Source organism: Lutra lutra, chromosome X, assembly GCF_902655055.1.
Source record: "Lutra lutra chromosome X, mLutLut1.2, whole genome shotgun sequence".
NCBI classification, from domain to species: Eukaryota; Metazoa; Chordata; class Mammalia; order Carnivora; family Mustelidae; genus Lutra; species Lutra lutra.
The window spans coordinates 20,622,975-20,909,172 of NC_062296.1; the positions used below are offsets into that span (position 1 = coordinate 20,622,975).

The 286,198-nt window shown below is 46.1% G+C and overlaps 5 protein-coding genes across 18 annotated transcripts; 3 read left to right on the plus strand and 2 right to left on the minus strand.

The window, feature by feature from the left end:
• Positions 1-11,545: 11,545 nt before the first annotated feature.
• Positions 11,546-91,928, plus strand: ZNF280C (zinc finger protein 280C). 4 transcript variants are annotated; one of them, XR_007124752.1, is made up of 21 exons: positions 11,546-11,683; positions 20,586-20,629; positions 20,742-20,795; positions 29,269-29,418; positions 31,787-31,852; positions 31,950-32,086; positions 38,307-38,421; positions 41,568-41,738; positions 41,883-41,992; positions 49,099-49,316; positions 53,944-54,101; positions 54,983-55,083; positions 55,843-55,989; positions 62,041-62,172; positions 64,013-64,311; positions 64,792-64,932; positions 71,474-71,536; positions 75,870-75,988; positions 76,353-76,413; positions 79,871-80,016; positions 88,891-91,928. XR_007124752.1 is itself a non-coding variant. In XM_047715728.1 (20 exons), exons 3-20 carry the CDS (start codon positions 20,765-20,767, stop codon positions 79,947-79,949), a joined length of 2,298 nt encoding a protein of 765 aa, XP_047571684.1. In that variant the 5' UTR covers positions 11,546-11,683; positions 20,586-20,629; positions 20,742-20,764; the 3' UTR covers positions 79,950-84,921. The 4 variants fall into 4 exon arrangements, 3 of the variants coding, with proteins under 3 accessions (XP_047571684.1, XP_047571685.1, XP_047571686.1); XM_047715728.1 differs by lacking the exon at positions 88,891-91,928 and having other exon boundaries at positions 79,871-84,921; XM_047715729.1 differs by lacking the exon at positions 88,891-91,928 and having other exon boundaries at positions 20,749-20,795; positions 79,871-84,921.
• On the minus strand, positions 91,926-106,640 carry RAB33A (RAB33A, member RAS oncogene family). Of its 2 annotated transcripts, none has more exons than XM_047715732.1 (3): positions 106,576-106,640; positions 101,365-101,662; positions 91,926-92,469 (listed from the first exon to the last, which is right to left on the minus strand). In XM_047715732.1, the coding sequence occupies exons 2-3, from the start codon at positions 101,620-101,622 to the stop codon at positions 92,014-92,016; spliced, it is 714 nt and encodes a 237-aa protein (XP_047571688.1). In that variant the 5' UTR covers positions 101,623-101,662; positions 106,576-106,640; the 3' UTR covers positions 91,926-92,013. The 2 variants fall into 2 exon arrangements, with proteins under 2 accessions (XP_047571688.1, XP_047571687.1); XM_047715731.1 differs by lacking the exon at positions 106,576-106,640 and adding an exon at positions 106,419-106,557.
• A 165-nt stretch (positions 106,641-106,805) lies between these two features.
• AIFM1 (apoptosis inducing factor mitochondria associated 1) lies at positions 106,806-139,877 on the plus strand. Its single transcript, XM_047715926.1, has 16 exons — positions 106,806-107,042; positions 113,674-113,816; positions 120,923-121,022; positions 122,138-122,262; positions 122,388-122,518; positions 123,963-124,053; positions 128,200-128,284; positions 128,922-128,998; positions 129,895-130,003; positions 131,810-131,917; positions 132,260-132,348; positions 132,799-132,939; positions 135,444-135,586; positions 137,279-137,403; positions 139,086-139,282; positions 139,615-139,877. The coding sequence occupies exons 1-16, from the start codon at positions 106,937-106,939 to the stop codon at positions 139,684-139,686; spliced, it is 1,842 nt and encodes a 613-aa protein (XP_047571882.1). The 5' UTR covers positions 106,806-106,936; the 3' UTR covers positions 139,687-139,877.
• Positions 139,878-154,750: 14,873 nt separating this feature from the next.
• ELF4 (E74 like ETS transcription factor 4) lies at positions 154,751-196,379 on the plus strand. 3 transcript variants are annotated; one of them, XM_047715757.1, is made up of 10 exons: positions 154,751-154,876; positions 180,770-180,858; positions 182,081-182,363; positions 186,598-186,769; positions 187,195-187,287; positions 188,632-188,823; positions 189,695-189,778; positions 189,855-190,047; positions 190,646-191,023; positions 191,896-196,379. In XM_047715757.1, exons 3-10 carry the CDS (start codon positions 182,292-182,294, stop codon positions 192,695-192,697), a joined length of 1,986 nt encoding a protein of 661 aa, XP_047571713.1. In that variant the 5' UTR covers positions 154,751-154,876; positions 180,770-180,858; positions 182,081-182,291; the 3' UTR covers positions 192,698-196,379. The 3 variants fall into 3 exon arrangements, with proteins under 3 accessions (XP_047571713.1, XP_047571711.1, XP_047571712.1); XM_047715755.1 differs by lacking the exon at positions 180,770-180,858 and having other exon boundaries at positions 154,752-154,876; XM_047715756.1 differs by lacking the exons at positions 154,751-154,876; positions 180,770-180,858 and adding an exon at positions 155,051-155,175.
• Positions 196,380-200,057: 3,678 nt separating this feature from the next.
• BCORL1 (BCL6 corepressor like 1) lies at positions 200,058-261,923 on the minus strand. Of its 8 annotated transcripts, none has more exons than XM_047715747.1 (15): positions 261,824-261,923; positions 260,469-260,548; positions 243,003-243,132; positions 238,287-238,377; positions 234,727-238,002; positions 229,559-229,724; positions 228,395-228,475; positions 226,053-226,445; positions 221,706-221,929; positions 216,833-217,054; positions 214,550-214,716; positions 213,464-213,609; positions 206,779-206,856; positions 205,702-205,855; positions 200,058-202,332 (listed from the first exon to the last, which is right to left on the minus strand). In XM_047715747.1, exons 3-15 carry the CDS (start codon positions 243,086-243,088, stop codon positions 202,050-202,052), a joined length of 5,367 nt encoding a protein of 1,788 aa, XP_047571703.1. In that variant the 5' UTR covers positions 243,089-243,132; positions 260,469-260,548; positions 261,824-261,923; the 3' UTR covers positions 200,058-202,049. The 8 variants fall into 8 exon arrangements, with proteins under 8 accessions (XP_047571703.1, XP_047571702.1, XP_047571706.1 ...); XM_047715746.1 differs by lacking the exon at positions 261,824-261,923 and adding an exon at positions 261,105-261,259; XM_047715750.1 differs by lacking the exons at positions 260,469-260,548; positions 261,824-261,923 and adding an exon at positions 261,105-261,259.
• Between the last annotated feature and the right edge of the window lie 24,275 nt (positions 261,924-286,198).

Below are 286,198 nucleotides of genomic sequence, written 5' to 3' on the forward strand. Positions count from 1 at the left end.
CTTTGCTTTTTCTGGCCATTTCAAATAAATAGGACCATTCAATCATAATTATTTGCTACATAGGTTTTTTTCCGGCTATATATGAGTTCCCAAAAGGCCTGTGTCTAAGAGAAGAAATCAACAAAACTGAAAACAGAAAGACAATAATTGATGAAACAAAGAGCTGGAGCTTTGAAAAGATCAGTAAAATTGACAAATTTCTAGCAAGTCTGACAAAGGAAAAAAGGGACAATTACCAATATCAGGAATGAAACAGGCAATACCACTACAGATCCTGCAGACATCAAAAGGATAGAAAAGAAATATTACCCAAAAATCTACAAACCTGTATTTTAGAATTTAGATGAAGTAGACAAGTTGCTTGAAGATCACAAACTACCAAAAGTCACTAAAGACAAAAGAGATACTCTAAATGCTCCTGTAACTAAGTAGTACTAATTCATAATTTAAAACCTCCTCAAAAAGAAATCTCCAGTCTCAGATGGTTTTACTGAATAATTATACCAAACATTTAAATAGAAATAATACCAATTCTACCCAACCTCTTCCAGAAAATAGAATAGGGGGCAACACAATACAAAAAAAGAACTTCAGAATAATATCTGCCATGAGCTTAGACACAAAAATCATCAATAAAATACTAGCAAACAAAATCTAACAGTTTATCAGAAGAAGTTTATGCCACAACCCTGCGGGATTTATTCCATGTACAAAAATCTGTTTTGACATTTAAAAATCATTCAACGCAACCAACCATATCAAGAGCCTAAAGAAGAAAAATCCTCTGACCGTATCAATTGACAATGAAAAGTATTTGTCAAAATCCAAACTCCATTCAGAATAAAATCTCTCAGTAAACTAGGAATAGAGGGAACTTCCTTAGATTATAAAGTACATATACAGAAACCTACAGCTAATATTATACTCAACAATGATAGAGCATCATACTTAACTGTAGAAACTGAGTGCTTTGCCCAGGGAAGCACAGTGCGCCCATGTGGCCCCAAGATAGGATCTTCAATCCAGTCCACTCACCTCCCTCTGGCCCAGCCTCTGGGCAGTGTAGCAGCCCGAGAGAAAAATTTGTCGTTTTGCAGCAGGGGTCCAAGGCTCTGGGGTCCCAGAGCCCTCGTCTGCTTGTCCAGTGGGATGAGTGGCAGGAGAGTAGCCTAGGACTAATGCAGAATCTCTTCACTCCACCCCCACACTTGTTCCCCTTCCCACTCGGCATCCTTTCTTCCACAGTGTTTCTCGTTTGAACCTCCTACAGTTCTGTACCCGGTCGTCTCAACACCTTGATATTTCTCTCTACAGCGAAAATGAATGAACAAAGAGGGTGTTTGTTAGAAGAGTAGTTAGCATTTCTGTCAAGGTTTATACTAAACGTTCCACTGCTGTCCAGGCTTTCTTAACAGATTGCATTTAAAGCGATGCCATGGAGACTTCTCAGTGAGAGGGGAGAAAGAATGCGTCTCTCCTGATTCTTTAGCGACTCTGTGATGAACCCTTTCAACGTTCTTTTTTTTTTTAAGATTTTATTTATTTATTTGACAGAGAGAAATCACAAGTAAGCAGAGAGGCAGGCAGAGAGAGAGGAGGAAGCAGGCTCCCTGCTGAGCAGAAAGCCCGATGCGGGGCTCGAACCCAGGACCTGGGATCATGACCTGAGCCAAAGGCAGCGGCTTAACCCACTGAGCCACCCAGGCGCCCCCCTTTCAACATTCTTGAGTGTGCTCTATTAAGAGAATCTTAAACTGGTGAATTCCTCACTTGGTTTTCAGCTGTGGTCCATTCAGAGCATTTGATACATCCTTTACTTTTTATATCTGGGAGGGGGGAAAGCAGCACCACTCCCTCCTACACACATTTTCAGGCTTATGAGCCACAATTGATGTGTCCATTTGAAAGAGGAAAATGCTATTGTGCCTTGTTTTCTCACTTGCATTATATCCTCCCGAGACTGTGGCTGCCCTGTAGCCCGTGGTGTTCCTGAACTTGATTGCCATGGGTAATCAGCAAGCTAGTGAGAAAGAACAAGGAAAGTGATACCAAACAAGTACATACAGGGACATTAGAACAATGGCTTCAGAGCCTGAGGACTTAGTGGACCACTCTAACTTTGCACAGACACCCTCTGGGACCTTGGCCAAGTTAGGTCAACTGGATGTATCTTCGCTTCTTCTTGATTAATTAAATTAAATTAAATTAAATTAAACTCTTCTTACCATTCTTTATCTCACTAGTATGTTATAAAAATAAACTTACATAATTGAAGCGAAAATATTCAAGGTTTTGTTAGGCAAGGGAAGGGAACGGTGTGTGAAAGGAGCTCTCTGAATGGAGGATTCAGTAGAAGAAAGCCATTTGACTTTCAGTTTACAAGCCATTCATTAATTAAATTCAATACGCATCTATTAGGCAGTAACTCCGTATATGCAGCATTTGGGGTTGTGTGATTTTCATAGGAGTTATAAACCAAAGGTGCCGTACCAACACCTGGATACTCTGACCTTCACTTATGCCTCTGCCAGTTCCCAGCCCTGAGTCTGGCCCATTTTCATTCTCTTTCAAAGGCTGCAGAGCATTCTAGACACAGGCACAAAATGGTGTGGAAGTTGGGGCCCCCCACTTGAGCCTAAGTTGTGGGTTGAGGTTCAGACTTGTCTGATTAATCCAGTGACTGAGGAACCTCCTGGGAGAGCACATGTCCTCAAGTAAGAAGAAGCCAAACACAATAAGCTTGAGCCAAAAACAAAGACTGGGTCATCAGAAGGGAGAGATCCCCTGAGCCCAGTACTATCTCTTGGCCCTTGCCTGAGTCCAGAAGGCAGTGAGGTAGGATACAGTGAAGAGAAAGAAGTGGGAGGGGGGCTATAAGTAAAAGCTGAAGTATCTGTTTCAAGCTTTTAAATCCCAAACTTTATATTTATCACACATGCTCTCATTTCTTACTTTGCTTGAAGGATCGAGACATCAACACAACTGCAAATAATAGAATACCTGACTAGAAGTGACTTTTTTCAAAATAAGAAATGTATTATCTCACAAAATTTTATGGGAAGATGATTCCAAGTTGGTTAGTTCAGTAGTTCAAGTACATAATCAAAGATCCAAGGGGACTTCTTCTTTCTACTCTGCCACCCTCAGCATAATGGTAATACCTCCTGTCAGGGCTACACCATGGCTTTAGCATTCCTGGGCATCAGATGCAAAGGGAGACACCCAGCAAGGAGGGATGATGCCTCCCAGCTCTGTGATTCATTCCCTACGCCCTCTCTCTCAACGAAGAAAGGACAGACCTTTCAGGAGTCCTCTAGCAGAATTCCCATTGGGTCCCATTAGGCAAAATTGTGTCATACACCCATCCTAAACTAATTCCTTGTCAATGGAACGAGACTAATCATAATCAGTTCCTCATACCAAGGAGGAAAATCACCTTGCCAAAACATGCGACAGAGAAGGCTCCAAAAACATCAAACTTTTCCGGGGATAAGGAAAGGTAACTGTGGCTTAAGCCTCAAGTTCTTTCACCTTCCCTCTCCTCCACTTCAAGTGTTTATACATACTCCCTTCTACTGTAAAATGTTTGTGGATCTACCCCTCTTCATCACCTGCATATTGTTCTGTCTTCACCCAGATTCTGTACTGTCTCAATCTGAGAGGTAACACCCCTCTGTTTCAAGACCTGACCCTCTGTGTACCTGTTAGATCCTCAACCTTGCTCTTGTCCTAGCCCCTCACAGTGATTCCTGAACCACACCTACAGGTTGCTCCACCTGGCGCTCCATAACTGAAAATCAGAGAAGATCTGAAGACCTTTCTTTCGTCCCGGAAGAATACAGATTTAAATATTCAAGAACGTAGGGATGCCTGGGTGGCTCAGTCGGTTGAGCCGCTGCCTTCGGCTAGGGTCATGATTCCAGGGTCCTGGGGTTGAGTCCCGCATCCAGCTCCTTGCTCGGCAGGGAGCCTGCTTCTCTCTCCGTCTCTGCCTGCTTGTGCGTGCTCGCTCTCTCTCTGATAAATAAATTTTAAAAAAATCTTTAAAAAATAATAAAAAAATAAATATTCAAGAACACATTCAAACCCTATGAGGTGGGACAGGAATAAGGGTAGAGAGGTGAGGACCAAGAACATGCTTTATTGTTTCCTACTAAGATTCTATACCCAAGGATTCTCTGTCCCACTCTGGTATGTAGGAGTGTCATGTGGTGTCCACAGCCACTTGACTGGGGTCTGTTTTAGGGCTCCCTCCTTTCCCCACAACCACAATCCCTTGGAAATTGAGTTTCACTCTAATTTTCTGTGTCCCATCCTGGAGATCCAAAAATGACTGAGAATGACTTGGCTTGAACTTGAAACTTGTTTCATATTCTTACACTCCATTGATGTGTTTATTCATTCAACAAATGTTAACTCTGTTTCAAAAACTATGTGCTGGGGAGACACTGGTAAATGAATCAGCGTTCCCAGCCTTCATGGAGCTTACATTCTGGTGGAGGAAATTGTTTCTCTCACAGGACGTGGCTTGAAATTCATGGCTCTCTGGCAGGGACCAGAATGGAAACAAAACCTAACACCAATGCTGAGTTATTAACCCAATATAGTATAACTCATATTTTAGTATATGTGCTGCCGAAGCGAGCACAGTATAACTCATATTTTAATCCTTCACAAACAACTGCTATTATTAGTCTAAAGTATTTTGATCTTTGTACAACTCATAACATATCGCATTTTTCACTGAGGGCGTTGTTTCAGTCAATTACAGTTTCTAACAAGATAAACACAGTAGGGCAATGTACTTGTGGTACAATATGCTTTATTAACAACATGCTTTGTCATCTGAGTAGGTTAGGCCAAGGAAAGATGATTACAGCAAAAAAAAGGACCTTATTATCTGATCCAAGTTTATGTGCCATCAAAGTTGTTACCTTCTCTCTGTTCCTGGTCAGGAATTGATCTGATTATTTAACAGAACAGTTTGTAGATGATTTTTTAGGAGATAAAGTATTTACTGTTACCCACCCCCTTTTGGCTACCCTTACCGGAGAACATATGGTAAAATAGAATTTTATTTTCTATTTTAATGTTGCAAAATTCACCCAAGTTTGTCATTCCCATTTTTGCCCAGAAAAAAAAGTGTTTCACAAAAAGTGCTACACTATATGGAGATACAATACTGCTGCTTTATATTTTCTACTTACAGGAGTTTTGCTTCAGATGGTATCATGAACCCCGGTTTTGAATTTATTCTGACAGTGTCCAAAGTGGAACTAAACCAGTTCAGAAATATGAGTCGAGGAAATGGACATGAAATGAGAACATTTAAATGAAATATGAACCCCAGGCAATCTGAATGAATTCTCCAGCACCTTGGTTCAGGAAAGAGACAGTAAGAGTCTTACTTCACTCACAATGAAGTGTATGACCCCAAGCAAGTCACTTAATTTATCTTTTTCTTGATGTCCCTGCTTTTACAATGACCAATAGTGCAACAGCACTTACAGGAAAAAAGAGAATTAATTACACCATTTCTGAAAGGTACTTGATAATTATCAATCAATTATCAAGAGGAATTTACTAAGCCTTGGGTGTACTCACCATTATATACCCAAAGCTTAGTACATACCTTATGTGTAAATACACAAGAAATCTTTGTTGCATGGATGAATGAGAAAACGAATGAATGAGCCATTTACTGAGTGCCAGGTCCTGTTCTATAGAAGATCTAAGATGCATCCCTGCCTTCAAGGAACCAATAATCTAATCAAACAAGACATGTATACATAAGTTATTTAGCAATTTAGGGTAGTGAGGACTAAATGAATGTTATAGTTCATCATCTTCAAACCAGAATTTCCAGATTCTCTGTTTCATTATGAATTCTTCCCTAAAATTTATCTGCTTGAGGATGCACCTATGATTTTATTGCATAGAAGTACTTGAGGATGGTTAATTAAAGACTTCCAAATATAGAAATATATGTCATTAGTATAAAATTCTGTAGACAAGCATAATGAAAATATAAGGTAAACAGGAAAAAAGAAAGATATAAAACATTTCCATCACTCCCAAAGTTTTCTCATGCCTCAGTCTTGTGCATTTCTCCCTCCATCCCCAACTCCAAGCAACCACCGATTTTGTACATCGTCACTATAGGTTAATTTGCATTTCTAGGATCTTAGAAAAATGCTATCACACACTATGTACTCTCTTTTCTGGCTTCTTTAACTCAGAGTGGTGATTTTAAGATGCATCTATATTTTTCCATGTATTTATTATTTATTCCTTTTTATTGATGTAGTCCATTGTATGGATATGACCCAAGTTCCATTGTATACCTCAATTTGTTTATCCATTCATTTGTTTATAGACATTTGGGTTGTTCCTAGCTTGGGCTATTATGAATAAAACTTCCATGAACATTTGTGTACAAATCTTAATAGAGACATATGTTTTCATTTCTCATCGTGAATACCTAGAAGTGGAATGCCTGGGTCATATGGTAGGGATATGGTTTTTTTTTTTTTTTAATTTATGGTAGGTTTATTTTAAACTTTTTTGAGTATAGTTTGCATACAACATTACATTACTTTCAGGTGTACAACATAGTGATTTGACATATTTATACATTATGCTATGCTCACCACAGGTGTAGCTACCATCTGTTACCGCACAATGGCATTACAATATCAGTGACTATATTCCTTTTGCTGTGCCTTTTAGGCCCCTGACTTATTCATTCTTTAACTGGAAGCTTGTGTTTTCTACTCCCTTTCACCCATTTTGCCCATCTTCCACCTCCCTCCCCTCAACTATCCATTTGTTCTCTGAATTTATAGTTCTGATTCTGCTTTTTGTTTATTCATTTGTTTTTTTTTTTAAAGATTTTATTTATTTATTTGACAGAGAGAGATCACAAGTAGATGGAGAGGCAGGCAGAGAGAGAGTGAGGGGGAAGCAGGCTCCCTGCTGAGCAGAGAGCCCGATGCGGGACTCGATCCCAGGACCCCGAGATCATGACCTGAGCCGAAGGCAGCGGCCCAACCCACTGAGCCACCCAGGCGCCCTTCATTTGTTTTTTTGATTCCACAGATGAGTGACATCATGTGGTATTCGTTTTTCTCAGTATGACTTATTTCACTTAGCATTAATACCCTCTAGGTCCATCCATGTTGCAATGAATGGCATTATCTCATCCCTTTTTGTGGCTGCATTATATTTTAGTGTTGTGTGTGTGTGTGTGTGTGTGTGTGCACCACATATATAAATAGCACATTGTACATATATGTTATATATGTATATATTTATATATACCACATCTTCCTTATCCATTTGTTTATCATTGAACACTTCATATCTTGGCTATCACAATAAACATAGGGATGCATATATCTTTTTGAATTAATGTTTTCATTTCTGGGGGGCAAATACCCAGTAGTATAATTGTTGGATCATATGGTATTTCCACTTTTAATTTTTTTTAAAGATTTTATTTATTTATTCGACAGACGGATCGCAAGTAGGCAGAGAGGCAGGCAGAGAGAGAAGAGGAAGCAGGCTCCCCGCTGAGCAGAGAGCCCAATGCGCGGCTCGATCCGAGGACCCTGAGATCATGACCTGAGCTGAAGGCAGAGGTTTAACCCACTGAGCCACCCAGGCGCCCCTCCACTTTTAATTTTTTTGAGGAAACTCCATACTGTTTTCTACAGTGACTATGTCAGTTGACATTTCCTCCAACAGTGTACAAGGGTTCCTCTCCCTCCACATTTTTGCCAACACTTGTTATTTTTGGTCTTTTTGGTTTTAACCATTCTGACAAGTATAAGGCAATATCACATTTTGTTTTAAGTACCATGTTGAATAGAAGTGGTGATAATGGCATCCTTGTTTCTATCTTAAAAAAGAGTAATTCAGTCTTCCACCATTAATTATGATGCTATGTGTTGGTGTTTCATAGATGCGCTTCATTCATTTGAGGAAGTTCCTTACCATTTCTAATTTTCTAAAAATGTTTGTCAGGGATAGCTACTGGATTTTGTCGTGTATCTCTGCATCTATTGGAATCATCATATGGGTTTTCTCTATCCTGTTAATATGAATTACACTGATTGATTTTTAGATGTTAAATTAACATTACATTCTGGGATAAACCCTGCTGAGTCTTGAAGTATAGTTTTTATATGCTGTCTGTTTTATTTGTTAATGTTTTGCTAAGAAAATTTGCCTCTACATTCATGAAGGATATTGATCTGCAATTTTTAAAAAATGTTTTTCTTTTTAAAAAGATTTTATTTATTTATTTGAGAGAGAAAGCAAGTACCAGCAAAGGGGAGGGGTGGAGGGAGAAATGGACTCCCCACTGAGCAGGGAGTCCAATGCAGGGCTTGATCCCAGGACCCTGGGATCATGACCTGAGTCAAAGGCAGATACTTAACCGACTGAGCCACCCAGACACCCCTTAAAATATTTTTCTTATGTTTTGATATGAAGGCTACGACAGCCTCATAAAATGATCTGGACTGTGTTCCCTCTTTTTCTGTTTTCCTGGAAAATGTTTGTAAGATTGGTGTTATTCAGTAGTGAAGCCATCTGGCTTTTTTTCCCTAACAAATTCAATTTGTTAAACAGATAAAGTGATATTCAGAATTTCTGCACCTTAAGTCTATTTTGGTAACTTGTATTTTTTCAAGAAATTTGCCCTTTCCATCTATGTTGTCCAATTCTTGACATAATGTTACTCATAGTGTTTACTTCTTATTCTTCAATGTCTACAGGATCTGCACTGACAACCCTTAGCCATAATCATAATAATTAATATATATATTTATCATGTATGTTAATTATTTATTTATTATTGTTAAAACAAATTAATAAATGATTTTTTAAATTCTCACACACTTTACTTAACAGAATTTGACTTAAGAAACACCAGTCCAAGACAACATGGTTCAAATTTCAGTTATCACAGTATATGGAAGGGAATACTATGCATATTTTATTTATTTATTTATTTATTTACTTACTTACTTATTTGAGTGCAAGAGAGAAAAAGCAGTGCAAGTAGGGAGAGGGACAGAGGAGGAAGGGGAAGGAGAGGGAAAAATAATGTGAAGCAGATTCCATGCTTCCATGCTGAGCATGGAGCCCCACATGGGGTTCAATCTCCTGACCATGAAATCATGACCTAAACCAAACCCAAGAGTCAGATACTTAATGGACTGAGCCACCAAGATGCTCCTATGCATAATTTTATGTGAACAAGTTAGATAACCTGGATGAAATGGGCAAATTCCTAGAAAGACACAAGTTATGAAAATGAATGCAAGAAGAAATAGAAAATCTGAATAGGTCTATAATAAGGAAAGAAGTTTATCTAGTAGGTCAAAATTTCCCACACAAAGAAGTCCAGGACCAAAAGGACTAACTGTAGAAATCTACCAAACATTTAAAGAAGAATTAATACCAGTACTTCACAAATGCTTCTAAGAAATAGAAGAGGATGTGATGCTTCCCAACTCATTCTATGAGGTCAGTGTTACCCTAATACCAAGACCAGAAAGAGACATCATATAAAAAAGAAGAAAAAGAAAAGGAAATTTCAGACCAAAGTCCCTATGGATATAGACTCAAAAAATCCTCAATAAAACTTAAATAAATGGAAAGACATCCTGGATTCATTGGTTAAAACACTTAGTATTGTTAAGATGGCAATGCTATTAAAATGATCTATAGATTAAATACAACTTTATCAAAATTCTAACTGGCTTTTCTCCCCCCAGGAATGGACAAGTTGACTCTAAAATTCATGTAGAAATACAAGGGACCTTAAAATGACAAAAAAAAAAATCTTGAAAAAAAAAAAAAAAAGAACAGTTGGGAGGCCTGGGTGGCTCAATGGGTTAAGCCTCTGCCTTTGGCTCAGGTCATGATCTCAGGGTCCTGGGATCGAGTCCCACATCAGACTCTCTGCTCGGCTGGGAGCCTGCTTCCCCTCTCTCTCTGCCTGTCTCTCTGCCTACTTGTGATCTCTCTGTCAAATAAATAAATAAAAATCTTAAAAAAAAAGAACAGTTGAAGGATTCACACTTCCTAATTTCAAAACGTAGTACAATGCTGCAGTAATCAGGGTGTGTGGATGGCTCAGTCGGTTGAGCATCCAATGCTTGATTTTGCCTCAGGTCATGATCTCAGGATTGAGGGATCAAGCTTTGATGGGGCGCCTGGGTGGCTCAGTGGGTTAAGCCGCTGCCTTCGGCTCAGGTCATGATCTCAGGGTCCTGGGATTGAGTCCCGCATCAGGCTCTCTGCTCAGCAGGGAGCCTGCTTCCCTCTCTCTCTCTCTCTCTCTGCCTGCCTCTCTGTCTACTTGTGATCTCTCTCTGTCAAATAAATAAATAAAATCTTAAAAAAAAAAAAGCTTTGAGTTGGGCTCTGCACTCAGCAGCATGGAGTCTGCTTAAAATTCTCTCTCTCCCTCTCTCTCTGCCCCTTGCCCCACTTGCATGTGCTCTCACTCTCTCTCTCTCTCTAATATAAATAAATAAATAAATAATTTTTTTAAGAAAGCTACAGTAATCAAGACAGTACATTACTGGTATAAAGATAAACATAAATGTCATTGGAATAGAATTGGGATCCCAGAAATAAATCTTTGCATTTATAGTCAACTGATTTTTTGACAAGAATTTTTAACTTTCCATACTTGTTATTTTGATTATTCTGTCTTTTCCTGTAAAGATTATTTTCAGGACCGGTAGCAAAGGGCAGTATAGATGAGGAAGAAGAAACTAACCCAAATAGAAGAATTGGTAGGATTCAGTGACTGACTGAACTTACATGTGTGTTAAGGAACTACTGAAGGAAGATTTGAAGTCTGGGTAACTTGAGAGAGGGACCACTGGTGCCATAGAACTTTTGAAGGTCTATTGGGAGAAGAAAATTTTTTACTCTTCAGAATATACATGTTTAGAAAATGTTTGTGCAAGTGGTATCATGACGGATGTTTTTCTTGTAGATGTATATTTTCTTAACATTTTAATAACGATTCTAGACATTTATATGACAAGAATAACAAAGATGCGAAGCTATATTATTTAAAACAAATTTGGTGAAATTAACCAATAATTTAAATAATCTGACTTTTATTCCCTTTTACTCATCAAGTTTATGTCTTTGCCTCTCAGGTACAGTACTTCTTTTTATTGGTGTTCCTATCTCCTACACACAAGGAAGACCTGGAATTCACATTTTCATGGTCTGCAGCCCAAATTTCAAGATTGCAACTCAGGTTGAACAATGAATTCACTAAGGAGATCGGCATCAGCGTGGGACCCTTATCCTGGCTCTCCACCTACGGCCGGTGGCCCAGAGCGCACAGCCAGAGTGTCTCTGCCTTCGAGAAAGTGTAAGACCATGCACATGTCCGCACCGCCCTCCCTCGTCGGTTAGAAAAGAAACCCGGATGTGCAGGGGCGGGGAGGAGTTGGCGTCTACCCATGAGGCAGTGCGCGTAGTTATATACTTTTGCCTTGGTCTGAGGCGCTCATTCCGCGCTGGGAGTCGCCGCAGCCGCCACTATTTCTGTGGCCGCCGCCTAGCGTCTTCGCGCTCCTCCCTTTCCTCCTCCTCTTTCTCCTCCTCCTTCGAGTCTCAGTCACGGCGACCTGCTCTGCTCACGGTAAGTGATCCCCCCGCCCCCGCCTGATTCTCGCTGAAGCCGGCAGCGGCTCCGCCACAAGGCTGTGGCGGCATTTCTCTGAGGGTGGCGGCGCTGGCTTGGCTCTGAGGGGGGCAGGTTGAGGGTCCGGGCGCCGGCGTGTGTTGCTAGGATCGCCCAGGGAGCGGGGGAGGGGACGAACTTGGCGGCGCGGTGGCGGGTGGGCCACCATCTTGCGCCAGCCCCGGCGGGGGGGGGGGGGGGGGGCGGGGATCTCGGAAGGGTAGCTGCTCGGCGGCAGGGTTTGGCGGCCCTCTCAGGATTTGGGGGCCCTCTCAGGCCGTTGGCCGGGCGGGCCGCCGCCGCCTCCTCACCACTCAGGGCCTGCGCGTCTGTCAGTCCTTAGCCTGGTTTTGGCTTTTCTTTCTGGAGGCAACTCCCTTTGGTCTTTTGTATATTTGATACCAATGTTTGGAGAGACCCGCCCACCCTCAAGTCTCTTCGGTCTTAAGAGACCAGAGAAGGTTCCGAACTTTCTGGCTTCTGGGCCCCTTGGGCCCCTCCTTTCAGTCCTGGTTCCCCCATCCAGATTACTGGTCATTCAGTGCTGATACCCTTGTTCTTGCCAAAGGGACTGTGCTGCTCGTTGTAGAAATCGTGCTCCATTCAGTTATTGTCTAGGAGAAAAGAGCTCTAAGGAGAAACATGGAGTTAGATACACAATTTTTTAACAGTGAGCTTTGCGCGTTTTTCTGAGATGGAAAAATTATTTCATTTGGGGGTTTTATCCTTTTCTAGACACAGGGAGTTCCTCTTGTTATCTCAGTATAAGTGCTTTTTAAAGGAGAAATCAGAGAAGAAAATGTCAAGTGAGGCAGCTTCTGCAAGCACAGGAGATCTTCATCTAAAGGACTGTCTTTGTTTGCAAAGATTTTTTAGTTTTTTTTTTTTTAATCTGTGAACTTAAATTTTGCCTTTATCGTTTTCAAGTGTGGACTGGATTTTAATGTGTTTTTGTGCCGTTAAAAATAAAATTGAAACCAAGAAATAGAGTTTCAAACTACAAAAGTCTCCTCTTAACATTTGTGAGATGTCCTGTTTTGGGGGTTACTGTAAAAACAAGCTGTCTACTTAAGCAGAAACTTCACTGGGCTTATGAGGGAACTGGTTTGCATATAAAATTAAGTTAGGGCTGTGTGCCTTGGTGCTTTAACAATGGTACAAATTCCACTATAATTGCGTTTTTCATTTGTATATTCATTGATAATCGTTCCTTTTGAGGTGAGCTGTGGAGTGTTGGTAGAACTGTTTAGAAGGTGAGAAGACAGCCTCAAGGAGAAGACTTTCCCTGAGGCCACTTGGTTAGGAAGTGATAGAACCAGTTCTTGAACCTAGGTCTTCTGACTTCTCCAATGCTCAGTTCACTGTATCATGCTCACTTCTCATGGGAATGAGGTGGTCAAAGAGAATAACCAAGGACACTTTACCTAAAAAAAAAAAAAAAAAAAAAAAAAAAAATATATATATATATATATATATATATATTTTTCAATTCCCCTTTCCTTTATATTTTCATTTTAAGATCTTCATATCTTTTCAACTTTTTAGTATTTAAATGATATCATTATTATTTCCAGCCAGGTTGAAATGTTGAAGAATAGCCCATTCTTCCAGTAGCCCAGTTTTCCATCAGAAAAATTTGTGATGTTGAAGGGCTCCAAATTTCAGCTTCCCTGTTAACCCATTTTCCTCACTTAAGTTTTCTACTCCAGTCTGATTTCTTCAGCCCAGTATTTTACTACCCAGCACCAGCTTTCTTAGTAAAAAAGAAGAGTTAAGTGGAAAGAGTATATAATTAAGTATTCTTGCTTCTCTCCCATTTGTTTTCTTTATTCAAGAGGACATTTAGAACCATACCAAAAAAAATTGTTGTTGCTGTTGTTATACTGATTGCACAGGAAAAATATTTAGATGAAAAGTGTGTTTTGTGAATGGAAGGTAATCCATAGTTTTCGCTACTGGATATAGGAAACATTGAAAACACAGTTTGTTATTTCAAAAGTAACTTTTCAAAGAACAGAGATACTTATGATATATTCACTAATTAAATATATAACCCTAAATATTTTTTCTGTCCTCCCGTTTCAGAGAGGGACTTGAAAATGTTTGGTTTTCATAAGGTTTTAAATAATGACTCAGGAAGACATGGTTTACTCCATAATTTGTATCAAGAATGTGTTTTTTTTTTAAAGATTTTATTTATTTGTCAGAGAGAGAGAGGAGAGCGAGCGAGCACAGGCAGACAGAATGGCAGGCAGAGGCAGAGGGAGAAGCAGGCTCCCCGCCAAGCAAGGAGCCCGATGTGGGACTCGATCCCAGGACGCTGGGATCATGACCTGAGCCGAAGGCAGCTGCTTAACCAACTGAGCCACCCAGGCATCCCCAAAAATGTGTTTTTGATTCATTCTCTGCAAAGCAGTTTTCTTTTAAGGAGTGGTTTTTATTAACCCACAATATATCAAGGAAAATAGTGATCACTATCATCTGGATAAAGTGGACCACTTTTGTTTTATTTTTTATATTTTAAGTCCTTTTACAAATAATTTACATAAAAACAAAGTGAAATCAACTTTATTAAAAATTTAATAAGGATTGAAACATGGTGTACGTCTTTGTGTATATTTGGAAAAAATACATTTCAGAAGCTGATAAAAAGAATTCAGCTATCTTTTATTAAACAGATATTAAAGACATTTACAAAATGTATATCAGTGCCACTTTTCTCATTAAATTTTTTGTTTTAGAATAGTTATTTTCATTAAAAATATTTATATGAACATGTAATGGGCTTATTATTACTTTAGATAAATTAATACATATTTAATTTTTTCTCATTTTCAATTTCTAATATGGTAAGTATCAATAGATATAATCCATATAAGCAAGCTCATTTGGGTCTTCAAGTTTTAAGAATGCAAAGAGGTCCTGAAACATCCTGAGACCAAAAAACTTGAGAACTACTGATCTAGTGTACGTTATTGGTGACAGTATCTTAACAGTTCGTTGTTTTTTTTTTTTTTTTTTAAAGATTTTATTTATTTATTTGAGAGAGAGAGAGAGAGAGACAGAGTGAGAGCGCATGAGAGGGGAGGTCAGAAGGAGAAGAAGACTTCTCATGGAGCTGGAAGCCTGATGTGGGACTTGATCCCAGGACTCGGGAATCATGATCTGAGCTGAAGGCAGTCGCTCAATCAACTGAGCCACCAGGGACCCTTTAACAGTTCTTTATATGAACTAGAATTTCGTTTTCTTTTAATGTTTATATTCATCAACTTGTAATATGAGTTCCAGTAAAGAAGGAAAAGTTGAATAAAATAATGTAAATATTTTTTCTTGTGCTTTATTTAATCTTCCTAATAGTGCTGCAAGGAAGATACTACTGTTTTTACTTTATAGGTAGTAAAACTAAGCTCAGAAAGGTTGATTAAACATCCTGTGGGTTTGGCAATCAGAAAATGGTAGATTAAAAATTCCCAGTTATTCAGCCTCTATGTCATGTGTTTTCATCATCGTACTCTACTCTTACTTGACATTTTCTGTATTGGATAAGTTTTATTCCTATAAAATGTGAAGTAATTAATAAATACTTCCTGAGGTTACTTTAGTTATTAGTGTTTACGAATATCTTATGAAGCTTATATAAAATATTTATTAATTAAATTGGCTTTGAAAAGCCAATTATTTGTCTTTTCTGCAGATTATGCCTTTTATATATGATGTGCAATAAAAACATATTCTTGTAGGTAAATTCTTTACCTTGACTATGATATAAAAATTACTTTGCAGAAAGTAAATTTTATAGCACCCCACCCAAAAAACTAGCATAAAAGAAAATGTTTTAAAATATAAGCAATCTTTGCAAAGTATTATTCTAATGAACTTTAGTCATAGTGCCAACTAGCTACTTTCCACAAATAGATGAAATCTGAATGTCGACAGAGAAAACAATTGAAAACCTAAATAAAATAAGGGGAAAATAGGAGAGTTATTAAAGAAATATCTTCTCAAAATATTCCAGGACTTCATTTGTTCAGACTTTCAAAAAAATAATTCCCACAATATAAAATTTTCTTAAACAAAGAAACAAAATGGTGAGCCTAGGTTTTCCTTCTAAATTATATGTGACTTGTTCCCAAAACCTGGTTTGAGAGTTTCAATTATTTAGATGTCAATGTAATTGTCTAAGGAATCAAGGTATAATGCAACGTTTCTTGCATTTGAGTACCGTAGCAATTAATTTCTGTTATAAGAAAACATTTTCATAAACATCTTCCTACTTAAAATGTTTAAAGTATTTCTAGAGCTCTTACACAATCATAAAAATATAATCAAATTGATGCTGTTTGAATCAACTTTAATACATTGAGTGAATAATACCTTTTGATGAAACAAAATCACTGCCTACTTTTATTGCATTTTCATACCTATCTAAACAATGGCAAGATTTTTATATTTGAATCTTTTTTCATTTTTATAGCTAGCCATACTGTCATTTGTCAATTTAGTGAAGATGCATCGTTTAGCTATTGTCTTCCTATGTTCTTTAGTTTGTTATTAATCAGCAGCAGTAAAAGTGATAGTACTTGATGAAAATGCAGTAGTAAAGACAGACAAAAACAGCAGTACTGATATGATCCAACAGTTTTCTCTTCTGCCTATTTATCTGAAGGAAATGAAAACACTAACTCAAAATTATGTTTGCATCCTCATGTTCATTGCAGCATTTTTTTTACAATAGCCAAGACATGGAAACAATCAATGTGTCCATCATTGGATGAATGAATAAAGAAAATTTGGTGTATAAATATAAAAGGGATTCTTATTCAGCCATAAAGAGGAAGGAAATCCTGCCATTCATGACATGCATGGACCTTGAGGGCTTTATGCTAAGTGAAATAAATCATACAAAGACAAATACTGTATGATCTCACTTATATGTGGAATCTTAAAAAAAAATTAAAAGGAACTTATAGATACAGAGAACACATTGGTGGTTGCCAGAGCTGGGGATTAGGGATGGGCGAATTTGGTGAAGATGGCCAAAAGTTACAAAGTTCCAGCAATAATAAGCCGTGGAGATGTAATGTATATCTTGGTGATTACAGTTAATAAGATTGTATTGTATATTTGAAAGTTTTTAGATAGCAAAATAATATATTGCTTTAGATAGAGCTCTCTTGCACCATCTACAATATATCTTTTTCCCAGAAGTCTATTAGTTTGAAAAATATGGGGGTAATAAGCCACTGGTAAGTGTGTTATTACTCTTGAATGCAAGTACTAGAAACCTCGCTCAAGGTAGATAAAACAAAAAATGAACAATTATTCCTTCTCTTTTTAAAAAAAATTTTAAAAAGATGTTTATTTATTGATAGAGAGAGACACAGAGAGAAAAGGAACACAAGCAGGGAGAGTGGGAGAGGGAGAAGCAGGCTTCCCGCTGACCAGGGAGCCCAATGTGAGGCTCCATCCCAGGACCCTGGGATCATGACCTGAGCCAAAGGCAGACGCTTAACCTACTGAGCCACCCAGGCACCCAATTATTTCTTCTGTTAACTGAAAAGTCTAATAGTTAATTTACTTCAAGAATGGCTAGCTTCAGGTATTTAAATGGTATTATCAGAATTTTTTTTTAAAGATTTTATTTATTTGACAGACAGAGATCACAAGTAGGCAGAGAGGCAGGCAGAGAGAGGAAGGGAAGCAGGTTCCCTGCTGAGCAGAGAGCCCGACGCGGGGCTTGATCCCAGGACCCTGGAATCATGACCTGAGCCGAAAGCAGAGGCTTTAACCCACTGAGCCACCCAGGCGCCCCAGTATTATCAGAATTTTAATATCTCCCTACCTTGCCCTCTCTTTCTCTACCCCAGAATCTTACGGCTTTTCTATTTTCTTTGTTGGTTTTTCTCTTGGACATTCTTTCTCCACATAGTGATTCCATCACTCCCAGGCTTATATCCTACCAGCATATTATTTTCTTAACTTTATTAAGTTTATTAACTTTATTAAGATAAAATTCACGTAATAGGGGCCCCTGGGGCTCAGTTGGTTAGGCTTCTGACTTGATTTCAGCTCAGGTTATGATCTCAGGGTCCTGGGATCAAGCCCAGCATTGGGCTCCATGCTCAGTGGGGAGTCTGATTGAGATTATCTCTCTCTCCCTCTCTCTGCCCCTCTCCCTGCCGCTCCCACACTCCCTCTCTAAAATAAATAAATAAATCTTTAAAAATTCACATAACCTCTAATTCAGCCATATGAAGTATACAGTTTAATGGTTTTAGTATATTCACAGTGGCATGTAACCATCACTATGGTCAATTCCCAGAAGAAACCCCATATCCACTAGGAGTCACTCCCCACTCCCCCCCCAACAGTCCCAGCCCTAAGCAACCACTACTGTACTTTCTGTCTTTATGAATTTGCCATTTCTTGACATTTCATGTAAATGAAGTCATGCAATACATGGTCTTTTTGACTGGCTTCTTTCACTTAGTATGTTTCAAGGTTCATCTATGTTCTATATGAGTATTTTATTCCTTTTATGACTGAATATTATTCCATTGTATAAGTATATCATATTTTGTTTATCCATTCATCAGTTGAGTGTGTCGGTTGTTTCCACTTTTTGGCTATTATAAATAATGCTGCTACGCACATTCCGGTGTACAAGTTTTTGTATGGGCATATGTTTTCAATTCTCTCTCACTTGGAGTGGAATTGCTGTGTCATATGGTAACTATGTTTAACTTTGTGAGTGACTGCCAAAGTATTTTCCACAGTGTCTGCACCATTTCATATTCCCACCAGCAGTGTATGAGGGTTCCAATTTCTCCATATCCTTGCCAACACTTGTTATTATCTGCCTTTTTGATTACAGCCATCCTAGTAGGCATGAAATGCACATAACATACAATTTTCCACTTAACTATTTTAATTTATTAACGTTTTTTGAAAATTTTGTAGATTTGAACTCTTAAAAGGTAGGTGAATTTTAAGTATATAGAAACTGAAGCCAAAAATATCTAAATAGTAATTATAACCAGTCTCCAAAAACTGGATTGTATTCCAAGAGGTCTTTCGTTAGTTACTTAGAATTTATTTTCCCCCCATAGGAACAGTGTATTAAATATGGACATAGTATTCCTACCTGAGTCAACAGCTGAAGTGGAGAGTTCTTTGCCTATTTTGCAAATATGCCTATCTTGGTGCCAGCTCTGAGTTGCAGAACCTAGAGACCCTCTGAAGCTGCTATTATGGAAGCTCTAAGATCCTCACTGCACCTTTTGCTGTGTATTCCATTTCTTTGAGAGACGACTTAAATCTCCCATATAATTCCTTGCACTGTCACCAAAACTCTGAAATTATGACTTGAGAGATTTTTGTGTGTGCGTGGTGATAGTTTTGGAGGGCTTGAATACTTTATTGGATAGTGCAGCTTTAGGTGAAGTTATGGTTCTAATGGCATCTGGGGATTTCTGACTTCTTGGAGCGTTTGTAAATGTACCAATTGCAGCTCCTTGGTGGCTGTTACAGGCCTCAAATTCCATCTCTGCAGTCATAGACAGTGGATATGAGTGGTTTATGTAAATTGCTTGTATGTTTCATATTGATTTTAGGCTATTTGTGCTAGTAGATATTTTTATGAGCATTTAATAAAAGTGTTATACCTGAGTCTCCATAGGCTATGTAGTTGTGACTCTTAAAAAAAAAATTGTGTTCCTGGTAGCAGTAGGTCTTTAATGCTAAGCAGGAATTGACATGTATTTATCTACTTGACATATGCATTACCTTAATTTGGTTTAGAGTTCTATTCAAATAATTGAGTAAAAAGAGATTTGAATAGTCAAACCTCAGACAGAACTAGGGAAATTTACTGAAGTACAGAATTCACTTGAGATCCTTATGATAGTAATTCAAACATTCATACCAATAACATCTTCTGGAGTTAAAATAGGTTTTTTCCTTTGGTCTAATTCAGCCCAAATAATTATGAATTGAAAAAAGCAAGAAAGTTGCTTTTATCAGTCTGAAAATAAAGACAGACGTGAAGACTCAGCTCTGTTCATCCTAATACTTTAGATTTCTGATGACTAATTTTTTACATTTTTGTTTTATAACTGAAATAGTTTTTTTAAAACACATTTATTTTGTATGTAAGGAATATGCATGTATGAGAATTCAGAACACAAATTCCTGCTTTAAAGAAAGCAATTCAAAAAACAATTTTTGATAATGTTTAATATAACAGCTTTTTTTGAAAGCCCAAAGAACTGTAGATATATTAGACTGTAACCTTCTGAAGGCAAGGACTGTGATTTATTCATCTTAATTTTTCCCTCTAGAACTGAGCACATCACTTTGAGCACAGAAGGCAATGAGTAATTATTTTTTAATGAATTAATCTATGATGAAGTTTATTCAATTAATTTTCTATTCCTTACAGTTAGTGTTAACAAGGAATAAAAATATACAAACCAGAAGTTTTTTGTATGTGTTTTTCTTGTAATAATTACATTTATTTCTGAAATATGGATAATGAGTCATGGTTAAAGAGTAATGTCATTTAGCATGTCAAAATTGAGATTGACTAAAACATGTAGTACAGGGTGATTACTCATATTTACACAGAGGTACTTTTCAAAACTTATTTGTAATTTAATAATCCATCATATTTCTTCAAATAATAAATGCTTAATACATTCAGCATTTTATTTACTAAATTTTCATTTACAATTAGGTAAAGTTATTAGCAAATGTATATCAAACATATCAAACTCAAAAGGTAAGGTTTTTGTAGGAAAAAATGATTAAATGTGAATACTTTTAACAAATCCACCCTAATAGTAGTATCTTTATTTTATAGGGCAGAAAACTAAGACTTAATTTGCTCTTCTCTGGAGTCATATGGTGAGTTTGCTGGAGATCAGAATTAGAACCTGAAGATTTCTGAATCCCAAGTTTCACGTTTCATTATTTGGTGTTAAAGTAACTCATAAAATTGATTGATGTCATTTGTTGGTGCCTAGGTGACTCTGCAACTTGATGGACGACGACAGCCCTTTTCAATCAAAAAGTAAGTATTGCTGCTGCAAATGGTACTAGTATGCATGACTTTTGTACTGATGACCTTGCCTCATGAGAAAAGGTAAAAGAAACAGAATTATGTACATTTAAAAATAACACTTAATAAAAAAACCACTTAAATTAAAGTAATACTTGCTTGTAGTAAAAAAGAAGAATATACAATAAAAATCTCAGTAATGTAGAATGAAGTGTTTCTTCCTGATCTCCAGAGATAACTTACTGTTACTGGTTTGGTATATGTAATCAAAAATTTTTTTCTTTCTTTTCTTTTTTTAAAATTTAAATTCAATTAGGCAAGGTAGAGTACATCATTGGTTTTTGATATAGTGTTCAATGATTCATCGGTTCAGTGTAACACCCAGTGCTCATCACATCATGTGATCCTTAATGCCCATCACCCAGTTATCTATACCCCCACCAACAAACTTTTTTCTATGCATAGTGAAAAAATTTCTAAATAAGACCATACTATATATGCTATTATGTGCCTTTAAAGAATTTTTTACTCAACAATCTTTCTTGAATATATTGACAGTGATAGTACCTTGTTAAAAAGAATGAGGAAGACCTATGGGTCAGATATGGTATCAACAGGGATAAAAATTATTTTTTTATTATCTGTATACATGAGTGTCCCTCATTTTTTTTTCTTAAAGATTTTATTTTTTTTTTTTTTTTTTTTTTAACATTTTATTTATCTATTTGAGAGAGAGCATGAGCGAGGAGAAGGTCAGAGGGAGAAGCAGACTCCCCATGGAGCTGGGAGCCCGATGCGGGACTCGATCCCGGGACTCCAGGATCATGACCTGAGCCGAAGGCAGTCGCCCAACCAACTGAGCCACCCAGGCGCCCAAAGATTTTATTTATTTATTTATTTATTTGACAGACAGAGATCACAAGTAGGCAGAGAGGCAGGCAGAAGGAGAGAGAGGAGAAAGCAGGCTCCCTGCTGAGCAGAGAGCCTGATGCGGGGCTCGATCCCAGGACTCTGGGATCATGACCCAAGCCAAAGGCAGAGGCTTTAACCCACCGAGCCACCCAGGCGCCCCTGTCCCTCATTTTTTATAAAATTTGGCATTGCCTGACTGCCTTGTTCCTTAATGCACTGTTTATCATGTTAAGTGCTGATGCTTATCCAGTAGACTACTCTGTATAGGAGGAGATACAAAAGAAGAAGAAAATAAGTTATTCACTCTGACTTTGGATCTTACTTTGGAGTTAGACATGTACAGTAAAGAAATAAACATTAAGAGGGGTGCCTGGGTAGCTCAGTGGGTAGAGCACCTGACTCAGTCTCAGGGTCATGAGCTCAAACTCCACATTAGGTGTGGAGCTGACTTTAAAAAATACACATTAAGAAATAGCAGTTTGAAATCATGTATAGTAAATCTTGAACTGAGTTGCATAGAATACCAAAGTAGTAAAAGGTGGAAGAAAAATATGGTCTACTGGTTTATTGAGGAAGTTGTAACTGAACCAAGTTGGGAATTAAGATTTTGTTGAGTATTTGCTGGAGGTTAGGTTAGGTACCTTATATGATATTTTTCTCAGTCTACATTGCCACTTCTATAAGGTAAATATTGTACCTAGATTAGAGGTGAGAAAACAAGATCCAAGTAATTTCTCTAGAGTCACGTGATTAGAAACGGCGCAATAAAGATTTGAACTATTCAATTTGATGCCAAGTCCGTGCTCCTACCATACTTCAATAACGTGGACAGTATACGGTAAGGGGGAAGAATATTTTAGATAGAAAAACACTACGAAGAAGGTCTCCAGGGGACACAATGAGGATGGTGTATTCAGGTATTCAGAATATGCAAATGTTAAACTGTGAGTTACTCTCTTAATTATTTGACTTAGACTATTCTGTATATGTGTTTTTGAAGCAAAGTTAGAAAAGAAAGTTCATAAACTGGTTACATTTGGAAGGTGAAAAGTTTTTTGTTCTGTTTTGTTTTATGTTTTGTTTTATGTCTACTTATCAGTAGACCACTAAACACTAAACAGCATTATGGCAAGAAATTATTTTGGCATCCCTATATAGACAAAATTAAATAATTTTAAAGAATAATTGCCTATTTGTTATGGTGTTTCTTTTGTAAGCCATCCCCAAATCATTGTTTTAACACACTAATTTTGAGCCAAAATTAGAAATGACATTTAATCTAGTAAAATTACCTTTAGAAATGATTGCATTTAAAAAATAAAGATGCTGGGCGCCTGGGTGGCTCAGTTGGTCATGATCCTGGAGTCCCGGGATCGAGTCCTACATCGGGCTCCCAGCTCCACGGGGAGTCTGCTTCTCCCTCTGACCTTCTCCTCGCTCATGCTCTCTCTCACTGTCTCTCTCTTCTCTCAAATAAATAAATAAAATGTTTAAAAAAAATAAAAAATAAAGATGCTATTGTCTAAAAAAAACCCAGATGATTATTGTCTAAGCCAGAATCCTGGAATTATTATTTTGTTTTGTTTTGTTTTGTTTTTAGTTGTTCCTCCATCCACATCTCACTCCATGTATCTAGTACCACTTGTATCCATTCGCATTGCTACTGTATTAATTTAGGGGCTACCTTAATACTTTTTTTAAGATTCTATTTATTGGAGAGAGAGAGAATGTGTGAGCACAAGTGGGAAAGGGGCAAAGGGAGAGGGAGAAGCAGACTCCCCAGTGAACAGGGAGCCTGACCTGGGGTTCAATCCCAGGACCCTGGGATCATGACCTGAGCTGAAGGCAGGTGCCTAACCAACTGAGCCACTCAGGCACCCCCCACCTCGCAATGCTTTTTTAAAAGCAGAACAATACATGCATAGTTTAAAAAAATAATCTGAAAGTTATAAAGTTGCATAACCACAGTTATTTGAAGGATAAGAGTGAGAGAGGTATGCATGTGTTCTGGGCCTGTTACTCCCTATTTTTGCAAGGAACTCACTTTCGATAGTTTAGTTTTCTAATAATTATTTTCATATTTCTAAACATTTTAAAAAATTTTTAAAAGATTTTCTTTATTTGAGGGCACCTGGGTGGCTCAGTGGGTTGAGCCTCTGCCTTCGACTCAGGTCATGATCTCAGGGTCCTGGAATCAAGCCCCGAGTCAGGCTCTCTGCTCAGCAGGGAGCCCCTTTCCCTCTCTCTGTCTCTGCCTGCCTCTCTGCCTACTTGTGATCTCTGTCAAATAAATAAATAAAATCTTTCTAAAAAAAGATTTTATTTATTTGACAGAGCGAGAGTGAGCACAAGCCAGGAGAGGGGGAGAGGCAGAGGGAGAAGCAGACTACTCACTGAACAGGGAGGCCTGATGTGGGGCTCAATCCCAGCACCCTGGGATCACGACCTGTGCCGGAGGCAGATGCTCAACCAATTGAGCCGCCCAGGTACCTCTCCATATATCTTTTTTTTAAACATATACACATACTGCTATAAGTCATCATTTTTTGCCATTATCTAATAATTTTTCTATCAACAGAAAATGATGATTTTAGTTTTCTTACACTTAAGCCTCCCTCCACGCATCTCCCACTGCATTTATTTCTCAGTTTTAAATCATATTAAATGTTTTTATTATAATGACCATAATAAATATTGTTCACTGATGAGTATAGTACTATGGTATTAATATGAATACATTCCCTTTTTCTCTTTTTTGTGTATACCCAGATATTTAGACTTTTAATTTTTTTTAAATTTGCTAAATTTTGTTTTATTTTTTATTGACTAAAAAATTTTACTTTATTTTATGTTGACTAAATTTGCTAAATTTTATTAAAGCCTATAGCCAAGTCTTCTTACACCCTTCTGTAGCCTCTTCACTCAATTTTTCTACATGGTAAAACTTGTCAGGTAATCTAACATTTTAATTTTTGAATCTGTGTGTGTGTGTCTGTCTGTCTGTCTGTGGTCTCCTGGAGACATTTCTCCTGGGAGTAATATTCTCTTGCTCTGCTCTGGCTGTTATCTAGACCTATTGAACAGCTATTATCCTGGGACCTTCCTTTGTCTTTTTATTGTATTGAATGTCATGTTTTCTGCATTCTGTATCTTCCTCCTTTTTTTTTTTTAAAGATTTTATTTTTATTTATTTGACAGAGAGAGATCACAAGTAGGCAGAGAGGCAGGCAGAGTGAGGGGGGGAGGCATGATCGCTGCTGAGCAGAGAGCCCGATGTGGGGCTCGATCCCAAGACCTTGGGATCATGACCTGAGCTGAAGGCAGAGGCTTTAATCCACTGAGCCACCCAGGTGCCCCTATCTTCCTCCTTCTTAAGTCCCATATTTTGGTGGATTCTTCCTAAGAAAGAAAGAGTGAATGGGGGTAAATTTTGCATGATGTTGGTGATCTTTATTTTTTTTTTAAAGATTTTATTTATTTATTTATCAAAGGGAGAGAGAGGGAGAGAGAGCAAGCACAGGCAGACAGAATGGCAGGCAGAGGCAGAGGGAGAAGCAGGCTCCCTGATGAGCAAGGAGCCCGATGTGGGACTCGATCCCAGGACGCTGGGATCATGACCCGAGCCGAAGGCAGCTGCTTAACCAATTGAGCCACCCAGGCGTCCCATGTGATCTTTATTTTTGATGAAGAATATGTACTTCATGCTTGATGAAAACCTTGGCTGGGGGCGTCAGGGTGGCTCAGTGGGTTAAAGCCTCTGCCTACAGCTCAGGTCATGATCCCGGGTCCTGCAGTCTAGCCCCGCATCGGGCTCTCTGCTCAGCAGGGAGCCTGCTTCCTCCTCTCTCTCTCTCTCTGCCTACCTCTCCACCTACTTATGATCTCTCTCTCTCTGTCAAATAAATAAATAAAATCTTTAAAAAAAAAGAAAATAAAACCTTGGCTGGGGGGTATAGAATTCTAAAATGAAAATTATTTTCACTAATACTTTTGAAAGCATTATTCTGACTCTATCTCTCTATCTCTGTCTCTCTTGCTGATTTTAGGTTAGTTTTCCTCTCCAACATTCTCAAGTCTCATGAAATATTCCTCTACTGTAGATTTTTTCTTGATTTTTGTGCTGGGTCCTGGTAGAACTTTTCAATCTGGACACTTATGTCCTTTAGAACTAGAAATTTCTTTTGTATTTTTCCTTTGATTACATTCCCTTTCCTTTTTCTTTATTATTATTCTGGAGCTTTTATTAGGTGTATTGTACCTTTTTTTTTTTAAAGATTTTATTTATTCATTTAACAGAGAGGGAGAGTACAAGCAGGGAGAGCAGCAGGCAGAGTGAGAGGGAGAAGCAGGCTCCCTGCTGAGCCAGGAGCCAGATGTGGGACTCCATCCCAGGACTCTGGGATTATGACCTGAGCCGAAGGCAGCCACTTAACGAACTGAGCCACCCTGGCGTCCCTGTACCTTTTTTTCTTCTTAAGATTTTATTTATTTGACAGACAGAGATCACAAGTAGGTAGAGAGGCAGGCAGAGAGAGGGGAGGGAAGCAGGCTCCCTGCTAAGCAGAAAGCCTGACTTGGGGCTCGATTCCAGGACCCTGAGATCATGACCTGAGCCGAAGGCAGAGGCTTAACCAACTGAGCCACCCAGGCGCCCCTGAACTGTACCTTTGAAATTGATTTCTAATCTCATCTATTTAGTGTTTGTATATTTTTTGTCTTTTAGTTCCACTTGTGGGACAGTTACTCAACTTTGGCATTTGGGTTTTTGGGTTTTTCTTTTATTGAATTTTGACTGTCTTATTTTTAAACTTTTTATTTTCTGAATGTTACTTTTTATAACATTTATGCTTTTTATAACTTAACATTTATTTCTCTAAAAGTGCTAGTTACATTCTAATAACTTTTGCATTCTGTGCTATATCTGTTTTATTGTTTTGGTCTTTCACATTGGAGGTTTAGTCATATTTCTGGTATTCAGTGGTTGTCTATCCATATTTATTTAAGAAGCACTGAAATGCTTCCTCGGAACTCTGAGTGCTTGGTCAGCACTAATAGGCTGGTGATATTCACAGTATGTTCTTTGCTTAGTTTCTTCAGGTAAGAAATGTCTAATCTTCCTGGGATGGAAAAAGCCTCACTTAAGTCCCCTATTTTCATTCTTGCACTTCATCCCTGCTTTGCTCTGTGCCTGGTGTTTATGATCTAGTTCAGTTTTTCTAATTATCTCCAACCTGTTGCCTCTTAGCTTATCTCCTTTTTGTTACTGTAAAAGTTTATGGGTTTTTCAGTTACAGTTAGGTACAATCCTTTAATAGATATAATCATATTCTGCTCATAAAATTGAAACTCCTTTTGATTGGATTTTATTCTTTTTTAAGTTTTTATTTGAATTCCAGTTAATATACAATGTAATATTAGTTTCAGGTTTATAATATAGGGATTCAGCACTTTGACAAAATACCTGGTGCTCATCACAAGTGTACTCCTTAATCCCCATCACCTATTTCAACCATCATTTCCTGCCCCCAGCTCTGCGAGCCCTCAATTTGTTCTCTATAGTTAGGAGTCTGTTTCTTGGTTTGCTTCTCTCTCTTTTTTCCCCCCATGCTCATTTGTTTTACTTCTCAAATTCTACATGTAAGTGAAATCATATGGTGTTTATCTTTCTCTGACTTATTTCACTTCGCATAATATTCTCTAGCTCCATCCACATTGTTGCAAATGGCAAGATTCAATTCTTTTTATGGCTGAGTAATATTCCATTGTATACATATACCACCTTTTCTTTATCCATTCATCAGTCGATGGACATCTGGGCTGCCTCCATAATTTGGCTCTTGTAAATAAGCTGCTATAAACATATGGGTGCATGTATTCTTTTGAATTAGTATTTTTATATCCTTTGGGTAAATACCTAGTAGTGCAACTGCTGGATCATGGAGTAGTTCTATTTTTAACTTTTGAGGAAACTCCATACTGTTTTCCAGAGTGACTGCACCAGTTTGCATTCCCACCAACAGTGCAGGAAGGTTACCCGTTCTCAACATCCTCACCAACACCTGTTGTTTCTTGTGTTCTTGATTTTAGCCCTCTGACAGGCGTGAGATGATATCTCATTGTAGTTTTCATTTGTATTTCTTAAATGATCAGTAATGTTGAGCATGTTTTGTGTGTCTGTTGGCCTTCTGTGTATGTCTTCTTTGGAAAAATATCTGTTTATGTCTTTTTTAAAGATTTTATTTATTTGATAGGGAACACAAGTAGGCAAAGCGGCAGGCAGAGGAAGAGGGAGAAGCAGGCTCCCTGCTGAGCAGAGAGCCCAATGTAGAGCTCAGTTCCAGGACCCTGGGAACATGACCTGCGCCGAAGGCAGACACTTAACTGACTGAGCCACCCAGGCACCCATCTATTCATATCTTTTGTCCATTTTTTAAATGGATCGTTTTTTGGGTCTTACTGGTTTTTTATAGATTTTGCATACTAACCCTTTATTAATATTTCATTTGCAAATATCTTCTCCCATTCCATAGTTGCCTTTTAGTTTTGTTGCTTCCTTTACCCTGTAGAAACTTTTAATTTGACGACATCCCAGTATTTTATTTTTGCTTTTGTTTCCCTTGCCTCAGGAGATATATCTAGTAAGAAATTGCTACAGAGGGCGCCTGGGTGGCTCAGTGGGTTAAGCCGCTGCCTTCGGCTCAGGTCATGATCTCAGGGTCCTGGGATCGAGTCCCACGTCGGGCTCTCTGCTCAGCAGGGAGCCTGCCTCCCTCTCTCTCTCTCTCTCTGCCTGCCTCTCTGTCTACTTGTGATCTCTCTCTCTGTCAAATAAATAAATAAAAAAATCTTTAAAAAAAAAAAAAGAAATTGCTACAGCTGATGTCAAAGATATTACTATGCTCTCCTCTAGAATTTTAATGGCCTCCTGTCTCACATCTTTCATCCATTTTGAATTTATTTTTGTGTGTGGTGTAAGAAAGTGGTGCAGGTTCTGGGGTGCCTGGGTGGCTCAGTCAGTTAAGCAGCTGCTTTCAGCTCAGGTTGTTATCCCAGGGACCTGGGATCGAACCCTGTATTGGCTCCATGCTCAGCAGGGAGCCTGCTTCTCCTCTTATTCTCCATGTCTGTGCTCTCTCTCTGTCTCTGTCAAATAAATAAATACGATCTTTTTAAAAAAGAAAGTGGTCCAGTTTCATTCTTTTGCATATTGCTGTCCAGTTTTCCCAACACCATTTGTTGAGGAGACTGTCTTTTTTCCCATTGAGTATTCTTTCCTTGGCTTGATTATTCTTTTTTTATGTTTCAAATTTTTATTGGATTTGGTTATTCTTAAAATTTATTGGCAATTACTGATAACTACTGTTGTCTCTTACTTAGCCAGCTAGCTTAATTGTACTAGTTTAGATCTTAGAGATTGAGTTGAGTTTCTTACTTTTGCTACCATGTGCTGATTGCAAATATCAATTCAGTAATTAAAATTAAGATTATTAAAGTATATCTTAAATATCGTACTATGCATTGCAAAAAAGTTATTAAAAAAAATAAGGTGGGTTTCTCTTCTTTCGGAAATTAGATAACTCAAAAATGGCAGAACTCTTTATGGAATGTGAAGAAGAAGAGCTGGAACCATGGCAGAAAAAAGTAGAAGAAATTCTGGATGAAGATGATGATGATGAGCTGATTTTTGTTGGAGAGATATCAAGTTCAAAACCAGCCATTTCAAGTAAGCATTTATTTCAGCCAAGTAAAGTTTTGTAAGTTGCTGTTTCTAATAGAAAAACCTGTGAGCCATCTTAAATGTCCTTGTTATTCTGCAAGGAGTTGGAGCATATAGGTCAGTAAGAATTTGTGAGAATCGCAGGGAGGATGTGGTTGGGGACTTGAGTAAAGTGAGAGGTTAAAATATCATTTGAGAGAAAAGGGAAATGTTAACTAAGTTAACTAAAGGTTAAGATTACCATATCAGCATTATAGGCCTTCTGAAATTGGAAATCTTAAGTTTTAGGAGAGCTAAGTAGCCTATTCATCTGTTTGTTAATTTTTGTTTTTCTTCCTTAAGCCCAAACACACCTAGAAAAGGAAATGTTTGGAATGCTTTGCTTAAAATATTAGAACAGTAAATTGGCTTGTGTTAGTTTCTGATGGGGGTTCCCACATCCAGGCAACTGCCTCATCACAGTGTCATCTTGAATCATGGCTACAAAATGAACAGGCACTGCATGATTATACAGTCTCTAGTATATGTACCAACATGGGGTATAGTTTCTGGCCACACCCATCTTCCAACGACTCCTGATTATATTCATGAAGCAAGGAGGGTCTGGTCTTTAGCCACTGTACTTGTACAACGCAGGCAGTTAGCACACTAAATCCTCATGGCTTTCAGACAGAACATGTCCAGTAATTTTGTAGATTGTTAGATTTCAGTTAGAGTTAGAATTGCCATTGTGATAATATTGATGATATTGATGACACTTGTTAAAATGTCTAATAAAAAAATGTGCAAAGTGCACATTTTACACTTAATGTAAATGTAGTGTCTTACACTACATGTAGTGTTTTACACTGTACTACCTTTCTAGCAGAACATGTCCAGTAATTGTGTAGATTGTTAGATTCTTCTGCAAAGGAACAACATACTAAATTTCAGCAGAGAAAGAGGAAATAGATTCCTTTTCATTATATTTACTTCTTTTAAGCCAGGAGAATTTAGCAAAGAATGTACCTAGCATACCAGTGTTTTCTTACCTACCATGGCAGTGCATTATATTGGGTTAAGGGATGAGTTTTTAATTTCTTGAAAGCCCTGTTCTTGCATCTCTTAACTCTAAACTTCAGATAGTACTTCTGTTCAGTTTTATCAGAGCTAGAATAATTTAATTCTCAATATCATTTCTTGTGGCAAATTGAGAGGTGCTAAGTGCAATGTCACTTCAGTTATAAAATGAGGTAAATATGTTGGCATGTTTGTTGCTGATAATGGAATAGAATATTATAATTATTGTTTCTTATTTACTGTGATTATTTTTATCCCAAAATATTGTGATATTTCAAAATTATTATTCAGATCATCTTATTGAAAGCATGGCAATTCAAGTTGGGTTTATATCAACTGCAGATAATGGTTAACAGTACTCAACTAGAATAATGTGTATTAGTTTTAAGTGATTCTATAAAAAGGAAGTTGACCGCAGTGAAATTTCTTTTCTAAATGAACTCAAAATCTATGTGATTTTATTGCTGTTTTATGTGTGAGCCATAAAATTCTTTTGTCATATGGAACATGAGCTAAATATTTATATAGAACCATATTAAGTTGGGGGATGGTAAAAAGTTGTGTTTGATAGACTACAGTCACCAAAAAGTACTATAGGTTTAACTCTTTAATGGCTTGAGTAAATACTTTAAATTCTGAATGAAAACAATATCAAGTTGTTTGAGCAGATTTTTCTCCTAGAAAACTTCTGTAGTGCCTCGTCTTAGAGAATTGAATTTCCATTATCATAAAACAACCCTACTTCTGTGTGACCCTTTACTTTATAGAATTATTCTATGAGATCTGTTTCTTTTCTATCAGGAGGGGTTAAAGGAAATTTTTTTGAGGTTTTATGGGATTTTTAAAATGTTTGTACCTTTTCCTGATTAGCAATTTTAGGCGAATCTCTACTCTTCCAAGTTTTTATTTGATTCCTCAATAACCCAGAAGTTATGGGTTGACATGGCTACAGGAGTGAGCACTGATTCATAGGGTCATGTTAGGCTTAGATTGACTTTGGTATAGTAGTAGATTTGAGATACTCTGGTAAACTCTAGATTAAATTTAGTCTGCAGTTTTCAATAGTGTTCCTCTCAGAACTCTAGAGGAGTAGTACAGATAATGTGACCAGCTTATCCATAATGAAACTTCCAGACTTTTAGGGGTATGAATGTAGCATGGGAATTAGGGAAGGGTTTGATCTGGGGTCACCATTAAGAGAAAGAAATATACTTAAATTAATAGTTGTATGTGGATATATTTTTGGAAAGTTTTTTATTATTTTAATTTACACTTAATTAAAATAATGAGTTTTAAAATAAACATACTTTTATAGATATTTTGAACAGAGGTAACCCCAGCTCATCTTCAAAGGGAATAAAGAATGAGACAGTCACTCAAGGTATAGTATTACACCATTTTAATTTTAAAGTGAAATATTTTAACAAAATTGGTTGTATAGAAAAATACTCAATATGTTGTGTAATTTTAAAATGCAGGTGTTACTGATCCATTCAAACCTACCAGTCAACACTATAAAGATCCAACATCAAATCCAGTGGCTGCCTTGCCTAGATTTCATCCTGAATCTAAGTCTTCACAGAACTCTGTTATTGTTCAGAACGTGTCTAAACCTGTAAGTGTTTCTGAAACTACACAATTAGCTCAGGGATGCATTGGATATTACAACACCCAGTTAGAATTGTGGACTAGTCAGCATTCCGTTAGAAGCATGATCACAATCATAGTCTGAAAATGTCACTATCTTTTTGACAGCTCAACCAAAACCCAAAGTAATAACTGTAGGAACTAACCAACTTTTCAGTGTATCAGGTTATATGCTTAAATAGGTATAATATTGAAAACTAGACTGTCTAAAGGTGAGTAAAAACATGATCAGTAATGAATGTTGCATAATGGCAAAATTCTTAAGAGAGTAAACAGAACCAGGTATTCTTATTGGGGAAGATTGTTTTGAGGTCATTGATGCTGTTTATTCTGAAAACATAGTTTCATGGCTTAGCTTTTAAAACTTTTTTTTAAAGATTTTATTTATTTATTTGACAGACAGGGATCACAAGTAGGCAGAGGCAGGCAGAGAGAGAGAGGAAGGGAAGCAGGCTCCCTGCTGAGCAGAGAGCCTGATGCAGGGCTCGATCCCAGGACCCTGGTATCATGACCTGAGCCGAAGGCAAAGAGGCTTTAACCCAGGCATCCCAGCTTTAAAACTTTTTTTTTTTTTTTTTTTTTTTTTTTTTATAGAGAGAGAAGCGAAAGTGAGCACAGGCAGACAGAGTGGCAGGCAGAGGCAGAGGAAGAAGCAGGCTCGCTGCCAAGCAAGGAGCCCGATGTGGGACTCGATCCCAGGATGCTGGGATCATGACCTGAGCCGAAGGCAGCTGCTTAACCAACTGAGCCACCCAGGCGTCCCCCAGCTTTAAAACTTTTAACAGCAGTAATAGTTAATGATAATATTTAACATTTGTTATTCTATTATTGTGGGTAAGTCTTTATTTTAAATGTTGTATGTAAATTAATATCATTTCATTTATATTATTTCTCTATGAGGTAGGCACAGTTATTATCCCCATGTTATAGTTAAGGAAACTGAGACTCGGGCTAAATAATTCACTCAAGGCCATATAACTGGTAAATAAAAGTTGGATCTGGTATTTCAATCCAGGTTAGCCTGGAAGTTTTTTTTTTTTTTAAGTTTTTATTTATTTGAGAGAGAACATAATCAGGGGGAGGGGCAAAGGAGAGAGAAAAGCAGATGATGCAGGGCTCGATCCAAAGACCTGAGATCATGACCTGGGCCAAAGTCAGATGCTTAACCAACTGAGCCACCCAGGTGCCCCAGTCCAGAGGTTTTTAAATATGCATACATGTATCTGTTCATAATTTAATTTAAGCATTGCTATCCATAGAAACACTGCCTTAGAGCAACGTTATAGTTATAGATCATTGGGGTTCCCTGAGACCCTTTAAGGGATTTGTGAAGTTAAAACTTGTGATAAACTGATACGTTTCCTCACTTCACTCTGTCAGCATTTGCACTGATGATGCAAAAGCAATAGAGGGTAAAACTGCTGGTCCCTTAATATGAATGAAGGCAGTGTCACCAAACGGTACTGGTAGTTTTTGTGTTAGTGACCATCAAGCACTCACAGTAGAAAAATTTCACTTTCACTTGAGAATAACCTTGAAAAAGTAATAAATTGTTACTAATTTTATTAACTCTCAATCCTTGGCAAATACACTTTTTTTTAAAATACTCTGTGTGATGAAGTGGATAATATGCATAAAAGATTTCTGTATGTATAGTATGAAGGTTTTCTTGAGGAAAACCACTTGAATTGCAAACTGAACTAGCTGCTTTTTTTTTAATAGAATGCCATTTTTGCTTGAACGAATGGTCGACAGAGCACCATGTGTTAATTATTGCTAAACAATCGGGGCACCTGAGTGGCTCAGTCAGTTTAGCATCTGCCTTCTGCTCAGGTCATGATCCCAGGGTCCCAGGATCAAGTCCCGCATTGGGCTCCTTGCTCAGCTGGGAGCCTGCTTCTCCCTCTCTCCTTCCAGCTCCTGCTGTTCTCTCTCGTGCTTGCTCTCTCTCTCAAGTAAATAAATAAAATCTTTTCAAAAAATTATTGCTACATAACAACAGTATCAGAAACTTAGCAGCTTGAAGCAATATACCCTTATCTCGTGGTTCCTGTTAGGAGTCAGGTCACGGCTTTACTGGGTTCTCTGCTTCAAGATCTTACAAGGCTGCAATCAAGGTGTCAGCCAGAGCTGCCATATCATGGTCGTTGGCAATACCCAGTTCTCTATGGGTTGTCAGACTGAGGGCATGAGTTTCTTGCTGCTGTCAGCCAGAGACTGCCCTTAGTTCTTTGCCACATAAGCCTTCCTAACATGACTGGTGGCAGCTTCAAAGCCAGCAAGGGAAAGTGAATCCTCAGCAAAATGGGCTATATTAACATAATCATGTACATTCTGTCCCATTTGCCATATTCTGTTGGTCAAAAGCAATCACAGGTTCCACCCACACCCGAGGACAGATTACACAAAGGTGTAAATATCGGGAGGGAGTCATGGGGGCCACCTTTAGAATCTACCATGCAGTTTTTCGTGCTTAAAAATGTACAAAGCATGTCTGTCATAGAAAAAAAAAATGGGGGCGCCTGGGTGGCTCAGTGGGTTAAAGCCTCTGCCTTCGGCTCAGATCGTGGTCCCAGGGTCCTGGGATCGAGCCCCGCATCAGGCTCTCTGCTCAGGGGGAGCCTGCTTCCCCCTCTTTCTGCCTGCCTCTCTGCCTACTTGTGATCTCTGTCTGTCAAATAAATAAATAAAATTAAAAAAAAAAAAAATGATTGTATTCTTCCCAATGATAAGATTTGAGCTTTCAAGCAAAAATTAGATTTTTGTGGAGTGCCTGGCTGGCTCAGTTGGAGAAGCATGTGACTTTTCATCTCAGAGTCGTGCATTTGAGCTCCACATTGGGGCTTTAAATACAACCTTTTTATAAATTATAGGGGCACCTGTATGGCTCAGTCGGTTGAGCTTCTGCTTTCAGCTAAGGTCATGATCCCAGCATCCTGGGATCAAGCCCCGCATCAAGCTCCCTGCTCTGCGGGAGCCTGCTTCTCTCTCTCCCTCTGCCTGCTGCTCTGCCTGCTTGTGCTATGTCTCTCTCTCTCTCTCTGTCAAATGGATAAAATCTTTTAAAAAATAAAATAAAAACTCTTTTAAAAATTAGATATTTGGAAAACTTGTATCTACATTCTGAAAGAATTAATAGTAATTTGAGTCCTGGAGTAGTAGTCCAAGAAATCTAGATTGAAGATGAAAGAATTGAGTGTTGATTCCATCTATTCCTAGCTAAAGCATTGTTATAAATCCTCAGTGGGCCTCACTTTCTGCATTTTTAAAATGAGAATCTTTATCCAAACCACTGGCTCTCAAACTCGGATCCTCTAAGCAACCATGGACTGTTTTTAATAAAAACTTAATAGGTATACCTGATAATGGCAGGCTGCCAGAAATACTAAAATTATTTTATTCTAACTGGAATCAGACTGATTCAGTGGTTTCTCATGCTATCATAAGCTGTTTGGCATTTAAGAAAAGCAAAAACAGGGGCGCCTAGGTGGCTCAGTGGGTTAAAGCCTCTGCCTTCGGCTCAGGTCATGATCCCAGGGTCCTGGGATCAAGCCCCGCATTGCATCGGGCTCTCTGCTCTGTGGGGAGCCTGCTTCCTCCTCTCTCTCTCTCTCTGCCTGCCTCTCTGCCTACTTGTGATCTCTGTCTGTCAAATAAATAAATAAAATCTTTAAAAAAAAAAAGGAAAAACATAAAAAAGGGGGAACATGATTATTTACATAGAGATGGATGAAAATTATTCCTACCTTGGAACTAGGGAAGGAGAACAATGGAGGGAGTGGTACCTTTCATATTAAAAAATTTAGGAACTAGAGCTCATTCACACTCAGAATGTTTTGTTTTTCTGGGCATGATTGTTTAATCAAAGCTCCTCAATCAGTTTCCCAAACCTGGGAAGCTTTAAAAAACTGTTTTTGTCATTTGATCTGGGTTGAGGCCTGGGTATGATAGTTTTTTTTTTTTTTAAATCTCTAGGTAATTCTCATGTGAGCCAGGGTGGAGGAAGATGGATCTATATTTTCAAATAAATTGAGAATCCTACATAACACTTACATTTTTCAGAGAAAATTCCCTTTTCTTCTCTTTACCACGACTCTTTGGGGCAGTCTAGAAGATAATTATTATTCCTTTTCATGTCAGTGTGTTATAGCTTAAGGGCACAGGGTTTTTTGTTTTGTTTTGTTATGTTTTTAAGTAGGCTCCATACCCACAGGGCTTAAACTCAGGACCCTGAGATCAAGATCTAAGCTGAGATCAAGAGTCAGGTGGACACCTGAGTTGCCTGAGTGACTCAGTCAGTTAAGCTTCCGGCTCTTGGTTTTGGCTCTGGTCATGATCTCCCTACCCAGTGTGGAGCCTACTTAGGAAAAAAAAAAAAAAGAAGAAGAGTTGGATGCTTAACTGATGGCACCACCCAGGTGCCCCAAGGGCACAGGATTTATAATCACGGCAACCTCGGTTCTAATTCCAGCTTCGTAACAAGCTGGGTTGTATTGGGAACCTTACTTAACTATACTGAACTTTAGTTTACCTATTTATAAGGTGGGAGATAGTATTAGGCCTATTAGTACTGTTGTGATAACTACCTGATATGATACATGGACTAAAAGAGTCAACTACATTTTAAATAGACAATAATTGGCAGTTATTATTTCGGTTGGAAAGGCGAAAACTTGAATCTCAGAAGTGACTGGCCCAAGGTTCCAAAGTTCAATAAATAAATCCCATTCTATTGCCTCTCGTACCTCACTGTTGTATTTGGTATCTTTCTGAACTATTTTATGATATAAAAAATTCCCAATTAGAAAATTATTTTAATAACTTATTTGTTGACTAATATGTCTGCTCTATGAAATGATGGTACTTAATTGGCCAGAGTTATTACCTTGGGAAAGGTTTAAAGTATTAATTTTAGGGGTGCCTGGGTGGTTCAGTTGGTTAAGCAACTGCTTTCGGCTCGGTCATGATCCTGGAGTCTCAGGATGGAGTCCTTCATCGGTCTCCCTGCTCAGCAGGGAGTCTGCTTCTCCTTCTGACCCTCCCCCCTCCCATTCTCTCTCTCTCTCTCTCTCATTCTGTCTCTCTCAAGTAAATAAAATCTTTAGAAAAAAATAAATATTAACTTCATTTGGAGGAACTTCTGTGAAAGAACTATTTGGAGAATTGCTAGTGAATTTTTTCATTTGTAAGTGCAAATATTTGGAGAAAATACTTAGCTTGCAGAAGATTATGCTTGGTTACAGTTAAGTCATAAAGTCATCATTGAGTCATAGCCGTTTTATATAATACATGTTAAGGCTCGAATGCAGAAATCTGCCTGTAGTGCTCAAATTCTAGGAGTGGAATGGTTTGGTTCAGTTAAATATCTGCCTCCATAACTTCTTACTAAGCTCATGTAAACAGAAAACTTAATAACAAAGTAAAATTCTTAAAACCTGATTTTTTTTCAACTTGTAAGCACAAAACATGCAAGCAAGACTCTTATATTCCTATTATAAAGGTACTGTGTATAGGGGTGGTAGTTAGAAAGGAAACAGAAGACAATACATACTGTACTTTGATTTTGTTTTTTTACAGGTGGTTAGTGTGGTATATAGAATATATCAATCAGAATTACATTTTGTACACAGATATGAGCTCCTCTTTTTTCACTGAACTTCATATTGGAAACATTTTTCTTTGTTTCTGGTTACTATTCAAAAGCATGATGTTGCATTATAGCCTATCATTTATTTAACCATTCCTCCATTGTTGGACATACAGGTCGTTATTTTTTGTTATAAATAATGCTCATTAAATATTTTCACTTCCTTAGTATAAATTCATGTAAGTGGAATATTTGGGTCAAAGGATATGAACTTTTTAAAGCCCTTGATAGATATTGTCAAAATTTTCTTGCGGAAAAGTTGTACCAAAACATGTCTACTTTGCCAATAATATTGTCATTATTTTATAATTTTAATTTTTAATTTCAAACTAATTTCAGATTTATAGAAAAATTGCAGAAGTAATCCAGAGAGTTCCCATATAACCCTTACCCCCTAAATGCTAACTTAAACAGAGTAATAATTATCTTAGTGTTTTATAGCTTATTAGTAATTGAATTATTAAGGTGTTTATAGTATTGTCATACATTTAATTTACCTTTCTACAAGCTTATGAAACAAAGTAATTATAACTTTTTACAGGATTTTACAAAGAATTCATCACAAGTTGAATCGGATGATTCTTCAGAGTTACTATTTGACTTGACCCAGGATACAATTCCGCTGTCCCAAGAGGGATCAACAATTTATATCGAAGGTTTGGCTTAGCACTTTTTTTGAATATACTAAAAAGAAACTTGAATATAGATGTGGAATGAATTTCTGTTTTGAAACCCATACCTTCATATTAAGTCTTTCATATACCATAAAATAGAAGCTAACACTCCCTGAATGCATTTCTTGTGTGATTTCTTTTTTATAAATTTGTATTTAATAATAGAATATTGTATTTCTTTCTATTAAGTTAGCTAACATGTATTTTTTTAGCTCATTCTCACTTGGAACCAGCCATGGGCTGAAAAATCTTAATATAATTTCTGTGAGTCCAGGAAGTCTCCTAATGACCTAATACTATCATATAAAAAAAAGTATTAATCATTTAGAAGGCCATTAGTATGATTTTTTTATAATATTTTTTTATAGTTGATTTTTTTTAATAGGCTGGTGTCTTTCCAAATAAAGATGTCGATATGGATAGTTAAATATGATTATAGAGTATTATTATAAAAAGAGGGAATTTAAAAAAAGAGAGGGAGTATTACAAAAATGGTGATTTGTGCCCAGTAAGTACTTAGTAAATACACATTGAAGGAATAATGTGAGTTTTCAATTGAAGAACTACAGTTCTTTGTATACAATAACAAAGTTCTTCATTAACTCGAAATAAATTAGTATACCATGAAAGAATTTTATTTAGTTGAAAAATTCCTCATAATCAAAGCAATTGCTGTTTGTATATGAGTAAATTTGTTATATTTCAATAATTGGACAGAGGTACATAAGGCTTTTTTAATGTTTAAATTGTTTACTAACAAATTTATATACATTTACCAAATCAAAATAGAAAAAAATTATAGTAATATGTTTGCCAAAAATATTTTCCCCATTTTGATAACATGTGGTCTGTTAATCACCTAATTGTCATTTATCTAATTAGTAAAATAGCCAAGAGCCCGAATAAATGAGGTAAAATAGTTGTCTGAAATCTGATTTTATAATATACATGGGTCTTTATTCAGAGAAAAAGTCTGAATTCTTAAAGATTCTAGGGGGTAAAGACAGTGATGCCTCCTCTCTCTGTAAGTTGTATTGCAGGAAGTAGAACTTTGCCTTGATGGGAAATAGCGTTATAGTTTACTAGGAAGGTGTGGGTTTGAGCCTGTATCCTAAAGATTTTTGTGGCCTTTATCGAGTCACTCTTTACACTTCAATTTTCTCATTTTATTGAAATACAGACTTTTATCTTTCTCAGATAATACATTAATTCTCCAGACCTGAAGTCACCATTTGGAGATACCATTTTAATTCTTGCTCTACTTACCTCAGGCCTTTTTTGAGGCTCAAATGAGATAAGCGAGAAATGAAAAATGCCTTAAACCTTTAAAGGACTTGACAATAAACAGTTCTTAGAATGATAATTATGAATGAGATAATATGTATTATGTGTTCAGAAGCATGATTAATAGGCTCCTGTCAAAGATGATGATAGAAGGTTCTTGGAGAAGTTTGGATTGGAACTTGATTTTGAGGAATGAGAATAGGATTTTTATTGGCACTGTTGAAGATAGTGAACAGCACAAGCCAGAGGCAATAGAAATAAACAAGTTAAAGGATTAGAATTTAAAACTATTGAGCTTAGAGTGATTTTATTTAACTTGGAGATTTACTCATACTTAAAAAAAATTATATACAAAACAGTCTATTTTATGATACAGCCTGCTAGAGAACTAGTTACCAAAATACCAGCACTTACTGGTTGTTTAAGTAACCTAAGCATCTGAGAAAAATGTTAGTGATGATACAGATCACAGTCCCAAGTGCCTGTAGTATAGCTGTCAGTAACCATGTGCTAGAAGATGGAAAAAAATCATTTCTGTTAACTCAAAGAATGACCCACAAATTTGGTAGAGGAGTCCACTAATGCAGTGCTCTCCTTTTCTATGTATTTCTCTATTCTACGGCTTCTCCTATTAATGTACAGTTGGGAGCATTGAAATATGTGCAGTTTTGGAATCTTTATCACGAAGTACAATTTTATGTTATTTTCAAAAGGACTTGTGCTGTGTCTGGTTTTAGCCTAAATAGCCCCACTTGTTTTGCAAATACCCTGAATTACATGATACCTTAGCCTTTAAGGTGATGGTTTTCAAACTCAGAACTATCTTTAGTAATGAAATCTCTTCAAACAAAATTTTATGTAAAAATCTAATTTTTTAAAAAAGGTAAAAGGAGGGACGCCTGGGTGGCTCAGTTGGTTAGACGACTGCCTTGGGCTCAGGTCATGATCCCGGAGTCCCGGGATCGAGTCCCGCATCGGGCTCCCAGCTCCATGGGGAGTCTGCTTCTCCTTCTGACCTTCTCCTCGCTCATGCTCTCTATCACTGCCTCTCTCTCAAATAAATAAATAGTCTTTAAAAAAAAAAAAAAGAGGTAAAAGGAGAGTTTTTCTATCTGACATGCTTAGTAAATTCCCTAAGGCAAAACCATTAGCCTCAGGGGAATATAGTTTGAATACCATTATACTAACTTAATTAAGACTTTTCATATGAACGAGCAAGGTATTATTCAAGATCAGTTCTTTGTACTTGGTTCATAGGAAATAAACGGATAATTTAAACCCATCAGATTGTTAGTAAGTGGAAAAAGAACCAACTCAGAGTTTTCCATTAGACATCTTAGTTTTTTAAGTATCTTAAAGGGTTTCTCTGAATTTTTAGAACAAAGGTTTTTTTTGTTTCCAAGCCTAAATGTATTTAAGCATCTAAAGGTAAATTCATTTGTGGGAACTGAGCTTGGAACATTCTCTGTGTTTTCATTTTTTTTCCTTCTTTTGCTTCAGATTCTTTTGGTCTGACTTCTTTTATACCTATTTATATATTATTTCAAAGTATTTTTAGAATTTTCTTGTATAAAAAGTTTATTCCGTGAGTTGTTAAAATGTATGTAGTTCATAATAGCTGTTTGTACAATTTTTCTACCTATTGATCATATAAATTTTTCTTTTGTGATCATACAAATTTTGATCATTCTTTGTCATTTATATGATATAATTCAATTATATTATCTTTAATTTAGCTTCAAGGTGTTTTTACTTAAATTCAAATATAAAGCCATTTTAGTAGCATTTGTAGGCAGTGTTCTATACTAAAGTATTTACAAATATTTTTCCCACTATTATTTTAGGTATAGATGAAACTCTGCCTATATTAAAACGTTCTTCTGCTTCTAAAGTAAACAGTGTTACTTCAAAAAAGCCAAAGACCAGCGAAAGTGTTTCTGATATAAGTCCTTGTGCTTCATTGTCTCTAAGTAACTCTCCTCCAGTGACATCTTCCCATGTTATGATATCAAAAGGTAAATATGAATCTGGCATATAAAATAGAAATTATATTATTTATACATAAATTTTAGAAATTGCGATGAATTTTTAAACTTTTTTACTGGTTGTTTAATGTTTAAAAAAGAATTTGAGTCCTGAAAATTTTTAATGTATTTTAGGTACAAATACCTCATCAGCTCACTATAAAACTGGAACACCTTTTTTAAGATCCTGTCCAAAGTGCAATGTAAAGTTTAATCTTCTGGATCCTTTGAAATATCACATGAAGGTAAAACTTTTTCAAATTTTGTCTTTTAGGGACTCTGAGTGGCTAAGTCAGTTAAGCATCTGCCTTCAGCTCAGGTCATGATCCCAGGGTCCTGGGATCAAGTCCCACATCTGGCTCCTTGTTTCTCCTTCTTCCTGCTGCTCCCACTGTTTGTGCGCTTTCTCTCTCTCTCTCTTCCTCTCTCTCAGACAAAAAATAAAATCTTTTAAAAAAAGTTTAAAAAATTTTTGATTTTTAAAAATATTGACAACTCTCTGAAAACATTAAGGATTGATATGCGGTAAATGCTAGTTTGTCTGGGTATTTAGATAAGAAATCTTCTCATTGGTATTTCTATATAACCTAAGCAAAAATTTATATTCATGATGATTATCTTTATACAAGATTTTAAAATCTTTCCCAATCATGAAATCTTAAAAAAAATAGGCTTATATGTACTATAGTATATGCATATTGTATTTTGGGGGGGGTATTAGAGAACACCAAGTAATGTTTGATAATTTTATTAGATGTGATAGTGGCTTTATCAACCATAAAATTATTGGTAAAAGTATCTGTTTTCTGGAGCTGGATGCTGAAGTAAGGTGAAAGTGACAATGTGTGGGAGTTGCTTTACAGCTAAGGATGCTAGATCAAAGCTTTAGTTGTTGCTTTGTCTAAGAGAAGTGACTATCGTTGAATTGATTTCTGAGGCTTGAGAGAATACATTAAACACAATATGTTGTACTTTAAGAAATGGAATAAATAGACCTACCTCCAAGCTCTTAAAAGTATTATATCTAGAAGACTTTGTAGAAAGTCTGGTGTTTCTCTTAGTGACAGCCCTAAGAGTATTTGTGGGTGTTGGAGTTTTCCCAGATAAATCATTTCTTTCTTGGATCTTAACATTTCTTTCTCTTCATTTCTGACATTTTGCCACTTGTAGAGCAGATGTCAATGGCAAATCTCATTTGTAAAATCCTTTGCCCCAGCCAACAAAAATGGTTCAGGGGTAGGGGAATCCTCTCCCTCTCTGGGGCAGCCGGTAATTACATTGCTCTATTCAATCCCAAACGATTCCCAGATAAGTGAGTCCCGTGCATCACAGCCACCAGGTTGTGCAGGGGCTGCAGCCTTTGTCCTATAGGGTCCCCAGGCCGCTGGCACTCACCCGTGGCACTTGAATCTCTATGCATATTGTACATATACACCTGGGTGGGTCAGTTAAGTATCTAACTTGATCTCCACTCAGGTCTTGATCTGATCTCACCGTGGTGAGTTCAAGCCCTGCATTGGGCTCCACACTGGATGTGGAACCTACTTTAAAAAAAAAGAATCTATGCATATTGTATTTTTTTTAATTAATTTATTTTTTTAAATTTTTTATTTCTTTTCAGCGTAACTGTATTCATTGTTTTTTGCACCACACCCAGTGCTCCATGCAATCTGTGCCCTCTCTAGTACCCCCCACCTGGTTCCCCCAACCTCCCATCCTCACCCCTTCAAAACCCTCAGATTGTTTTTCAGAGTCCATAGTCTCTTTTAACTTTTAATGAAAAAAATATATTTTTCAGTATATTTTATTGACTAGGTAATGCCATTCTTCAAACCTCTTATAAAGCAGGCATTTTGTTTGGTGCTTAATCTTTCCTGTAACTTAAAAATTCCTTTTTTAACATGATTTTTTGTCTGGTGACATATGCATGTCACATTACTCAAAATCTCAGTCTTGCATTTTAATGTTCAACACTTGGACATAAACTCATAATGGTAGAGCATTTCACAAGAAATGATAGTGTTAACTCAATCCAGAATGTAGTTTGTATAGTTGTTATAAATTCTAGCTTTATGTTGGCATAGGAAGCTCTTGAAATTCGGTTTTGGGTAATTTTTGAAGTACTAATGAAGTATGAGGTCTAAGTATTATTCCGCTGAAAATATTTTGGTAGATATTGCAGTGTTCTGTTTGTCTGTGGAAAGATAATCTGTATTCTTCTTGCATGCCCAAATATAAATGGCAAGAAGGGAGAAAGGAGGCAAGAAAAAAGGCAGTGCAGATTATATTCAAGAAAGAGGGGATGAGAAGACTGCAAAGCAAAGAAGCAACTTAGGAAAAGTTAATTGCTTGCTATTTCAAAGATTGGCAGATTTTTCATTGAAATTCAGCATTTTACAAAAAATGTAGAAAGAAAAGAATTGTAAAATTCCAAACACAATTTCTTTATTCTTGGGCAAAACTGTGTTTGATCTATCACTTTTTCTACTTCCCTGAGTGTGATTCCTGTGAACTGGACTTTGGGTTTTGGTTTTATATAAAAATTAACTTTTGCCAGTGTTTTCAATCTTCCTATCTTTGTGATATTATATACAGATACTTGATGTTTTTTATCTTTTTAAATTTTTTATATGTTATATATAATATATAATAATATATATTAATATAATATAATATATTTTATATGTTATAAACATATATGATTTTTCATTAACAGATTTAACTCTTTATTAATGAAGGTCGAGAATCAGACACCACTTTTAAATTGTTGAAGGGTACAGAAAATTGAACAAGTCACCAGTAAAATAATCACTGTTTACAAAGTGAACACTTCCATTACAAGACTACAGCTCCAGAAATAGAACACTCGAGTGTACAAGAAAGAGTAACTTCCCCAAATTGTCCTTGATTGTGACTTCTAGTTTTGCCTAGTCTTTAGCTTTAAATATGTCCACTTTTTCTTGTTTCTTTAACATCATGCCTGTGAAATTTATCCATTCTGTTGCATGTAACAGTGTTCCTTCATTAATATACTTACTACAGTATTTTTTATATTTATAAAAAATAGTGTAGCAATGATCCTTCATTAATATACTCACTACAGTATTCTATTTATAAATATAAAAAATAGAGTTATCTGTTTTATTATTTTTTTAAAATTTTATGTTATTTTTTCAGTGTTCCAAGAGTCATTGTTTATACACCACACCCAATGCTCCATGCAATATGTGTCCTTAATACCCACCACTAGGCTCACCCATCTCCCCAGCCCCCTCCCCTCCAAAACCCTCAGTTTGTTTCTCAGAGTCCACAGTCTCTCAAGCTTTGTCTACCCCTCTGATTTCCCCCAATTCACTTTTCCTTTCCTTCTCCTAATGTCCTCCATGCTATTCCTTATGCTCCACAAGTAAGTGAAACCAATGATAATTGACCTTTTAAAATTAACATATAATGTATTATTTGTTTCAGGGGTACAGGTCTGTGATTCATCAGTTTTACACAATTCACAGCACTCACCATAGCACATACCCTCCCCAGTGTCCATCATGTTTTGCATCATAGATGGAAAGAGAAAAGGCTGAGTAGTTTAGTTACCTTTAGTTTATTTAATTTGAAGGGTAATGAAGTCATGTGATTCAAAAAGTATAAGAAGGTGGGTATTCATCATTCTTTACCATAAATGAAATGCAAATTAAAACTACAATAAAATATCACCTAACACGTGTCAGAATGGCTAAAATCAACAGCACAAGAAACAAAAGGTGTTGGCAAGGATGTGTAGAAAAAGGAACCCTCATGCAAGTGTTGGTGGGAATGTGAACTGATGCAGGAAACAGAATGGAGGTTCCTCAAAAAGTTAAAAATAGAACTACCCTACCACCAGAATTGCACTATTGGGTATTTACCCAAAGAATACAGAAACACTAATTCAGAGAGATACCTTGCACCCCCATAGTCATAGCAGCATTATTTACAATAGCCAAGATATGGAAGCAGCCCAGGTATTCATTGATGAATGAATAAAGATGTGGAATATATACACAATGGAATATGAATCAGCCATAGAAAGTGAAATCTTGCCATTTACAGTGACTTGGATGGAGCTAGAGAGTATGCCAAGAGAAATGTCAGTCAGAGAAAGACAAATACCATGTGATTTCACTTATATGTGGAATTTAAGAAACAAACTTGAGCAAAGGAAAAAAGAAAGAGAGAGACAAACCAAGAAGCAGACTTATAGAGAACAAACTAATGGTTACCAAAGGGGGCAGAAATAGCTGAAATAGGTGATTAAGGACTGCACTTGTGATGAGTACCAGGTGTTGTGTGGAGTGTTGAATCACTATATTGTACACCTGAAACTAATATAACACTGTATGTTAACTAACTTGAATGAAAGTAAAAACTTTAAAAAAAGAAGAAAAAAGAAGGTACACAGTGAAGAATTCCACTTCATCTATTTGCGTAGTTCCCAGTAGGACTTGCAAAGGAAATCATTTTTTACTAATTTGTTTTATATCCTCTTTGACTTAATTTCTGAATGTATAAGCACACATGAGTGTTCTTATTTTCCATTTTATACACAAATCATAGCACATTATATATACTTCTATACCTGAAAAAAGTAGCAAACATACTCTAAAATGTAGCTTTTGTTTCTTGTAGCATTGTTTGTCATTAAAAAAATAAGTGAGACTTGTACATTTTAGCTTATGCTTTGTTTTTAAAGGTTTTGCATTTATTTGTCAGAAAGGAAGAGAGTGTGCACACAAACAGGAGAGCAACACGCAGAGGGAGAAGCAGGCTTCCAGCTGAGGAAGGAGCCCAATGTGGGACTAAGTCCCAGGAACTTGGGATCATGACCTGAGCCAAAGGCAAAGGCCCAACCACCTGAAACATCCAGGCATTCCACTTATGCGTTTTTATATATCAGTTAAATTTACATAATAGTACAGTAAGGATTTCCATTTTGAAAAAAATGTGAATTTTAGTTTATTTGTGAATGATCTTTTGCTGTTATTATAGGTAAGGAGATCGGTATACCACAAAGATAATCTTTTCTTCCAAAGGAAGAATTTTTAGTGTTAGTTAAACATTCTATTGATCTAAGACACTGTACTGAGCTTTAAGGTATTATTTCATTTAATCCTTAGAAAATTCTTTAGGCTGGATCTTTTTCTCATTGTTTTATAGCCAATTAATTGGCATAGCTGAAATTGAAACCTCAGTCTCTTTGATGGCAAAGCCCAGGTCCTTTTCTCTCCATTTTGAAAATTGTATGGGCTGCTTTCTTGAATGTTACATAGAAACTTGAAAATAAGGGATCTGATTTCTTTTTGGAGTATGGAATTGATAGTTATCAATCAGATCTAACATACTACTATGTTAAGAGGTTCCTGTGTCTTCATTTATGTTCATCTGTTTGTTCTGTCATTTTTTGAGTAGGTCTCAAAGTCTCAAATTACCACTACTTTCTTTGATACCTTCCAATTCTGTTTTATGGCCATTACTATTTAGGATATAGATGGATATATCTCTTTTAACTTCATTGTAAATGTATCCTTTAGCATTTTTATTAAGTGTTCCCTTTTTGGCCTGGATTCTGTTTTGTTTGACATAGTTTCACAACCCTTGTTTTCTCATTCTTACCATTTGCTGTTATATTCTTTGTTTAACTTTTTATTTTCAAGCCTTCCAAATCACTTTGTTTTGGGTATATTTCTTAATTTCACAGAGTCATTTTTTCTTTTGTGATCCTGTGTGAAATTTCTTTTTTCAGTAGCTGAGTTAAACCCACCCATCTGTATTCATTGATAGGATAGATTTAATTGATCTGATAGGTTTGATTGGTCTTGATTCTGTCACAATTTTTTGTTCTTTATTTTTCTAGGTTTTTCACTTTGTGGTTGCTTTGTGAGTATGTAGTTTGGGTTTTTAGAAAAGTTTATATTTTTAGGGGCGCCTGGGTGGCTCAGTGGGTTAAAGCCTCTGCCTTCGGCTTAGGTCATGATCCCAGAGTACTGGGATCGAGCCCCGCATAGGGCTCTCCACTCAGCAGGGAGCCTGCTTCCTCTCTCTCTCTCTCTCTGCCTGCTTCTCTGCCTACTTGTGATCTCTGTCAAATAAATAAATAAAATCTTTTAAAAAAAAAGAAAAGTTTATATTTTTGCTCTCTAGCTATTCTTAAAGAACTCTTCTAGTGAAATTCCACAACTGAAAATTGTATATAATAAATGAACTAGTTTTATCTCATTGAGAATTAAAAGTTTATATATGAAAGTATCCGTATTAGGGTCAGTTTATATGAGGTCTTGATTTTATTCATGAGGTTGATTTCCCCTTCACATATTTCAGCATTCTAGATAGAGGTTTTTAAATTATAACTTACACTTCTCTTTTTGTGTCCCATACATTTTCCACTACCTTGAGTCTGGGGAATGGCAGGTTACCTGTGCTCAGAGTCAAGTTCCAGCCAGGCTTTACCAAAATACTACTGTATTATTTGATAATTTAACGTGTACATAATGGCATATAAAACTACCTTTCCGGGACACCTGAGTGACTTAGTCAGTTAAGTGTCGTCTTTTGGCTCAGGTCATGATCCTAGGCTCCAGGGATCGGGCTGTGCCTTGGACTCCTTGCTCAGTGGGAAGCCTGTTTCTCCCTGTCCCTCTGCCTGTAGCTCCCCCTGCTTGTGCTTTCTCTCTCTGTGTCAAAAAAATAAATGAAAATCTTGGGGCGCCTGGGTGGCTCAGTGGGTTAAAGCCTCTGCCTTCGGCTCAGGTCATGATCCCAGGGTTCTGGGATCGAGCCCCGCATCGGACTCTCTGCTCAGCAGGGAGCCTGCTTCCTCCTCTCTCTCTCTCTCTGCCTGCTTCTCTGCCTACTTGTGATCTCTGTCTGTCAAATAAATAAATAAAATCTTAAAAAAAATTAAAATCTTTTAAAAACATAAAATAAATAAAATACCTTTCCTTTTAAGCTGTATCTTGACATATGAAGTGAATGGTTTGGGGCCAAGGATCAAATTATTAAAATATTTACATCTGAAAATTGAAATTACAAGGAAAATGGTGTTAGGTATATAGCCATCCCTGGCCTCAGGTTTTTAATTTGTTTTTGAAGTTATTTCATTATTAAGGTAAGAGATGTTTGAATTTTTGATTGTTTGAATTTTTTAGACTTTATAAAGAAAGAAGCCAACATTTTGGTGACTGTCTTTCCAGATAGATTGCCAAGCATAGTTTTACATAAGCTGGCCCTAGTTATAAACACAGAATCATTTTTTTGGTATCTAATTTTTTGAAGAGACCTAAGTAAACCTTACATATATTTTTTTTTTCTCTTTCAGCGTTGTTGTCCAGACATGGTAAATAAATTTTTGGAAATGATTAAAGCAGAACTTGCTATTACTGAAAATAAAAAAAACGGTGCAGAGAAAGGAAAATTGATCATGTTAGTTAGTGACTTTTACTATGGAAGACATGAAGGAGCTATTGATGATGAACAGAAGACTTACACAACCTTTAAATGCTTCAGTTGCTTGAAAGTTCTTAAAAACAATATTAGGTATGTAAATATTTATTTCTCTGTCTGAAAATTGGAATGCTACTGATATAAATATCATATCTTTATTTTCCTATGCTATCCTAGATAAGCAATTTAACACTTTCTGCTAGGAATAAAAGCAGATTATCGTGTCAAAGCTTTTGTCTTTTATTGTATTTTAGGAGTTTGACACTTGGATCCCCTTCATTGTATTTCTTTAATACAACTTAAGGGCAAAATTTATTTTAACTTAGAGAAAAATCACTTGTCTATATTTATCATCGAACTCATAATTTTCAATGAGGTATTTTTATTATTAAGCTTCTTTTGAATCTGCTTTGCCTATCACAGGAAGAACTACTTTATCCAGTTTGACCTCTTCCATATTAGTCTTATTTAATGTTCTAGTTTTTTAATTCATATTATCATCTTTATCACATTAACCTTGCAGAGAAAGTGACACTTTTGATGATCTTTAGAGAAGTGCCAGTTTATGAAACATGTCTGCTTTGAGTTTATAATTTAACACATTTTAAAAGTAGAGATTTAATTTTCAGTTTTGAAGATTTTGAAGATTTATATGTGTATGCTTTAAATTTTAGGAACTTACACTTTGCAGTCTTTGAGTAATATGGCATATTACGTATGTACAATCCTAAGTAAGATAGCAACCAAAACAAAACAAGATATACTGATTGGTATTTTTCATTGGTTATGTAGTCTGATATTGTCTTTTCAACATTTTATTATAAAAATTTTCAAATATTCCTCAAAGTTGAAAAAATTTTACAGTAAACATCTGTATAATTACCACCTTGATTCTACCATTAACACTTTACCTCAGGTGTACCACACACCTGTTCACCAATAGACTCTATCTGATTTATTTTACATTTCAGAGTAAATTACAGACACCAGTATACTTCCCTGAGACGAGATAGTCATATGTATGTATTTGTACCACACACATGTACACACATGTATGTGTAAACTTTTAAAGATATTTACCATTGATAACTATCCTTTGTAACTAGCATTCTTAGGTAACCTATAGGTCATTTCTTTTTTTTTTTTTTTTAAAGATTTTATTTATTTATTTGACAGAGAGAGATCACAAGCAGACGGAGAGGCAGGCAGAGAGAGAGAGAGAGGGAAGCAGGCTTCCTGCTGAGCAGAGAGCCCGACGTGGGACTCGATCCCAGGACCCTGAGATCATGACCTGAGCCGAAGGCAGCGGCCTAACCCACTGAGCCACCCAGGCGCCCCCCTATAGGTCATTTCTAAGCCTAGCATTTATTTTGTTGTCTGATGAATTCTTGAGTCCAAGATAAAGTACATAGAAAACCCCTGAAATGCATTGTAATATAAACCTAAAACAATTATGAATGTTACATTTGTGGTAGTGCCTTAGAGTTTTCAAAGACCTTTCACATATATTTATATGAGTTTTCATACTTCTTTACCTCCTTTTATCAAGCCCTAATAGCCATTAGTTGCTAATGGCCCAGTAGCTTAAGACAAAAGAATTGTGCTTTGATATGTAACACTGAAAAGTGTTAGGATAGAACTCTGTGACCTGCGTCCATATCTTTACCTTTTTACAGTAAAATACATCAGAAAAGAAAATTAATAAATTCAGTAAAATACATAGAAAAGTGGGTCTCTGTTTAAGTTCCTTATTATACTTAAATGTTATATGATATTTGAAGTTCTTTCAGCAATAGCGTTTTGTTTTTTCCTGTAAGATTAGTCCATTTACGGGGCGCCTGGGTGGCTCAGTGGGTTAAGCCGCTGCCTTCGGCTCAGGTCATGATCTCAGGGTCCTGGGATCGAGCCCCGCATCGGGCTCTCTGCTCAGCAGGGAGCCTGCTTCCTCCTCTCTCTCTACCTGCCTCTCTGCCTGCTTGTGATCTTTCTCTGTCAAATAAATAAATAAAATCTTTAAAAAAAAAAAAAGATTAGTCCATTTACTATTTAACATGAAGTTTCCCTTTTTTTTTTTTTTTTGTTTTCATTCCAAAGGACTGGTTACACATTATCAGAATATCTAGAAATTTTACGCTAACCATATTTTATAACATTTAGAACTTTTGTAGCATTTTTGACATATTTTTAGTAAATAAAACCTGAACAGTAGACTCTGGGTAACCAAAGAGGTTAATGTGTGTTAAATAATATTTTACCTTAATGGTAAAATCTGGGATGACAAATTGATGGTTTTTAGAGGATGATAAAAGCTGATAGTTCAAGATTTCTACTCTCTGCCCTGTCAAGATATTGTAGGATTATTTTTTCCTGCATTAAGTGTCACTAAAACCAGTTAGGGCTATTTTATTCTGAGAATAGTTTTGTGAGGGGGTTGCTTTTTCCCACATCTCCATCTGCTGGTTTGAGAAACATGCACTGCCGATGGGGGCAGTGTAATAATTGAGAGATAGCTAGTTAGTTAACAGATCACTTTATACAGATAGATTTTATTAAAGTTATGAGCTGGGACGCCTGAGTGGCTCAGTTGGTTAAGCGGCTGCCTTCGGCTCGGTTCATGATCCCAGCATCCTGGGATCGAGTTCCACATCGGGCTCCTTGCTCAGCAGAAAGCCTGCTTCTCCCTCTGCCTCTGCTTGCCACTCTGTCTGTCTGTGCTCACTCTCTCTGACAAAAAAAAAAAAAAAAAGTTATGAGCTGAAAGGTTAATGGTTTATGACCTTTATATGTAAATATTTAGCCAAAACTAGGACTTTTTTAAAAAATGGATTTTAATAAAGATGATGTTAAAATTAAAGGGGGTGGTTACCTGGCTGGTTCAGTTGGCAGAGCATGTGATTCTTCATCTGAGGGTCATGAGTTCAAGCCTCACATTGGGCATGGAGCCTACTTAAAAAAATTAAAGGAGAAAAAAATATTTCAGAGTGTACCATGAGCAGGAGATGTAAAAAGGTAAATGTTAAAGCCTGTGTATTACGATTGCTACCTAGGTTGATGACACTATCACTTCAAGATTATATCCTTTTGGGACTCATAATGAATAACTGTTAATATTTGACTCAGTATTAAAATTGTTACTTTGAATAACTTTACTTTGAAATTTAGTAAAAAGTTTTAATAAGCGCTCTGAAATAGATCTGCCTTTTTATATTTTACTCTCTGCCACTGAAGGTCACAATTCCTTCTTATAAGAAACCTATTAGGGGGACGCCTGGGTGGATCAGTGGGTTAAGCCTCTGCCTTCAACTCAGGTCATGATCTCAGGGTCTTGGAATCAAGCCCTGCATCGGACTCTCTGCTTGTCAGGGAGCCTGCTTCCTCCTCTCTGCCTGCCTCTCTGCCTACTTGTGATCTCTGTCTCTCTGTCAAATAAATAAATAAAACCTTAAAAAAAAAAAGAAACCTATTAGGGAATCTGATAGTGGAATGTAGAGCTAAAAAGTGGACTGTGCTTCAGAGGGCATGGTCTGTAAAAAATGAAGTGTTTGCTCACAGTAAACCAGCACTATTAAATAAAACAAAAAGGTTCTTGTAATCAAGAAAAATTCTCATAATTAAAGGTATTAAAATTGCTACTACTTGCATTTAGAAACCAAAACACAAATAAAAATAATAATTTGTCATTAGGCAGCTGACAACCTATTGTTTATCTTTGAAAGATTTCTCTCAGGACTGTGTAGGTGCTTTCGGTGATAGGATTTTCTTTCTGTAGGGATTTTCTTTTCTTTTTTTTTTTTTAAGATTTTTTAAATTTTATTATTTATTTGACAGAGATCACAAGTAGACAGAGAGGCAGGCAGAGAGAGAGAGAGAGAGGGAAGCAGGCTCCCTGCTGAGCAGAGAACCCGATGTGGGACTCGATCCCAGGACCCTGAGTTCATGACCTGAGCCGAAGGCAGCGACTTAACCCACTGAGCCACCCAGGCGCCCCGGGATTTTATTTTCAAATGTAAATAGTACTTCATGTATGGAAAAGAAGCCTGTTTTCCTTTACAAATTTTTTTAAGGTTTTATTTATTTATTTATTTATTTGAGAGAGACAGAGATAGCGAGAGAGACAAACAGAGAGAAGGAGCAAGGAGAAGAGGGGGAAGCAGACTTCCCTCTGAGCAGGGAGCCCGACTCAAGACTTAATCCCAGGACCCTGGGATCATGACCTGAGCTGAAAGGAGATACTTAACTGAATGAGCCACCCAGGAGCCCCTTTTTACAAAATTTTTAAAATCTGAAGTAATGAAGAGTTCTAGCAAATTAGTGGTATTTCATATGAACTGTATAAATGGATTGTTTTAAAACAAAGATGCAAAGAAAGATGTTTACTGAGCCACTTAATGAAAGTGATTATTGGGACACCTGGATGGTTCAGTCGGTTAAGAGTCTGCCTTCAGCTCAGATCATGATCCCTGGGTCCTGGGATCGAGTGCCGCATCGATCTTGCTCTGCCTGCCCCTCCCCCTACTTCTGCTCGCTCGCTCTCTCTGACTGACAAACAAATAAATGTGATTATTTCAAGTGCACACTTTTTAGAGGACTCTAAGGCTTTGGAGATATTATTTTGAGTACTACAACTGCATTTTTACCATTTAGGTTCAAATCTTTATTTGAGAGGTTTTTTCCCTTGATTATAAATCTGAATATTTGTACCTGTTGACATCACTTACAGGTTTATGAACCACATGAAGCACCATTTGGAACTTGAGAAGCAGAACAGTGAGAGCTGGGAAAACCACACTACCTGCCAGCACTGTTACCGTCAGTATCCCACACCATTCCAGCTGCAGTGTCACATTGAGAGTACACACACTCCCCATGAGTTTTCTAGTAAGTCACAATTTTATTGAAGTCTTGAACAGTAATTTTTGGTCATCTAAACTATGAGGAATCCTTAAGAATTCTGATGAGAAACCTAAAAATGAGAAATGGACTTTGGATTTGAGGGCACAGTTTATTTTTTTTTTTTTTTTTTTTTTAAAGATTTTATTTATTTATTTGACAGAGAGAAATCACAAGTAAGCAGAGAGGCAGGCAGAGAGAGAGGAGGAAGCAGGCTCCCTGCTGAGCAGAAAGCCCGATGTGGGGCTCGAACCCAGGACCTGGGATCATGACCTGAGCCGAAGGCAGCGGCTTAACCCACTGAGCCACCCAGGCGCCCCGAGGGCACAGTTTAAAAACAAGTTTTCACTTATATAAACTTTTCAATAGAGTTGCTTTTTAAAACTGAAGTCCCTCTTATACATAAAAACTTCCTTTGCATAACTCATGCATTCATTATATATAAGGGGCTAAGTTAGGGTTCTCTGGTTTGCAAGTATGAAATCGTTAATCTTGATTTATACTCTCATAAGAAAAGTAACCACAATGATAATTAAAAATCACAGAGTCTGGGGTTAGCTAGGATTTAAATTCCAGTTCTGCATCTTAATATAGCTGTGAGATTTCAGGCAAGTTACTTAATCTTTCTGTGCCTCAGGTTCCTTATCTGAAAAATGGGGGTAAAATAGCAGTATTTTGTCAATGATGGCATGAGAGGTAAGCTAATATAAGTAGAGTCCGTGGAACAACGTTACAGAGTTAACAACTATGGAACTGTCGGAGCCATCACCACTGTTACTACTTATTGCTATTGTTGTGGATGTACAAAATGAATCTTTTATTTATTATACATCTGTAAATGGTAATGTGGTTTTTTTTCCTACTTTCAGCTATTTGCAAAATCTGTGAATTATCATTTGAAACAGAGCATGCTCTTTTGCAACATATGAAGGATACTCATAAACCCGGTGAAATGCCATATATTTGCCAGGTACACATACATTTTATCATGTACTCAGGTGCTTGTTTTAGTTTCATGTGCTACAAAATAGTATTATTCTATTGATCTTTTTAATAACTTAATAAATGAATTACTAAAATCTTCAATAGTGGAAACTCCCTTGATATAACTCATATACGTGTTGGTGGTTTTGGACTTGGACTAGAGGCTATGGTTTACTGACCCCATACTAGACAAACAAAATACTCTGCTGGAGAAGACAAATATGTGGATTTTCTTACCATGTACAGAAGAACATAGACATGGCAGAGAAATAGGAAATGCTGTTAGTTATGGGGAACTTAGCTAAATGCTTTGGAACTTGTATTTTTCCAGAATTTGAAGTGGTCCCCAATTAGATAGCAAGATAAGAAAAATTGCCTCTTGCCATAGCCTGGATGCTGTCTAAAATCAAAAGAATATTCTATTTTATGTAGCAGGAAAATCTTTCTCGGACCAGAGATGTCAGAGTTTGAAAATTCAAGCAAGTTAGGGGGGATAATAGACCTGAAAAGAAGGAAATCTGGTTATATTTAGGAATATATCCCTAAACTTCAAAAGATAACTTTTCTGTTTCAAGGATTATACTTATTATTTTCAGTGCTAGAATTCTTGGTTGTATAGGCAACAGAGCTGAATTAGTAGTGCATGATATTCTTCTTAAACGAATGACTTGTCATTGCTACTTTGATGTAATTGTGTTTCAGTTATGAACTTTGAAGTTAAACTAAACCCTCTTTGTATTTCTAGGTGTGCCAGTTTAGATCATCAACATTTTCTGATGTAGAAAGTCATTTTAGAGCATCTCATGAAAACACTAAGAACTTGCTATGTCCATTTTGCCTCAAAGTTAGTAGAATGGCAACTCCCTACATGAATCATTACATGAAGCATCAGGTGAGATTTAGCAGTTATTTGCTCATTTTGTCTTAGTAAAAAGGTAGATATATAAAACTTTGAGCATTGGTTAGATTTGTTCTAAAAGGAAAGTTAAGTGGTTCCAAATGACACAATTAATTTACAATTTATGCTGAATGACTTGTGAAACTTCCACTTCTTTTCTTTGTCTGCCTCCCAGTGGTGATGAGGCTCTTGACTAGTAAAGTTTCAGAAGCTTAGGGAGAAATAGGAACCCTGGAGTGGAAGGGAAGAGGAAAGATGGGTGAAATATTTAAGTTGACTATTTCAGGGGTCTAAGAGTGGTAAAAATGGGAATGATTTTGAAGGTAGTTAATCAAGAGCAAGAAAGAGGAGGTTTGGAACTAGGGATCAAGACTGAGGACTCATTCTTTTTTTCTCCTCTTCAAACTTCATTTCCACATTATAGCTCACTTTTCATTATGAAAAGACATGTGGTTGTTATTAGCAACCCAGAATGGTCTTTTGTAGTAGCGAGTGACAAAGAAAACAGCAATGACACTTATTTCTAAATATGTGAACTATGCCAAAGAGCTATATTTAGGTTATAACTTGTTTCTGGATGATTTTTGCCAGTTCTGCTATGTAATTTCTGGAATACCAGTGTTAGTGCTTGCCCCTTTCTCTTGAATTCTCATTTTATCCTTGCTGGGTCTTTTCCTGACACAATTAGACCATCCTTTAGTTAGGCTGAAAACTTTGATGAAACAGTAAGCCTATTCTTGAGTGTTTGAAAGAGCAGCGGTACCTTTGCCAAAATTAGAAGTCAGTGAGTTTACTAAATGTGATTATGTAATCAAGTTTTGTCTCCTCACTGATCAGCTCATTACATTTTCTTATTATTGATTGCATTGTCATGGGCAATTTACTCAGCATTGGTGCTAACATGGTTTTCAGTTCTAGTCATTAGATGATCATGAAATCAACTTGTTAATTGAAAAAAATTTACAAAATTAGAATATCCAAGTACATTCAGAATCACCTATGTTATGACTGGGATGGTTCCAACATGCTGGCATGACATCTCACCCTTAAGAACCTCAGGTAAAATCTTTCTATTCTGGAGTTTCCCCAACAGTTTTCCATCAGATGTTAATAGATGTCCCATTCTAAAATTGCTCCTGGGAAAAGAAATTCAGTAAATGGCTAGATTTATAAAATTAACAGTTTTTTTTTTTTAAATTTTAAGATTAGAGCTTTTAAAATGCTGGAAAACCTCATAAATCTCCAAGGAAGGGATATTGTATAGACTGTCCCCAGTACTTATTTAACCATTTATTTGCACAATACCTATTAACATTTCTTGAGAAATAGTTTGGAAAATGCTGGTCTTGGTTCTCTATTCCATCTTTTGACCTTTGATTTTGAAAGGAAGAATGAGATATAAAACAGCTCTAACTACTTCATTATGAAGCTTTTAACATAGAGCTTTCTGCCGTGCTTTCCTAAGCTCCAGAGTGAGGTATAGATGTAACAGAGTAATAGTATCCTTAGAAAGGTAAGAAAGAGATGGGTGGACCTGGTATGGGGACTGTGTCTCTTAAAAGTGGTTTACCTGATCTGTAGTCACTCTTCATACCCTGAATTGTATGTCTTCACTTGCCAGGTGTATAAGAAAGAGTTAACCCAGTAGGTGTGAGTTGTTCAAATCCTGTACATTTTCAGAAGGGTCTACTTGCATACTTCCATAATTGGCCCTTGGCTAACTCCTGGAAACTGAGCCTTTGTTATTAATTGATGAGTGTTTTTCATGTCTGGAACCTAGCCAAATTTTACCAGCTTTTCTAGATCATTTGTACAAAAAGTATGATTATGGTGAACACCTTCTTTTCCTCTGGGAGACTGAAGATTTGGTGACTAAACCTTGTAAAAAAAAAAAAAAAAACCTCTGGCCTCTTAGACTCAAGAGCGCTTTCCTCGTAAAAAGCACTTCATACATGTTGCTGCAGTTAGTTGCTGGGGGATTGATTGAGTCATGTCCTGGGCAACTCCATTGGGAGAGGGTGCTTGGAAACTGGTGCTAGTATCCTCCAGACTCCACCTGATGCCCTTTAATCCTGCTCTGTATCCTTTCACTATAATAAATCGTATCTATGAGTTTAACAACTTCTAAGTCCTATAAGTTCTGGGAGTAGTCTTGAGGACTACTGGCACAACATTGGTGCCCAGTTTTTGTGAGTTTGGAGTACCTAAGAGGTAGGCAGTCAGCAGTCAACAGAGGAAAGACTATTTTTTAAAAGATTTATTTATTTGACAGAGAGATCACAAGTAGGCAGAGAGGCAGACAGTGGGAGAGGGGGAAAGCAGGCTCCCTGCTGAGCAGAGAGCCCGATGTGGGGCTCGATCCTAGGACCCTGAGATCATGACCTGAACCAAAGGCAGAGGCTTAACCCACTGAGCCACCCTGGCGCCCTGAGGTAAGACTCTATTAATCAGAAGGATCATCAAGCATTTTTCAAAGCACTTGCAGTTTACATAGTTGTTCACAGAAGACTCAAAAACCGTATAACTGAGCAAGATTATACTTGTAATTGAGGTAATGTAAGTGTGATTTTAGATATTAGGAATTATTGAATATATGGCTCATTTTATTCTTTTTAAAGACTTTAGTTGTAACCTTTTCCTAAAAGGAATATATTATCATGTCTGAAGTGATTTTAGAGCTAAAATATAGTTCGCACAACTTTTAAGAAAGGATGAGGGACCTTAGATATGTCAAGTATTCTTACTAGATCTTTTAAAAAATCAAAAGTAAATATATACAAATCATGTGCGATATGACAGTCACAGTGTTCTTACTTCCATTATTTTGTTTAGTCCTCTCAACCACCCTACAAAACAGGTATGTGATCATTTTCATTTCATCAATGAGGAAACAAAGATTTAGAGAGAATAAGTTACTTGCCCAATGTCATATTCTCTAATAAAGGGCAAAGCCAAAAATCGACTTAAAGCCCAAGGTTTTATTAGAGTCATATCCCTTACTGAAGCTAGGTCTCAAAGCAGATGTTACAGATAGTCAGAATTAGCCTTCAAAATTCTTCAGATCACCCAAACAATACAGTGTGTTTGTCAGGATGTTCAAGTGAAACAAGTTATTCTCTATCCTTGGAACAGATCACCAATTTTTTGGTTGAATGTTGTATTATTTAAAGATGTATTATCCTCCTTACCACATCTCAAGCATACATGCATTAAGATACACAAGACTTGAGTCCAACTAAGGGAATAGTAGCTTAATGTCTCCCATCCCAGGGTGCTGGGTAAATGCTCATTCAATGAAATGGCAGACATTTTCAACTAGTTAAATTGTGCCTGCTTCTCTTGTGCGCGTTCTGTCAATCTCTTGCTGTCTGCCTCACTATTTATTTAACAAATATTTATTGAGTGCTTAATATATGCCAGGGACTGTTTCACAGAAGTGAGCAAAGCAAAGTTTGTGCTCTCTGGAATTTGCATTGTAGTGAAAAAAGTATGTGTATTATGTCTGAATGTTTATGTATGCCAGCTGGTGATAAGTACCATGGGATGAAAACATGTGAGGGCTGTGAGTGCCACGACTTAGGAGGTGAAGGAGCCATTTCTGTTTTTTATATGGGCAAAGAGAGCCTCTCCAGAGAAAATAAGGGGTTAGCTCTGTGGGTATCCGGGAGAGAACATTCCAAGGAGAGGGAACAGTAAGTAGGCAGTGAGGTGAGCATATATCTAGATGTTCAAGGAGCAGCAAGAAGGCCAGTGTGGCTGGAGCATGACAAACAAGTGGGAGGAAGAGTAGTAGGAAAGAAGATCATACCAGTAGAGAGCAGAGCAGATGGTGTAGGATCTTGTGAGCCAGAGTTAGGATTTTGGTGTGGTATGGAAAGCCATTGGTGGCTTTAAGCATGTGAGAGATGACTCTGGAAACTATGGAGAGAATACACTGTTAGGAGGAAAGAGTGGAAACAAGAAGGCAGGAGGCTATTGTTAGAGTCCAGGTGAGTGGCTTGGACTGATACTGTGGCTGAACAGGTGATCGTGAAGGTAGAGCTGACAGATTTTATTAATGGGTTGGTGGATGTGGGGTGTGAAAGACAAGAGTTAAGAGTAACCGAGTTCTTTTGTCCTGAGCCACTACCAAGAATGGTGTTCCCATCCATTATTGAGATATTGGGAAGACTAGGCAAGGAACAGATTTTTTTTTCAGGGTGAATAGGGGAAAATTTAGAGTTCAGTTTTGTCCATGTTGACTTGAAATACCTATTAGATATCAAGTAGTGATATGGAGTAGGCAATTGGATGGATACTATTTAAAATCGTGAAACTAGATGAGGTATAGGTACCAGCAGAGAAAAGACTTCCAGGAACTGTACTCTGGGGAATTTTCTTTCTGTCCTGTTATCTTGCCGTCTGTTTCTTGACTGAGATCTTTTTCCCTTTCTCCTCTCTTTTAAGCATGTATTAGGTGAATAATCTGTTTACATTGCCTGTACCTATGATATGATCTAATGCACCATACTTTAAAATTGTCTTAAAAATGAACCTAAAAGGGCGCCTGGGTGGCTCAGTGGGTTAAGCCGCTGCCTTCGGCTCAGGTCATGATCCCAGGTCCTGGGTTCGAGCCCCACATCGGGCTTTCTGCTCAGCAGGGAGCCTGCTTCCTCCTCTCTCTCTGCCTGCCTCTCTGCTTACTTGTGATTTCTCTCTGTCAAATAAATAAATAAAATCTTTAAAAAAAAAATGAACCTAAAACAGTAATATACAAACATATATCCATATTGCTTTGAAATTTTTAAAAAAGATTTTATTTATTTATTTGACAGAGCACGCACAAGCAGGGGGAGCGGCAGGCAGAGGGAGAAGGGGAAGCAGGCTTCCTGCTGAGCAGGGAGCCCGATTTGGGACTTGATCCCAGGACCCTGGGATCATGAGCTGAGCCGAAGGCAGATGCTTAACTGACTGAGCCACCCAGGCGCCCCTGCTTTGAAATTTTTAAAGAAATTTTATTTATCAAATGCCTGCTGTGCTCCAGTAACTGCTAGCTACTTTCATTTATTTTAACTCATTTGCTTCTCCTAAATGACTGTTTTGTGCTTAACATAGAAATAGTGACAGGCCTTTGGAGATGTAGCTTTGGAGAAAACATTCTTTTGCATTTGTATGTTCTAAATTTACATATAAATATAAAATATATTTTTAATTAGTGAGAGCATATACATAAAGACTGTAATTATTAATATATGCTAGAAGACCCACTAGTTGTAAGCCAATGACTTAGAGCTCTCTTGGGTCCCAATTCCCACTGATAAAATAATAATAGGCCTGAGTTTGAGAAGACTTAGTCAAGGGGTTCTCTGACAGTAGATTGGGATCAGTTGTTCTGATTTGTACTTCTACACCTATGCTGTTCAATATCACAGCCACTAGCCACCTGTGTCTATTTAAATTTAATTAAATTAATTAAATTTTTTGGTTATAAGAATTTCAACTTTTTATGAAGCAAATAGAAGTTTTAAAAATTAAAAATAACTTGGTCTTTTCTAGGATAAAAATATAGTATAACTCATTTTCATGGTGTCATGTGTTTGAATGGTTTATACCTCAAATTTATAATTAAAAAAGCTTTCATGCTACAAAGGTATAGGACTCATCACATTTTAACGTAACTGATACAGTTTTCATTTTGATTGCCTATATGGTAAGAAATCCTTTTTTTTTAAAGATCTTTTTTATTTTATTTTATTTTTTTTTAGTAAATGGCTACACCCAATGTGGGATTCAGACTTAAAACTCTGAGACCAAGAGTTGTATGCTCTACTGACTGAGCCATCCAAGCACCCCACAAATACTTTTGAAACACAAATACTAATGCAAGCAGTGTTTTTAAAAATGAAATTAATACTTTGGCATTATTTATGATGGGATATGGTAAAATACTGGTTTTTAAAAATTATTTAGCTGTTACAATTTAGAGCAACTTCAGGTTCCAGGATTTGTGGTGGTAGAAGTTATTATTTCTGATAGTATTTTTAATTTTTTTTTTTTTGTAAACAGAAAAAAGGAGTTCATCGTTGTACAAAATGCAGACTACAGTTTTTGACCTGCAAAGAGAAACTGGATCACAAGACCCAGCATCGGACCTTTATAAAGCCTAAAGAGCTAGAAGGATTGCCTCCTGGTACAAAAGTGAGTTTTAAATATGCTGTATTTTGGGGCATCTGAGTGGCTCAGTGGGTTAAGCCTCTGCCTCCGGCTCGGGTCATGGTCTCAGGGTCCTGGGATCGAGCTCTCTGCTCAGCGGGGAGCCTGCTTCCCTCCCTCTCTCTGCCTGCCTCTCTGCCTACTTGTGAGCTCTCTCTATCAAATAAATAAAATCTTTAAAAAAATTTTTTTTTAAAATGCTGTATTTTAACATTTTGTGTGATAATACAAGTAAATTCCTGCCTGGCTTTTTCTATAATACTAGAAATTAACTTCTGCTTGTCATTAAGATTTAATTTTAGGTTTTGTCATTTTTTTTTTAATTTTATTTGTCAGAGAAAGAGAACACAAGCAGGGGGAGTGGCAGGCAGAGGGAGAAGCAGGCTCCCTGCTGAGCAAGGAGTTCAATGCGGGACTCGATCCCAGGACCCCGGGATCGTGACTTGAGCCGGAAGGAGACACTTAACCGACTGACCCACCCGGGTATCCCTTAGGTTTTGTCATTCTTACGTTTGGAAAGAAAAACTAATACCCATTGTTTTTTGAGTTAATTGACACATGCTACATTGGAGCACATCCTTTATAGTGAATGCAGCTAGATTAACTGTAAACTAAGTCAGTGAGTTGTCTTTGTGTCCCTAGCATCTATCATAGTGCCTTGAATGCCATCCTTTGTTGAAGCTGGTATTATTGAGTCTACGCTCCATTCCTTATATATTCTGTATACGGGTCCCTTATTAGAAATACGACTTGCCAGATGCCTGGCTGGTTCAGTTGGTAAGTGCCTGCCTTCAGCTCAGGTCATGATCCCAGGGTCCTGGGATTGAGTCTACATCCAGCTCCTTGCTCAGTGGGGAGCCTGCTTCTCCCTCTGCCTGCTGCCCACCATGCTTGTATGCTCTCTCGCTCTTTCTCTCTGACAAATAAAATCTTTTTTAAAAAAAGAAATATGGTGGGGCGCCTGGGTGGCTCAGTGGGTTGAGCCACTGCCTTCGGCTCAGGTCATGATCCCAGGTCCTGGGTTCGAGCCCCGCATCGGGCTTTCTGCTCGGCAGGGAGCCTGCTTCCTCCTCTCTCTCTGCCTGCCTCTCTGCCTACTTGTGATTTCTCTCTGTCAAATAAATAAATAAAATCTTTAAAAAAAAAAGAAAAGAAATATGGTTTGCAAATACTTTCTCTCATTCTGTGGGTTGTCTTGTCAGTTTCTTAACATTGTCCTTTGAAACACAAAAGTGTAGAATTTTTATGAAGTCCATTTAATCTATGTTTTTCTTTGGTTGTTGTGCTTTTGCTATCATATGTAAGGAGTCATTGCCCAACCCCAAATCATGGAGATTTACTCCTGTTTTCCTCTAAGAGTTACAGTTTTAGCTCTTAAAATTGATACCTTTTGAGATAATTTTTGTATCTAGTATGAGGTAGGGGTCCAAATTCATTCTTTTGCATCTAGATATCCAATTGTGCTGGCACCTTTGTTTGATTAGACTAGCGTTTCCTCCGCTGAGTTGTTTTGGTACCCTTGTCAAAAACCAATGGACTAGGGGCACTGGGTGGCTCAGTGGGTTAAGCCTCTGCCTTCGGCTCAGGTCATGATCTCAGGGTCCTGGGATGGAGCCCCGCATCGGGCTCTCTGCTTAGCAAGGAACCTGCTTCCCCTCTCTCTGCCTGCCTCTCTGCCTACTTGTAATCTCTCTCTCTCAAATAAATAAATAAAATCTTTAAAACCAATGGACTATAATGTCGAGGCACACAGTGAATTTTTTAATATTAATGCAAGGATTAATTTTCTAAAATGTGTATATATATTTTGCCTTCTTTTTTATAGGTTACTATTCGAGCCTCAATTGGACCGCTTCATTCAAAACCAGTTACTTCATCTCCCAGTAGTAGCGTTCCAAGCACTTCTTCTTTTCAGCTCTCACCTGCAAAGTCTAAAAGTACAACTGCTAAGAATCCCACAAAATCTAATGCAAGTAAATCTAAGGCAAGTAAGCCTCATGCAACTAAACCTAATGCCAGTAAGCGAGGTAGAGGTGCATCTAAATGCAAGACTAAAACCTCTTACAAGCAAAAGAAACAGCGCAACAGAAAGAATAAAATCAGCATAGCTTTGAAGAACCTAAGGTAATATCTTCTGTTCCTGACGTATAATACTAATTGAATATGAAATATTAAAGGTTTGTTTTAATATAATTTATCATATCACAAAGGTCCTTTACGTGGTTACTTCTGATCACTTGTCTGACATAAAGGCTAAGCAGATAATAAAAAGGTACTCTTTACAACCGCTGAGCGGAACTGGAATTGGTGTTCATTGTACAATTATCATCAATTACACTAATCTATTTTGTGCTTATATCTTGTGATAGTTGAATTGATTAATGTGATCCCTTTTATTCCAGGGAAACATTAACTGGTGTTTAATTTTTGACACTTATTCTAGCTTATTGTTTCAAATCAAATTTGAGCAACTTCAAATTATGTCTCTACTTAAAGATGTTAATTTAAACATCTTAACTTCAGTTAATAAAACGTTAATAAGGGTTTGCTTTATTACTTTTGTTTCATGATATGTTTTCATCTTTTTTTTCCTGTCTCTATAAGGTGTCGTCGGGGAGTTCACAAGTGCATTGAGTGTCATTCCAAAATAAAAGATTTTGCAAGCCACTTTTCAATATATATCCACTGTAATTTTTGCAAATACAACACTAACTGTAACAAAGCCTTTATAAATCATATGGTGAGGTAAGTTAAACACGTGCACCACCAATCAACATTCCATTTAAGATGTTTGTTTTTTTTTAAACTTAAGTTGTCCTATTAGTTGTCACATCAAGGACCTAAAAGGATTGACTAATAGGGAACTTCTAGGATATTACTTAACATTTTTTCCAGTGTAATAAATCATGAAATTAGGGGGACAGAAATTTTTAAGAACAGTTAGACCAATGAAATTAGAATATGTTTGTTTGGTGAATTTGTTTTTTGTTTGTTTTTCTAAGTCCTTTAAAATGTGATTATTCTCAAACATAAAATTTTTAATGTTTTCAAAATATTTATCAAATAAATACATGGAACCACATAAGTGTTATCCTCTTCAAAGCAGTCACTTTGAGAGATTCCAGGTTTATCAAAGATGCTAAGAATATTACTGGTGCTCACATGAGTGTACTCTCCCCCTACCACTCCCTCCCTTCTCCCCCTTCCTTTCAACCATCTTTCTGTCCATTAGTCTTTCAAGCCATTTATCTTTGCATTCATTCAATGAAATGTGAAATGAGAAACTATAGGGATATTCTAGTCATGATGCTACTATTAGAATTCCTTTTCATACATCAATTCAATTTGTATTATTTTAGTGCCTACCATGTACTGTAGTCTTGAGAAGGACTTCTGAGACCACATTACTTTCATTTGGACCTCATTTGTAGCAGCTTGCTTTATTCTTTCAAGAAGGATACTTTTTTAATATATAAAATTGTTCAGATATAAATATGCTAAGTTGATTATTCAAACTGAGGTAGTTCCATTTATTTTCAGTCAGAAATAAGATATAACCAATAAAAGTGGTTTTCTTGCAGATCATAACAAGACCTCTGTTGCATGTTCTACCCCCTTCCTTATCACGGTCCCAACTCCACTCATCATATACAATATTCATTCTTTTTGAATTCTCATTACCTCATGATTTTTAGAGTCTTGACCTTTCTTTTCAGTCCAGCAGCACCAGTCTAACTTCATATCAACCTCACCCTTAAGGTCATCGGTTTTGAATGTTGTTTGCTTTTTATCCTAGAATCCTTTACATCTTCAGACATGTTTAACCTTGCTATCCATGAATCTCTTATCCTTTTCGATCTTTCGCTGTGTTCCTTTCCAAACTACCAACTGCACTTGATTTAATTAGCTCTGAATTTGTGATTTTTAACTTTAATTTAGTTCTTTGTTTTTAAAAATACCTCTTTGTTGTTTTTTTATCTACAACATCTTTTTAAATCGTTTTCAATACCCTTAGATTTTATTCTAGTCTCTTGGTTTTTAGTCTTGTTCCTACTAATTACTCAGAGGTCATCCTTCTCATTTTTACCAAGATTAACTTTTTTCTACCTCAAGTTTTTCTCCCTTTATCCAGACATTAATCTCAGAAAAATACATTTCTCACTTTCTGAAAGCAAATCCTGCCCCTTGTGTCTTCCATTTTCTCTACAGCCTTACTCAGTTATTTTGTATCTTCATTTCATCTCTTTCTTTCTACCTATTCCTTCTGCCTGCACGTATTTTCAGACATTTTTTTAGGACGAACGAGATTTGCCTTCACTTTGCATATTTTCTTGTCTTCCTTTTACTGTCAACATTTTAAAGAGTTTTTTACTGTCTTATTTGCTACTTCTTTACCCTTTGTGATTTGAGTATCACCCCCACCTATTAGTTAAAGCTGCCCCTTTAAAAATTATCAGTCAGTCATATCCTAATCACTAAATGTACTCACTAGTTTTCATTCTTACTTTTCTGTGACTTCTTTAGAATATTTGATACTTTTGATCACTCACTTTTGAAAATCTTCTCCTCAACTTCTCTTACTATGTTACCATCATTGTTTTTCTTCCCTTTTGGCTACTCCTCTATTTCATTACCTTTTCTTTTTTTGCCTCAGACATTTTTTTCCTTTTAAGTTTTTCATTTAAATTCCAGTATAGTTGACATACAGGGTTACATTAGTTTCAGGTGTACAGTATAGTGATTCAGCAATTCCATACATTACTCAATATTCATCATGATAAGTGTGCTCTTACTCCCCATCACCTATTCCACCCATCCCCCACCCAGCTCCCCCTCTGATAACCATCAGTTTGTTCTCTGTCCTTAAGAAAAAAAGCATTTGCTTTTTTCTTAAATTCCACATGAGTGAGATCATACGGTGTTTGTCTTTCTCTGACTTACTTCACCTAGTGTTATATATATCATCTCTAGCCCATCCACATCATTGCAAATGGCAAGATTTCATTCTTTTTATGGCTGATACATACAAACACACATACACACACCCCACATCTTTATCCATTCTGGACACTTGGGTTGCTTCCATAGTTTGACTATTATAAATAATGCTACAATAAACATAGCAGTGTATGTATCCCTTTGATCTAATGTCTTGCATGTTTTGGGTAAAACCCCAGTAGTGCAATTATTGGGCCCTAGGGTAGTTCAGTTTTTAACTTTTGAGGAACCTCCATATTGTTTTCCACAGTGGCTGCACCAGTTTGCATCCCACCAACAGTGCATGAGGGTTCCTTTTTCTACATAATCTTGCCAATACTTGTTGTTTCTTGAGTTTTTGATCTTAGCCATTCCGACAGGTGTGGTGATATCTCATTGCAGTTTTGATTTGCATTTTCCTGATGATGAGTGATGCTGAGCATCTTTTCATGTGCCTGTTAGCCATCTGGATGTATTCTTTGGAGAAATGTCTATACATGTCTTCTGTCCATTTTTTAATTGGATTATTTGGGTTTTGGGTGTTGAGTTTAACAGTTCTTTATGTATTTTGGGTATTAAACCTTTATTTGATTTGTCATTTGTAAATATCTTCTCCCATTTGGTAGGTTGCCTTTATTTCCTTACCTTTTCTTTTTTTCAACTCATTTTGCCTCTCTACATTCCCTTTCTTGGTACCTTAATCACTCAGAATTTTGCTTTACTTGTCAACTGTAAATCCTCCAGTTTCAGTGCTGAGTTTTGCTGAGATCCATCTCTTTATCAGTTTGATAAAAATTTTCGTCTTTGACCCACTGGTATCTGTACAGAACAAAATAAATCAAACATTATTGTCTGCCTGGGATCCAAATTACCATCACCCCAATACTCTTTAAGTTCAGCTTGTCTCAAGGTATCATTTGCAGAAATGTGGCGCATCGGCTGAAAATAATACACTTTAAGTTTCTGAAGACTTTGGTGCTCTCTTGATCTGCCACCATTCATAACGGCTTCCTGAATGTCCACATTCTGCAATTTACCACTCTGCCTCCCAGCTACTGCAGTTCTTTCTATACCTTGGTTGCTCTAAACCAGGCCCCAGCAAATCTTTCTCTCAGTATACTGCTGGGAAGAATGCTCATATTTTGCAAATTGAAGTATAATCAACATACAGTTACATTAGCTTCAGGTGTACAATATAATGATTCAACAATTCTATACATTATTCAGTGTTCATCAAGATAAGTGTACTCTTTTTAAAGATTTTATTTACTTATTTGAGAGACAGCCTAGACAGAGCACAGGTCGGGCAGGGGAGGGGCAGAGGGAGAAGCAGAGAACATTTGCAAATTTCTTCCCCCATTTAGTAGGATGCCTTTTTGTTTTGCTGATGGTTTCCTTGGCTGTGCAAAGGCTTTTTATTTTGAGGGCAGCTGGTAGCTCTGTCAGCTGGGTTTCAGACTCTTGATCTCAGCTCAGGTCTTGACATCAGGGTGGTGAATTCAGGCCCTGTGCTGATTTCCACACTGGGCGTGGAACCTACTTAAAAAAAAAAAAAAAAAAAAAACTTTCTATTTTGGTGTAGTCCCAGTAGTTTAATTTTGCTTTTGTTTCCCTTACCTGAGGAGCCATATCTAGAAAAATGTTTCTACAGCTGTTGTCAAAGAAATTACTGCCTGTTTTCTTCAAGGAGTTTTATGGTTTCAGGTCTCACATTAGGTCTTTAATCCATTTTGAGTTTATTTTTGTGTATGGTGTAGGAAATTGGTCCAGTTTCATTCTTTTGTATGTAGCTGTCCAGTTTTCATAGCACCATTTTTCAAAGACACTGTCTTTTCCCCATTGTATATTCTTGCGTCCTTTGTCATAGATTAATTGACCATGTAAGTATGGGTTTATTTCTGGACTCTCAGTTCTGTTTCGTTGATCTATGTATCTGTTTTGTGCCAATACCATACTGTGTTGATCACTACAGCTTTCTAGTATATCTTGAAATCTATAATTGTGATACTTTGTTCTTTTTCAAGATTGCTTTGGCTGAGGTGCCTCCTTAGCGCAGTAGGTAGTGAGTGCATCAGTCTCATAATCCGAAGATTGCTTTGGCTATTCAATATCTTTTGCAGTTCCATACAAACATTTGGATAATTTTTGTCTAGTTCTGTGAAAAATGTTGGTATTTTGACAACAGTCACAAATGCTGGTCTTTTATTCTGTGCCAAACACATGGCTGCCCCAATGGAGCTTTAATTCTGCCCCTAAATTATAGGACATTAAATTGGAAAATATTTTTGTGTTTCTTAAACCCATGGTCATTCTGTCCTCCTGCCTCACATTTTCCATTGCTTCTTCAACTGTCTTCTAGGCCTTCAATACCATACTATCCCAAAATATTCCCATTGGCCTCAGACTTCCTTTATAACCTTTTCCTAATTTCCAGTGAGGCCCAACCTTCTACTGCATTGTCATCACACACGTGGAGCACTTACTTATTATTAGCCTCATAAAGAACTGGATGTATCCACTTCTACTTTTCTAAGGGCCTTTGCCTTCCCCCTAATTCAGTGGCGTTTTGCTTCCTTTGTTGCCTCAGGTACCTCCCCGTTAATGGTACACTCTGACCCAGTGTGGACTTTTGTTGTAGACTTGAGCTCTGTACCTACAGAGTCTTACTTTCTTAGAGGCTGAGTACCTTTATTCCCAGTCCACACCAACTCTGTAACAAGTCAGGCCCCCCAAATTAATCTTCCCGAACATACAGTTTGTTTCATATTCATATCGTTTGTTTCATATTCAGTCTCTAAAGTGGTTTCCCTTATTCTTTGTTATTCCTTGGACTGCCCCCTCTCCCTCCCTCTCATTTTACCTTCTTCTGTGAAGAATCTGATCACCACAGCCACTCATGGCAATCATTCCTTCCTTTGAGTACTATACCATTCAGCTATTCTGCCTTATATTAAATGTGTCTGTCTTATCTACTTGGGAGAGCAGTTCTTTGTACTCAGCATGGTACCTATTCTGCAGCTATTTTCATGGGATTATAGCTAGCCAGTATCATTTTTTTCCTATGCATACATGGTATGCTGGTGATAGTTACCATTTGTCTAATGATAATCATTGACCTGGTGTGTTGGCTGGTTTGGTCTGTCAGTGCAAGCTAGGGCAGCTAGTGTTTCTCAAACTTTAGCTTGCATAAGAATCACCTCAAAAACTTGCTGAAACTGATTTCTGGGTCTCACTGCCAGCAATTAATTCAGCAGGTCTAGAGTGGGACCTGAGACTTTGTATTTCTGATGAGTTCCCTGGTGATATGGATGCTGTTATGAACCACACTTTGAGTAATACTGTGCTATGCCAGTCCTGGCTAATCCTGCCTGATTTTCTAATACAGGAAAGCTTTCCTTATCAATTTAAAAGGGAGTATAGGGATACCTGGGTGGCTCAGTAAGTTAAGTGGTCGACTCTTGATTTTAGCTCAGGCTATGATCTCAGGATACTGGGATCAAACCTCATGCCAGGCTCCACACTCAGCAGGGAGTCTGCTTAAGGATCCTCTTTCCCTCTCCCTCTGCTCCTCCCCCTGCTCATGCACACTCTCTCTCTCTCTCTCTCTCTAAAATAAATAAATCTTTTAAAAAATAAAAATAGATGTGGGTATAAAAGCTATTGCCATTGGCTGCAAAATTTGGTTAGTGTTTTTTTGTTGTTGATGTTTTGTGCATAGAAGAAGTGTTGTTTTAACTCATAAGTTCTGCTTTGCTTTCCCTAAAGGCTCTCCTAATAATTGCAAAAGATTCTTTAAATGTTTCCTTTTACTGATGGTAGGTAAAGGTAATGTAATTTAGCCCAAGTAGCATTTACTTCAAGGATCATTCAGATCTTCCCACTTGCTAAGTATATTAAGATAAAGTGATAAAAAAAGATAAAGTGATAGTTATTCATAACAATTTTTATTAGAGCAATGTGCATTATTAGCAAATACCTTTTAAATTGTTTTCAACTCTTAATAGTTGTAAAGATTTAAGTTGATGCTCTTTGCTTATTTAACTTTGAGAAGTTTTTTGGTTTTTTTGTATAATGGTGAGGGTACCAGTCACTTAAGAATATTCTCAGGGAAATATGTTGTTAGAAAATACACAGATAAAATGAAATGTAAGATAAAAAACTTGAATTAAAACAGAAGAATAGAATTTAATAATTTAGATCATTACCTTTTCATCAAAACTAAGAAACTAAATATGGACTTGGAAATATGGTCATAAAATTATTATGATATATTGTATAATAAAATCTCATTTGTCTGTTGTCTCTCCAGCTCTCATAGCAACCATCCGAGTAAACGGTTTTATATTTTTAAGAAGCATTCTGGAACTCTCAGGTAACTAGTTGATCTTTTCCATTCTCTCTTTTGAAAAATTACAGTAACTTCTTTTTAACCTGATGCTTAAGTATGTAGTTTGGAAAATGAATGGTTACTACCAGACATAAGACGGTTCTATTCATTATATCATAGATCAAAGAGGAAGTAAACCTATGTTTTCTGGCTAACTTTGTTTCAGTGGTATTAGGCATTAAGATGAAACTTTCATGAATTTGCATTATAAAATAAAAAAATAAGGCTCTCTTAGGGGTGCCTCGGTGGCTCAGTGGGTTAAAGCCTCTGCCTTTGGCTCAGGTCATAATCCCGGGGTCCTGGGATCGAGCCCCACATCGGGCTCTCTGCTCAGCGGGGAGCCTGCTTCCCCCTCTCTCTCTGCCTGCTTCTCTGCCTACTTGGGATCTCTGTCTGTCAAATAAATAAATAAAATCTTCTTTAAAAAAAAAATAAGGCTCTCCAACAATATTTGAAGATTAAAAAGATGTTTAAGATATCTAGTAAGTTGAATAACACTGGTTTTGATCAATATATAGCCTTCATAATTCTTAGGGTTTTTAAAATTTTGAAATAAGAGTGCACAACCTGTTTACAAAAGGAATTGCTGATGAACATTTCTAGGCATTGATAGTTAACTTTTGATTATACTACACACCATTGGCTCATAACCCACTAAGCATCATTTTTTCCCACATTCTTCTGATTTCTTTTGACTTCATATTCCTTTGTTTTAATTATTTTGCTCACGTTGTCATTGCTGTTTGAAATTACAGTGCCAAGATCTTGGTAGCACCAGGCTAAGACAAAGACTTAAGTTTAGCCAGTACTTATTTTGATGCTTTGGCTTAGTGGGAAAGTGGAGGAAGGGATGATAGATCTCAGGATCTTTGTGTCTATTATTCTTTCTGCTTTATTGACTCTTCCCTAGATAGCTGCATGGCTAGCTCTCTCACCTCCTTCAAGTCTCTAGTCCAGTGAATGAGGCTTTCTTTGACCACTCCATTTAAAATAGCATTCTTTCCCCAGGGCCCCATTCCCACCAGTCCCCATCTCCCTTTATTGGTTTATTTTTCTTCACTTTTTACTTTCCAGCATGTTGTATATACTTCACTGTTTTGTTTATCACCTGTGTCTTCTCACTAGAATGTGTATGGTTTGGATATTTGTCTATGCCAGATGTTTTACTGAGCATTGAATAGTGCCTGACACATGGTAGGCTTTCTGTAAATATTTTGAGTAAATTAGTGTATACGTTGAAAATTGCATATGTGGATGATGTTGGACCAACAGCTCATAGGCAAAGGAAAGTTTGATTCTATTGTAAAAATATATTTGTGCTATTTTAAAAATATTACTAAATTCAAGGAAGTAGAATTTTACTGAAAAATTTTATAAGAATGAAAAGGATTTATTAATTATAAAGATTAGAGAATTTAATTTGATTTTTACCTCCCTGTTGTCAAGCTCAGTCGTGTGCTTGGTGCTTGATTCTTGAATTGATTCTATGACTTTAAAGAGCGGAGATGCTTTTTTCTTAACTTGGGTGGGTCTCATATTTAAATAGAAAGTTGAGGGGCACCTGGGTGGCTCAGTGGGTTAAGCCTCTGCCTTCGGCTCAGGTCATGATCTCAGGGTCCTGAGATTGAGCCCCGCATCAGGCTCTCTGCTCAGCGGGGAGCCTGCTTCCCCCCTCTCTCTGCCTGCCTCTCCGCCTACTTGTGATCTCTCTCTGTCAAATAAATAAATAAATAATTTAGAAAGTTGATTAATTTCTGTGTATGGGGCTTAGCATATTTATAATTCTATAAAACAGTAAATTTTGTAATTACTGTTTTGTTAAAATATAATGTTCATTTTTTATTTATCACGCACCTATTACTTATACAACACAATATAGCAGTTCCCCTTAAGTTGACAGTGATGAAGAAGGCTTGGTACCAACCTTCAGGGAATGTACAATTTATGATAAGGTGTGAATATAAGTAACTACAGTAATATAAGAAAGTTCATAATAAGTGCTGTGTTAGTTACTGATTTCACAGGGAGGAGAGACTTCTACTAGAAGAGGCACAAGGGCATTCTAGTTGGAGGAAATAGTGTAAGTAAAAGTACAGAAAGGAAAGAGCAAAAGCCATATGCAATGAATGACCAGTAGTGCAGTTTAGATGGAGCATGAAGTTTATGTAACGTGGTATTAAGATCAAAGTCTGGGGGAATAGTTTTGAGCTCAGATCTGGATTGTGGAATCCTTGAAAACTAAGCTAGGGAGTTTGGACCCTTTGGGGAAATTCTTGGTGTTTTGTGTAGAATCAAGGAAGATCAATGTGGAGGATATATGACGTAAAAATGTAGCTACCTGAGACACATGGACTGTTTAAGACTATTATGGTAGTTAAGACTGATTTAATAAGACTCTGGGTTAAGGTGATGAATTTTATCACACTGTTTAAGAACATGGACTCTGGGGCACCTGGGTGCTCAGTGGGTTAAGCCTCTGCCTTCGGCTCAGGTCATGATCTCAGGGTCCTGGGATCAAGCCCCGCATCAGACTCTCTGCTCATCCGGGAGCCTGCTTCCCCCTCTCTGTCTGCCTCTCTGCCTACTTGTGATCTCTGTCTGTCAAATAAATAAGTAAAATCTTTAAAAAAAAAAAAAAAAAAGAACATGGACTCTGGAATCAAAGGGCTCACTTCAATCTAATTTTGGCCTTGGTAGGTTATTAAACCTGATCCAGTCCTTTATAAAAAAGGAATAATTTTAATATCTACCTCTTTGGTTTGTTGTAAGATTTAGATGATATAATATGTCTAAAACCCTCAACCCAGCACAGAGTTAAGTGCTCAATAAATTGTTGATATGATAAAATATTTGAAATACTGACTCTTTTTTAAAAAGATAAGTTTGAGCCTTTGGTTGGGAGCATGACATCATCAGAGAGATTAGTTAGGAAGAATGGTTTTCAGGGGTGGGGAGGAAAGTACAGTTTCAGCTTATGAAGATCATTTTTGATGTGCCAGCATGACAGCCAGGTATAAATATAAAGCAGGCTGTTAAGACTAGAGCTGCAATAGGAGCACCTGGGTGGCTCAGTCAGTTAAACATCCAACCCTTGGTTTCAGCTTACCTCATGATCTCATGGGTCTTGGGATCAAGTTCTCCTCAGCAGGTGGGTCCTGCGCTCAGCGGGGCAGTCGGCTTGAAAGATTCTCTCCCTCTACCCCTACCCCTAATCTCTCTTAAAATAAATAAATCTTTTTAAAAAAAAGGCTAAAGCCACAGTGGGGAAGTCAATCTAAAGTAGGCTACTGGTTTTTATTCCCATCCAAGTATCCAATGAACTGTAAAAAGCATGGTTATGCTTGTTAACTGACAGATAATAATAATTAAAGTACATGATTAATTTTTAAAACCTTCCCATTTTTTTTCTAATTTTATCACCACTAAAATAAGATACCAGATTATAGGCTCCACAGAGTTTACCCTCTTTTTTGTTCACTGTTGTATTCACAACACCTAGTAGTATGGAGTGTGTAAAGAAGGTCCTCAGAAAATGTATATTGAGGGGCTCCTGGGTGGCTCAGTCAGCTAGGCGAAGCGTCTGTCTTCGGCTCAGGTCATGATCCCAGGGTCCTGAGGTTGAGCCCCACATCAGGCTCCCTGCTCAGCGGAGAGCCTACTTTTCTCTCTCCCTCTGCTGCTCCCTCTGCTTGTTCTCTCCCTCACTCACTCTCTCTGTCAAATAAATAAAATCTTTAAAAAAATGTATATTGAGGGGCGCCTGGGTGGCTCAGTGGGTTAGGCCTCTGCCTTCAGCTCAGGTCATGGTCTCAGGGTCCTGGGATTGAGCCCTGCATCAGGTTCTCTGCTCAGCATGGAGCCTGCTTCCCCCTCTCTCTCTGCCTGCCTCTCTGCCTACTTGTGATCTCTCTCTGTCAAATAAATAAATAAAATCTTTTTAAAAATGTAAATTGAATGAATATTATATCCTTGCTTTTCAGATGGATAAAGGCACAGAAAGAATGTGACTTGCACAAGCTATACAAATTGTTAGTGGAGCCACAACTGGGTTTTAGGTCTCTTAACTCCTGTCTTTTAGCAACCAATATGAGAGGGAACAGTTTACAAAGCACTGAATGTTAGCATAACTTAAACATGACTCTGTCATTTTCTAGAGTACCATTTCAGGTAAATCAGGTTTATATAACAAAATTGGAAATTGATGGTCATGACCCATAAAAACCAAATCAAGAGTTGTTATATGGAAAAATAATAATTGAACTTCTAGATGGACTTTCATAAAAGATTAAAAACCTTTGCTTTCTTTTTATCTTCATAGGGGCATTACTCTAGTGTGCCTTAAATGTGACTTCCTAACTGATTCTTCTGCTTTAGACCGTATGGCTAAACACTTGTGTCAACGCAAAACTCATACTTGCCAAGTTATAATAGAGAATGGTATGTATATATAATTATGTTTCTTTGAATTTCTTTTTTTTTAGTAACATAAATTGTATTATTTGTTTCAGGGGTACAGGTCTGTGATTCATCAATCTTACACAATTCACAGCATTCACTATAGCACATTCTCTCCCCAGTGTCCATCGCCCAGCCACCCCATCTCTCCCACCCCCTTCCCCTCCAGCAACCCTCAGTTTGTTTCCTGAGATTAAGAGTCTCTTATGGTTTGTCTCCCTCTCTGGGAATTTCTGATATTTATTCCAGTATTCTTGATCAGCCACAATATGGGCTCTTCTGTATTAAGTTAATAGTCTTACTCGTTATCTATACCATTTTAAACATAAAACACTTCTAATTTCAGTTCCCGAAAGTACCTCAACTTCTGAACCCAATTCTGAACCCAATTCTGAACCCACTTCTGAGTAAGTTTAATTTTCATTTAGTGCATTTTTCTTTGATGGATTTTAGCACTGTTGCATTTTAAAATGTATCATTAATAGAAATGAAAAATATTAAAGTATTTTGTTTTTGTTTTTGTTTTTAAAGCCGCTTGTTGAAATAGATTCCTGCTCTATGGAGCTCGTGCAACCTGGTGCAAGACAAGTTGGAATTTCCTAAGTTCAAAGTTCTGAAGTGTTTTCTTACACAAAGGCAGTTTCCTAAGTTCAAACTTCTGAAGTGTTTTCTCACACGAAGGCGGTTAAACAGCCAAGTTCATGACACTAGCTCTGATTCAGCTCTTTTCAGCTTTCAGATGGCACTAGATTCTTATTCCACCTTATCTTTGTGTCAGGTTAACATATCTTAACATATGCTTTTTTCTCCAGTTGGCTCTCTCCAAAAATAACTTTTGTTGCTATGGTCTTTTTTTGCTTTGCTTAAAATAATTTGTGTTTTTCTCTGCTGTACTTGCCTTCAGAATATTGCATTTCAAATGACATGGCTATTCATTTTCTTTGTCTGTTTTGTCTGGTTTCTTAATTTCATTTTTAGGTCAGATAGCTGTCTTTTTCCTCTTTCCTTGTCTGTCATTGTTCTATTTTTCGTATTTTTCAGATGCAGAAGCAACACAGAAATTTCAAAAAATGTCCAGGATACTCCTGGTCAGTGTCCCCCTTCGATGGACACAACTGATGCCTGTTCTCTCTTTCCAAGGAATGTGAATTATTTGACTGTGAGACCTCCTTTAGATTGTGGCCTTAAGAAATCAGACCTTGGGGAGAGTCCCTTCCTTCATGACTGGCCTCCCATAAGGCTGATGCTAATTTGGCCAGAGATGACCTCAAGGCCCGCCAAATTGAGCACAACTTCCCACTGGGGGCTTTGGTTCTTGAACTTATATTTATGGGTTCATTCTAACCAAGAAAGACCCATCAAATCTATGCTTCAACATCCAAGTTGAAGTTTAAACATTTTGGCTGCTGCCCTTTAATATTTGTCTAGTATGCATGCAGTCCAAGGAATATAAAAACTGGTTGTGTGGGGAACCAAGGTTACTTTCATGTTCTTGGAAAACAAGTTTCTAAAATTATAGTTCCAAAGTTATAGTTATTTGTACCGTCATTTGAAATTTTATCCAGTATTAACCCTAGGAGTTTTCAGTGATACTAATATTCAGATTTTTTAAAAGTTTAATTTTATCTTGGTTTTATGTTGTCCTTCACCAAATTTATTAATGTGTGTTTTGTTATGTCCACTTTTATCTCTCCTCTTTAAAACTTTTGTTTTGTGTTTGTTTTGTTTTGTTTTGTTTTTAAGAACCTCAAGAAATTCTTTAGAATTCTCTACAAATTTCATGTAGCTACCTATTGATGGCTTCTAGATTTGGGTAATTATTCAGACCATTAGACATTACTACATCCTCTATCCTGGGACTATCATTATCTTAGTGATTATGAGTTTAAAGACATAAAGAATTGGCAAAAAACACTTCCTACAGACCTTAAAATAAATTTTAAAGTTATGTTTCTGTACATCTAATACATATCTTCTTAGCCATTAATGTAATTCCTTTGGATAAAGATAATATATTCAGAAAATATTGGGACCAAAAAATGCACTTGTTTCTTGCCCATATATATATAGATGTATATTTTTTTTATTTTGGTGTTTGTTTATTTTGGTTACATTGAATATAGATTTGCTGAACAGTTTGATGTTATTACTTATTTTTTTAATAAAATTTGTATTGGTAAAGTGCCTCAGGAGTTATTCGTGTAAAAGCTGTAGATTTTATCATGTTAGTAGGAGCATTGCTTTGCTTCTTACATGGAAGCCTGATTACTTGGCCTACAGACTGAGAGCTTTACCAAGTGCATCTTGCAGTCTCCTCCAGCACAGTTATAAGCTCACTATGTATATTTTACTAATTTCTTGAACTTCAGAGACTGGCAAAGTACCTTTGTGATCTTTAATAACCATTAAGGTGGTCAGGCTCTGAAGTTGTTTGACCCAGTCATGAGTAGTTTTTTCATCTTAACATCAGAACTTCTTGTGCTTTGTACTTACAGTTGTACTTTGAAACTGTCTTAGTTCCTTTGGGCTGCTATAATAGAGTATCACAGACTAGGTATCTTATGAACAATATAAATTTATTTCTCACAGTTTTGGATACTGGAAAGTCCATGATCAAGGCACTGGCAGATTCAGTGTCTGATGAGGACCCACTTCCTGGTTCGTAGAAGTATATTGCTGTATCCTCCTGGCAGAAGGGGTGAGAGAGTTCTCTGGGGTCTAATTTAGGAGGATACTAATCCCACACATGAGGGTTCCACTCTCTTGATGCAGTCATCTCCCAAAGGCCACACCTCCTAATGCCTCACAATGGGGATTAGGTTTCAACATATGAATTTAGACATTCAGCCTATAGCAGAAACATATTGAAAACCAGTTTCAGTGACGAGCTCTTACATAGTCTACTTCTTGTAATACTTAGTCAAAAAAGTTGAATCCATTAGTTTTCATTTTCCAGACTGATTTCTGCTGTAAATGATTTTCCGAAATCTCCAACAAAAGTGTCGTTTCTTAGTAGTGTTTCTACTACTACTTGTTTCTTAGTAGTAGACTTGGCAATGTTCGAATCTTTATTTCTGTGTCAGTCCCCAGAATGTTTCTTCATCTACCATCTATCCATTTTTTTTTACTTTTCAAAAATTGTAATGAAAATATATAACATGACTTTTGCCGTCTTAATCATTCTCAAGTGAAAAATTCAGTACTAATTACACCAAGTTTGGTCCAGATATAAATTCTTTGTGGTTTCAATATAGATTCTCTTTTTATATACAGATATTTCCCCTGACTCTGTTATATTTTGAGAATATGATAAACCACATTGTTGCTGTAGCAGTATTTTAGGTGGGGTTACATCTTTTTGTTCTTCCATAGAATTCTATTTCTGACAGTATGTATTAGGTTCGTTTTCTTAAAGTATAATACTCTTAAAGTTCTGTGTCCTGTAGCACCATTTTTTTTACTTTCTTTAAATAAAACATTTCAAACAGTAAATATTAAGCTTGCTTATTATAGCTAGTTAGTTGACTTTTGCTTATTATAGGCAGTTAGTTGACTCATTTGGTGCAAATGAGTTTTAGTTCGACATTTTGATCCCATTATCCCCAGGCTTTTCTAACTAGTTCTTTCACTTGATTCAGAAATAGCCGTCTCTTGCATTTGTGCTTTTTAAAAGGTTACAGCTGAATAAAACGTATGATATGCTCAGTTTCTATCTGTCCCCATTCTTAGAAAACTTACTTCTGAACTACAGAGACAGTTTCTTGCTCCTTTTTGCCTCAATTTGCCAAAACATCTCTTTGGGCCTCACTTACTTGTTCAGCAAATACTTATTAAGCACTTACTATGTGCCTAACACTATTCTAGGTGCTGGAAAAGACAGACTGAAATCTCTTCCCTGGTGGAGCTTACATTTCAGTGGTGGAAGACAAGACGTAAAAATTAAGAAAATTAAGTAGTATGTTAGATGATGATCAATGCTATGGAGAAAAATAAAGTGGGCAAGGAGGATGGTAAGTATGGGCTGGGGTTGGGAGGTTGCCATTTTAAATGTGGTGATCAGGATAGGCCTCTGTGAGAAGAGGACATTGAGTACAGACATGAAGGAAGTGAGGAAGTGGGCCACTGGATTATCTGTTGGAAGAGCATTCAAGAGAGAGAACAGCAAATGCAAAAGTCCTGAAGGGAAAACTGGAACCCTCACACATGGCTGAGGGGAACGTAAAATGGTTCAGCAACTGCGGAAAACAGTTCAGCAGTTCCTCAAGAAGTTAAAACAGAATTACCATACAACCCAGGAATCCTGCTCCCAGGTATATATCCAAAAGAATCTAAAGCAGGGACTCAGATACTCATACATGCATGTTCATGGCAGGACTATTCACAGTGGCTGAAAAGAGCCTAAGTATCACCAACAGATGAAGGAATAAATAAATTGTAGTGTATTCTTACAGTGGAGTGATATTGAGCCATAAAAAGGAATGAAGTACTGATTCATGCTACAAGGTGGATAGACATCAAAAACACGCAAGGTGAAAAAAGCCAGTCGTAAGAGATCACATATTGTATAATTTCCTTTATGCATAATATCCAGAATAGATAAATCCATAGAGATGGAGAGCAGTTTGGTGGTTGCCAGGGGTGGAAGGGGCAGTGGGGAATGGGGAGTGACTATTTAATGGGTATAGCGTTGACCTTGGGGTGTGATGAAAATGTTTAGGAACTAAATAAAGATAGTTATACAACATTGTGAATGTACTAAATGCCACTGAATTGTTCACCTTAAGATGGTTGACTTTTTAATTTTTTATTTTAAGGTATGTGAATCTTACCTTTAACAACAACAACAAAAAAAACCTTAAGCTTAGCAAATTAGGAATATGAAAAAACCTTTTCAACCTAATGTAATAAAAATCAGCTAACCTAACGATGAAAGGTACAAGTCCTGAAGTAGGATCTTGCCTACCTCAAGGAACAGCAACAAGACTGTTGGAGCTACAGTAGAGTGGGGGGCTGGACAGGGGAGGGTGTAGTAGGAGATGGGGCCTGTGAGGTAATGCCTCCTAGGCAATTGTAAGGATTTGGCTTTCATTCAGAGATAGGAAGCCATTAGTGGATTCTGAATGGAGAAGTCTTTTCTACCTTGGTGAAAAAAAAAAAAATCTCTCTCTCTCTTTTTTTTTAAGTAGGCTCCATGCCCAGCGTGGACCCCAGTGCAGGGCTTGAACTCATAACCCTGTGATCAAAACCTGAGCTGAGAGCAAGAGTTGGACGTTTAACTGACTGAGCCACCAGGTGCCCCCACAAAAATTCTTTATTATAGTCTTAACATTATCACCCTAGCTGCTGTCTTAAGAACAAGCTGCAGGGGACCAAGGGCAGAGTCAGGAAGATGAACTAGGAAGCTATTGTAATAATCCATTTGGGAGTTAATAGAGGTTTAATTAGGATGATGAGAGTGTAGGTGATAAGTGGCTCAATTGAGGGTATATCTTGAAGGTTGAGCCAATAGAATTTGCTGATGGCTTGGATATGAAGTATTGGAGAAAATGTGTTGTGGATGGCACTGTCATTATTAGCCTAAGCAGCTGGAAAGGTGATGACATTAACTGAAACGGAGAAGACTAAAGGAGGAGTAGATTTGGGAGGAAAGATGAGGACTTTGATTTGGGACATGTTAGCATTTGGGTTGCCTGATAGATATCCTAGTGGGAATGTCCCAGACATCCTGATGTGTGAGTTTGGAGTTTAGAAAAGTCCAGGCTGTCAGTAACCTTTAAATTTATTAAAGAGTCACAAGACTATGAGATCACCAAGGAATAGAACAGGGATAGAGAAAGGACAAGGTCCACAGACCGAGCTCCAGGGTATGCTAACAATAAGAGGTTAGAGAAATGAGAGGAAATCAGCAAAGGAGACTAAGGAGTGGCTGGTATAAATTATTAGGAGAAAATGAATTCAGAGTGCCACATACGACCATCCCTAAGAGCAGAAACAGGGACTCTTTCAACATTGAGAGAACAAAATATCCCAATTACTCTTAGCCATGGTTAACTCCCCTCCTGGACTCTTATAAAAGTAACACTCTTCTATTTGTCCAAAAGAAAGTATCTAGATCTGGAATGAATGTCCATAATTTATAAATGGTCTGCAGTGTAAAGGTGCCATGGCCAAATAAATGTAGGAAATACTGGATTACAGTTGCATAGATTCTTTATTATGGGATTGTTCAAGCTACATGTGGTCTGTGGTTCTCTAGGAGAATTTAGTGAGCACTTACTGGATCCTGGAATCCCCCCCCCGCCCCCGTCACTTAATAACTTCTAAACATTCATCTCCAGAAGATACAATGTAGAGAATGCTGACCTAGATTAATGTCTGATTTTCTGAATTGAAAAATAAAAAATAGTTGAATGAGGGCATTGACCAAGATGAACTTCTAGACATTTCATTCATGTTCATGAGTCATTTGTAAGGTGGCATATGTAGCTGGAGGCTAGTAATATCCATTTTCATAGTCTTAGAAATCATATCAGGAAAAAAATCATATGCTCATTTTAATGTCTGTAAGATCTCAGAAATACGTAACTGGAACAGACCAGTAATTTTTGTTGGAGGGCATTGTCATCTTACATCATTTCAAACTCCAGAAGCTTCAGACTCTTACCGTAATAATGTCTAGCTTCTCTCTACAACTTATGCTTAGCTTATCTATCCACCTACTTGCCTACTTTTCTTGAAACCATTACTATCTTCAGCCTATTATTAAGGAGTTTCTTACTCTGTAAAGTTTATTTGCTGCTTAAACCGCTTCAAAAGATCTTCCTTGATACTAAGATTATGAGCTTCAATACTGGACTCCAGAGTAAACCCTCCTTATACCTTCAAGGGGCAATGTGGTTGGGGGGGGCGCTATGAGTCCAGGCTCTGCAGCAGACTGCCTAGGTGCGGTGGGGTTCCTACCCTACCAATGACTAAATGCATGTGACTTTGAGCTCTGTGCCTCATTTGTAAAAATGCAAACGACAGCGGCTACTCATAGGGCTGAGGGAATTAAATGACTTCATATCGTGTGTATAGCAGTTGGAACGGTGATTGGCACACAGGAATATAAGTCACCGTGGTTAAACTATTGCTGTTAGCTCATTACCACCCTTCCTGATTTTATTTTTCTTTTCATTTTATTCAGATAGAATGGACCTATTCACCCTATTTTTCTTTTATTCATTCATTCATTCATTTAATTTATAGAAGAGCGTGTGTGCAAGAGCAGGGGGAGGGAGAAGGAGAGGGGATCCCAAGCACACACTCTGCGAATATGGAACTGGAGGCAGGGCTCAATCTTAACGACCCTGAGACCACAATCCCAGCTGAAATCAAGAGTCAGATGTTTAACCAAGTGAGCCACCCAGACACCGCCACCCTGATTTTCATTATGACCTTCCTACAGTCCTTTCTGGTAATCTTCCTTCCTTGACCCACTGTGTCTTTCTGGAGAGTCATTGGTGAAGCACATAGTACTAAAGGTCGGTATACTGTTAGATTTGTCATGTCTCAAGCTCACCTGAATTCCATTTTTATGAAATGTCTATGAATGCTCCTAAGTTCGCTTGAGTCATAACTGCCTTTTTAAATAGTATTAAGGTAATTTCCCTAAATTATCCTGCCTTTTCCTTGACCACATCATGGTTTGCCTCACACTCACACATCTCACTTCTCTGATTTTGAGGTCCTTCTGCAGCCTCCTGTCACTTTGTTTTTTGACTCCCCCCCGCCCCCGCCCGCCCAGAAAAGCTTGCTGTCCTCAACAAACTCAGAGAAGCCAAGGTGTATCTCTTCTATTGTTTGTAATCCTTCACACTTAAAATGCCAGTTTATCCATACTGCTGTGATGTATGCTCATGTACATAGAGCTAAGCCTTGAAATAAGACAGTCTTGGGTTTAAATCCCGATTTTATGTCTAACCAGTCGTGTAGCCTCAAACAACCTCGAGCCTCAGCTTTCTCATCAGCGAAAGGTCTATAATGACGACTTCCTCACAAGTTTGCTATAACAATTAGAGTGTGTGTATGTGTGTGTAGGATTTGGCACTGGCTTGACAAAAAGTAGGCATTTGATAAATGCTGCTGCTCCCACCACTACCACTCATGTTAGTGCTCTTCCTGCAGCTATTCCTGCTTTCGTTGCTGTTACTGCTATTACCACTGCTGAGAGGAGACCCTGGAAGCTACTCGTCAGTGAAATCTTCTCCTTGACAGTTTTCCTGGCAGTCCATCCGCACTGTGGTTATCTGGAACTTTGTGTTCTGTTCCCAGGTCTTGCAATACATTTCCCTGAACTGCTGGGTGGAGGCTGTTCTATCGCAGCGCCTCAGTTACACGTGGTATAATTCCCCAACCTTGGGAATGAGTGTAGTTCGCGTAAAGGCTATGAAGTGACACTTCCTTGTTGAGAACTAGTTTAGCATCCAGTCTGCTTTGGAGAAAAACATGTCTTTTGGGATTAGAGAATCCTTTCCTTATGGGAGGCTTTTTAGTAATTATTACTAGGAATTCATTTCCAGGAATCTCGGCTACTTGTCCAATACTATTAATTTTGCGGGAAAGTGTAATTGTAGATACCAACAGAAAAGTGGCCTTTTTCTTTTGTAGGACTTTGAAATGATTAAGAAGTTCCCTTTTTTCAGAGGTTAAAGATAACTGTTACTCAGTCTTGGAATTGCCCTGTTTGCCCCTTATCTCCTTCCCACTTTCCATCTTCTCCAGTATATCTACCTGACTAAATTAATTATAATGTAGAAGGAACATTTAAGTTGTACAGGTTTCTTTTCTCCATAAAATTTTTGAGAATAGAATGGGATAATTCTATCTAGCAAATCTTCAGAGCCTTTGAGCATAAGAATTCTTTTAAGATTTGTTTATTTATTTGAGAGAGAGAGAGTGCACATACACGCAAGTGGAGGGGAGGGGTAGAGGAAGAAGGAGAGGGAGAATCACAGGCAGACTCCTTGCTGAGCACGAAGCCTGATGCCAGGCTCAGTCCCACAACCCCGAGGTGATGACCTGAGCTGAAATCAAGAGTGGGATGCCCAGCCAACTGAGCACCCGAGCACCCCTGTAGCATAAGAATTTTTGAGTGAATCAGTAAATATCTCAAGCTTAGAAAACTAGGCTATTTAACCAGTTGTTTTATTGATTAAATCAAATGTCCTAAAGACCACAATGTGAAGTGATTTTAAACAGTTGTCATTCTGAAAATAGTATCAGGAAGTACTGACTTGTTCATATTACAGAAACACTATCCTCCCTGCCCCAGTTTAGTCAAATCTGAGCATTTTCATTAATAAAAGATATGCATGATTTCAAAGCTGACTTCTGATCTGCAGACAAATAGGCAATCCTTATTCAGAGGCCTAAAACTGCATTATCTTCATAGGTGGCTTAAAATACATGTGGACATTGAAAAAAAAATTAATGCGTGATCACACTGTTGTTCACAGGAATGGAAAACTGGAAAGCATCTTAGGGGTCGTTTCTTCCCAATTCAAATGGTGCAAGAAGCTCTTCGAAAATACCTCTTTTGAACAAAAACAGTTCCGATTGTTAGAGCCAATCCATTCCTAGTCTTTCCATCTCCCTATCCTGCCCTCCCATCCAGGGGAGTTTGGTCCTTGGTTACCTACTCAGTCCCTGTCCCCAGGTTCTGGGCCTTTACCTGAGCAAATAGTGATTAAACCAGTTCAAGACCTGGCATCTAGCATCAACTCCCAATTCATCTACTACTTAGTCCTAAATGGAGCAGGGCTGGAGCCCTTAGTCCCAGGCGCAGGAACACACCCTCCTCTTGGGCTTGAGAGAAATAGAGAAGAATAAGAGAAGTTAGCATTGTGACTAGCTCTGCAGTTAGACAGATCTTGGTCATACCCTGCTCTAACCATGGGCAGCATTGTGACCCTGGGCAAGCTACTTTGATCATCCAATGCTTCACAGCTTATTGTGAGGATTATACATGATAGTCCATGTTAAGCACATAACTGAGTACTTGGTGTATAGTAAACAATGTTGGGCACCAGGGTGGCTCAGTCGGTTAAGCATCTGCCTTTGGCTCAGGTCATGATCCCAGGGTCCTGGAATCGAGTCCCACATTGGGCTCCCTGCTCAGTGGGGAGTTTCTTTCTCCCTCTGCCCCTCCCCTCTCATGATCTGTCTCTCTCTCAGTCTCAAATAAATTTTTTTTTTAAAGTTAGCTGCCATGGGGCACCTGGGTGGCTCAGTGGGTTAAGCCCCTGCTTTTGGCTCAGGTCATGATCTCAGGGTCCTGGGATCGTGCCCCACGTCGAGCTCTCTGTTCAGCGGGGGGCCTGCTTCCTCCTCTCTCTCTCTGCCTGCTTCCCTGCCTACTTGTGATCTCTCTCTCCATCAAATAAATGGATAAAATCTTTTTTTTTTAAATTAGCTGCCATTTATAATTGTATTATTTCAGTTGGAGGAATAGAGGTTGGAAACTAGGCTAGGTCTGATATTCTTCCCATATAATGACCTCCCTGGAAGGATAGGCAAAATCACAATACCTGGGGTGCATCCTCTTTATCTGAAACATTGGGATTCCATCTGGGATTGGTGGGTAAGGATCAGGTGTGCCACATTTCTTATCCATTCTTTTACCTGACGCTTCCTCCAGTACTTTAAAATTAAATGCAAAGAGTCACAGTACTTAATCACTAGGAAAGGGATTAAGTACCAGCTATAGAGTCAGCTCAGGTCCTGAGGTCCATTTTGCAGTTCATTTCAGCTGGTGTAGAGGAATATTCTTGTGCCCTCAGTGGTATCTTCTACGACTCTTAGGGTTCCTTACCCACCCAGCTTTAAAATCTAGCTCCCTGGGAAGGTGAGGTGCTTTGCAATGTCTCTTCTTCCTCCTTGCTGCCATGCTAGTAGTTCCTACCAGGGTCTGCAGATTTCCCTTGGGAGAGGTGAGCCCTAGTTTCGGTAGAGGTAGCTTACTTTGTAGAGTAACCCTTAACATGAGATCTCCCCTCTTAACAAATTTTAGGCATTCTTACCACACACACACAAAATAAGGGCACAAAGAAACTTGGAGGTGATGGATATGTTTATTACCTTGATTGTGGTAATGATTTTATGGGTATGCCTATGCTCAAACTCATTACATTGTATAAATATGTTCAGTTTTTTATATATCACTTATACCTCAATAAAGCTATTTTTTTTAAATTAGTAACCCTTCTAGTTTCAGGTGTCTATGTGCCCAGACTGGGACCAGGATTAGCTCCTTCTGTATAGGCTTCCAACCGAAGAAATGGTCAGTACCAGTCAGAAAAACTCCTACTGGTATACACTTTACAAGCTTCACGAATTTTAACCAGCAGAGGGCACACAGCAGATGTGCAGTCTCTATTGAATTATCAATCTGTGTCTTGTATGGAGTGGTCTTCAGAGCGGCTGGGTTCTGTGGTAGCCCAGATGACTAGTTTTGAAGCTCTGGCTTGGGAAAGGCAGTTTCTGATTTGAGAGTTCATCAGGAAACCTTGGGGACACCCGGCTACCCACAGAGAGAGAACATGCGCCAGAAAGAAGAGACCTGGGAGGCCCATGAGAAGCAATTATGGACATTCCTGAGCCCTGCCCTGAGATCTAGTAGATCAGAGTGTCTGGAGCTAGTATCCCAGGAATCTGCATTTTAACAATTTGCCAAGTGCGTTCATGCAGTTGGCTATGAGCCTGCATTTGGGAGTTGCTAATCTAAGGGAATTTCTGGGACCCTTATCTCGGTCCTGCTGCCCCAGTGCCAGTTGTTAGGGTCATGGATATTCAAGGGGACTTGGAGTAAGAACAAGATCTGAAACCAGTGCAGCCTAGGCCAGACCTTCCAGAGAAAACAAGGCCTCTCCCAGTGCGGGCATGAGGGATGGTGAGTGGAGGAGAGCCTGTAAGTTAAAGCAGTGACTCTGTCCCCTCAGGTGTTAGAAGAGGATAATCACTGACCTCTTTCTGCATCTGCCACTTGAAGTTGCTAGAGAAGCTGAGCCTTGTGATCCAGGGAGCTCTCAGCACATCTCCATACCCTCCATCCCCACCCCACCGTAGGTTGGGCTTCTCCAGCTATTCTGGGCTGGGTATCCCTCCTGGCCACTGCTCTAGGTGGTGGTGCTCAGAGCAGCTTCTGCTTTTGGGCCCCCTGACTGAAGGATCCCACTGAGACAGTCCTCAACTTCATTGAACTTGGCCAAAGCAAGTCATCAGGCTGAATCTGGGGGCCTGAGCAAATGCACAGATACTGGGAGAGGGATAGTTTTGGGGGTAGGGGACCAGTGACGATACCCGGCAGCCCCAAAGGCTGAGCAGCAGAATCCAGCTATCTGTGTGGTTCCCAGCTCTTGTCCAAGGCAGGGCTATCTTGGGACTTCTTTGGCTCAGAGCTGACAATTCCGCCAGCCACTTGGGCTTCTTGAAGAGACCTGGTCGGGGCATCCCATTCAAGGAGGAATGTTCCCTCCTGGATATTCAATGACCTGCTTGCCAAACCCCCATGGGTCAGTGGGACCAGCTAGAGTGAACCCACAATCCCTGCAAGGATTCTGGAGCTTGGAACTGGCTAGAAAGATAGTATAATATCATAGAAAGAACCTAGACTTAAGTAAGACAGATCTCACTTTGCCACTCTTACTATATTGGACAAGTCACTAAATCTGTCAGCACATCTATATTCATATATGTAAAAAGGAAATCATTATCCCCACCTCATAGGGTCAAGGGAGCATTAAATGAGCTAGTGAAAGAACGTAGTGTTTTAGCACAGGGCCCAGCATACAATAGGCATTCAAATGTTGGTAGTTATTACTCTGGGTCCTGTCTCTGTTACACAGGTGAAGACTCAAGGGCATAGCTCCGAAAAGTAAAGAAGAGCTGTACAGGAGACATCCTGGCCGTCATGGATCATTCCAGAGACATAATGAGGCTGAATGCGAGGCCTGGAAGTACCTCACTTCACTTGATTCTCTCTGCTTCTCATCACCCTCACGACAACAAGGGTGTCATGGTTCTCTGGCCTCCTGAGTCCCCTCCCTCTGGTTGCATTCTGGGAACAGCCCATTCCCAAATCCTTTTGCTCAATCTGATGGAGGCCTGAGCACCATTGTGCACCCTGCTGATGCCAGCAGAAAATTCTAGGGCTAGGAGACTGGGTGAAGCCTGGAGATTCTCAGGATTCTCTGTTCCCAGGTACCTGGGGGAGAGCACAGTCATTACTGCAGGAAAGGGCAGGATCACGTAGGTGAGACTCAGAGGACAGAGCCAGGTAGGATCGGTGAGTGCCTCCTAGTCACAGCAAAATTACCAGAGCCTTGGCAGGACCAAAAGATGATAGTCTCGGGAAAGTTCAGAGTCCGGTTTTTTAAGATGGGGGCCAGCCAGCACGGAAACGACAGCCCTGAGGTGCACAGTCAGGAGTTACAGACGAAGGGTTTCTATTCCTCTCAGAGGAGCCCAGAAAAGTAGAGGCTTTTCCCTCTTTCTTGCTGGTCAGCAAGCCTGCTGAATCTTTGCAAAGGTTACTGGGTCTAGATTATGCTAAAACTTTCCACTGGCTTCCCACTGCACTTAAATAAAATCCCAGCCAATAGATCCGGCCTTACCTACTTCTCAACCTCTCCTCCCATATTTTCCCCCTTGCTCACACTAGACTCTTTGCTGTTCCTCAAACATGCCAACCTCACTTCTGCCTCAGGGCCTTGGCATTTGCTCTTTCCTCCGCTTAGGGTTCTCTTTCTGACCTCATTCCTGGTTGCTTTTCTTCATTTGGGTCTCAGCTCAAACATTATCACTTCAAAGGTATCTTTTGTGTTCACTTTGTCTAATACATTGCCCTCCCACCCCCTTCCTCACTTCCTATCCATTTACCTTATTTTATGGCCCTCAGACTCCTTACTACTCTCAAATTCTCTCATTGTGGATCTCATTTCTTTTTTAGTATCTACCTCCTTTATGAGAGCAGGATTTTATATTGTTCATCTACATATCCCAAGGGCTTAGCACACTGGCTTATAGTAGATGCTCAATACATGTTTGTTGAATGCCTAAAAGGTGTCAGAGGCAATTCAGGTCTAGAAGAGGCAATCCTGGTTAGAGGACTCAGAATGTTATTTGTCCCTGTTACAGCAAAGAAGGTCCTTGACCAACACAGGTCAGGACCCGGACTGAAATGTCAACCCACTAGAATGGACAAGTGTACCTGCGGCCACTGAGAGATGGCCCGGCCCTGCAGCCAAGTCAGGAGCCAAAAGACACCACAAGAGCGGTCCTGGGTAAGGAGCCAGTATCTGAAGTCTGAGACAAGACCCAAGGTTCTGTTGGGGAGAAGCATAGCAACAGGGTTTTCAGCAGGCAGTTCACCAACAGACAACAGGCTCCCAGCCCGTTGGGTGAGATTTCAGGGTAGGGCATTGGGTAGGGACAACTAGTAAGAAAACACAGCCCTAACCAGGGTACAAGACAGGCTCCAAAGATGGATCCAGGCAGAAGCCAAGTGATGAAAACCAGACTGGGGGCTTAGCCTGAGGCCAGGTGGGGACTGGGATGGAGATGGGGTGGGGAGTTAGACACCTCTGGAGGAAGAGCGTTGTAGGGACAACTAGGCAAGACCAGGCAGGCTACTTGTTTGGGTGGGAAGAGCATCTGGTATGTAATAACTTTCACTGGGCTGACGGGGAGGAGGACGGGAGACAGATCTGAATTCACCTACCAGAGGAAAGTGCTTGGGGGCTGTCAGCCTGGGACCCTCTTTCTGTGGGCTTCTGACAAGAGAGGAGCCTTACGGAGCACCCCTGAAACAGCGAAGTCTACCTGGGGCTATGGTAGCTATGCCTTCATAGCCACTCTTAGTTGCTTTAACAATTGGACAAGGGGCTTTCACATCCATAGGACCAGACATTTTGGAAATAACCTACAGGACTCCTGCTGGAAAGCCACCAAAAACTCCCAGTGACTCAAAGAGCAACAAACTGTCTTGCATCTTGTGTAGGCTTCCTCATCCTTAGCTCCCCACTACGGCTGCTCAGCTCTTGTCCTTTCACTCAACCCCCAAAGTCACTTTGTCCCAGTCCCCTCCTCTTTACCAATCCAAATGTAACATTTTACTCAATATACAAAATAAGGTCAGTTATTTTTCAGTGACTCCTTCCTAATGTTGAGTACATAATGCTCTCAATTCCCAGAGCACAGACTCGAATTTGGTGAGGTCATTGTCTAATTTTTGTTCACAAGTAGTTCGTGTCTTTTCCCACAAGATCAGAGGGTTTTTGAACATAGGGGACAAATCCTTTTCTTGCTGTTTCCTCCATAGCACCCAGCACGGATCTGGGGGCATAACAGATTGTTGGCTTGAGCCCTGCCCTCTTCAAGAAATACCACTCCGGGTGTCAGAGACTGTGTGGTAAAATATGGGAAGCAGGATTTAACTACTTTGGAAGCAACTGAGCCCCTTGGGAAATCTATACTTTTTATTTTTAAGCTTTGGGAGATAAGGAGAGAGCCACCTACTCTCGACATCCAGGCAACCTAGGAAATATTTATGAGTCAACATCTCCTTTCAAGACTTCTCTATCCTCCACTTCCATGGGCACCATAGAAAAACATATCTGGCCTGTACCCCACCCGCTCTGGGTGCTTTTGCCCACTGATAACACTGAGTGACAGAGCGAATTAGTCCTGAAGAAGTGACTCAAATGATTCGGGTGGCATAGAAGGCTGGTAGGGAGTGTGCCTTGGCCAAGTGTACTGCTCTAGGAGGGCGGGCTGCTCTTCTACTCAGCACAGTCAGAAATGTCTTCCTGGAGGAAAGCAAGACATGAAGGCATGTGATAATCTATACAAATTTTATTTTAATATCAATTTGTATGGAAACAAGCAGGTGTCAGCGTTAGGCGGGCACGGAAAAAAAGGGAAAGAAAAAACTCCAGTAATAGTGGATCTTGTATTTACACCATTTGGTTTCAACAGGGACAGGAAGTCTTACTGTTAGCTTCCTGTGGGAACTCCAGTTTCTGCACCTTCCCCTGCTGCCTCTCAGCATCACGATAGAGCAGGGATTTCTGAGCCTTTAATCGGCAAGCCAGGCACATGAAAATTGACTCCACATTCTGGCTCTCTTTGGGGTCCTTGGCCGAAGTCTCAAACAAGAGCATGTTGTGGGCATCGGCAAATTTCAGGGCTAAGTTGGAGGGCACCTGGATCTGTTCCCTCAAGTCACACTTGTTGCCCACAAGCACTTTGGGGACTAGTGGGGGCACAGCATGCCCATTGCATTCTTGGATCCACATCTTGAGGTTGGTGAAGGATGTCATCTTGGTGACGTCATAGACGAAGACCACTGCATGCACATTGCGGTAGTAATGCTCGACCATGCTTTTGCGGAAGCGTTCCTGACCTGCTGTGTCCCACACCTGAACCTGGAAGATACAAAACCCATATGTGGAGTCAGTAAAGAAAACAAGAATACAACAGAAGAAAACTCGATTCTGTTATCTTAAACGTGGTAAGAGGGACGCCTGGGTGGCTCAGTCAGTTGTGTCTGCCTTCAGCTCAGGTCTTGATCCCAGAGTCCTGGGATGAATCTGGAGTTGGGCTCCTTGCTCAGCAGGGAGGCTGCTTCTCCCTCTGCCTGCTGCTCCCCCTGCTTGATGCACTTGCTCGTTCTCTCTCTCTCTCTGACAAATAAAAATCTTTAAAAAACAAAAATGTGGTGAGAAGCCCTGACACAGACTGGCAGAGTAGACATATCAAAGTGTAGAGAGAAGTTTCTCTCAGGGTTTATAAAATTTTTCTTAAAAGTTCTAGTTGAGGGGCGCCTGGGTGGCTCAGTGGGTTAAAGCCTCTGCCTTTAGCTCATGTCATGATCCCAGGGTCCTGGGATCGAGCCCCGCATCGGGCTCTCTGCTCAGCAGGAAGCCCGCTCCCCCCCCCCGCCTACTTGTGATCTCTGTCTGTCAAATAAATAAATAGATAGATAGATAGATAGATAGATCGTTCTAGTTGAAAATCTTGAGTCAAAAAATCTTAGGGCGCCTGGGTGGCTCAGTTGGTTAAGCATCTGCTTTTGGCTCAGGTCATGATCCCAGGGCCCTGGAATTGAGCCCCATGTCAGGCTCCTTGCTCAGCGGGACCCTGCTTCTCCCCCAGCTTGTATTCTCTCTGTATGTGTCAAATAAATAAATAAATAAATAAATAAATAAATGTATGTATGTATGTATGTATGTATGTATGTTTTTTTTTTTAAAAATCTTAAGGCTTTTATTTGAAAAATGAGTGTAAATTGGTGAACTTTTCTGGAGGGCAATTTGGCAATATTATCCAGAACCTTAAAAATACTCAAAATTCTTCAAGCCAATAATCTCACTTCCAGATATCTAAATGAAATAGCAGAGATGTGGTCAAAATTCTGTACAAAAGTCTTAGCTGCAGTATTATATATACTTTTTAAAAAACAGGAAATAATCTAAAAGCTCAGTAAGGGAATAGCTAAAGTGTATGTACATATCTATACAATGGACCATTATGCAGACATTAAAAATGATGTTTTCAAGGAATAAATGGTGGAAATTTTCATAAAATATCAGGAATGAAAAAAGCAGGATACAAAGTTTTCATGTACTATGGTTCCAGTTTTTCAGAAAAATATTAAATATAGACATATGCCTAGGAAAGACTGGAAGTATACTTACCAGGAGATTAATGGTTATTTATGGGCCATGGGTGATAAATGGTCTTTTTTTTGTATTTTCCAAATTTTCTACTAAAAACATATATCACTTTGTCTTGCGGTTTTTGCATGACTTTTTAAAGTTAGTGTTAAAAATCTCACCTCTTAGCTTATTTTAGCTTATTGTTTGGTATATAAAAGGTAATTTAGTTCACTGGATTTTTCTTCTGCCTCTCAGCTTTTGGGATGAAGGCCAAATTATGAAGGAAAAATGCTGATATCAGGAACAAAGTTTCCAAAGATGCAACTCCCAAGGGATACCCTCGAATCGACACACATTCAGCCCCATCTATTTCCCTTTATACATCCAAAGTCTTGGACAAGAGAAATTCATACTCAGAATGATGGTCCCAAGGCCCTATATAATTTTCAGTTATTAAAGAGAATTGGGTTATGGTCACTAATTGACTACTACAGCTCTTAAAACCAAGTATAGCCTTTATTTGGAGTTAGCAGTCAGTCAGTCAGTATCTGGTAAATATAATTGAATCTCTTTGCTGAATGAAGATCTTACAGGGCCCCAGAGTCCTCATCATTTTGAACACCAGTTTTCATTGTCCAGACTCCCCTTCTTCTCCTCTAGGGACATGACTGCCACATTCCTTTGGCATGATTGTCAAATTCTCCCATTCTATTTTGATTTTCATGTCCCTAGGCCAGACCCTCCTCTCCTCACTGCTGGACTACTGCAGAGTCTTTTGGATTCTAGAAGTCTCCACTCCAGTGCTTCCTACATACTGCTTCCAAACTAGCCTTCCTAAAACCCTGCTCCTATAAGCATGACATCCCCCTCTTCAGGAAACCATGACAGCCCTCTTCTGCATGTGGCATCAAATGGAAAAGTCTCTGTCATAATTTGGCCCCATCCAGCCTGGTTTCGGACTGTTGGGCTACACCCAGTTCATTCCCTCGTGCTAGTCTGTCCTTCCCCAGCAGAAACTGGGCACCGCCTCATTGCCCTGCGTCTCACTCATCCTTCAAGGCTCAGCTCACATCTGCCTTCTTCCTAAAACTCCACTTTTCTCCAACTTCTCTTTAATTTTCTTTTCTTAAAACTTTCTATTGCACTTTGAGTCTGTACCACACCATTTATTTTTTTAAAGATTTTATTTATTTACTGGGGAGGGGGAGAGAACAAGCAGGAGGGAGAGGTGGGGGAAAGGGAGAAGCAGGCTCTCCGCTGAGCAGGGAGCCTGACACAGGCCTCAATCCCAGGACCCCAAGATCATAACCTGAGCCAAAGGCTGATGCTTAACCGACTGAGCCACCCTGGCACCCCAGTAACACACCACTTAGAATATATTATTTGTTCTCTAGTTATTTCATCAGTGCTCTTGGCATTTCTCCACCCAAACTTGTAAGCAGTTGTTTTTCTGCATCAGATCACTTGTCACCATTGTTGCCGTCACCATCATCATCATCGTCATCCTCATCATAATCATCAAAAAGCAGTACTGGCCTGAGCAACCAAAACTACGTATCTGCCAAGGTGATTTCAGAGAGAACATTCGAGTTTGGTTAAGCAGAAAAACAGGTCCCTGAACACTGATTTGCGTCAGAAAGCAGAGACAGAAAAGATTTCATTTCTTCCACCTTGCCAGTGCTCTGAGCAGGCAGAAAGGGATAGCGGGCCAGGAAAGGAATAGAGGTCAGTGGGAAGAGAGCGGGTATAGCACAAGAATATCATTACCGCTTGGCTCCCGAGCCCCACCCCCACCCTCCAGTAGTCCTAACTCCTGCCTCTGAGTAAGGCTGAATCCCGACCAGCCCTCAGGCATGTGGCAGATGCTTTAACACCATGAGCTCAGAACTCTAAAAATACCTGCCACTAGCAGGAACACGGGTGGGCGTGTGTGAGGTGTTTGGGGCTGAGTAGGTTGGCTGTTTGGCTTTTCTTTGGCTCCAGAATTGTATACCCCATCCAAACTGCCGGAGCTGCGGGGAAGACCCTTTCTGCTATAGACCTCCCTCACCTTTCCAATGCCATGGGGAGCCCTGAAGCTTTCGTTTGGAGGCTCAGAATTTAAACTGTAGCACTGCTCCCACTCCACCTCCTTGTAAACCCCACCCTAAAGTTCTCTGCACCCCTGTCTATGGCCAGCAGTGAGCCAGTTAGCAGGCTGCTCACAGCAGAAAATCGGAATGGATGGTGTGGCCTCAGAACCATCAATCACAAAGGGAGAGCACAGCAGCCGAATGGCTGCACACAAATGACCTCATTTTGTTTGGGGATTTGGTGTCCCCGTTCTTAGCATCCTCCCAAACCTCCCATCCCTGCCAGACAGTGAAAACATCTCCTTACGCTTCCCAGGGGGTACTCCTCTCGTCCATTCTTCCTTTCCTGTGGGCACTGTGTCCGCACAGTAGCCAGGGGTGCTGACTGCCCCTTAGCCACACACTGCTCCCCATCTTCTGTCCTCTCCAAGGCCTAGTGGGGGCGTAGGGGAGGAAAACCAACTTGGGCACAAACCTCAGCACAGTCTCGTGCTATTACTAGTCAAGTGTCCTTAGTCAAGTTACTCTATCTTCAGTGTCCTCCCTTGCAAACTGAGGATAACCTCAGCAGTCTTGTGGAGATGCTGTAAGGATTAGTGTTTCTTTTAAGTACAAGACACAATGCCTAATACACATTCTCCCTTCCTCCCTGGCCCAAAACCAAGTCTGGTCTGGCAACTAATTGAGCAGGTGCTATGGGAAATGCAGCAGCAGTAGCCTTGGAATTGAGAGACCTGGTTTCCACCTCCTTTACTTAGTAGTGGAGTAAATGACTAGGCAAATTAACACACAAGAAAAAGCGTTTGCAAAATACAGGTGTTCTGCAAGTGCCAGTTGTTGCCATTGTCTCAGAAGACCCATTGGCTATCCTAGTGGCACCAGTCCTTGGATCCACTGTTCTCCTCCTGGAAAGCACAGGAAGTTTGGTTTCTTGATGACTGGCTAGAGCCAAAGCAAAGGCAGCCACTTGGGAGGGGGAGAAGAGAGTAATGCTAGCAACATGCCATGGGTGGCTGGGGGCAGGCCCAAAGTGACAGGGGTGTTGGAGGAGGGTTGAGGGGCGCAGTGTGGGGAGCTGCCAAAGATAAATCTAGTCTTTTAAACCATTTTCCTGGGGTTATCGCTGCCTGAGCAAGTTTCAGCAAGTCCCCCACCCCTGCACGTCCTCTTAGCTGACATGGGTATTTCTTTTTCCTAGGGAACATATCTGGTATCTTTCTATAGATGAGGCATGAATGTCCTTTTGTTGGAGGCCGGTGGGGGAGGGTAGAAGTAGAAAAAGGGAGACAAATACATCTGTAACCTTTGGAGGATGCCTGAGTGGATGATGGGAAAAGTCTAAAACAAATCTTTTTTTGAACTAGCTGGACTGTCCCATCTGCATCTAAGATACACACCCATTCACACAAGAGACTGACACAGAGAATGGCAAAGGAGGAGAGAGACAAAGAGAAACTCACGCGCAGAAGGAGAGGCAGCAAGGCAGACAGAAAAACACACACCGATAGATAATTAGCCATTAAGTGAACTGCCAGAATATGGAAGTTCAGAAGCCCTAAGGAAGACATGATGTCATTCTGACTGCAGGCAGCTTCTGAGGGAACACTTAGCTCAGCCTCAGTCCGCTCAGTAATGTAACACGGGAAGGTGTTGGTCCAAGTGCTCAGCAGAAGAAGAGAGTCCGCAGTCCTGGGTAGCACCTGCCCACGGCCATGGCTACATGCAGTTTGCCTGGTCTGGAGGGCTAGGGCAGAGGGGGTGCCCAGCTGTTGGTGGGGGGGGACCAAACTAGCCAGAAGCATGGGTAAATTCCATGAGAATTTACAAAGAATGGCTCAAAAATTAGTTCTGAGCCTCCCCTCTCTTACCTCCCCATTCCATCCCACACACACTCCTATTTGGCATTTTCCAGTGCTTTTAGGCGGAGGCAAGCTCAGCATGATTGAGCTAAACCTGTAGGAGATGGACATATCATGTCAGTAAAGGAAGCTCCACTCTTCCTTAGGGGTCGAGGAATGCCTCCACACTTCCTAGGCTGTCAGGAAGAGCTGTCTGTGATCTTTCCTACATCATGCCCCTCTGTGTTCCTGTCACAGGTAACTGCATGGGTTGGGCACACCATGGGACTAGCCCAAATTGCGAGAGAAGAGCACTGGCCAGGGAATGGGGAGACCTGAGTAGTAGGCCTGTCCCTGTGTGATCTTGGCCAAGTCACTTTCCCTCTCTGAGCCTCAGTTTCCTATCTGTTAATTGAGGACATTGGATTAGAGATTCTTTAAGGTCTCTTCCATCTCTGGACAGTCTCTGATTCTCCACATGCAAAGGGAGACAGTCAAGGTGCAAAAAGTAAAACCCAGGCACTCAATTCGGTATCTGGGGTGGAGCTGAAGGAGACGTCTTGAAGGCTCCTCAGTTCTAGGGCTATAACCCTGGGCCCCTGGCCTACAAGAGCCCACAAGGCTGGCTGCCCCGCCTGCCACCCAATGCTTAGCACACTGCCCTGGGCCAGAGATCACCCCCAGAGCAGAGGGCAGTAGTAAAGAGCACTGGCTCTGAATCCATGTAGAAATCCTGACCCTGTCCCAGGGAAAGCAGGGTAGTGAGACAGAGAAGTGCTTGGGCTCAGCGGTCAAAGACTGGAGCTCCGATCCAGGTGCCTTTTAGACCAACCTACCTTTGGTCTCCGCATCTATAAAATAGGAATGATAATAATAGTCTGATTTGCATAAGGCAGCTGTGAAGATCAAATTAGACAGTTCATGCAAAGCACCTAGCTGGGGCTCTTGGTTTAGTAAATAAATAGCAGTTATTGTTATTATTATTATTACTATTATTATGTACTCATTGGAAGCTTTCCTGGATGTTCATGTTAACCAGGAAACACTGGATTATAAATATTGTGATCAAAAGGGGGCGGGGATCCATGGACTGGAGACACCAAATGGGGCTTTGAAGCCCTAAAAATGGCTCTGGTAATTATGAGAGCAGCCCCCAATCCGATAACTCAGTCATCCATCCCCCTGCACAGGTTGGGACCTGGGGAGACAGCCCAGTAGAGGCCACACCCCACTCCTGGGCCGAAGGAAGAGCCAGCAGAGACCTCTCCACCATTCGCCTGTGGATGCTGGCACTTGCGGCCTCCCAGCCTCTTATCTCTGGCTATGGTCTAGGGCAACTTCAGCCTGTCACACTGCACTTCTCTCCCTCCCCCAAATGGGAAAGGCTTTAACAGTCACCTCCTAGCAGGGGTTTAGCATTTGTTCCCTGAAAAACTCCAAGCCAGCCAGAGTGTGGGGCAAAATCTCCTCCTTTCTAGATCATGTGCTAGCTGCTGCGCTCTGCCATCTTCCCACAGACATGCTGCTCTCACCGGCTGCCTTGGGCCCCGGCTGCAACAGCTTCACAGGGGACAGGGCCACCCAGTCCCCGCCCCCGCCCGTACCCTGAGCTTCTTCAGAATCTGCACTCGGAAGGCTCCTCTGTGAGCAGTGTCACAAGGCTCTGCCCTCTTGAAAATATCATCTTCCCCAAAAAGCCTGTATTAAGCACTTATCAGCACATGGTGTTGTGCTGAGCTCTGTTTCTGGTGAGTCACACCGTCACAGGCTCTGCCCTCTGGGAAAAAGCCTGGAATCTTTGGCCAAGACTGTGAAATCCAGTTTCACTAAATACTGGGGTGTTAGAAGAGAAGGAGTCTTAAAAATTTCTCCAAGGCCACTGGGCAGTGGCCCTCTTCCACTTGTTTTTCCCTCCCATTTCCCACTTTCAGGCTTCCTCCTCTCCTCTCCTCTCCTCTCCTCTCCTCTCCTCTCCTCTCCTCTCCTTTCCTCCCATCTTCTCTCCTCCATCCCTCCCCCAAACTCCCAAACACTTCCTTTTTCTGCCATATGAATTTCAGGTAGACTTATTTCCCCTCTTTTAAATCCAGAAAACTCTTTGCCTCAATGGGACACTTGATTTTAAGCAAGCAATAGCATTAAGTGTTAAGGTCTTTGAGGGTTTAAGAGCACATCCATAAGTATATTCCCACTTTGGATTTTTAAAAAAGGCATGTTTTAGAAATTCCAGAATCTTAGAACCTTGCATGAAAGAAGTTAGACACACCACAGAAAGTCCAAATGAAGTAAACCTCAATAGATGAGCCCTAGGAAAGGATAGAGACAGATAGCTACTTTTGACTTAGAAAGGAAATGTAGCAATTCCCCTCAAAATGCAAGGGACAAAAAGGTCACTATCTCAAAACAGTGCCCTATTTTCCTGACCCTAGGACTCACTTGTTCTCCAGAGCTCTCCCTTACCAGGACTGAGCTGCCCATCTTCCTGACGTCTAGTGCCTTGGCCCAGTCTCTGAAGCCATTTTAAAACACATTCATTCAAGAAATAATAATAATAAAATAAAGCATATTCATTTTAATAATCAAGGAATCCAGAGCTATGTACAGTTCAGAGGGTTTCATCCTTCTCCCTAATACTACTCAGCCCTTCTCTCCACATCACCCAGAAGAGGGGCCTTGGGGTCACTTGGGCTCTTTGACCAGCAGGAGGGATACTGACCTTCACCTGACAGGGTCAGACCATAGCCTTGAGAAAAGCCCAGCTGTGGGCCTAGGGGAGTTGGCCTTTAGTACCCAATGCCTTTTGAGGTACATTCCTGCCCATCATCCTGCCCCCTGTGCTCTCCTGTCACAGGAAGCTGCCCTTGCCATGTCCTCCTTCTGCACACAGAAATATTTCTGCATATTGAACTATTTCTGTCCTATCGGGTTTCTACCTTTCCTGAACTAAAGTGAGCATAAGTGGTCAGATAAGAATATCTGTACTTAGCCTACTTGATAAATAAACTAATGAGGGGGGAGGAGCAAGACACTTTTCCTTGGCCTCCAGATAAGTTGCTCTGCATTTTTACAAAGGCCTGCTGAAGACAATACCAACAGAATGAGTAATGAAGCAGTTCATTCATTAGGTATCACAGACAAATGAAGATATCATTGGAGAGAGACTGCTCCAAGAGAACAAGTTTGTTATGCGGGGCTGGTGGTGTTATGCAGGGCTCTGTTTTGAAATAAAGGGGTTCTCATTCACTATGGATTTCTGTCTTTTCCCCCTCTCTAATGCCTCAGGGCTAAGCCCAAGTAGGTTCTTGTAGCCCATTCCCACCCAAGAGGTAGAAGAGACCTCAGGATGTGTAAAGTGCTTTGGGATCCATCCCACAGACCAGAACCAAGAGATGCCTCATGCCTCCCTCTGCCCACAGGTGCCACTGCTCCTGGCTCAGGGTCAAGGATGGTATCAGACAAGATTTTCCTGTGGCAGATGTCAGGCAGGGGCAAAGGGCAGGAGTGTAACCACTCCCGCCAGCCCTAAAAAAAAAAAACCAAAAAAAAACCACAAATAAACAAAAAAACAAAACGGGTGAGGTGGGAACCAGGCCACTGAGAGAGGCGAAAGGGGATCTGAGGAGCTGCCAGGGTCTTGGGCTCAGCCAGCGGCGACACAACCACGCGCTGGACGTTTACAACCACCAGAGCGATGCCTCAGCGTAGGCCCCCTCCCAGATCCCTCCCTTCCCGGACCTGACCGTCTGGATCACCTTGATCTTCTCGCCCTCGATTTCCACTGTCTTCTCCCTGAAGTCCACGCCAATGGTGGCCTCAGTCTTGTCCGGGAAGGTCCCCCCGCAGAAACGGAAGGTCAGGCAGGTCTTGCCCACGTTGGAGTCCCCAATCACGATGATTTTGAAGATGCGAATTTGCACGTACTGGTCCAGCGACGAGTCGAGCTCCAGGGACGCCAGGCCAGTGGCCGAGGCGGGCTGCAGGCTCCCATGGCCCAGGATGGGCTGCGCCATCTCCCCCGGACCGGACCCGGGCCCCAACCCCCCTCGAGGGCTCCACACAAAGAAAACGGCCACGTTAGTGCGCTCGAGGCGAGCGAGCTTTGTGCGTGTGTGTGTGCGTGTCTGTGAGTGTATGTCCGCGCGTGTGTGCGTGCGCCGGCAACGTGTGCGCGCGCGCGCGTGAAGGGGGTGCCTCTCTCCCCAGGCCCCCCTCCTCCGTCAGCGCACCCTCCTTGCAGCTCACAAAAGCCGGCGAGCGGGAGAGAGATGGAGGAGAGTGGGCCGGCAGCGAGCCGCCTCCTCCTGCCTGCGCCCTCCGACAGGACGCTCAGGCGGGCGGTCCTTCGGCGCTCCCCAAGCGCCTGCCGCCGCGCCTTTGCCTAGACCCTCCCCTGCCTGGACCCCAGGGACACACCGGAGGGAGGAAGCCTAAGGAGGGAAGGGAGGGGGTGAGGAGAGCGGCACACGCCGCCCCGGGAAGGTCTTCCTTTCTCCTTGCCCCCATTTATTTTATAGGTTGCGGGCTCCCCGCCCCCACGTCTCGGAGCGCGCGGGGTCAGTGGGCAGCGAGCACAGCTGGAGAAGACAAAGAGAGCTGCACCCTAAGGCATCTCTGGAGCACTTCGGCCCCGAAGCGGCACGACTCGGCGGGGGGTGGGGAGGGGCAGAGATACCTCTTTCACCTCCCGCGCCTCCTCGGCCCCCTCCCAAGCCCTGGGATAAAGGGATGCTCTGTCTTATTGAGTAAGCAGGTGCACTCGCGCGCCCTAGGGAGCTAGGGAGGGCGCTGCCAAGGCACGCCGTGGGCCGTGGGGGCCCGCCAGCCGACAGGAGGGAGCTGGGGGCACGGGGTGAGCGTATGTAGGGGGAGTTACTGTCTCTGTCACCGACTTGCCAGATGTAGAGGGGCGCGTGCCAGGCACCAACCTCCCCTCATCACACCACGAGCACCCATCCTCTGAATGTTCAGGAGAGCGGCTTCCATTGGCTGTCGCAGTCGGTTGTGTTTGGCTGGCCAATAGGGAAGTCCCGCCGCCGGAGACGGCCAAACGCGGAGTAGGAGAAGGGGGGAAGCTGGTGGTGGCAGCGCCAGCCAAAAGGAACCTTGTTTCCGGGGCTAACCGTTACAGACCCAGGTGGAGAGATCTTGGGACATGGCATAAACCTCACAGTGTCTCCCATAGGATATAATGTCCATATAACCATAAGTCCTTCCAGAATGGTGGAGTTTCTAAAAGAATTGGAAACCCCTAGGAGGGTTCACCCCTCTGCAACTGAGTGTAGAGCAAAGTGGTTGGGTCTAATTTGCCAGAAGCCTAGATTATGCTTGGAAGATGATAAATGAACAGAACTTTCTTACGATATTAGGGGGCAGCTTCCCAAAGCTTACTAAGCATCACACGTCTTGGTGGAGACCTGCATTCCTTCTCTTGAGGGTGATTCAGGTTCAGAATTTACTTGTGAAATCAACTTTACTGAGGTACAATTAACATACAATAAAATGCACCCATTTTTAGCTTTTAAGACTTTATCCCTCCTCTCACACATTTCATAGGCAATATTGACATATGTCAGTAGCACCGACATGTGGGTTATTTACTAATGCCAGCAGAAGTCAGGGATTCCAGCGGTGCACATGAGCTGCCATGTTATTTGTGTGTGAGGCTGAGCGGCCAAAGAGACAAACGTGACCAATTCCCTTCCCACTATGAGAAAAACCATTCAGTGACTCGGTCATATATCTGTAAGCAAATTGGAATGTGACTGCTCAGCCAAGTTGAACTTACTCAGAATGGCTGAGAAAACTTGGGGTCTTCTAGTTAATAAGCTGTTTAGCTGAGTTAGCAGACATATTTACAGATCTTTCCCAAGATATGTGAGTCACCCATTTCTAAAACCCTAGATTATACTATTCAATATTAAAACCATCTTGAGGGGTGCCTGGGTGGCTCAGTGGGTTAAGCCTCTGCCTTCAGCTCAGGTCATGATCCTAGGGTCCTGGAATCGAGCCCCACATCTGGGAGCCTGCCTCTCCCTCTCTCTCTCTGCCTGGCTCTCTGCCTACTTGTGATTTCTCTGTCAAATAAATAAATAAAATCTTAAAATAAAATAAAATAAAACCATCTCAAGAAGGATTTAATCTTAAGTGGGTAATCCAAGGTCATTATTATGAACACCAATTATTATTGTACAGTGTGAATAGCAATCTCATTGTATAGTATTTTGGTTTTTTGATTGGCTGATACCTAAATACAGTTTGCTGCATCATTCTCCTCTGTATTTGTAATGATCCTGGTGATCATTATCTACAGAAGAGTAGTTATAAAAGGGGGGGAGGGTAACTATTAATTAGGCATACCCACTAGGCAGAATGGAAAGAAGCTTTGCCAACTCATAGCCAGAATCAATGCTAACTTTCTGAGAGATACAAAAAATGTTACATCCACATGAGATTATTGAATCTCATCTGATGTGAATCAGATGTGCACTTCCAGCAAAAACTTGTAACTGAGTCTGAGAGTTTATATTATAGCTCTAAAGTAGAAACACTGATTTCTGGAAGTATGGTATCTCAAAATGGCACCATGACCTTATACTTCTTGTTACTTCTGTGGGGTGAGGTTTTGGGGACATTTCACTTGTTACTTCTGTGGGGTGAGGTTTTGGGGACATTTCACTTATATTTCTGGAGTTAGTTTGTTGTGTGTGTATTGTTTTTGCAAAAAAAGAGATGAACTATAGTTTTTAATTAATGAGATTTTTTAAGAGATTTTTTAAGTGCCTCATTGCACCTATTGCAAAAATAAATGTGCTATACAGCACTTTTTGTGTTAATTGTGCATCACTAAATGATTGTCTTTAAAATATACCCAGCCCGGGGCGCCTGCGTGGCTCAGTGGGTTAAGCCGCTGCCTTCGGCTCAGGTCATGATCTCGGGGTCCCCCGAATCGAGCCCCGAATCGGGCTCTCTGCTCAGCAGGGAGCCTGCTTCCCTCTCTCTCTCTGCCTGCCTCTCCATCTACTTGTGATCTCTCTCTGTCAAATAAATAAATAAAATCTTTAAAAAAAAAAAAGTAAAATATACCCAGCCCTTTTCATAGGCACCTGATCATCATGATTTTTTTTTAAATTAAGTATCATTGATTTTTTTTAAAGATTTTATTTATTTATTTGACAGACAGAGATCACAAGTAGGCGGAGAGGCAGGCAGAGAGAGAGGAAGAAGCAGGCTCCCTGCTGAGCAGAGAGCCCGATGCGGGGCTCAATCCCAGGACCCTGGGATCATGACCTGAGCCGAAAGCAGAGGCTTTAACCCACTGAGCCACCCAGGCGCCCCGATCATCATGATTTTGACAGGGTTTTCCAAAGCCTCTTTCACCAACAGATATGATTAATTTTGTATTCCATGTTTATTGTTGTTATTGCTTTTAGAAATAGCAAGAAATATCAATGTCCGTGAGGCCTTTAATGTATTAATATAAATAATTTTACCTTATTGTGAAATTGATATTTTCAATATTTATCCCCCAAAGCAGCCCTAGGTAAAAAGTCACCCATTACCTGCACTTCTGAACGTTAAGAGAACCCTGATCTTTTTCACCCAAATAAGACTGTTTCCTGAGTTAAACTTTCTAAAATGAGGTCTTGTGATTTCATTCTCTATCCCTATTCCACTAGAAAAAAAAATAATAACTTCATCACCTACAAGATTAGAACCAAATTCTCTTGCCAGGTCAGCTCTAGCCCCAGAATATTAACCTGTACTTATCTACTTCCTAGTATGTATTCTCTGCCATTATCCCCCCAAAATGTGCTGGGGCTTCTTTTTTTTATACCTCTAAGCCTTTTAAACAGCATGGTGCTTCCTCTAAAATACTTGACAAATATTAGCTCATTTAATTTTCATAACAACAACCCTAGGAGATTGGTAGATGAGGAATGTGAGGCACAGTTAAGTGACCTGCCCAGGTGATAGCCAGGATTCAACCTGGGCAAGACTGGATCCAATGTCAAGGGGTGCTTAGCCACCAAAAATATTGCCTTTGGTCCCAATGTATCCACCATCTGAAATGTCATTGCTCCTCCTCCACTGTCTATTTGAATTTTACTATACATCCCTCCAGACACAGCTCAAGTAACACTTGCATGAAGTCTTTCCTTAGCTACTCCATCCTATACACTTTCTCTTGCTCTGGCACTTTAGGAAACACTCCGTATTGTTTAAATGTTAATATGTGTCATCTCCCCAACTAGTAACCACTTCCTATACTTTCCACATGCCCCAAAGACCCTTTCATAGTATAGTCCAAGTGGCAAGTACTCATTAAATACCTGCTAAATGAATATGTAACCCCAAAGTTTGAAAAAGGCCTATGTTTATGTTTTGCAAAGAGTAAAAAAAAAATATTTCCAACTTATCTTACATTTGGGAGAGTCAGAACAACTATTTACACTCAGCCCCTCACCCTACTCCTCCCACAACTCAAAAGTCCTGCTTAGAATTTCTCTGCAAAGGACAAATTCTTTTTGCCAGCATCCTTGCTCTCATGCACAGAAGCCAGAATAGTAAGAAATTATCCGCACCCCCTGATACAGCATCGAGGAATAGAATTGCACAATATAAAAAACGGTACGGGGAAAGAGGGCAAGGAATGATTACTTCTAGAAAAAGGGGCTAGGTGGGAAAGTGCCAGCAATTTGCAAAAGACGGAAGTGCCTTCCAAATCTGGGAAGCCAGGTGTTCTGGCTTGGACCCCATGGAAAGACTGGAAGTGGAATATAACCAGAGAATCCGGAAGGCTTAGTACCTAGTAGCCTAAAACAGGAGAACAAAATGTGGTACTATGGCCAAGCTTTGTAAGGTGTTGTTATCAGTTCCCACCCTCGACACAGCGGCAGCACCGGCCACAAACGCCAAGCAAAGAGGCCCCATGGCTCCCTCCTTGGACAGCTTTCTAAACTCACTCAGCGGAAAACACGGCTACTAAGCCCTGGAAACTGGCTAACACCTCCCGCCACGGTCTTTGCAACCGAGCCGGCAGCCAGGCGCAGGCGCAGGCGCAAATGTCTCGCCCTAAGAGCCAATCGCAATGCGGCGCTGAGTATTACGCCTGCGCAGTAGGCCTCCAGCCGCGCTTCCCCTTCCCCTGCTCTAGCAGGCCAGTTTAACTGGCCAATGCCCTCCCGGAGCTGGAAGGAGGAGCCTGCGTAGAGTGCGTGTGAGGGGACCTGGGGGGTGGAACGGGCTGGGGCCCACGGTGTTTGACCCGTCGGTCGGTCCGTGAGAAGAAAGGCAAGGAGGTGGTACAGAGTACCGGTTGCCGAAATGTTCCGGTGTGGAAGCCTGGCAGCAGGTGCTCTCAAGCAGAAGCTGGCACCCTTGGTGCGGACAGTGTGCGTCCGAGGCCCGAGGCAACGGAACCGGCTCCCAGGTGACTGACCCATTCCGGGCAACCCCAACCTCGCAGACCAAGGGCCTGGGTTCCGTAGGCTCCCTGTGCCTCGTAGTCCTTCCCCCTGCCTCCTTCCCGGGAAAAACTTAACCCACTCACAGCCGCGTGAATTCTGAATTGGCGGGATCCAGACCATGAGTTTCGCAAGCAGTGCCGACCTGACCTTCAAGGGATTTGAACCCAGTAGTCCACTTGAGGCCTTTTCCTGGTAGGGTTTGCTCTTCAGGGGTAACAGAACAGTTGGCTTTCTCATATTGTCCAATATCACCTCCCGGCCACCTCCAGTCTGTCTCTTTAGAGCAATGAGGTCAAGTAGACTTTGTCGTTTACCGATTGCGAGACTTGAAACAAGGCATTTAAGCCCGATGTCTTAGTTCCTTCTGTAAATGAGTATATTACCTGTTCTGCTTCCCAAACTCCAGATGAGATCCATAGATTTGAATGCCCTGTAAAAGAGAAACAGTGCAGTTCAAGTAAGGAGTCAGTCGATTGTGCGCCAGACACCAGGAGAGTGGGCCCAGAATTAAACCAGAAACGTCTGGTCCTTGTAATTCTTGGTGGTCTTTAATGCTTCAACGAAACAGTTTGCAGCACGCATTGTATTTGCTCTCCGTGAAGTTGTTGCACCAGATTTTAGAGCTAGAAGGGATTTTGCGGTGAAGCTCAACCCACTCACTTTATAGATAATAAATGGAGACACAGAGAGGTGAAATTATTTGCCCAAGGTCACATACCTAATTAATGGGTAGAGCAAAGGATAGTTTGCCAGTCTCTGGGCCCCTAATCCATTTGCCACAACTTTACATGCTTCCTAAATTTTGACCTCAGAAGGTTAAGAATGTGTCCAATTCCCCTTTAGCCCACTGTGCATGAGATGTCCATGAACTTAATCTTGAGCATGTCTTGGGCTTGCTCATTTTCAAACTGCACAACTTAATGGGGATAATGAATTATCCACCTGTAGGAGGTGCTGGGTTTTTTAAAATCTATTTTTTAATGACCAGCTGGGGACATTCACATTTGCAATGTCAGAAGTTATCCTTGAGGCCTTTCCAATGTGGAACCACCTTCTGGGTGCTTTAAAAAAATAAAATGTGGAAAAAAAAATAAAATGTGGAAAATACTCCCTTAGAGTGTTTGCAAATGTGCATTTGAACAGTTTTTCCAGTTGCTATGCCTCAAGAAAACGTTTCCTAATTTGTGTATCTGAGGACATACCCTAAAACAAATTGTTCTTGGAACTTAAAAACCTCTGCCTTAGCTTTTAAACTAATACCCCATCTATGGTGTCATCTGTATGGATTTTATGCGTTGAAAATGCATTGAAATGATAGTGCTCTATGTAAGCTGTATAGAAATTTACACAGAAGCTTAGGTAACCTGAAGATTTTCATCCATGCTAGCCTTTCAGACTTTGTGTGCTTATTTTGATTAGAACTCACAACTTTTACCAGCGCTCTGAAGCCTAACCAAAAGTTCTTATGTAAATAAGTATGGATTTTTAAAGTTATCTTGATTTATTAGATATTTGAAGGTGGTTGGTGATATTAGAACTACTGAAAAATACAGACTCAAAATGGTTTTTTCCACTGCATGATTTTGTTTGAAGACAGTCTGCTGTAGAATATATTTTGACTTCTTGACATAACCCATCCATCTCTTTGCATACACTTATTCTTTGTCCTTTGGACATCATATGCCTTTAGAAATGGGCGGGATGGGGTTACAATTCAAAAAGAAATGATTCTGTCATTTTTGGGAACTAACCCTGTTTTGTAGCTTGATTACTAATTGCTTATAATCTAATTTCTTTTTCACATTGTAGCAACTGCCATATGTTTTTGCATAGATAGGGGAGAGGCGCTTTTTGTTTATATGCCATTTCCCCTCCTCTTTTTTCTGCTCCCATCTCTAATTCTTTGTCAGGATGTTAGCAAACTTGACACCCACCTTGAAATGATCTCATCCACATCTGTCAAGCATTGTCAGATTCATTTTCATTATACGCTGCCTTTTGCCTTAAAACCTAATTGTTATTATTTGTTTCCTTACTTTATTTGGATGCTCTGCCTCTTTCCAGAAATGATTGAAGGGGATTGATAGTGACTACTTTATGTCTGCATTGGGCACTGAGGAGCAGATAGGTTAAGTAATAGATATTTTCTGTTCTGTAGTATTTTATTTGGTTTCCAAACATTGTGCTGCCCATGTGATCAAACTGATCACTGACCCCTGACCTGAGGGTCAAATGTTTAAACATTTTTCTCTACTCAGAATCCTTCTCACCTCCCTAAAAAGGAAGCTGGACTCCTCGTGGGCAAGGATCCAGACTCCTGGGAACTGCCAAATGACACTTTTTTTCCAAAGCCTAGAAGCCCCACTTTTTCTGCTGAGGCAAAGCTTTCCAAAAGAAAATCTGTGGCAAGTCAGCCTTTTCTGCATCCAGTTAATAAGTTGTATTTTCTAGATATTTCCTAACATTTTAAGGGAGTTGCTGCATATTGTAACTTTTTTCTAGATCATGTTTCCAAAAGTTACCTGGCCCAGTAAATCAAGTAGAGAGCTGACCCCAAACCTACTGAATGAGAATGTCCTGGAAAGAGCCCTGGGAATTTTTATTTTAACAGGCCCTTGTTGTAATTCTTATGATCAGGCAAGTTTAGAAAATACCGTTCTAAGGCTTAAACAGATTGAGCAACCTTGAGTCTCTAGTGATTTGTATTAAGCCCATTTTCTGATACTCAGAATAATGGCAGCCGTTGTCCCCTCCTATACTGCACGTTACCTGAGACCAAGGATTAGGTCCTGTTTTTGTGTCCTTGGATAGTCTCTGGCACATGATAAGTTCTTAGTAGCTGAACCCTAGTACTTTGAAGGACTTAACTTTGTAGAACACAGTGAGATTGCGTTTTTGTCATCTAAATCATTTTTCTTCTGGTGCCTTTATTCAGAGTGGTTCACACTACACTCTAGTTATTACTACTGTGATTCATCTAAAATAACAGCAAGGGGGGCGCCTGGGTGGCTCAGTGGGTTAAAGCCTCTGCCTCTGGCTCGGGTCATGGTCTCAGGGTCCTGGGATTGAGCCCCGCATCAGGCTGTCTGCTCAGCGGGGAGCCTGTTTCCCTCTCTCTCTCTCTGCCTGCCTCTCTGCCTACTTGTGATCCCTATCTGTCAAATAAATAAATAAAATCTTTAAAAAAATAAATAAAATAACAGCAAGGGTGATGCTAAAGAAAAGTTGGGGAGATGATAAAGGGATATAGTTGCTACATTCCTTATAGAGGTACATAGTTACAGTGGGCAGGTCATGTAGGCTTGTCCTGTCTTGTGTTTTATCCATCTCAAAAACAGTTCGACATTCAGAAAACAAGACTCAAGAGCACATGGACCTCTTAACTATTTGAGAATCCTAGGAGCCTCAACTGTGTGGATGTATTTCTGGAAAAGGCTTTCTGGGAGTATGAAAAAACCCAGGAGATTATGAAATCTACGGAAATGAACTTGCTAATTTAGGTACTATTCTAATGCTAGTCACTAGTGTTTGAGGTTACTAATTCATTATTAAGCAACCTGAAATAAATGAGACCTGACTAAACTTCTTTGCAAAGAATTCTTCAAATGTGCAATCCTTATCATAGAATTGGAAGGAATTTCTGTTTCCTTCCTTCCTTAATTAGCCCAACAAATATGTATCAAGCAAACACCTACTATGTGTTAGGCACTCAATACAGTTATAACAAGAATTGAATCCTTGAGCAATATAGTGAATATAGACAGCAATACTGTATTCTAGTCAGACTTCCCTAGAGACTAGATCTTAATTATTCCAGCCACTAAAAAGAAATGATAATTATGTGATAGAGGTGCTAATTATTGCTACAATGGCAATCATAATATAAATGTGTCAAATTAAAAAAAATTAAATCCCAAGTGTGAGGAAGAAAGTGCCACCTCTCTGTGTGGTCTGACTGTGGAAAATCTAAAGGAGAATCTAAAAGAGACTGGTGCTGTAATGAGAAGTCAAGGAGTGAGTTGGCTTCCCACCTAAGCAAGTGAAAAGACATGTTTAGCCATGATACAAAGTTTTCTAGAATCTTGAAGCAATGGGGGAAAGGTGTAGGAGTAATTTTATGGGTAAAAGAAAACTGGGGGCGGGAGGCAGGGAATATAAACATCCATATAACACTTACCACCTCTTACAAAATTAAAGTCACTTGGTAAGTATGTAAAAATTCAGTGTCTTTTTTTTATTAATTTTTTACTAACATATAATGTATTATTTGCCCCAGGGGTACAGGTCTATGAATCGCCAGGCTTACACACTTCACAGCACTCACCATATCACATACCCTCCCCAATGTCCATAACCCAAAAAAATTTGGTTTCTTAACAATAATAGTATATTACATTTCTTTTCAAGCAGTAGTTTAAATGTTAACCAATTTACTTTTTTAAAAATTAATTTACTTTTAAATGTCTTTTTTTTTTGATAAATCAAGGCAGAAACTGCTGAACTTTCCCAAATCTACACTCAGTTTTATCTGTGAAAAGCGAGCAAAACCAGAATAAACATACTAGTATTACATTAAAACAAAGTTGTTGCATCTGGATTTAGGATCTTCTAGAAATTTTTTGAACTACTTATTTTCAGTAAATAAACTTGGGGGTAGAGGTGGGGGGACACAACTAAATTCATGGAACTAAACCACGTGGGATTTTTTTCTACCCAGTTTCATTTACCAAGCTCTGAAAGTTGACAGTCTCTACTTCTGGTGCTTAATCATTTTATGGGTTTCTGAAAATCAAAAGCTTGCCCAGATCAAGATAAGCTTCTCCATCCTTGCACATTTTCATTTTCATGACTTGTTATTTCCAAATATAAACCATTTGTTTTCATGTGGTGATGAAGGATTCTAAAGCAGGTAAGAAATAAAAGTAGTAAAGAAAAATACATTTTCACTTCTAAGGGTGTAAGTTTATAGTCTCTTTTCTGTAGTTCAGAAATGAAAATAGAACTAAAAATCAGGTTTTTATAACTCATTTGCCACTGAAACCTGACCTAAACTGGACAGAAAGGCTCCTTGTAATCTTTTGTTCATCCCACTCTGAAATTTTTCATGGAGACATTAATGTTTGTGACTGTGGATTGCTGCTTCTTACTGTGCTGGGTGTTATTTACTGTATGGTGTATATACTATATACTTAAAACCAAACAATTCTGAGTTCTGGAATATCCATGTTCCCAAGGATTTCAGGTAAGAGACTGCAGACCTGGTTTGGACCTGTTTTTACTCTTCTGTGCCCTGAAATTGTGAAAGCAAGGGGGAAAGCTCCATATTCCTAATATGAAATGCTACTTCTGTTGCCTATTCTGTTTACCTTTTAATGCCTGGTCAGACCAGGAATCTACCTCTAGACCGTTGGTTCTCAAAGCAGGATAAGCATCACCTGGGAACCTGTTAAAAATGCAAATTCTTGGGCCCCCATTCTAGATATCCTGACTCAGAAACTCTGGGGGTGGGTCTGGCCATCTGTGTTCTAACAAACACTCCAGAGGGTTTCTCATACATGTTCAAGTATTAGAACCACTGCCCTAGATCAGGATTGGCAAATTGTAGCCCACAGGCCAAACCCATGTGCTTTTGTATGCAAGCCCCTTGAGCTAAGATTGGTTTTTACATTTTTTTTAAGTGGGTGAAAAAAAATAAAAATAACTTTTGAGACACATGAAAATTATTTAAACTCCACATTTTGGTGCCCATAAAGTTTTACTAGAAGACAGCCATGCCCGTTCATTTATAAATTGTCTGTGGCTGCTTTTGCACATCAGCAGAGACCATATGGCCTGAAAAGCTGAAAATATTTACTATCTGCTCCTCTACAGAAAGAGTTTGCAAACCCCTGCTCTAAGTCATAATCAACATGAGGAGTATCATAAGCAGAGAAGGTAGTACTGAGACCTTCCTTCATTTCCATGTGTGAGAGTTGTTCTAATCATCAGAAATTCTTTAGTTCTTTGGAAAAGATAAATCCACTTAAATTTTTTTTTTAAATGTTGTGCTTTAGCATTTCTATCTTCCAGGATATGTTAGCTTTCATGAAAGACTGAACTGTGTCCTGGTTAGGTTGTGTTGCAGGGTTTTACTATTTTGTGCAAGGTTTGAGCCAGCTCTTTAAATTACCCCTTACATGGTGGTTATAATGCCCCCAGGTGGTCTGTAGTTAACTTTTTGTATCTGTTCAGCCATCTCTCTGTGATTACTTCATTTATGGTGAGGATGTGAAGAGAGAAGTGTTCTGATAAACTGCCCATTTGTTTTTCATTATCTTTTCTGGGAAGCTGTGCATTTCCTCCCATTAAATTATATTATACATTAAATTATACTCCTATTAAAAACTCCCAACAATTAAAGTGTGTGGAATCTGATATCTGCAGTTATTTGTACAGTTTTGATTACTTTTTTTCTTAGTCATTTAAACGTGAACATCATGCAGCCCGGTGGGCAGTAAGTCTTTACGTGTACAATGCAATGCCCTCTAGTCATAAACATGTATTAACTATTTTATTTCTGTATGTGTGTGTGTCTTAATAAATTGTGTTCCTTAGGCAACTTGTTCCAGCGATGGCATGTTCCTCTAGAACTCCAGCTGACAAGACAAATGGCTAGCTCTGGTGCATCAGGGGGCAAAATCGATAATTCTGTGTTAGTCCTTATTGTGGGCTTATCAACAATAGGAGCTGGTGCATATGTAAGTAGAAAAGCGGCTTGTGTAAAGAAGCTGCCAAACAGCTCCCATTAGTAGACTCAGTACTACTCTGCTTTAAAACTTCTGCAACTAATTCCCCTTTCTCCTTTTGGAAAAATTTCCAAAAGCCTTCTTTAAAGTGCCTACTGTCTAATAATCCTGTGAGAGCCAATTTGGGAATGACTGAAATTTAATCTCCTGTTGGTTAGCTTTGCTCTTTTCACTTGTCTTTTTACTCATTACTTGGAAGCCACTGTGTTTTCTTAGATTTGACTAATCCACAAAATTGTTACCTTTTTCTCTTGGATATGACATACTAACCTGTGAATAGGTGAGAATTCATTGCAGCTCCTTAGCACAATATTTGATTTCGCCCCATTCATTAAATATTTTATTTTTTCCTCAGCTTGGGATAGACATTAAACAACAATAACAACAGCTTTCAGTCCAAAATATTAAGTCTTCCTAAAAGAAAAGCCATCCCTGAATCTCACCCAAAGAATCTCCCCCAAAGGCTAAATTATAGAAGTTGGCCTAGTATCTCCAATTTTAGAATGGAATCTGTGTGAGGTGAGAAATACGGTTTTAAATGCTATGTAATATTAACACAGTTATATCTCCTTAAATGAACTCTGAGCAGCTTAGTTGGTCACAGAGGAATTACTCTGTGGTGCTCTTTTTTTTTTTTTAACTTAGCAGGGTTTACCGTGACTAAGCAGATCAGTCTAAAGTTGGAGCATGTAAGGTTGAGTGAACCAACTTAGATAACACCTAATAACACCCTTGATCGAAAGAAGCTGTTTGTTTCACTCCCCAAGAGCAAATGGTTGGATGCCATTATAATTTTAGTTCTTTCCACATTGGTAAGACGGTGAAATTGTCTCGTTCCTTGGTCACTAGGTTGTAAAACAGGGAGGTGAAAACGACTTGAAGTTACGTAGATTGTCATTCCCTCACCTGACTCCAAATGCACAAAGAGACAGTTTTTGCCCGTTGTGAATCAGCCCAGAGTAAGCAGGTGAGCTCTGTCCACTAACAGACTCTGGGGAAGTACACATCCTCCTGCAGTCCTGGAGCAGCACTTTTTTCTTTTGTAGCACAGGGTAACCAAAAATGCTTCCCTGCCTTTGTGTTGAATGTTTCTTCATTAATACTTAGTGCTTTTTCTATTTCCTTTTGTTTCTTTCTTGGCCTTATCTTTACCTACAGTTGTGCAGTGTCATCATCTAGGATCCCCTTCTAGATCACTAGCGTCTACAGGTGCTTCTGTGAAAGATGGCAGCAGCCTAGTATACTTCTTAATTGTAGGAGCAACAGTCACTGGGGCAGGAGTTTATTATGTAAGATGCTTACACTAACATATATTTCGGGGTAGGGTGGGTGAGACCATGGCACTAATGAAAACTTGATCCATTAGAATACAACGAAATATTCACAGCATGTGCTTTCTAAGTATTTATTAAAGGGACATTGTCAGTCACTAGGAAGCCCTCAAACCTCATCTTTGAAACTGTTGGAAGTCCTAACAGATATATGTAAAGCCATACATTTAATGATTATTTTTAAATCCTCATCATTAACCCTTCCTTTGAAACTTTTACCGAGTTCATAATTCTTTTTAAGATGCTAAATTATATTGTGCTCTAGTGCTGCATACCTAACAAGATAGTCTCAATACCATCCATTTTGGATCCTTTTAGGTAAAATGTCATTTTTGTGTTTTGTCAGAAACAATCAACCCTGCTTTTATTGTGAAAAGGCATTTTATTGAATGCTTCTGAGGAGGTCCAAAAAGCCACAGAATGCAGTATTCTCCCCCACCCACCCCCAGCCTCTGTTTCAAAGTAAATTCATTTGGCAGTGTCCCTTTTGTAATCTCTAATTTGGTCAAACTAGTGGCTGAAGTGGTACAAGCTAACACATTCGTGTAGACTGCCTTGGTAAATGCCTCTCATTCATAATTTAGATACTACCCTCCGAGCCTTACTGCTTCCATCTCCTAGCTCTCGACTTTTGCCATCAGTTCCACCTCATTCATTCAAAAATACATATAAAGTGTTTGCATCTGATACATTTGTAACAGCTGAAACCTATTAAACCTCTGGTTTATGTTGCTGTACCAGAGTTGGATGGCCTTCACAGAGCTGGCCAGGCAAATCTCTTGATGCCAGGGCCACAAGACACTGTTGCTTTCTTCCACCTTGGAAAGATCTACAAAGCACAAGTTCCTCTCAAGCCATTCACTTAAATGCCTCATTGCCCTCTGTGTTTATCCAACACTGGTAATAGTAAAGCTACTAGATTATAGTGGTTTCAGGTTAAATGATAAGCTTTTGTCTACCTACAACGGTTACTGAACTATTCTGTAAAGTTTTATATTGGGTTTTAAGTTGTTTCAAATGTGATCTGAGGTAGCTTAGGTTTTTAATCCTCTGAAATTGGTCGTAGTCTCACAAGAACCGTTAAAACTGTGGAGTTCAGATTTGATGACATGTGGCTTTAAGCTATTTAGTATTTGTTAGCCTGCTCTGACTGCCATAACAAAATAGCACAGATTGGGTGGCTTAAACAACAGAAATGTATTTTCTCACACTCTGGACACTTGGAAGTCCAAGATCAGGCTGCCAGCATGGTCAGGTTCTGGTAGGAGCTCTCTCCCTGGCTTGACCACCTTCTCCTATGTCCTCACACAGGAAAGAGAGAAAGAGGGAGAGCATGAGCTCTGGAGTCTCTTATTCTTTTTTTTTTTTTTTAATTTTTAAAATTTATTTGACAGAGAGAGAGAGATCACAAGTAGGCAGAGGCAGGTGGAGAGGGGGGAAGCAGGCTCCCCGCTGAGCAGAGAGCCCGATGCGGGACTCGATCCCAGGACCCCGAGATCATGACCTGAGCCGAAGGCAGAGGCTTAACCCACTGAGCCACCCAGGTGCCCCTGGAGTCTCTTATTCTTATAAGGGCACCAGCCCTATCGGATTAAGCCCTCCACTTATTTAACTTTTATCACCTCCCTAATGCCCCATCTGCAGATACCATCACATTGGGACTTAGGACTTTGACCTGTGAATTGGAGGGGGACACAGACATTCAGTCCACAGTGGTGTTCCTTCATAACCTTTCTCTCTCACATGAGGAAGTGGTCCTTATTTGAGTACAAATACTACTTTAGCGACTCCTGAGTTGGGAGCTCTTTGCCACTACCACCACCCCCAACCCTCCCAAACTACAAGAGCAGAACTAAGGAACAAGGGAAATTTTTCTGAAATGTTTGCTCCGGGTCTGTACTTTTTTTTAAAGACTTTATTTGTTTATTTGAAAGAGAGTGAGTGAGAGAGAGCACAAGCAGGGGAAGAAGCAAAGGGAGAGGGATAAGCAGACTCCCAGCGTGGGACTCCATCCCAGAACCCTGGGATCATGACCTGAGCCAAAGGCAGACATTTAAGTAACTGAGCCACCCAGGTGCCCCTAGATTTTTATTTACTTATTTGAGAGAGAGAGGGAGAGAGAATGCAAGCAGTGGGGAGGGGAGAGGGAGAAGCAGACTCCCCACTGAGCAGGGAGCAGGACACAGGACTCTGGATCATGACCTGAGCCAAAGGCAGACCCTTAACCAACTGAGCCACCCATACGCCCCTGTGGTCTGTACTTTAAACGAGTGGTTTTTATGTTTTTTACCATAGTTCACAGAAAATTATGTTTTATCTGGCAACCCGTTAAATAACTATAAATATATAAAACTCAAAATTCAAAAATAACACTTAGTAGGTATGATATACGTTGATAGTTTTATTCGTGTTTTTTTTTAAAGATTTTATTTATTTATTTGACAGGTAGAGATCACAAGTAGGCAGAGAGGCAGGTGGGGGGGGTGAAGCAGGCTCCCTGCTGAGCAGAGAGCCCGATGTGGGGCTCCATCCCAGGACCCTGAGATCATGACCTGAGCTGAAGGCAGAGGCCCCAACCCACTGAGCCACCCAGGCGCCCCTCATTAGTGTTTTTTTAATGCTGATTATAGCCTTACTTAATTGATTTTACAGTCCCTAATGGGTTGCAACCTCAATTTGAAAAGCACTGATCTGAACAGCACTTCTTTGGCTTAGGCTGCAAATAGGAACTCCTGATTGGCGTGGATGTGGGCATTCCTCCTCATCTTGCTTGTGACTTTCTCTAGGATTATAGACAGATATGATCTCAGTCCTATTATTTGTCAGTGAGCAGAACCTAAGTGGCCTTTAGACTATTTTTTAAAGATATTATTTATTTATTTGACAAAGATCACAAATAGGCATAGAGGCAGGCAGGGGGTGGGGGGAAACAGGCTCCCTGCTGAGCAGAGAGCCCAATGCGGGGCTCCATCCCAGGATGTCGATGCTGGGATCATGACCTGAGCTGAACGCAGAGGCTTTAGACTATTTAATGAGATTTAGTATTGGGGCCCTTTGCCCAACTTGTTCAACTGGTGGTTCAACTGGTAAAATCATATTGCCTCATTAAATGACTTTTTTCCTTTCAGATTTCTTGAAGGGAAATAAACACCACCATATTACTCTGTTAGAAAAGTTGTCTCCAGTGATATTTTTCACAGATTTGTAGTTTTTCTTAATCCAACATGTATTCATATCACTAATTCGAAATCTGTGCAAACTTGGAATACAGTAACACTTGGGGGGAAAAGTAACTTTTTATTTAGTATGTTTATAAACATTTTTGTATCAGAATATTTACTTAAAAACTAGATATATAAACATATATGTATATAAATATATAACAACCCTCATTTTTGTCCTTTCTCCATTAAACCTCAAGATATTTGGTGTGTGTGTGTATACACATACATATACATATACATCTGCTCTACTCACATGTGAAGCTCTTGGGTCTAGCTTTTTTTATCTCTCTCTAGAGATAGAGATCTAGATTATCTCCAGATAAATCTAGGGATCTAGATTTTTTGATATCTCTCTCCCATCTGAACATGACCCCAGTTTATTTCTCAGTTCACTCATGTTGACTAGCTTAAGCCATCTTTTTAGGTAAAATTCCATTTCTTTTTTTTTTAAGATATTTTTTATTTATTTGACAGAGAGAGAGGTCACAAGTAGTCAGAGAGGCAGGCAGAGAGAGAGGAGGAAGCAGGCTCCCTGCTGAGCAGAGAGCCCGATGTGGGGCTCGATCCCAGAACCCCGGGATCATGACCTGAGCCGAAGGCAGAGGCTTTAACCCACTGAGCCACCCAGGCGCCCCTAAAATTCCATTTCTTAAAAGAAATTTTTTTTTAGGTGTGGGTAAATACTGGAATCGTGTATAGTTTCTGATGGCAAGGTAAAAACTTTTTTCCTGAAATTGATGTCAGTTGAATTCAGTTTATTAATGTGATGAATTTAGTGGTGAATTCACGGAATAGCCATTCACTTTCAATATACTGTACTTAATTTTCTAACCCATTCATACCATATGTTAGATATTTCTAGGCTGAAAACTGTTAAGTCCTCATCTTAGGGTCCAGTTTCCTCATTACAGCCCACTGCTTAATGTGCTGCTCTGTAAAGGGCTCATAGAAATATTCTTCAGGGGTGCCTAGGTGGCTCAGTCAGGTAAGTGTCTGCCTCTGGCTCAGGTCATGATCCCAGGGTCCTGGGATTGAGCCCCACATCAGGGTCCCTGCTCCATGGGGAGCCTGCTTCTCCCTCTCCCTCTGCCTCTCCCCCTGTTTGTGTTTGCTCCCTCTCTGTCAAATAAATAATAAGTGAAATCTTTAAAAAAATATTCTTCAGACATGTTTTGTGACACTTCTGATGTCCTTACTTTCTCCTCCAATTAGTTAATGACCTGTGATTTCAGTTAACATCAGTTATTTAAATTTTCATCTTGTTGAGCCTTTGGGGTACAAAAGAGCAGAAGTAATTAAAACAAGTCATTCTTGCCTGCTCTTTTTAAAATCTCCAATAAACTCAAACACTGTAGGTTAAATAAAAATAGTCATAATGCTAATAGACCCTTCTTCAAGTTGAACAGCTAGGGAAGATACAGATTTGAAATAGGTGATTAAGCAAGGTGTTTGACTCTTGGCAAATATCTAAGTGTCAAAAGCAAGATAGACCATTGAGGGAAAGAGGAGTTACTCTGTAAGACTAGGAAAACAGGTGTCATGTTTCAGGGCATTAGCAGAGTAGCCAGCAAAACTTGAGACGTCTACCAAGAACATATAATGTCCCAGAACTGTATAACTTGGTTTCACAGCTAGTATCCACCATAGTCCAAAACCCCTTTTACAAAATTTTAACCCTGGGGCTCCTGGATGGCTCAGTCGGTCAAGTCTTTGACTCCAGTGCAGGTCATGGTCTCAGGGTTCTGGAACTGAGTCCCACATTGGGCTCCCTGCTCAGCAGGGAGTCTGCTTCTCCCTCCCCCTCTGCCACTCCCCCAACCCTGCTCATGCTATCTCTCTCTCTCTTAAAAATAAATAAGTAAAACCATTAAAAATAATAAAGTTTATCCCTTTATCCTTCTAGTATAAAATAATTTTTTTAAAAACAAAGATTAGGGGCGCCTGGGTGGCTCAGTGGGTTAAGCCGCTGCCTTCGGCTCAGGTCATGATCTCAGGGTCCTGGGATCGAGTCCCGCATCGGGCTCTCTGCTCAGCAGGAAGCCTGCTTCCCTCTCTCTCTCTCTCTGCCTGCTTCTCTGCCTACTTGTGATCTCTGTCAAATAAATAAATAAAATCTTTAAAAAAAAAATAAAATAAAAACAAAGATTAAAAAAAGATGGTAAAGACTGTTTAAGAGGGGAGGAAAGTCATTCAGGTATTCATGAATATACATTTGTTGATTTTCTTTTTTTCTTTAGCTGTACCTTCAGACTTAAATATAAGGAAAATTCTTTACATAGCTCCTAAGGAAATTTGAAGCTGGAACCTTTTCTTCTGCATGCCTATGTTCTTTCTAGGCCAAGTGTGTACATACCCACTATTTTTTTTTTCTTGAGAAAATAATTTTAACATAGAACTTAAACTTCATCTAGACAAAAGCTTCTCATTTAATTAAAAAATAATGATACTACTTATGGTATAAGCTAGATTTATGATGACATTTTCTCCATGTTTGGATCTGCAGGCCTACAGGACTATAAAAGATGATCAAAAAAGATATGATGAAAGAATGTCAGGGTTAGGGCTGACACCAGAAGAGAAACAGAAAAGGGCCACATCACCTGGTGAGTACTATTTGAGACTCAATATATGAAGGGCAAGTTAAAAACAGTTTGGGAGCTGTGCTTTACAGATGTCTTACAGACGTGACAACACTCTGAGATTGTACGTTTCCAGAAACTGGAATTACCCCAGACCTGGGAGCAATTTGTTAAGGTATTTGACTGGAATTTGAGTTTGAGAATAGTCCCTAATGATGATTGTGATTGGTTGTTTTTTTTTTATATTAGACTCTTAAAAGGCAAGTTTTAAACTCAGAAGACAAGATTGGTGAGGAAAGTTATTGGAAAAGACATAAAGGCCCTTTTTTTTTTTCAATGAGAAAATTCTTTTGGTCTGTTTTTTTCCCCTTTAGAGTCTTTGGAGTTTTCAAGTTGTTAAAGATAAATTTGTTTTCCTAAAGCATATAGCACTGGCCGTCACTTCTATCCCCATAACTGGCTTGATTTTTCAGAGAGGAATGTTTTAATCCCTTAATAAGCCCCACAACTCTGCACGGGTGATTTATGTTGCTTTCTTCAAAACACGTCCTGTTTCTTAAACATTGTGTAATAATCCCCAATTGACCTGTTGGGTTCCCCCCCCCTTTACTGCTAACAAAAGGTGAAACTGAAGTTGATATTTTCCTATTGGTCATTAGAAAGTTAATGGGAAGAGGGGAAGCTTTCTGATACATGCTTTCTGATGTATTTTAGAAATAGCTAGACATTTAAGCTAGGTTGTAGTTCTGACAGACATAATGGATGAATGATGTTGGCCAAATCATTCACCTCTTTGGGGGGTATTTTTCACTTACGAAATGAAAAAGATACTTGCTTTTCTTGTCCCATCAGGCTGCTGTGAAGTTTGTCAAGATTAATGTAGGTACAGTGTTTGCTACCTCTATGTGTAGGATTGAAACAAGTGCAAGGTGATTTTTTTTTTTTTTCTTAATAGTGGCCAGGAGAGGCGCCTGGCTGACTGGCTCAGTTGGAGGAGCCTGCGACTCTTGATCTTGGGGTCAGGAGTTGAAGCCCCATGTTGGGTGTAGAGATGACTAAATAAATAAATAAACTAAATAGTGGCAAGGAGTCATCTGCGATTTTCAGAAAATTCATCCTGTCTGGTGTGTTGCTTACAGCTCCAGAAGGAGAACCAGTTCCTCAAGTCAGGGTACCAAGTCACGTTCCATTCCTGCTTATCGGGGGAGGCACCGCTGCTTTTGCTGCAGCCAGATCCATCCGGGCCCGGGATCCTGGGGCCAGGGTAAGGCACACACTCTTCTGCTTGACATGGAGGGTAGTCTGCTAGCACTTAGCCAGGGGCAGCGCTTTCACATCCGCCTCTTAAATGATTCCGCTGTGATGAGTATCATTATTTTCTATCCCAAGGTCCTGATTGTGTCTGAAGATCCTGAGCTGCCGTACATGCGACCTCCTCTTTCAAAAGAACTATGGTTTTCAGACGATCCGAATGTCACAAAGACGCTGCGATTCAGACAGTGGAATGGAAAAGAGAGAAGGTGCGTTCGCTTCTGTAAAATGGGCCTGACCGGCACCTTGAACAAAGCACAGGGCATTGGTCAGGAGTCTGCACAGACCATGTGTGGCGCATAGGAGAGCTGCCTTGGCTGCACACCAGAGTCCACTGTGGTGCACACTCGGCACAGCATAGAGGCAGCAGGCTCCCGTGCAGGCGTCCTGGATCCTGTTACCCGATCTGCCGACAAGTGCAGCTGTAAGGTTGGCCTCTGCAGGTCTAATGTGCCTATTTCCAGGACCTTTCTGTTAGACTTCTGCCATGAAGATCGGCTTGGCTGTGTTGTCACTTCCTTACGTTACATTTGCCGAGGCGTCTCCAGTAAAAGCAAAAAACAAGATACTGTTCTCTGGCATTTTCCTTGACACTCTAGCAGGCATGCAGAATTGTGGTAGTAGAGCGATAACACCATTGGGAAGAGCCTCTTTATTAAAATGTTTGCCTGAAAGACTTGGAAAGATGGGTCCAGAAACCTTCTCCCTCTATAGGACTCCATGAATCTCTTGACTCCAGTACCATGTTTTTGGGTTCCAGTTTTTTTCTTACTAGTGATCCCTTTGATACCGGACTAAGTTTTACAGATCTACCCACCTTCCTCACCCCCATTATCATGTTCTATTCTCAAGCAGGATGCGTACTGTCAATTATGTTAGCCATCCCTTAATTAGTATCTCACAACTAATGTGTGCTCTTTGAGGCAAAGTCCTCTCAGGAGCTAGACCTAGCTATCCTTTCACCAGCACCATTCCGAACAACTCATTTAGGTGGATGTGTGAATACCAGCTCCCTGGGTGGTGTTCTTTTCTAATTTGGGGTGGGGGTTTGTTATTTTCTTTCAGATTTATTTAAGAAAAAGAGAGTGTGCAGTGGACAGAGGGGCAGGTGAGAGAGAGAATCTCAAGCAGACTCTGTGCTGAGCACAGAGCCTGACACAAGGCTTGATCTCATGATTCTGAGATCATGACCTGAGCCGAAAACAGTAGTCAGACACTCAACCAGCTGAGCCACCCAGGTGCCCTTTCTTGTTCTAATTTTGAACCTAAATCCAGAGCAGGGTTTCTCAACCTTGGTGCTGTCGGCATTTAGGGCTGGATAATTCTTTGTTGTGGGGGCTGCTCTGTGCATTGTAGGATGTTTCATAGATAGCATCCTTGGTCTCTACCCACTAGATACCAGAAGACTCCCTCCCCTTAAGCTGTTACAGTCAGAAGTGTCTCTAGACATTGCCAGATTGTCCCCAGGTGAGAACCACTAGCCTAAAATACCTCTGTGTAAATAAGTCATGACCAAGATTTAGTGGGCTTGGAAACTTACTCTGCAAAATGTTCCTAAAAGTTTTCATGATTGAAACAACTTTACTAAAGCTATGGGAGAAGTTGATGGCAGTTCCAGGTGTTTATGGTATTTTCTCCCTCTTCTCTGTACAGCATATATTTCCAGCCACCTTCTTTCTATGTCTCTGCTCAGGACCTGCCTCATATTGAGAATGGTGGTGTGGCTGTCCTCACTGGGAAGAAGGTGAGCTAGTAAGCCGTTTCCCTTGTCAAACTCCATGTGGGCCACAAGAATGGAGGCTTGTATTCCCACTACCATTTATGTCTGTCCTGCCATTGTAGTTCATTAAAGAAAAATCGAGTCATTTTAGATTTGCTCTTGCCTGTCTTCACTGCTTATTTTTTTCTTCCTGGGGGAAGCACTAATCTCAAAGCCTAGAGTAGCATGTCAACTAAACTTTCCCAGGGAAGTCAAACCACTGGGGTCATTGACCCTGAACCTGTTCCTTCTCCAGATTTGCTCCTCTGCCCTTCCTTTGTCTTCCTATTTTCCACACTAACATTTCTTTGGGATTATTGATGACAAGAGATTGACAGCGGTATATTATTCAGGGTAGTAAAATAATTTAGGCATTATGTCAGCACGGGAAATATCGTTAGACTTTACAAAAGTGAATGCCTGAGTAATGGGGGCAGTTACTGGAGGGCATTTGTGGGGTCCAAGGTGGGTTTTGTTTTGCTGTGGTATGTTTCATTTTTGTTAATGGGAGGTGCTAGAGTGTATTTGTAAACTAATGGCGGCGTTCCGGTGGAGAGGGAAGGGTTATCAGAAGGAGTAAAGTCCAGAGTAGATGGGATCCAGAGCACAAGTAGAGGAATTGACCTTTGCTAGGCATAAGCCTGCTTCTTCTATAAGGAGACATAGGCAGATGAGGTAGATATAGGTTTATGGATAAGCTGGTAATGAGACGTTAGGTATTAAGTATGCTCTGTGTGTGAATAACACACAGGCCCTGCCCTCTAGGGCCTAACAGTATTTAAGCAAAAACGAACAGATAATCATAACACATAGATATGGAGTAAAAAAGATGGGCACAGTGTATTGTGGGAATTACTGGGAAACAAGCCCGGTATAGAGGTGATTTCAGGGAAGGCTTCCTGGAGGATGAGGTCTTATAGGATGGAAAATTGTATGGAATGACGAAGAATTCACCAGTGGTAAGTGAAGCGAACTCAAGTCGAAAACAGCATAAGCAAAGATATGGGGGTATGAAAAAGCACCTTTGGTGTAGAGAAACAAGCAGCTAGCTACTGACAGAGCAGAAAGTATAAGCTAAAGAATGGCAAAAGATGAAACTGAGAAGTTATGCTGGGGCCTGACTGTGGAGAGCTCTCTTGTATAGAAGAGCTTGACCTTTACTTCATGGGCACTGAGGGTCTCTTGCATTTTAAACATGGTTATAAAACAGACTGAATTTTAAGTAATCCTTCTTTTGCTTCTGAGGAGGATGGACCAGACTAGAGGTAGACCATTTTGAAGACATTGTAATAATCTAGGCGAGAGATGATAGAGCCCAAATTAGGGCAGTAGTAGCGGTGGTGGCGGTGGTGACGGTGATGGCGCTGATGATGTAGCAGTAGCAGTAAACATAATTTTAAAATGCTTTACAGATATTATCTCATTTTCTCATAATAATCTTATCAGGTAGGTACTATAATTATTGTCATTTTATAGAGAAAGAAATTGAGAATAAAAAGAGGTAACTGTGGGCCACCTGGGTGGTTCAGTCAGTTTAGTGTTAGACTCTTGATCTCAGCCCTGGTTGTGATCTCAGGGTTGTGAGTTCAGGCCCCACACTGGGGTCCATGCAGGGCCTGGAGCTTACTTTAAAAAAAAAAATGGTCAACTAACTTGCCTATGATTATATAGCTAATATGTCGGGGAGAAAGATTTTGAGCCCAAATCTGTCTGACTCCAGAATTCTGACTCCAGAGCCCAAGCTCTTAATAACACCATTGTGTAGTTTCCTGATAGGTGACAGAGTGGGAGACAGACCAGAGACATGCTTAGAAGGCAGCCTCGATGAGGCTTGGTGATAGATTGAAGGTGGAACATGAGGGAGAGGGAGGAGGCAATGATGCCTTTCTGATTTCCGGCTTGTATAGTAGGTGGTGGTATAGCCCCAGCTGAGAGAGAAGTTAGAAGACGAAGACCTCATTTAAGGGGGAAAGAAAACTTAGTTTTGGACTGTTAAGTGTGAAATGGAATATATTTGTGGAGATGGCCTGTGAGTTGGATAGTTGACTGTGATGCTTAGAGGAGGGATCTGGGCTCAGAGATCCGGGAATGTGTAGGAGTTAAAACCATGAGAGTGGGTGAGGCCATCTGTGGAGAACTTTGCAGTCAGAGGGGAGTGGGACAAGGATGGAACCCTGGGGAACCCAACTTTTAGGAGGGAGGCTGAAGACGAGACCACAGAGGAACTAGGAAAGAAGTTGAAGAGAAAGCCCAGGACAGGGGCTGAGCGAGGTTGGAGAGAGTTTCAAGAATGATCACATCCTCCTTCTTGTAGCAAACGGGTGTGGCAGGGAAAAAAAAAACTGTACAATGAGCCATATAGACTTGGTGACTCAGATGTCATCGTGAAGTCAGAAAAGAGGATAAAGGACTCCTTCAAAAAGTTTAAATGAGAAAAGGGAGACACCAATTGGTAGGAGCTCGAGGAGGATGTAGAGTCAGAAGTGGGACTCTGAGGACAGGACAGACCAAAAGCGAAGTCCTCAGATGTCAGCAGAGAAGCGGGGGATGAGAGGTAACTACCAGGAGATGGTTCTGGGCAAGAAAGGAAGGGAATGGGGTTCAGGCACAGAAAGGATACCTCATCCCAGAACCTGGAAGGAAGGAAGTAAAGTTTTTCTTCCAGAGGTTGGGAGGTGGGAAGCCGAGGAAGATCACATCTAATAGCTTCACTTGTTCTTGCAATAAACTAGGGTACCAGGTGGTTGGTTATTTGAGAGAACAGTGTGATGGTTGAGTTAGTGGGGTTGGGTTGAAGAGATAGCTTACCCAAGGACAAACCAGAGGCTAAAGAAGCTACTCACCCATCCAGTCAGTTCATGTCATTGCCTCCAGAAAGCTCAGTGGAGGGCCCTGTCACATGTTTGTAGAGTTACCCGTACTGCCCTTATCAGAGCATTTCTCCCTCTTGATTGTATATGTTAAATGGTCTGCCTTGGCTACTAGACTCTGGAGACAGGGAAGGTATCTGTTTTTCTCACCATCATGTCCCCAACACTTAGCACAGTCCCTGATGTGGTAGGTGTTTAATAAGTATGTCTTGAACTAATGGTCTCGCAGCCAGGAGAGAGGAGAGCAGAGACTGGATCTCTAGTCTCTCTAACTCCAGATCTCAAGCTCCTCACCATAAGAAAGAGGAGCGTGTGAGGAAATTAGAGGCGGTAGCAGGAGAACAGTTTGGGTGGTCTAGCATGGGCCCAGGTTGATTGGAATGGAACAGCCCACTGGGTAAGCAGAGAAAATCAAAAGCAAGGATGGGTGACAGCGGGACTGGAAAAAAAGCTGGAAGAATGGAAAATTGTGACCCCCAAAATGGGAAATTCAAGGTAGAAATAGAGCTTTAAGGGATGGGATCCCGGATGTGGCTCGGAGGAAGAGGAGGAGCCAGCTTCCAACGTCTTCAGTGACTGAGGAGTGACCGGGAGGCGGCTGCATAGCGGTGACTGGTAGCATGTAGGTGGGTGCTTCTCAGAGGGGTGTGAGGGCACACGAATCCAGAAGCCGCAGGAGTCAGCACCCCTACCCCTGGGTGTGCTGGGGGAGGAGTGTGGGTGAATGAGCAGTCTCTACATGTGAGCTGTCCTTGACAGGAGAGCTAAGCTCTAGCGAAGGGTAGAAGGTAGACTAAATATCCTGTAAAAATGTTGAAGATGCAGGAGCATTGTTAACAAAAAAGTAAGGTTTCCAGAAAAACCAAGCAGAAAAGTCTGTCTCTGTTCTCCATTTCCACAAATTGGACAGGGACTTTGGGGGACTGCAGGGATTTGTTTTAATGTTGGCTGCCTAAGAAGCTATGACCACTTGGAGAGGCTGGGTACCAGAGACTGTGGTGCCAGTGGTTACTTAGAAATGGTTTCTTAAGGATCTCCCTAGGTCAAGAACGAATTCTTCTCACTGGGCTGATGACTGAAGGTACAGGGTTCCGTTGTGGGGTAATGGAAATTATCTGTAATTATAGTGGGGATGGTTGCACAACCTTTCGAATATACTGAAAACCGCTGATTTGTACACTTTAATGTGGTAAGTGTATAGTGAATTATGTCTCGATGAAAAGACGTTTAAAGCTAACTCATCTGTCTGTGTGTGTCCCAGGTAGTACAGCTTGACGTGAGAGGCAACATGGTGAAACTTAACGATGGCTCTCAGATAACCTATGAAAAGTGCCTGATTGCAACAGGTGAATATTTCTCGAGGTGGATTTCTTCCCTGGTATAGTTCATTTGAATTTTAGTACAGAAGGCATTACTTAACCTTAAGAAAAATAAAACCCAGTCTCTCTGAAGTGGGTGTCTTCTCTTGGTGCAAAGCCTAGCTAATGACAGGCCTCTGATCAGCAGCCCTTCTGGAGTATCCTTGCTGCCCCTTTGGGTAAGGGCACGGATGGGTATTGAAGAATATGGCCTTTTTCTCTCCCCGCTTAGCCCTTGCCCTCTGCTCTCTGCCCTGCACCCTGGAAGGGATACAGCCTCATGGCTTCTTTGCCAGTTCCAATCGGAAATCAAGAGAGGAGACTGAAGCAGTCGCTTAAAGGAACATAGCGTGCTTTCTGGTGATGCCCCTAGAAGGATTTAGGGAAGCAAAAACAGAGCCTTGTAGCCATCTCTGGGGAGGGCGGGCCCTTTGTAGAGAGGCTCACTAATGGCTTCTCCAGGGAAATTGACAGAAGCCTGCTGAGAAGCCAGGTGAAAGGACACAAAGCCTCTGGGCCCTGTGCGTGCTGAGGGGGCCACAGTGCCACCTTCGGAGGGGGGGGGGGTGTTGGGACTAGCTTCCCACTTGTTGGGCTAAAAGGATTTTCCTCCTCCTATTTCCAGGAGGCACTCCAAGAAGTTTGTCTGCCATTGACAGAGCTGGAGCAGAGGTGAAGAGTAGAACCACGCTTTTCAGAAAGGTAATTGTCTGTTTAGTGCTTTCATTGTTTTGGTTTTTGAAGAGGTAGCATAATCAGTGGTCCCCAAGTAAGCACCCAGGAATTGGGAGATGGGAGTTCTATTTATGGGAGACTTGATCTCTGACCTTGAGCAAGTCACTTCCTCTCTCTGCACCTTAAATACCTCACTGGAGGGTTTTCAGCTCCTAGGCAAAAAATACATCTAGTGTTTTTGATTGCTTGCCGTAGTTCCTTCCAATTGTCCTTCTGTATTTTTTTTCCTGATGCTTTTGAGTCATTGGAACTCCTTATAGCCTCTTGGCATTTTGCATTGCAAATGCTACTGCAGAGCCTTTGAGGAGAAAACTCTTGAGTACCTAAGTGAAAAAGGAAGAGGGAGCTTTGTTTCTTAAGGCTGTGTTTTACTCTTGACCCCTGCGGAAATTTTCCGGGCACTCTTACAGGTATTTGAGAATACTGGTATCATCTTTTCAATTCTTAATCGAATAAGGTTTATCAGCCTTTGGCGCCATCAACATTTTGGGCTGGGTGATTGTTCCTTGTGAGGGATTGATTGGCCTGTGCAAATAGGGCATTTAGTAGCATCCCTGCCTCTGCCCATTACCTGCAAGGAGCACGTCCTTGCCCCCAGCTGTGGCAACCCGAAATGTCTCCAGTAATTGCCAGATGTCCCCTGAGGGAGAGGGGGCAAAACTGCCCCTGATCGAGAACCACTGATGCTAGAAGGAATGTTCCAGTGGAGAGAGAAATTTATGTCAGTAACAGAGGCTGTAATTGAGCCACTTCATACAAGGAGATTTTATGTGCAAATTACATGTCAAAGATCTAGCAGAAAATATTTCTTGTTATTATGTCCCTTTGGGAAATCAGTGTACTAAACTGGTGTGATCCTGCAGATTGGAGACTTCAGAACCTTAGAGAAGATTTCCCGGGAAGTCAAGTCAATTACGATAATCGGTGGGGGCTTCCTTGGGAGCGAACTGGCCTGCGCTCTTGGCAGAAAGGGTGAGTGCTGGGCTGTGACGTCGATTTTTCTTTCTCTGGTTTTATATCCTGTTCTTTCTGGGGCTCTAACAAATTCCAAGGTTGCATTTACCAGGATCAGTAGAAAGAGTTTGATTAAGATTTATGTGGTAAGGGGCGCCTGGGTGGCTCAGTGGGTTAAAGCCTCTGCCTTCGGCTCGGGTCGTGATCCCAGGGTCCTGGGATCGAACCCCACATCGGGCTCTCTGCTCAGCAGGGAGCCTGCTTCTCTCTCTCTCTCTCTCTCTCTCTCTCTCTGCCTGCCTCTCTGCCTACTTGTGACCTCTGTCTATCAAAAAAAAAAAAAAGATTTATGTGGTAAGGGGTGCCTGGCAGCCTTAGTCGGTAGAGCATGCAACTCTTGATCTCGGGGATGTGAGTTCAGGCCCCACGATGGGGGTAGAGTTTGCTTTTAAAAAAAGAAAAGATGTATGTGGTGAAAAGCTAAGCACTGAGCTTAGTTCTTGTGAGGAATCCCTTAGTGACCAAAAAGCTATCATCTGAGCAACTGAACAGCAATGCTTTCTTTCCCTTCCTCTAGCCTCTAAGCCAGGACTCCTCAGAAATAAAGTATTAAAGGGATGACTGGCTGGCTCCATTGGTAGAGTGTGTGACTCTTGCTCTGGGGTTTGTGAGTTCGAGGCCCACATTGAGTATAGAGATTACTTAAAAATAAAATTTTTATCTTTAGGGGTGCCTGAGTGGCTCAGTCAGTTAAGCATCTGATAAATCTTTTTCTTAAAGATTTTATTAATTTTGGGGCGCCTGGGTGGCTCAGTGGGTTAAAGCCTCTGCCTTCGGCTCGGGTCATGATCTCAGGGTCCTGGGATCGAGCCCTGCATCGAGCCCCGCATCGGGCTCTCTGCTCAGCGGGGAGCCTGCTTCTCTCTCTCTCTCTGCCTGCCTCTCTGCCTACTTGTGATTTCTGTCAAATAAATAAAATCTTTAAAAAAAAAAAGATTTTATTAATTTATTTGACAGAGAGAGACACAGCAAGAGAGGGAATACAAACAGGAAGAGTGGGAGAGGGAGAAGCAGGCCCCCCACTGAGCAGAGAGCCCTATTGATAAATCTTTTATTTTTTTATTTTTACTTTTTTAAAGATTTCATTTATTTGAGAGAGAGTCCGGGCACACACAGAGGGAGAGGGAGAAGCAGACTCTCTGCTGAGCAGGGAGCCTGATGTGGGGCTCAATCCCAGGACCCCGGGATCATGACCCGAGCCAAAGGCAGATGCTTAACCAACTGAGCCACCCAGGTGCCCTCTGATAAATATTTTCAAAAAATCTTTTTTTAAAAAAAAGAAAATATTAAGGAAAGTAAGTTATTGGGATGGATAAGGGCAATGTAGACTACAGAGTTGTATGTATGTTTGAATTTTTATTCCCTATAAAAGTCACACTTTCTTCAGACATATGATGGTTCCCAGTTCGACCGATCTATATATTGTGGTTTGAATGTTTGATGGCAGCCATTTTCCTCAATGGCGGTTTTCAGCTGTGTGAAATCAGGCCATCTTCTCAGGAGGGTGCTTCCTGTTCACAGGCCAGAGGCGCAGGCATGAGCCTGAGCTGCTGCCTGCATGTAATGCACTTAGTTCTGGCGCCTGTTGTATTTGCCTCGTCAGTGCCCTCGTGCCCCAGTGCCCCACGAATAGGAGCTCTGGCCTAGATCACAGCGTTGCCCTGTGTGTCACAAATGGCTACCTGCTGCTCCATCGCTTCTCTTCCTGTCCTCGCAGGATTGGCTTTTGCCTCCTGCTCTACCTACTCTGTTTCTTCTTCCCAGCTCAAGCTTTGGGTACAGAAGTGATTCAGCTCTTCCCTGAGAAAGGAAATATGGGAAAGATCCTCCCTGAATACCTCAGCAACTGGACCATGGAAAAAGTCAGACGAGGTAGAGAGACTTTCCATATGCTATTGCTCTTTCCTTTGAATGAGCCCTAATCCAAAGTTGGCTTCTTTGGGAACCCCCTTGACATACGCCATATCACCTGGCAGGTGAACTATTTCCATTCTCCACTCAGCCAAGTGCCTGTAGGTGTTCTGAAATTGATGGACAAAATTCCCTGAAGTACTGAAAATGAGCTGTGGGTGTGCATTCTTGTGGTTCCCCAAGGCTGCCTATGTACTGATGATTACTGGTTTTATGATGAGGGGTGCCTTTAGTCATCTTCCCTTCTTGTCATGAAGGTGGGACGCTCTCAGGCTCAGCCTCAGGTCTTGTTTGCCTTCACAGAGGGGGTTAAGGTGCTTCCCAATGCTATTGTGCAATCAGTTGGAGTCAGCGGTGGCAAGTTACTCATCAAGTTGAAAGATGGCCGGAAGGTAAGGAGGGGAAGGCTGCCAGACCTTCCAGCTCTCCCCTCCCCTTTCCTTGTTATTACTCCTTCATTCGATAACAGTAGTTTTCATGGCAGCCACCATTAACACTCTCATAATTTTCTGAATGAACTGTTCCTTCCATTAAAATAAGAGTGATGAGAGCCAGAGTAGACATCTGTGAACCACTTTCCCCTCCCTTTTGTATCACAGGTTTTTTGAGACCTTTCAAGGGTGGCAGATTTCTGTTCTGACAATGTGGGGTATATTTGTGTTTGGAGGAATTTTATAAAGTAGACCTTTAAATCTGTTTACCAGAGTTATATAAGTTAATCGGTGATTTTTTTTTTTTTTGTAAAGCTCCAATTCCTAGTAAAATAATGTGTAGTTGCTATGTCCATAGACATACATGGAAACTGTGGTAATTGGCTGAATTATTTCTTTTTCCCCCCTCAGGTAGAAACTGACCACATAGTGGCAGCTGTGGGCTTGGAACCCAACGTTGAGTTGGCCAAGACAGGCGGACTGGAGATAGACTCAGATTTTGGTGGCTTCCGGGTAAATGCAGAGCTCCAAGCGCGCTCCAACATCTGGGTGGTAAGTGTGCTACAGCACGAGCAGGAATGGTTCCTTGTCTGCAGCCCGTGAGCAAGTCTGCCCGGCCGTGTGCAAAAGCTCAGTAGCACCTTGCCCAGATAGAGGCAGAATGTTTGGAGGCTGAGGGTGAAGAACAAAAACTTCCCTACTTGATTTACAAGATCAGGTATGGCTTCGTGCCACAAGCTAGTGGAAAAGGAAATGAACAGTGTGTGCGCCTACAGAAATAGAGTTCTTCCCGTTCTATGGTTGGCAGCCGCCATCGGCATTGCCCTGATGGGCATGTGCCCAGCTTTCAGATGGATCTGCTGTTCCCTTTGCCCGAAAGTGAGCCCAGGGAATGGAGGATGAGGCAGTTTTATAAAATTCTCTAAGGGGGAAATAACTCAGTTTTTGTTATCCTCGAGCACTATTTTTAGCTGTTTTAAAAAATCTGTTATGACACAAACAAGACTATAGTATGTAGGAACCATGAGGTAATTTCCCCATTGTTAGATCATTACAAATGTATTGTGTTTGATTAGGTACTCTGCAACTAAGGACATAGGAACTTTGAAGGTTTTTTTTTTCCCTTAAAGCTTTTTTTTTTTTAAAAGATAAAGTGTACTGGGTTGTTTTTTTTTTAAGATTTATTTTATTTTAGAGCATGAGCAGGGGAAGGGGCAAAGGGAGGAGAGAGAGTCCTAAGCAGAGTCCTTGCTGCTGAGTGCAGAGCCTGACTTGGGGCTAAATCTTAGGACCCTGAGATCATGAACTGAGCTGAAATCACGCATCAGATGCTTAACAGACTGAGCTACCCATGTGTGCCTAGAGTGTACTGGATTTTTAAAAACTTGTTATAAAAGCAACATGTAGGAGCACCTGGGTTGCTTGGTCATTGTCTGTCTTCGGCTCAGGTCATGATCCCAGGGTCCTAGGATCAAGGCCCACATCGGGCTCCCTGCTCAGTTGGGAAGTCTGCTTCTCCCTCTCCCACTCCCCCTTGCTTATGTTCCCTCTCTTGCTGTATCTCTCTCTCTCAAATAAATAGACAAAATCTTAAAAAAAAAAAAGGCACTATGTAGGTGCACCTGGGTGGCTCAGTCCATTGGGCATCCAACTCTTGATTTTGGCTCAGGTCATGATCTCGGGGTTATGAGATTGAGCCCCGCATGGAGCTCCCTGCTCTATGGGGAGTCTGCTTGAGGCTCTCTCCCTCTCTGCCCCCTCCCCACCTCTCTAAAATAAATCTTTTAAAAAAGCAATATGCACTCAATATGGAAGACACAGACAAGAATGAGAAAGGGGGAAGGAAAAAAAGGGGGGAAATCACTACAGCAGCCACCAATATTTTGGTGTATTTCCCTCCCTTCATTTTCTTCTGAATAGGTTTTTTTTCCCTTTTTTCTAGATGGTCATGGTGAGTGTACTACAGTAAACATTTGTGTTCTTTTCTTTTTTACTTACCATTCTTTTTTTTTTTAACTTACCACTCTAAGGTATTTTCCATGTTGCTTCAGATCCTAAAGACTGTATAATAGACCACCAAGTGGATTTCATAGTTTATTTCAGCATTGCTCACATGCTGCTGGATTTTTGAGGTTGCCTTGGGGGAGTCTGAATAGCCACAAAGGGTTAGAGCACTCACGTGCCACATCCTTAGTGAAGTTGGCCTTGTTCACCTCCAGTCAGAGGCTCTCTCTGCTTGATCTGTACCTGTCACGTGGTACCCTGCATTGCACTCTAGTGAGGAACGATGCTGCATCTTCCTCAACTAGGTTATATGCTCTTTGTGGGCAAAGTGGAGGTCAGGTTTGTCTCAGCCACCCAGACAGTATAATGCTTTGTACAGAAATAAGGTTCCCATAAATATTTGGTGAATGAAGGAATAGATACTGAATGACCAAAAGAAAATCTTACCTTGGAAAAGATTTCTAGGTGAGAGGTGGTCTCACACCTACAAACTGGTTTCTGTGCATAGGAAAGAATGTTTTGCAAATCATGGTTATTAAATATTGGTCTCTGCTAAGGGCAGAATGAGAGAAGAAATAGGTGTGTGCCACAGCATAGAAGATTTAAGTGCACTTTGTGGAAACATAGAATAGTTTTTTGTTTTGGGGGGTTAGCATAGAATAGTTTTTTAAAAATGGAATCTCAACTTTTTTCAGTAAGTGTAGGTGCGATTCTGGCCTGTAAATAGAAAACACTAATTAGTTGGGGTGCCTTGGTGGCTCAGTGGGTTAAGCTGCTGCCTTCGGCTCAGGTCATGATCTCAGGGTCCTGGGATCGAGTCCCGCATCGGGCTCTCTGCTCAGCAGGGAGCATGCTTCCCTCTCTCTCTCTCTCTGCCTGCCTCTCCATCTACTTGTGATCTCTCTCTGTCAAATAAATAAATAAAATCTTTGGGAAAAAAACACTAATTAGTTAACAGCACAGGGGCTCTTTTTAAGCCCTTGAAATGTATGTTCTGTCTTTGTTTTTGTTTTTGTTTATCATGTGCTCATGTAATGTGTCTGTTTTCAAAGGCAGGAGATGCTGCATGCTTCTACGATATAAAGTTGGGTAGGAGGCGGGTAGAGCACCATGATCACGCTGTTGTGAGTGGAAGATTGGCCGGAGAAAATATGACTGGAGCTGCTAAGCCATACTGGCATCAGTCGATGTTCTGGTAATAGTTCTGTGCTTTATGGACTGAACTGGTTAGAACACAGAAGTAATGGAACCAGAGTTACAGTTTGGTTTCCATGTGGGCCAGTTAGCTTCATACAGAGGGGAGAAGACTTCCATCATGTTTCCATGCATTCTACACCTAAGCAGCTTTCTGGTAAAAGGCCCCACCTGTAAGTTAAGCTCGGTGAATGAGTGGAGGCGTCATCAGCACTTCTGGCAAAATCAGCTTAGGGTTTTGAGCTATGGTAGGCGGTACAAATGTGTACTCTTAGCTAGAGCTGGCGCTGTATTTTCATTTGTTCCTTGGTGCTACTGAGCCCAACGTGCTGTCAGAGAAGACAGCCCATGGGCAACCGGCTGGCTCAGTGAGTGGAACATGCAACTCTTGATCTCGGGATCATGAGTTTGAGCCCCATGTTGGGTGTAGAGATTACTTTAGACAGCCCACTCAAGACCAGCAGTTCAAAGTCAGGCATCTATAGACAGTTCTCTGAATTGCAAAAAGTTAACAAGGGACATTCCTGAGTGCTGGCATTGACCTTACTTGGCACACTCTCCTCTCATTGCTTTGAAAGATGGGATACATAAAAAACTTCAGGGTTTCAGAAGCCTCTAAGCAGTTTCTGTTGGGGAAAATTTTCAGCTGGTGAGAATACATTTTAGGAAAATCACACACAGTTTTGTGAGCAGGCAGCAGAATCATAACAGCTGGGTTTCAGGGTCAATACCTATAAGATAATGCGGTTAGGAACAAAAGAGTCCATAGCTAGATAATTATCAGTTAGGTCTCCGGACCAGCATCCAGGAAGTCATTGTAGACCGTTCCCTGAAGATACCAGTCCAGTGAGCTTCTGTGGTCAAGAAAGGACAACATGGGAATAAAAAGCAGAGCATAAGGAATTTAGTCCACGATACTCAAGTAGCATCATAAGGGGACAGACGGTAGCTTATGCCTGTGGTGAGCACTGCACAGTGTGTAGACCATCAAATCACTAAGTTATACACCTGAAATGAGTGTAACACAGTATGTCCACTATCTTTAAATTTTACTTACTTACTTAGTTAATGATGCCAAAAGGTAGAGCACCAGAAACAAAACCATGAGTAGTAGCCTCACGTGATTACAAAACCATTGTGTGTCTGTGCCACAAATACTCTTTGAAGTTCCTGGCATAGTAAAAAACTGTGTGATGATGATAGGAAAAGTTTCCAAGAAGATTAAAATAAAACCTTGAAAATGAAGGCTCAGAAGAAATACTGTCCATTGATGAAAATGTAAAAGATCTCTGAATTCTGTAAATACGGAGTACCCTTTAAAGCGTCAGAAAGGCAGTTTTAGGTTGAGTTGAAAGAAGGTAGTGAATAGTAAATTTGAAGAACCCTTCACCCCCCAGGGGGTAAAGGCATGGATAAATTTCAGAAAGTGTAGATCATTGTATGGGTATGTGATAAGTATAATGGCTTCTTAGGGAAAATTAAAGCTGCTTTGGGATAGGAATGCTTTCTCACCATTGTCCCCAGATGCCCTGGCAAGCAGACCGATCAGTTTGGCATTTCCCTTGCTGCACATACCAAGTTCTTTGGTTGGCATGAACCAAAGTGTGGTGTCTTGGAAAAAATTAAAAAATGTACCACCGTGTCATTCTTTGCATCCTCTTGACAGAACACCCTCTTCTCTCTCCTTCCTTAGGAGTGATTTGGGTCCCGACGTTGGCTACGAAGCTATTGGTCTTGTGGACAGTAGTTTGCCCACAGTCGGTGTGTTTGCAAAAGCAACTGCACAGGACAACCCAAAATCTGCCACAGAGCAGTCAGGTAAGGAAGCCCGACTCATTCTCTGGGAAGAGTGTTGAGAAGCGCTGGTCCAAATTCTCCTGAACAAGGGGTTTCTGTATTGACCAGAGGGAACTGTCAGTGAAAGCCTTTTTTCATGTTGTGCTTTAAACCCAACCTGAAGTCCTCACTCTTTGGCGGTCTGAGAGCTGGCGAAATCAGGTATCCTGGTCCGAGCATAGACTCAGATGTGGTGGGTGTTCCTCCTAGCCTCTGGGCAGTGGCTCTCTCGGCAACACTGGTTTAGTTTGCCTCGAGGGACTGGGAAGCCCTGTGCACTGAAGAAAACTGGAACTTTTACGATTTTTATTTATTTTTTATTATCCTTATTATTATTAGCCTTCTACTAATCCCAAGAACTTTAGTATAGGACCTGTTATTCTCCACAGACCCTGGGCAGTGAAAAACTGGGCTGAGTAATTCTTCAGCTGCCTGTAATTCCATTTGTCATGTCTTACTGCCAGGTTTTCTTCAGATGGGAGGCATCTCTCAAGGAATGAACTTCTCTCCCACACATGACTCTTTCATTAACTCTTAGACCTGTTCTCTCTCCCTTCCATGACCCCAGCTGAAGTTACTTAGCCTCCATGTCCTCTTGTCAGAGGCGTCTCAAGAACAGGTTGCTCTTGAAGGAGAGAACAAGACATTATACGGACATGTAGGTCCTTTTCCTGTGTAATCCAGGTGGATGACATACACCCGCTCCTTCATCTGGCGCTCTCCAGAGAAGCGGATCCAGGAGAGGGACCTGGGGACTTAGAAACTCTGGGGCACTACTCTGTATCCTGGGCAGAATTGTTCAGAGGACAGCATGCCCCCTCCCCAGGAGGAAACCCCTCCGCTGTTGTTTTTCCATATGGAAGTGCGCTGTCCTGCTTTGGCCAGAGAGCCTCTCTAGCGGCACTGTCCAGTGGACCTTTCTGCTCTGTCCACTACTTTAGTCCCTAGCTGCATGTGGCTTTTTAGCACTTAAAATGTGGCTCGTGCAAATGAGTACTGAATTTCACATTTGATTTAATTTTGGTTAAAATTGATTAAATTTTCATTAACTTTTAACGAATTTTAATTGAAATTGCTGTTTGTGGCTAGTGGCTACTGTACTGAATCATGCAGCTCTCAAATGTTCCTCAGAGGATAAGAGCAAGTCTTCTGCAGTTTGAAGAAATCCAGATACCAGGAAATAATCCACGGCATACATTTAAAATGAAATGGTGGGGCGCCTGGGTGGCTCAGTGGATTAAGCCTCTGCCTTCGGCTCAGGTCATGATCTCAGGGTCCTGGGATCGAGCCCCGCATCAGGCTCCCTGCTCAGCAGAGAGCCTGCTTCCCCCTCTCTCTGCCTGCCTCTCTGCCTACTTGTGATCTCTACCTGTCAAATAAATAAATAAAAATCTTTAAAAAAAATAAAATGAAATGGTAAGGTAGACAAGTTCTGTCAGACTGACGCCATGCCCTGGAGCCAGCAAGGAAGAGCTTTTGTCGGCTTTGCCAGTGGAGAGGAGCTGGAGAAGGCTTTACTTTCTAAGTGCTTACTACGGGAGCTTAAAAACAAATCCTCTAGGAGCAGCTTGAAGCAGGTGTCAAAAGATACTTGCCTTCTAGAATTTCCTAAGTTCATAACTGACTCTCATTTTGATTTTGTTTGTTCTGGGGATTGGCCACAGGGACTGGTATCCGCTCCGAGAGTGAGACAGAGTCTGAGGCCTCAGAAATCGCCGTTCCTCCCAGCAGTCCTGCAGTCCCCCAGGCCCCTGCCCAAGGGGAGGACTACGGCAAAGGTGTCATCTTCTACCTCAGGGACAAAGTGGTGGTAGGGATCGTGCTGTGGAACATCTTCAACCGAATGCCAATAGCAAGGAAGGTGGGTACCCGCCAGAGCTCCTTGAGGAAGATGGGACCTGTGGGCCAGAAAACGCGCCCGGGACGTCATCGGGTGCCCTGCTGTGCGTTGTCTACCCGGGTCAGACTATGCCTAAGCAGAACAAAGGTGTAGCCTTGGCTCGGGAGCATTTCATTTTTAGTTAGGACTTGGCTGGGTGGCCAGGGAGTTGGCATACACTCATTTGGGGTTAACACAGGGCTATTCCCACAGCTCCCAGGGCGATGTGGGGGCTGGCCCAGGCCTCCCCATTGTGCAAGCTGGCCTGGCGCACACAAAGCAAGTTGGCGACCCACTGTTCCTCTCTCCCTCAGATCATTAAAGACGGTGAGCAACATGAAGATCTCAATGAAGTAGCCAAACTCTTCAACATTCACGAAGACTGAAGCCCCCCCAGTGCAACAGGCAAGCACTTTGCTGTCCCTGACAGCAGCTCGGATGAGTAAAGGAGCATTTTTTATTCAGCACACTTCCTCTGTATGTATGAGTTTGAATGGTAAAGTCCTTTGTGAATATCTCAACCATGTAGGCAGATTCTTAATGTTCACATCACTAAATAAAACCTGATTCTTCTAAATTAAATTCTGTTCTCTTTGAAAGGGAACGGGTGGGCGAGGGGAGGAAAGTTGTGCATCTCAGCGAGCAAGCACACTGGAGCTCTTACCAAGTGCATGATTTTTCTCAGCCTCATATTCCCTGCTCCACACTCAGCTGCTTTCAGTTCCCTGAATGTGTCTCTGGCCCCATCCACTGTTAAATGAGTGAACACAGAAACACATGGAGCAGACTCTGCTTTCCCTGGACCAATTCCTGTTGTCCTGCTCAGAACTGGCTTGGACCCGCGAGGGGCCAGAAAGGTCACTTACCTCTGAAGAAACAAGGGTTCAGAGACCTGGTGCTTCATGGCTAAACCTGGAGACTGAATCCTTGAGGGATTGTCATCTCTCAACTCCCATCTCTCAATCATGCCCTGTCCCTCAAACTGGATATCTGTTCTTCCCTCACCCTTTTTACCTAAAATAGGCTTATAGACACACCTCATTTTACAGATGATTTCCTGAGAACAGAAGTGAGAGTTTCATAAATCAACTCATTTTTTATATTTCAAATGAACTTTTAAAAATCAAATCTTGGGGCACCCAGCAGGCCCAGTGAGAAGAGCATGTAACTCTTGATCTCAGGGTCATGAGTTTGAGCCCCACATAGGGTGTAGAGATTACTTAAAATCTTTTTAAAAAAAGAATTAGCTGCACTAGGACAGGTTCTCACTATGTATGCAGGTTTAGTGAAATATGATCTGATCCATGGCACATCCACATCCATATGTAGAAAACTCACTGAGCAGCCTAAGAAATAGGACTGATTCCGCGGTGCTCATTGCTACTTACAAAGACGGCTGTGGTTCTAAGATCCCGAAGCAGTTCACAAATCATCTTTTCAAAGATCAAATTGCGATTTGTCTTTCTTTAGTGGTATGTGCAATTTAGTCTAATTTTTTGACAGTTGTTATCCTTGTATAGCATGTCACTGTACTTCAGTTAAGTAAAACGAAATGATTTATTCATCTAGTCAGTGTTCGTTGAATGCCTGCTGTGAGTCAGGTAGATGTCAGAATAGGAAGATGAAGGAAACATGGCCACTTCAGGAACTCCTGGCTTCAGTGAGGAAGGCAGACACGTGAACACAGGAGTATCATACAGTGGGATGTGTCCATAGAAAGACGCAAACTACTGTGGACACGCCAAGAATGGAGATCAGCCAGAGCAACCGTCCTCAGTCAACTACTGATGCTAGATCACTTCCTTTTTTTTTTTTTTAAGATTTTATTTATTTGACAGCAAGAGAGGGAATACAAATAGAGGGAGTGGGAGAAGGAGAAGCAGGCTTCCCCCTGAGCAGGGAGCCCGATGCGGGACTCGATCCCAGGACCCCGGGATCATGACCTGAGCTGAAGGCAGCTGCTTAAGGACTGAGCCACCCAGGCACCCTGCTAGATCACTTCCTAAAGCGTCAGTTAGTCCATGTCCTCCCAGCTGCACCTCCAACCCCCAGGTGAAGAATGTACAGTGACTCCTTGTCACCAACCATACCGGGTCCAAAGTCTTCCACAGAGCTCCCGACCTCAGCCCTCCCTGCGCCCATCCCGCCTCCTTTCCCACAACAGACTCATGCACACATACACATCTGGTTTATTCACACCCTTAAACTGTTCGTGCTCGCCACATCTGGAATGTCATCACTGCTCCCTTTCACCTATCCCCTCCTGCTCCCCTCCCAAGGCCCAAATGAAATTGCACCTTGGTAACGTGGTATCAGTTGGATTAGTGCCTGTGCATGATTTCATGTCTGAACTCCAATTGCACTTACTACCTTTGAACTTGATTGTTCATTAAGTCATTCTCCGCATCATTAAGGTTCACTCCCTGAATCAGTAGTAAGCTATCCCAGAACAGAGACTTTTTTTTTTTCTCAGAATGATGATAATGTGCCCCATCCCCCCAAACCTCAGCAGAGTCCTGAACAAGTCCTTCGTCGCTTGGTTGGATGAAGCTAGGTAACAGAGCTTGCTGCAAAAATGACCCTCTGCCTTGTAACCTCTGTTCTCTGTAATCCAGGTTATCAGACCCCCCATTACTTCCCCCGCTGCTGAGACTTGCCACAGAGACCCAGGACACATTTGATCTGTTCAGGTCCCCAAGGATTGCAGGGACCTTTTTCTAACCAGACAGAAGAGGAGCAGGACCAGTCGAGTTCTGGCCCCTGAGAGCTGTTGGGAGCAGCCGGGCCACCGCACAGTGCAGTTCAGGGCCAGCCACGCCCTGCAGAGAAGGGTTGGGGCTCTGCCAAAACGCTGGGTGTTTGGAGCCCACCCACTTGACTTCAATTTCACTTTTCTTTGCCATTTTACGAATGCTATCTGATGGCACCTTGACACCACATCATAGTGCCTCTAAGGCACCCAGGAGACGTGCTCACACTTCAGCTGGAGAGATGGACCTGAGTGAAGGAAGCATGTTACTCTGACTCCTGGAAAGGAGTCAGAGTAAGGCTCTTAGTGGAGGATGAGGTCAACATACGTGACTTTGTTGTGTTCTAATCAACAAGGCCCATTTGGGAGACAAGAGGCTTAAAGCAGAAAGGGATGGGGGTGGGGATCCACAGTGACGTACTGCAGGCTGCTTCCTTGAAGGAAAACCCACGGCTTCTCTAGAGACCCATTTATACAAAGGAACTCTCCCCTCCCTTCCACCCCTACCCCTTCCCTTTCCCGCTCCTCTAAAGTTTGGCCGCCACAATATCCCCTCTGTCCTTCCCTGACTCCACCTAAAGCAGGGCACCCTTACCGCCCTGGAGATTGCTGGGACCCAACCCCAGTGCCTTGCTCTCTTGAGCAGAGGGCAAGTCCTGCTGTGCCCAGAGGTGAAGTAGACCCCCCCCCCCGGCCTCTTTCCCAACTTATCAGGGAATTTCTGGCGGGCACAGACACATGTACACAAAACCACACACATAGACACACAGCCCAAGCCAGTGATGACGTTCCCTTGCCTGGCTGGTTCTACAGATGGGTGTGACTGGGTCAGAGTACAGGGAGGGTCGAAATATTTAGATACTGGACTGCCAAGCCCTGGTTGGAAAACAGGGATCATCTCCAAATGGATAGTTTGAGAAAGAGAAGTGCAGCCCCTGACATCTGGAGGTTGGCCTGGGACTGTCAGCAGGCAGTGGTGTTGCTCCGAAGGGCCTGGTGCTCACCGTTAGGCCAGGGTATTCTGTTGAATGTAAACAGATTCACAAGCTGTTAGCATTGCACACAGCCACTCTGACCATGGTTGGATGCAGACAAAAACAAGGCCACTTCATAACCATGTGTGAACACAGACAAAAACACGAACGTCGCCCAAACCACAGAGATGACCAACACCCACCCACCCCCATACTGTCTCCTGTGAGCGATTGCTGCTGCCTTACCAATTACCACTTGAGCCTCACTCTCGTCTGCCCTCCTAGGGGGTAAAATGTATCGAATAAGGCACCTACTTGTTGGATGATTCGAGCTTCTTGACAGCATCCAGTCCAAAGTAAAGCCCTGCTTCCTTCAGCCTTCCCCAAGTCACCCAGCCTGGCCCAAATCCTCTAATAAACCGTTCATGGCACCCTGTTCCCGACACACCCTGTGCTTCCCCATGGTGTGCATTCCCTGTACTGCAGTGAGCAGCAGCCCTAACTTGTCCAACCCCAGGAGGGTCCTGGTGCTCTTTGGCTGGTAGGCGTTGGCAATTTGGAGGTAAAAAACCAATGTATCTGCCAGAAGCCCATTGCCAGGCAGAGGCCCTCATGAATTTTGCCTCATCTTGTGCCTTCCCCAAGACGCCCCAGTGAGGCCTCTGAGGTCTGTGCGTCACTTGGGAAAAGCCCAGGAGTCGCATCTGGTGTCTGCAGACAGAGGTGCCTGGCTTCCCGGGCAGGTCCCCCCCCCCCAACTCCGATGCCTTGGCACTTGCCGCGCAGCGCAGAGATGCTTCTGGAGGAGCCCCCACCATGGGCGTTGAATTTACAAATCCACAGACTCGTGAATGCAGTTATTGGTAAGCTAGGAAACACGTGACATACAGTCACTGCATGCCACAGTGCGGTAGGCCCTGGAGATAAGAAAATGAGTAACACATAGTCCCTGCCCTCACAGCCTTATAACCTAGTGAAGGCCACAGGCAGGGGCAGTGGGGTCCATCCCCACAATACCGGTGCTGGGAGTCTGCTGCGAGAGTTCAGAAGGGACCTTCGTGATTCCTCACAGTGCTGTACTGGTCTGCTTCTCTCTAGTCTAGGCTTTTCTTTCACTGACCAAAGCGCTCCATCCTATATTTGTATCCTCTCTGTCATCTCTACAAACGAAATATGAATACGTTTACTATGCGTAAGTGCACTTGTGTGTGAAGCTTATTATAGAGGATGGACTGATGCTCTTCTTGCCCAAAGAGAATACAACTCTTTCTCTTCACTTTTCCTCAGCCCCTTCATTTTTTGTCCTTCCTCTCAGAATCTCTGCAGTCTCCCCTGCTTGTTTTCTTCCTCCCTGTGTGTCTTCCTCAGGTTCCAGTAAGTGCTCTTTGCCCATGTTTTTGTTTTTGTTTTTGTTTTTCTCCCAGCCGTGGAGCACAGTGGAAAGGGCCCTCCTGGATGTGAGTCTCAGCCCCGCTGTTTGAGCATGGATGGCCCGAGACAGCTACTTACCTAGGTCTCCGTAGCTTCATCTGTAAACTGAGGGGAAAAAACTAGATTACCCCTCTACTCTCAGTTCGAACCTCCTGTGTATAGAAAAGTCTCTCAGGAGTGTGCGCAGGACTGTGTTCACCTTGCCATGGGCTCAGTTGTCTTTCATCTCTAAGGTCTAGAGCAGACGCTAATGGGACTCAAAACTCTTGGCAAGTGTCTCCCCACATGGCCTCTGCTGTCCCTTCGGCTCAACTAGATTTACAGGTTTGGTTTTTGGGGTTTTGTTTTTTTAATCTATGGCTTGTGATTCTTCTTTGATCCAGCAAGTTACAGCCAGAAACCCTATGACCCCTAGAAATTGCACCTTGCCTTATTTGCTCTCCATGGAGAGGTTGACAGACTAAAAACTGGGCTCCAGGAAAGGTGGCATCCTTCTGCCCCTAAAAAATGTTGACTTCAAGCCCAGAATTACCCCCAGGAAAGCTTTATGGAAGGACTATTCTTAGTCATGATCTGAGCACATACATCTCTACCCAACCATTTAATGGTTCCCAATTGCCAACAAACACACCCTGCAGAGCTGGTGGCTGGAAAACCACCATAACCCAGAGTAGCCATCACTCTGATGCTGACGGAAGAGCTCATATTACTGTCCCTCGTGCCACATAAGGCCTGAGCCCCTAGACCAGCCTATACACCCACTTTGCTCTTGGTCCATGGCCATTTTCACATTGGTTATGGCCTTGGCAGAACCATGTCCCCAAGTGCTGATAAGAGAGCCAGGAAGCTTGCAAGCTTTACCACCCAGCTCTTAAGCATAGAGACAGCTGGAAACTGTATACAGGGAAGGTAAGAAAAGGTTGGACAAGAATGCTTAAGGATAATTCCCCCACCAGAGCGAAAGGGGAGTTTTAGGTGTTTCAGGGAGGCCAGCAGAGCCCCTCCAGCTTGAAGCCTTCTCTGATCAGGCCTTGAGGCCCTCAGCCACTTTGTTGAGTCTAATATCCCAAACAACTGGCATGGGATTCTCATCTACTCCAGTGGGAGTCCTCAAACTAGACACACAGTGGGGGTGGGGGGAGACGGGGAGTGCTGGGAACAGGGAATCCTTGGTCTCAAAGTCGATCGCACCTCCACCTGGACTGGGCCCTTACCGAGTCCTAGGAGAAAAGGCCACAGTGACCTTTCAAGACATCAGCTTGACTTAATGCAGGGATGGAGGGCAGCTCATGGCTCAGAACACTCTACACTTGTCCCTTTGGTGGTGCAAGCCCTTGTGGTTCCGTTCATCCCAACAGGAGGCTCCGTTCATCCCAACAGGAGGCTCCAAAGAGACCTCAGCTACCAGGTGAACTCCCGGCCCAGAGGAGGGAAGGAGGTCCAGGGGCGCCCCGCTCTCAGCAGGCGCGCACTATGTGAGGTGGATAATTACAAAAGAATACCATGGTGGGAGTTCTGCGGGAGGTTGCAAACATGCAGCTCCCCCAGAACATTCCCTGTGCGCCCCAGAAGAGCGCGGAGTGGCCGGGCGGGGACAGAAACACGGATGTCTCCGAGGGTACTCTCGCCCGCCACTTCTCTCCCAGCTGCCTCACTGAATCCTCCCCGGGAGTCCTCCCGGAGCCGCCCCAGCTCGCCTGATGGGACGGGAGGAAGGGGGGGCGGGAGCAGGAAAGAAGGGATTGAGGGGGAAGTTTCAAGCGGTGTGCCGGGGAGGGGGGAGGATTCTCATGAGTCAGCGAAGCGGGCTCAGTGTGACTTCATTGCTTCCCGAGAAGAGGCGCCCGGGGCAGGAGGCCGCTCAGAGTGCAGCAGCAGGAGTGGAAGGTCGGAGCCCTGGCCGTCGGCGCCGGGCAGGGCGCGGGACAGAGCTCAGAGCTGGCCAGGTCGCTCGGGGCTGGGATGGCGAGGGGAGGCCGCGCGCGGGCCAGGAAAGCTCCGGGCAGATGAGCCGACCTCTCCTCTCCTCCTCCTCCACCCTCACGGTCGCCAGTTCCCGCCTCGACCCGAGACGCCGCGCCGCGCGCGTTCCGCCTGCAGGTGGCGCTGCAGAGGCGCCCTGGGCGCACTGCTGGGGTTCGGGGGTGGAGCCCAGCCCCAGAGCGGATCGGGGCTGGGAGGCGCACGAGCCCAGAAAGGGGCCGGACGGGGAGGTGGGGGAGGCGAGGGAAAGGCGGGAGGGGCCGCCAGAACCTCCACTGGCCCTCGGACCTCGCTCTCCCACCGAAGTGGCGGGAGAGTCCGGAGATCCGACCTGCTGCACTAGCGCCGCGGCGTGGGGCTGGCTCCTGCATGCTTCTTAATGGTCCCTTGGGCCACCTCCCCGGCCCCGAAGAGCTTGGGGCGGCTCACCTTCAGCAAAGGGATTGTGGTTTAGGGGCCGTCTTTCCTCTCCGGGGATGGCTCTCTTGACCCGCGGGCAGTAGAATGGAAACTTTGAGTCGCGTCTCAGGGCGTTGGGGGTGGGTTTCCCTGAACAGCCACTCTCTAGCCTGGCTCTCCTGAGACCTAGAGTGCATCTCCTGCACCGGGATAGACTGGCGCTGGGGCTGGGGTGCAGTCTGGAACCAGGGCTCAGCCTAGGTGAGGGGCAGGGATTCAGCTTTGGGCTGGATGTAAGCCTGTAAACCGATGGTTAGGGATTCTGCGCGTCTCAATCCAGTCTTTGGCAGCCATAGAAGAAAAAAAGCTAAGAGGCCCATTTGGGGCTCAAACTTACAACCCTGTTCTCAGTAGATAGAGCTTTGTGTTCTACCTCCTTGCAGGCCCTGAGCTCTAGAAGTCATGATGCTGCTGACCTTCCCGTGTTGGTTCATGGTTATGTGGTGGCTCTTTAGTTAACATATTAAAAGTATCAAGGCACAAAAATAACCTGTGGCCAGACACATTTAAGCTGGAAAAAAAAGAGTTGTTGGGGGCTGCAGCCTCAACCTTTCCGGAGGCTCCAGTGGCTATTCCCATGATACAACTTAACATAGAAATATATGGGTAGGGTGTATCTCCCATTTCTGTGCCAAGACATCAAAGCCATGCACTGTGCTAGTGTTCTGGGTGCCTCTTCTCTGTCAGTCAGTCCAGCTCCCCTGCTTTCAGGATGTCCAAAGCCATCTGAGAAAGTTATCCTTAGGATTTTCCATAAAGAAGAGGAAAGGGGTTTAAAAAAAAAAAAAACCAAAGGATCCTAAACGTTTCACTGTGTTTCACTGTGTGCCAGGAGAAATACCGTCTGTCTCCTGCCCAGACCTCAGAGCCCGGGCCTCCTTCCTACAGGGCGGTGCCCAGCTATTCCTGGAAACCCCCTCCTTTCGAATAACCCCCTCCCCAAGGTGTCTCCTCCCAGAGCATGACCTAGGAAAAGGATCATATTGTCAAACTTGATGTCTCTATCCCCTTTCGGTCCCTAACCGGGCCTGCAGCGGTCCTCAGCCTGTCCACTCCCCTGATGCCCTCATGCTGGCTTCTCCTCCACGGAGCAGGGCCTGAGCTGTGGCCTCTCCCTCCAGCCTGGCCCTGTGCCCCACTAGGTGACTGGGAGAGGATCTGATATACTAATTTGTGTTAATGTGATAATGGGCGCTAATGGGGTCACGTGCTAACCACAGGCCAATTTCTAGCCCAGCCTTACAGCCTCAGCCCCCAAGTCCAGGCTGTAGGAATGGGAATTTCAGGCTGACTAATCTTCACAGCCCGTTGGAGGGGGCGGGGGAGTGGGAGGAACCGAAGCCCCAGGACGATCCCAGAGTGCTGGTGCCTCGGTTTCAGTTTCATCCTTGGCTGACACTTTCCTCCGACGAGTGGAATTGCTTTGGTTTTCCTCCAGTCCCTCTTCCCTCCCCAGCTGCCCCCCTTTTGGATCACTAGCTTCCCTCGGCCAGCCCTTCACTTCGGAGGGGAGAGATGGGAAGATAATTTGGCAGTGATGAGGAAAAAAATGTACACGTAGACACCCTCAGACACACAGGCTCACATACCATGCTGCCTTGCAGACACACATACACACACACGCCCACAAACACACACACACACACACACACACGAGGGGACTTGCCACTCACATCCAAGAGTCAAGCTCACACACATGCATGTGTGCATGCGCGTGCACACACACACCCCACCTTCCTGCCATGATTGCACCCTCACTCACATCTGAGAGACCCACATGGACACCCACATAGGCAGGCAAGACCCTATGGAGACCCATCCCACACGAAGACCCCCCCACACACACTCTCTCTCACACAAACCAGCCGCAGCAGCCGAGTTGGATGGCTTCCTCAAAAGAGGGCTGGAAAGTTTGTTTGCTGCCAATGAAGGGGCCTAGACATTCCGTGAAATGACTCATACTGCACCTTTATAGACATTAAATGTATTTTTTCTGGATGAGACAACAACAACAACCCTCGACCCCGACCCCCGTTGGGACGGCAGGGTGGGGAAGCTGCGTGGCTGCGTTCCTATTGGGTCTCTGTCTGGTGCATGTCTCTCTGGCTTGTCCTCGTCTCCCTGTGGTATAGGGCAATCCCCAAAAAGCAGAATCCTCTACTCCCTGATACAAACCCCAGCCCAGAACCGCCCCTTGGCAGGATGTGAAGTAGGTGGAATTCAGGCCCTCCAGGCCCCCTCACACCCTCTCCCCACTCCTCTACTTCATCCCCAGACCCGAGGATCTGGAGTCTGGCCTGGTGCCCCCACTCAGCCCTTCCCGATCTCTCCTTCCATCCAAGTACCCCATCCCCACCTCTCCTGGGTCTGTCCGTACTGCCACCTCTGAGCACAACTCCAGGGGTCGCTATTCACCCTGTATATAACATGTAGCACCACATGCGATGTGACTGGTGTCTCACCCACTCCCCTGAGCCTCCTCTCCATCTGAGAAGGGAACACCCAGCTTATGGCTTCCTGTTCCCTGTCCCCAGCACACTCAAGGGGCCACAGAAATCATGTGGTGCCCTCCTCCAGGAAAGCCTTTATTTGTTGCCATCCCTCCGTGCCTCTATCCCGGTCTCTGCCCCCCTAGCAGCAGTCCACTGGGCCAAGGTCCCGAGTTTTTCTTTGCAGGCCGTGAAGGGAGGCGCCTTTGGAGTGTCATTTGGAATCTCCACAAGGGCTACGGAGTGCAGGGAGGCCGCCAGCCACACGAGGTGGGGGTTACCCTAGCAGATGGCAGAGGTTGAGGAGATAACCCCGACTCCACTGGAGAGTGCCCCAAAACTCTGGATACCGCACTGCCTCTGATAGGTGCCCCAGAGTAAGTGCCTGCCCTTGGCCCTGGTCCTGGGGACTTTTCCAAGCTGATCCCTGGCTCCAGGATGGGGGCTAGAGGCCAGTAGACTCCAGGGGACTTGCCCTCATTTGCTGAGCACTTCTTGAAGCCACTTCTTCCTCATTTTTGGCAAATGAATCAAATGACTGGGTCCCTCCTCCTCCCCCCACCTCAAAAATCTCCCACCAACCCAAGAGGGCTGGCCTGAAGGGCACTGAATCTGTTTCCCCAACACTTGGCCCACTCCCAGCAGTGCATGCGGTGGGAACAGCTCCTCCCAGCAGTGACCAAAGCCAGGATGGACATAGGGAGCACTGACTCAAGGACCGCAGCACCTGCTAGGTAACATTGTCATCTCACTCCAGGCAGACCCCTGAACTGCCATCCAGGCTTCCAAGAAGTGAAACCTAATGGACCTCTGAAGTTTTGTAGGGGATCTTATGGTGGTGGAGACTGTCCCAGCCAAGGCCTGGAGGGGAAATGTGTAACTCTCCATTTTAATGAGAGCAGTGTTGCGGCGGGGGTGGGGGTGGGGGGTTGGAACCAAGTGACTTCCCAAGAGCCTCAGCCAAAGAAGGTGGCTGGCCAGATCAAAGTCACGATCTGGGAAGTTGCTCCCAACTACACCTTCCCATCTGCATGCCTGTGCTTTGGCCTGGGCACACCGGCTCCCACCCTCGTCAGTTCCCAAGATGGACCTGAGCAAGAGAAGACCATCTGGGGAAGGAACACTTGGGTATGACCTATCTCAAGGAATTCTTATCTTCCACAGTTATCCAACCATCTTTATAAAAAAAAAAAGATTTTATTTATTTGTCAGAGAGAGAGAGAGAGAAAGAACATAAGCAGGGAGAGCGGCAGAGGGAGATACAGGCTCCCCGCTGAGAGCCAGATGTGGGACTGGATCCCAGGGACATGGGATCATGACCTGAGCCGAAGGCAGATGCTTAACCAACTGAGCCATCCAGGAGCCTGCGACGCAACAACCTTTTTAGAAGAAACACTTTTTATGATGCTCAGTCACCACCTGGGATGTAGAGATTTCTATTTGCCATTTGGAGCTTTCTAGGGCCTTGTCATGTAAGCCCAGTAGAGGAAAATCCAGAGTTACTGAACATTTCAACAAAAGAATCATTGCTGTTTGGACGGAAAGGATTACAAGGGGCTTCTCAGCTTCACAGGTGGGAGGATTTCTTTTAAATTATAACTTCTCTCTGGGCTTTTGAATATGCTTCTCACTCTGAAAGTCTGATTGATGGGTGACTTTTCTAGCTTGCGTCTGTAGTGGAAAGTCAGGGCCATGGCTACAGAATCTGTGGCACTGTGGTGTTTTGTTCTAGCCACAGGTTCGAATAGAATTTGCAGAGGCCAAGGGGTTAAGGGAAGGGGGGAAGCAACCAGCTACCTTGTCTCTAAAGAACCTGGGGTGATTTGCAGAGGAACATAGGCACTGCTTGAAAGAGGGGACAAACAAGGGCTGAGAAAGCTGCCAAGGTGGAAAGGCAGGTTGAACCCAGGAGTGGCAAGCGAGCTGGCCCTGCACAGGCTATGGGCAGCCAGGAGGCCCTCTGCTCTTGGAAGGACCCAGGTTCTGAGGCTTGAGAGGACTGAATCGGAGTTGAGGCAGGAACAGGCTGGAAGGATGGAGGCTGAAAGTGCACACTGGATGGGACAGCGCAGCCTGGGCATCCACGGGCAACTCGAGAAGGGGAATTCCTGCCAAGTCAGGAACTGAGCCATTGGCAGAGACAGCATGGCTGTCGTCAGGAGTAGTGATCTCAGTCGGCGGGCCCCACCTGGCTGGGGCTCACCCAATGGGCAAATGGAAGAGCGGGGAGTCGGGTGGGGAAGGGCTGGCAGGCTGGGGAGCAGCAAGGTCATCAGGAAGGGCAGCCTGGCTGACCTGGAGCCATGGAGCCGGGGACGTCACTGCTGAGGCCCATGGCTCCCCAGCTCGAGGTCAGCACAAGACTTTCATCAAGGGGGGGTGGGGTTTGCTTTGGCCACAATTCCCAGACCCTGGGGCTGTGGTTAGTTTTCAGTGGCTGGGGAAGGTGGGAACTTATGGGATTCCCACAGGTGGACTCCAGGTCATTGGCAGGTACTTGGGCAGACACCGGTTACCTGTTAGCTGGTTGGCGCGGTGCCTTCTCCCCCTGCCCTTCCCAAGAAGAAGACCTTTCCTCTGGCTTTTCCGTGCCTTGAGGCTTCAGCTCTGGCTTAAACCACACTCTTAGGAGGTATCCACCATTAGCCCTCAGCAGCTTCTGGCCTGGCCTTATCAGACATTCTTCTGAGAGCTGGGGTTGAGAAAAGTTGAAATGTGGATGAAGATGCTGCTGAAGGTAGCTAACATCGATTGAGGGCTTATTGGGCACCAGGCACCACTGCTGTAGACACAGGTTATCTCATTCGGTTGTCATCACAGCCTTTCTTTTCACTTTTTAAAAAAGATTTTATTTATTTATTTGACACACAGAGAAGATCACAAGTAGGCAGAGAGGCAGGCAGAGAGAGAGGGGGGAAGCAGGCTCCCTGCTGAGCAAAAAGCCCGATGCGGGACTCCATCCCAGGACCCTGAGATCATGACCTGAGCCAAAGACAGAGGCTTAACCCACTGAGCCACCCAGGTGCCCTTTTTTCACTTTTTTAAAAAGCTTTATTTATTTATTTGAGTAAAAGAGAGTGAGAGAGAGAAAGCACGAGGGGGAGGGTCAGAGGAAGAAGCAGACTCCCCACTGAGCAGGGTGCCCAATGTAGGACTGCATCGGGGACTCCAAGATATGACCTGACCGGAAGGCCGATGCTCAATGGACTGAGCCACCCAGGCGCCCCAGCAGCCCGCCCGCCCTTCCTTCCTTCCTTCCTCTCTCTCTCTTTCTCTCTTTCTTTCTTTCTTTCTGTCTTTCTTTCTTTCTTTCTTTCTTTCTTTTTTTCTTTCTTTCTTTCCTCTGGAGAGGGATGGGGAGAAGGGGCAGAGAGAGAATCTTAAGCAGGCTCCATGATCAGCACTGAGCGGAGCTGGACACAGGGCTCAATCTCACAACCCTGAGATCAGGGCCTGAACCAAAATCAAGAGTCGCATGCTTAACTAACTGAATCACCCAGGCACCCAATCATCACAGCTATTCGATGTAGGTTCTTATTATCCCCAACTTAAAAATAAGGGACGTGAAGCTCAGAGAGTTTAAGTGACTTGCCCAAAGATACACAGCTGGTAAATGGTGCAGCTGGAATAGGAAACCAGGTCTGTCTGATGTTAGGGGCCACTGAACTCTTAGCAAAATGGAAAAATATGTGTGTTTGTATCTATTGGTGAGTCTCAAGGTCAAGATAAAGGTTGCTTAGGGATGGCTGGGACCTACCACAATTTCGAGAGGGGAGCCTCATGGACAAGAGACCAGCAGAGAATGGTGAGGCTCCAGGATCAGGAATCCCCTGGTGAAAGCATGGCCACTTAGAAAAGAAAAAAAAAAAAACGGAAATCTGCTCTTGGTGATTATTTCAGGGACTTCGCTATAGGTAGGCAAGATATCTCAAGGGCCAGTGCCGGTCCAGCCCCTAGATTTTTCCCCAGAAAACTATAATCTGCAGCTGCCTTCACTGCCATCATTCACCACCTTTCCTGTGCCCGAGACCATCCTTTCCCAAGACTGGGGAAGCAGGCAGATGCTGGTGGTTGAGCAGGTCCCTGAACTTCAGACCCTTTGGCCACCCTGCCCTTCAGAGGGCCTTCCTCCTTTGGGGCCCCTTTCCCGCTTTCTGCTAAGGAGCTGCCAGGGCTGAGGCTTGGATGGGCCCTTCCTCCAGACTATGGAGAACCATAAGAAGTGACTATTTCCAGGCATCTCCCTCATAGAGCCTCCTAGCTGTGGGACCAGATGGAGTGTGGGGGCTTGTATGGATGCCCAGGCAGGTCAGAGGAGAGGGTAAGGGGGAGATAGCATGGGAGACTGGGGTTCACGGCTTTAGAGAGAAGAGGTGCGTGAACTTTCCCCCAGTACCTCAACTCTGGCTGCCTCTGCACCTTCTGTGGCAGTCCGGCTCCCCCCCAAACCCAGCCCTTCCCCTGATTCATTTCTGTCTGGTCTCCCCCACCGGGAGCCCTAGGCTTTACTTCCCTAAGAAGTCCCCCCAAACTCTCCAGTCACTCCCAAGTATACGATTTGGCCCAGGATTCCGCAGTGTTTGGCATCTAGCTCCTGAACTGCATCCTCTGGGCATCTCCTGGCCTCACGCCCCCTGCTCCCGCTCCGCCAGCCCTCGCCCTCCCGTCAGGTCCGAACTCAGCAGGCGCTCAATAATCTGGAGTGCAATGGTGTGGGCCAAAGGCGTCAAGCCCACCGGCTTGTGTGCAGGCCGAGGGGGCTGGACATAGCCATCCAGGGTCCCCGGGGAGTAGATTTCTCTCCCAGGCCTTGTGTGGGGGCTTCCCTCCGGGAAGGGCCCCAAACAGGGAGCCGAGAGCCCGGGACACGCCGCGTGCTAGCGGACTGAGGGGCGCGGACCAAGAAAGGGGTGCGCGACGTGGGCTCTGCAGGGGCCCTGCTCTTGCAGTCCCCGGGGGCGAGCGAGCCGTGAGGGGAAGGAGAGGCCGCACGGGCCCCTGGCACGGCTCCCCCTGCCGTGCTGGCGACCGCGGCGGGCCAGGGGTGGAGGGGCGCTGTTTCCACCAAGACGCCTCGTCCCTCCCTCGCTCCCTCACCCACCCCGCCCGCCCGCGGTCCCTCCCGTCGGTCCCTCCCTCCGGCTCTTCCCTCCCTCCCGCCCTGCCTCCTTCGCGCCCGCCCCAGCCGCCGCCTGCGGGGACGTGTGTGTCTCTAGTGCAATTTCCCCTTTCGCTCGGGTGTCTCAGTGCAGGTCTCCGCCAGCTCGCGCCCCCTCCCCGGGCGCCCCCGCCGCCCCTTCCCTCGGCGTGGCCCTCCCTGGCGGCCACCCAGCTCCCCCCGCACTCCACCCCGCCCCCCGGAGTCGTTTTATCAGGGGCGCCGCCGTCTCACCTGGTATTTGCATCTCGCCCTCCAACTTGCCATTGGCGGCGCGACGTGTGGGAGAGCCCTGCGCCTCGCCCGCCCGGACCAGCCTGCCCCGGCGCCGAGGTGAGTCACGGGCGCGGGGCCGCGGGGGCAGGCGGGCAGGGAGGAAAGAGGGAGGGAAGGAGGAAGGGGGACGGTGGCCCCGGCGGCCACGGGAACCGACCGGGCGCCGCGCTCAACTTCCACTTCTCCTTTCGCCGGCGCCGAGTTCCCGGCGCCACTGGCCCAGCCCGGCTTCCGAGGGGAGAAGGCGGGCTGAGGGAGGGCGGGAGGCAGCTGGGGACCCTCGCCTGGGCCCCCAGAGCGGGGAGGGGGCCGCAGCGACCGACCCCAGCCCGGCGACCGAGCCCACTCGGCCTGAGGTACGTCGATGGCGCCGCTTCTTCGAGCCTTCGGGGACCTCGAAAAGTTTGCCTCAGGGCGGGATCGGGGACGCTCGGGCCCCGGCGTGTCGGGGTTGGGGGCCCAGGGAATGGTGGGAGAGCCGCGGCGTGTTGAGTCCCGCCCTTGCCTCGCCCCACCGCGTGTGTGTGGGGGAACTCGGGCTTCTGAGCCGGGGTTAGAAACGGAATCGAATTCCCGAGCCAGGGTGGGAGGCAGGTTTTCCCGCGCCCCGGGCGCTAGGGTTCCGTGACAGGGCAGATCGTGACAGAAGGCCCCCCGAAAGCTCGGCGCTCGAGGGCGGGAGGTCAGACCGTGTGGTGGCGGGGCTGCCAGATTGACTGGGCGGCCCCTAGCGCCTCTGGGGGGCCAGGCGCCTTAGTGTAAAACACACTCACTGGTGTAAAACACGAGCGCGCGCGCGCACACACACACACACACACACCCCTATGACTTGGATAATCGGATCGCCAAAATAGAGACCTCTTGGCAGGGGCCAGAGTTTCCGTGTGAGCAAGACGCCAGAGTTCCCGCTCCCGCGTTCCCGCTCTCCCGGTTTCTCCCGCCTCTCTGTTCCCTCCTCTGCTGCGGCGAGGGGATTGAGCCGCCTCACAGCGCGGGGTGCCATGCCGGCAGCGCCTTGTTTTGGGGAACTGCTGAAGCGGTATCCACTTTATGAATGTCTGGTGCCTCCACCGCACCCTCTGTTGCCCTTCCCTCAGGACTGTGTGGAGGGGACAAGACCTTCCTGACCAGAGTCACCTCCTAACCCCTTGGTACCTCGGTTCAGCCAGGCTCTCCCTGGCTGCCCCCCCCCACCCCGCCATGGGATTTGATGGCAGTTTGATTCCTGCCCCTCATCCCTCTGCCCGGAGATAGAGGCCTGTCTGGTCCTGCAGCTTCTTCTGGTTAATGTTTGACAGTTCATTGTGGCTAATCATTTTAATTAGCTCTTAAAGTGGGGAGGAACAGTTAACCTTGGACTTCTCGATTTTGGCCTGGTGGGGCCTCAAATGGGAGGAGTGCTAGGGAGGTGGGGAGGTAGGAGCGGAAGTGAGGTCACCACCCCAGGGCCCGAGCCACCACTGCTTGGCCCCAACAGCTGGTGGGCACGCCCATCAGGGACTCACCCCCTGCAAGCTGACCCCTGGCCTGAGTGCCAGGTTGGAGAGGGGTGAAGGGAAGAGATCTAGCTCTCCCCTTGGGGGAGACAGGACACTTTGGCACTAAAAGTGCCTGGGAACATGTATGCCTGGTGAGAATGCAAATCCTTCTTCACAGTTACACAGGGCTTTACCGGTTAGAAAGCACTTTCTCAACAACCATTGATTCAGTAGACCCAGCGCCTAGTAGAAACAGCCTAGCGGGTGAGCTGTCCTGAGTTAAATGAAATACTTGACTATCCTGGAGGACTTGTTATCCTTGCCGGTGTGGGGAAGGGGCTGCCTTGCGCGTGCTTGTTTCTGGGGCTGTTCAAAGCCTGAGATGTTTGGGGGGGTTGAGCAGGCTCCACCTTGCCACCCTCACCCAGCCTCTAGCTGTGAGCCGAAGGAGTGGCTTGTTTGCAACTATGTCTGGCATTCCTCCCACTGCTGCACTGTTTGCTCGATGGTTGCTCAGGAACTGGCGCCCACCCCTGGACAAGCTGGGGGCCTGAAATCCACTCTCCCCCTGCCTAGTGCTAAGTGGTGGCACAGTGGCTTCTGTCTTCTCTGTCTTGTGTTGGGATCTAAAAATGAGGGTGTTGTGGTCTTTCATTCATAGGATTGATTGATAGATTATCCAAAATGCCCCTAGCCTGCAAAATTCAGCGCTTTTGTCCCTGAAGAGGCCCAGCCAGGTGCAGGCTGAGGGGATTGCTTTCCCAGGGAAATCCCTGCTCCTAAGCTTGGCCTTGGGCCTTCCCACCCCCCCAACCCCACCCCCAACTTTCTCATTTTACCTTCCATCCCTAGAGCCAGACTGTCTGAGTCTAAAACCCAGCTTTGCTATTTACTTAGCTAAGTGATTCTAGTCAGTTGTATGCCTCAGTTGCCCCATTTGTCAAAAGTGAGCCCTGCCTCATAAGGTTGCTCTGAAGATCAAATCCTTCAATACGCATAAGCTGTTTATTAGAACAGTATATGGCACACAGTGAGCACCAACCAGCATGATGGTATTATCTGATACAGTGCCTAAAGCTCATTCCACTCAACAAACATTTGCCAAGAGCCAGTCCCCATAGCAGGCATCCCTGAAGTGGCAGTGAGAAAACATGGAGGTGAAGAAGATGTCACAGGCCTTCCAGGACTGTGTATAGCTTAGCTTCTGTTGTAGGCCAGAGTTGGGGTGAAGGGTGTGGGAGGGAGACAGGGAGAGCATCTAGGTCATCTATATAAATAACCATAATTCGAAGTCAGGCTGGAATACTTGAGCTAGTGTGGGGAGCTGGGCATCCTAGACGTGGAGGCTTCTCCTTGTCTGGGGACTCTGGCTGGGTTCTGGTCTGAATGCACCGTCTGAACTGCTTTGGGAATTGGATGAATGACCGGGAAAGGGAGACCTGCTTCCTTGGTGGGCTGTAGGTGTCGTGATTTGTTGGGTGCCGCGGCAGGATAGCATTACTTAGTGCCACCCCCAAACCCCCCTCTAGCCCTCTGGCACACCCCCACCACCTCCTGGAGGTCCCCTGCGGAGCTGGGAAGGGTTTGGGGCAGCCTTCTCAAGCTTGGGTCTGACCCTAACCTGGGCTTGGTTATCTCTCCAGGATTTCTAAGCTGCAAAGAGGTTTCTGGCTTCACTGCCAATTTATTCCCTTTGAGGTTCTCAGACTGAAAACTAGTTCTGCAGGGGAGAAAGGAAACTCATCCAAGGTACCCAGAATCCCATGGGCACTTTCCTAGAGGTCAGGGGCTTTTCTCATCAACACCAACCTGCCTGCAAATCTCTGGCCGCTGAGCCTCACATGGCCAGTGATAGTGGCCGCGTCAGTCATGCCCTCTAGCTCAGGCCCCAGTGCTGGTTGCCAAGGAACTGCTGGTCGGGGTGCTTGAGAGGGTTCTGACCTCACAGGGGCTGCTGAGTTTCAATTCAACAGCCATTTATTAACACCTACTGTGTGCCCAACCTGTGCTAGGCACTGTGGAGGAGACAAATGAAGGAGGTGGTGAGGGAAAGATGACTAAGACACTGAAACAATCAGAGGCGAGGACAGGCAGCCAGGTCAGTGGCTGGTCAGGTGCTAATTGTGCTCCTCAGAGTAGGGGCCAGAGGCGGCCAGAGCTCTGAGGTCGGCCGCTGGAGGAGGGAGGGAAGGCTTTGTGAGGCTCGAGCTAGACCTTGAAGGGGAGGGGGGGCGGCGCGGGGGAGATTTGGCTGGGCAGAAAAGGGAGAAAAGACGCCTTTCTCTGTCTTCGCTGTCCACAGACTGACCTTCGAAACCTGGATAATTGTTTGGCAAATGCATGGCACATAAAAGAACAGGTCAGCCAGTGTGGATGGCTCAGCGCAAAGCCCCGATCTCCAGTCCAGGAGATAGAAAGTGGCTGGCCCAGACCGGGAGCCCAGGGAGCCCTGCGTGTATGGATAAGACACAAAGGGTAGACAGGCTTCCTTGCCACCCAAGCTGAGGGGATTTCATTTTGAGTCCACCCCCCCCAACCCCACAGGCCCTGGAGGAGGTGGGTGGAGAGAGGGGAAGAGAGGTAGAGGACATCATAAGGGACAGGAAAACTGATGCACCAATGGTGTTCAGAGCAGGCATGGGCTGGTTGGGTCCTACCTTTTCCCAGGATTCTGAGATTTCTCTGAGAGCCGGGAGGTTCAGGTGGAGGACAGAGATTTTCCTTTCTTCAGCCAGTTGGGAACCCAAGAGTCTAGAGAGTCCCATATGTTTCTGCCCAGACCACCCGGGCAAGGGCAAGGACTAGCCATATATTTGCTCTGCTACTTCTGTGTCTCCCATGGCTGAGTGGAGAGGGGAACTTGGCTCTTGTTGCATTTCACTGGAGAAAAACACCCAGACACACACATATCCTCCCCTCCCCCGCATCATTTTCCTTCTCTCACTGCCCTCTTTCCCTGCCCCCTCCCCAGTACGTTGCAACACCACAGGGACACACCGGGAGTGCCCTGACTTCTTGGCTGGGAAATCATGTCCTAAGGTGAGTTTTTTGGCAGAGACCCCAGCCTTCTATAGGAGGAGAAGGAGGCTCAGAGAAAGGTGTTTCATGTAGGAGGGTCTGCAAGGGAAAGTGCTGGAACATTTCTTAAACCAACAAGAAAGAGGTTAAGCAGCTTGCCCAGGCTGAGCAAGCTTTGCCTTAGGTTCCCACTTTCCCGATGGACCATTTTATTGTCCCAGTGCTGGTAACTTCCTGCTTCGCAGTCCCTCTGGCCTTCCTGAAGCTTCCTTTCCTCTCCCAATCTAACCCAGTATCCTTCCAGAGAAGTTGGGTTGTCTTGGGGTCAGGGGTGGGAAGCATGGGCTCTCTGTGTTCTCAATCCAGACCTACTGCTTACTGACTGTGTGAGTATGGGCTAGTCACTTAACCATGTTGGGTTCTAGTACCCACCTCACAGGGTCTCGAGAGGACTCAGTGAGATACGGCACATGAAGCACTCAGCATGGTGCCTGGCACATAGTTACTGCCCCACAGGTGTTAGCTGTTGTTATTCCCGTGGCTGTTGTTGTCACTTCCCCTCACACAGCCTTGACTTGGCCAGCACCAGGGAGCAATCGCTTCTCTGGCAGCATTGGCAAGGCCTGCCATACCCGTTCTGAAACTGAGAGGGAATTTCCTTAGCTTTCTGCTACCCCTTTGTTAAGTCTGTCATCACACAGGAGAAGGAGGGGACGTGTGTGCGGAGATGGACGCATGGAGAAGATGTGTGTGCGGAATAGTCTTTGTGAGTGGCAGGCAGTGGTGCCGTGAAGAGCAAAAATCAAGTCCTTAATGTTTTTATTAACATTGCCGTCTTTATCTCTTCACCACTCTCATCTTAAGTATCATTTGCTACAGGAATAAGAAGTTAGTTCCTTTGAGAGAAGGCCTCAAAGGCCTTGCATCCTGCACAAGAATTTAGCAACCGTCGGTCTCTTGTTATTACCCTGCTGAGTGTAGAATTCTGGGAGCCAACTGACCAACCACTCCTCACTCTCTCCCTCCTTTCGCTAGAATTTGATGATGCGTCCATTCTTGTCCAATGCCCAGAGGCTTCGGGTTGGAGCTGGGCACTGTTTTTGCCCAGAAGAGTTCCCAAGGAGCTGTGCGCCATCCCCATTCAAGGCCTCCCAGAAAGTACTTTGGAGGTTCCATCTGCTATCAGATGGATTGTGTTTGCCTAGGAAGGACTGGACCATCCATGGACCACCCCTGAGCCACTTCACTCTGTCCGTTGGTCTCCGCCCCTCAGGTTAGAACTGCTAGGCCTTGGAGGATGGGAGAATGGGCAATTAGTCTTAACCTCCCCAAATTCCCGATGACCTGATAGCAAGGAGGTACTTAGACATAGATTTAGTAGATAATTTGTCTTTTTCCCATAATGCCCCCAGAGGATAAAAGAGGCTAGTTCAGGTCTGCTGATTCTGTGAGAATCCGTGCACAGAAAACACCTGTCTCATTACATTAGGTGACCACTTTCTTGGTGCCCTACTAATAAAAACAAACAAACAAACAAACAAACAAACAAACAAACAAAAACCACCACAGCAGGACCAGCCTCCTGCTCTGAAGGATCTTTTTTTATTTATTTATTTTTTATTATTTTTTTTTTAAGATTTTATTTATTTGTCAGAGAGAGAGAGAATGAGCACAGGCAGACAGAATGGCAGGCAGAGGCTGAGGGAGAAGCAGGCTCCCCGCTGAGCAAGGAGCCCGATGTGGGACTTGATCCCAGGGCGCCGGGATCATGACCTGAGCTGAAGGCAGTTGCTTAACCAACTGAGCCACCCAGGCGTCCCTGAAGGATCTTTTTTTAAACTTTTTAAAAATCTTATTTATTTATCTGACAGACAGAGATCACAAGTAGGCAGAGAGGCAGGCAGAGAGAGAGAAGGAAGCAGGCTTCCCGCTGAGCAGAGAGCCTGATGCGGGGCTCGATCCCAGGACCCTGGGATCATGACCTGAGCCGAAGGCAGAGGCTTTAACTCACTGAGCCACCCAGGTGCCCTGCTCTGAAGGATCTAAACCCAATTCTAGAGCTGTAGTAATACACATGCACTTAGCCCCACAGTGGGCTATTTGCATATCGTAATATGGTTGCCATTGTAGTGATAATTAGCACCTCTGTCATGGTACATAATTATCCTTTCTTTTTAGTGATTAAAGAGCAATTCAAGACTGTGTGGGATTAAGAGACTCTAGTCTCTTAGCAAGTTTGATGATTATAATACAATATTGTTAGCTATATTTACTATTCTGTTTATTAGAGCTCTAGGGCTTATTTACTAATAGTAATAGTTTGCATTTTCTAGAGTTTTATATAATGGAATCATATACCATGTGTACTCTCTTTTTGTATGGTTTCTTTCATTCGGCATATTTAAGATCTGTCCATGCTGTTACATCCATCCATATTTCATTTCTTTTTTATTGCTAGGTAGCATTCCATTGTATGGAGATACCACACATTATTTATCCATCAGTTGATGGACATTGGGTGGCTTTCCCCCACCCCATGTTTGGCTATTACAAACAAAGCTGCTGTGCACATCTATGTACAAATCTTTCCATAGCTATATATGTCCTTTTCTTTTGGTTAAATACACCTAGGAGTGGAATGGCTGAATCATACAGTAGTTGTAGGTTCAACTTCTTAAGAAACTGTCAAACTGGGATGCTTGGGTGGCTCAGTGGGTTAAGCCGCTGCCTTTGGCTCAGGTCATGATCCCAGGGTCCTGGGATTGAGTCCTGCATCGGGCTCCTTGCTCAGCAGGGAGCCTGCTTCTCTCTCTGCCTCTGCCTGCCTCTCTGCCTGCTTATGTGCTCACTCTCTCTCTCTTCCTCTCTGACAAATAAATAAATAAATAAATAAATAAAATCTTTTTAAAAAATTAAAAAAAAAAGGAAGAAACTTCAAACTGTTTCCCAAAGTGATTGTACTATTTCACATTCCCACCAATTGTGTGTGTGTTCTAGTTGCTCTGTGTCCTCACCAACACTTGGTGAGTCTTTTTCAGTTTAGCCCTTCTAATAGGTGTGCAGTGGTATCTCATTGTGGTTTTTAATTTGTACTTCCCTAATGAGGAACTTACTTATAACCAATATATCTTCTTTGGTAAGGTATCTGTTTAAATCTTTTTTTTTTTTTAAAGATTTTATTTATTTATTTGACAGACAGAGATCACAAGTAGGCAGAGAGGCAGGCAGAGAGAGAGAGGAAGGGAAGCAGGCTCCCCGCTGAGCAGAGAGCCCGATGCGGGGCTCGATCCCAGGACCCTGGGATCATGACCCGAGCCGAAGGCAGCGGCTTTAACCCACGGAGCCACCCAGGCGCCCCCTGTTTAAATCTTTTGCCCCTTTTTGGGGAGCCTGGGTGGCTCAGTTGGTTAAGCGTCTGCCTTCAGCTCAGGTCATGATCTCAGGGTCCTGGGATAGAGCCCAACATTGGGATCCCTGCTCGGCGGGGAGTCTGTTTCTCCCTCTCCCTCTGCCGCTTCCCCCTGCTCATGCACTCTTGCTCTCTCTCTCTCTCCCTCTCTGTCAAATAAGTAAATAAAATATTTTTAAAAAATAATTTTTTTTGACCTTTTTAAAATTGATTTGTTTGCTTTTCTTGTTGAGTTTTGAGAATTCTTATATATTCTGGACACAAGACCCTTATTCTTGCTTTGTGAAGGTTTTCTCTGAGTCTCTGGCTTGCCTTTTCATTCTCTTTATAGTGTCTTTTGTGGAGCAGAAGATTTTGATATCAATGAAGTCCAACTAATCAATTTTTACTTTTGTGGATCATACTGTTGGTGAGGTCTCTAAGAAGTCTTCACCTAGCCCAAGGTCACAAATATCTTGTCTTATGTTTTCTTTTATAACTTTTATAGTTTTAGAGTTTACATTTTGGCCTTTGATCCATTTTGAATTAATTCTTCCAGATAGCGAGAAGTGTAAATTCACATTCATTTTTTTCCCCTTTTATATACAGATACCGATTATTCTAGTACCATTTGTTGGAAAAGCTATTGTTAGGCTACTGCAGTTGTCCTTATATATGTGGGCTATATTCTGTTTTTTTTTTTAAAGATTTTATTTATTTATTTATTTGAGAGAAAAAGTGAGTGAGAGAGAGCACATGAGCAGGAGCAGATGGAGAGGGAGAGAAATGGACTCCCTGCTGAGCAGGAAGGCCAGATTTCTGGCTGGATCCTAGGACTCTAGGATCATGACCTGAGCGGATGCTTAACTGACTGAGCCACCCAGGCACCCTCTGTATTCTGTTCTGCTGATTGATCTGTTTATCTTTCCACCAATGCCAGTTTTTTTGATTACTGTAACTTTATAATCATTTTTTGAAATCAGGTGGTGCTAGCCCTCCAACTTTGTTTCTTTTCAGAGTTATTTTGCCTATTTTAATTCTGTAATTTCATATGAATTTTAGAATGAGATTGCCAATATCATTTTCTTTTAATACTTGAATTTATCCTATTTACAGTAATTTTAAAAAATATTTTACTTGTTTATTTATTTGACACAGAGAGAGAGAGAGCACAAGCAGGGGGACTGGCAGGCAGAAGAGGAGGGAGAAGAAGACTCCCCGATGAGCAGGGAGCCCGATGGGATCACCACGTGAGCCAAAGGCAGAAGCTTAACTGACTGAGCCATCCAGGCGCCCTACAGTAATTGTTACAACAGATATTTTATAATCATGGGTGGCCCTGATGTAACTGTCACTTTAGAAGATTCTTAATCAGGGCACCTGGGTGGTTCAGTCATTGGGCGTCTGCCTTTGGCTCAGGTTATGATCACAGGGTCCTGGGATCAAGCCCCACATCAGGCTTCCTTCTTGGTGGGAATCCTGCTTCTCCCTCTCCCACTCCCCCTGCTTGTGTTTCCTCTCTCACTGTGTCTCTTTCTGTCAAATAAATAAAATACTTTAAAAAAATAGATAATGCTTAATCTTTCCATTGATATTCTTTAGCTAAAGAATTCCATAAGTTTCCAAACTTATGTATTTGCAAAATAGGACTTATATATTTGACAAATACAAAATAGGACTATTTATTTTTTACCCTTCATTTATGAACCACGTTTGGTGACTAGGCCCATGATTATCTGCTCCATACATCATTTTATAGATGCCAATCATATCCCTTTCCAACCTTTTTTGCCTAGAAAATGTAATACCTCTTTTTGTCTTCGGGGTGCCTGGGTGGCTCATTCGGTTAAGCATCTGACTTCAGCTCTGGTCATGATCTTGGGGTCCTAGGATCAAGCCCTGTGCTCAATGGGGAGTCTGCTTATCTCTCTGCCCCTCCCCCTGCTAGTGCTCTCTCTCTCTCTTTCTCTCAAATAAATAAATAAATAAATAAGATCTTTAAAAAAATGAAAATCTTTTCTTCATATAGTTATACTCACACCCCATTCTTTTTTCTTTAAAGATTTTTTTAGAGATTTTTATTTATTTATTTGACACAGAGAGAGAGAGAGAGAGAGAGAGATCACAAGTAGGCAGAGAAGCAGGCAGAGAGAGAGGGGGAAGCAGGTTCCCCGCTGAGCAGAGAGCCTGATGTGGGGCTCGATCCCAGGACCCCAGGATCATGACCTGAGCCGAAGGCAGAGGCTTTAACCCACTGAGCCACCCAGGTGCCCCGAGATTTATTTATTATTTTTTTTTTCTAGAGAGAGTAAGTGAGCATGCAAGCCAGAGGTGGGGGCAAAGGGAGAGGGATTGAGAATCCCAAGCAGACTCCCCACTGAGCATGGAGCCCGTCGCACGGCTTGATCACAAGATTCCGAGATCATGACCCTAGCCAAAATCAAGAGCCAGACTCCTAGGGCGCCTGGGTGGCTCAGTAGATTAGTGTCTGCCTTCAGCCCAGGTCATGATCTGGAGTCCCAGGATCCAGTCCCACGTCAGGCTCCCTGCTCACGCTTCTCCCTCTGCCCTTCACCCTGCTTGTGCTCTCTCTCGCTCTCTCTCAAATAAATAAAATCTTAAAAAAAAAAAAAAGAGTCAGACTCCTAACCAACTGAGCCACCCAGGCACCCCACACACCCTATTTTGTTGAATCATTTTCTGTCTTAGACCTGATCCAGAATCGTGAAATCTTTTCCAGAGAGTCCAGTGATCAGATCAGCACCTAATATTCCCAGGGTGGAAACACTGTGGTTTTGTACAAAGAGAGATGACCTGATTGATCATGAACCACCTTCTCGATGCAGCTTGGAATAAATGACTCTAGCTGGTTTATGTTTCCCCAAACACAGACAGGGAGCCGGAGAGTACAAGTGATGTTGGAGGCTGGGGACATTTGTCCCCCAACTCCATCCCTAGCCCCACCCTTAGATTGTAGCTCTCACATCTGTCAGGACCTGGGGTGTCTATTTTAGACATCTCCCTTGGACAGAGACTTTATGTGAACTTAATTCATGAATGCCCAAACCTGTGCTAGAATCAGAAGAAGAGCTAGGCCTTGGTCCCATGGATTGGATTGCACATGAAATAATTAAAGAGCAGTGCAAGCCTGTGTGGTATGAAGAGATCTCGTGGTCAAATCTGGGCTATCAGCATTTCGAAAAGGGGGCTCCATAGGTGTGCACTCTACTTATCAGGATGTAACCAGCTCCATGGGTGTGGGGACCTTGGTGGGGACCTTGCTGGATGGGCATTATTTGATTAACCAAAACAGAGCAGCAAGGGCATGGCTGGCCTGAGAAACTCCGTGAATGAGCCTGGAATGTTCCCTCAGGGGACCATGAGGAGACCACTGGGCTTCAAGCCCAGGCTTGAGTTGGGAAATCATGGGAAACAAGGCTGAGTAGGTAGGGTGGGGTCAGACTGTGAAGGACCTTTGGAAACCAAGCAGATGAGTTTGGACTGTAAAGCTCGGCCGAGTGCAGCTGGTATGGCCACAGCCAGATCTGAATGTGTGCCCTGGAGAAGGAGTTGGCGCCAGCTCAGAGGGAGGAGCTGGGCAGAGGCAGGGCCGTGACTGGAACTTCATCTCCCTCACATCCGGTCAGTGGGCTTTCTGCTGCACCCGGCCTAGTTGTTAGCTTTTCGAAGGCTTTCACGTCCACTCCATACAGCTTTCTAACAGGGCCCACAGGCCGGGGGAGTAGGTGGTAAAAGCCAGATCTCTCTGTGGCTAGTGGTGTGAGGTAAGGGAGACCACTGAGAATACCCACCTGCCTCACCAACCTGCTGGGCTGCCCCATGGTTGCCCCGGAGACACTCTCTAGACTAAGACAAGGGTAGCTCCAGATGGCCTTTTTCAGAGAAAATGTGTTAAAGAGAGAGGCGACACATTAACCTAATATCACTCACTAACACATTAACATTAAATGGTTTGTGATTTTTCAGAGTGGTGGGGAAGTCATTCCTGGGGAGAGGGGATGGTGGCCTGCTACTAGGGTCAGTCACAGGAGCTACGGGTAGCATGAGGTCTGTAGTGGAGAGGGGGGCAGGAGGCCCAAGACTGGGAGAGCCATGTGACTTGGCATGCCTGTGGTTACATAGCCCATTAATGGCAAAATTGCCTTAGCAGAGGTTTTCCAAACTTTCCCACCCAAGTGCCCCAAACTATTGATTTATATCCTAGAGGCCTAGAAGGACACAATCTTATAAATTTCTTTGAAGTGTGGCATTTTATCCTAAGCGCGAATGTTGCAATCTACTACCTAGATATATTTTCATTGATTTATTAGCAAGCAACATGGAAGCTCCTGAAGGATGCCCTGGGTTGGGACTGTGGCTTCGATTCCTGCTGTGTGGCTTGGTCAGCTTTAGCAAGCAGGCCCTGGCCCTGTGAGACCTGCTTCTGGACAGGTCAGAATTTACACTTTCGGGATCTTCGCCCAAAGTGCAGGAAGGTGTGTCCGTCACCTGCAGCATGTTCGTTTGCCTGCTGTCCCCATCCCTGTCTCCTTCCTTGGTTCAAACTTATTTGATGGAAAAATCTAAGCCCTTGTGTCCCTGGGGAAAGTCGTTGGACTTGCTCAGTGGTTAGCTCCCAGCCTTTGGTGTGGGGATCATGAGACTCCGAAGTAGGCATGGATTGGCCGAGGCTGTGCCCACAGATTGCCTAGCCTTTCCCCCTCCACCCCAGTCAGCCTGTGGCCCCTCATTCTGTCCCACCTTGAGCTCGGAGTGTTTACAGTACTTCCAGTTAGAAAAACAGAAAACCTGCTTGTGCTCTCAGAGCCTACCTAGCCTTGCCGCTGCTCATCTCTTGGTGGTTGAGAACAGAAGAGCCGTCAAGGCCTCCAGGCCAAAGTTATCCTTCTCAGTGACCCAAGCACCTCATTCCTGTCCCCATAGCCTGCAGATAGAGATGATGACAATGTACAAAGAATGCATGCCCTCCCCCAGCTGGGGCAAGGCGGATAAAGCGCTATGAATATTCAGGTTTCACTCTGGCAGGCAGCAAGCCTTCATCCACACCCCCTGCCGGCCAGGGGTGCAAGGGGGGTTCCAGATTATAGTGCCTATAGTGATGAAACCACAGCAGGTAGGGCCCTGGGGAGGCTGTCTGGGCTGGGCGGGGCAGGGCAGCCAGCTGGGTGAGGCCCAGATTCCCCATACTGATAAGACAGCCTGTAAACACCCAGCAAGGGGAGGGGGCAGAGGGCAGGCGACCAGATGGCAGGAGAAGGGGGGAACCGGAGCCCAGGGCTAGCGGCAGGAAGTGGGGCTTGATGTGGAAACATCCTGTCCAGCGGGGGCTAGACCAGTGGCCATTAGTGATCACTCCCTCCACCAAGAAGGCAAGTTCAACACAAGGTGGGGCTGCCTGGGCACCAGGCCGAGAACCTGGTACTCCACATTGCCAAAGGACATGATAAATGGGTCTCTATTGTGGGTTCTTCTTCTATCCCTGAACACTGCTGGTGGGGGGAAATCAGGACCGAGCTCCCCACGCGCCAGACCTTGGGGAAACTTAGTAGTGGAATTGTCCAAGAGAATTTGACTCTTACAGGAAAGTCCTGGTCATCACTATCAGTGAGGAGCAACGATTGGAACGCTTAATTGTATCTAGAACCTCCTGCAGCTCTCTGAGAAGCAGCACATATTTGACACGCCTTTCTGTTCCACCTTGTAGGACTTTCTAATTAGAACCTCAGGGGGTCTGGCGGTGCCTGGGTGGCTCAGTGGGTTAAACCGCTGCCTTCGGCTCAGGTCATGATCTCGGGGTCCTGGGTTCGAGTCCCGCATCGGGCACTCTGCTCAGCGGGGAGCCTGCTTCCTCCTCTCTCTCTGCCTGCCTCTCTGCCTACTTGTGATCTCTCTCTCTGTTAAATAAATAAATAAAATCTTACCCAGCCAAAAAAAAAAAAAAAAAAAAATAAAAAAAAAAAAAAATAAATAAATAAAATCTTAAAAAAAAAAAGAACCTCAGGGGGTCGGAGCTCATGGGGCCTTTCGCAAGGGAGCACCAGACTTACCTGCTTGACTTTTCAGACGGGGACACTGGGATCCAGAGAGGGGTGCTTGGCGATGCTCATGGCAGACCTAAATTGAAGCCCCTGGTCTATAGCATTTTCCACTGCCTACCCTGTTGCTTTAGACCCAACCACCAGCCCGCATGCATGCAGGTGGCCCTGCTTTGCACACTCGCTCAGCCTCAGCATTTATCCTTGCTTAGGGACATGGGGAGGCTGATAGAAGAAATCCTCAAAATCAGAAATTGGACATCTGGAGTGTGGCCTGAACTGCTCTGTCAACTTGCACGTGGCCTTGAGTGAGCTGCTGCCTCTCTCTGGGCCTCATTTTTGTTTGTTTGTTTGTTTTAAATAACAGTTTAGTTAGGGGCATCTGGGTGGCTCAGTTGGTTAAGGGTCCGACTCTTGATTTCATCTGAGATCATGATCTCAGGGTCGTTGAGCTTGAGCCCTGCATCAGGCTCTGCGCTGGGTGTGGAGCCTGCTTAAGGATTCTCTCTCTCCATCTGCCCCTGCCCCCCCAAATAAAAAAATAAAAATAATAATGAATAACAGTTTAATTCAATTTAATTCATTGCCATACAATTCAGTTATATGCTCAAAGTATACAATTCATTGGCTTCAGTATATTCACAGAATTTTGCTTCCATCACTACAATGCATTATAGAATATTGTCATTACTCCATAAAGAGACTCTGTACCCATTAACAAGTCACTCCCCATTTTCTGCCAACCTCTAGGCCAAATAAGAGATATTTGGTACAGATATATTTTGGGGAGAAAAAAAACCAGCAATCGAATAGGTAGATGGGATAACCCAGCTTACCGGGAACTTAGGAAGAGAATCTACCTCCGTCTACCTCGAGAAGAATAGGGTGGGCCTGGCGATAAGCCCCTGGCCATGGGCCTGTCATCTATGAGGTGCTCAGGGCTGACTTTCCATAAATATTTGAATAAACATGTGAATCAGTACCCCGAGAGATAAGAACCCAGACTAACATTATGTGTAAACTGAGAGCAAGTGTATATTTATGGGGCAGGGCCATGACATGGCCACCCCAGGTCTGGATCCAGGAACTCTCTGGAAATGGTAGGCCCCTTGAGGTGGAATAGAGTCAGCGTCCTTCATCAGCAGAGCTGGAAGCCTCCCATTCCACTTCCCCTTCCTTCATAGCTGGCTCAGCTTGTCACCATTTTGGTGCAGACTTGGCCCAGAACGTTAGGAATCACTTCTTCGATGGAGCTTTGATTGGGATTGAGGCCCTAGAGGAGGGGGTGGGTCACAGACCTGGGAAGCTTTTGTTGAAGGAGCATCACAGAGGTTCTGAATCTTCAGAGTTGTGTGTTGTGAGCGAGCACTGAGCTAGGGATCTGAGCAAATGGTCACCAGCGTGGGGCCGTGGGGAAGGCATAGACTTTGATATCGAAGGCACACAGCCTGGGTTTGAGTTCTGCCTTATTTATTTATTTATTTATTAAGTAGGAAAACAAATTTTGTCCAGAGATATGGGCAGATGTCTAGTCTCAGAACTTCTGGAGTTGTTTCTTGGTGCCAGCAGCCTTGCTGACCTTCAGCACGTTGAAGAGCATAGTCTTGCGCAAGGGCTGACACTCACCCACTGTAACAGTGTCACCAGTCTGGAGGTCCCTGAAGTGGGGGACTGGTGTACAGACATGTTCTTGTGGCATTTCTCACAGCGGCTGCACTTTCGGATGTAATGGGAGTAGTCTTGGTGGATGACAGTGGTCCTCTGCATCTTCATCTTGGTCACCAGACAGAATCTGCCTTCAGGTGGAGACATTAACAGTAAAGGGTCATTTCTTACCAGCATAGTCGCCCTTAGTGGCCTCCTTGGGCATCTGGAAGCCCAGACCAGTGTTTTCGTAATATCGCAGGACTCGAGTTTGTTCTTGCCAGTTTCTCCAAGCAGGACCCTCTTCTTGTTTTGAAAGACGGCCAGCCGCATTTGGTAGGTGCCCCTCTGTTGGAACATCCACCGTCTTCTCCACCGCCTGAGAGAAGGTCTGCTTCCATTCTTGACGGGCGGTGTGACCTTGGTCACGTTACCTAATCTTTTCTGAGCCTCACTTCTGCTGTTTTTAAAACGGAACTATTAAAACAGGATTATTACCAAAAGAGATTTCACTGAAAACAAAGTTCAGAGAGCGTAGTAGTTGGAAATAAACCTAGGTTCTGTCCCCAGCTCTGCCAGTGACTAGCTACTTTGTAAGGATGTTGTGAGAATTAAAGGAGATAGCCTAGATGAAGTGCTTGGCACACCGACCCCACAGCTTGTACCCAGCAAGTATAAATCTCAGCCACCTTCCCTGCGCGCCACCCTGTAATTTTTTTTAAAGATTTTATTTATTTATTTGACAGACAAAGATCACAAGTAGGCAGAGAGGGGGAGGGGAAGCAGGCTGTCCACTGAGCAGAGAGCCCGATACTGGGCTCCATCCCAGGACCCCGAGATCATGACCCGAGCCGAAGGCAGAGGCTTCAACCACTGAGCCACCCAGGCGCCCCCACCCTGTAATTTTTACAGTTTGGCCCCTTTCCCCAGATGCAGAGGGAACAACTTGAAGTGCTATCAGAGGGCGCAAAAGAAAATCTTACCCACATTTACACAATACCCACACCCCTCTGCTCCTCCCCCAACGGGCCCATGGTGAGGCCACAGTGGCCCCACCCACCATCCCAGGCCCAGCACTAGCTCAGATCTGTGCCAGCCCCACAAGCACTTGCCCTGAGCTGGCACTGATCTCAAGTGCTTCCACCCCCTCCACCCAGACTAGATGCTCTTTCCAAACACGTGCCACCAGCTTTGAGTCGGGCTTGTAACCAAACCCTGGCCCTGGGTTTGCACTCCAGATGTAGGGAGGGGCTGGCAGAATCCCAGGTGCATATCCAGATGTTGTCTCCAAGGCCTCCTTGGTGTCCCCCATGCCAGCTGTGAAGCAGTATTTACTCCAAATTGCAGGGCTGAAGAAGCAGGCCTGTGTGGGGCCCTATCACTGGGGCACTGGGTCCTATTTGCCCTGGGAGGGGTGTGTGGAGGGCGAGGGGATGGGGAAAAGAGAGACTCTGTTCTCGAGACAGGAGGCCTGCCTGGGCAGGGCTCTTGGCCTAAGTCGCAAAAGGATGACCTCTAGAACCCAGAGGTATCAAGACCATCTTCCCATCCATTTTTTTGTTGGCTCACCCAGTACCATCATGTCTAGGGATCCCCTTAGCTTCTCCTACTGCTGCTTGGACCTCACGGAACAATATTACCATAGGGGGGACCAGAGAGATTGTGTCTTTCCACTCCTAGGCCCCCATCCCAGGCATCAGGGCTTCTAGAACTATTACCATGTAATTGTAACCTGTCCTCAGGAGGACCGGCAGCTAGGCAGAGGTCCAGGGCCTCAGGCTTCTACTGCTCCTCTGACCCTTTGCCTTGGGAAGGCCTGGCAGAGATGGTCACATGCCTGCAGGATCCCTGTCGGGCACATAGCCCCAGTGCTAGGAGCTCCAACCTTGCAAGGGCAACTGGGAGGTATTTACAAGTGCAAGTCACGACACCAAATCACTAGCAGCTATGGAATGTGATAGCTTCCTGTTCCATCACCCAGAAAATGCCGCTACCCTTGACCCACATGTACTGTAATACTTTGCTCTCCATTGTTGTCTCTGTCCATTGGTGCTGAGGACAAAATTATGCAAAATTGTCAAGTGGCATTGCTTTCAGTGTCACCTGGCCCTCCCAGTTAACCCTTACAGTCAGCCTGCTTTCCCCCAGGCTCTTGCCACAGTCCATCCCTCCATCCTGAGCCACCTGGGGCTCATCCTCAGCCCAGGTGGACATTGCCCTGAGCACACAGTCCAGTCTTTTCGTCAGTCCTGGAAGGCCAGGCTCATTCTGCACCCGCCTCCTCAAGGCGATAGCTAAGTAAGGTGATAAACCCACTTCTCATCCTCTAACTGGAGAGGGTTTGGCGGAGACAGCCCCAGCTCCCTCCCAGTCCCAAGTCCCCCAGCCCAGGCAGGCTGGCAGTGGAGCTGTTGGGGCGTCCCCTTGTGTAGACAGCTGTCTCCTCAGCCTTCCTGTGAGGGATCCTACCCCCTCCCCCGCAGGGCCCCTCCCCTCTCTGTACTCTCTGACCTGTGTGGGGCAGGGGCGGGGCAGGAGGGCCTGCAGGCCCTGAAGGGGAAACTGCTGAAACCCCTGGGACAGGAAGTGGCAGAGAGGGGCTGTTTCCTCTGGCAGAGCAGGGGTGCGGTGAGAGCTGGCCCTATCCCCTACTTGACTGCTTGTCTGCGTGGGTCCTGGGAGGCTGGGGAGAGCTGAGCGCCCTTCTTTCCCTTGGCTCCGCCCCCACAAAAATGGATGCTTCTGGCCCACCAGGTCACAGGGGCTGGGGAGGGGGGATGGCTCTCAGAGGAAGCCATCTCTATTTTGATGGGAGAGGACTTCAGAAAGAAGCGCAGACAGGTCATCGAGAAGGGAAGGGTGGGGAGGGGCAGGTGAGTATGGGGTGAGGGGGGCCCACAATGGCAACGGAAAACCACAGTTGGGCAGGGGAGCCTTCTGTAAGCTCTTACTCCGAGAGAAGATCATCAGGACTGTGTCTGCTCAAAACTGTGTGAGTTGGAAATGCAATAAATTGCTGACTGTGACTCATACGGCTAGAAAGGGCCTTAGACCATCCAGTCCGACCCCCTCACTGGGCAGCGGAGGAAACGGAGGCCCACAAAGCTGAAATGACTTGCTCAAGGTCCCAGCATGGGCAGAACCCGGACAGGATTTTCTTTCTGATGAAAATCTGCCGAGTTTGTGTTTGGTGTTCACGTGTCCTTCCTGGTGCTCCTGAGAGCTCCATGACGTTCTTCTCAGAAATGAGCTTAATCAATCTATTCACACTGGAGGGGAGTGAAGCCTTTAGTCCAGGAGCCAGTAAATTTTTCCTGCAAATAGACTGTAAATATTTTAGGCTTTGTGGCCCATAGGGGCTCTGTCACAACTCAACTTACAATGCAAAAGCAGCCAGAGATGATAGGAAAACGAATGAGCGTAGCCGCATTCCAATAAAACTTTATTTGTGGACACTGAAATTTGAACTTTGAAAAATTATCATGTGGGATGAAATATTATTTGTCTGTTTATTTTTTTTTGTCCTAATAGTTAAAAAATGTAAAAGCCATTCTTAGCTCATGGGCCATCCAAAACAGACAGTGGGCTGGATTTGGCATGCAAGCCCTAGTTGGCCAACCTGTACTTCAGTAACTAAGAAGTAAATCTAAGGTGTCGGGAGGAGGGGGAGAGAATATACTTGTTGGGGAGGAAGCAAGTAAGCCTGTGAAAAGGAGGTGACATTTGCTTCAGATCTTGACCACTGTGTGGGAATTGGAGCTGCAGAAATTGGGGAAGGGCACAGCAGGCCTAGGGCATGGTGTGAACAAAGGCACGGAGGTGGGGAAGTTGCTGCAAAAGTTAAATGTGTTCTGCACATGTGTGGCTTCATTGTTATTTGCCAGCCCTGGGTCTTTGGCTGCTGTCTGTTCTCACCAGAGGAAAGGGTTGGCTGTATTGAGGACACCGAGAGACAGTGAAGAGGGGAAGAAGAAAGGTCACCTGGGAGTCATAGCAACTGGCTGTGTGAACTTGGGCAAGTCATTTTTCCTCCCTCGGGAGCTTGGTGTTTGCAGTCGGATGATAGGACGGATAAATGCCACGATCTTTCAGGTCCCTTTTAACTTTGATATCCTGGGTCTCTGAGTCAGGAAGAGACTTTGAGTAGTGTGGGTGAGGGGGAAGGAGGAACCCCAGGAGTCTGTGGTGACATCAGAGCTGAAGCTGCCCACACCCTGACAGGCTGTCTTTCCACCTCTGTCCTGCACGCTCCCCTGCGTGCAGGCAACACTGGATGGTCCTTTGCTTTTGTTGGCCTGGGAAGTGGCCAGTGGTGGTGGGGCGGGCATTGGGGGATGGGCATTTGGAAGGGACACCCAAGCAGGCAGCGAACCCGGCCCAGCCCTTGCCATCTGGGGGATTCCCAGACCTGAGCAAAGAGCCTCCGCATCAGTTTCTAGGACACGGGCTGGCAGGGGCCTTGACAAAGAACACTGTCCCTTCAATAAAAGTTATTTGACTTAATATCCTGTTGGTGTCAAGTCACAGATTAGCCCAGCTTCTAAAAAACCCACTAATGAATTTAATTAGTCTCTGGTCAGTGTTTCTTTTTTTTATTTTAAAGATTTTTATTCATTTATTTGACAGAGAGAGAGAGATTACAAGTAGGCAGAGAGAGAGGGAAGCAGGCTCCCCACTGAGCAGAGAGCCCAGTAAGGGACTCGATCCCAGGACCCTGAGATCATGACCTTAGCCAAAGCAGAGTCTCAACCCACTGAGCCACCCAGGTGCCCCCTGATCAGTATTTCTGTTACCCCTCTCCCCCTGCCAATGGAAGCAAGCAGGCCTTCCTGGGGGCAAGGGTGGGGTGTGTACCGTTTGAGGCCACCTTTCATTCATTACATGCCACTTTCTGCCACAGTCTTGTATCTGGGAAGGCAGCCTCACTGGCCAGGCCTGTCCTTTGACCACTAAAGGCCTGTAGAGGTCCCTCCTGCTGATGGGGGGTGTGTGTGTGTGTGTGTGAAAATGACTCTCCAGGTCCTCTTTTTTTCACCTGGGTTTTTCAAAATAATCCCAAATTCAGAATGTCCAAGGTGAGCTCATCTTCTTGCTGTATTTCCTGTTTCCATCAATTCTTTTCTTTTAGCAGTCTTTACAGTAAGAGCAGGCTCCACATCTTGGGGTCCTTACAACTACTGTATTACCCTATACTCTGCCATTTTATTCCCTTGGGTGGCTCTGGGCCTCACCTCCTGGGTTCCAGCTGCCCCACTGGGTCTCCTTCCATCTACTTCACTCATACACTCAGACCAAACGGATCTGCCTAAAGAACTGTTTGCCTTAGGCTCCTCCCTTGGTCTAGAATCTCCAGGAACTCCAAGTAGCTGTCTATGTTAAGTTCATATTCCACCACCTGGTGGATCTTGGGCCTCTGCACTTACCCAGCTGATTTCTCTGACCTCCCAGCCAGTCTCTTTCCCCCGTAGCCAACCTGGTTTCCTCTCTGTCCCATGAGGTTTATGGTTGTTGGTCATGTCCTCCCTCGCCTTCGTCTCACCCCATTATCTCCATGTCCCTGTCTTCCTGTCCATCCAGGTAAAGAGATGCTGAATATTTGATGAGTGAGTGTGGTCAAAAGGACACAAATCAGACCAGGAAATTGAAAAACGTGTTTGAGACATAACAGAGAGTTTTCACGTACATTAACTCGCTGGCCTTGCACGACAACCCTTTGAGCTAGGGAGGATGTCCCCATTTCACAGAGGAAGAAGGTCACCTGGCCAAACCCCAAGGCAAAACTGGATCTTCTCACGGAGAGGATCATGCCCTTATGATCTGCATAACTTCTGGGGTCCCCTCCTAAGCTGTAGCTGGCGGCCCACCATACTGGGGTTCAGTAGCTGCTCTGGACTAGGCTTTGCCTTCTTTTCTGTAGCGTGTTCTTGTATTGGTCTGGCTTCCTCTTCCCAGAAGAGCTTTGTGACTCTCTGAGCAGGTCTCTGGAGCGGTAGAGATGAGGATGTGGTGGCCGCAAGCACCTCCAGGGGGTGCTCTTTGGGCTTTCTCAGGCAAGGCCCCTGGGAGTCGGCTGGGGAAATAGGTTCCCTTTGTCAGTAACCCTTCCCCCCACCCCCCCACCCCGACCCTCCTCCCCTGCTGGGGCTTCTGTAGAGCTCTTCTTGCCACATAACCACAACCCCAAGGGCTGGGGTGGGGTGAAGGTGACAGGACTGGGGACTGGGAGCCCCTCTCCAACCAAGCAGCCTGCCCCTCTCTGCGGGGGTGGGCCCCCAACCCCTGCCAGGAGCCAGCCTCTACTACACCAGCAACTGGAAGCCTCCAGCCCCACCCCGTCTATGTTCTGGAGCCAACGGGGGACTTCCGGGGGCTTCACGGGGGCCCTAGGCCCCCTTTGCTCTCTGGGAGGTCACCTGAAACTCATCTTATGGATGAGTGATTTTTAATTTCCAAAGTGCTTTCCCACCACCGTCTTCATTCACCCGAGACTCCCCAGTGAGCATCTGCTAAAGCTGGCTTAACCCTCAGCCCTCCCCCACTGTAAGGATGACAGAAACCACAGCCCAGAAAGATGGCTGACTTTTCCAGGGTCTCAAAGCTGGTTGGGATACAGCCAGGAGAGAGGGGGCTTCCTTCCTCCTCCCTGCAACCTGGACAGCGCCCACGGTGGGGCGAGCTTAGGGTCTCCTGGAGAAAGGGGAAGGGGGCTGCTCCCTCCTGCAGCCCTAATCGCCCCCTCCGCTGGGACAGCTCAGGGCCTGGGAAGGTAGAGGCTAGACGGGCGCTGCGAAAGGACGAGGGCAGTTGGAGATGAGCTCTGGGCCTCCCTCACCATCGGAGCTGTGGCAAGCCCTACAATGGAGGCGGGCAGTGACCCAGGGCCAAGGAAGGAAACTGGGTTTCTTGTAAATAAGCAAAGAGAAGCCCCAACCAACGGGGCTTGCAAAACCTTTATTTTTTTCCTCCCCCTTCCTGATTTCATCTCAAATGGAGGGGATGGTGAAAAGAAAGGAATAGAGGAGAAGGAGCTGACAAAATAGTTGTGGCTGGGGCCCCTTCACTGGGCGTCTGCTCAAGGAGGAGGGCTCTGCTCGCTGGTCAGAGTCAAGGCTGTGGGGGAGTCCCATGGGTGGATTACTTCTGCTCAGTCCGTGGCTACAGCCTGGACCCCTGGCTCTGGCCCTCTGGCTCTTAAATACAGCCCACTGGTCACGTGGGGCAGCATGCAAATTTGCTTCTGGATGACTATTAGCCAGAGGAGGGGCTGTTTTTAAGTAGAGGGTACAGCTGTTCCTGGGGTAGTTTCCATTTTGTTTGTGGTTGTGGGGGAGGGGCGTTGAGAGAGTGGGAAATGGCATGGAGGAAATTGTCACTTCCTTTCCAGAGAATTCCAGAAAGGTTTCATGGAGGACTGGGTATTTCAGGAGTGAGAGCTGGCTCTGAGAGGATGAGGAACTGGAGAAGGAGAACTCTGCTTTGTGGCCTGGCTGACCATCGGCCCCCATGTTTCCTGGCGTGCGTGGAAATGCCCCGGGTGTTACTAGCAATTCTGTGAGAGCCACTGGCTCAGCTGAACGGGTGTAGATTTAAACTCCCTCCACAGAGACCGTGGATGTGTCTTTCACATAGGGGCTGCTTCCTGTATGCAGAGGAGGCCCAGATGGGTGGGTGCTGGACACCGCCTGACGTGCTCTGGTGACAGCCCCAGAAAGGGTCTGTACATCTGAAGGGGGCCCAGCTGTGATGACGCAGGAGCAGCCCAAACCACTTCTATTTGGCTATTTTGGTTTTGAAATGCAGTCAGAACCACAGTGAGCCGAGGTGTGCATTTGCGTCGCTTGCTTGCTCCCTCCTGTGGCACCCATTCGCTCACACACGGTGTCAGGGGCCATCTGCTCTCCAGACACTGCTTTCAGTGCAAGTAGGACAGGCCCTGGGAGCCAGGGATCCTGCTGTGGCCTCCAGGGGAGTGAAGGGAGTGGAGCTCTTGCCACCCTGGGAGCCGACTCTGACTGGAGCCAGCTGTGATCTGTACAGGGATGGGGCGGGTGGGGAACTTCCCAGGCACTTCTGTGACTTGAACGAAGTGTCTGTGTGTACCCACCTAGCACCCTGCTCACCATCAAGGCAGTGTCCGGGGCTCTAGGCCACTGAAGCTGTGTCTCAGCATGTCTGTGAGGACACTAGGGAGGAGTGCCCCTGGTGTGGGCCTCTCTGGCCTCCAGCAGGGCGGGCCTTCTGTGGTGGTGGTTTTTTTGGTTTCAGGTTCCTGGGAGAGGGAGGTTATTTTGAGGGACTTAGTTGGGGGGGGTAGTTCACTCCTCTGCCGGGGAGAGTGAGTGAACATGCAAATGAGCCTCTCCCCACCTCTCACTTTCAAATCCTCAAACATCTGAGGGGGGAGGGGCAGAACTTTCTGGACTGGAAGGTTCCATGGTGGGGCTGGGATGGGAGTTTTCTTAGCCTTGGCCAAAAACATAGGACAGCTACTTCCTAACCCCTAGCTGGAGGCTGGAGGTTTGGACAGAACGGGACACCAGGCTCAGCCTTGGGTCCTGGGTGCAGCAGTCTCGCAATGCCCCCAACCCTGGGTCGGCAGAACCCGCACCAACCAGGTCCTGAATTTAGATGCTTAGATGTGTGGACACTTAAAGAATGCAGTCGGATTAGTCTCTTCTGCTATTGCAAAGCTCTCTGCACCGATGGCCAAGGAAGGATTCCACCCAGTACGTGCGGGGCTGCCCTCTCTCCTCCACCACCTCCATATTCTGCGGCTGGCGCATTTTTCTTCCCGGGAAGCATAGGATTTTGGCTTTTCAGTGGCCCGGGTAGTGGGGAGCAACAGAGGCAGCCCGTCCCAGCCCCCCTCACCACAGCTTGCTGGAGCCAGCACCAGCTCGGCTCTGTCCTCCTTTTTCTCACGAAGGCAGGCGTGGAGGAGGAGGAGCCCGCGACGGAGTTTTGTGGCGCTGCTGACCCGACCAGGGCAGCCCTTTGACACACACAGACCCTCGTGCACACATCCCCACGCTTGGGGCACACGAGCACACCCTGCACGCAAGTAAATCTGTGGTGTGTTTGCACACCCACAGTGACAACTCCTATTGTAAATTACAGTGCAGAACTACACAGCTGTAACACACACACACACACACACACACACACAGGGCACACAACACCCACCCCACAACCCATGTATACGTGGATATACGTTTTTTAGAGAGGGAAGGAGGAGGAGAGGCAGAGGGAGAGGGAGAGAGGGTATGTTAAAGCAGACTCCCTGCTGAGCATGGAGCCTGCGGGCAGGACTCAACCTCACAGCCCTGAGATAGTGACCTGTGCTGAAATCAAGAGTCAGATGCCTAACTGACTGAGCCACGCAAGTGCCCCATGTGGATTATACTTCTTGTCCAGAAAATACACCTCACCGGTACTGACTCACCAGTAGCATTCATTAATTCGTTCGTTCGTTCATTTATTAGTTCATTCATGTGTTTGTTCTGCAAACATAAATCGAGTGTCTGCTACAGGTGAAGCACAGTGTGGGGTGCTAATGTTTTGCTGATGACCAGCACAGTTGTCCTTGCCTTCAAGGAAGCCACTGCCTCATGGGGGAGGTCAGGAAGGTGCATGGAAGGTCCGTAGGCAGAGAGCACCAGTGAACTCGCCAACGTGAAGTGCTGATCTGTGAAAACAAGCCAGAGATGAGCAAACCTGGAGGGAAGGGCTGCCTCGGAATGACGTCGTTGGGGGGAGAGGGGGCAGACACCAGAGTTTCGTGTTTAGACAAAGTGGGATTAGGTGAAAGTGATCCCTTTCATTTGATTAGTATGAGAATGCTTCCTGGGGGCAGACAGCCGGCCTGAGGGAGGGAGGGCCTGAGGGAGGGCGGGGAGCTTCGGAATGCGGGCCTAGGGGCGCTTTGGCTAGAGGAGACAGACCTTCCAAGCATAAATGGCCCTGGGAGGCTTCTCAGGCAGGCCACAGGAGACCGGGTCACAGGCAGGGCCGGGTGGGGGTAGGGTGGGGTGGGAGGGGTGGAACTCAGGCCAGACCGCGTTTTCCCCAGGGCCTCCTCTTCGTCCTAGCAGGGCTGTCTCATTCACCCAAAGGGAAACTCAGACCTGACAGTTTGAGTGGAGCGGCTTCTTGAAGTTTTGTGTTGGGGGGCCGGTGGAAAGGTGCGGGGGTGAGGGTGGGGGTGGGGAGCGGGCGGAGCCAGCCCTGTGGGCTAACGGAAAGGAAGTGGGAGAGGCCTGGGTGTCTCCTGTGGGGGAGAGCGGTCATCAGAGAGGTCACCCGTGGTCCTCCTCCCTTTCCTCCCCTTTTCCCCCTCTCTGAAGTTCCTCATTTCTTTCTGGGCCAGGAGAAGAAGGCTTTGCCACCCTGGCACTGCCAGACCTGGATGGAAGGTGTGTCAAAGAGACAGGAGTCAAATGTGTCACTCCTGCTGTGGTGCGTGGACCGAGTTCTTCAGGCGTTCATGGTTGAGCCGGGCTGTTCGTAGACCCACCCCATGTCCACACACATGAGGATACCATTAAAAACAACCCTAAGGGCCAAAGCTGTGGTACCTGGGGGTGGCAGGCCTGGTGATTGAGAGGAGAGGAGTAGAGCAGGCTGGCAGGAAGGCCATGGGAGTGGGAGCTAGGCTTCGGGAGGTAGGCACGGGTCGGCCACAGCAAACAGCTGGAGGCCCCGGGCGCCCCGGCAGGTGTCTAGGGAGCATGCTGTCAGTGCCTCATGGGGGACAGGAGAGATGTGTGGGCTGCAGCAGACAGGTTTCCTGGAAAAGGTTGGGGGGAGGTGCCTGAGCCAGCAGGATGAGGATGAGGAAGGCTCTGTGGGCCCTTCCCCGAGCTAAGGCTCCTCTCAAGTTCCCAGGGTGACAGTTCAGTCTTGAAACTGAAAGCAAAGCTGAGGCAAGAGCGTGAACCCACACATGGCACAGAAGCCATCCTCTCCAGCGGGGGGCAGTGGTGGCGGGATGGCGATAAGTGCCCAGGGCCTATGACCCACCCGTCCCTCTGTCTCAGGGCTCTCTGGGGCGCGTGGCTGATTCTGAGAGTCCCCACCCCTGGAGCAGGGTCAGACCTGCGCTGGCCCTGCCGGCATAACACCCCACAGTGAGACGCTTCTTCCTCTACAGACTCTGCCCTTCGGAGCTAAGTGGCCACCAGTTCCAAGGTAGAGGGAGCCAGGCAGAGTCTGGAAGAGCACCTGGTACCCCCATGTGTCCCTAACCCACAGCCTCCCCCACAAGATTCTTCCTGAGCCAAGGGAATTTTAAGAATTCTTCATGCTACTGTCCCATCTATAGGGACGGATGGAGTGCCCTGATTTCCCCTGTGGCAACACCCTGGGGATTAATCTTCAGGGTGGAGAGAGCCCAGAGTCCCTCTATCTGTCACCTCCGAGGAGGCAGGAGAAAACACAGAAGGAGGCTGTGTCTTTTCATGGCCAGCTCAGGTGCAGACGATATTGACAGACCCACACCGAGGCTCGGCCACTTCCCACCGGACGCAACTCAGTTAACTTCCTCTTTTTCCTGCCCCCCCCCTTTTTTTAACCTGCTTCCTTTCTTCTCCCATCATCCTCCCCTTTTGGCAGTCTGGCTGTTGGCTAGACATCCAGGAAAGTGCCTTACTCATTGCCCCTGTCTCTCCCTTCTCCCTAGGTCACTCCCGTGGTTGGCCCAGCCTTAGCATGCAGCCTTGAACCTGGCATAGGCCACCGCCTACTCCAGCTCTCTACACCCCTTATTTTACTGTGGCTCGGGATAGAGGCTCTAAGTTCCAAGGTACCTGAATAGCATCTCCTGGTCAAGAACACCCCCGCAGCTCCAGAGGGCCCTGTGAGTCCTGCTGTCGGCTCTCTGAGAAGACAGTATGGCCATTACTTTGCAGCCCAGTGACCTGATCTTTGAGTTTGCAAGCAACGGGATGGATGATATCCACCAGGTATGACCCCAGAGAACACAGCCCGGTCAGCCAGGCAGACGATCAGACAGACACAGACAGGCTGGCAGAGAGCAAGCTAGGCAGCACCCCCTACTAGCCAGCCAGCAAGTACTGATCAAGCACCTGCTAGGTCCAGGCCATTGGGTCTCCGTGCCAGCCAAACAGTGCACCTGCTCGTCCCTCATGCAGCCAGTCAGTAGTCCCTGGGCGGTCATTCCATGTGCAGTCACAGGGTACCTGCTGTCACCAAGCCAGCCGTACGGCTGCAAAACACAGTGACTAGGCTGTCAGCCGGTCAGCAATGCGGGCTGAACGCACAGGTGCACATGGACCCTCATGCACATGTGTCTACCCCCTTCCCATCACCTGCAGTGTCACAGTGAGAAAGCTGCCGGGACAGCCACATAGCGAGCATCGGCTCTCCCAGGTGGCCCCACAGGGCAAAGACCAACCCCCTGCCCCTTCAGACTCATGTCTCTAGCCTGGTTGATGGGCCCTTCCAGAACCATCTTTTCAGCCTCGATCTGAGGATGCAGATCTGGAAATGCAGTTCTCTGGTGGGGGAAAGGTGAAAAGGAGGACAGATTTGCAGCACTTGGGGCTGCACCGCTCCATATCTTGCTCTGTACTGGGGCTGAGAGAGCATGTTTTCCGTGCACTTGGCTGTACCCACTGGATGGTGTCTTGGCACAACCATTGCGACCCTCCACTCCTGTCCTTCCACAAACTGGAGAAGAGGTAGCCAACTATGGTAGAAGGAACAGAAGATTAAGAGTCAGGAGTCCTGGTTTCTGATCCCAGTTGGGCTGCCACAGTATCACGTGGGCAAGTCCTGTCCCCTACCCTATCTGCCGTCTTCCCATCTTCACCAAGAGGAGATCCATTTGGATTATTTGTAAGGACACCCAGCCTAATACTGATGCTCTCTGTGCTGAATCCTCACGAGGACAGAAAACTTTATCTGACCTCTAGCGGCCTACCCAAGGCTGCCCCCTAGTGGGCTCTGGGCACATTGTACTTTCTCTGCCGCTGGGTCTTCACCTAAAGTTGCTCTCTTACCCAACACCTGTGGTGTGCCGAGCCTGGTGGAAGGCACCATGGGAAGAGAAGGGGAGAAGAATCTAACCACACTGGGGTTCTCGATACTGCTAGTCATTTTTTTTTGCCTTTTCTGGTCTGCTCAGCAACTGTCACTGTTCTTCATGGAGGCTCTTCTTCCCTCCTGATCCCACACCTGCCTCTCCACCCTCAGCAGGCAGCTTCTGCTCCAATTCACAGAGAAACTCAGAGCCAGGGACACTCTCTGTTTCTCTCCCTTCTCTCTTTTACTGATGACATCACTGTTCCTGTTTTCTTCCCGCTGCTGACCCGGGACAAAGAAGTGACCCTCTTCCTTCCAGTGGTATCTCCTACCTGTACTTAATCTCTTCTCTCCTGCCTCCAACACCTCAAACCGTTGGTCACCTCCAGTGTCTCTCCCTTAAATCCTTCAGACCTTCCAGACATTTCTCCTCAACTCAGAACATCTTCAGGCCTCCCCAGCCCTAAAACACTCTCCCTTCTACCTACCTCCTTCAAAAAACTACCTTCTTAGCTCCTTCCTGTTCATCAGCATGGTCTCCACCCTCCGTGCTTACGTTCTCACCTCCTTTCTCTCCCTTTTTTAGGAAACCATTTGTATTGAAAGATGTGTCATTAATACAAAAGAGTGTATAAATCATGTGTATTTATGTATATGTATACATATATATATATATATGAATAATTATAAAATGAACATCCATGAACTCACTATCCAGGTTAAGAAATAAAAGCATTACTAGTCTCCTTGAAGTCCCTGATATCTCAAACACTGTAGAGAGCCAACTCTACACTGGGCCCGTTCTATATGCTTTATGTGCATTGATCTGTTTACCTGCCCCCCACCAGTTTTATAAATGAAGAAAACGATGCCCAGCAAGATTAGGTAGCTTGCCCAAGGTCCCACTGCTAAAGTAGCAGAGCTTGGTTTCAAATCCAGGTTGTCTGGCTCTAGATCAGGACAATCCAATGGAATTTCCTGAGATACTAGAAGTGTTCTGTATTTGTCCTGTCCAGTACAGACCACTAGTCACAAGAGGCTATGGAGCACTTGAACTATGGCCAACGCAACTGAAGAACTGGACTTTTAAACTTGAAAAAAATTTAGATTCACATTTAAATAGTCACCCATGCCTAGTGGGCACCATATTGGACAGACAGCTCTCAACTCCATGGCCTCAGCCCTTCCTCTCTGAGATCCATCGTACTGTGTCCCCTGAAAGGGCTCCAGCCAGGGTGACTATTCAGTGGCCGAACCCAACGGCATTTAACCAATATTTATTTTTCTGCATCCTTCAGGAGCATTAGGCAGAACTGAACATTCTCATTCTTCTTCATGAAAAAAGAATTAAAAGCCCCATAAAAGAAAATTTGGAAAATACAGAAAATTTGAAAGAAAGGGAAAAAAGTCACCGAACGTCCCGCAATCAAAATAGAATTCTTATAAACATTTGTTATAATTCTTCATATACATAATTTAAAAAAAAAGAGTTGCAGGGTGCCTGGGTGGTTCAGTCAGTTAAGCGTCTGCCTTTGGCTCAGGTCATGATCCTGAGGTCCTGGGATCAAGCCCTGCATCGAGCTGACTGCTAAGTAGGGAGTCTGCTTCTCCCTCCCTGCCTCCCCTCACCACTCATGCTTGCTCACATGCACTCTCTGTCTCTCTGTCTCTCAAATAAATGAATAAATAAATCTTTTTTTAAAAAGACAGTTGCGGGGCGCCTGGGTGGCTCAGTGGGTTAAAGCCTCTGCCTTCAGCTCGGGTCATGATCCCAGGGTCCTGGGTTCGAGCCCCACATCGGGCTCTCTGCTCAGCAGGGAGCCTGCTTCCCTTCCTCTCTCTCTCTCTGCCTGCCTCTCTCCCTACTTGTGATCTCTGTCTGCCAAATAAATAAAATCTTTAAAAAAAAAAGACAGTTGCAACCATAGTCCTTTTAAAAAAAAAGATTTTATTCATTTATTTGAGAGAGAGAGCACGAGCGAGAGGGCACAAGCAGGGGGAGCAGCAGAGGGAGAGAGAGAAGTAGGCTCCTCACTGAGCAGAGAGCCTGACATGGGGACATGGGGCCCAATCCCAGGATCCTGAGATCATGAACGGAGCTGAAGGCAGCCGTTTAACCAACGGAGCCACCCAGGCATCCATAGTACTTTTTAAAAAGAAGCTTGCTTTTATTTATTTATTAATTATTTATTTACTTTAAAAAATAGAGCACGAGCAGGGGGAGGAGCAGAGGGAGAGGGAGAGGGAGATAACCTCATGAGCACAGAGCCCTACACAGGAGCCCCATCCCACAACCCTGAGGTTAGTACCCAAGCTGAAATCAAGAGTCGGACACCCAACCGACTGAGCCACCCAGCCGCCCCAATCACACTCCTTTTTCATTTAGCTTTGTTTGATTTGAGAACAACTATGTCCTCCAGGGGTCAAATTCTCATCCTGCTCATTGTATCCACTCGAGGGGATTTCGTGTCCACCCTTTTGAGCTCTTCGACACATATTTTTGACTCACTGATAGGTATCTCCATGTTAAATAACTCAAAGGTACCTCAAACCCACCATATGCAGACACTGTCCCCCTTCTCTTTCTCCACAACCCTGCTCCTCCTCCTCCACATGAGCAGTGTCCCCGCGTACCCAGTGAATCAAGATGGAAATTGGAACCCTCTTCCCCATCCAGACGGGGGCTGGGTCCTAACCTCCCACCTCTGTAATGCCTCTGTTCTTCTGTCTTCATTGCCAGAGACTGAACCCTCAGAGGTGCAGTCAGAGCCCCTAATCCTGGATACCGAACTCTTGACTGTAGGCTGAGCCCTTCACCCTCACCATTGACTAATCCTTTGCCACTGGCCTGCGAAGGAGCCTAACCATTCTCATAGACTGAGTGCTAACCTTCACCATGGATTAACCCAGAACTACAACCAGTTAAAACTGTCTGCCCCTGACTGAGTGCAGGTGGTGCAGAGCTACCCCATCTCTGTTAATCAGGAAGCTACTCAAAGCCTCACCTAGTGAGGTTGGACCCAGAACAATGTCATCCCATACAAAGGACAGCCCTGGGGGCTCCAAGAATGAAGAATTTTAAGAAGGGCCAGATATTTTTTTTTCCTGGCAGAGGCAGGTGAGCTTTAAACCAGATCCCTATCTTGTCCATAGCTGGAAGACCCCTCAGTGTTCCCAGCTGTGATCGTGGAGCAGGTGCCCTACCCCGAATTACTCCATCTGTACTCAGGACTGGAGCTGGACGACGTTCACAATGGCATCATAACAGACGGGACCTTGTGCATGGCGCAGGATCAGATCCTGGAGGGCAGTATTTTGCTGACAGGTTTGTTTCCTTCCTGGGCAGGGGAATGTGGAAGAGAAAGGGCTTCTGTCTTCAGGGACTGTAGTAGCCCACAGTGGCTTTCAGTGACCCCACACAGCAAGGGCAGAGCCCCAAAGAGTGGGGAATTAGGGTGGTTAGGACAAGCAAAAGGTCGTACCACTTCATAGAGGAGGAAACCATCCCAATGGATCTGTGGTCTTCCGAGATGGAGCGGGACGTGGAAGAGTGGAGGGGGGACTGGCTGGGGTGAGTGTAGAGAAAAGGTGGGGAGTTACAGTAGGCGGTGCGCTAGCCCTTCCAGGTCCCTCAGCTCGTTAGCACTGTTCTCTGGGCTGGCCCTGATGAGCTCTCTGCCCCGGCCGTGAGCACTGAGGGAACTTGTTTTCTGTCCACCCCGCACCCCACACCATGGAACCTGGAACCAGATGACAATGAAGCAACCTCACAAACCATGTCAGCCACTGAAGTCTTGCTCAATGTCGAGGCTCCCAACGACATCCTGGATGAGAAGCAGATCTGTAAGTGTGAACCCTGGTGCCTTAACTCAAGGCAACAAAAAATGCCCTTTGAAAATATCACCTCCATGCACTGGATTTGCAAGCATGTGTGCCCACAGCCACTGATGGCTGCGTAAACAGGCTCTTGACCTGGGGCAGGAATGGTTGGGGGGCAGGGGGCACTGGAGACAGGGAAATGGTAGCCAGGGAGAGTTTCCTTTTCCAATTTCTAAATTGTGGTAAAATACACATAACACAAAATTGACTACCTTCACCATTTCTCAGTGTCCGTTTGTATTGTTGGGCAGCCATCACCATCATCCATCTCCAGAACCTTCCATCCTGCAAAACTGAAACTCTGTGCCCATTAAATACTCACTCCCTATTCTCCCCTCCCCTCAGCCCCTGGCAGCCACCACTCTACTCTTTGTCACTATGAATTGAACTACTTACTATAGGGACCTTAAAGGAGACAGGAGTGGAGTCACACAGTAGTGTTCTTTAGGGACTGGCTTATTTCATTTAGCATGGCATCAGGGTCTGTCCATGTTATAGCATATGTCAGAAATTCCTTCCTTTTTAAGGCTGAGTACTATCTGCCAGGGTGACTTCGGTCCCCTCTGCTTTCTTGCCAGGGCCCCCAGGAAGACTATGCAGGGTGTGGCTGATTTAGAAATGTGCCAGGCTTGGAGCTCACCCCTCCACCTCCCGAGAAGGCCTCCAGGGCAGGCTCCTGGCCCAGCTCCCCCTCAGGCCTTTGCCTGACTCATGGACAGGAGGACTTCTGGCCCCAACATTCCCTCCCCGAGGAGGTGCTGGGATCCCGTTGGGGAAAACAAGCCTGAAACTGCCAGTTAAGAGTCCCAACACTTCCGTTCCTTTCCCTGTCACTAATGTGCACTCAGGCTTCAACAAATACTTATTGCATGCCTCCACGTGCCAGGCACCAGCTTGCTGTGTGACCTTGGACACGTGCCCTGGCATCTCTGGATCTCAGTTTCCTTATCAGGAAAGTGGAGGAATTGGGCTAAATGATACCTGAGGCGCCTTCCCGTTGTAAAACAAGTGAATGATGAAATCAAGGTGGCCCTTTACCCTGGGTGTTGCCTGGAACTTACCCACTCCCAGCAGTGGGCTATAAATGTGGCAGCCGTGATTGGGGCCAGCTCATGCCCACAACCCCGCAGATGTTTCCTCTCCTTGTGGTGTGAGACACGTGAGGCATTTTCAGGTGTATCCTGTATCTGGGGTTGTGGGGGCCAGCTCCTCCGTCCTCCCCGGGAGCCCCCCATTCTCTGACGTGCCAGGAGACCACACTCCTGCCCCGCACTGGGCCTCAGGCACCTCAGGCCTTTCTCCTTGCAGTCAGCACCTCCGAAATGCTTCCGGACTCGGACCCTGCTCCAGCTGCCACTCTGCCCAACTATCTGTTTCCCGTCTCTGAGCCTGATGCCCTGAGCGGGGCAGGTGACACTGATGACCAGGAGGGGCACTGTCTAGAGGAGAAGGTCCCCAGAGAGGAAAGTGCCAAGAAGACTGGAAAATCAAAGAAGAGAAGTAAGAGAGAGAGAGAGAGAGAATGTGTGTGTATGTGTGTGTGTGTGTCTGTCTGTCTGTCTTCAGGGGGGTACAGTAGGAGGGGCAGGTCAGTGAGACTGTCTGGGGTGAGTGGGTCAAGGCTCATAGACACATTCAGAGGACAGCTTTTGGTGTGATAGGGATGGATGAAAAGTCCTCCCTTCTGTACAGCCTGGCCTCATTGGTTGGCCTGCCCAAACCATGACGTTTCCCACGCTCCTCCTGTCAGCCCAGCTTATGTGTAAACTCGTGCAGAAATGCCGAAGATCCCCAATGGCTTGCATCCTAGTCCAGTGTTCGGATACCGGGCTTGGCCCCTTGGCCGGTCCCTGGCTGTCTGGGGCCCTCTGCCTGTAAAAGATGCCTCATGCAGTGTGCTTATCTTCCTCCTCAGACCTTGTAGAGCTTGTGCGAGAGGACTTTGGGCTTTCCCAAGCCCCCAATGTTATTGATTTACTCAGGCAAGGACTGCCTGATACTGCTTTGTCACCGTGGTGACCCAAACCCCAGTCTCATGCTTACCGGCACGACAGCTGCACCTTTAGGCTGCCTTCTCCTTTCCAAAATCAGGCCAGGCGGGTTGGGTTCGTCGAAAGGTGACTCATTCGTCAGTACTACACTTACGGCCATCCGGGCAATAGAGTTCTGGTGCGTCTCTGGGGCCCCAGCAAGAGGGGGGATATTGGGCAGGGGCGGGAACCCGAAGGCTGTGGTTGCAGACAGGGATCCTGGGCCTCTGGTCCCAGTGACCTGGTTCTTCGTTATCCACCATGGCACCCCACTCGGGAGCCTACCCTGGAGCCCTCCGTATGGTCTCAGCCTCATCCTGCTCCCCACCTTCCCCTCACAGTCAGGAAGACAAAGGGCAACCGCAGTACCTCACCGGTCACTGATCCCAGCATCCCCATACGGAAGAAATCGAAGGATGGCAAAGGTAGGGCTGGGAGTCAGGCCAGGTGGGAAGGGGGTCGGGTTGCCCGGGTGGCTCCTCACCACCTGGCCCTCTGCAGGCAGCACCATCTACCTGTGGGAGTTCCTCCTCGCGCTTCTGCAGGACAGGAACACCTGCCCGAAGTACATCAAGTGGACCCAGCGAGAGAAGGGCATCTTTAAGCTGGTGGACTCCAAAGCTGTGTCCAAGCTGTGGGGGAAGCAGAAGAACAAGCCTGACATGAACTACGAGACGATGGGGCGGGCACTGAGGTAGGAGCTGCTGGGGCGCTGAGTCCCTGCTCTGGGGGCTTTACCAAGCTCTTCTCCTCCAAGACGTCCTTCCTGCTTTAGGGTCTGCTGATGCTCGGTTCTGCTTGCCCCTAAGCCCGTCCCCAGACACCTTCTGGGAGGCACAGTCCCCTCCCTCTTATAGCTCTATCTTAGCTTTTTCTTTTTTTATAGAGAAGAGCCTTTGGGGGCCTCCCATCCCCACGAAGGGCATTCTGCTGGCCAGAGACCTAGGGAGACAGACCTGAGTTACCCATCATTGGTCTTGCAGGCTGGGAGACAGCTGAGTTCCCCACCAGCCATCCCTTCCCATCCTTCACTCTCCCCTTATCCTTTGCCCCAAAACAGGGCGGGGCTAGCATTTGAAACCGCTTTTCATGGCCCTTCGTATCCTCAGCGGGGGGGGGGGGGTCCTCAGAAATTTCATAAAAGCCTTCAAAGTCCAAGAGTTGGCCTTACCCCTTCCCTTGACCTGGGACTCACATCTGGCTGTCGGGCCGGCCTCCACTGCCCGCTCGCCCTGCCCCGGAGGGCGGTGTGTGCCTGCCTAACTCCCCACTCCCTGCCCTCTGTCCCCCAGATATTACTACCAAAGAGGCATCCTTGCCAAAGTGGAAGGGCAGAGGCTGGTGTACCAGTTTAAGGAGATGCCCAAGGACCTAGTGGTGATCGAAGATGACGAGGAGAGAACTGAAGTCACGGCAGCCTCCCCTCAGGCCTCCACTCCCTCCGCCTCCTCCACCGGTACCACCCGACGAGCCAGCTCCAGGGTCTCGGCTAGAGCTGCTCCCCAGGGCAAGGGAGGCCCTTCCTGGGAGAAGCCAAAGGTTCAGAATGTTGGCTTACCGCCGTCTGCGAATCTGGAATTGGGACTGTCTACGGATGAGGAGATCCCCACTACCTCTACTGTGCTGGCCTCTCTCCCAGAGAGCCAGGCCAGACTCACCAAAGCCGTGAGGTAAGGGCCCCAGAGTCGTTACATGTCTTCCCCGGAGTACCTCATGTCGGGGGCGGGGGGGGGGGTGTTCTCAACCTCTTGCTGAGTTCTGCTGTTTCTTCAGTCTCACGGGAACCTCACAGAATCCCTGGGAAGCCAGTGGAGTCCTTGTTGGTCAAGAGAGGAAAAGTGACTTGCCCACGGTTGCATACCAAAATAATGGCAAAGCTAGCCCTTGATCTGTGTGGCGTCTGTCACCAGCTGGGGGGTGTTCCAGTTATCTCAGAGTGCTCCCCCAACTGTCACCAGAGCCCTCCATATCAGGGCCCATCTCCTCAAGCCCCCTCCACTGCAAAAAGTGGCAACAGAGAACGTGACAGAGATGCCCGTTGTGCTTCCCTCAGGCCCTCCAGGCCCCCCTGGACAGCTCTTGCTGCTGCTTGTCCAGGTGAAGTGTCTCCACATTTTCCCTGAGAAGGCTGGGTTTGAGCTATGTGTGTGTGGCACTCAGTGGGCTGGCGCGGGCGAGGTGCCCTTCTGAGGGGTGGTGAGGAACAGGAGCTCTGGTGTCAGAAGGCCTAGATGTGGATGCCTGTGACTAGCTGTGTGGTCTCGGGCATATTACCTAACCTCTCTATGTTCCCATTTCCTCAAGCTGCAAAATCAGATTATGAATCTTGCTCAGTGCGTGGGCTGTTCGGAAGACGGAGGGAAGTACCACATGTCGGTCCTTTGGGCTAATTCCTGACCCCTACTAAGTGCTCAGTGGACGTTCGCTGATGCAGCAACAAAGAGGACACCTCCAGCCAGCTCCGTCCCTCCTGCGCCCTCCTCCCTAGCCCGCTGGGAGATGCCTCCCGCCTTGACAAAACCTGTTTTCTGTTTCTTCTCAGTGCTTCTTCGGTGCCCGGCAACATCCACCTGGGAGTGGCCCCAGTGGGGTCGGGCTCTGCCTTGACCCTGCAGACAATCCCACTGACCACAGTGCTGACCAGCGGGCCTCCTGCCAGTGCTGCTTCCACACAGCTCGTTCTTCAGAGCGTTCCACCGGCTTCGACCTTCAAGGACACCTTCACTTTGCAGGCCTCTTTCCCCCTGAACACCAGTTTCCAAGAAAGTCAGGTGGCGGCACCAGGGGCTCCACTGATTCTCAGTGGTCTCCCCCAACTTCTGGCTGGGGCTAACCTTCCGACCAACCCGGTGCCATCCTCTGTTGCGGGGGCTGGACCGGCTGGGCCCAGCCCTCAGCCCCCCGGGACTGTCATCGCTGCCTTCATCAGGACTTCCGGTGCCACCGCAGCCTCTGGGGTCAAGGAGGGGCCGCTGAGGCCCTCCTCGTATGTGCAGGGCATGGTGACTGGGGCCCCGATGGAGGGGCTGCTGGTTCCCGAAGAGACCCTGAGGGAGCTCCTGAGGGATCGGGCTCACCTTCAGCCACTTCCCACCCAGGTGGTTTCAAGGGGTTCCCACAATCCGAGCCTTCTGGGGAACCAGACTTTCTCTTCTCCCAGCCGCCCCACTGTTGGGCTGACTCCAGTGGCTGAACTTGAGCTCTCCTCGGGCTCAGGGTCCCTGTTTATGGCTGAGCCTAGTGTGACCACCTCTGGGAACCTGCTGACCAGATCCCCAACCCCTGCCCCCTTCTCCCCATTCAATCCCACTTCTCTTATCAAGATGGAGCCCCATGACATATAAATGAACGGGCTGGGGGAGCGTGCCTCACCAGGCCGAGTTGAGTATCATTTTCATATGGACTTCCTCTAGCAGAGACTGACTGAAGCAGGACATCTGCCCTTACTTTTCGGTGGGATCTCAGTACACCGGATCCCCTGTCCCCGACCCCTGCCCGGTGTTACCGTGGCCACACCATGCCCAGTTTGAGCGTCCCTGGCATCAGACCGTGGCCTTCAAGAGCACTAGGGGATATGCTCTTGTCAGGGTAATGGGCTGACCGGGTGATGGAGGGAGAAAACCTCCAGAGAAGTCTGTGGCTGGGGCCGATGCAGGGGCTCTGCGGGGAGAGTCCTTTCGTGGGGCCGTTTCGCCGTCTGTGTTCCTTCCGTGGGGAATTTCCTACCCCATATGTGAATATCTCTGTATGTATTTGTGTGTACTCGTGGGTCTATATCTCGGTTTCTTTGGGGAGGATGGGGGTGTAGCTGTGAGGTCTTCAAGGGTGTGTGTTTCTGGGTCAGCTGCAGAGATGGTGGGGTTTTTTTCTTAAGGGAAAGCATTCTCTAGTTCCCTTTGGACAAACCATTCAGCTGCCCTGAGGCTAGGGGGTACAGGCTGGATCCCCCAGACTGGGAGAGATGTCACAGAGCTGGAGCAGATCCAGGGGAGGAGGGTTTCGATGGATGTGTGTGCTGGGGAAGACAGAGTTCAAAGGGACAGGGTCGGACCCAGATACGAAGTCCCCACGCAGGGCTGGCTTAATTGAATGTTTGTGTCAAGGGCCTGGGCTGTCATACCAGCCTTTGCTGGCGCACTGGCCTACCCACCCGCCACGACCCGGGGATCCTCTTCATTAGTTTTGCCCCAGTGTCTCCCTGCTGTCCGCCGTGGCTGGGGTAGTCGTGGAGCAGCGGACACTGAGGCTGCCTCTCCTCCTGCCCGTGCGTGCCCGCTGCCCAGCCTGCTTTCTACTCACCTTGTAGGTTTGCCAACCCCCCTCCCCACGATGGCTACCGCAGACCTTGAGTGGACTGTTGGCCCTCATCGCCAACTCCCACACCTAGCCCTGACTCTATACCAAGAAGACAGGAGGAGCCAGCGGATGTGAGCCCGCACGACACTTCTATCTCTGCCTGGTCCCCTGCTTCCATCTTCCCCCTTTCTGAGGACATTTCAACCCATCCTCTCCTAAGTGAACCCCTCGGCTTCACTCCTCCTTCCCCTTCTTTGAATTAGCTTGCCTCTCTCCAGCCAAATTGGGGGCAAGCCTAAGAGCTAAGATGCGTCAGCCTCAGAAACAATTCTCTTATCCGGTGAATTTGGTTAATGTGAATCAGTGCCCAGGCCCTTGGCTATGTCCTCAGTAGAAAACCATCCACTTGAACTAACTACCTCCCCTGGTCGCTGCCAAGCCTCCTGTGTTCTCTCCCACTCTCTTCTTGTTCTTGTCCCCCACTCTCTCTGGAAAGAACCATTTATGGGTGTGCAGGTGTGTTTATTACACATCTCCAGCACTTGGCATTAAAATGCTTTTTTCTAATATAATCCGTTTATTATGATAAATTCCTGATGGTGGAAAGTGAAACATCCCGCAAAAGAGTCACCTTAAAAAAAAATTTGCACAAAGGCGGTAGGTGGGTTAGGGGGTGGCCTTGCCCCCGCCCCCCGCCCCCGATTTCACAGAACTCATCATCTGAAGGTCACTGATACCCTAACCTGACGTCAAATGTCTTCTTCACAGTTCTCAGTCCCCGAGAGCCCTGGCAGCTCAAGACACTACTTCCCGCCCTCCTGCTGCGGCCCCACACCTGCCGCTCTAAGTGTGGCTGTGCCCCCCCAAAGGCTTTCCTCCGTTCTTCTGGCTCTGGCTTGCCTCTTTGGGGACGGGTCTGAAGTCGAGGGCGTCAGCCCCTCCTTACATTTCTAGCAGCTGGCTGGACATTTCCATCCAGATGCCTGTCATGCCTTAAAGACAGCCCCTCTAGCAAACAGGGATTTTTAAAACATGAATTTTAAAGTCTTTACACACACACATACACACACAAAACCTTTCCCCTCAAAAAAACAAACAAAAAGCTGTCATGACTTGCCTATTTCTGTTCATTATGCCACCATTTTCCTGACCTTCTAAGCTTGACATTTCAGAGCCATCTGATGGCTGCCTTCCTTTGACCCTGTCCCCTCCCCCATCTTCTGAAGTCCAGGCCGTTTGCCACGACTCTGAAATCTAGCCTTTCTTCCACATTCCCGGGGCCTCCAGCCTAACTCAGACTTACCAGAGCTCACTGCCCTCCCAGACACATCAACACACACCACAGTGTGACCTGTCTCATCCCCTCCGATCTGCAAGCACCCGTTCTGTTCTTTCTCTGCTAAAACCCCTTCAGTGACCCTCACTGTCTGTAGGTAGGGGTGATACTCAGAATACTGAGCCTCTGATCTGTTCGGGGCAGCTGAGCACCAACCCTGTATTTGCTGAATCTCCAGGCCAGCCAGGGGTCCTAGAGGAGGGAGGAGGGAGCACTTGGGGGACTCAGGGTTGTAATTGCCAAGAGTGAGGTCCCAAGGCCTTGACCTGGCAAGGCCCTTCCCCAGGAGGTCCCAGCTGACTTCCCAGCTGTCTCTCACTTTGTTTCCCTGTCCCCTGAAGGATGGCTCCAGTCACAGGGATTTGCTGGCCTTTTGAGCTTGCCTCTGTTCGAAGTTTCCCACCTCTGTGGTTTTGCTTTACTTGGTTCTGCTCAGCCAGAGTGCTCCACGCCCCCTGCTAGTACTGATTAAATCGAACCCATCCGTAAGTCTTGATGTGTGGAAGCTGCTTCCCCACACCAGCCTACCCTTAGATGAGTTCGTTCTAATTTCGCAGCAATTGCCACTCTTTGGGCAACTGATCGCGAACAGCCTGTGACATCTTCTCTGTTATAATCACAAACTGTTACTTAAATCTTCAATGACTTGACCTATTTTGTCTCCCCAGTTAGTGTGTTCCCTTCTGAGGGGTGGGGGGCCATAGCACCCACAGAGCAGGGCACAATGCGAAGCGTCTAGTGAGCACCAGCGAATATTACTGATTGAGCTGGTGGAGAGATGGGGACTAAAGTCTGAGGCTGGTGACCTCTGACCTCCCCTCTGCACAGGCACTCACCCCAGGTGCTTCACTGCCCGGGGCCAGTCCTCCCTGGTTCAGTGCCCTCATGGTACCCCCATCCCCACCCCCCAGCCTTGCCCCTGAGACTTGTTACTACTTTGAACATTCCCTGCCCCTAAAGAAACTTCCCTGTCCAGTTTCTTTTCCTAATTCAAAGTGTTAAATTAGCTAATCTGGTCAACTCACCTGTGCTGATCTAGTTATGGGAGAGGGCTGGCGGAGACCCTCAGGAGACAGGTTCATTTTCACCAGAGTCACATGGCAGCAACATCCTTGCCTCTGCCATGGTGTAATGGAGTCAGGAGACACTCTCTTCACCCCCCAGCAGCCGCTGTGTTACTCCTTCCTCTGGGCTCCCACAGCACTTGGCGTATACCTCTCATTGTAGCACTTGGCACATGGTAGCTCCTTAGCTATGTGTTTATGTATGTTGCCCCTCCAATAGACTGTGAGCTCCTCAAGGACAGGGACTGTGTGTTAGTCACTGATGTATCCCCAGCGCCTAGCACAGTGCCTGGCACACAGTAGGTGCTCAATAAATGTTTATGGAAAGAATAAATGAGTCTTGTCTCTAATGATGGGGATTTCAGCCCTAGACTGTGGCAGGCAAAAGGGGGAGGAGAAAAACAATCCATACTTCGGGGCTTTCGCAGCTTTTGGACCCCTCATGTAACACTGCGGGCAGCTGCTGCTTTGCGCGCGTCTGCGCTCCCCGCTCCCAAAAAGGACCCACGAGGAGGAGCCCTCCTCTCCCCCAGGCGGCTTCCAGCTGTGCCGCGCTGTCACCAGGAGCCGCGACTCCTGAACTCCCGCCCTTTGCCCCGCCCCCTTCCCCCGACAGCTTCAGCACTATTTCCTCACCCCTGGGTGGAACCGAGTGGCCAATGGAAGGAGCTGGGCGAGAAGTTATTTTCACCAGCATGGGTCTTTCTGACCCCATAATGTATTTTTAGAGGCGGCTCGGTTGTCGCTGGTTCCAAAGCTCCTGGATCCGAGGTGGGCGCTCATTCCCCTCCCGCGGCTCTCCCGCTTGAGAGGCCCAGAAAGTCACAGCCTCCGAGAGCCTCGGCCCCAGGAGCGCCGGACGTGGGGACCAACGTCCAGCAGGTGGCGCCGTCGAGCTAGCGATGAGGGGCCGACGGCCCGGGAGAGCCCGGGATGGGAGAGGCGGCTGGGGTGGGGCCGGCGTCTTCCCGTTCCTCCGTTCCGGACTCTGCGTCCCCGACAGTCCCTGGGCGGCTCCGGGCCCCACCAAGGCCTCCCACGGCTCCGAAGCTTCGAACTTCACCAGCCCCGCCAACCCCACCCTCCACTTTCCAGGGAGAATTTAGCAGGGGCTGAACGTCCTCTCCCAATTGGCCTGCCGCGCCCGGCCCCGCCTCCTCGCCGCCCCCTCCCCCTCGCCGCCCCCTCCCCCGGCCTCCGCGAGCGGCAGGTGAGCACCGGGCCCACCGGGCCTGGCGCGCCCGCCGCCGCTCTCCCCAGGTGCCGGGAGGGAGCCTCCGCCGAAGCCTGCCGCCGCCCGCCGCAGGCCGCCCGACTCGGCCCGCCTCCCCACCGCGGCCTGCTTTTAGCTGCAGGGCCGCGAGGCGCCGCTTTCCACCTGGAAATCGGAGAGCGAGCGGGCGTTCCATGGCCAGCGGAGGGCCCCGACCACCCGCAGCGTGAGCCCGGGCTCCCCGCGGGGCTGGTGCGGAGCCGGGGAGGCGTCGGCACCTGGCGGCCCGACACTGCGGCGGGCCAGCTTCCTTCGCGGTGGAAACCCGGGGTCTAGGAGAACACGTGGAGTCCTGGCCCGCCCCGCTGCGGGGTCCAGAAGGCCGGAGCAGGGCACCTCCCCATGGCAGCTGAGCAGGCCGCCCTTGGGGAGGAACCCATTCCCCCTAAAACACACACAAACACACCCGCGCGCGCGCACACACACACACACACGTCTTAGCAGGGGCAGGACGCAATAGAACACTGAACAGCTTCACTGTTAGATTGTGGAAGGGACAGTTTACTGCCCAATTCGCCTCCCTCCAACCCAAATGGGGATGCGCGGGTAGTGGCTGGTCCTTTTGCCAGAAACACGGAGACTTGAACAGGGCCTCCCTGTAACCCTGCACCCCGAAAAGGAACATTCTGGTAAAACCATCATTAACTGTGACCTTGGCACGTAGGAGGAACTAACTTCAGCTAAACAGCTGTGTTTGCCCAGTACGATTCTCTTCCTTCGTGGGTCAGTCGAGACCTATTTGGCAGATGGAGCAATGAAGACTAAGAATGACTGGGTTCCCACCTGAGGTGAGCCTGGGCGGTAAGTGAAGCCGGCTGCTTCCCCTAGGCCCGCTGGAAGGATGAGAAGGCCCACTTAATGAGAGGGAGGCCACCACCCTCAGCCTAGTCTGGAGCAGGCATGCAGGTCCTATCACAGCCAATACCTCCTGCCTTCGTCTTCCCACCCCAGCAGAAGGGCAGTGAGGGGTCTCTCGGAAGGGTGTGGGGAAAGGAGCCCAAAGGCAAGAAAACAAGGAGCTGCTGATGGGCTTTGCTCGCAACTCGCCTCTTTTTGGCAGGGAAATAAAGGGCCATGGGTGTCCACACACCCAAACCCAGATACCCACGGCTGCCCATGGCTGCCCACGGCCCCCAGAAGGTTCCTCTCCTGTTCTTTTGGGGTCACGCGGACTCTGCCCACAGCATCTTCCCTCCTGCCTTAAGTGGAAAGCCTTATAGTCAGTACTGTCACCACTCTCCCTTCATCCTTTCATCTCAAGTGATTACCTCTCTTCCTCTCCGTCCTCCCATACCTCCAACTCATCGTTACCAGTTTATTTAAACAAACAAACAAAACCCCTCTATACCCAGTTTTCCTGTGGTTCCCCATCACCTAAGGCAAAAGTCCAAGCTGTGCTCCTTGGCATGCCTGGCAGGGCTCTGTCCCCTCCAGCTGCAGTGACACTCAGGTGGCTTGTAGTTTCCTGCACATACCACCCTCTTATTTGTCTCTAAGCCTTTGCTCCAATTGTCCCCTCAGTTCAGAGACGCTTCCCTGTCACCCCTCATTCCTGTTTTCTACTGAAGTGTCAACTGGGTACCCTCTCCCAGAAGTCCTGCCAACCACCCCACGGCTCTCGCCCATCTCTTTGAGCTGAATCCTTGCCCTCACCACAGAGCTTTCATGACCTACTGACAGATCTGATTTCTTAACTGCAAGTTCCAAACGGAGGACTGAGCTAAAATCAGTGCTGTTATGTGGTTGTTTGGGAACATGAGAAAGCAACTGTTCTGGAAGCATCAAGATCAGAAAGTGGGTAAGCGAGGGCCAATGAGGAAGATTAACGCTGTGGTTCAAAGGAATGGATGTTCCTCCATTGGGACAGAAAGACCTGGGTCGAAGTGTGCTCCTGGGGCTCGAGCAAAGGGCAGCTCACAATTCACTCCCAGGGTTGGCTAGGCTCCGGCTGGCCAGACCCACAGATCCCCTCACCTGTACACCGACAGGGTTCTCCAGAGACTTAAGCCACAGGGAGAGGTCCTAAGAGTATAGCTGAAACGCCCCAGACCTATCAGACATCCCCTTCCCCTCAACCAGGAACGGGCCCATTCTGGAGCCAGCAGTCAGAAGGAATTGGAACTTCTACCACTGTTTTTCAGAAGTGGGGAGGAAAGGTGTAAAATCTAGGATGGGCATCTTGGCTCCACAGTGGCTGGGTCTTAGGAAGCCAGAAGCACGGAAGGCCTGTGCCGTGCGGGTGGGCAGGGGAAGCACGGGCACAACAGTGTGGGAGTGATAAGACTGTGTGGTCAGATGCAGATGTGGGTGGCCCAGGGCAAGGGAGCCAGCAAGCAGGTGATTTCCTTAAGTTAAAGAGGATCATTCCTCATAGCCTCCTAAAAGAGGGCTCCTCCTTCCAGTTCGGCTACCCCTATGGCAGACAAGGAACACACGCACGCACGCACGCACGCACGCACGCACCACGGCTAAACAGATGCAGGGACTCCGTTCTCCCCACCACCCCCCGCCCCGTACCCCATGATGTGCCCCTGCTTTGCCTTTTCTTTCCAGATCTTGCCCCAGTGGCTCCAATGTTCACCAGCCCCGCCACCCTGTCCTCATTTGTGCTACCCAAACTGCAAGGCAGGATCAGGGGCTCCCATTGACTTCATCAGGATGCCCATCTGTTTTAACCATGGAAGAGCCAATACAGGGAGAAGAGTAAAGACAGGAGACAGAAGCCCTGACACAGGTTTTTCAGTATGCAAGTGTTTTTGACTCCACAGCCAGTTGCTTAAAATGAAACATAAAGGGCAGCCAGAATACACACCCAAATGCAAAAAGGTAAAGGCAAACATAAAATAAATCACACAATACCATGAACCCCCACAAAACCAAAAAATTAAAACCCAAACCCCTCAACTTTATATATACATATGTGTGTGTGTATATATACGTATATATACACACACACATATGTATCTATATTTTTTTTTTAAAAAGGGAGAACAACTGTTCAAAACCAACTGGGCAGTATGGTGGGGGTGGGGAGCAGTCCTACAGAAGGGGGCCTAGAACTTCCCCCTGGGAACAAAGAACAAACACAATACAAAGAAAATAACCACCAATGCTCCTGCATGGGTCAGGAGTCTCCAGAGAACAGATTGTCCCATCCTCAAACTGGCTTTTTTTTTTTTTTTGCCTTTTTTTTGTCTTTTTTTTTTTTTTTCCATTTTCTTCTTTTGTTGTTGTTGTTTTAGCACCTGTACAATAAAACTGTACCATCTCCAACCAGAGCCGGCCACAGTGAGGCCCTCCTGCCTTTGGATGGTACATACTCTCTACAAGGATTGTTTGGAAAAAATAGCAATTGGTAGAAAAATAAGAACAAGAGTAGGAAAGACAATGCCACAGAGCCGGGCAGGGACAAGGGACCACCCGAGCTCCTCCCTCTCTCTCCCAGAACAAACCCAGCACCGGAGGCCAGGAAGGAGACCTGGCAGGGCCCCACAGTCAGCCCCAGGTCCCACGGTGGGAGCAGAGCCCAGCCTCCGGCCCTCAACTAGGAAACAGCTGAGGCCTGGATCTCACATCCGGCAGTGCATCCCACAGCCCTCTGCAGATTCCAAAGGAGAATGGGGGACAGAGGGAGAAGCAAGGAGGAGAGAGAGGAAGGGGGTGCTGGGTCTGGCAAGGGGGCGAGGGGAGGGTCAAGGGCTGGAAGCTGAGAGACTCAGCATCCATCCAGAAAGGGTGCAGGCGGGAAGGGGTGCGGTGGCTGGAGGAGGAGGGTGGAGATCCGGGAACAAGCCCATATTGTGCACTCCGAGGGGAGCAGTGAACGAAGTGTGAGGAGGGGGCGATCTTGGCCTTCAGGCCCATTCCTGACTCTCTGCAAATAGAGTGACCCATTAACCCCTTCCCCCTACAATCTACCCCTCCCCAGAAACACTAATCTCAAGGAAGTGGGGCTGCTACAAAGCGCAGGTAGTGAAACAAACAAAAAAATGGGGGGGGGAGCACCAAAGCCTCAGGATTACCCTCAAGCCCCCAAGCCCCCACCAGCACCAGCCACCTTCATTAGTCACAGGTCCTCAGCACCCCCAGCCCCTCCCGCCCCCTCCCCAGTGGGGTGAAAACAAACCTGGGAGTCACTTTGTTGGAGGGAGGGGGCAGCTCCAGAGCTGATCAAGAAAGACAAAGAAAGGTGAAGAAAGTCCCCTCAATACAACAAGTTGCCTCAAATCGTCACAGTGATACAGACTTATCAGAAACCAATGAAACAATACAAATTAAATACTAATAAAATAAATACTATGGAAGACAGAAGAACACAGGGGAACGGAGGGGGCACTCAGAGATTTGGGCTTTTCTCATTTCTCCTCCAGACAGGCTGAGGCCACCCAGGGCCCAGGTGTGGTCTTGGCCACACACAAAGGAGGCGGGTCCAAGAGACCCGGGCGCCACCTCCCGCCATCCCCGGGATCTCTGGTCCTCAGACGTGGAGTTCAGCTTTCCACCCCCATCACCAACCACAACGACAAAGACGATGACAGGGAGATGAGAACTAATCATAACCGGAAAGAAAAATCCAGTCACTAACGCTGGCATTGATAAGGCGGCTTCTTGTTGGTCCGTATTATTGCCTCATTCTGCAGTCGGGTGCTCGTGGGGGAGAGACACGGGAGGTGGGGAAGGGCGAACTTGGGAGGAGAGAGAAGAAAAGGGAGGGGCCGCTTCCCAGGTCAACTGTTCCAGGGCTGGAACTCCACCTCAGACCCCAGGAGCCGGAGGAGCTCTGGCTCGTAGCGCACCAGCTCCACAGTCTCAGAGGAGCCTGGGGCGGATCTGTCGTCCGTGCCTCCGGGCCGCTCGGCTGGGGTCAGGAGCTGACTGGAGACCACTTGCCGGTGGAACTCAGCCTTGGGCAAGGTGGCAATTTCAAAGTGCGGGAACCGAGCCTGAAAGATCCTGGAGGAAAGCTTCAGCCTCTTCAGGACGTCGGTAAAGAGGAACCAGTTGCAGGGCCTGGGAGAAGCAAGAGTGGGAGTTAGGGAAGGGGGCTGGGGGGAGGCCGTGGAGTGCCGGGAACACTCCGGAAGGCCCAGGAAGGGTGACAGTCTGACTGTCCCCCACCCCCCAACACCAGACTAAACCAGGGGCTGAACTCTCCTGTTTCCTCCAGTGCCTGAGCCAGCTTCCAACTTCATCTCCAGCACTCAGCCCGTGACTGACCTCTTCCCAAAAAGCGGGAGCAGGAGGAAAAGGAACTTCCAGAACCTAAAACTCAGAGCAGCCATCCCCAGACCTTCCCCCACACCCCATAACCTGGAATTTACCATCTGCTGGGACCAGTTCTTCCCCCCAACCGACCGCTGCTACCCTGTCTGGTTTCCCTTTCCCGTTCTCACCCCTGCTTCCCCTGCCTCCTTGTTTTCTGAGACCTTCCCCAACAGACGGGGAGCCGTGGAGAAAGGCCTAAACTGCGGGTAATCTAAAAGGCATTTCTCTTTGGCTCTGGAATGCATTAGACAAGTTTTTTCTCCAGTGGCAGCACCGTCCTTTCTGCAGGGCCGGAGCTCACATTACAGCCAGTCTGACTTTGCTGAGCACACCCGGCCCGGCGGCAGCCTGGGGACAGCTGGGAGGGGTGCTGGAGAGGCCGCTCAGGAGCCGTGCGCTCCCCACTTTGACATGAGGCATCCCTGCGTTAATGGTCCCCATTCCAAGGCACTCCATTCCCTCCTCCTGTGGCACTGTCCCGCCCCCAGCGGCCCCACCAGCCTCCCCGCTGGCTTCCCTCGGGTGCACCTCCACCCGCCCTCACTGGATCCTCTGTTACTATTCGTTTTCTAAAAGGAAAACTCGACCTTCTCACCCCCTGAACTGCTTTCCATGGATCCCTGGTACCTCCAGCAAACAAACAAAACGAACAAAAACAACCCAACCGTCTAAATTCTTTACCGCAATATTGCAAGACCTTTCAAACATGACCCCCTCCAACCTCTTCAGCCCAGTGACCCCCCTATAGTAACACTCAGACAGACAGACCGACAGACACACACACACACACACACACACACTGTGTACCTCCACCCCACCAAGTGCCAGCCGTTGGGTGAAGGACAAGCCCTGCTTTCTGAACCTGTTAGCCTTCGCTTGTACCCTCCATCCACCTCTCAGGCCCAGCTCAGATGCCAGATCGCCTGGTCGCTCGTCCCATCTTCCACAGTCTCATGGCACTTGGTGCACACCCCTTTTATAATACTTCAAACACAGCCCATCTCAGAAAGACTACAAAAGCAATGTTAACTGTGCTTCTCTCCGTGGCACAGGGATGGGAGACCACTGTTATTCACTGGACACCTTGCTCAACTGTGTGACATTTTTATTTTGTGTGTTATTAGAGCTGATTATATACTCGTCTATCTCCTGCACTAGCCTGGAGATGCTCTGAAGGCTGTATTTTGGCCTTTGGGGTTTGCCTGGTGTGCCTGCTGAAGACACGGTTACGGGACGGAGTGTTTCGCACAACACATAGCACTCCTACTCAGACCCACACCCCTGCTCCCTAAAATGCAACGCTCCTCCCAGGGACAGTAAACGTTCTCCCACTGTCAGGAAATGGAGTGCTCGGGGTTTCAGAGAAAGGGACTATAGATACCATACAGTTGGACCATCACTTTCAAAGAATGAAAAAGAACCCTCAGAACGTTAACAGTTGGTCCTCAGAATCCAGCTTTGCTTTGGTGATTCCGAAGGCAGTTCTGAACCCTGCAGGGCCTTAGGGTCATCATTCTACACCTTCCCTACTTCTTTTGTTAAAGATCTTATTTATTTGAGAGACAGCTCCAGCGCGTGGCACAGAGCCAGTAGGGGAGGGGCAGAGCGAGGGAGAGGAAGAGGGAAAGAATCCCACCCCCACTGGGAGCTCGATCTCGTGACCCGAGCCAAAACCAAGAGTCAGGAGCTCAACCAACTGAGCCACCCAGACACCCCTACACTCTCGCTACTTCTTGGAGAATCTGTATTCCCCATTGCACTGCAGCTGTGGGGAAGGACAGATTCCAAAGAGGCAAGGGAGGAAGGGAGGCCAGAATGTCGGGAGACCCAGCTTTAGGTGGAGCAAGCTTTCACGTGAAAACCTGATTGCCGCGCGGCAAGTGGCCCTCGGTTGCCCCATGTTCCATCCACACCTGACACATACTACCCTGGTCCTTTTGCTGCCTGGGGCCCCAGATCCTGTTTCAGAGAAGGCGGTGCTGAATACTGTGGAAGAATTAATTAACTGTGCAACACTATATCCCAGAGGCCTTGCCCCGCCCTCAGGGATCAGCTGATGCCCAGAAGAATAAGGACCAAAAGCCCCTGGAACTTGATCCCTACCAGTGTCATCATATAGGCTATTTTTACTCTTATCAGGCCCTGAGTGAAGGGATGCACAGAGCCTTGTGGCTCAATGGGTAGAGTCGTCAACTCAAGGGACTCACTTGAAGGGCTCCCGATCCCCCGTCCTCCCCCCTCTCTGCCGTGTGCACTTTATGTGCTTTCACTCTTTAAACAAAAACAGGGTTGGGTATCTTAAAAATAGGTATCAAAGGAAAAGGATCCCTAAGAGTGTTTGCAAAGGTATTTGAACTATGTGAAGACACCAAGAAGAAGAAAATACTGAGCGATGGAGGCTAAGAACCAAAGGACAGGGCATCCAGCACCCCCTTAGCAGCACAGTCACACGCTGCCATCGGTGAAAGCCGACCAGAACCATAGCCCCGCGAACTCCCTCCTGGATCATCAAGTAAAGATTAAGCCGGGTTTGGCCTAATGGTGTCAGGTATAGTCTAGTCTCTGGAAATGGGTGACACCCGTTAATAACATACACAGTCATCTGACATGACAGTGCCCGTGCCATCATCTTGCCAACATGAAGGCTCCGAGAAAGCAGCCTATAGATTACTTAAGGACCCCAGCAGCCCCTTAGCTATGGCAACCATATGTCGTGGCTTTTCCAAGAATCTCAATTGCAAATATTCTGTCTGGCTGTTCCCAGAAACCACAAAAATGTTCCAGAGATTCTAATAGTTCATCAGCCCAAATATCTCCCAGATCATCTCTTACACCCAGGAACAGCAGCAGAATCCTTCGGAGAGCAAATCTAGGTTTGGGGTTTGGGAAGGACATACAGTCCATAAACCTAGAGCTTCCAGCCTCTGTTCTGAAGATAACTGAGCAGAGCGGGAAAGTCAGGCTGGCCTTGGTCATGTGTCAGCTTTCCCGAGCTCTAGCGTTTGCTCACCAGGTCTCTGCTTCCTTCTGGAGAGCTCCACCCTTCCCAGCGAGGCAGGCCAGGGTTTGCCAGGATCCTGGCACTCCGTCCCTGTAGATCTCTTAGACACTTACCCGCGGGACACTGACACTTGGAGGTTGTAGCAAGGGAGAAGAGGCTTGTCTGAGAGCTCGAACATAAAATCATCCTCTTCCACATCATCTCCTTCTTGATCAGAGTTCCCGGGAGGATTATGTAGGAGGTCACAGGCAAAGCCATCTTTTTCCTCTGTAAGGAGAGCACATGGGATATAAGGACTAAGCTACATGCACAAAACTGAAGAAAAGAGATGCTCCAACAAGAAAAGGCACCTGAAGGTGGGCGATCAGGAGACAGACCCCTGGCTGGAGCCCAGCTTCACTGATCCCATGGTTCCCACCCTTGGGAGGGCCCATGAAAGTTCTATCCCTGGGAGACACAATTCTGTGGCCAGAAATTCATTATACTCCTCCACCTTTCGGTTGGAAAAAAGCCAGGTGATATGAAGGGTGAGCTGCTGGGCTGTTGGAGATGAAGCCTGCCGGTTCTACCAACAGTCGAGGGCAAGGTAGAAGCCCAAGGGGGTGGCTCAGCCAGTTCCCTTCCCAGCCCGCATGTCTGGGTGTGGCTCACTTCATTCCATCCCAACCTCCTCCTGCTCTAGCTTCCCCAGGGCTTCGGGGTGGGCACCTCCCCCAACCTGCAGCCCTGACCCAGGGGAGGGGTGCTGACGGCATCATAGATAAAGACTCTTCTAAGAGAGGAAAGCCTGGGTCAGAGGCTAAGGGCTCAGGAGAGGATGGCCGTCTGAGAAAGCATGTACGGTCGGGTCCAGGCAGGGAGGGAATGAGAGCGGCCCAGGGGAGGGCCTGGGTCTCTCCTGCATGTGAGCAATGCCAGAGAGAGGACGATGCACAACAGGGGCTTCTGATAGGGTTAAGACAAAGCAAGGGAGGGCAGAAGTGGGAGAGGGCTAATGAGGGGTGGCTTTGTGGCATCTGAATCCGGGGGGAGCTAGGGTTTGGGTTGAAAGGGTCCATAATTTACTAACAGGTGGAAAAGGCTGCCTCCACGGGGTCACTCCAGTCTTTGAGAACAATTCATGAAACCCAAAGCAACCCCTCATCTCTGAGCCACGGACAAGCATGGGAGGAATCTGACTCCAAGCTTACCCAACACAGAACTGCTGTAAAAGTCCCAGGACACGCCAGGGTCACCCTCTGCCCGGCCCTGAAGATCCGAGAGGTGATCTGATGAAAGAAGAGAAGGCAGTGAGACAAGGAGGTTAGGCTGGAGAAGGATCTAGAGACAAAGCACGTCCATAGAGGGCTAAGAGGACGGGAGAAGGGAAGGAAGGACCACAAGAGGGCCTGGGAGCTACCAGAGAAAGATACGTTTCCTGCTGTTAATCCAAGGTTGCCAACCAGCAGCCAGGAGCCAAATCTAGCCCACTGACCACCTGGAGTTTGGCTCAGTGTTTTTAAACCAAAAAAAAAAAAAAAGTTAATTAACATCAAAGTTTTTAAAATTGAGAGATTTCACCTAAAAATCTGGATTTCCATCTTTTCTTGAAAAAAAAAAATCAGAAAATCTGGCAACACTGCGTCCCACATTCCTGCATGTCAACAGTTGGCTGGAGGGAGAGGTGACAGGTGCGTTCTCCCGCTCAACAGTCCCCACCCTGCCTGCTCCGCTCTCCTACACGATCAGCCCGAAGGCATTTAGGTCTGGGATACAGGCTCTTTCTTAGTGGTGTAAGGAATGGACTCTGCCAGGAGAATACGACCTATCCCAAGATTTCAATTCCCCTGCGGGTCACAATGCTCATATAGCCAATCAGGGTCTCTCCAACTCAAAGTAAGATAAGGAAGCATAATTCCTTCTGTTTCATCTTTGGAAAACATGGGGGAGAGGATCAAGTTTATCCTCATAAAAACGTTTTGCTTATACTCCTAGGTATATACCCAAAAGAACTGAAAACAGGTGTTCAAACAAAAACTTATATACAAATGAATGTTCATAGCGGGTCTACTAACAATAGCCAAAAAAGGGAAAAAAAAGTGGAAACGACCCAAATGTTGTTAAGCTGATGAAGGGATAAACAAAACATGGTCTAGCCATATAATGAAATATTGTTCAGTTATAAGAAAAAACAAAGTACTGACGTATACTACAACATGAACGAACCCTAAAAACATTACACTAAATGAAAGAAGCCAGACACAAAAGGCCATATACTGTACGATTCCATGCATATAAAATGTTCAGAACAGGCCAATCTAGACAGACAGAAAGCAGACTGGTAGTTGGCAGGGAACAGGAAGTGACTGCCTAATAGGCACAAGGTTTCCTTCTGAGGTGATAAAGTTCTGAAATTCAGCGGGGATGGTTGCATAACGTTATGAATGTACTTAATGTCATTCAATTGTATACTTTAAAATGATTACAATAGTTCATGTTTTGCTCTAAGTATTTTTCCATACCAAACACATTTTTAAACCACTTTCCACATACTTGACCTGAGGACAGACAGCAGGTTGCTGCTTTGCCTTCTTTCTTCCTGGCTAAGCAGCATCTATGCAATTGTCTCACCTCGCAACCCCACGTGGACAAAAAGCAGGTTTTCATGACAAACTCAATGGTGTCATCTGTGGGCACATGGCCCAGTGGTTGCCAATATGCCACCTAGCACCTCTGGCAAGCTGACTTAGCTCTGTATGTCCTGGGAGATGAAGGTGTGAGATCGTTAAGTTTCCAAAAGGCGGGCACCACGTCTGTCTGGCTCATCACTGTCTCCCCATGGCCTAAGCCCAGGTTCCTGGCACATCGTAAGAGCGCAATAAATATATGAGGAAGAAAGGGAGGGAGGAATTACTACAAGGCAAGACCAAAAGTAGCGTGCCTGCTTTACCAGCAGGCTGAGACATCGGGTCCTGATCACTACTGTAACCGCCCCCCCCACCTGCCCTGAGAGGTTACATGGCGACTCCGTCAGAGCAGCCCTCACTCACCACATTCCTGGGGCTCCTCTCTAGGGACTGCCTTCAGAGCCCCCAGCATGGCACAGGCCCCTAGTTCTCCTCACCGACAGCAAGTCTTGGTCATCTGCAGGTGAATCTGCCTTTCTGAGGCAGTGAATCGGCAGGAGCCTAGATGTGGACGTCGGAGCAGGCAATGGGAGTGCACCAGAAGCGACTCCACGGCCTGCCTGATGGGGGCAGCTTCCCCTCCTGCTGCCTCATAGGCTCCTCGCACAAGCAGGATGAAGAGAGCCTTTCCTTTCCCTTGACTGGCCCTTGCCCCTTCCCACCACTTTCAGTCCTCTGCTCTTTTCCTCTCCCCGCAAAAGTGCCCTCAGCCTGGCAATCCTGTTCCTGGCTAAACCTCCCCAAGAACTGCAAACAGGTAAGTCACACACGCCGCACACACGCGTCCCCAGCAGCACCAGCCGCGCCGCAGGCAGACAGCACCCCCACGTCCCTCAGCTGCTGAGCGGCTAAAGACAACGCAGTGGAGCCATGTGATGGCACACTGTCCAGCCTTCAGAAGGAAGGAAGTACTGAAACATGCCACCACATGAGGGGGCCTTGGAAACGTGACACTACCTGAGCACAGACGCAGACACAAAAGGCCCCATGTTGTACGGTCCCACTTACATGTAACGTCCAGAATGGGCAAATCCACAGAGTTGGGCAGTAGATGGGGGGTTACTGGGGGCCAGGGGGGGAGGGGGAATGGAGAGCAACTGCTTAGTGGGTGTGGGGTTTCATTTTGAGGCTGATGAACATGCTTTGGAACCAGACAGACGCAGTGGTTGTATAAGGTTGTAAATGCACAAAACGTCACTGAATCGTTCCCTTCGAAGTGGTTGATTTTATCTTCTGTGAATTTTACCTCCACACACGAAAAATATGTTTTAACTACTCAGTGTGTGAGAGGTCACCCTGACAATCAGAGTTTCTCTCTTTCTTGGGGTCCCAACATACCGCTCCCGGTGTCCTCCAACCAAGTCACCAGCTGAGGGACATGAAGCGGGGAGAAAAACCAAGAACAAGCAGTCTTCGACACGGGGTCATATGGCAGAGGTCTCCAACAGGAAAAACAAACCCTGTGATTCCATGACCTCAAGGGATACACTGCTGACCCTTTCATCAGCAGAAGGAAAAGCAGTCCCAATACTTCCTCAGACGCCCCAAACCAAACTGCAACAACTCCCCTCGGCCCCTACATTCTTTCTGACAGGGGAGGGACACGAATCTGTTTTCCCTCGACTAGCCTGGACATTCTTCTTTTCTTCAAAGGGTCAAAGGCAAATCGGTCACATGCCTGCCTGTAATTTGGCCCAAGGAGGAGGTCTTCCCAAGGCCTCTGAGAGTCTGGATGGCTTGGTGCTCCAAGCCTGAGGATGACAGAGAAAGGGATCTGCTGCCTGACCTCCAGTGCCCGGTGTCCTGCCCGAAACCCACGGATGAACGGATGGATGGGGTTGCCACCACACCCTTCCAGATCTCAGGAGAAATGGGCTTCACTTTAAGCCAACTCGATACAGAAAAATCCACTTACAACCCAGATGGACTGCCAGCATCTTCTACTTCGTGAAAGGATTCACTGCAGGATATTTGTAAATAGTGACATTCCTTTGTGTATTTAAAAGAGGATTAAATTCCCAGACTTTTCCAAAACAGGGGCCTCGCAGAAAAAGAGGGAAGCTCTACACCATGAACAACACCGAGGCTCGTGCTCATCTTCTCCACCTGCAGAAAATGGAGCCCTTCGCACCCTACAAGGATTCGCCTTCATCTTCTGCCCTGTGGGATCGCCACTGGGGAAGGAAGAAGACAATCTATAGAGAGTCTGGTCAGGCAAATGCTTGGGGATGAAAAGCAAAAAGCTTTTAAAATACCTCAGCCAGACAGACATTAAAAAAATAAGTCCAGAAATCCACCCAAATGCATCCAGGTTTAGGGGCTGGGGAGGTGGGGTAGTGAGGGAAACGCCTCCCAAACTTCCAAGCCCAGGGTCAGGGTGCCTCCTGCAGCCACTAGGGAGCCTTGTCCAGTGGTTCCCTGAGAGTTTCTGGGGATGGGGGGGGTGACGGGATTCAAAAAGAGGGAAAAATACTCCGTTCAAGGAATTAAGCTCCTGATTATGCCACTGAACCATTCACTTCCAAGTGGTCATATGTGGTGAATTTCACCTCAATTAAAAAAAAAAAAAAACCTGAGCATTATTTCCCCATCCCACCAAAACAAACTCTGGGCCCAAGTCCCCTCTCCCAGGAGCCGCTGACTACTACCAGTGCCTGCCTCCCCGGCGTGCTGGGCCAAGGTCCTAGCCTGGCTTGCTAGCACTGCCCCAAAAAGCCAGCCACGGATCTGCCTTTGAGGGCACTTGATATCTGCATGGAAAAGAGGTGACCCTGCGCTAACACTCCTTTCAGCTCTGAGTCCCCATTACGATGCTGAAGCTCCAGGTCTACGAAGTTGAGATGAAATGTTAAGATTTGAATGAAGTTGTTTGGCCTGGACAGGCTACCCAATGCCAGAATTAAGAAAAGTCTTCTCTTGGGGCGCCTGGCTGGCTCCATCGGTACCGCATGTGACTCTTGATCTTGGGGTGGTGAGTTCGAGCCCCCACATTGGTTACGGAAATTACTTAAAAATAAAATCTTAAAAAATCTTGACGCTGCAATGTGGGCTGGCATCCGGGTGACTTTAAGGAAGCATCAAAAGGCTGGCTAGTAGTTGAGATTAGCTAACGGAAATGAGGAGGGGGGAAAATGTGTCGGTTTCTAAATTTTTAAATACTGAAAATGGTTTCAACATTTGGATTCCTTTGGGATCTTGGAGAAGGGGCCAGGGAAGAAAAGAGTTTGTCTGCTTCTTTAGGTGGTCAGAGATAGCTTTATTTGGATCCAGAAGGCCCGGAGACCCTTAGGAGGCCAGTTTCTAGCCCCAAGAGAACCTCCTGGATTAAACCTGTTGATCAGAGACAGAGCTTCATGCAGTGTTCTTATCATGTTGAGAAGTTCTGGGTGTTCATCTGTGCCAGCTTCTCCTGGAAATCAAGTCAAGTGCAGACAATGTGTGTGTCTGTATGTGTGTGTGTGTAAGTGCACGTGGCACATGGTATGGGAGAAAAGGTCACAAAGGGTGGCTTGCCCTGAGCCCCACACCCCCATGACAGTGCAGCCAAAGTGAACAAGAGTCATCACTAGCCCGGGACAAATGACCAAATGAACATCCCCAAACTGCTCTGCCCTTCAGGGACAGAGGCCCGGGACCCCAGAGCTGGGAGGAGGGAAAAGGCAGTCCTGCCCCTAGGCAGAAGGGCTGGGTCCCAAAGGGAGGCCTGAGGCCTGTACACGGTGAGGTGACCGGGGACTGCAGGGTTTAGTCAGCTCGACTGAGGGCTGGATGGAGGCTGACTGGGCAGGAATCAAGGTCTCCCACCACGGCCTCCCACCACTTCCTCTTCGGCTTTTATTAGTATCAAGGTGGTGCTTCCCACCTAGCTCTCCTTCCATGGGGACTTTTAGTTCATGTTCCTTTGTTTCTCCTTCCATCATCAGCTATCTAGTTAAGCTTTGTTCGATAACTAAATGATCCCCTGGTTGGGAATCCAGAACTGTACCTTCGGGGAGGTGGGGATTTAGGACTAATGATTCCAGAATCTGGAATCTGGAGCCAGATTCTAGGTGAGAGTGAGCAGTCTTGAGCAAACCCTGGGTCTCATGGACTCCTGGTCTGAGAGTGGTCAACCACGAACACGGAAGCCGCCACAGAGGGTCAACAAGACGACTGCCAGCTGCCTCATCTGTCCAGCACTCTGGCAGTCTGAAGAAGAAACTGCTAGAGCGAGGGCCGAGCTGTGATGTCATTAAGGAGGTGGGGTTCCTTCATTCAGTCAAGTCTGAGGAGCTTCCCGGTGAATATGTTCGTACTAGACTTCCCTCCTTCCCTCTGCCCTGCTGCCCAGCTCAGTAGAGCTATCTAACTGCAGGCACAAAGTGGCCATCCACTAATGAAAAAATAAATGCACGTTGCCTTATGGCCCTTGCCATAGGCCTGAACACCAGACACTTTTCTCAAGGAGCCAGGTGAGGGAGGAAGAAAAAGGAACAGGGAGGTGCAGAGGGAACATCAGTTATCACAGGAAGAGGCTGTGAAAAATAGAGCATCAGGGGGCACCTGAGTAGCTCAGTCAGTTAAATGTCTGCTTTTGGTTCAGGTCATGATCTCGGGGTCCAGGGATTGAACCCTGCATCTAGCTCCCTACTCAGCGGGAGAGCCTGTTTCTTCCTCTCCCTCTGCCCTTCCTCCCTGCTCATGTGCATGCGTGCTCTGTCCAAAATAAGGAAATAAAATCTTTTTTTAAAAAGAGAGAGAAATACAGCCTCAGAAGGGGTCCCAAGGGTTCCACTCTGATCACCAACAAGGAGAAAGTACAAAGACAAAAGCAAAATGCTTAGTGTCATTTCTTTGTAACTAACATCCCACTCAGAACAGGGGTCAACACATTTTGCCCCCAGCTCAATCTATCAGTGGGGCCGCTGTCTCCCTATGTGGGCCTACCCCACGTACCTCGCTGGGAAATGGGTCCCTGTGGGCTGCCATGGCTCTGAAGAGGATGCATGCGATGTGGACACTCATGGCATTGGAACAAGAGGAAGTGGACCTCTGGGCTTTTTAAAGTGCATAGAGATTTCTGAGACACTTCAAGGAAAGCCTATAAAGAGGGCTGACGCCCCTCATGGGAGCTGTTTGAGATGAAGGGAGATGAAGAATATCTCCTCAGGAGTTCAGAAATGAGAGGCCAACCCCAAGGATGATGGCTTCAAGCCTGGGCTGTGCTTACCGCTGAGAAAGCGCTTCATGGTGTCGCTGCTGGCCAGCTTCATGGCTGTCTGTCCCGAGTAGGTGGCCAGTGTGGGGTCAGCCCCATAGGACAGCAAGAGCCAGATGGTCTCCAGGTTGTCATTGACCACCGCGTCATGAACCGGCCTGCGGAGGTGATACAGGGTGAGGACAATGGGGCCCAAGCAGGAACCTGGGTGTCTAGCCTCAGGCTACTACATCAGGGGAAAGTAACTTAACATGAGCCCAGAATAATGTGGGTAAGAGTTAGGGTGGAGGAACCGTCTCTGAACTGTACCCCCGCATCAGATCTCTCCACTTCCTTCTCTCTCTCTTTCCCCTCCCTGCTATCTGTCTCTTAGGTTCTCCCTACATTTGGGACAGTCCCTGAGGTACACTGTAGCTCCACTGGTTGCTCTGGAGTTTGGGAGAGAACGGGCCCCTGACTGAGGATAAACTTAAAGCGGCTGCTGGGGGTATGAACAGAAAGATCTGGATGACTGCCCTGGAACAGGGAAGAGTGGAGTGGCTCTGTACACCAGGTGGCAGCCAAGCAAAGCCTGCATCCTCTGACCCAAGTCCCTACTTGGTAAGCAGTTCCTGTCTCGATGTGACCCAGGAAGCAAGCCCTCTGATAGAGGTGAAGGGCTGTAATTTCTTTAAGACACAGCAGGTGTCTTTTTTTTTTTTAATGTACAGACATCAAATCAAGAATCAAATCTGGGATGTTACCCTAAGGTGGGCCTCCCCGTTCCTATAAGGCCAAGACTCTGCCGGAGACAGATGAGCCACCAGGAGGACGTGAGGGATGCCTGAGTGGCCGTCCTGGTAAAGCTGCACTTTCCAGGATGATCCCTAGATAACCCAACCTCTCCTTGGGAACCAACGTGGGCTGGCCGGCCAGGAACTCGTCCACCCCTGCCCTAAACTGCCCCCCTACAGCGATCTGTAGCCGTCTTCCTGAAGCACTTCCCGACAAGGCCTGGTGTGCTGTGGAGGCCCAGGCTGCAGCAAGTTCTCTGGAGTGAGGGGCTGAGCTGCGGGGCCGGGGGTGGCGGGGAGGGGGGCTGGGGAGCGGCCTTCTTGCCTCGTGCCATCTTGTGCACTGCAGTTCACGTTGGCCCCATGCTCCAGCAGGATGTTCAGGATGTCGGTCCAGCCCCTGGAGCAGGCCTCATGCAGGGCCGTGTAGCCAGCATTGTCGCGGTGATTCACGTCTTCGCTGTCCTTCTGGAGGCAGTAGAGAACAACGTCCTGCAGGGACAGGGACAGCTCCATGAGTGAAGAGAGGCCTAATTCTTGAAATCACCCCAGTTAGGCTCGAAGCTCTCCAAATGTCCAAAGAGAAAGTCTTAGAGCCTCCACTTTATTCTGGGGCCTAATGGGCAAGTCTCAAAATCTTCTGTCAATAAAGTCAGTCCTGAGGTGCCATGGCCAGGGCCTCAGCTCTGGGCTATTTCCTTTGCAGTGGGGAGACCCGTATTACGACCAAGGATATTCCCTCATCTGGGCGTGGGCTGTTGGGGTGAGGTCCGCAGAGAGGCTCACCTGCCCGCCCGGAGCTCAAACTCTCAGGCCTCAACTCCCTGAGCCCTGATTCCCTAGTCTGGGGCTTTACAAGAGGGCCCCAGACCAGAGAAATGAGGCATGTGCTGGCAAGCACAGCCTCTGGCGGTAACTGGAGAACAAGGAAGAAAGAACGGGTTGAAGTCCTCCCCTGGACGCTGGTTTTAATAGTTGTAAGCGCTGTCCCTGGATGTTCACCCCAGGGCAGTCCGTTCTTGCCTTCCCCTCAAATCAGTATTGCTCGGAGTATACCTCAGCGTGGTCATTCACTCACAAAGTAAAGATGAGCCTCCCTGGGCTACACGACAGACCAGAGGCAGGACTCCGGGACTAGAAGCACCCCAGCTGGTCTGAGAAGAAGCCGATGAATAAGCTGAGGGGGAGGGGAGGCGTGGCCCCCTCTTCTGAGGGGAAAAGGCAGGCAGCAGTACCAGAGGCCTATTATTAGCCCTCTCTCCGGCCCTGGGGACATGGGTGGCTCAGGCATCCTGACTGACAGTTAGCTCACAGGCTAGCCAGCGAGAGAAAGTGAGTGAGAAAAGAGAAAGTGAGCGAGCAAGCAAGCGAGTATGTGGCTGTGTTGGGGGTGCTGTCTCCTGAATATATAGGAACTATTCCGCTCACTCAGGAGAGCACAAGGCCCCTACCTTCCTCACCAACGCAGACAATGTTGGCCTCCTCCCTCAGGCCTCAGACGACTCCTCCTCCCTCCCATGACAGGCTGCCCAACCTGCTCCTGTCCTGTCCTGGTTGGTTCTCCTATGGCCTCCTACTTGCTGGTTTGGCCCCAGGTAGAAGAAGGTTAAACCTGACGGCAGGGGTTGGTCATCTTTTTTTCTTAGATCTCCCTTGGCACCTACCCTGGCCCCCAAACTAGGCACTCAGGAGAGACGGGCAGCTCGCCAGTGAGCCACTGTCAAGGCAGTTCTCCTGTGCCGACCAGCCCGGCTGGGACTGCGCCCATATTTAAATGAGTCAGATATAGGGATTGGAAGCCTTAAATCAAGGCCTACTCTAAAACCCACATCTCCACCCTTGAGAGCAAATCCTTAGGAAATAATTGGTGCGGTGGGGCAGATATACGTGGTCAAGGAGTTCATATCAACAAAAGTGCCTGACAACGTTTTATCATAGTCAACAGAGCCAGGCTTCTGCCCTACCCTGGCACCTGGGAATCAAAAAGACCCTGGTAGGAATTCAGACTCATACATATGTAAGAGTTGAATGGTCCGGGACACATCATTTAGCATTGCTAAGCCTTGATGTTCTCACGTGTAAAATGGGGCTAATAAAACCTACCTCCACGGGTCAGTGGTGAAGAGCTCTTAACATGACCAAAGTGGTGCTCAATACAGGCCAGCTCCCCCTCCCACTTTCTTTCCAACCCCAGGGAAGCAGTGTGAGTGCGAGGAGTGCAGCCCCGCCTGCCAACGCGCCACTGACTGCTGGCCATTGGGAGTCCCAGTGAGGGGAGGCTGGAGGGTGTGAAGAGTGAGCAGTGATCACCCCTATTCCTCTCTGAGTGGGGGAGCTGCCACAAAGCAAATTTTAAGACGACATCAAAACCCCGTTTCTGGCCCACAAATGTGTTGGATTATCAATGTTTCAATTCTTTTCAATCCCAACTGATACTCCAATGAGCTTGTGTTCCCACGCTCCCTGAGAGCAGTGAGGCGGCCCCAGAGGCCATCTGGGCCGTAGGAGTCCAGCGGAGGTTGAAGCCCCAGATCCAAACGAAGTCCCGCCCAGGCCACAGAAGACACAATGGGAGAAGTTTCTCCACAGATGCTGGGGATCTCCCTACCTTATAGCCAAGACGGGCCGCCCGCTGCAGGAGGGTCTCACCCGCGTTTTTGTTCACTATGAGCCGACGTGCCTCTGGAGGGATCTGCCGGGCTGTAGGTGACTCGGAGGCCTCCTCTGGGCCGGCACTTCGGGACTTAGAGGGTGTGCATGGTTCTGTGGGTTTCACTGGGGTGGGAGGCTTGGGAGATTTTGTCTTCTGCTGGCTCCAACGACCTTTGCCCTGGAAAGCAGAGATGGGGTCCTGGATCAGCACAGGTTCCCATCCACTCCTACCCCGATGTTGAGGGGGCTCAAATCCTCAACCACATAAGCCAACAAATGACCAAGGGATTGGAAATCAGAGACAGAGGGGACATCCCATCTTCCCCGAAGCACTCCACATGCCTTCTTTACCTACCTCCATTCCATTTGTTGCGGTTTTGACAAGTCCTATTTCTAAATGAGTGAAGCAAACTGATAGGAAGGAGAAGTGGAGATAGGTATCTTTGACCAAAGACGTACAGCTGCTGAGGCTTTCACTCTTGTCGCAAAAACCTGCCTCCTAACCTGCCCCAGGCTCTTCCCACCTTCCTCCACACCCCAGCCCTGGATCACATCCATGCCCACCTTGCGTGGTGCAAAGCACATGGGCTCAAGAGTCAGAAAGATGTCAGTTTGGAATCTTGCCTCTGCCACCCACTAGTTACAAGATCTGGATTAAGGCCCAACCTCTCTGAGCCTCACTTTCTCGCTTATGGGCTCTTCACATGGGGAGGAACCGTGTTTGAGAAACTGTACTCGAGGAACCAGACCGAAGGAGCCTCATTTACACCGGACCTAAGTTAGATGATGAGATTCTAAACTAGGAGCTGGGGGCAACTGAGTGGCTCAGTGGGTAAAGCGTCTGTCTTCAACTCAGGTCATGATCCCAGGATCCTGGGATGGAGCCCTGAGACTGGCTCTCAGCTCAGCAGGAAGCCTGCTTCTCCCTCTGCCTCTCTCCCTCCCCGACTCATGCTCTCGCTCATTCTCTTTGTGCCTCTCAAATAAATAAATACAATTTTTAAAAAATATAAATAAACTGAGAGCTGAAGTCATAACTGGACAAGACTTTGGAGGACCTTGCGAGAGGTGGGTCCACCTTGTGTGTGGGAGGGACATGAATCACTGGGTGACCAGAGGCCAGACTCTAAGTTGCCCTCATCAGATTCTAAGTTGGCCCCTCATGATACCCCTGATATTTGTGCTCTCATGTAGCCCCCTCCTGCACTGAACAGGGCTGATCTGTGTAGCCAACAGGAGTGTGCAGAGGTGACAGTGTTTGACTTCTAAGGCCACTTCCTAAAAGACAATGTGGCTTCAGCCTTACTCTTTTTTGGATCACTTGTTCTGGGGGAATCCAGTTGCCACATCAAAGGACACTCTCCAAAGGACACTCAAGCAGTCCTTTGGAGAGGTCCCCAGGGCAAGGCAAGGAGGCATCTCCTGCCAATGACCAGCCATTCAAGGTAGCCCCCCTGGAAGCAGACCCTCCCGCTCCAGTCAAGCCTTCAGTTTAATGGAGCCCTGGCTGACACCTTGACCGCAACCTCACAGGAGACCCCAAGCCAGACCCCCAGCTAAGCTGCTCATGAATCCCTGACCGCCAGAAGCTGTGGGAGATAGTGTGTTTGTTGTTGTGTTGAGGTAAGGTTGAGGATAATCTGTTAGAGCACAAGAGACAATTAACACATACCACTTACCCAAATCCCTCAGAGCATTACTAAAGTCTCACAGAAATCCTATGTGTTCTACAATCTTTTACAACACTCTAGACTTCCTTCTCCACATATGCAGGCCACCTAGCCTGAAACAAATAATCTGATACTTGATGCCAGACTTTTAACTTCCTTATACCATTTCATGGACAAGTCTGGCCTCCTGCTAGGTTTGAGGCTCCTTTGGGGCAGGGTTCACATTGTCATCTTCTCTCTCTCTTTTTTTTTTAAAGATTTTATGTATTTATTTGACAGAGATCACAAGTAGGCAGCGAGGCAGGCAGAGAGAGAGAGGAGGAAGCAGGCTCCCCGCAGAGCAGAGAGCCCGATGCGGAGCTCGATCCCAGGATGCCAGGACCATGACCCAAACCGAAGGCAGAGGCTTTACCCCATTGAGCCACCCAGGCACCCTGTCATCTTCTCTTTTGTTCCTTACAGCACTTCACTCCAGGCTGGAAACATCATCACAACACATATTTGTTGACTTGATTCAAGCCAGCTCTGTGCAGAGCCCTGGGCAGACTGAAAAGTTACCGAAAATCATGAAGCTTGGAAAGCGATGGCAGCAGGGAGAAGACCAGAGCCCAGGGCATTTGTCTCCTCTGGTAAATCCCAAGAGAACCGGAACTGCTGTCCATCTGCATCTCCAAAGGGCAGAGAGGTCTAATCACTAGCAGGAAGGCACTGCGGATCAGTGTAGGGTGTAGCTCTACAGCCACGAGGGCAGAGGTAGATAACGGCCATACTGGAGGAGGCTGGGTAAAAGTGCCTGGGTTTTTGCTAAGCCAAGCCGGGAGCCAAAGGGTGACTTTCCTTCTGGGGGCAAGAGCCACCAGAGACAAGGGAGGCTGCCTGAGAGGGGGAGGAGCAAGAACAAATGGGGGCCCCGCCCCCTCCCCTCTTCCTCCCTGGCTCAGAGCCCCTGTGGGAAGAAGCCTTTGGCCGATGCCCCAGCTTTAGTGTTGCAGGCGCGTCCCCCGCCCTCCCCCCGCCCTGCTTCCCACTACAAAGCACCATGGCATGGGGGCATCCAGAGCAGGTGGTGGGGACTGGGAGAGAAAGAAAGGCGGGAGGGAGAAAGGGAGGCCCTGTGAAGGGACAAAACCTCTCTGGGAGGAACATTTCAGCAGACACTGCCAGGCGGAATAACCAGACACAACTACCAGCGTGTGCTGCTGAATGTCAGGCAGCCAGTCACCTTTGTGTGGGATGGGGCCGTATGAGGGAGAAGCAGGGGGGAAGAGGAGGGGGACGCCCACCTTTCACCAGAGCTGCTCAGCATTGCAGTGTGTCCCTGCCTGGGCGTCCCCAACCCCAGCGTCTCCCAGATATAGACGGAAGCCACCCATTGACCAGGTGGAGGCACACGGAAAGAGCCTGGGCGGTGAGACCTGCGTCACGTCCCCACATTGTCACTCGTGACCACTGAGTAACCTCGTGCCAGTCCCTTAGCCTCCTGGAGCTTCACTTTCCTCACCATAAAACGAGGACAACAGTGCCTACCTCTAACAGCCACTGCGGGAATTAAGAATGGCCACGGGAAGGGAGTACTCAGCGCGGACCAGGCTTCTTTATTCCCCCTGCCCCGCTCCCTCTGGCGGTCTGAGGGAGTGGTCACTGCTACCTTGCCATTCTGTGCCTCTGTCCTCTCATCCTTGCCTCAACCTGAAGCTCAAGGATGTACACCAACCTCAAAGAGCACTTTATGATTATCAAAGCCTTTTACAACCCCTGCCTCCTTTGTTCCCCCAAGCACCCTTGTGAGATGGAAAGGACATGGAGTATCATCTCCATTTTTTAAAAAGATTTTATTTATTTATTTGACAGAGATCACAAGTAGGCAGAGAGGCAGGCAGAGAGACAGGGGGAAGCAGGCTCCCTGCTGAGCAGAGAAAGGAATGTGGGGCTCAATCCCAGGACCCTGGGATTATGACCTGAGCTGAAGGCAGAGGCTTTAACCCACTGAGCCACCCAGGCGTCCCTTATTTCCATTTTTAAGATGAGGAAATAGGCTTGGATACCTTTTCTGAGCTAGAACCAGATTCCAGGCGGGGCAAGGGAAAGGGAGGGAGAGATAAGCACCTGGGTCTCCTGCCTTTTGCCACTGCCACTCCAAGCTGGAAAGAGCTGGAAAAATCACAACCACCAAATAAGCCCATTCTGACCTTTGGTGGGTTTTTTTTTTTTTTTTTTTTTTTTTGGTGGCCAATGACACTGGAGCCCGGACCTTTGCTTCTTTCAAATGTAAAGTTCACCCGAGGACTGAGGACCGTGTTATTTTTTGCAAATGGTACAACGTGAAACCCAAAACCAATGATGTAAACATCAGACCCCCAAAAAAGATGTCAATTATTCAATTATGAACAGAGATTCTAGAATGCTGGCCTGGCTACTGACTGGTGAGTGCCTCTCTGAGAAGCAAAGGAACTGGTGAGTTAGTGGTGGGAGGGCAGCTCTAACTCTCTCAGTCCTACCCTCAGGCAACCTTTGTTTGGACCTCAACATCCCTGCTTCTACAAGTTGCTTTCTACCTGATTGACTCAGAAAACTCTGACCGGTTTCCAGGGAGTTAAGCCCAGACGAAAGCTTCCTGATTGGATGTTAACAAGCTATTCAGGTGAACATCCTGCCATATTCTTCAACTCTTAACTCAAAGGAAATCCAAGGCCTGTTGAGGAAAAGCCAGGAAGAACCAAACCTGAGAGTTTTCAGGCTCTTATTTTTTTTTTAAAGATTTTATTTATTTATTTGACAGAGAGAAATCACAAGTAAGCAGAGAGGCAGGCAGAGAGAGAGGAGGAAGCAGGCTCCCTGCTGAGCAGAAAGCCCGATGTGGGGCTCGAACCCAGAACCTGGGATCATGACCTGAGCCGAAGGCAGCGGCTTAACCCACTGAGCCACCCAGGCGCCCCCAGGCTCTTATTTTTAACTGATAACTTTAGGTCCCATTCTTCAAATGTAACCCCCAACTCGCCTAGAACTACTTCAAAATGCTTCAATAAATATGAGTTCATTTGGTCCTCCCCGTCCACTTACTCACTCACTCACTCAGACGACTGTTGATCAAGGAGCCTCGGGAATGGCTGCCGCCCTAGCCCGCTCCCTTCCCACCAAGTCCCCTCACTGGCAACGCACCTTGGCCTCTTCTGAGACATTTGTCATGTGCTTGGTCTTGCACTTCCGTTTTCCTGATGGCTTTTCTGAATTTTCAAGGCAGGCTGGCTCCTCCAGGTTATTTGGGAGGAAACCGTTTGGTGAATCCGAGATCCCCTGGGCTTTGTTGGGCAAGAGAAGGTTCCTGTTCCTGAGGCGGTGCTCTGAACTTTGGGAGGAAGTCTTCTGCTTCCGAGCCTTTAAATCTGAAGGCAAGAAACAGGAAAGAATGGATGTCAGGGAAATGGAGCACAGAAAAGCAATGCCTTCCTCTACGACGAATCAGAAGGCTTTGGGGAGTCGAATCTCAGTGCTGAGTTGTGTAACGAGCAGCTACCAGAGTCTAGAGTGGTGCCAATAATGCCACTAAATGCTTCGCAAGTGCCCACTGTACTTAACAACAAAGTCCCTGCTCTCGGAGCCGATGACCACTCCCAGCCCTGCCAGCAGGGGGCGGCCCAGGTGGCTGTCCCCAAGATGAGGGTAATTTTAAAAGGATTTCCCCATAGCCCAGAGCAAATCGGAACTTTATTTTCAGCTTTTTCCCCATCCCCTTTGTCTCTTTCCCCACTCCAATATGAAAACAAATTTAGCCGTTCTGCTGCTGCGAAGTACGAAGTATAATGGGGTGGGGTGTAAACAGAGGTCTTCCCTCACTGCCTCCACTCACCCACCTGACTGCCTGGTTGGTCACTCACTGAAGACATGCAGATCAAAGCCACAGAAACTCCCTGAAGTCAGAAGGCGCCCTGGGCCTACTTAGCTGATGGGCAGTCACAGAAACCTCCCTCCCAGGTTGGAAATCAAGTCACCAGGATACCCTGGGCAACCTCTCTAATTCTAGCCAGAGCTCACTAGACAAAGCACTTTCTAGTTTCAAAAATCATGGCTGTGATCCAAGGGGCACCTGGGTGGCTCAGCTGGTTATGCAGCTGACTCCTGGTTTCGGCTCAGGTCACGATCCTAGGGTGGTGGGACGGATCTCCCATCAGGCTCCACGCTCAGCACGGAGTCTGCTTGAGATTCTTTCCCCTTCCTTGTCCCTTCCCCTGACATTCCTCCCCCAAGTCACCCCCCAATCTAAAATAAATAAACAAAACCTTTATTTTTAAAAAGTGTGTTGTGATTCTTACAGCTCTTTCTGGATGGAACCGTGAGTGGCACTGGGAATTTCATTGCCAAGAGCCTCATCCCACAGGCCAGTCCTAAACCTCAGGTACAGCGGGGATAGTTTGGGTTAACCCTTATCTCTTAACTAATATTAGCGTCACATGGCTTGGCCACTGGCTGTGTAACTAGCTGGAGGCAAGTCATAATCTCCCACAGTTTCTATGTCTGTAAAATGGAGAAGACCTACTCCACATCAGAGGGCTGGTATGAGAATTCAATGAGGTAACATATACAAAACCCCTTTATAAGGTGTTATCAAGAGAAAGGCATCCTTACCATATTATTTCAGTAAGCTCTTTAGGGAAGGCCCTGCCCAGGTGTCCTTTATTTCCCCCACAGGACTGAGCAAAAGATCGGTTTGTCTACGAAATGAATAACTGCAGCCTCAGTTTCTCCAATTTGTGAACCAAGAGGGTTGAGCAAGATCCAAGAATTCTCAGCTGGCTTCCCTCCACCGTGGCATGTGTTCTCACATGTGACATTACCAAGGCCAAGTCCAGATGTGGGAGCCATCACCAGAGTACGAAGAACTGGCTCTAGGTTATGTGCGGCACTTAGGAGGCCAGCAGCTGTCACACGAGCGCTTTCTCCCAACTCTCTCCAACCCGCTCGTGGGTGCCCCCACTCATGCAAGAACCGCCACGTTAGATGGCTTCTAATGGCAATTCCAACGAGAACATTCTCAACCGGGGCTTTTGATGCAACAAGTCTGGGCTGAGTCAAAAGAGGCAGGAACAGAACGGTGCCTTGTGAGGGAGGACGTCAGGAAACATGGGGAAGCCATGTTGCAGCATTCACTGCCCGAGGAAAAGCAGTAGCTCCCTACCCGGCTTTCCCAGGGTGGGGCAGGCTCCGGAGTTTATACAGCTGCAGTGGAGCAAGAACGTCATAGTAGCACGGAAAGAAACAGAGTAGACGTAGCAGCTGCGTGAGTGGAAGCGTCTCTTCCTATTCCCTCTGCAGGTCAAGGAGGGACATATAGAAGCCCAGGACAAGAGGAAAGGTTGTGAGGGCGCCTGGGTGGCTCAGTCAGTTGACAGGGATCCCGGGATCGAGCCCTGTGACAGGCTCTATGCTCAGTGCGGAGTCTGCTTCTCCCTCTCCCTCTGCCCACCCCACCCCTCATCCTGACTCATGCTAGCACTCTCTCTCTTTCAAATAAATAAATACAATCCTCAAAAAAACCAGAAAGGTCATGAGGCTCGGACAGAAATAAGAAGACCTGGGGCGCCTGGGTGGCTCAGTGGGTTAAAGCCTTTGCCTTTGGCTCAGGTCATGATCCCAGGGTCCTGGGATCGAGCCCCACATCGGGCTCTCTGCTCAGCAGGGAGCCTGCTTCCTTCTCCTCTCTCTCTGCCTGCCTCTCTGCCTACTTGTGATCTCTGTCTGTCAAATAAATAAATAAAATCTTTAAAAAAAGAAAAGAAAAAAAAAAGAAATAAGGTGACCTGTCTAGTTTGGCCTCTGCCTGACTTCCTCATGTCAACCTGAAAGACAGGTAGTAATAGGAGGGTTCAGAGCTTTCCTGAGAAGAGAGATGTTTGCCAGGCAATCCCTTCATGAAGATGTCACCACTGGATCTGGAGGAAGGCAACCAAACCATAAGCCAAAGCCAAGAGCCTTGACTCAAAACCCTTAGCCACATGCATGGAGGGAGAATGACCTGCATTTCAACAACCAAAGCTGTCCCCAAATCCAACAGGATGCCTTGCCAAGCAGTGTTCTCCATGCCCTGGGAGGTGTTTATGTAAAGGCTACCTGTCCACAGTGCTACAGAGATCTCTGCTTTTCGACAGAAAATGGAACCAGGAAACCCCAAAGGTCCTTCTGATTCCAAACCAGTAAGTTCCACGGGAAGAGTCCCAGCTTGTAGGAAACCAGCTCTCAGTAAAGAAGACTAGGTGACGCCAAAGCTCCTCTTCATCCTAACACAAGCGGCTGAGACCAACGACTTGATGCCTCGTTCCTGACCAATCCCTTACAGCTCTGGCAGGAAAAAGGGAAAATTATCCTCAGTCTCCCACAGTTGATGACGATTAGCTTCATTACCCTCTGCAGTGTGGGGATGGTATCAGCTACATCTCTGCTTAAGCCGATGTGGAAGTGAGGGTTAGCCTTCTCTGCGTTAGAGCAAACCCAGAATCCACTATCCCTTCAGAAGGCAGTTCTTCCATTTTCAACAATAGGGAGACTGTGGATCTTTCCCACCGGCTCAGGATAAATACATTATCAGAGACAATCAACTGTTGCTTCAGGGGCAGAGGTCAAAGGAAGAGTGAGAAACAGATGTGCTCTTATGGAACCCAGAGACATACTTTTTGTTCATCTAGAAACATGTTATAGAAATGCTGCCCCCCTCCAAAAAAAAAAAAAACAACAACAGAAATGGGCCTGACCAGTACTTAGCAGAACATACTGATACAGGCCTCGGTGATAGTCTGTGCCTCCGTGATTACACATGACAGCATCTGGCAGAGCCAAATAGCCAAAGACAGCTTGGGTTTCTCCTTGGTCTGCCTGCTCTTCCGACTCAGGTCGAACAAAACTGATGCCACCTCAGGTCACCTCAAAGCTTCACTCTGCCTCTTAATAACCTCTGTAGCTTTAATTGAGAAAGCAAAGTTGTGCCCGCTTCTACTTGAAGTTCTTCTGTTAAGTTGAAGAAACTTTGTACTTCTTTTAGTGTAGGGGCTGGTGGCATCCCAGGAAAGGCAGCCAATGCCTCTTTCTTCTTGAACCCAGGATTCTAGGAGAGAGAACCCAGCCTCCTAAGACCCAGCTCCCTCAGGTCAACCAGAGAACTCCCTGGTATCGAGTTGTCCCATGCCAAGGAAGCCATTGTGGCCTTGCCCAGGGGTTCAGACTCTTACATGAAACTGGAGGGCTCGGGCCTTCATGTCCTCCGCTCCCCTGCAGGTCAGTCCAAACTCATTCAATCTGAACCCCAAGCCAAAAACTGGGGCCTGGAGTTGAGCGACCACCTCTGGCAGCTGGAGCTCACAGCACCAGGTTTCTATGGGTGCAGAGGCCTTCGGCTGGCGAGGAGAAGGCGGAGGTGGGAACACCCGAGATGCCCGAGGATCCCCAGAAGCCAAGTCACTGTGGCCTGGGGCTGAGTGCCAGCAGCTCTCTGGGGCAGCAGCCCCCAGCCAGCCTTACCTGCTCTCCCTTTCCGCCGCTGCTCTTCTTCTTGCTCTGTCAGGTACTCCCCAGTCTGATACTTCCGGCTCTTCTGTCGTCTCCGCTTCTTCCTCTTCACCAGGCCCTCCTCCTCGTCTTCCTCCTCCTCCTCCTCATTGGTGTCCCACATTTGCCGGGCAGCCTCTGTCCTCCAGGGCATTTCTCGGGCTCGCCACAGGTGCCGGCGGCCCTGGCTCAGCAGAGTCTTGTCCTGGGCATGGTGGCTGCGATACTGGGTGTCCCGTTGGGTTTTTCTCACCTTTCGACGCTTAGCTGGGGTGGGGGTCACATCTTCTTCCTCCTCTGTGGGGAAGACCTCCTGGCTTCCCATGTCACTGTCTGCCACACCAGCAAAGGGGCTACAGATGCCTCCTGTGGACGGGATGTACAGAGGACGGTCAGGGACCTCTTCAAAGGACAAAGAGTATGGTGGCGAAGCAAGTTGCCCCGGATTAGAAGCTTGAAGGTCTGGGTTCAAGTTCAGGCTCTGCCAGTTATTAGCTGTGTGCTCTGGGAAGGTTCCTTCACTTCTGTTTCCTCCTCTATAGAACAGGGACACTGTTCTCTGCCTTACTGGCCTCACAGGACTGTTTTGAGGCTCAAATGAGATAACCCACCCAGAAGCACTTTACAGAGTCCAATATGCCACACAAATATCGAGTATCCAAGCCACACGCCCTTCCTCATCCATGTTGCTGTGACTTTAAGTCATTGCACAAACTCTTACTTAGAGCTTACAAGGCGCGGAACATTATGTGAGGAGCAGGAGGGGGCAACAGGTCCCTGCCCTTTGGGAAATCAGGGTTCAGTGGCAGGGTAGGGAGGGCAGATCAGCAGCATACCCCCGCCTCTGCTCACTGACAGAGACTCCCTGGGCAAGCAGAATCATCACAGAAGAGTTGCATGAAAAGTGAAGCAAGGAGTCCCTTTCCTGTGACACAGCCTGGGTTAGTCCCGCCCAAATGCTCATACACAGACCCCACCTCCTAGTAAGTGGTGGAGAGTCCAAGGGTGGAGCTCTGTCCCTGAATGCCCCCCTCCTCCCCACCACAGCCGTTCCTCCCAGCTGGGCAGGCGCTTCCCTCCCCTCTCCGCAGCACCCCAGCACGATGGTACCTTTCTTGGTCTCCTCCACCATCTTGCCAAGAGGCCATTTTCATCCCCACTCCTTCCTTCAACTGTGCTAACCACAAAAGTACGACCTTAACTGGCCCGGTTTAGCACAACAGCAGATCTGACAGTCTTCCTCCCAGGCAGCTCTGATACCCAACCACCTTCCTCCCAAGGACTCGCTATTAACTTGACAGTCCCCAAACACAAGCGAGGTCAGCAGAAGAAAGAAATGGTTTCGAGGCACATGAACAGTCCTTAACCAAAGTTTCAAGACAGTCAGACCGTTTAAAGAGAGCAAATATTTAGCAAAATGTCCATATATAGACCAGGCAAGGAACAAAGTGTTCTGGTTAATCTAATATTCTGGTTAATACAGAATCACCATAGAGATCACACAGGGATCACCAATTTCCAAAGAATCAAATACAGTACAATGTGTTTAACAGTAAAACGAGACTGGGTGTAATGTAATCACTCTTTGATGATTCAGAAGACACTTCAGGACTTTGCAAGGCCTCCAGGCCGTCATTACGAGCCCCAATTACCACCGCGCTCTCCATGTGCTGAGGTGCCAGTTAATAGAATGTCAGCTAGCAGAGTTTACACTGCGCCCTGCTTCCCCATTCCATCCACTTTGCATGGAAATACGGGTGAACCAGGGCAACCACTTCTAGCGCTACATACCAACGTGGAGGCTAGCACACACTAGCGGGGACTAGAAAGAGCTTTTTTTTTTTTTTTCACACACTGAATACAAATTCAGGAGACCAAATGTGATTCTACTGGCCCTGACAACCCAGTGACCATTTCCAACTTTGTTCATGCCTGTCACCCAGGGCAGTAAGTCCAAAGGTTGTATGTCCATGCCTGACACTGGCCCCATTCATCACGAGAAGCCAAAGCTTGGAGTAGACCAGGTTTCCTGAGTGGCATAGGCCTTGCCTCTTCCCACCATTGGCTGCCAACAAGAAACATCAAATCCCTGCTCGGAAAAGCCCCGTTTGGAAAGTCGAAGCAAGCAGTCCTAACATCATGGGCCGTGTTCCCCCTCCCCTGGGCTCTCTGATCTCTGCAGGGAGCTAGGCATCTCAGCACAGTGAGTCAAATTCTCACTCTCCACCTGGGCCAAAGGCAAAATCGCTCAACCAGATTTCTACCTCTTTCTGCAGAGAAGGGCCAAGATGGGCCATGGCTTCAGACTCACTCACCAGACTGACTGCGCGTTCGTGTGCTCAGAACCACGGGGATGAAGTCACGGAAACTGCTCTTTGCTTTCTTCTCCAAGGAACCTGGAGTGATGTGTGGTTTCAGGGCAGAAGGTAGAAATATCACAATCAGGAGACCCCGGACTGGAAGCCGCCCCCTCCCACCCACCCAAGAGGCTTGGGTCCAAAACTCAACGGAGGGTTAGAGGCATCTTCCCCAGCGTCTCCTTGGCTCTCCTTATGTGCTCACCTGCGTGCATCTCTTGGAGAAGGAGCACCTCCCAGTAGTTTTTGAAAACTGGGAGCTGGGTCACTTTTGGTGACACCAAATAAAGGGCTGTGTGCAGAATCAATTTGGCAGCACGCCAGCAAGTTGAAGGCCTGGCTGCCTGCAGGACCAGGAGGCTGCCACACTTCCACACAGTTAGAACTAGGCTGGAGCAGGTCCCAGACAAGGGCAACCCGAATGGATCGTAGAGGACTGAGCGAGGCAGGAAGATGGGAGCAGAGAGTAGTGGACAAAGGGAAAATGCCGCATAAGAACAGACTAGAAAAAGGCAGGTCATGTCAGACAGGCAAGGCCATGAGAACAGGCTACTGTGCATGAGAACACATGGGCGTCTCCCCGTGATGAGGGCACCAAGGAACTATCAGTGGCAGAGCACACAGGTCAAGTACACACCTTCCTACAGCAGACATACCGCGTGTCCCTCGATAATAAGGGTTCAGGATTTCCCTAAATGTTTCTGGCTAGGTATCTGGGTATTAATTTCTTAACTTTTTATAATAGGAGTTTTCGAATATACCAAAACGGGTTTCATGAACCCCATCCTGTTTTGGTCTCAGTCCTCATGAACCCCGTTTCATCTCTGAACGTAGACCCACTGCACGGTAATGGGTCGGCTACTCTGTTGGAGGACTGACTTTTGTTTGTCTGAAAACCATCTTTTCTTCGGCCTTCTGTGTATCTTATTCTAGTAATCAGGGTGAACAGAATAAGCCCCTTCTCCCTTGCCTTTGATTTTACAGGTGTCAATTTTATCTTCCTTCCATAACAAATAAGTCTCACTCTCTGGGCAGTGCAGAGCCACTCCCCACCCCGCCACTGACCTGCCTCGGGGACCCCTCTGCAGCTCAGCCCAGAGGGCGTGGACCTGTGGAGCCTACCTTCCTCGTGGCCATCGGCTCGCTTTCCTGGAGACTGGGAATCCGGCTTTGTTGGCTTCCGGTGCTTGTGCTTTACCCTGACTCCATTGTGCTCTTTTCCTGAATCTGAAGCCCCCCTGGGGCTTTTCTTGGTGGGTTCCTGGGGGTCACTAGGCGGCTTCCGGCACTGTGGAGAGGTAGAGAGAGTCAAGTCTGAGACCAGTTTCACTTTTTAAGAAAGCTTTGCCAATGGTAAGTCCAGTGCCCTGTTCTGACACACGGACAGGAGCTGCAGTGGGGTCCCGGGGCAGGGGCTTTCTGAGCCTGAACCCTGTGCCCTAGCTAATCCCCACAACCACATGCCATCATTTTTACAGGTCTATGGAGTCTGCGTTCACAAGCCACATCAATACCCGAAGTCATTTTCAAAGGTGTAAAGTCAGGCCCATGTTCTCTACATCCAAACAGCAATAGAGACGTGTAGAAAACAGAAATGCTTCTTCGGCAAGTCATGTGACCACACTGGTCAACTACCTTCACTGTGAATGGTATGGACACCAAGAACTGAAAACAATTCTTAGCCCGGGGCCAACTGAAGAAAAACGGTCTATCTCCATGTGTAATAGATTCAATGAAGGGGAGAAGAATGGCATGACATGGGAGCAACTCACATCACCCCGTACTTAGGGGAGACAAGGAAAAGGCCGAGGCATTAGTAATAAGCCACTTGATACTCTTAAGTACTTTCAACATCTCAAAACATTCTCTTCTCCATTATTTGATTTGATCTTTCTGATAACCCCGAAAGCAGAAGCTAGTATCATCCCCACTGAACGGACAAGGAAACTGAGGCTCTAAGACTAGAGGTTAAATGCTTTGTCCAGAGCAACACATGGCCTCAGGCGTCCTTGCACTCGGGGATGGCTGCCACTTACCAGGCAAATCTGCAAATGAGCTCATTTGTGCCTGCAGTGAGAAAGTGGCAGAGCTGGGCCTGAGACCCAGGGCTCCTGGCTCCCCACCCGGGCCTCTCTCTGCAGCAGCTCTCACTCTCCTCCTTCCCCATTCAAGTCCTCCTCTGTTTTTGCTCAGCCCTGCTCACTCGGATAGGCACGATGGCCATGCTTACACAGCACAAGGACACTCTCAGCCAGCCTCACAGCCGCATATGCTCACAAGCTTTGAGGTCTCTCCATGCCACCAAACAAGAAATAGGGCAAGGTAGGGATTTCCAGTATTCTAGCATCCAGGGAGTGCAGAATAAGCAGAATGTTTTAACAATGAAAGCAGGCCCTAGGAAGAAAGGAAGAGTTGTTTTCCCCCTAAGTAGACCCACATGCACCTTCTAGAAGGTTATCACTGCCTAGCTCCAGCTAAGGGGATGGCCGATGTCTTACCAACAGAACACTTCCTGGGATGTTGCGGGGGATTTCGATTCCCCAGGAACAGGGAGTGACCATTCCCCACCAAATTCCCAGGACTCCTACTACACTGTGAACTCCTCCTGTTTCTTACTCAGCAGAGGGCTGAGCTAAAAATTCAAGTTCAGTTGCCTCCTTTGCTTGCTGCTGGTTCCTACAAATCAAAGTGTTAGGAAAAAGAAAGAACTGGGAGGAAAGAGAAAGACGGGGAACTGTTGCTTAAAATCTCACCTTCAGGAATGGCCAGAGAAAGACTACTCGAAGTCAGGGGGAATAAAGTTAAATGCACATAAGTCTGAACATGTCCTATTTATTTCTGAATATCACTTTTAGCCGTATCTTTCAAGTGCAGATCGTTAACTTTTATTTCCTAAGACAGACAAAAACAAGTAAAACAGAACATCTAGAAGGGATTTCTGTGCGTATGTTCTGCAAGGGCAGCACCGAGAGTAAAAATGTATACACATGCTCCAACTTATTCAAAAAGTTGGGTGGATAGGGAGACGGTGTAAGATGAACATTCCGGTTAACAGAGTTTTTAAAGCATTTCCAAAGAATTTTCCAAAGGATGAGAAGACAATAAAATACACCCAGCACCAAATGAAGCAGAACTCTTTCTTTGCTGATGATTCAGCCAGCCCTTCAGGATTCCATGAGCCCTTGGGGCAGGTGGTGTAGGGGACAGGAGACTATTCTGATTCTTGGTCATACCCTGCAAGGGGCTGTTTTGAATTAAGCCCTGATCTGACTTTGCTTATCAACAGTTTCTTTCTCCAGAAAAATGGAAGATAAGAAGAGAAAGATCTAAGTTATTTACTCTCCCCCGCCAAAATGGACATTTGCTAAATCACTACAGGAAGCTGTGAAGGCCCCTGATCTTGTAACTTTATTCTCTGGCCTCAGCATCTGTCAGTGGGCCCAGTGAACTGTTCATCTAATATAGTAAAGGGCAGTACCTGCCTGTCATCAGGTCGCCTGCAAGACATAAGCTCCATGAGAGCAGGGAGCATGTCTATTTTGTTAGTAACACTAACAATAACAACCCGCAGCCACGAGCATTTACTGAGCACTTACTCCCTGCCAGGCACTGTTCTAAGCATTCATATATATTTCATATATATCACCTCATTTACTTGTTTTAATATCAGCTTTACTGGCATATAATTTTTTGAGATATACCATACAGTTCATTTGATTAAGTTTATAATTCCATGGCTTTTAGTACAGTTGCAGAGTCATATAACCATCATCGAGTTCCAGAACGTTTTCACTGCCCCAAATGGAAACCCCATACCCATTTCCCCACCTCCTTATACAACCATGATTCTACTTTCTGTCTCTATCAGTTTGCCTATTTTGGACACTTCACGGCATCATCTCATTTAATCTTTATACAGCCCTATGAAAGGGGTATTATTACGGTCTCATTGTGCAGATGAGGAAACTGAGGGCCAGCGAGATTAAGTCGCTTGACCGATAGCACAGTTAGGAAAAGTAGGACCAAGATTTAAACTTGGGCACTGTGCCTGGCTCCGGAAAGCACCCTCCTCACCACAGCGCTGTACTGCCCTCCTGAAGATGCAGCTCACTGCCCAGGAGGGACCAGCAGGTAGTAACCACTCAGCAAATGCTTGCCAAATGTTCCGTGAAACAGTCATACATAAGGAGAGTAGAAGACAGGGTGTCATAGCTGACGATGGTCATGAACTTCGGAGCCGATGACCAGAATCTGAGTTCCAGCTCTGCCGTTTAGTAGCTGTGTAATGTTGGGTAACTAGCCCATTCAGTTTGTTTCCTTCATTTACTTATCTGTAAATTGGGTATAGTATTCACCTCACAGGGTTATTGGAAGGATTAAGTTAGATGATGTGTGTAGAAAGCACTTGGCATACAATATATATGCTATGTGTGCGTATGCGTGTGTATAGCATACAGCACATATAATGACATGAATTATTTTTCTTATTACCATTAAGGACAAATCACAGTTACTTAAGCAAATGCTATACATATGCTCTACTATGTTATGACCTGTGTTCCTATTTGGCATGTCTCTGCCATACAGAGATGGCTATGAGATCATTGAGAAAACTCACCCAAACTCTATCCCTGGGGTTCTTAATTTGGAACCCATGGGCGGGCTTTGTGGAGGGGGTGGGCCCATGAACTCCTTAAAATTCCTGGCAAAATTCTGAGGTCATGGTTCTGTGGACAGGGTCTTATAGTTTCCCAAAACATTCTATGGTCCAAAAAAGACTAAGAGCTTCCACCACAAACCCAAATTCATGGTATTCTGGCTAGAAATCTGTTCATTAGTGTATATCAACATTTAATTTGAAACTGAAAAATGTTAAAAAAAAAAAAAAGAAGAAGAGCATGGCTGCATTCCAATAAAACTTCATAAAATATATAAAATTAAAATAAAATATTGCAACCAACAGCCAGAAAAAAAGTGGGGTGGCTCTGTAGCTCAGTTGCTTAAGCGTCCGCCTTCAGCTCAGGTCATGATCTCGGAGTCCTGGGATCGAGCCCCACATTGGGCTCTCTGCTCACGGGGGAGTCTGTTTCTCTCTCTTTGCTTTCCCCCACCTCCTCTCTCTCAGATAAATAAATGCAATCTTTTTCTAATTTTTTAAAATATTTTATTTGCTAGAGAGAGAGAGCATGAGCACGAGACGGGGGAGGGGAGAGGGAGAAGCAGGCACCCCACCAAGCAGGGAACCCGATACAGGGTTCAATCATGAGCTGAGCAGAAGGCAGACTCCTGACCAACTGAGCCACCCAGGCTCTCCTAAATAAATATAATCTCTAACAAAAAAACAAAAACAAAAAAACACAAAAACAAAAACATTCAATTTGAAGGCTTAACTTAAGGCTTCAAATTGCTCCATATTTTTAAAAAGTTTTTTATTTACTTAAATAACCTCTACATCTAACGCAGGGCTCAAACTCATGACCCCGAGAAGAAGAGTCACATGCTCTTCTGACTGAGCCAGCCAGGTGCCCCTAAATTGCTCCACGTTTTTTGAGAAGTCCTATGTTCAACTGCTTCAAGAATCTCCTTGGACCACCAGTGGCTTCCGGATCCCCTCTGGAACATCACGGGATTCAAGTGGAATCCTCTTGGCCCACCTTTGGGCCCAGATCCCTGCCACCATTAAGAACCCAGACCCAGATGCCCACCTGTCTTGCACACCAAATTTCCAATGGGCCTAAACATGAAGCTGTCACCCCAGGCACTGGGTGGATAGGAAACTAGCAGATGAGCCCAGAAGCCAAATTGGCTTCGGCCCCACAAAACTGCAAGCATATCCTGAGCAGGCTCCCCCAGTGGTGTAGAAAAGGACCCTGTCAAAGGCCCCTCCCCTCCCCTTGAGAATCCCAAGTTCTCAAGGCTAGCTGTCATCTCAGAAAAGGAAAAGGAAGAATGGTTATGCAGGGAAGGGCCTGTTATTAACTGATTTTCCTCGTCAATCCCCTCTTCCGCTTTCCAACCCCATCTGAGACAATGGGTTCCCTGGCCTCAGGGACCAAATCACTTCCCTCATCCTACAAAATACAAGCCAGCCCCTCCTCGTGATAGAACACCATATATGGACAGTGTGACTTAGAAAGAGGACAGCAGGTCAGTAAGCACGTTCCACAAGCCTTCCAATCAGTTTAGTTTCCAGAGCTACTCCAGGACACCGCAGTGGGAGGTTGACATCTGCAGGAGAAAGCAAACCTCTGGTGTCCGGGCCCTGCCCTCGACCTCAGCCCCACACTCACCTTGGGTCCATGGGAACTCCGGGCTATGACCTTGGCTTGTGGCTGCTGCTCCTCACCGTCCTTCTCTTTGCTGTACTTCATTTTCTTGGGCGGCAGAGATTCGGTCACCCCATCGGTCACCACTGAGTCTGGCTGCCACTTGTTCTTGCAAGCAAAGACACCTACGCTTTCCTGTTTCACTCGAGCCTGCCCGGCCTTATTCCGAACTTCAGCTTGGCCCCTCTGGGGAGCTGCTGGGAGGCCATCAGCCCGGAAGCAGGTGGCTAAATTGAAGACCACATCACCATCCACTTTCTCCATTTTCACCCGCCCCAGGTCCACCTGGCTTCCAAGCTGTGACAGCTCTGTGCTGGAGCCCCTCTTGCTGCTTGGGACCACATCCAAGATGAGTTCCTTGGGGCGGTTGTCATGAGGTAGCAAAGGCAGCTCGGGCATCTTGTGCAGGTTCTGGGGGGGGGCCAGGACCAGCTCATGAGACATGTAGGTGGCCAGTACTTGGTTTTTAGGCTTTGTGTCTCCTGCCAGCTTCAGGCCACAAGCCCCCTGGGGACCATCTATCTTAGGAGTGCTGTCGGGGCAGAGGTGGCTCTCTGATTCTTCAGGCCCCTGATTCGCTTTTATGTCCCCACCGCTAGGCTGGACAGACAGCGCCAAGGTCCCTGTCTGAGGGCTGAGAGTCAGGAGGACAGGGTTGACTTGTTCTTCGTAAGGCTTGGCAGCAATCCGACAAGTTTTGTTCTTCGTGCCAGTGTCCTGCTCTGGAGCAAAGGGGCCCCCAGGCCGTGGCTGCCCCTCTGGAAGTCCGTGCACAGCTTCACTAGGGCCAAGAGACGGCACACCAGAAAACTCGGAAACAACGCTGGTGGGCCTGATGGGCACCCCCTGACTGGGGGTCAGCTGCCCGGCACTGGAAATGCCAATGGAAAGCAGAGACGCTTGGTGGTATGGTGACCAGCCAACAGGCAGGACCTGGGTGCTGGTGGGTTTCCCATTGACTGAACACCGTGGGTAAATATTTGCTGGCCCCGTGGGCTTCCACAGAGAGAGCTCCTTAGTTTGGCACCCCGGGAGCCCAGGGGCGATGCGGGCTGGGGTGTAACGTTTGACTGTGCTTGGCTGTCCCTCAGTGCCAGCCTGGCTGCCCTTCTTGCCACAGGGGGCACTGGTGTTCTTAGGCTCTCCTTGATCGATGATGGAGATGGGCTCCTGCTTGGGGAGATGGCGGGGGTCTCGGGTGAGGCCCAGGTTAGGGTCTTTGTTCAGCAGCAGGGATGCAGGCACTGGGTTGGCCACTCCCACATAGGTGCCAGGAATGGTGCTGATCAGCGCAGTTGAGTTCTTCACCCAGGTGCTCGGGTCCCCATTCCTCACGATCTCAGGAAAGATGACGAAGGGCGAGGAAGTAGAGCCCAGGCATGAGGTGACATTGCTCCCAGCGGCCTGGGTGGTGCGCTGAGACCTAGACAAGACCGTGGAGAGGAGGGCTTTGCTGCTGGTGTGCACGGGGGTCAACACGGGCATGGGAGGCGTCTTGCGCTGGTTCGGCAACGGGAGCTTCTGGCGGTTGGACTTAGAGGAGAGGTCCAGGGGCATCTCACTACACTCCGGTGGAGAGGCCATCTCTCGCTCCAGCTGTGGAGGTGACTTGAGGGGAGAGAAGGTGATGGAAGTCCCTTCTGTTTGCTGCTCGCCACCACCTGGCATCTTGGCAGGGTGTGGTGGGGCCGAGCTCACGCTGGGGGCTGGCAGCAAAGGCTGTGGGGTTGGAAGCACCTTGGCAGAAGCAGTAGAGAGGGAAGTATCTGCCAAAGGCCCGGGGACCCCATCGGGTGTAGGCTGGGTGCTGGTGCTGCCGGATGGGGATGCACAGGGAAGCCTGTTCACCTCCAGAGAGACCAGCTTGGAATCTGAAGTCAGAGGCCGGGCCACCGAAAACGCATATGGGTAAGACCGGAGCTCTGGGGAGGCCAGCACACCAGGGAGACACCTGTCCTGAAGGTAGGAAGGCAGGACAGGCAGTGTAAGAGTTGAGGAGACCCCCAAGGTCGTTGGCAGTGTGGCCACACTGAGTGGCTGCCCACAGCTCGGAGGCGGGATATATACCAGCGGCTGGCTTGGGGTCAGTACTGTCCCTGGCTGAAAAGACAATGGGACTTTTTGCATAGCTGGTGCCTGAGCTGCAGGAAAACATACTCGACTCAAACTAAAGGAGGCCGGGATGGGTGCAGAGGTGGGAATGGCAGCTGGTGTGGCAGCCGGCATGGGCGTGGGGGCTGGAGTAAAGATCGGGGCCGGAGTGGGTGCAGGCACCGGCGTAGGAGCAAAGGCAGGGATGAGGGTAGGGGTAGAGGGTGGGCCAGAAGACGGAGTCGGGGTGGGCATCGGCACTGACGGAGGGGCAGGAGCCGCTGGAGGCGTGGACGCTGGCATGGGAGCCAGAACTGGTGTGGGGACAGGTGCGAGGACCAGGGTTGGAGCTGAAGGGGGCACAGGAGCCTGGATCAGAGCCAAGGGAGGAGCTGAAACTGGGACTGAGAGGGGGGTAGGGGCCGGAGCCGACAGAGGAACAGGACCCGAAGGGGGAGCCGAAGCTGGCACAGGCACCAAGACCGAGGCTGAAACTGAAAGGGGGTTTGAATCAGAGATGAGTGTGGGCACTGACGGCGGTGCCGGAGCCAGAGCTGGGACAGGTGCTAAAGGAGGGGAAGGGGCTGGAACCGAAGTGGCAACCTGGACGGGAACTAGCCCGGAGTGGGGCACTGGGGTGGGGACAGAGAGGGGAACTTGGAACGGATCCGGAACAGATGGTGGGACGGAGGCCGAACTGGGAGCAGGGGGGCAGATGGGGGCTGGCAGTGGACTGAAGTTAGTGGTAACCAGAGGCAGGGTTCCCTCCACGGGGACTCCAGTTCCCAGAGTTGCCAAAATGAAAGTATTCTTCTCCCCCACGCCATGCCGAGAGTCCAAAGCCTTCACCCCAGCTGCTGAGCAGTCCACCTGCTTGCTCATTTGGGTGCTGAGGGGAGCCCAGGAGCAGTCGGCCCTGCTGTCGCCAGCCTCAGTGGCGCCGTCAGGAGCAGGAAGCTTGAGCCCGTCCCCCGAGCCGCTCAGCGGCACCAACAGGCCCTCAGCCTCCGCCACATTCCCAGCATAGTCCATTTGTGGCTGGGGGTCGTCAGGCTTGTCTTCTGACTTGTGCCCAAGTTTTTCTGCTGTACTGCCATCTGGGTCTGCCCCCCGGGCATTGCTGCCACTTCCAACTGCCGTGAGCTCCACCTGCAACGACAGAGCAGCGTGCCCGTCTTAGCTAGCTCTCTGTGGTCGGTGCAAGTGTCCCGAGGCCGGGGAGAGGTGGCAGCGGGTCCTCTTTGCAACTCGACCAACCAGGTCTCAGCAGAGGCAAAGAGCAGCTGGCCGATTTCGGTCTCACATACAGCAACTCCTGGGAAATACCCTGTTCCTTCCTGCCCCCCTTCTTGGGATGGCAGACTCGGCACATCGCCCGGGCAGTTCAGCGCCACCCTTTGGTGGGTGACATGTGGCTCCACACAGCCCCTTACCTTGGAAAAACTGCTGCTGACACAAAACTCCTGAGATCCAAAGCGCTGGCAGTCACCTGTCGTGGACTCCTCATCAGAAAGGGGTGCTCTTCTAGCATGGGAGACACAACCAGAGAAGGGCCATGAGGCCTAGTCTTTGGGCCACCACCACCTTCGGCAGAACACCTCCTGCCCGTCTGGTTCCCATAAAACCACTTCCCTTGGTGGCTTGGAGAAAATCACAAGGAATTGGGCTGGGGGGACAGGTCACGAGCTGGAGCCTCCACACCCAGCTTTGCACGTTCCTGCAAAGGAGCCCAATCTGACTAGACTCCCCTCCTTGGGCTGTGTATTCTGTTCTCTGGGGCTCTCACCAGGAGCATGGAGGATGGCCTAACACCTTTGCTTCTGTCCCAAGCTTACCTGTCAATGTGACCATCCAGGAGGTACTGGGCATTGCCAAAAGGCAGAAGATCTCAAAAGACATGCAAACCAGTTTTCTCTTAAGTGCAATCTTATTTTAAGTCTATAATGGAAGCTGGCTGCAGGTATCGTAAGGGTAATCATTTTCTGAAACAAATAGCCACCTCCATTGTGTGTCATGTTCTAAGTCTGAATCATCACCTATTCACCTGATGAGGTTGCCTGCCTAGAGCGGATACACATTTATTAGCGCATAGAATGATACTGATTTGAGGCCACCGGGTCACTGGGTGCCGAGGGGCATTTCAAGGACACAACTTCTTTCCCTCCAGGGTACCTCTTGCCCTATTCTGAAGTACCACTGAAGGTGCCTCCTTAGTGCAGTAGGCAGCGTGTCAGTCTCATAAAGTACCACTAAGTTCCAGCCCATGCCCTGGCAGCTCCCCGCTCTCCCCTTGTTCTCCTAGCACCCCAAGTTCACTCCGACCTCAAAGGGAGGCCTTCAAGGCCACGGACCCCAAATTCAAGTTGGTATATTGCAAAGAGAAGGACTCGAGGCCAGAGAGCTGGGTTGCGAAGGAGGAAAGCCTAACTGAACCCCAACCTACCCAAAAAAGTCTTCTGCAGGTTTTCAGTAAGAACCTCAGGGGAGAAAAAAGACAAGGAGGGTGAAGTTGGAGAGAGGACAAACACCCACTTGAAGTTTAGTTTTTTGGTTACAGCAGAAACCCACCACTATCTGCCCAAGGGAGGATGCCACGGGGGCAAGAGCCCAGGTGAGTGGCTAAGTGGAAGGTCTGGGTAGAAGAATAAAGCTCCAGCAGAAGCCCTGTGGTGCAGTTCCAAAGGGGAGAAGCACAGGCATGCTCTGTGAGCCTCTAGGGAAGTGGACCACCTTGGAGTTTGCTCCTCCTCCTCACCCTCAGCTCTACAACAGCCTGGGAAGAAGCCAGCATCTGCCACACCAGCTACCCTAGCCTAGGACAGTCAGGGAGCCTACATCCAACCCCCACAAAAATGGGGAGGGTCCTGCTAACTCCTTCCCTCTCACTGGAACAGGGCCCCACTGATGGACTCCAGAATTGTCCCTGGGCCAAGAGAAGCAAAAAAGGCAAGGGAGATCACCACAGGCCTCTCCCTATCGTTTCAGGGCTCCAGGAAGGATTAACTGGGGAGGGGGGTGGAGATCTGTTCCCTTTAAAAGGCAGCTAGGCTGGCAGAAGTGGGAGGTTTCCACTGCTGGCAATGACTGCTGGTGACAAACAGAAGTGACTGTAAGGACAGGCAAGGGCTGGAGAGGCAGTCAGGGGTCTTGAGGAAGGGGAGAAAGGGGGACCTTGAAGGAAAGGGAAAACATACTTGGATATCAGGTCCTGGGAGACCAGAAAAGTGGGCCCTATACCCAGCCTTGGGCTGGGGAGAACCATGTTCAAATAAGACTGGCCAGCGAGGGTTCAGGGAGGAGGGCAGTGGCAAGGGGAACGAGTGGCACTGCCAGCGCCCTTTGCCAACCCTACCTGAGGGGCTGCCGGGGAGGGATGTTAGCTATTTCTATTCTTTCCTCTCCTGACCACAGGGAGGGGAGCTAGCTGCCCTTGCTGGGCTCCCCCTTAAAATCACCTTGAACTGAACACAGAAAAGCCTGCCCCTGAAGGCAGCCACCTGCCCTCCAAGGCCGACCCACAGAGCCAGTGGCCCAGGGACTCCGGGGACAGCGGCGGAAGCAGCAGTCCCGGCTACTCCAGCCATGCCCAGGCCCAAGTGCCAGTCCCTGAGGCTCTGGGAAAATGTTGTGTGGCTACGTTTCAAATTCTCTGAGGAGAGGGGTGTGCAAAGCTAAGCAAACATTAAACTGCTCCGTGGACAGAGGAGCCTGGGACAGGAATAGCTTGCAGGCAAGGGGTGCACAAAGAGAAGTGGGTCAACCAGGCAGGGTTAGGAGGGTGCAGGCGGCAGGCAGGAAGGAGCAGGGGTCAAAGCAGGCTTCAATCAGGACTGAAAAATCAATCCCACCACCTCTTCCGGGCAGAGATGACCCTGGGCTGTTGAGCGTCAGGCTTTGTTGAACTTAAACCAGAAATGGAGATAACCTTTCAGGGCTGTTTTCCCAATTATGAAGGGCTAGCACCACTGTCAAACCAGAGCGTTTTTAGTGCCCACTGGGCCCTGACCACACCACACACATCAGGCACTCAGATTCCAGCCCCTGCAGACTTTCCCTGACTGAGTCCCACCGCACCCCAAGACCAACTTCTTCCCAGCCAGGGTCTTCTCCAAACATACCTCACCTCAAACTCCTACTCGTCCCTCAAGCCCCGGCTCAGATGTCACCACCTCTGGAAAGCCTTCCCTTATTCCCCCAGGAAGTCTATCCTCATTGCATACAGACTCGCACCGGGCCAGTACGAGCCACGCTCCAGCACTCACCATCAGTGTCCCGTGACTGCTGGCTTGCTCCTGCTGGATTTAGTAAATGTTGGTTGAGTGAAGGAATGAATGCATACAAGAAAGGAAGCAACCAAGTGAGACAACGGGGAGAGTGAGCCAGAGGTTCACACCTACAGAGGTTCACTATAGTCAGGCACCTGGGGCCTGCGGAAAGCCCCTGTCCCCATCCCTGCAACGGTGTCAGTCCTCAGCTCCATCTAATGACACTGGCAGGTTTCTCAAAGAGTTTTAAGAGTTGACCCCCCACATGCAGCTTTATACCCGAAATGTCTAAGTCCTACAAGTTGTAAAGGACTGAGAAAGATGGTTTTTAAATAAGGTGAGATCACATTTCAGAAAGCAGCTCCACCACAGCCTAGACTGTAGAGGAAGGCGACAATAAAGGGTAGATGAGATCAGAAGTGACAATGCTTAAAAGGTCATCTTAACCACTAGGCGTATTTGGTAATTTAACATCCCAAGAAAGGTCCATAAAGAGGGAAAGGCAGGTTTGGGGCTCACTTCCTGTTTCTTTCTCGCAGGACTGAGAATGGACAGTGAACCGAGGCAGCTTGTGCACTGACTTATTAAAGGCTCTAGTCCAGATCTCTGCACGCAAGGCCCAAATGCCTTTAACGAGTTGCCGAGTTGCCAGTGAATGCTTCCACAAATCAATACCATCACCTGGCCTTCCCCCTGTCCACTCGTGGGCATTATCTAAGGCCGCACCTCACATGCAAAGGAAAGTATCTTTCTTATGCAGATCTGAGAGGAATTCTGTCTTATTTTCCTTAGTCCTCACTTTTATATCCTAAAATCAAATTCCTTTGAAGTCCATCTCTAACTTGTTCCTCAGGATAGAGAACATTAAACTATTAGGCACTAATGTCTTTAAAAAGAAAAACGGTCTCTTCTCCTAACCTGAACCTCAGACAAGTACACACTTCTCCTGTTAAGAGCAGAAGAAAAAAGAAGATACTCACAAAGACACACGTTCCCCCACGTGCACACACAGCCACGCACATGCTTCCAAGACTTCCCCAAGGAAACACTGGATTTGAATCCCAGGACAAGCTGGGATGGTCCGTGTTCTAGAGGACTGATCTGAGGCATTGGCATTTAAACAGTGGATGGACTGAAACAACAGCTAGACACCAGCAAGCATGCCTTCTCTAAAAACGGGAGAGGCGCGCAGGGCTCTTTCTTTGGCCAAAGGTCACGAGAGTCAAATATAAAATCTGAAGGCCATTTTGAGTGTCCTTCCCACGGGGCATGATCAGTAAACGGCAGAGCTTGGTCAACCAAATATTTTGGTGAGCAAAACATCTAAAACACATGGATCAGGCAGGCATCACCAACTCTCAGTTCCGTACGACAACCACAGTACGTGGTCAGATCTGCCTGAGACACTTCATAAGGATCGGATAAGAATCGTCATTAGCCTCGTGAGGCAGGAAAGCGCTGATCACCAGAATACCCACTAACAGTTCCCAGTATACAGCTGAATAATAAGACTGCCTTTCTTCCAGGCTTAGATCAAGGACCAAAAATATCTTGTGCGTATCCTTGAGCACCGAACATGCATGCAGCAAAGAAAAACTGCAATTGCCGGAGCTTCCCCTTACTCCAGGCTGACAGTTCTTAATGAGTAGACAAATGTTAGTTGGCAAAAGGTCATCTGCTGGCCTCCTCACCTTCATCTGAACGGGGACAGCGTGGGAGGACAGGCCACTCACACGCCCCCAGCTCCATCCCATCCCAGGAAAATTAGAAATCACCGAAGCCTCTTACCCAGGGTCCCTCCCAGAGCCCTGCTGCAGCTGTCCCTCTGATGAGCAGGGACCACTCACTGGGAGCCGGCAACGGCCACCTTCCCAGCCTCCTCACCTCTCCTCGTTGATGCCACACATGCGAATCCGGTCAGAACTGGTCCAGTCGTGCACGCCGCTGTAGAGCGGTGCTGTCGAGATCATGACAGCCACTCACCACCAGATAGGACCTGCTGTGGCCACTCCCCCTGAGGAAAAAGAACTCCAAACAATCAGAACTCCGAACAGGGACAGCTGCTTGAACCACCTTTAACAGGGAAACATTCAAGTAAAGGCAATTATAGTACCAACACAGTAAAGCCGTCTCTCCTGCAAGCCAGCCTGCTATGGAAAATTAAGGTCCAAACAGGGATGAGGGCACCGGCTTTCCAGGACTCCATAGGTTTCAGGATGGAGACAAGGATGCTGTTAATCACCTAGACAGAGATGCTTGAGTGTTCGAGGAAATTCAATCTGTTCCAGACAAACGAGATGACAGTATATTTTTCCACACACATTTAGCCTAACCAACTACAATTAGAGGGTTGTTCCCATATATGAACAATGCATTGAAAGACTACTGGGGATCTTTTTCTCGTTAACTCTCTAATCCATGGGTACTGAAGTATTTGAGTGACGTACCAATTTAAGTTCTCCAGAGGAAGTACACACTTTCTTTAAAAGCCCTTCAAAAATACTCTATTCTGATTTCGACTTGGGAGTTATAGAGATATAACACACACATTTAAGCTGGTTTAAAGCTCCCTCGAAATCAGACGCAATACTCCTTGTACTCGGACCACAAACAAGCAAACAAAAAACAATGTTCCATCACAGACCACACATTTCTGTCCTTGTCCCTTTCTATCAGCCTAGTCATCCCCATGACCTACCACCCCCTTCAGCGGCTAATGTCCAGCTGTCGCCATTGACAACCACTGCACAGCCAATTCTAGAGAAAATGAGCCATCAAGAAAAAGAGGTTTACCCAATGAGCTTGAGACCCTTAAGCTCCCAAGTTAGCTAAAAGTCTTCTCCGTCGAAGCTCAGCTGAATAGAACCCTCCAGTGATCAGAATTTTCTGCTGTTCTCCACTTTCCCACGAAGTAAATCAGTACAAGATAGTCACATCAGGGGTTTGTTTTGCTTATTCTTTATATAATATTCAGAGATTGTCCATATTCAACACGAGGGCACTTACTCATCCAACAAATATTTACTGAGTTCCTACTACGTGCCAGCACGGTCCCAGGTACTGGAGATTCAACGACTACCAAAAAAGACCGCAAATCCCTGCCTTCACGGAATTTATACTCTCGTGAAATTAGACGGACAATACCCACGACTCCTGTTACAGGATGTTAGAAGGTGGTATAACACAAGGCTAACGGGCCCAGCGATGGTTGGGGTGGGGGGGACGCAGAATGGGCTACAGTTTTGAAAGAGGGTATTTGTCATAGGCCTTGCTGAGAAGGAGACATTTAAACATCCTAAAGGAAGCGAAGGGGTGAGCCATGTGTGTATCTGGGGGAAGAGCATTCCCGGCAGAGGAAACAATCTGTGCAAAGGTCCCAGGGCAGGAGGCTGCAAGCTAAGATTAAGAAAGAGCCAGGAGGCCAGGTGGCTGATGCAGAGGCTCCCAAAAAAGGAGGGAGGCAGTACTAGGACAGCAGCCCCCATTCTCGTCCTGGTCCTCCCCGACCTCCCTCTCTCTGCAGCACAGGTTACTGCTGCCCTTGCCTTTCTTTGTACTTGGCCCCTCTTGGCTTTCCTGAGCCAGTGTCTCCAGGGCCTACTCTCTCTCCACCCATCCCAGAACCCTAGCCCTGGTCTTGCTTTGTCTCTCCTCACCTCTGCCAGCCCCCATCTCTTCACCTCGCCTTTTTTCCTCCCTACCCCCATCTCTCTCTTGCTCTCTTTCCGTTTCACCTTCTCTCTCAATTTCTCTTTCCTATTCCCCTCTATTACTCCTCTTCATCTCCCTCTTCCCTCTATAACTCTCCCAGCTGTCTCTCTCTTCCCCTCTTCCTTGTTTCTCTTCTCCCTCTCTCCCATCTCCCTTGGCACAGTCTGCACTCCTCCACCTTCCTCCCCTTCCCACCTTTCTTGCCCTGGTCCCTTCCCCCTTTCTTTCCTCATCCTTGGTTTCTCTCAGGCTCCCTTCTCTCTTCCCTCACCTCCCCACCTTCCCTTCTATCTTCCCATTGTTTCTCCCTCCCCTCTACTCTGTCCTTGCCTCAGCCTTCCCTCTCCCTCTCTTGTCTTTCTGTCTCCCTCTGTCTCTCTTGCCCTCCTCTGTCTCTTTCTTTCTCTCTAGCTCAGTCTGGCTCTCTTCGGCTCTCCCCAACCCCACCTCTCTCAACTGTGTGGGTAGCGGGGGCATGTGAATCCTGCCCCTCCTTCTTTCCAGCTCCCCCAGTTGCAACTCTCCCCTTCCTGCACCAAAGACTCCCAAATCTGTATCTCTAGCCCTGACCTCTCTCCTTAGACCCAGACCAGAATTTCTAGCTGCCAGCAACTCGCTGTTAATTGGACATCCACCGAGCCCCTCAAACTCAATGTGTCTCAAACCGAACTCATTATCTGTTCCCATAAACCTGCTCCCCACCCCCCACACCCAGCATGTTTCCTATCTTAGTTAATGGCACCACTATCCCCTAGCCTGGACATTTCAGCAGCAAAGTCGTCTTCAACTCCTTCTCTCCCCCCCCCACCATCTCTGCCCACAGCCAATCAGGAGTCAAGCCTTAATAATGCCATCTCCATCCACCCTGATGCAGGCCCTCATCATCTCTCACCCAGAATATTACAATAGCCTCTTAACTGGTCCCTCTGCCTCCAATCTCTTGATTTTATAATCAATTCATCTTCTAAAGCACCAATTCGATCACATCAGCCCCCTCCCTCCTCAAAAGCTTTCAGTAGCTTTCCCGTCTTCAGAATCAAGCCCAAATTTCTTAGCACAGCCTTCTGGGCCCTCCCTGACCTGGCCTCAGACCTCCTCTGGCCTCCTCTTTGGCCACATCCTGCTATTTCCCTGTGGCCTCTACCATCCCAGCTCCTGACCCTTCCCTGAGCAGATCATCCAGTTTTAAGAGTTTGCTGTTTCCTCATGCTGAAATGGCCTCTCCTGTGCCTCTTCTCCTTTCTCTGTCACCCCTCAAAGTCTGGCTTAAATGTCATCATGTCATGTCCCCAGCCTCAGCCCCTGATCGGTTAACTCTTCCCTCTCCTCAAACGTTTCATCCTTACCTCTCCCATGGCACTGATTCTTATCTTCCCTGCGTGTGGTTAGCTGGGGGTGTGGCACGTCTGTCTCCCTGGCCAGTCAAGCTACTTAAGGTAAGAAACCATCTTTTCTGTCTCTGGTTCCTCCACAATGTCTTACAGATGGTAAGTACTCAGTAAATGAGTGTTATATGGAACTGAACCCTGGATGAGAAATGGAGGTGATGACCCTGAGAAATTACAAGAAGCAGAATCAACCCCCCCCCCCCTCCAGAAGGGTCCACCAGGCTTAGTTACTACAGAAAAGAATGCTGTACTTTTCCTGAAAGCACCACGCATTGCCCACAGCACACCCTGCATAGCTGCCCCATTCCGGTATTTCTCATTGTCTCTGAGCTAGTTTGCACCTCTGTAAATTGCAGGTAACTGATGGATATGCAAACTCTGTCCTGTCCCATAGAGTTTGGATTGACTTCCCTCCCCATTGCGGGGGTGGGGGGGGGATCAGTTTTGCCTCCATTTGCAATTCAATTCCTTTACTCCATATAAATTTGTGCTTTTGGACTTTTTCTTTGACCCGGCTCTAACATCTGTCTGGTTCCCTTGTGATTAACAAGTAAAATAAAATCTTTAACGCATGTTCATTTTTATAACTGTATGAGACTCATGATCTTACCTTTTTATGAAAATTATCCTTAACATTCTTAAAACAGTTATGCGGGTTAATACATAATTTTAGAAAGATTTCAGCAAGGGGTAAGACAAATGGATTGACTGTCTGTTTCCAGTCAGTTCACCAGGATCCCATCCCGTCCCTAAATATCCTCAAGTTTTGACTTTTTCTTAGAATATCCTGGAATATCCCTGTTCAAGAAACAGGTGCTCAGGGGCACCTGGGTGGCTCAGTTGGTTAAATGTCAGTCTTGATCTCAGCTCAGGTCTTGATCATACAGTCATGAGTTCGAGCCTGCACTGGGCTCCACAAGCATGGAGCCTACTTAAAAACAAAAAACACAAAACACAACACAACACAACACCAGCTCAGCCTGTTGACCAATACACCAGGTACTTTTAAAAAATATTTTCTCTGTTTGAAGCATTAGAAGAGTCAAGCAATGAAGGGGGTCATACTTGCATAAGATGAATTTTAACACAAAGTTTAAGTTTTAGTGCCTATCTGAATACTTGTAGGCAGCAGATATAAGTCAGTAACCATCGGTTTTTCACTCTTGGGCTGATTTTTGTTCTATTTAGAGGGGATTAGTTGTTTGTAGGTCCTCGGACAGAAATCAGAGGTGGGGGGAAATGAATCCTGGCATTTGAAAACAGAACATAGAAAATATCACCACCTAGATAAAGGAGTTTTTAGAACCCCCCCCCAAACCACAATAACAACAACAATAAAAAGAAAACCAAGTAAAAACCAAAATAATTACCAGACAATACCACACATTTTAGGACTACCTGGAGGCACCCCCACTTTCATAAGACCCTGAAGATAGAATATTTGCTTCACCTTGGCTTCCCACTCTTCCGTTAGGAATTTCTCAGAGCAGCCCCTCTTCCTATGGAAAGCCCAATGCTGCGATTAACAGTAGCCTTTGCAGAGGAGGGAAGAGGAGAGGTAGATATCACAGACAAGAGCACCCTGAGCCAAGTGGTCTACACAGGAAGGCAAGACTGGTCCTCTTGAGCCAGAGAGTAAGCAAAGGGAACTTCCAAAGAGTCACTGATGGTGTCAGTGTCCAACCAGGACAGGAGGAGTCAAGATAGCCAATGTACACCAATGTCTCCCAAACCAGGATCACCAACAAGCTTGTTCAAGACACAGATTTCTAAGTCCCAGCCCTGGAGATTGTGGTCCAGGAGGCCTAGTGTTTTGTTTCCTCACCATCACGTCCAATCAAATTAACAACCACTCCACTGTACGCTCCTTCTCAGGAGAGGTGAGCAGAAAGGAAAAACCTTCCAGACACACCACACTCGGTAGGTTCCACTGGTGTGCATGCTCTCGTGTGCCGACTTGCTTCTGCTCACAGAGCCTGCACTCACATGTGGTGTGCTTTCTTAGTCTCTCTCTTGCTCTCTCTGATGGGAACCATCACATCAAAGGCTGATGGCAAAGTTCCTAAAAGGAACTTCGAAGAAACCTGGTAATCCCGAGTGACCCAGGAAACATGGGCACAAATACGAAATACCTCAAAGGATTTTCCCAGATATCACAACCATGTAATTGTTAAGAAACGAACAGCTGCATGGCCCCAGAATCAAATACTGGTCACTGACTGGAAGGCAGCGGGACCACTGTGAGCTATCCCCCACTTTGGGGGGAAAAACTTGAAAGACACGTCCAACTCAGTGAGAACAAAGGAGAGCACATGCTCCACCAGCCCAATGCGGTGATCAGCATAGGCTGCAAAAAATAAAGAAATAGAACGCTTCAATTTAGCAGGCACATGTACACACACTTAAGTAGAGGGACTGACCAAGATCCGAGGGGATGAATCCAGCGAGCAGAGAGCAGGCAGGCAGACATAATCAGCACACTACAAACCAGGGGAAACCAACAAGAAAATGGACTAACAGGAGAGCAATAACTTTAAAATGGTGAAAATAGCAGCTAAGCTGAGGGTGAGCAGATAGCAGAAGACAAACCATAATGAAGCAGAGATCTTTCCCCCCAAAAACCCAAAAGAAAAGAATTAACTGCTAGAAGACAAGGGCAGGTGTGAAAGGCATAAAAGAGAAGCCCACAGAATATAACAACCAAAAGAGAAAAAACGAAATAGGGGAACCTAAAATATTTCACCATTGTGGGCCAAACTGAAACACTGTGGGGAAGCACTGGGTACAGACATTTTAGAAAAGTTTTGAGAGAATATGTTATCAAAAGGGGAAGAACATCAAATTATAATCCAAGTCAGGGTTAGGGGGAGCTGGTAATAAGGGATGGGCAACACTAAAAGCTCAAAGGAGATTTTACCGATTGGGTAGACAGTTTTTGTTTTGTTTTGAAATGAAGATGCCAAAACAAGTAGATTTCACAACAACTACAAGCAAAAGTATGGTCGTCATGCGTATGAGGAAGGGAAGGACACAAAAGGAGATAATACAGCACCTATCTGACAAAATGTCTTTGCCTTGGTAAAACGTTAACCTTGAACATGGCTGGCCAGGGTGTTTATCCTGTGAACGGGTTCCCCAGAATATCGTAGCTTCCACTGGGGCCAAAGACCCCCTACATGCAGAACAACAGGCACTGGCAACATATGGAATACAACTAGGACCTTTAAGCATAGCATGAAACCTGTCCATTTATTCATGGTTGGACTCTTACTATCCAGCCAATAAATTAAAAATTCAAGATTAAGAAGGTCTCAGTTAAACTAAATCTGGTAGTACTCCCCCAGGCTTCTTTTGGTTCACATTGTCTGGTGACCTGGAAGCAATTATGACTTTAAAAAATGAAAGAGCAGGAAAATATCCTTCTGGAAGCCTGGCCCTGAATCTGTCCTCAAGAGAATAGGCGTGGCTAGTAGACAGTTTAAGAAGGAGGGTTGGGTCAGTGATGACTAATGTGTAAAGAAAACCAACTTTGGGACCTATTGCTCCAACAGAAATCCAGCACTCTGGGTAAAGCTCCCATAAGACAGAGACATTCACGTTCAAACATTACAGAATCAAAGGAGAGGCCAGCCCATTACCCCACTTTGGGAAAAGCAGCATTTAAGACACCCCCAAGGGGATCCAAGAGACCACTGACATGTAAATCCTGAGGCTGAAAGGAAGAGGCCAGGACTTCCACCTAGTCACTGAAGTGCCTTTAGAGAGAGGTCAAAATGTCTCAAAATCAGTGTTTTCAATAGGAAAGTGTACATGTACCCAACAAGGATGACTTTACCTGGCTTTAGATATGGAACCTTGACCACAGACCTTACCCTCCCTGCCGCTCTGCCTTCTTCCATGTGTACTCAACAGGAGACTAACGGTCCTGTTTTCCCTACTTAATCATATATACCAAACCTCAACCCCTAATGAGGAAGTTCTCCCAGTGTAAATTATCCTAATTTAACGATTTCCCATACAAAGGTATTCTAATATTCTCCGCAGGCTTCTTAATATCTACATCCCTTCACCTTCCCCTGCCATTAAACCAAATATCATTCCCTGAAACTCAGGTGTCCCTATCCATGCCCCAATCACTTTACTTTGCCTCCCTTCATGCAAAAGGGTTCCTTTACCATTATACACCACCACACACGCGTGCGCGCGCGCACACACACACACACACTCAACTGGAAATAATCTGCTGGGCAACTGAAAGGAGGAAGGGGCCCTCTGCACCGTTCATCCCAGCCTTCTGCCTGACTAATCTACTATAGCACTTTCTAGTTCCCCTGGAGTTTTTTTCTACCCAAATATTTCTTTTGGTTCTACCCCAAGGGATAAGTCTTATAGGAGACACTACATCCTCTTCCCAGATACATTTAATTCCTCTGTTTACCAAGAAGACTAAGTAGTTACCCACACATGGCTATAGCGTGGACACCTTCATAGACTCCTTGGTACCTCCATGTTTAAAAACCCGGCCTATAAACATTTATGAGACTGGATACAAAAGAACTTTAACTATCTGTTAAACACATGAGAGCTTACTCATTCAAATGAATGTAGCTACCTCCAAAGTAGTCACCTTGGGAGGCTAGACGTTCATCTCAACAGAGTGGCCAGGGCTTGCGATCTCCCTGGAGCTAGCTCTTCACTATGACCACCCCAGCCCTTTCTAATCCAAACCATACCCTTTCTCAATCTCCTCACTAGTGCTGGATCCCCACTCATTCCAAGAAAATCTGATGTTTAAAAACTGCCAAAATCAAAATCTGTCTAGTCACACAGTAGCAACACCCTTGAAGAGTGATATAGTCTACTATCCACAGCCTAAACTCGTTGCGTGTGTTGGGGGTGGGGAGACTGGGTTTGCCAGCCATCTCAGGTACCTCATTACGTCCATTTACTATGTCATCTGCAAAATGGCCATCAATGAGTCCCTACTTAAAGTTGAGAATAGGAAGCGCCTGGCTGTCTCAGTCAGAGAGCCCTCCTTAAACTGGACTTGGGGTTATAAGTTCAAACCCCATGTTGGGCATACAGCTTACTTAAAAAAATAAAATAAAATTGAGAAGAGCACAAAAGCCATAAAGGGAACAAAGATAATCAATTCCAACAATGAAGGAGGCAAAAAGCAGAAGTTTGAATCTCACTCACATTTTCATACGACCAGTTTGTTTAGCTTTTCTACCCATACATTTTCCCTATTATTCAAGTACTACTTCCATCTCCTGCTGTAAGGAAGTAATTTTACTGCATTTAAGGAAAACACCTCATCATAGCTTTATGCTAGACCTAGGATCTAGCCATAAGATTTTATACAATCTCTAGATATCACTGATATCTAGAAAACCTAAGCAATCACCATGAAATTAATCAGTCCTTGCCAAATGCAAAGTCACCTCAAAATGGCACGCTAAGTTACTAGGGTCATTTTTTTTTTTTAAGATTTTTATTTATTTATTTGACAGAGAGATCATAAGCAGGCAGAGAGGCAGGCAGAGAGAGAGGAGGAAGCAGGCTCCCTGCTGAGCAGAGAGCCCGATGCAGGGCTCGATCCCAGGACTCTGAGATCATGACCTGAGCCGAAGGCAGCGGCTTAACCCACTGAGCCACCCAGACGCCCCTAAGTTACTAGGGTCATTTTTGGTTTGCTTTTTAGTGCTTCTCATTTCTCCTAGATCAAAACTAAGAGTTGGCGTTCCTCAGTCTTGGTCTTCGGAAGAACCATGTGAATATCTGGTGTGTCTTTCACACTCCAAAGTTGAATCACTGCAATCTGAGACCTGAATCCCTTTTGTGATGCTTCTGTGTCTTCCATGCCATGCACTGTGGCAGTGGCCCTCAGGCATCTCCATTTCAGTACACGGCATTTGTGATAAGGATTTTTTCATCTAAAAAGGATTCCTCCTCACCAAACTTTTACCTTTTTTTTTTTTTTAAGTCTCCTGGACCTCTCACACAAATATTTGGAAAGGCCGTTATCAGACTTTTTTTTCCACTCTCTCCAGACTACAGGCTCAACTCACTTTGTATAAATTACTCATATATATATAAATATATACATATACATACATAGTGTATATATACATATATACACACACACATATATATACTCATCATAGTGTACATATAATATATAATATATATATATAATGTGTTGCCTCACAGAATTTCAAACTTCCAGTACTGACTCAACCTCCCTACCTGTCTATACGTTCCCCAAGGTCAGAAAGAGTATTTTCTGCTTCTTTTAATAGCCACTCCCAATACTGTCTAGCATGATATAAGGAATACAATATGTGTGCAGTAAATACTTGCTGAACTACTGGGAAAAACTGAAAATTCTCGCTAGGTCATATGGAAACCAAGAATTCCGTGTAAAAAGCCCTGTCTGTGGATGCCTTTTACTTTCCTTGCTCTCTCCTAAACTTCCTCTTCTTTCTTTTCCTTGCTTCCACAAGAAAGACAATCGTTGAAATAAAACTGGGCCAGGGCAAAACAACAAAGTCAACTTCCAATTATTTGAGCGTGGTTTAGCCACAGCTAATTTTTAAACCCGGCCAACTTATGGACTGCCTTCTGCCACTTACGGTAGATGTGTACTCAGGGACAAGTCATTTTAATGTCTCCCTAAGCAGAATATAAATCGGAAGGTGAATCTGCTAGGTAGGGGGGCAGGTAGAGAATAATAACGCATTTCCAAGCCAAAAAGAAATTATTAATTTGTTAACTGATCTGCTGTTCTAAATTGGCCTGCTATCGCTCAATCCCTATATTGGCACAGCTGACTGCTGGCACCAAAGTCCACTCTGGCTGCAGAAAGAATCTCTATTTTACAGCCCATCTTTTTTTCAGTGTTCAGAAGTTTGGTTTGATGATACCTGAGCTATTCAAAACGTGTTTTCTCCCATCCAGTCGCTGATGAACATCCTTGTCATAGAGCCATACAAGACTCAGACTCTATCTACCACCCTTCGTAGAACTTCCAGATGTCAGAGACATCTGGAAAGCCCAACCAGTTGTAATTAAATACAGCAGCCCTTTTCAGAAAGCAATGGTTTTTTAAAATGTCACCCCAGTAAACTAGGCTTGGGTCATTTTTTAAGCATGGCCCAAAATGTCCCCTGAAGTTTCAACTGGATATACAGTCCTCAGTTCCCGCCCTAAAATACTGAGCAGTGTTACAGCACAGCTGTTAAAGAAGCTGCCACTTCCACCTCAAAGGTGGATGCAATAATGGAGTGATGAGCCAAGCTATTTCTTCCTACCACATTGTAAATGCTAAATATGTACTAATACAACAGGAATATGGAGAAAGAGCACAGAGAAGCAAGATACACAGGGAGTGCTCAGGAGCCATTGATAGTTTTAGTTCTGCCACCGTGTTTACCACAGAGTAATATAAAAGGTCACAGGACTCAATGGAATAAGAAAAACTAGATTATAATATAGTAACAGATGTCATTTATTGGGCTCCTGCTATGGACCTGGTCTGCCACATAGCTATTATCCTGTGTAATCTTCATAGTTCTGGGAGACTGGGGTTTTCATCTCCATTTTAGAGATGAGAAAACTGAGGTGCAAAAGAGTCGAGTGAATTGCTTCCTGTGACGCAGCTAGGAAGTAGAAAAGCAAGGACTCTGACTTAAGGCAGTATGTCTCCAAAGCCCTCCAGGTAATTCTGAGACATGCAAAAGTTTAAGAACCACCGCAAGATACTAACGTCTACAAGGTGCGACCAACTTAAACTGAGTAAAGCTTCATCATCACAAGACACCTCAGCACCTCATGGATCCAGGTGGAGAGTGCACTGACTCGTCCCGGGGATCAGGGTCACATACAATGAACTTCTCTACAGTCCATAGAACTTGGAAAAATGGAAGTCTGCTTGTTTTCCTTGTCCCCGGACACCAAAATTGTCACAAAACTTGACTGTACCCTTCACGGCACCAACACTAAGATTTCTAGGCATACCTTAGCAATGAGGTAACCAAATTTTGTTTCTCAGCCGAAAATCAGTAAAGAAGCCTGAAACACAAAGCTCTGCCGCCCCTCAGTACTCTCAATTTTTCACGGACGCTTAACTTAAGATCTTCTTAAAATCCAAATGAAGACGTATCCTGCCTCACATACTCTCAAAGAATAAATCTGAAAATTACCACATCTTACAAATAATAAATCATCGCTCTTCAAATTCATCACAATTCACTGACCAGGGAAAATATGACCTTGACATGCAGCCTGCAGCCACTTTTTAAACAATTATCCATTTTTAAATGTTTTATGGGGAAAGGGTGGCTTCAGCTTAAAAAAGAAAAAGAGGGAAACAGAACAGCATATTTGAATTATGTGGATAGAAGCAGAGTTAAATTTTACTCTTGACCAGAATTCAACTTCAGTTCACCAAAGAAAGTTTTCATCATGATAGACTGCTTTCAAGTTATGAACAGTAGGAAAGGGTACGATTTAGAAAGAGAACAGTTTCTACATTACTTTAAGGATAACCATTCAAAAACTGGCATTAAGAAAGCCTAGTTAGTATGTGAGATTATGTAAAATACTGTACTAGCATCCTAGTGGCAGAAAGGCAGATTACCTATTACCTCCCACTTCGGCCATCCTGGTGCTAAACCTTCTGGCAAGCATAGACTCATACCTAACTGGAACTCCAGCATTAAGAAACTTCCTTTCCTTCTAAAAACTCAAAGGTCTAGGGTCCTCCTTACCCCCCTTAGGTAATCATAAGTGGCTTGTCCCCTTTCCCATCTGCTTTATCCCAACAATGCCCACTTTCCCCAGGGCGCTCAGTTCCACTCTAGTTAGTGTTTATTTTCCCACCCAGCTTAACCATGAACTCCTCCTCTCTCCATCCCAGATGCTGGCTGATGCTGGAAAACAGCTCCCTACCCCACTGCGGCCATTCTATTCCATCTCAAATTTAGCTCAGCCTAGAATCAATGAACCAGTCCAGATGCCCAACCCCTGATTAGCGCCTCTCCTCCATGCGCCCACCCCACCCTCCAATTCTGGCCCAAGGCTCTAAGGCCACTGTTCTTTTCTCCTGTTTCACTCTGGAATTTCTATAATTCACCTCCCTATATCTAGGATTCCTTCCACTTGCAGACTGGAAAAACTGGTGTATTCCTACTTTCAACTTCTTTCAAGGACATTCTACTTACATCGGTGAATTGCTTCCCCCATCCAGTATGCTTATTTTAGTCTGAATTTTCTAACTAATGCTTAGACTTGTAAGCCCTGGATCTCAGCTAACCTCTGCTGCTTGGGACCTCCCAGGACAACAGCTATCAAAGGTAACTTTTTACCTTCCCTGACACTTACTCCACATGACATGTGAGTAAACACTTTCTCCCTTTAGTTCCTTATTCCGCCCTCTTTCACATTCTGCATTTTTTAGCCTATACACTATCTCCAAATTCTCTATTTCCCTATGAGTAAATAAATGTATATTCCTTCCTACATGCCCGTTTCTCTACAACCCTGTTTTTACCCAAGATAGTCCTGTCTCTCACACCAACCATAATGATTCTAGCATGAAAGTGTAAAGAGCCTTAAAGGTTCTTCAAAGTTGACTTTGGAAAAACTTAGCCTTGAAATTTCAGGGTTCCACTTTTTCCTTAGTTGGCCCTGACGTGTAACCAGTGATGATCACTTTTCTTCCCTGTTCACTGCCTAAACGACCCTCTTCCCGACTTTTCTTTTTGCCTTCCTTCTTTCTAGTATTCAAGTCCTTTTCTCCCATAATTCTGTTCTCCTAAATGAAGCCCCTCTCTGAAACCCATAATCCAGACTCATCATGTGAGATTCTCTGCCACCTGTACTAAACACTTTTTTCATATGTAGTGAACTACAGCATGAATAAAGCAAACAGACCCCTGGAAGAAGCCCCTTTGCTTCCCCCACCAAAAAAAGTCTAGGCCACTGGGAGTCTATGCTCTATCAGCTCTAGGTAATCAAAACAGCCAGATCTTTGAGCGCCCTTGGTGCTGCCGCCATTTCCTCTGGAACTCCCCTGCACTCTGCCCAATCCAGACTCCAACAGAAGAACTTGCCAAGGACTTAGCTTTCCTCTGCCCTATCCCAATAATTTGCTGTCTTTTCCTTATGGCCTATTCTAAAGAAACAGTCCTCCTTAACCCCTTCCTCCATCAATGACTCTCAAGAGCCAGATCAAAAAGAACCCTACCCTTGCTGTGTAGCTGGTAACAGGGTCAGCCCTTTTAAAGTCTGAGTAAGGCTCTGTACCTGATGGCCTGGGCCCCTTGTTCTCCCCATCTATCCCAAAGGCAGCTGCCCAGTTGCCTTATCAAAAGATGAGTCTGCCTATCAATAGCCACATGGCTTACTCAAAATGACCATGTCCCTCCTAAACTCTATCAACCTTCAGATTCTCTTAACTTAAGCCACCAAGTCCCCTGCTCCTCCTAGCTGCCCCAGTCCTTCTTACTAACTTTGCCTCTCCATCAAGATTTTACAGGTTCCTCCCCCAAACTTTTGCTTCTATTTGGAGGCTCTGGGTGATTTGGGGGATTGGGTTATCCCATCTAATCCCCAGTGGAATCCTCCAAATTTCTTTCTTGTGCTGTCCTCTTCAGTACCACATGGTGACATTGCCGTCTAATTTGAGTACCCCTAAACCCTGCTCCCTCCCAAAATAAAGCTTCCACTATCCCAACATTCAAGGGCAGGTCAGGTAAACAGAGAACAAGATGACCTTTAAAGTCCCTTCCAACCTTGTGACTTTATTACAAACCTAATCCACTTCCAACAGCCTTCTAAGTTGAAAAAGCCATGCGGCCAACCAGAATAACACTAACCTACAACTGTACCCACAGAAGTCTCACCAAAGATTTTTGCAATTATACTCCACCTCTGTGCTATGGGGACGACCTCCAAACTGCCTTGAGAGTATTCAGCTGTCGCTCTAAGTTAGCAGGCCCCCTTCCCACTTCCGCGTAAAGAGCCCCTAAACCCTGGGCTAGATGAGTCCTGGCCAAGCGACGCCTGTCCTTACTGTCTACTCTAGGAGACATCAAGAATGAATAAATATCACCACATCGACAGCTTCCTACAGCCAACACTGAAAATTTCAAAACAATAAAACAAAAACATAGTGCTTACACTGGGGGAGGGGGAAGGTGCGGGCGAAATAGAAGGGCACCTCCACTGGCCTGGGCTGTTGGCCTCCCGGGTTTGCAGTGTGTTTCCCTCTCGCCTTTCCCCTCGACCACATCTTTCCCTACAACAATCTCGCGTCCCTCCATAACACGAAATCCCCAGCCGAGGTGCGGTCGGCTCCTCCCAGCCCTACCCCGGACGTCCCTCCGCCCAGCCTTCCCTTCGGCGGGACCCCGGCGAGAAGGGCCCCCTCCACCGTCCAATTCACCTCCCTGTCCCTTCCCGGGCCTCTGGGCGCCCCTGCAGGGCTCTGTCCCGAAGCAGAACCTCGAGGAGCCAAGCCCACGAGGCCCGTCGCGGGACCCACCCCCCCTTCCTTCTCCCAGCACCTCGTCCTCCATGCACCCGGCCCCCGGGGCTCTTCGTCGTCGTCGTCCGGGCTCGTACCGCCCCCCCGTCGGGGGCTCCACCCCCCGCCTGCCCCCGCCCCCAGGACGGCCCCCTCCCCACCACGCACCGCCTGCGCCCTCTGCCCCGGCACGGGACTCCCTTTGGCCTCCGTTCCCCGCCCAGAAGCGGCGGCGGCGGCGGCAGCAACGGCTGCGGCGGCCCCAGCAGGAGCAGCAGCGGCGGCGGCGGCAGCAGCGCCGCCCCAGCCCCGCCCCGCCGCCCGCCGGAGCCCCACGCCCCGCCCGCCCGCCCCGCCGCCGGACTGCTCCCCCCGAAGCCCACCACTAAGCCCCCCCACTCCCCAGCCGCGATCCGCTCGAATCCAGCTCCGCTGGGCCTGCTGTCTGTTCCTCACGCCCCTTAGGACCCGGGGTGGGGGAGCCCTAGGGTTCGCAGCCATCCCTCTCCCTCCTTCAAGGGCTGGGGGATTGCCCCTGATTCCGAAACCCGGCCCCGTAACCGGAGCCTCCCTCCTTCCACCTCGCGGCTTCGCTCTCAGACCCCTTGCCTCCAGGCCTGGCGCGGAGCGGGTGGAGAGCTTGCACGCCGGATCTCCCCCTGGCTTGCTGGGGCTAGTATGAATTGCCCCCATCTCATCCTCCTTCAATTTAAGCCCCCTCCCCGCCGCGCCCGGCCCGGCGGCCCCCGCCCCTAGAGCGAGGGCAGCGGAGCCAGGGCGCTCCGAAGTCATCCCCCGCCTTTTTTCCAGGGACTCGGATAATTGCCCCTGCCCCCATCACAGCACTCCCACTCCCGAACCCAGGCCCCGCCGCCACCTAGGGGTACCCCTTAACCTACGGTTCCCTCACCCCAACACCGGGGAGAAAGCAGCCCTGAGGAGCAACCGTCGCACCTCCCCTCTGAGGTTGGAGGGTATTTTCTCCAGGTCTCTTCAAGACTTCATCACGGACAGCCACCCCCCCCCCCCGCCAAAAAACAAGCCCTTTCTCGCCCTGCCCTCCTGGCCAGCCTCCCTTCGGATCACTGGATCCTTGCATGGGGGGGGGGGGGGGGCGGGGGTGTTAGGGCTAGGTAGTTAACAAGACCATAGCCTCCACCTCCCTTTCTGAGGAGTGGGGTAATTCCAATGGTTCCCCCCCCAGGATCAACCAGACCCCCGTTTCCATGGAGACCCCCGCCCAGCCAGGAAGAAGACTCAGATCGTGGAGAACAAGTCTCACCTGGCTAAGGGAGAAGGGGGTGAGGAGGGGGTAGGATAGGGCAGGGATGGGGTACGAAGGTGGGAAGTGGAGGGGAGCTGTCCCGAAGGGAGGGGCGAGGACAGAGCGAGCTCCAGGGAGCGCTACGTCCGGGGACACGAAGAGGACGGCGCCCCCGGGGGGCAAACACGGCGGCCGCGGGGCGAAGAACGGACAGGGTTGGGAAAAGGCTTAAGATAGAAAGAAGCGGGTGGGGGGGATACGAGAAAGCCGGGGAGTCAAAAGGGGTGGAGGGGTTGGGGGAGAGAAAAAAAAGACGCACCTGTTCCCGGGTCGGCTCCGCGGGGAGGCTCAGGCCGCCACCCGGGCTCCCTCTTACCCACTCTGAGCCGCCACCCGCCTAATACTGCCCCGGTCTGATGCCCCCCCTCCGCCCCTTATCGCCACCGACCTCCTTCTCCTCTCTCTCGGCGGCGGCGGCGGTCGGACTCTAGGAACTGAGAGGAAGAAGGGAGGGCTCGGCAAAGCGGAGGAGAGACAGAGCCACACACTGGCAGCAGCCGCGGCAAGCGAAAGAGTGAGGGGGAGAGCGGTGTGTGTGTGTGTCTGTGTGTGCGAGCGAAGCCTGGTGGAGTGGGTGCCGGTCGCAGGGCTCGACGGGAAGTGGAGTCCGGCGGGGTTCGCGGGCGGCGCCAGCCGCCGCTCCTCGGGACTACAACTCCCAGAATGCCACCTGCTGGGGGGGAGGAATGGGGAGGTGGAGGCGAAGGGAGGGAGCGAGCAAGAGAGGGAGGGACGAAAGCAGGGAGCAAGCGGCGGAGAAGGGGGCAGAGCCAAGCAGCCCCGGTGACACTGGGAGGGGAGGGGAGGAGGAGGGGATCGCTGCGAGGACCAAGCGGATTCCGGAGAGGGAGGCAGCAGCAGTGGCTGCAGCAAGCCGGGCAAAAAGCTAGACTCCCAGGAGAGGCGGAGGCACTCAATCCTAGGGGCTGCGAGAGCCCCAGGCCCCCAGCCCTCCATGCCCCTCGAACGGGAAGGTTGAAGAAGAGAAAAGATCAGGGCGCCAAGGCCAGGGGTTTCTGTCTCTTTCCCCTAAGGCTCTCCACCATATGCCCCGACTTGACTTTCTCAGGCCACTGGTGCCCGATCCAGTGTGCAAATCCACAGACCCCAGATCTCCCCTGCCCGGCAGCACAGAACAGACACATTCAGTCCCCTTCTCCCAGGGGCCTGAGGGAAACCCCCACCCCCGTGCTGGCAGGGTGTGACTCCCCCCTTCTTCCCGCCCCCCCCTCGTCGTCACCAATCCCCATGTCCCTCCCCAGAACCCCTCCCCTGAAGCCTGGGCTCGCTTCTCCCTACCTTACAAGAAACGGAGTCCCTCCGGGGGCGACCACCCAGCCCCCTCCTTTATACTGGGTCCCTACCCACCAGTATCTCCTTAGCGTTGCCCCCCTCACCGAAGTAATAGTGGGGGCGACCCGAGTTGGACTGGTGGCTACTTTCCCTCAGAGACTAGCCGTCCTTGGCCACGACGACCCTGTGTAGAGATAGAGAAGCAAATTAATACCGCCCCCCAAAGTTCGGGTCCCCGTGGAAATGGCTTACAAGGAAAGAGGGGTTGGTAGTGGAAGTGAGCTGGGGGTGAATTTCAGTCCTCAAACCTCGTTCTAGGCGTGGAAATCCAGGGATTCCTCCCTTTCCTTAAAAGCCATCAAATCGCTTGGTGGGGGTGGGTGTGGGGGTAGGTTATCTAAACCCCAATGTCCACAAGACTCAAAGCGACGCTACATGTAGGAATAAGATACGAACTAGGCTGCTGCCGCGGGAGGGAGAGTATATCGCCACCCCCACCCCCAGGCCGTCGTCCACCCCTAAACACAAACCCCTAGGAGAGTCAGATGGCCTAGGAAGGGGGGAGGCGGTGGGAGTGCAGGAGAGTGAAAGGGTTGTGGCGGGGAGGGTCCGCGGCCCCCTGAGAGCAAAATCCAGATGCTAAGAGGTGGGTGGGGGGTGCGGCATAATTGCAGACGGTGTCTTTCCTCGCTTTTCCCGGAATCGCCGCCGAACACCGTCTAACACTCGCAGTTGCTTACCAGTCAGTCCCCTAGCCCCATTTGTGCGCGTGAGGCGGCCGGAGCCCGGGAAGCCCGGGCACAAACTCCGCGGAAGCTGGCCTTCGCTGCCGCCGCGCTGCCGCGGGCCTCCCTCCCTCCGCTGGCGGCCCCGCCGATCTACCTTCGCCCCCGGCCGAGGCCAGACCCCGCTCGCAACTCCACGCCCCTACTCCACCCCCGGCTCCCCCCTTCGCCCTCTCCCCGCGGATCCAGCCCAGCCCCTAGCGCCGCCCCGCCCTACCGCTCGGTCCCGAGCCCAGCAAGTGCCCCGAACTCGCCCCCCGCCCCCACACCCAGGCCAGTCCGGCGGGGCCTGGTTTCCCCCTCCCGCCGCGCCCCGCCCCCGAATCCACGTCCTACTTCACCACCCAACTCGGCCCGGTCCGGGTTCGGCCCGCGCCCAGGCCACCGGAGTCTCCGGTTCGGTCCGGTGTGCGGCCACCCACCCCGCCCTTGCCTGGGTGCCGGCCTGGCCCGCTGCCTGAGACCGCCGAGCCGGCCCAGGCGCGCGGTCCGGGTCTGGGTCCCCGTGCCGGCCTCGGTCCCAGCGGCGTTGCCGCGTCTCGCCACGAGGGCTCGGTCCACGCAAGATCCGAACCCGCGCGGGGTGGGGGCCGCGGAAAGCAAGTTTCTTTATCTTCCCTCCGCCCCCGCCGCAGGGCCGCGCCATCCCCCACCCCCCACGGCGCCCCCTTCACCTGGGCAGAGCCCCCCGGCCGCTGTCGCAACTTTGCTCTTCTCCACGCCGCCGGGGAAGCGGGCGAAGCGAGAGGAGGAGGGAGGTGGCGGGGGTGCTGGGATCAGGCCGCTGGGCTCCGGGAGGACACGTGGGGGAGGAGGGGAAGGAGGAGGAGGAAGGGGGGGCGGGCCTGCAGTTCTCGGGGCTCCCCCTGCCAGCCCCGGGGAAGCCGGAACCTCTCCCGGCAGCCGCAGACCCCGCACTGGCCACGGGGGAAGAACGGAGCCACCTTCCCCGGCCAGCCCCCGGCTCCAGGAAGGGGGGGGGCAAGCAACGCTGCTCGGGGTCGGAGAGCGAGCGTTTTCGCTCATGCTTTATGTGTGACTCTGTATCTCTGTTTAGTCTCTGAGTATGGGGGGGCGTGGGGTCTTGCCTGCGGGGGGGTGCCCCCGCCGGACGCCCCGCCCCTTCCCTGGCCCCCCACTTCCCTAACCCGGGCGACCTCGGTGCAGGGCTCTGGCGCTCCGGCCCCGAGGCCGCCCGCGGGCGCAGCCCCAGCCCCGGCGCCGAAATGGGACAGGTGCTGGGGAAGGGAAAATGCCGGGGCTCGCTGCCTCGTCTCGCGTCTCCCGGGTGGCCCACCCTTCGTGGCAACCTTCCGTGCTGCAAACTCCCTGGGCCGCCTTCAAAGGACAGCCCCTGGCCTGGGCGTGGAGGCACCTTTTGGGGGGGGGGGGTTCCTGGAGCGAGAGGCCTGAGGGAGGAGGAGAGGGAACGAAAGGTCTGTACAGGGGGAAGCCTGCAAGACTTGGGGCCGAAAACCTGGCTGGAGAAAAACTCGGCTTCTTCTCGCCACCGCCCCCCCCCCCCCGCCCCCGGGCTCCTCAGTCACCAAACCGAGCCCCCTTGACCCTTACTCTTTACCCTAACGACTCCCCGCCTGGGCAAAGGAATAAATCCTCATATGTGTTTACATCCCAGGCCATCCCGCCATCCCCAGGACTGAAGGGCTGAGAAGCCTGCGGTCCACGCTGGAACTCTGATGACTTTACATTAACTCCGAGGAGGAGAGCAGCTTGCGAAGGAGCTGAAGCTGCCGGCAGACTTGCTTCCAGTCTTAGGGTGTTTCTTAGCAGCTCCAACCCTGAGCCCGTGGTTGGGACTTCAAAGGCATCGCCTCAGCCTAGAGGGTATTAGGGGAGGTGCCCAGCAGTTCCTGGAGGGTTCAGGGCTTTGTAAACACGGAATGTGAAATGAAAAGCAGGAATTTGGGGAAAAAAATCTTTATGTGCAGATATATTGATATTATTTATTATGTATTTATCTACACTAAGGAAGCGGGAGGGTCATTTGGACTCGAAGGAAGCCCTGACGGATTGCTGTTTTCCTCCTCCTCCTCCCTGCCCCCCTCCTTTGTCCCAGGCCCAGAGAGGTTCCATCTCTAAGCTAAGGGGTGTCTTCTCTCATTTGGAAGGACTTTTAGAGATGGCAGCTGAGACTTGCCTGGTATGTCTCCCTCACCTGGTTTAAAGGAGGAGTATTGCAGATGAAGGTAAGCTGCTAAGGTAGCAGTAGTGGCATTGCCGTTGTCTAAGGCCTGGTGTTCTGTGACCCCACTGGCTTGTCCTCACCAGTCTCAAAATCTACTGCCAGCGAAGTGGACTTAACACTTACCATTTCGCTTTACTTTGGGAACTTCTTCACTAGCTGTCTTACGCAGCCGGCCATTCCCACCCTCCTGTGCAACCCCCCACCGCGCGCGCGCGCACACACACACACACACACACACACACACACACACACACACACACACTTTAGAGAATGTTTGGCCTAAGTTGCACCAAGGGAAAGTGAAAATCTGAAATGATTCCTTTAAACTAACCAACATACAAATTCTACAGTGAGGGATCACCTCTATTGGGCCTGATAATGCAGGCCCCACCAATTCAGCTTTGATTTAAATTTGCTGTCTTCACTGATTTTAATTCTTCTGGTAATTACTAAATTTCCACTTCTTTTAAGGGCCTTGGGGCCTTGGGGCTACTTTGCTCTTCGGTTTGAGGCTGAAATGGATTCTGGACACCTCTGTTCCCCACTCATCTGTATCTCATCATTTGGCTGCATCGTTTATCTGGCGAAATGAAGATTGGGGCAAGATGGTTATTTCCTGGCTGAAGCTCTAGCTTCTCTGAGCCCTTCCTGTTGGGGGGCCACGCTTCCTGCCCTACAGGAGGTGATGGGAAATCAAGGAGCAGGGTGGGGAGAGCTGTGGGAAACATTTTAAAGAGTACAGATTAATGATTATTATATTTGAGGCTAGAACCACCACCACCATAACAACAACATAATAAATAATAATACCTTTGTACAATCTCAGGATGTCTACAAAGCCCTTTCACTTGTGTTCTTTCATTTGTTTTCTCACTACAATCCTCAATTTTGTAATTGAGGAAACTGAGTCTATGAGCATATATGAAAGGCTTGCTCAAAGTCACATGGCTAGTGAGTTCCTGAACCAAGACTGAACCCCAGTAATCCTGACCCCACATCCAGAGTTCTTTTCAACATGGTCTAGCATCTCCATTTAATGCCAAAATGTTCCTTTTCATACAGTTTTTTAAATAATTGTTTCTTAGATCAATAACAGCTACCAGCTTGGGGTTGGACTCTCAGAGAGTCGGCTTGGTGTGATGGAAAAAGGATCGTTTGGAGAGTTCTAAGAACCAGATCCTAGTTCTGTCCCATCGATGGCTAGCAGTGGAACCTCAAGCAAGCCCTAACATTCGAGTAGGGCCCACCCAGTGCCAGGCACTGTGTTTTGGGTCTTCCTCCCAATTCTAAAATATGGAAATCAATGCACCTATCCTTCCTCTCTCACAAGCACACCCCTGAGCATCAAATGAGATAGTGGATAGGAAAGAATTTTGTGCACTGTATACTACTGGACTCATACCAGTGTTACTATTATCAGCATTGGCATCACCGGCCTCCCTAACACAGAGACCTAGGGGTGACATGGGCCTGGGCTCTGTTCTCCTGGAGCTGACCAGACAAAATAGGGCATTTAAAGCTCATGGGGGTAATTTAGCCTCAAACCAACCTCCGACTTAATTCATAACATAATTGTTCCAATCCTCTGCTTTGTTCTGAAATCAGAGGTCTTCCTTGTGTTTCTGGTAAAACAGCCCAGTCCTGTAACAGCGATGATGACAACAATGACAATAATTTCAGTGGCTTAGATCGTCGGAGTGTCAGAAGGAAGCGAATTTGATGCTTTTGGTCATCCCTTCATCCCTAGTCTGCCCACCCCTGGTCAGTTGAAAGTGAAGTCAGATCTGGAACTCAGAGTCTCAGGACCGTCGAAGGGCTCATTTTAAGCCACCGCAACTGGAAGCAGACTAGGGAGAGAAAGGTACAGAAAGAGCCTTGCAAATTCAGGAAAGAAAGAGTGAGGCTGGTACTAGATCATCAGGGTTGACCATGAGTTACATATGTTATGTGCTCTATAATGCTTCCCTTTGTGCCCTGGGAGGGGCCGTGGGGGAGAATTTATCACCCCTGTTTGCTCTCTTCATGTATCTCAAATGCACTAACCTATTGCAGCAGGTTGCTGCTGGAAATGCATTCCAACAGCCCACTGCATGCTGAGGAAGGCCTATTCTCTGCCCTCTAAGAGCCCTGGGTCTAGATGGGGAGACAGCATGTCTGGTTAAACTTAACTCTGTAAACAACTAACAGCCTTTCTGGATTTTATAGCCAAAGGGGGGAAAATGGGGTAGGGGGCTAAAATCACCCCCAGAGGCCTCTCAAGTTCAAGCCTCCCCACTTACCTAAGACTCCTAGGCACTTAACAAAGTTTTTAAGCTGGAAGAAACTAAGAAATGATCTGCTCTCCTGAAAAACTGGCGATGTCTGCCCACTGCCAACAAAATCAACTCCATAAGCCTTCACCTAGCTTCCACGGCCCTCCCTGATCTTGTTCCAGCCTCCCTCCCATCCATGTTGCTCACAAAGCCTGTGTTCTCACGAAACCAACCTTCTCACCATTCCTTGACAAGACAAGCTCTTTTCTTGACTGCTCCTTCAGCATTTTCTATGCCCTTCTGGGCTTGTTGAAATCCCACTCAACCATTACTCATGATGGTTCTTTATTCCACTTTCCCGGACCCGGACTCTCTCCTCATGGAAGTTAACTGCTCCTTAAGGGTTTCCCCCACCCTACTGAGCTTGGCTGTTCCTTTATTAGGCACTTCTACCCTCTGTCTCTCCAGCTAGATTTCCACTTCCTTGGATTTCTCAGCCGTGTATCACAGCCTCTTTTCTCTCCCCGCATCATCCCCTACCGTGACATGGAGTAGGCCTTCTACAACTATTTGTTAAATGAATGAATGAAAGGATGATCTAATCTAATCCTTTTATTTCATAGTTGGGAAACGGAGGCCCACACCTGGCTTCCCTTCTTGCCCGAGGAAGACTCAGTTTTAAGTTTTAGCTTCCTTGAGTCTTTCTCTTCCCATTTAGCGCCTACACAGTCTCACAATTTACACAGATATGGTTTGACTCCTAACTCTGCCACTTCCTAGCGATATCACTTTAGACCCTTAATTTCTGGGGTGCCTGGGTGGCTCCTTAAGCGTCTGCCTTCAGCTCAGGTCATGATCCCAGGGCCCTGGGATTGAGCCCCACATCATGCTCTCTGCTCTCCCACTCCCCCTGCTTCTGTTCCCTTTCTCGCTGTCTCTCTCTCTGTCAAATAAATAAATAAAATCTTTCCAAAAAGAGACCCTTAATTTCTGTCTGAGCCTCAGTCTTCTCTTATAAAATGGGTGCTAATAAAATACTTCCTGAAAATGTTACAAAGATCAAATGAATTATTGGATGTTAGGCACTTAACAGTGCTTGGCACCTAGTAGATACCCCATAGCAGTAGTTCTTTTTTAAGTATGAGGAGTTTTTATTTTTATTTATTTTTTAATTTTTATTTTAAGTAGGCTCCACATCCAATGTGGGGCTCTAACTCACCTACCTGAGGTCAGGAGTCACATGCTCTACTGACTGAGCCAGCCAGGCATCCCAAGTATGAGTTTTTAGAGTTCAGAACTTGGGAGCACCTGCTTAATTCAAGCCTGGGGTCAAAGCACAACACAAACATAAAGAAAGGGGCGCCTGGGTGGCTCAGTGGGTGGCTCAGTGGGTTAAGCCGCTGCCTTCGGCTCAGGTCATGATCTCAGAGTCCTGGGATCGAGCCCCGCATCGGGCTCTCTGCTCAGCAGGGAGCCTGCTTCCTCCTCTCTCTCTGCCTGCCTCTCTGCCTGCTTGTGATCTCTCTGTCAAATAAATAAATAAAATCTTAAAAAAAAACATAAAGAAAAAAAAAGGTGGATTTTTGGCAAGGAAAATGGAATAAAATTTAGCAAGACCTTTCAGCAAAACTATTATCTCTTCCCCCAAAGAGGCTAAAGAATATTGAGACTAGTACCCAGTTCAGTGGCCCACATTCAGTGGGTGCTCACCCCATTCCACTTCCTCTGGCTGTGGTGGTGATGTTGTGCAGGCTCAGAGATGTTGGCATGGGACTAAGCTACCTTACTGAACTTACACATCTCTATGCCCACTCCTGCCCACGTGCCTACACTCGAGTTTCTTTCCACCCGGCCAATCCTTCAAGCCTCACTTCTACGGAGCTCCCTCTGAATGCTTTTGCCTCTGCATTCTTGGCCCTGTCAGTAAGTACTGCTTAGCGCTTAGTGATTTTCCATGCTCTGTGACTTAGTTCTCCTTCCCCATCTTAGGGCAGGCACTTTGCCATAGAAAGCAGCATCCCCTACAATGCACTCCATGAATATTGGAGACTGATTGATAGTAGGCGTTCAATGGGGGCATGGGTCCCCTCAAGCACTACCCAGCATGCAGTTTCCCAAACCCCCATTCCCCACATGCACACCACTTCTCAAATCCACCACTCACATGATGCCTAGCCTTTTCAGTAGCCATCTTGTCTCGTAGAACTTGTCAGCACCTGGAAGGAAAGGACCACATTTTACTGTGTCCTCCACAGAGCCCAGCATAGCACTTCCAACATTCACCGAATGGAGTAAGCATGTCGTTTTGCCGCTATAGATAACTTGGTAAATATACCATTCTTAATCCGGATGTGTGTGTGTTTATATGTATTCTTGTCTGTCTGTTCTTGCTCATGAAGCTACAAGCGGCTCTAGAGGAAGAATTGTCCTAGGGGCTCTGCAGGGAGAATTGGGAAGAAAGTCACAAGATGAGCAAAAAAATGAGTTGAGACCTGGGATTTTGATTTTTTAAAAAATCCAGAGAATGGGGGCACCTGGGTGGCTTAGTCAATTGAGCGTCTGCCTCTGGCTCAGATCATGATCCCAAGGTCCTGGGATTGAGTCCCTCACTGGGCTCCGTGTTTGGCAGGGAGCCTGTTTCTCCCTCTCCCACTCTCCCTGCTCATTCTCTCTCTCTCTGTCAAATAAGTAAATAAAATCTTAAAAAATAATCCAGAGAACGATGTTCTGCCTTCCACATACATTCAACCTAAACTCTCACACAAAATTTCTCAAACTTTAATATACATAAAAATCACTGGGAGGAGCTGGTTAAAATTCAAATTCCAAGGCACCCTCCCACGCAGGGTCTTCCTGAATAGGTCTGGGGTGGTACCTCATACTCTGAATTTCCAATGTCTACTGGGAATTAGAAACCAGGGGTCTCTTGGGCTACACATTGAAATACATGGAGCACTTTTCCACTTTCATCTTCACCAGAGATCCCCAAACTTGTTACTGCCAAGGGTCTGACTATGTCTTTCCTCTTGTAGATCCCATTAAACACAGTTATACATTACTTAGTATGTACCAGAAACTGTTCTGAGGATTTTACAAATAGTAACTCATTTAATACTCATGACAATCTCCTAACACTCATAAGCACTCATGAGTACTTCTGAGTACTCAGAAGTACTCATAAGCTAAGCACTGTCGTTTGCCCCTTTTACAGATGAAGAAATTGAAGTACACAGAGTTTCAGTGACTTACCCAAAGTTGTCCAATGACTAAGTTTTTTAAAAATTGAAGTCAGATTCACTCACGTAATATAAATTAAAAACTACCGTTTTAAAGTGTAAGATTCACTGTCATTTAGTACATTCACAACTCGGTGCAACCACTGCCTCTACCTAGATCCAAAATATTTTCATGACTCCAAAATAAAACTTCATACCTATTGGGGCGCCTGGGTGGCTCAGTGGGTTAAAGCCTCTGCCTTCAGCTCAGGTCATGATCCCAGGGTCCTGGGATGGAGCCCCACATCAGGCTCTCTGCTCGGCAGGGAGCCTGCTTCCCCCTCTCTCTCTGCCTGCCTCTCTGTCTGCTTGTGATCTCTGTCTGTCAAATAAATAAATAAAATCTTAAAAAAAAATAAAGTTAGGATCTGAATCCAGGCAGTCTGGTTCCAGAGTCTGGACTCTTAACCCTGTGTGTTCAAAATACTTATCTACTATACGGGATGTATTTTCAAGTAATAATTTGCCTTTTAAAAGTGTATCAGATATGGGGTGCCTGGCTAGCTCTGTCAGGAGGGCTTAGAGCTCTTGATCTTGGGGTCATGAATTCAAGCCCCACTTTGGGTAAAAGATGACTTAAATAAATGAAAAACTTTTAAAAAGTAAAAAAATTAACATGTATCAGATACAAATAAAGCTATGTCAGAACTTCTGATCATCCCAAGATTCACACGGAGGTCATTCAATTCCAGCTAAAGCCAACAACACTTGATGTTGTAGTTAACCTCTGCAGCGTCATGAAGGTACGTTTCACTAGACTTTATGAAATACAAACATAAGTCAGAGACTCTCCCAGGCTTTTGTGGGTTGGAGATACTGATTTGGGAACCACTGATAACAAATCCCTGCAAGATGCCCAGTCAACAATGAAAGGCTCCATCAAGTCGCTCAGTGAACTCTACTAACAATTTAGAAAGTGGGCTCATGCATGTTAGAAAGATTTTCCACACCAAGAAGCTAAACAAGAAAGGAGATGGAGGTTAGCTTTGACTAAACTAGAAGATTCCCAAGTCCAGGAAGTCATTCTGCCTGAATGTTCTAGTTAACTCACCAGAGTTCTCCCACCAAGGAAACACATGGCCATATACTGAGGACCAATAAGACAGCCCTTTAACTGACCCCCCAGAATGGTGACAGCCTAAGTTGGACTTACCAGTGAGGCCTTCCAGATCCAAAGCATCTGCTCTGACAGAACCTGAGGTGAGAATGTTATTCCAACACAACACTGATCACATGATTTTTCTCCTGACTTTTCAAGTGTGTGGACAAAAAAAAAAAAAAAAAAAAAAAAAGCTGTCTCTTCTGGAGTTTGTAACACCTGTGCTCTATGTCCGAGAGCCCCATTTGATGTTCTGAGCACTTCTCTCTCCAAAGGGATCCTTCGTTGCCCCATCAGAGATTGAAGCAACCAGACTAGATTCAAAACCGTTAGCCCTGGCTTCACTCAGCAGACTAAAACAAACATCAATGAGTCTTGAAGGGGAAAAAAATGCCACAAAACACCTTGCTTGAGAGGTGAGAGGAGAATGATGAGCGATGAAGGCTTCTTCATTTTTATTGCCCAGGGCCTAGCAGAAGTCCTGGCACAGATGAGAAAGCACTCAAAACATGTTTGTTGATTGACTGAAAGAGAAACTTCTTCTTGGTCTGGAGGTCATTACGGAGGCATTGTGGAGCTGCTCTATGGGGACAGAGAATGGAGCAAGGTTGGCCTGTGTCTGAAGGGCCCTGAAAGGACCTACACAGATCATGTTTTTCTCTACCTGAAAATTTCTCCCAGGCAAAGTTCTCAGAGCCTGCAAGTCTCAAAAGTAGATTCCTCTGAGCTCACTGTGTGCTTTATTCTACTGAAGTCAAGTCAGAGTGACTTAACAGTGGCATAGTGTTGTGGGGAGAATCTGATGAGAGCACCTATATAAAAGCATACTGAAAAAGACAGAGAGCTAGGGAATTCTTATTAACTTAGCTGTACCGGCTTTGCATGATCTAAATGAGTCTTTGTGCCATTTGGCCAAGTAGCTCTCTATCTATGGGTCTTACCACTGAACACAAACGTATGTAGACATCCCCCCCAACACATAAATTATAATGCCGTCAACTCCTGTTTGCCAAAATCTAAATAACCACAACTGTCGGAGAATCAGAATGTTCTTTTTGGAATACAGTGCAATAATCCCCTACATTTGTGCAGGGTTTTGCTGGACACAAAGTGCTTCCCCATCCATGACCCTGGTTTTTTTGTTGGTGTTGTTGATTGATGTTCAGAATGGTCCTGAGGTTTTGTAAGAGCCTGGAAAGCCTTGTGAGGAATCAAACAGTAATGACATATGTACTGTGAGTAACCTTGGCTGTGTGTTGGGCCTCTGAGCACCAGGCTTCTTGTTGTGGCAGAGACATCGGGATATGGTGACTCGCTGCTACAGACTTGTAAGGATGTACCAGCACTTGGGGGGACTGGGCTGGTGGGACAGGACTCCTGCTGCTGAAAGGAGCTGAGATGCACGTGATCAAAACTATAGCGGCAGCAAAGAAGGCAGAAGACTTGGAGCACCCCTCCCTCATTTCCTTCCAGCAGTCATTAAATGGGCAGACATTGGATGCTTGAGCTCCTTCCCCCAGCTTGTTCCGGCTATTGAGGATACGGAGACAAACAAGACTTGTCTCCTAGACCTCTCTGGCCATATGATTCATGAGGTCTCCCCTTCAAGTCTCTTCTTGTTCATTATAGCCCATTTTGCCAGGGGACAAATGTTGAGGGAAGGGGTTCCACCTAATCATTCCCTCTCATTTCCCTCTCTCTCTCTCTCTCTTGTACACAAGCTGTGTGAGTACACGATGTTTCACTCAGGGCCTCAAACACCCCAAGGCTAACCTGTGTGTGTCGCGTACCTCCATTAAGGAGAATATTGAATACATCGGATCCATGGAAGCAAAATGAAAATTTGTAATTCATAGTAATAATAATGGTAATCCCTCACATCTGTATAGAACTTAATAGTTTATGAAACCTTTCATTCCTACTCATTTGATCCCATGTCCTGTCATCATTTCATATTCAAAGACAATCTTGTGGGGGCACCTGTCTGGCTCAGTCTGTTGAGCAACAGCCTTCATCTCAGGTCATGGTCCTGAAGTCCTAGGCTCAGGTCATGATCCTGGGGTCCTAGGATCCGATGGAGGCCTGTGGGGGCCAGGGTTCTCTGCTCAGTGGGGAACCTGCTTCTCCCTCTCCCTCTGCCTGCAGCTCCCCCTGCTTGTATTCTCTCTCTACTCTCTCTGTCAAATAAATAAATAAATAAATAAATAGAATATTTAAAACAATGACAACAAAAAGCCCAAAGACAATCTTCTTTTTTTTTTTCAAATATTTTATTTATTTATTTGACAGACAGAGATCACAAGTAGGCAGAGAGGCAAACAGAGAGAGAGGTGGAAGCAGGCTCCCTGTAGAGCAGAGAGCCCGATGTGGGGCTCGATCCCAGGACACTGGGACCATGACCTGAGCCGAAGGCAGAGGCTTTAACCCACTGAGCCACCCAGGTGCCCCCAAAGACAATCTTCTGATTGTGATCTCCATCTGTGAGTGAAACAAAGCAAAGGCAGGGCTAAGAGTCCTGCCCCCTGGTTTGTTTTTTGTACTTTTACCTTTCTCTCCTCTCTCTCTTTTCATGTGCTATCTGTGGAAGTTGCGTCTGACTTCCCAGCCTCCCGGGAAGCTGGAACCCCAGGGAAAAGGGCTGCTGATCAGCAGCCCCCCCAAGCTGGGCTACCAAGCCTTTGGCTTCTGCCAGAATCAGTACCAAGGGGAGGGAAGACTTTCTACTTTGGGCAGCCCCAAAGTGAGCACCAACCCACCTCAGGAGATTAGGCAGGCCCTGGAGAAGGGGAGAGTTTCATAAGAACAAGGAAAGGAGTGTGCCATGAAGCTTTTAGTAGGTTGTGAAATGTTGCTTTGCAGGGTGCAGACATACCAAAGGAACCTGGGCTTGCAAGAGAAGATTCTAGTGAAGGGCAAAGAGGAGCCCCCATTGTATCCACTGGGCTTGTAGACCCTTTTTTAAAAACCTATTTCATTCATCCCCATTACCTCCCATACTTTGCTATCTTCTTCATTCCTCCTTCCACCTCATTCCTCTAATGCAGCCACGATTTTCTGAGCTAAAGATGCTTTCAGTGAAAGTCCACTCCTGAGAGTTCTCAAACATTCTCAAACTCCCCTATACCTCTCTCTACAAGGTACTTAGCCCACAGCAATGGCCACACCAGTCACACCCTCCTCCTAGCCAGGAGCTGGCCCCACATGGGAATGCCTGAGAAACTAGAGAGTAATAGGGGGTGTAAAGCCACTGTGCTCTGGTGGTTTGCAGCAGATCAAAGCCTGTCCTCCTTGGTAGGAGGGGTCAGGGCTGTCCTGGCCATCGCAAGCACAGGGGCCAAACAGCAGGGGAAAGCTGCTTTTAGCGGGCGGCCGGGTTAAAAAGAGATGGTGGTGCTGAGTGGCTGCCATGCTGTGCTGGGACCCCCGACCCCCTCCATTTATCCCTAGTTGTGACTGGCAGACAGTTGAGGTTTCCAGCCTCCCTCCCAGCCTTGGAAACTCCCTTCCATCAGGGAAAGAGCTTCATTCGGGCCCGTGAGCCCCTGGCTGAGCCCTCTTGAAGCCCCGACGCTGACGTCTGGGGCCAGCCGAGTTAGTACTGTCACTCCGGCAGTGGCAGCCAGCGCGGGGTCGGGAGTGTGTAATTGCAACCACTTCCTGCCCCAGCTTGCCCTAGGGCTGGCCCCGCCCCTGAGGACAGTCGGGGCGGGGCCCAGGTACAGTGAGGGAGTCCGATTGGTGGTGGGGGGCTGCGGAGCAGGGCCGCTCTCAAGGGAAATCAGCTGAGACTCTTAAAGGGAGGGGGTGCCCTCGGTTCCAGCCAGGCTGCTGGAGAGGGCCGGGGCCTCGGGGCATTCTATTGGCACAATACGTCCCTGCAAAGGAGGATCCAGAGAACAGTTCCTTTCCGACTGGTATAAGACCAGTTCCAATATTAGCTTTATTCATGAGATCTGAACACTCCAAAGCCATAAAGGAGAGGGGGAGGGGAGAGCTGGGGTCTACACCCCTAGGGATGATCTCCACTCTGGCTTTGGCACTGCTCTGTCTGAGCAAGTGAGGACAGAGAGAAGACATTAGGGGTGGGGGCTGCTGAAAAGACCCTGGTGGTATGCAACACCAGAGTGGGAAAATGCCTTTCCCTTCCTGGAGACCCCAGGATTTGTTGTTTGTATCATCGGTCTGTCTACCCAGGCCTTGGAATGCCCATTGTGTACAGTGCCAGTTCTACAGCAGGTAGCCTGGAGGTACACAAGAGGTAGAAAGGTGGCTCTCTCCCTTTGGTGAGCTGGACATCAACTGGGCACTAAAGTGGCGAGTGGGTAAAGTGTGCACTCTGTAGTCAAAGATGGCGATTGTGGTATTAGCTGTGTGACCTTGGGCGGCTTGCTTATCTTCTCTGAGCTTCAGTCTCCCCGTGTGTGAAATGAAGGTACTAACACTTGACTTACAAGGTTGCGGTAGCGATAAAGTCAGACACATACGGGGAAGCGCTTTGAAAGCTATAAAGCACTCTACAAGGCAAGGAAGGGATGCTCATGGTAAGTGGGGGTGGAGGTGGGAGGGAGGACCATGGTGGGGGAAAATGGGTAGGCACCAAAAACTAGGGTGCAAACTATCCACGAGAGTGTTAAAGGAGCACGCTGTAATGGGGCTGCCAGAGGCGGGTGGGGGCTTAAGTGTGCCTCGGCTTCCAGTTAGAGGTGGGTCTGAGAGAGGAGATCCCCCCCAGGGAAAGGCAGGCAGGCAGAAAAAGCTGTAATTTCTCTCCTTTTGAGAAGGGCTTGAATGGTCCGGGTTGTCTGCATCATGCCCAGTGGAGAGAGGCCAGCGGTGGGTAACGAGTTCTGTTTGGGGGGAGGGGGCTGCCTGTCAGCCCTCGAAGTGTAAGGCAGCAGCTGGAAGCGCGCCGCTTACTTACATACCACGCCTGCAGCGTGCACACAGCTCGCTGGAATGAGCCCGGAATGTCTCCTCTCCTCGCCCTCTGCAGACGGAGGAAAACCAAGGGGAGCCGGGGCGAGGTGACCACATTAAATGACAGCTGCAAAACTGTAGGCTTCTCGGTCCCTTTCTGGCCCCCCCACAAGGGCCGCCCAGGCCCAGGGTGACCCCTGCCCTCCCTTCCCAGATCAGCAGCCACATGGGGGGGAATCCTCATTTGCTAGGTGGATGTTGGGGGAGGGTGTGCCCTGCTGCAGTGGTGGCACGTGTTACGAGGATGCACCCACGTCTATGCATGTCAGCAGCCACTTGTGCAGATCCAGACAGTTGTCTGTGTACACACACGTGTCATACATGTGCGTGCTCCAAGTGGTGAGAAGGTGGGACAGATTTATGCTGCTGCGTGACTTTGGACCTTCTTATCTGGAAAATGGAGAGTGTTGTACCAGAGCATCTCAGAGGGCCCTCTCAGCCCGAACATTCACTGTTTCTTCACATAGGGCTATGGCTGCTTAAAAAGTCAGGGCAGAAAAAAAAAAAAAAATCAGCCGAACCAGTTGTGATGTTGGCTGTCGACACTTTAGATGTTTAGGTTTGGAGATTCAATTTTCAAAAGGCCAGTTACTTGGCATCATGTAACATCTGTTCATTTTCCAAGTAGTGGTCTCAGACTGACACCGGGACTGCGGCAGGAATGTGTTTGTCTCTTTGCTCTGGTTGTGTGTTTACACATGTGTGAGGGCATCTCTGGGTGCATGTTAAATAAGGTATATCTTCTGCCCTCCAGGAGCTCAGTCTAGCAAGGGAGAGAAACATGGGAAAAAAATTACAATACGATGTGACAATAGTAGTATACATCCTACTATGCTGTGGGAATAGAGAAGAAAGACTAATTAATTCTGCCCAGGGGTGAAACCGTCTGGGACAGTCTCACAAGCACACCACAGCTAGTGAGTTTTACCTTCCCCTTCCTACTTCCAAACTATTCATTCTGTTGTCCTCGCCCTCCTTTCTCTCAGGAAGTCTAAGAAGATGTCTTCAGCACCTGGAAAGGACTGGCCAGGTGGGGTGGCATACTAAGATCCATAGGGCCCACTGGGATCCAACCCGACCTGTATCCCTTTCAGCCACAGGCCAAGAGAGGCTCAAGCCGGGCTAGCTGAGGCTGCCTGTGGCACTGATGTAGCTCATCTGGGCATGGAGTTGGAGGCCAAGAGAACTGAGAATTCAGTCCTTCCTGCCTGGCCAAAGGGGTGTGCAGAAGGGGAGGAGAGATCATGCAAAAAGACATGCCCTTTGCGTTTTCTGCCCCGCAATGGGCCTCATCAGGCATCCCCCTCTCCCTTGTCCAGTGCCCCTGCTGAACAGCAGTGCCCGTTAATGAGATGGTTGCTGAGGATAATGGGGCAGCCTTAGTGGGGAGGGCAGATTAGAGCGAAGCTATCTAGCAGAGGGAGAGGAGACAGTAACTGGACCAGGTTCCACCCTCTGCCCTACCCGCCCAAGAGATGGCCGCGGGAGGCTAAGCTCCAGCCCTCCACCTCCACCCAATCTAGTGTCTTTCTCCCTCTCAGCGGGCAGAAGGTGAACACCCTAAGGGCCTACCACCCCACCGGGCCGGCAGGGAGCACTCCCTTCCTCCTCCCACCCCTCAGAGATGCTACGGCGAAGGGAACCCTGGGAGTGTGTCTTGAATGACCCCCAAACACATCTGGATTTTTGGAGTTCAGGCCAGCCCCCGAAACGGACCCCAGGGAAGTGCGCCAGAGGGAGGAGACGGGGGAAGGGAGAGGCAGCGCGGAGTTAAGGGCCTGCCGTTTAGGACTCCCGGCCCCAAGACTAGGACTGTCCCAAACTTCCTGTTTCTTCCGGCCGCTCTGACCCCGGGGCTGCAGCTCCGAGATAGCTCGGGGCCTGGAAGTGCATGCTGGGTAAGCGCAGACGGACGGAGTAGGCGAGCAGCTTGCTGTCGCCGCGGCGCCGGGCCGGTGTGGGCGCGCGCTCGGCTTCCTTCCCCGGCGGTCACGCTTTGCATGTGGGATGGGCAGCGGGCAGGTGGCAGGGAGGCCCCCACGCCGAGGGCCCGGGGCGGAGCCTTCGCCGGGGCGGAGCCTTCGCCGGGGCGGGGGCGGGGGCAGAGGGGGAAGGGGGAGGGGGCGGCCCTAGGGGCGGGGGTGTGGGCCGGGAGTTTCTGCATTTTCAAGGGAAGCAGAGTTGCCTTCGTCGGAGGCCGAAGTTCGAGCAGACCTCGCGGCGCGGAGTGCAGGAAATCCTGGAGGGGCAGCGCAGCCTGCTCGGCCCCGGCCGGCCCCGAGCTCTCGCGACCCCCTGAAGCCCTAAGGGGATCGTTCAGGAGGAGTAGGAAGAAGCCCTTCTTTGCACAGCGGGGAGAAAACTTAACGGAACTGGTGACCCCCATCCCAAATGCGGGCCACACTGAGCATTTAAAAAAAATAGTGCAGGCAAATGCTCGGCTCCAGAGAGAAGCTAAGGCGATCTCAATCATTGAAGGGTGGAGGTCGGGACAGACAACCGATCCCTCAGTGTCTCCGTCCTCAAGATGGACCGCATGGGGCGGGAGGGGCTGAAGCAGGCGACATCTGACTGCTGTTCCTGAGGTGCCTTCTCCCCAACAACCCGCTTTCCTCCCCCGGCGTTGCTCCCGCTTTAGAATGGTGGGGGAGAAGAGGGGCTGTGGAAAGACGGTTAGATACATAAAGATGATTAAGTCAGAATAGAAGGTTAACCTTCACCTCTACTCTCACCTTCCTTTGGGGCCCGCACCCCTTGTGTGCAACGCGCATCTCCCACTCCCACCCCCTCTGGATTTTCCCCACTCTCCCCAGCTCTGCCAGATGTCTGCATGCATCTGGAAGACGCAGTTATGATCTCACTCTGGGGTCGATGTTTCATATAGGACCAGGCAAGGTGGGAAGTAGGGCACACAGGACACTGTCACAGGGGCCCACTTCACACATTATGGCTCCCATTTTGAAGATGAAGAAACTGAGGCAGCCCAGAGAGCTTAAACATTTGCTGAGCTCACACAGGGAGTTAGTAATAGAGGTTAAAACACAGCTTGGAGATGGTGGGGGGGGTTGATGCTTAAGACTCATTAAGCAATCACACCCCCCACTAAGTCTCTCCAGACTCCCTTCCCACTGCTAGATGAATACTACCTTAGCGGTCTTCTCTTATCCTCCCTCTGATGGGACACCAAGTCAGAGTTCTTTGATTATGTTTCTTTCACCCATGCTCAACTAGGAGTACCTCAATGATGGAGACAGGGTCTTTTTTTTTTTTTAAGATTTTGTTTATTTTTTTGACAGAGAGAGACACAGTAGAGAAAGGGAACACAAGCAGGGAGAGTGGGAGAGGGAGAACAGGCTTCCCACGTAGTAGGGAGCCAGATGCAGGGCTCCATCCCAGGACTCTGGGATCATGACCTAAGCTGAAGGCAGACGCTTAATGGCTGAGCCACCCAGGTGCCCCTGGAGATAGGGTCTTAATACTTATTATGTTCTCTCATTGCCTAGTAAAGTGTCTGGCATACAGAATGTATTCAATAAGTATTTCTTTACTGAACAACAGAATTCAGGAGTCCAGGGATGCCTGGGTGGCTCGGTCCTTAAGCATCTGCCTTTGGCTCTGGTCATGATCCCAGTGTCCTGGGATCGAGTCCTGCAGCACCCTGCCCCCCCCCACATCGGGCTCCCTGTTCAGCCTGCTTCTCCCCCTCCCACTCCCCCTGCTTGTATTCCCTCTTTATCTCTCTCTCTCTCTGTCAAATAAATAAATAAAATCTTTAAAAAAAAGAAATCAGGGGTCCAGAATCTGGCCCTTTTCAAGTCAAAGTGCTCCTTATCCACTCATCCACTTACACACCTGGCTTAGAAGTACCCCTTTAGGGACAAGATATTTCTATTACTACATATGGCTGGTGCTGGATTCTGCACTTAGAGGGGCTTTCAAAAGTAGGCACAGAAGGTGAAGGGCCATCTTGGGCTGGCTGGTTAGTTCACCCAGCCAGGGGCAGCCTCAAGCTGCCCAGTTACAAATCTGTTATGTATGTTATATTCGGTGCCCTGGTGCCCTCCTCCAGAACCAAAATATAGCAGGCAGTGCAAACATTTATGCAAATCAACCAAAAGCTCTGCTGCTTTCAAAAATAAGTGATGGAGCCCATATCAGTAGTTGCAGTGTGTCTTGGCAGGGTTTGGAAGGGGCCTTGCCCGCTGCTTGCTATTTCTCTCTTGGGAAGCCGGGCACAGTGAGAAGCAGTGTCCCCTACCCCTGTCGTTTCCCCCTCCCTTCCAAAACTACAAACAGCCACAAACCACATGGCCCACAAGAAACAGAGATTTGTGGCCTTTGGAACCTCCCAGGGCAGGGGTCAGTCAGGAGGTCAATGGGGGTGTAGGCATCGCACAGTCCAGAGTCATTACTCTAATGCCCTCTGGGAGACTTTCGAATCAATGGGCCTATTTGTCCTCCCTCCAGGGAGGACTGGGGGTAGGGCAGTGGGGGTCCATTATCAAGCCCACCCCCACCCCCATAAGACTGCTTCCAAGAAGCTCACTCTTGGGCTGGCATCCTGCAAATCTCACCATTACCCAAGAAAGATAGAAACCGGAAGTGGGATGATTTCTATGGGGATGGTCAGATAGGATGGGTCCTTTGGGTTCTGTTAGAAATCTAGGATCTAGACTTTTATTTGGGAGGCTGGAGCATTTACAAAGCCAGCAGGATGACTTTGGGCCCCCGTTGACCCACATTTTGGTTAAGTAGCCAATTTCAGCAAGGTTGTGCCCTGGCCCATGATTGTCCTTGTTCCTTCTGGGAGAGTTTTAAAGTCACTCCTTGTGGGAAAGAGATGGAATAGTCTAGTGGTTAAGGGCCTGGGCTTGTGCATTGGCCAGACCTGGATTCCAAACCCATCTCTGCCACTAACCAGGTGTGTGGCCTCTTCAAGTTACCTTCTCTGAGCCTTAGTGTCCTTATCTGTTAAACTGGGATAATTATAGTGCCTCCCACCTGAGACTGTTACTGGGATTATATATGATGCGTACTGTGTACTTGGCACTTTGTAGGTGCTCAATAAATTATAGATGTGGTGACCATTCTTGCTAGGTTTTATTGCCCGCAAGTACTATTCTTGGTACCAGTCAAACCTGAGGTATTTCTCAGCTCAAGTCCCTCCCTAAAATCCTGGAAAGATAGGATTCCTTCTGGCACCCATCCTCTCCCAACATTTGGATAATTTGTTATTGGGGCTGGCCTAGGATATGCCTAAGGCACAGCTGGTGTGGCTCTGGCCACAAGTACTATCCTCCAAGGGGATTTAGTTTTATTGACTGGAATGGCTTTAGGTGGTCATTTGGGGGGCTCAGGGCAACTGTCTCTCCATGGGGTCTAACATGCATACTTGGGGTATCTAGGGCCAGGCCAGTACCATGGCTCTTGCCACCAGCTAAGTGTTCTTCTACAATGAGTCAGCTTTGAAAATGTCTGGTCTGATTTACTTGATAACTTCCATCTTAAATGGCCTTTGTTTAAAATTTTACCCTGGTGTGGAATGAGAGTTTTCACGTTTAATTCCAAATTTTGGCAGTGGGGGTTGGTTGGATGGGGAGCAGTCGTGCTGGGATAAGTACTAAGTGCTAAGCAAGGTGGGCAAGGAAACGCCATCTATTTCTGCCAGAAGTTCACGAAGATGCAGGTCCAGCTCTGCTTTTACATGGCACTTTCATCACACTTTGAGATTCATCCGTTTTTATTGAGTTTGTACTGTAAAGAGTTTGTCTCTCCCATGAAACTCAAGCTCCATTAGGTTGCAGACCTCGTCACCCGCCACAGACCAGGAACCTTCCGACGGCTGGGCCGAGCCTCCCCCTCCCACCCCCCACTTAGCTGCCCGTTCCCCAGCCTAGGAAGAGAGAGAGCTGCCTCCCGTCCTCTGAGCGTCTCTCCGACCCGTGACCAGTGCATTCCTTGGTATTCCAGACGCCCGGAGGCTCAGCACCCGCAGCAGAGAGATTGGCGCGAACAAGGCCGGGAAAGGATGGTGCAGGGGTTGGTGGGGGGGAAGGGGCGAACTCCCGGGACCTCTGGCTGGAGAGAGGAAGGGAGAGCTGCACTCGCCCCCGGAGGGAGGGGCCTCGTGGGGAGAGCTGCAGTAGGATGCCCCCGAGTCTGTCTCGGCCCTTTTGTCTGTCCCCTGCGCCGAAGCCCCCCTCCCCAAAGAGAGCTGGCAGCAGGAGAGGAGGGAGGCCCGGCGCGGGGGGGGGGGGAGGGAGAGGGAGGGAGCACTATGGGGGCTGGGAGAGGCTGGAGGGGTGGAGGGCCAGAGGCCCTGCGGAGAGGAGCGGCCGGAGCTGCCCGAGAAGGCGAGGAGGAAAAGCGGAGGAAGGAAACCCATCCTGCCCCCAACACCCGAGTGTCTCCTGTTACCAACCGAAAGGTGCAGCCTCAGGAAGAGGTGATCGGAGCCGTTGAGAGCAGGCAGTCACGTGAACCGAAGAGGGAGAGAGAGAGCGAGAGAGAGTGAGCGAGCTCCGGAGAGCCAGCGAGAGAGAAAGCCGACAGACAGACCGACCGACAGACAAAGAGCCCGAAAGGGAGACCGGCGGGGACCACGAGAGAAAAGAGGAGCGGGAGGGAGAAGGGCGGTGCGCCCAGTCCTTCCCCTCCCTTTCCGTCTCCTCCCCAGCCTCAACTCTCTGATCACACACTTGGGGGGCCTAGTGACTGAATGGGGACAGGAGAACCTGTCCTCCTGCCAAAGGGGCCCCTTGTTGCTCCGCTGTCTCACTGCCCCTGCAGATAGGTTTGAGGCTTCCTCACTCCTGGAAAGACAAAATCAGCTATCATTAGGCCTGGTAAATACTCCTTTCTAGCTTGCAAAAGAAGGACAACTCCCTGTTATCCACAGGAGCTCTCCCAGGGTCCTGGGAACCTGGAATCTCCCAGACCATAGAGATGCCCCAACCTCTAAGTCCATGAGTCCATCCCATTGGGCAAGAACAAATGAGGCAAGGGCTAGGAGCCCACTGAGTCAGGCACTGTGCTAGGTCCAGGGGGCTGCTGAGATGAACAATAGCGGAAAGGCCGTGGCCTCCCTTCACGAAGCTTCTCCTTTCCAGGGAGAGGAGGTCACAGACAGAAACGACTAACTGTGAAAGGGGCTCTACCCAATGCCAGGAAAGTGCTAGAGGGAGTATGGAAAGAAGAGAAAGGACTGAAGAACTCCAAGGCCTCTTGGAGGAAGTAGGATTTGAATGAGGCCTTGAGGGCTGAGGAGAGCTCTGGATTCTGGGGGATATGGGTGCAGGTGGAGGGCTTATTCTGAGCGGAAGGGCTGGAGCCCTGGCCAGTTCCTTCTAGCAAGAACTTGCACTGGTTCATAATTATAAAGGTAAATCTACTGTTTTAAAACAAATTGAATTGTAAACATCACTATTTTTCTTTATCTAATTGCAGACCCTCCTGCTGGCCCCTTGTTGGTGCTGATTACTGGGAATTGGCTATAATTTCCCAAAGCGCTACCAGTTCAATGAAAACTTTCCTCACTCCACTTTTTGCATTGGGGAAGCTCAGGCCAGGAGGAAATGAAGTCATTATCTTGTCCCCTGTTCCCCTGTCCCACAGAGATCGGAGGTGGCCACCCACTTGGTGAGTAGAGAACAGGGGCACCCAGAGGTTTGCCTTAGCCTTGCCCTTCCCTCTCATCATGTGCTTGGCCTCACCGGGTGGAGTCACTAAGCCGGGATTCTAAATCCAGGTTCCAAGTACCGATAAGCAGGTCAGGTATTCTTTGGCCATTCTGGTCCTTTCTTCTTGGCATATTAATCATGTGAATTCCTTTATCTGTTATCCTTTTTAGCTTGCAAAACACAGTCAACTTCCTGTTATCTACAGGGCTTTCCAGGGGTGCGCTAAGATTCCAGCATCTCCCTGACCTTAAACCTCTTTCCCCTCCATCTTCCTAGGAGCTGGGGCCTAAGAAACAAAGGGGTATTTCAGTGTTCAGCGTGGGGAGGGACCTGGTAGCAATAAGCCTTGGATAGCAGGCCCAGTACATGGAGTTCCCAAGGCTAGGGATATCACTTGAGATACGGCTGGCCAGCTGGCAAAGTTGCTCAAAGCAAGGGGACCCAAGCCTCATAGGAAAACTTTCAGCCTAATGGCACCCTTCTCAACATTCTAGTGAAAAGGCTGAATCTTCCCCAAGCACCCTGTACATACAAGGCTTAACATCATCACTGTTAACTTGTTCATGACTGGTTCTCATGTATTCCTTCATTCAGTCTTTTATCCCACAGACATCTATCTGTTCAGCACCACTGCGTACTCCTCTGTGCTCAGAACCAGGGACTTAGTCCCTCCCCACCATTAGCTCCTGCTCTGCTGAGAAAGAGATCACAGGTTCTGTGGAGCAAGAGAGAATGCTACCCTTTGTTCCTAATCCGGGAAGGGTTAATTAGATGAAGAAAGGGACAGTTGGGAAAAGGTAGAAAAATGACATGTTCATTGTCACATTTTGGAAAATAGAGAATAGCAGAAACGTAATTTTTAATCAATAATTTTTAACGATGCCACTTCTGAGCTGTGTGGATTTTAGCAAGCTGGCCTCTGGGAGCCTCAGTTCTCCCTGCTGTAAATTGCCACCCAGGGCTGCTGTGCAAAGGCGTGCGATAATTTAAGTAAGTTAAATGCCAAGACGGAACCTGGTACATAAGAAGCTCTTCGTATTTAGCAGGTAGTAGCATTACGTAGCTACCGTCCAAAAGAATCAAAGGCTGCTAGCATTTTGGGTACATTTCCCTCCCATTTTTAAAATGCATTTTTTTCCCATGCAGTTTGTGATTCAACTCAGGTTACCATTTTATAGCTCGCCTCTTTAGTTTTACTTAAAGTTACAACAAGAATTTCCCCCATGTTATCACAAAGGGTCCTTGAAAACATCATCTTAGTGGTCATGTCCATTGTTTAGATTCTGGTCCCTTTCTAAAAGCTCCCAGGTTATATGTCAGTTATATTTCAATAAAGCTGGAAAACAAATAAAGAAGGAGAGCTTTCCAGCCTGCTCTCTCCTTTATCCTTTACCCGTCACCACCCTAGCCGTGCCAGGCCTTTACTGAAGACAGTTATGGAACATGTTTCCCACCCCCACTCCCATTCAGATCCAGTTATTTCTTGAGACATTGATTGGGATTGGTCTTTTCATTTGGGCATTTCTGCCCTATCATATACTCCTGAGACAAGATAGTCTCAGACCTTGAGGTACCCTGTTGTAACTGGATACAACCACTGCCTTGGAGGACTCCTGCTCTCTCCCTTCAACATCATTGCCTCTCCCCACTCCCCAGCCTGCCTGGACTGGATGTTCCTCAAGGACTCTCTGGATGCCAGTCCCCTTTCCACCTTTGCAGCCAGAGAGGGCACCTCCACTACCCTACAAACTCAGTTTTGATGTCACCAAGAAAGGAGGCCAGAAGGCAAGCAATGTAGCCACTGGCAGGCTTCTGGAGGGCTGAATCAAGTTCTCCTGTGTCAGGAGGAAGGTTAATAGGTCCCCTTCTCACCTCAGTCTTGCCCCAGGTGAGAATGAGAATTACAGAATAGGGAGCCAGGGAGGGGATGGGCTGAGAATGGGTGTTTGTCTTGGGCCATTTCTTTTTCTCATTAGGTAAATCACTGTAGCCTTTTTGAGTTTCTCCAAAGTGGAACGGAACTTGTCAAATAGATGGCATGGCTTGCTGCAGGGAGACCCAAAGCTAGCAGACATGTCTCCCAACACAGTCCTCCAGCTTTTAAGGCAGGGACATCATTACATGTCCAGAGGGGTCGGTATTGAGCAGGCAGCCTGGGGTCCTAGAACATGACACTTTTCTTGGAGGGAAGAGAATAGAAAAACATCTGGGGTTCTAGGAGAGGTGTGGGATTCTAGTCAATAGGACAGACCCAAGGGCGAGAGCTCACTCAATAGAGAATGTCACCCATTTCAAATCAGTGGGGGAAAGAATGGGTTATTTAATTAATGATTTGTGGCTATCTGATGATTTGGAGTGTGGCGGGGGAAGTTAGCACCTCATGCCATCCACCAAAGTAAATTCCAGAGTTAAATCTTGGTAACTTGATCAGTCAGGTTCTTGGTTGCAAACCACAGAAACCAATAGTAACTGAAGCAGAAAAGGATTTTGTTGGAAGGCTATTGGAGATTTCACTGTGAGTGGAAACAGAAAGAACCAGCCTCAGGAAAAGGGTAGGAACCAAGGGAAGCAGGCACAGTCAGGATCATGCCACAGCACAGGCAACCTTGCTCAGGATGTCGGAAGTGTGTGGTCCCCTCCAGTGACTTGCTGTTGCCCTTCTAGAGGCCAGGCTGCCAAGACCTTCAGGAATAATTACTGCTCTCCCCTTCAGTGCTGTATGCTGAAGTACCAAAGTCCAAAGGGAGAGAGAGCATCTGACTGGCAGACCCTGGGCCACATCCCCATTACCTTAGCTGTCAGTGGATAGGGAGAGGGAATATGTATTTACCTTCCTTGTCTCTCGAGATTTGTTTCAAATCATCCGGGTGTTTGGAAACTGAGCAACCAAAACCAAAAGTGAACGATTACAGTCGCTGGTGTTTCTTGAGCACTAGCTGTGTGCTAGGTGTTGGGCTGATTGCCTTACATATATTGTTTAATTTAATCCTGAAAACAACCCTGCAAGTTGGAAACTATCATTTATGCCCACCTTATAGAGGAGGAATCTGAAGATGCCCTTGGTCACACAGCTAGTAAGTAAGGGATGGAGCTGAGGTATGGTCCCATGGTGGGAATTTGTGTTTATGCACTATGCTCCAGATTGGTCAAGAATGACCAAAAAAAAAAAAAAAAAAAAAAAGGACAAACAATAAGACCATAAGCAGCCTAGAAGAAATTAGGTGAATGAATATTCCTTTGATCCAGAGTGTAGGGAAAGTCTTTCTAGGCATAGAGATAAACCAAGAAACAATAAAGGACACAAAAATATACTTTGGGCCATGTAAAAATGTGAAACTTCTGCATTTTAATCCCCTTCACCCACTTCTCCTACCCCTCACTCCCCTTACCCCTTACACCTCTAGCAACTATTTATCTGTTCTCTGTTCTATGAGCTTGTTTTGTTTTGTTTTGTTTTTAGATTCAACATGTAAGAGAGATTTTGTCTTTCCCTGTCTAGCTTGAGGAAAAATATCTTCTGTATTTTAAAAATGATAATGCCACAAGCAAAATTAGAAGGGC

Excerpts from the sequence above, each read along its gene's own strand:
- ZNF280C (XM_047715728.1), top strand. The coding sequence starts at position 20,765 with ATGGACGACGACAGCCCTTTTCAATCAAAAA. Across the intron at positions 41,739-41,882 it reads CCATGTTATGATATCAAAAG|GTACAAATACCTCATCAGCT; the intron begins GTAAATATGAAT and ends AATGTATTTTAG. Across the intron at positions 71,537-75,869 it reads AAGCATTCTGGAACTCTCAG|GGGCATTACTCTAGTGTGCC; the intron begins GTAACTAGTTGA and ends TTATCTTCATAG.
- RAB33A (XM_047715732.1), bottom strand. The coding sequence starts at position 101,622 with ATGGCGCAGCCCATCCTGGGCCATGGGAGCCTGCAGCCCGCCTCGGCC. Across the intron at positions 92,470-101,364 it reads TCGAGGGCGAGAAGATCAAG|GTTCAGGTGTGGGACACAGC; the intron begins GTGATCCAGACG and ends TGTATCTTCCAG.
- AIFM1 (XM_047715926.1), top strand. The coding sequence starts at position 106,937 with ATGTTCCGGTGTGGAAGCCTGGCAGCAGGTGCTCTCAAGCAGAAGCTG. Across the intron at positions 124,054-128,199 it reads CTGTCCTCACTGGGAAGAAG|GTAGTACAGCTTGACGTGAG; the intron begins GTGAGCTAGTAA and ends TGTGTGTCCCAG. Across the intron at positions 128,285-128,921 it reads AAAGTGCCTGATTGCAACAG|GAGGCACTCCAAGAAGTTTG; the intron begins GTGAATATTTCT and ends TCCTATTTCCAG.
- ELF4 (XM_047715757.1), top strand. The coding sequence starts at position 182,292 with ATGGCCATTACTTTGCAGCCCAGTGACCTGATCTTTGAGTTTGCAAGC. Across the intron at positions 186,770-187,194 it reads GGGCAGTATTTTGCTGACAG|ATGACAATGAAGCAACCTCA; the intron begins GTTTGTTTCCTT and ends ACCTGGAACCAG. Across the intron at positions 187,288-188,631 it reads CCTGGATGAGAAGCAGATCT|TCAGCACCTCCGAAATGCTT; the intron begins GTAAGTGTGAAC and ends TTCTCCTTGCAG.
- BCORL1 (XM_047715747.1), bottom strand. The coding sequence starts at position 243,088 with ATGATCTCGACAGCACCGCTCTACAGCGGCGTGCACGACTGGACCAGT. Across the intron at positions 217,055-221,705 it reads ATGTCTCAGAAGAGGCCAAG|GGCAAAGGTCGTTGGAGCCA; the intron begins GTGCGTTGCCAG and ends TCTGCTTTCCAG. Across the intron at positions 202,333-205,701 it reads CAAGTGTCAGTGTCCCGCGG|GCCCTGCAACTGGTTCCTCT; the intron begins GTAAGTGTCTAA and ends TGCTTCTCCCAG.